Raw genomic sequence first — 212,448 nt, forward strand, 5'->3', positions numbered from 1 at the left:
TTCTTTGTGGCTTTTTCCTTCCCAGCAATCCTCCTCCCAAATACCACCCGGGTTCCCTCCCTCTTTTTCTAATCTATTAATAAAGAATAAATGATTTTTAAATGATAGTGACTTTATTTGGTTTGAAAGAAAGCTGGGGGAAGGGGCAGGGTGGGTTCCTTACAGAAAATCAGTCAATAAAGGGGGCGGGTTTTCATGAAGGAGAAAAACAGATATTTCACACGGTAGCCTGGCCAGCCATGAAACTGGTTTTCAAAGCTTCTCTGATGCACAGCGCTTCATGGTGTGATCTTCTAATCGCCCTGGTGTCTGGCTGCGCGTAATCAGCAGCCAGGCGATTTGCCTCAGCCTCCCACCCCGCCATAAAGGTCTCCCCCTTACTTTCACAGAGATTGTGGAGCACACAGCAAGCAGAAATAACAATGGGGAGATTTCTTTGGCTGAGGTCAGAGCGAGTCAATAATGAACGCCAGCGGCCTTTTAAACGGCCAAATGCACATTCTACCACCATTCTGCACTTGCTTAGCCTGTAGTTAAACAGCTCCTGACTCCTGTCCAGGCTGCCTGTGTATGGCTTCATAAGCCATGGCATTAAGGGGTAGGCTGGGTCCCCAAGAATAACTATGGGCATTTCAACATCCCCAACGGTTATTTTCTGGTCCGGAAAGTAAGTCCCTTGCTGCAGCCCTTTAAACAGAGTAGTGTTCCTGAAGACGCGAGCGTCATGAACCCTTCCCGCCCAGCCCGCGTTGATGTTGGTGAAACGTCCCTTGTGATCCACAAGTGCTTGCAGCACCATTGAAAAGTACCCCTTGCGGTTTATGTACTCGGTGGCTTGGTGCTCCGGTGCCAAGATAGGGATATGGGTTCCGTCTATTGCCCCACCACAGTTAGGGAATCCCATTGCAGCAAAACCATCCACTATAGCCTGCACATTTCCCAGAGTCACTAACTTTCGTAGCAGCACCTGAGTGATTGCTTTGGCTACTTGCATCACAGCAGCCCCCACAGTAGATTTGCCCACTCCAAATTGATTCCCAACTGACCGGTAGCTGTCTGGCGTTGCAAGCTTCCACAGGGCTATCGCCACGCGCTTCTCAACTGTGAGGGCTGCTCTCATCTTGGTATTCTGGCGTTTCAGGGCAGGGGACAGCAAGTCACAAAGTTCCATGAAAGTGCCCTTACGCATGCGAAAGTTCCGCAGCCACTGGGAATCGTCCCAGACCTGCAACACTATGCGGTCCCACCAGTCTGTGCTTGTCTCCCGGGCCCAGAATCGGCGTTCCATGGATAGAATCTGCCCCATTAACAACATGATCTCCAAAGCACCGGGGCCTGTGGTTTCACTGAATTCTGTATCCGTGTCTGTGTCCATGTCCTCATCATGCTGCCGCCGCCGCTGCCTCCTCTCCTCGTTTTTCTGGTCCTGGCTGAGCATAAACTCCACGAGAACGCGCGAGGTGTTTGCAATATTCATGAGTGCTGTCTTGACCTCAGCGGGCTCCATGCTTGCCGTGGTATGGAGTCTGCAGTGTTCACCCACCCAGGAAAAAGGGCGCGAAAATGGTTGTCTGCCGTCCGTTGCTTTCATGCAGGGAGGGAGGGAGGGAGGAAGTGAGACTGTACCCAGAACCACCTGCGACGATGTTTTTTGTCCCATCAGGCACTGGGATCTTAACCCACAATCCCAATGGGCGCGGGAGACTGCGGGAACTATGGGATAGCTATGGATTTGCTACCCACAGTGCAACGGTGCAGAAATCGACGCTAGCCCCGGTACTTGGACGCACACCACCGAATTACTGTGCTAGTGTGGCCGCACTCATTTCGACTTTATACAACCTGTTTCTCAAATCCGAATTATCTAAATTCGGATTAATCCCGTAGTGTAGACATACCCTTAGCATTTCAATTAAGTCCAACTCTGACATTATTTTCAAGTAAATATTTATAATCATTGATGTGTCCCATCATCCCAGAGAGAGGCTGGGATACAAGCATTTTCTGTCTAACAAGTTAATCATTTCAGTTTCTGACAAGGGGTGGGGGGAAGTGAAACATTTACTACCCTTCAGTAGGTATAAAATATTTTGATAGTAAAGAAAAAGCTGATGACTTTTTCTCTGTGATGGAGCTGGTAAATGGACAGTCTCTCTTCTATCCTTAATATTCAATCAGGTCAATTATTTATGTTATCAAAGTGTCACAATCTGAATGAAATTTGCACTAGTTTTTTTTTTCTTAATTCAGAAAATGGACTGCCAAGCAGTAAGATTCTTTCGGCTCTGATGTTATAAACAAATGCTAAAGGAAATCAGGCCAAACTTTATTTCAGTTTATTTTACATGTGAAACTTCCATTAAGAAGAATACAGTATTAATTTATCTGTTCTGCAGTTCTCAAGATGAAGTTAGCAGAACAGCTAACAAGTTTTTGAGAATATATCAAAAATCTTCTCCCCCAACTGGCTGTTAATAACTCCAAGTGCAGCATTAGCAAGAAATTGCAGGTTTTATTGTGACATGGCAACTTCAAAGTAATTGTGTGGTTGTGATTATCCAATTGCAATTCTCTGCAACAGCTGTTAAAACTTAAATTGCAGAACCATTACATCAGACATAATAATGTAGAGCGAGGCAAAATAATATGTCAACTTATAATAGCGAACTTCAAACTTGTATTCATCCATTCATTCTTACTCAGGTAAAACTAAAAGAAATTAACTGAAGGTGGAGAAGGGCCTATGAAAGTACTAATCACCAGACAGAATGGAGACAGCTTATCTCTTTGATCAACAGATACTGGTTTTAAATCACAGGTAAACAGTTCTAAAATGCATGAGACCACTTAAATTTTAATCACCTACATAAAGTATTTTTTTACCCATTGTAATTGAAAAGGGAAGGGAGGGGGAGAGAAGACACGTACCTTTTAACAAAGTTACTAGGTCACCCTGCAAGATTATAAAGTACTTACCACACCCACGCTAACCTTTTGCTAACTGCAGTATTGAATAACTGAAAGAATAGAGTGAATGCATGTAAATTTTTTATAGGTGTGTCTGCAAAATATGAGTGGTTTTGACAACTATTTATTTAGCCCAGTTATTCAGTTGCTCATGCTAACACACACATGCAAATACTCATGTTGGTCCCTATGCCATAACTATTTAGAAAAGCTGAATGTTGGGAGAAGCAACTATACTCTCTAGGAGAGTCTGGCTTTTCTAGAAATAGAGATGAATTTGCAAAGCTTCATATTTGTCAGGGCATGTTTGCTTTGTTGCAAAAAGGGTCCCTCCCTCCTGCATCATTTTTTCAAAGTGTGATTATTGCTAGTAATATGCTAAGAACAAACGCTAAGAACAATGGATGAAAGCAATGAGAACCATGATGAAAGCTTTTCTTATAGTCATTAAACTAGCCTTTTATTTACAAACCTACTGCACCCTTGAAACCTCCCATCTTCTTATTGATTGTTTATAAAGAAATATTTTCCCTTTGCATTTGTCATTGGGGATGATATATATTGTTAATCTAAGAATAAGGAGACTCTTTATTTGCTATTTTAAAAACCTGCTTTCAGTGAACTCTTATTTAATTTCCTTTTATAGTTCTTTCCATGCTGTATGAGTAGAACCTGCTACTCTTCTATGGCCCTATCTAGACGGGGGTCTTGTCTACGCTGGAAATTTTACCTGCCAACCTAGAACATAGCTGCATCAGTCAATTTCCCTATGTAGGCAAATCCCTATGAGATGTATATATTTCAGCTGAGTTAATTTCAGTTCTGTAAATTTAACTTGCTGTAATACCCATCTTAACACCAATATAAACATAATTTAACACCTTCAGTTTTATTACATAAGAATGGCCATACTGGATCAAACCAAACTTTAATCATCTAGGTCCATCTAGCCCAGTATCCTGTCGTCCAACAGTGGTCAATGCCAGGTGCTCCAGAAGGAATGAACAGAACATGTAATCATCAAGTGATCCATCTCCTCTCACCCATTCCCAGCTTCTGGCAAACAGAGGCTAGGGACACCATCCCTGCCCATCCTGTCTAATAGCCACTGATAGATCTATCCTCCATGAATTTATCTAGTTCTTTTTGAATCCTGTTATGGTCTTGGCCTTCACAACATCCTCTGGCAAGGAGTTCCACAGGTTGACTGTGTGTTGTGTGAAGAAATACTTCCTTTTGTTTGTTTTAAATCTGCTGCCTATTAATTTCATTTTGGTGGCCTCTAGTTCTTGTGTTATGAGAAGGAGTAAACAATACTTCCTTATTTACTTTCTCCACACCAGTCATGATTTTATAGACCTCTATCATATCCCCCCTTAGTCATCTCTTTTTCAAACTGAAAAGTCACGGTGTTATTAATCTCAGAGAGCTGATAGGTAAGGTCCCATGGGAATCAAGACTGAGGGGAAAAACAACTGAGGAGAGTTGGCAGTTTTTCAAAAGGACACTATTAAGGGCCCAAAAGTAAGCTATTCCGCTGGTTAGGAAAAATAGAAAATGTGGCAAAAGACCACCTTGGCTTAACCATGAGATCTTGCATGCTCTAAAAAATTAAAAGGAGTCATATAAAAAATGGAAACTAGGACAGATTACAAAGGATGAATATAGGCAAACAATACAGGAATGCAGGGGCAAGATTAGAAAGGCAAAGGCACAAAATGAGCTCAAACTAGCTACAGAAATAAAGGGAAACAAGAAGACTTTATCAATACATTAGAAGCAAGAGGAAGACCAAAGACAGGGTAGGCCCACTACTCAGTGAAGAGAGAGAAACAGTAACAGGAAACTTGGAAATGGCAGAGATGCTTAATGACTTCTTCGTTTCGGTCTTCACCGAGAAGTCTGAAGGAATGCCTAACATAGTGAATGCTAATGGGAAGGGAGTAGGTTTAGCAGATAAAATAAAAAAAGAACAAGTTAAAAATCACTTAGAAAAGTTAGATGCCTGCAAGTCACCAGGGCCTGATGAAATGCATCCTAGAATACTCAAGGAGCTAATAGAGGAGGTATCTGAGCCTCTAGCTATTATCTTTGGAAAATCATGGGAGATGGGGGAGATTCCAGAAGACTGGAAAAGGGCAAATATAGTGCCCATCTATAAAAAGGGAAATAAAAACAACCCAGGAAACTACAGACCAGTTAGTTTAACTTCTGTGCCAGGGAAGATAATGAAGCAAGTAATTAAGGAAATCATCTGCAAACACTTGCAAGGTGGTAAGGTGATAGGGAACAGCCAGCATGGATTTGTGAAGAACAAATCATGTCAAACCAATCTGATAGCTTTCTTTGATAGGATAACGAGTCTTGTGGATAAGGGTGAAGCTGTGGATGTGGTATACCTAGACTTTAGTAAGGCATTTGATACGGTCTCGCATGATATTCTTATCGATAAACTAGGCAAATACAATTTAGATGGGGCTACTATAAGGTGGGTGCATAACTGGCTGGATAACCGTACTCAGAGAGTTGTTATTAATGGTTCCCAATCCTGCTGGAAAGACATAACAAGTGGGGTACCGCAGGGGTCTGTTTTGGGACCGGCTCTGTTCAATATCCTCATCAACGACTTAGATATTGGCATAGAAAGTACGCTTATTAAGTTTGTGGATGATACCAAACTGGGAGGGATTGCAACTGCTTTGGAGGACAGGGTCATAATTCAAAATGATCTGGACAAATTGGAGAAATGGTCTGAGTTAAACAGGATGAAGTTTAACAAAGACAAATGCAAAGTGCTCCACTTAGGAAAAAAAAAATCAGTTTGACACATACAGAATGGGAAGAGACTGTCTAGGAAGAAGTATGGCAGAAAGGGATCTAGGGGTTATAGTGGACCACAAGCTAAATATGAGTCAACAGTGTGATGCTGTTGCAAAAAAAGCCAACATGAATCTGGGATGTATTAACAGGTGTGTTGTGAGCAAGACACGCGAAGTCATTCTTCCACTCTACTCTGCTCTGGTTAGGCCTCAGCTGGAGTATTGTGTCCAGTTCTGGGCATCGCATTTCAAAAAAGATGTGGAGAAATTGGAAAGGGTCCAGAGAAGAGCAACAAGAATGATTAAAGGTCTTGAGAACATGACCTATGAAGGAAGGCTGAAAGAATTGGGTTTGTTTAGTTTGGAAAAGAGAAGACTGAGAGGGGACATGATAGCAGTTTTCAGGTATTTAAAAGGGTGTCATAAGGAGGAGGGAGAAAACTTGTTCACCTTAGCCTCTAAGGATAGAACAAGAAGCAATGGGCTTAAACTGCAGCAAGGGAGGTCTAGGTTGGACATTAGGAAAAAGTTCCTAACTGTCAGGGTGGTTAAACACTAGAATAAATTGCCTAGGGAGGTTGTGGAATCTCCATCTCTGGAGATATTTAAGAGTAGGTTAGATAAATGTCTATCAGGGATGGTCTAGACAGTATTTGGTCCTGCCATGCGGGCAGGGGACTGGACTCGATAACCTCTCGAGGTCCCTTCCAGTCCTAGAATTTATGAATCTCCTCATACAGAAGCCGTTCCATACCCCTAAAAATTTTTGTTGCCCTTTTCTGAACCTTTTCCAATTCCAATATAGCTTTTTTCAAATGGGGTGACCACATCTGCACACAATATTCAAGATGTGGGCAAACCATGGATTTATATAGAGGCAACATGATATTTTCTGTCCTATTATCTATCCCTTTCCTAATGATTCCCAAAAGTCTGTTCACTTTTTTGACAGCCGCTGTACATAGAGTGGATGTTTTCAGAGAACTATCCACAATGACTCCAAGATCTCTTTCTTGAGTGATAACAGCTAATTTAGACCCCATCATTTTATATGTATAGTTTGGATTATGTTTTCCAATGTGCATAACTTTGCATTTATCAACATTGAATTTCATCTGCCATTTTGTTGCCCAGTCACCCAGTTTTGAGAGATCCTTTTGTAGCTCTTTGCAGTCTGCCTGGGACTTAACTATCTTGAGTAGTTTTGTATCATTTGCAAATTTTGCCACCTCACTGTTTTCCCCTTTTTCAAGGTCATTTATTAATATGTTGAATAGGAGTGGTCCCAGTACAGACCCCTGGGGGACACCACTATTTACCTCTCTCCATTCTGAAAATTGAACATTTATTCCTACCCTTTGTTTCCTATCTTTTAACCAGTTACCAATCCATGAAAGGACCTTCCCTCTTATCCCGTGACAGCTTACTTCACTTAAGAGCCTTTGGTGAGGGACCTTGTCAAAGGCTTTTTGAAAATCTAAGTATACTATATCCACTGGATCCCTCTTGTCCACATGCTTGTTGATCCCCTCAAAGAATTCTAGTAGATTGGTGAGGCATTATTTCCCTTTACAAAAACCATGTTGACTCTTCCCCAGCAAATTGTGTTCATCTATGTGTCTGACAATTTTGTTCTTTACTATAGTTTCAACCAGTTTGCCCGGTACCTTGACGGCCTGTAATTGCGGGATCACCTTTGGAGCCCTTTTTGAAAGTTGGCATCATATTAACTATCCTCCTGTCATTCCGTACTGAAGCTGATTTAAATGACAGGTTACAGATGACAGTTAGTAGTCCTGCAATTTCACATTTGAGATCCTTCAGAACTCTTGGGTGAATACCATCCGGTCCTGGTGACTTATTACTGTTTAGTTTATCAATTTGTTTCACAACCTCCTGTAATGACACCTCAATCTGGGGCAGTTCCTCAGATTTGTCACCTAAAAAGAATGGCTCAGGTTTGGGAATCTCACTGACATCAGCCGTAAAGACTATGCAAAGACTTCATTCAGTTTTTCCACAATGGCCTTATTATCCTTGAGTGCTCCTTTAGCATCTTGATCATCCAGTGGCCCCACTGGTTGTTTAGCAGGCTTACTGCTTCTGATGTACTTAAAAAAAATTTTTTTTTAATTGCTATTACTTTTTGAGTCTTCGGCTATCTGTTCAATTTCTTTTTTGGCCTTCCTAATTATATTTTTATGCTTTACTTGCCAGACTTTATGCTCCTTTCTATTTTCCTCGCTAGGATTTAACTTCCACTTTTTAAAGGATGCCTTTTTGACTCTCACTACTTCTTTTACTTTGTTGTTTAGCCACAGTGGCACTTTATTGGTTCTTTTACTATGTTTTTAAATTTTGTGTATACATTTAAGTTGAGCTGCTATTATGAGGTCTTTAAAAAGTTTCCATGCAGCTTGCAGGGATTTCACTTTTGGCGCTGTGCCTTTTAATTTCTGTTGAGGCTCGTTCACCTGCACATCTACCAATGTGATATATGCCATCATGTGCCAGCAATGCCCCTCTGCCATGTACATTGGCCAAACCGGACAGTCAGAGAACACTTCAACCTCCCTGGTCACTTAATTACAGACCTCAAAGTTGCAATACTACAACAAAAAAACTTTAAAAACAGACTCCAACGAGAAACTGCAGAATTGGAATTAATTTGCAAAATGGACACCATTAAATTAGGCTTGAATAAAGACTGGGAGTGGATGGGTCATTACAGAAAGTAAAACCTATTTCCCCATGCTATTTCCCCCCCCTCCCCCATTACTCACACCTTCTTATCAACTGTTGGAAATGGGCCATCCTGATTATCACTACAAAAGGTTTTTTTTCTCCTTCTGATAATAGCTCACCTTAACTGATTACTCTCCTTATAGTTACTATGGCAACACCCATTTTTTCATGTCCTCTGTGTATATATATCTTCTTATTGTATTTTCCACTGCATGCATCTGATGAAGTGGGTTTAAGCCCATGAAAGCTTATGCTCAAATAAATTTGTTTGTCTCTAAGGTGCCACAAGTACTCCTCGTTCTTTTTCCAAATTTTTGTGTAGTTCTCCTTTCTGAAATTAAATGCTATCATGTTGGGCTGCTGTGGTGTTTACCTAGCCACAGCGATGTTAAATTTAATTATATTATAGTCACTATTACCAAGAGGTCCAGCTATATTCACCTCTTAGACTAGATCCTGTGCTCCATTTAGAACTAAATCAAGAATTGCCTCTCCCCTTTGGGGTTCCAGGACTAGCTGCTCCAAGAAGCAGTCATTTAAGGTGGCAAGAAACTTTCTTTCTGCATCCCGTGCTGAGGTGATATGTACCCAATCAATATGGGGATAGTTGAAATCCCCCATTATTATTGAGTTTTTAATTTTAATAGCCTCTCTAATCTCCCTGAGCATTTCACAGTCACTATCACCATCCTAGTCAGGTGGTCGGTAATATATCCCTACTGCTATATTTTTATTATTAGAGCATGGGATTACTATCCATAGAGACTCTATGGTACAGTTGTTTCATTTAAGATTTTTACTTCATTTGATTCTACGCTTTCTTTCACATATAATGCCACTCTCCCACCAGCACAACCTGTTTTGCCATTCCAATATATTTTGTAGCCTGGTATTACTGTGTCTCATTGATTATCCTCATTCCACCAAGTTTCTGTGATGCCTATTATATCAATATCCTCATTTAGTATGAGGCACTCTAGTTCACCCATCTTATTATTTAGACTTCTAGCATTGGTATATAAGTACTTTAAAAACTTGTCACTGTTTAGCTGTCTGTTAAATAATGTAATTGAATGGAACTTTTTTTCATTTGACTCTTTCTTATCAGATGCTACCTGTATTTTATCATCTTCCATCCTCTCCTCCTTGTTAGGACATAGAGACTCTCCACTGATAAATCCTCCCATAAGGGATGTCGCTATTTGAATCATGTGCTCCTCCGCACCTGTCAGCTTTCCCCCAGCCCTTATTTTAAAAACTGTGCTATGACCTTTTTAATTTTAAGTGCCAGCAATCTGGTTCCATTTTGGGTTTAGATTTATTGAGGTCTTGTCTACAAGTACTTATACCAGTATAACATATTCCCATATGGAAAGGGGTATTAACCTTACAATTATAAACACCTTGTATCAGTACAACTATGTCCACACTAGGGTTTGTACTGGGATAACGATTTTAGTAACACCCCATCCTCCAACAAAATAGTTATGCTGGTACAAAAAATGTGTATAGGATTATACACATGTATACAGAATTATTATGTAAAGGGATTATACAGTATTCATTTCAGTTAGCTCAATTGACTAACTCAATTGAAATATACACCTTTTTACTAGTCCAGATGAGGCCTGTATGTGATTACAGTAGTTGATGCCATACAACATAGCAGTACTCACATACAGTTAACTTTTGTAACAATCCTATGAACCTAGAGTACCAAAACTGGGAAGGTGTGTTATATGATTGTCAGAGTGGCTGACGGGAATCAGAACTCCTGTGTTCTACTCTCAACCCCAGCAAGGAGACTCTTTTTTTTTTTTAAATTAAATTAATGGAGATATCCCATCTCCTAGAACTGGAAGGGACCTTGAAAGGTCATCGAGTCCAGCCCCCTGCCTTCACTAGCAGGACCAAGTACTGATTTTGCCCCAAATCCCCAAGTGGCCCCCTCAAGGATTGAACTCACAACCCTGGGTTTAGCAGGCCAATGCTCAAACCACTGAGCTATCCCTCCCCCCCTCTTACATGCCTCAGTTTACTTATAAAATGGATATGTTGATAACTGTGATGAGGTGAAGCCCTTGTGTAGCCAGGAGGGAGGAAATGAGATTGGGTGATTGCTAACCCAGCCAGAGAGATGGGAAGGACTTCCCTTTCTTCTCCTCCCCCCCCCCCCCCCCCCCCCCATGGGTTCTAGGTGGGAAGCCCTTTTCAAAATTTCCTGACTTTTAGCTGGAAGTCAAAGTTGCAGGAGGAAGGGTCACCTGGAGGAACATGGGCCTGTAGGAATTTAGTTATAGATGGTATTCCTTGTTGGTTGTTTAGGGTTTTGGGGTTTTTTTTTTTCAATACTTAAAATAAACTGGGTAGGTTTATTTAAGCCCCTCTGAACTGGGTCTCTTTGCTTTCTTGGATTGTCTTGCTGCGATTCTCTTCCACAATAACTCACTGTAATTATCCACATTTAGTGAAAACTGCACTAGCGTGTTGGTCCTGAACTGCTTTACAAACACTCTCGGATAAATGAAAGATAATAAGATTCTTACTGACAATGTTACTAGACATTTGTACTATCAATGTAAAATAAAGCTTCTTGTGAAGATCTCCAGAAATTAAACAAAAAATCCAGTTTAAATAGCAGATTGTTTGTTAATGCAAGGCTCTCTTTCTGCAAAGATTTACCACAATCTTAACTTATATGCAGCAAATTAGATAATTATTGTTTGTGTGGTTGGTTTGGGTTCTTTTCAGTGGGAGTATTCATAGAGCATAAAAGTTAAGCATGTGCATAAATCTTTATTTGGGATCAGGGCTCCAAATGTGTTGCAATAAGCTATAATAAAAAAATAAAGTGACTGTTCCTTTGAATAATGAAATTCTACTGTTCACGCATCTAGATTTAGGTCTGATCTACACCTAAAACTTAGGTCAACCTAGATACATCTCTCAGGGCTGTGAAAAATTTCACATCCTGTGTGACGTAGTTAGGTCTACCTAACCCCTACCATAGACATAGGTAGGTGGATGAATGAATTTTTCTGTTGATCTAGTTACCATCTCTTGAGGGGGTGGAAAAACCTTCCTGTCACTGTAGTAAGCATTTGTGCTACAGCAGTGTAGCTGCACCTGTGCCACTGTAGAGCTTAGATATACCAGTCTGTCAATAATGTAAAATAGAATCTACATAAACTTCTAAGAGTTTATTTTGTAAGTGCCCTTTAGTTCCTAAACAATAGTGGCTGGTAATTTATATATGCATGAAAGGAAAACATAACTGGCTGAGCAAAGCAAGGGCCTACACTCCACTTGATGACACTTCTGCCTATGTGTGAGACAATAACTTTTGAACACCATTTCATACCAAAAAGTTTGTAGTTTTTGTAAACAGGGAGTACCCGAGCCTTTTACATTTGAAAGAGTGGGGAATGGGAAACACACAGAGCCATAACAAGTTGGGAGGGGATGGGGAGTTGCAGGGAGTGTTTGAAATAAAGGTGGGGTGGCACATAAGTAGCTCACCGATGGGTAATGAGAGATGCAAGGAGTCCATGGTATATGTGATAAGCTCCAGACTGTATTTTAAAAACACTCTAAGCAAGGCTTTATCCCGCTCATGGGAGATGTAGTCCTGCCTGGAAGCCTGGCCCATACGGGAGAAGTGGACATGAAGGAACTGAATTACAGCTCTCATGAGGCAATGTGGATTCTGGGGGAAATATTTTGATTTGTAAATTGAAAAAACAGTCTAAATTTTCCACAGAAAGTAGCCATCGTGTGCAAAAAATTGTTTTGTCAAATACCCACTTTTCGCTCAGAAAACAGTTTTGATGGAAATCTTTTGACCATATCCCTAGTCTTAACTAAAGCCCCAGTCCTACAATGTGATTGGCTGGGCTTAAAAAAAATATTTGTCTCAATGAGTTTCACCTTCCTCCATTTATTGCACTTTCTCTCGATGCTTTTCCCCATCACACCCAACTCCTCTTTGCCATAGATTCAGCAGAGAGCTACTGGATATTTTCCCCTGTTTACTTTGATAAGCACTAAGCAGACTTGTGAAATATAATATTCTCTGCATTGCTTTAGTCTAAATTTGTCTTCACCATTACATTTGGTTTTGGTTTCCTTTTCTCTGTCTCTTCAGCCATGCGCAGATAAAAGCTCAATTTCTTCAAACAGCTTACTCAATATGAAAAAAAAATACTTAAGATTTGTCTCCTCATTCAATACCTCAGGCTTTCTCCAGGGGTTAGACAATATAGAGCACAGTCACAAGGTATCTACAGTGATGGGTTTTCTTTTCATTGTCTTAAAGCTTCCCAAACAATATACTTATATGCAATATCCCTCTTCCTTTGTATCAGCAGTAAATTCATTTTTCATTTACCTTTACCATTTTTCTTTATTGTCTGCCAGCCTTTTAAAGTCAGTAATTACTCACCATAATGTGGTGGAAAACAGCTGAAACCATAAGCTCACTGCTCTGCTAGCTAAGGGGTTTAATATTTGGTAGGTTAATCTCTCATTATATTTGCTAAATTGCTCAAAGTTAAATAACTTCATTCATTTCTTTTATCCGGCTTTAGCAGGCTATACCCTTCTTTAGAAATGAAGGGGCACAAAATAGAACAAATGATCAGCCAAGCTGTACTGTAGTTAAGAAGCTGACCTGCCAGTTAAGGAAGATACTCTGAGGAAAGATTCTTGCATCTGTAACAATCTGAAATAAATTAGCTGTGAAAAATAATAGAAAGCTTTTGAAATTGGATCAAATAGGACAGAGAGCCTAATCCTGCTCCCAATGAAGTCAACTTCAAAAGTTCCCCTTATTTCAATGGGAGCAGAAAGTGACCTAAAGTTTGTTTTTTGAGGGGATTTTTTTAAACTTCCCACCCCCTGCCAGAATGTTTGCAAAAGTTTTGAAATTATCTTAAGTGAGCATGAGGGCATTTTATTACTTTCTCAAATGATGATGGGGTAAGAGGAGGAAGAACCATTCTTTCACTCGGAGATAAGGTCCTTTAGGTTCCATTTTGAGTACTGTGATTAAATATATCTAGACACAGACTGGAAATATAGTTGGAGTGAAATGGAGAGAAAAGAAGAGATTTCTGAGGGTTAACAAAAACAAACAACCCAACCCTCTACCTAAAAACATAGTAGGGCAAAATTCTTCCATCAGAACTGCATAGAATAGCTGACTTCCAGTTTTCAGCTCCTGCTGGCCGAACAATAAATCCATCTGATACAGAGTAGCAGAGCAGAATATAGAAAGAAAACAAATCTTCTATGTGCTAGAGAACTAAAGATCTGAGAATTTACCTTAAATATACAAATGCATCTTGGGATAAAAATAGACACAGAACTGTCATCACACTTTGACCCATATTTTTTCCATAAAGGGTTGTGGTCTACACCTGTGACTTATCTGTAGTGCACCATCTTACAGTCAGACTCTTACTTCCAGCTTCACTAGGGGAAGTTTCTCTTTCTTTGTATTGCCTACTTGTGTAGATGGGGAACCAGCTTCCAGTGCTGTCTTAACCACTGTATTAATGCTAACTTTATGTCTGATCATGCAGCCCTTATTTGTGTGAGCAGTCCTCATGTGACTAGTCCAATTGACTTCAGTGGAACAGCTCCCATAAGTTTTGCTGAATGAAGCTCTTTTGGGTCTTTATCCCCTGCCTCTGACTGTTTTTATTTGTATTGCATTATACTGGCTCTTGAGCATCTGACCAATAATCATAAATACAAAAAGTTTCTTTGTTCCTTTTTCTTACATGTGAGTTATATAAATGCAGAAGTAAAACATCCAACTTGGTACATAGGGATGCACTTCTGCAAATATTGCATATTTCACTATTTTTTCATACTTCATTTACAATGAAATTGGTGGTTTTCAGATTCAGTGTAAATGCTGAGGGGAAGCTGCAGGATCTGATGTGAAGGGAGTTGAGAAACAATAGGGAAATTTTTGAACTTGCATGTGGGTGGTGGTCGGTGGAATGGTGATTGTGTATTGTTACTGCTGAGTCTCAGCAAATGGCTTGGATGCGGTAACAATGCTGCCTTTGGTGGGACACTTCAGAGAGTATCAATTCAGGGCAGGTTTCAAAGTAGCAGCCATGTTAGTCTGTATCCGCAATCTGCCCTGAATTGGAGTACTTGTGGCACCTTAGAGACTAACAAATTTATTTCAGCATAGGCTTTCGTGGGCTACAGCTTGTTCATCCGAAGAAGTGGGCTGTAGCCCACGAAAGCTTATGCTTATGCTGAAATAAATTTGTTAGTCTCTAAGGTGCCACAAGTACTCCAATTCAGGGCAGATTGCTTAGAGCAGGGCAGTCATAGCCCAAGGCTGCGGTTTCTCCACCTTTAAGGCACACCAAACCAGCCAGAGAAAGACTCCAGTTTCCCAGTATCACCACCAGTGCCACTTGTTATGGGGACAAATGGTTATGAAAACCAATATCCCAGTAAAAGAAAAAAGGTTCTTCTGATCCCAAAGGACCAAGCCCCAGGTCAGTATACAAGTCAGATCTTACCCACAAATCATGCTGTTGCCAATCCTTTAGAATCTAAAATCTAAAGGTTTATTCATAAAAGGAAAAGGATATAGATGACAGTTAAAATTGGTTAAATGGAATCAATTACATACAGTAATGGCCAAGTTCTTGGTTCAGGCTTGTAGCAGTGATAGAATAAACTGCAGGTTTAAATCAAGTCTCTGTAGTACCTCCACAGCTGGGATGGGTCATTCAGTCCTTTATTCAGTGCTTCAGTTTGTAGCAAGGTTCCTCCAGAAGCAAGAAGCAGGATTGAAGACAAAATGGAGATGAGGCAGCTACCTTTTATAGTCTCTTCCAGGTGAAAGGACACCTCTTAGTTCTTACTGTGGAAAAGTACAGCAGCAAGATGGAGCTTGGAGTCACATGGGCAAGTCACATGTCCATCTATGACTCAGTTTGCAGGCCAACACCATTATTTACATGTTAGGGTACGTCTTCACTAGCCGCCGGATCGGCGGGTAGTAATCAATCCCCAAACGCGCTCCCCGTCGACTCCAGGACTCCACTGGGGTGAGAGGTGGAAGCGGAGTCGACGGGGGAACCGTGGCCGTCGATCCCGCGCCGTGAGGATGCGAGGTAAGTTGATCTAAGATATGTCGACTTCAGCTACGCTATTCTCGTAACTGAAGTTGCGTATCTTAGATCGATTTCCCCCCCCCCCCTCTCAGTATAGACCAGCCCTTAGTTTGAACATTCCCAGAAAAGCTCAGATGTGGATGGGCGTCTCCCAAAGTCCATTGCCAGTTAAGTGTTTCTTGATTGGGAACTTACTGAGAATAGTCCCTTCTCAAGAAGCTGACCAAATATGCTTCACTGAGGCTACTTAGAATCAAAACACATTGATATACAAGTACCTAACCAATATTCATAACTTCAACTACAAACATGATTCACACACACAGATAGCATCATCATAACCAGCAAATCATAACCTTTCCATAGACACCTTACACGACAACCTTTGTACGTTTGCGGCAAATATATAACAGTGGTTGCAATAATGATCTATAAGGTCACAGGTTATGTCAGTAATGTCACAGATGCATGTGGTACAGTCTGGCTGCAAGTGCCCAACAGAGACCTCCTCAAATTAACAACGTACCAGCTCCAGGTCTCCACTGATGCTTCCCCTATACACAGACAGAGTCACACACTCACTTTGGAGACTTTGAACCAGAGAACTAATTGACTAACTTAAAAAAAATAAAAGAAAAAAGCTTGGCATCTATGCACACAATCCTATCCATACAAAAATCAGTGGAAGTTTCGCCATTGCCTTCAGTGGGCGGAAAACTGGGTCCATGTAGTCCAGGCATGTGCAATCCTAAGAGCCCTCGTAGGAGAGGTATAAGGGCTAAGTCCTCTGGGCACTCCATATGCTCCAGCCCATACTGCTTCACCTTCCTGATCAATGATGTAGTTAGGTGCTATTAATGTGGTTAGGTGTAGGCACCTATCTGCAGCTTTAGATGCTTAAAAAATACTTAAAAACTGGCCCTAACTGCTGAATAAGGGCTTCATCTTGTGAGGTGCTGAACATCCTCTACTACAGAGGCAAGCGGACTCAGCATCTGCCAGGAACCAGCCACCATCTATCTAGCAGATGAGATGTTACCTTTTAGATAACAATAACAAAGATGATATGAACAGCTTTCCCTGAAACTATTCATAACAGAATCTTTGAATCATCTGATAGAATAATACCATTGTCTTATGAGAGAGAGAATCTTGCAGTCAAGTCTAAGCCTGTGTCTAAATCAGGATTTTCTGGCAATAAATCTCCCACGCTTTCTAATACCAATGCAGCTTCTCCAGTGGAAACAATGCTGGGTCCTCTAGTGTGAGCCAGATCCCCACGCTGCGGGCATTTCTTAACACCATGTCACGGAGACCTGCTCTGATGCCTAATATCTGTGTTAGGTACTTATCTGGCCTGCATTATCATGCTATCTGAGTGCCTCACAATCTTTAATATATTTATCCTCAGTACACCCCTGTGAAGTAAGGCAGGTCTCCTACAGATGGGGAACTTAAGTAGAGAGACTAAATAATTTGTGTAAGATTACACAGGAGGTCTGTGGCAGAGTAGGGACTCAAATCCATGTCTCTGAAGTCACAGGCTAGCTCGCTAACCACTGGACCACCTTTCCTCTCCTTGTTACATATGCCCTTATGTGAAGGTGTTAGACTTTTAAGGTGTGTTGTGATCTTCCAAAAATGCTCAGTGTTGGCCTAGAGCTGTATCTACATGGGGAAATAGCCCACAAGAGCTATACCACACTAGCTCCCTGTGTGGACTCTCTTATTCTGCACTAAACACGCCTTTGGGGACTAAGCTAAACCTCAAAATAGCACTCTTGATGCAGAATAAATGTTCACATGGGAAGCCATTGTGGAATAACTATTCCTCTTTAACTCCATACCCTGGAGTATTTCATAGTAGCTTCCCTGTGTAGACAAGCCTTGCTCTTCTTCTGCTGAAGTCAATTATTGCTTTCTATCCTGACATGTTGTCCCTGTAAAACCTACTCCCAAAGGCATTGGGCAGAGAAACAAACGTGGGTAGGCAGTCTCCATAGCACTGCAACCAGACGTTCTCACTTCTTTTGCTAATACTTAGCTTCACTTTTCTACTTGTACCTCATCCGTCTTTTGTACTTATAAAAAGCAGAAGAAAGGAATCCATGAGTCCTTCTAACAGTCTGTGTGCAATCCACAGCTTTTACTGTTGGAAGTTACTTACCTTGGAAGTAAAGAATTACGAAGCGAAGGTTACAGAAAGAGATATTTACACGGAAGGGAGGAATCCCACAGTACTAGATTTCTTGTATGAATAATTGTTTTGTCTCTCATTTTGGGTCTGAGTCATGCATAGGGTGACCAGACAGCAAGTGTGAAAAATCGGGACGGGGGTTGGGGGTAATAGGAGCCTATATAAGAAAAAGACCCAAAAATCAGGACTGTCCCTATAAAATCGGGACATCTGGACATACGTTTTGTCTTTATTGGGGCCTTGGTAGGTTGAGTGTTACACTACTACCAGATTTGTGGGAAGGGTAAGGGAAAGTAAATAAGGTAATTTGAGTAGTTAAGGTGTATGCTGAAGGAGGGTGCTGCCTGTAGCAATTTGTCTGATGGCAATTCTTTGGCATTCAGTCCTGCTTTCTTATCACGCCCAGGACTGTACAATGGGGAAACCAGAATTGTTAAAACTTAGGAAAGTCGATGTTCTATACGTAAATGCATTAGTAGATATTTCATTGCAAAGAATCTGTACATCCTGAAGCTGTGTGGGCTAGTGCTTAAAACAGTATGTGCAGCTCTGTTCCTAGCTTTGTGTTAAATAACTCTCTGGGCCTCAGTTTATCCATCTGTGAAATGGATACAATGATTGTCTATCAATGGCATTGTGAGACTCAGTTAATTGTTTATTCTGCATTTAAATGACCAGCAGATGAAATAATCCTTATAGCGCAATGTATTAAGCACTGACTCTGCAAAAATTTATGCACTTAGATAAAATCCATGGTAAGATTGGAGTCTTTCCTGTTACTTTGAATTATGTTGTTGCTGATGTTTCAAGAACATGAGTAAAGGAATTTTCTCCTACAGAACAAAAGATCAAATGAGAGAGAGATGGTCAGATGTACAGGGTTGAATCTTATATTAATAAGAAAATTACAGGTAATATTGAAAAAATACAGAAAAGTGTAAACAAGCTTGTTTAATCTATGCTCACACCTGTTTAGGGTTCATGGTCTATAAATATTCAAACAGAATATTAAGAAAACATTGGATGATTCTGAGTTTTTGTGGATATACTTGCATTTAAAATTTCAGATTTCACTTTCTGCAAACGTTATCCCATCAGGGGAAAGAAGCAGACCACGTGACCTGTGCAACATTCAATACAAGCCAATATTGTTGAATATCTAATTTCAGACAATGGAAGTTATCAATAAAATGCCCACAATGCATTGACCAAGGTTTCTTTGTAAAAATTACTCCCTGAATAATTTTGAGTATCAAATAAATCAGAGTAACTCGCTCAGTTTTTAGTGATCAGAAACAGGAGGAATTTACTTAATAAATAATTTCTCAAGAATTGCTTTTCCAGTTCTGATAACCACATTCTTTATAAGATACAGAACATAAACATCCTTCTGTGTAATAAAACCAATGTTGACTAAAAAAAAAATAATCAAGGAACCATATTTTTAATGCAAAGAAGAAATATCTTGGGGCTTGTTTGAAGCTGAGTACACCTCTACCCCGATATAACGCTGTCCTTGGGAGCCAAAAAATCTTACCGTGTTATAGGTGAAACCGCATTATATCGAACTTGCTTTGATCCACCGGAGTGTGCAGCCCTGCCCATCCTCCCCCCCCAGAGCACTGCTTTACCATGTTATATCGGGTCGCGTTATATGTGGGTATTTATTAATGATATAAATATTTACTATATCACTTGAATGAACAGCAGCAGCCTGAGAGACAACATAAAAAGACATGGGGGAAAGCATTTCCCTCCCCAATCTTGCAATCAAATCTTTATTCTGCCTTCTGATATGTCTAAAGCAAATATCTTTGAAAACATACACTTTGGACATGTTCAATAGTTTCTCTACCTGAAAAGTGATTGATTGATTAATTACAGTACACTGACTATAAAAATCACCACTTTTTTTAGGGCAAATCACTCAGCCATTGAAGTCAGTGAGGCTCTGTGAGGTGGCAGGGTTCCTGAGCCTGGGCTCCAGCTTGAGCCCGAATATCTACACAGTAATTTTTACACACTCAACCAGGCCAGCCGCACCCACACCATGGGTCTTTTATTCCAGCATAGATTTACCTCAGCAAGCTGTTCCCTTGTTCTGCTTGCAGGATCAGGGCCATGTTTTGCATTTATAATGAGGGCCCCAAGTTCCAAAGTGCAACCAATGAGGATGACTCGACATCTCTGGCCATTTCAAATTTGCTCAAGCAAAGACCACATTTTAACGCAACAATTGTATTTGTCAGAGCAGCATCCAGCCAAAATTCTAAACAGGTAACCTGGTCAGTTATTATGGCTAACTTTGTGAGGATATCTGAATTTCTGGAATTCAAAGCCACCCAATTTGTTCAACGAACTAGAAAGCATTTCTATTTATTGTCAGAAAGAATTAGAAAAATTCCCAGCTTTGTTTTTTTAAGCCTGTGATCAAATAAAATTGAAATGTATTTGGAATCTCCATTACTCAAGATTTGAGATGCTTCTATACACTTAGTTTGTCCATGGACCACAACATTAGAAAATCCATTCATGAAATAACAAATACTGCAATTTCCTAGTGTCTCAGTCCTAGAAATGGCCTCCTATAAAGCTTCCTTAGTAAAGACGCAGTATAACATGTATGCAGAAAACGAATGTCAGTGTAACGTAAAAGGCTTAAAGGTGATCTGCAAAGGCTTTTTTTAAAATGGTGTGATGCTGGTAGACTAGGTGGCAGCTCATGCCAAGGCCACTGGGCCTCACTGAACACTGTGAATTGCCTAGCTGGAAACCAGTCTGGCTTGCCTGTTTGTTAGTATTATTAAAATAGCTATTCGAGTTATAAGAATGTGCTTAGTGCTTAGACTTTATGAAATGGTTGTAGGACGCGTCATATATTATTCTTACTTATAATACCTGTACCCCATGTAATTGCTTTATAACTATACAAATATTTGCTGACTATAACCTCCCCCCAACAGTGAGGAGTGCTCAGGTGCTCGCAGGCAGACATATACCACAGTTTGCAAAATGCTGGTTGTCCTAAACGGATTTCTTTATCAGCTGTATTTAATTTGCTTTTTCTTACAGTGCTCTGTGGGAAGGCCATTGTGTGGCTGGAACATGAGGGAAGGTACAGAGCTCTTTCTCTCTGCTAATTTGAATTTGGTTCCTCCCCTAAAAGCTAAGCAAAATATTACATTTGCATTGTTCAATTGTTTGCTGGCTCCTCCCCCAATTAAATTTACCTTTTTCTAATGTAATGATACAGATTTTGACTGTACGTGATTAGAGAATTAGCTTATTTTCCTTGGTGACTAATGCTCATCTGAGCAGTTGTTACACAATTTCCCTCTCCCAGCTATCTCATAGTAGAGTCCCTCTTCTCCTTCCCCATCTGGTAATACTGAAAGTGAAAAATCATCTATGGTGTAAATGTAAACAACCTACTACTGCCTTGTCCCCATCTGGAAGAAAAAGACAACTTACTCCATCTAAAGCTTTAACAAAGTGTATTTTAAACTTTCCAAATCTCTCACATCATTGCAGAACAAATATTGTATAAAGGCTGAGGAAATAGATTATATTCACTACATTGGCTGTTCTATGGCATTGTAGAGAAGGCTCAGGGAGGCAGGCCATGTAGCCTAGTAGATAAGGTACTACGCAGGAAATTAGGAGCTGTGGGTTCAAGTCCTGGCTTTGCTACGGATTTGCTGAGTGACCTTGGGCAAGTCACTTTCCCATCCTGTGTCTCAGTTTATCTATCAGTGAAATAGGGATATCAATACTGATCTCCCTCATAAGTCATTTTGAGATCTATGGCTGAAAAGTGCTATGTAAGAGCTAGGTGGTTACTGGATGACTATAAATGAAATGGAGAAAAGCAGAAGAGTTTAGGGTTGATATTGCCTATTCACAGACTAGCGCTCAAACAGTAGATTATGTATCAATTACATTGGCTTTGGGGAATATTATCTCCAGGTGATTTTTTTTTCCCATGTTCCTCATACCTAATATTCAGGAGCAAATATATGGGGAGCCAGGACAGCTTCAAAGTTGCTATACATGTATTTTCTCCACTGATTCACAAGTAGTGGGAGTTCTGAGAAAACTGCACTCACAAGAACATTTGCCATCCACTCAGTATTCCATGATCAAGTCTCTTTCTGATCAAGCTTATTTAAAAAAAAAAAAAAAAAAAAAACACCACTAAAAACCCAATCTGAACTCCATTGCCGTCTGGCCCTTCTCAAACTAAAATGAAGATCTTCCAGTCTCAAGCCTTTCAGCATCATGGTTGAGCATGACCCGAAATTCATTCTAGCTACTATAAAGCTGTGAGACTGCCAAGTGCATAGCTTTTGGAAGAGTGACTTGGATAAGCAGATACAGATAAAATGGGACTAGAGAGACACTGTGAAGATTTGGAGTTGGTTTCTACTTGTGCCTGGGCATCCAGAAGATAAGATGGCAGCTGCAAAGCTTGTGAATGGGGTACTTCCATTCACAGGTGAATGATTTGTTTCAGCTGAGAAAACATTCAAATTATTTCAAAATACTAAAACCATTGTGAAGATTAAGGCCAATAGCTCCCCTCATCCCACAATAATACACAGAAAGATCGATGCACCTATTCAAAAACAAGATAAAGAGCTAGACGATCCCAAATTGCACTGCAGCAATCTAAATAGATTTATCTTATCTGGTGATTCCCATTCAGATTTTGAGATGTTCCTAAAAACCAGCTGGGTGTCTCATGAGGCTACCTAGTAAGCAAACTACTAAAATGACATTAATAAGTCATTTTGAATGTGAAACGCTACCCAAAAAAAAAAAAAACCAACAAAACAGGAAATTTGCTACCACACCAATTGGCTTACAAAGACTGTAAAATGGCAGGAATAGGTGGACTTATTGCTGCTGAGCAGAAAGTGTTTGTTTTCAGAAGAAAACTCACCAAAGACTAAACCAGTGGTTCTCAGCCAGAGATACATGACCTCGGGGTACCAAAAGGTCTTCTGGATATTTGCCTAGTTTTACAACAGGCTATGTAAAAAAGCACTAGTGAAGTCAGTACAAACTAAAATTTCATACAGCCAATGACTTGTTTATACTGCTCTATATACGATACACTGAAATGTAAGAACGATATTTATATTCCAACTGATTTATTTTATAATTATATGGTAAAAATGAGAAAGTCAGCCATTTTTCAGACATAGCATGCTGTGATACTTGTATTTTTATGACTGATTTTGTAAGCAAGTAGTTTTTAAGTGAGGTGAAACTTGGGGGTACGCAAGACAAATCAGACTCCTGAAAAGTGGTACCATAGTCTGGAAAGGTTGAGAGCCACTGGATTAGACCATGAAGGTACCATTTTACTGTGGTCTCATAAACCAGCATCTGTGGCTACTATGTTCATGCAGCTTGTGGAAATGAAGTGTTAGACAATGTGAGTAGGGAAAATGGAAAACACATCTCTGCATAAACCTGTTTTCTAACAATATCAAATGTTAAAGGCTGGGTGGGTATTACATAAAGGGGCCTGATTCTTAGCTATATAAATCGGCAATCTCAGTTGACCTTAGTGGAACTATGCCAGTTTATGCCATCCAGGAGTGAGCCAGTAGGGGCTGGTACAGTGTACCGGGAAGAAGCTGGTACCGGCCCATATGCAATCCACGTTAAAGGGCTGCCGACGGGGAGGCAAAAGGGGCAGCGACATTAAGGAGGGTCCTTTGCCGTGGCAGCATTTTAACGTTACTCCCCCTTCTCCCGCCTTCCCCCTTCTCCCCCTCCCCCGCCCCCGTCATCAGCCCTGCCGATAGAGACCCAATGACGTTAAAGCGCTACCCCTTCCGCCCGAGGCCCAGCCCCCGTACTGGTAAGAATTTATTGCTACTTTCACCCCTGATGCCATCTGAGGATCAGGCCCAGGCAATGTAATCCAGAATAGGAAATCCTAGCACATGTTGCTTAATTGGTCTCATGCTACTATTACTGTATTCATAAATGAGCTAATAATGCCTGACTGCAACTGACATAGGCATGAGTCAAAGAAAAATGAAAGGGCTCGTTTGTGACCAAACCTAGGTAAAACTTATCATCTAAGGTCCAGATTTCTAGAACTACATGCACATAATTGTCATGATTTCAGGCAAAACTGCAAACTGCACATACAGATGCCACATATCTGGTCATTTATGTGGAACTGCAATAATTGCACATACATATTAGATGTGCAGCTGTGCTCACACTTTCAGAAGCATATAGCACCTCAGACCTTAGCTCCTTGATTAAGTGGTTTGCTTTTTGGAAACACCTGTTCCCAAAGCCAACTCAGACATGAACAGACAAGTAGGGCATTTGAAGGCTCCCATACACAATGTGACATTGTTACCTGACATCGCTGTGTGCCCTTTTGCTATATGCACCATAAAAAGACAGTTGTATGTCATCCATGTGAAGTATTTTCCTGAGACAGGTATATGTGTGATGCCTGGTCCAGGAAAAATCTAGGGAAGTAGCTAAAGCCAGGAGGAAAAAAAATCTGAATTCCAGGAAGAGACAAACTCAGTGTCAGCAGGAGCTGAGGTCTGGCATTTTTTGAAAGCTGAATTCCCAGTTAATAGGGCCCAACAACAACTATAATTATGTATGGTTCAAGAAACACCATTATAGATAGTTGCGGTTGACTTATCATTTAGTTGGTTTCAATGGGAGCAGGATTGTCGCCCAATTTGATACATTAATTCGTAACTATTAAGGGCCAGACTTTCGGTTACACTCCAGCCTTCTTGCAGATTGGATATGAGCCATCACTTGCCAGCCCTGAGAGAGGGGAAGTCTTCACTAGCCTAATGCCAGAAGAGCTGGCTCCTGTACCAGCTGCTTCACCACCTTTCCCCACCCATCCCAGCACAGAGATGTGTCAAGAGAAGTAGTAGGTTCCTGTCATGGGAGGTGAGGGGTGTGCTACACCAGTCCCCCACTGTCATAAGGTCCCTTAGGGACTCTATGATCAGTGGCATCATATAGAGCAGCCCCTAGCCTGCTCCAACTTGCTCTGGGCTGGTGCACAATCAATGAGCCATTATTGGCTCCCTGACATGCCCCTGCATTGAGCAGAGGTCAGAAGCAGGGGAGAATCAAGCCTTTTTAATTTCATATTTAAAAGCACTAATTATGGTTTCACTTCATGTCCAAGGATCTACAGTTGAATCACACATCATTCAGCTCTTTCATTTCCTGTAATAAAATGGTAAGTGCTCAAATAAAGAAGAAAGTTTAAAGACCCTTTTCTTTAAAGTAGGGGATGGGGGAGTGGAGAGAAAAAAGCCTTCTCTTTAGTTCTTCAGGCTCTGTAACAGGTCTGTAGTACTGTATTGATCATTCATTGTCAACATCCTCAGTTCAATGGTTTCTGAAGTCTGTATTTTGATTATATTTAGTAACTTGCAGATTTTTTTTTTTGCTGAACTGGCTGCAAGACCCCAATTCCACTGTATTATAAGCATACAGTATGGGTAGGAACAGTCCAAATACTTTTTTTTTTAATGGCCTATAATCCTGCAATGGGGTTTGGCATCAGGATCATCTGAAGTTTCCTGAATACAAGGTACAACTGTGATCTACATCTCAGAAAAAAGCTCAACCAATAAACATCAGAAACTCTCACCCATGAGCTAACTCTGCTTCCATTAATGTCAGTGGGAGATTTATTGTAGACTTTAATGGGAGCAAATTTAGGCCAATATTTACGGCATTTGAAAATCCAGCCCTAGAGGTTTTAGCTTAAATTCAGGCTACTAAATCCACATTTGGGCACCTGTCAGCTCCCACTGAAATCATAATGTATCATTTCAAATAGGATAGACAGTGCCACCATTTTTGCCCTGAGAGGCTTCCCCTCCTGCACAGCTCTCCCCTCCCCCAGTGATTAATTCCCCATGTCTCCATTAGGTATAAGAGCATTCCACAAGGACTAAAATAATGTGGAAGCCATTGGAGCCCTTCAAACCCTGGATTAATCTTCTTCAGGACAAGTTATATAGCTGTTTGTAACTGGCCAGTACATGAATTATTAGCAATCCTTATTTATACAGAATCTTCTCTGTGTCCCACAGGGCCCCATGGAATACCGGCACACTAGCAAGAGATTGGCAGCATGCACAAAGCAGTGAATAAAGAGAACGCTAAAGCTGGGCTTCTTCATGTGCAGTCTCCCCTGATATCAGAAACTTTTTCTATTAGGAAAAAGAAGCCAGAAGCCTTTACCTACTAAAAAAGAATCTTTGATCTCCCCTTTTATGTTTTTTTCCCCAACAGGAGCCATGCCCGCATTACAGAAATAGCCATCTGCAAAACAGTTTGCAAGCTAGCCGTGAACACAGCTCGCTTTAGGAAAATAATAAACTTTCACATAAAGGCATGCATGTGGCATCAATTTTTGTGATGTTGCTCTCCCCCCACCCCCACCCCCACCCAAAAAAAAGAAGCAGCTTGTGTAGAAGATAGATGTCAAAGACATCAGTCCTACACACAACTGTAAATATTTGCCTTGAAAAAGCATGTGGTACATCCTGTAATTCTTGGCTGAGCCTGATAATCTGGTGGCAGCTTAATTGGTTGTTAGTGGACTAAAACAAAGAATCCGTTAAACAAATTAAATAAACATCTTGGGGCCTGATTTCTCAGAGGTGCTGAGCTGCTGCAGTCTTCGTTGGCTTCCATGCGAGTTTTGGGTGCTCAGTACGTCCGTAAATCAGAACTTTGGCTGGCAATTAAAAGTTAAAGCATAGTTCAAACATGGTCCCAGTCCCAGAATAAAATCCCCAAACCCAGATTTTCAAAAATGGGTGGCTAAAGTTAGGCTCCTAAATCCTTATTTATATTCCTGAATAATGGCTGGATTTTTCAAATCTGCTGAGCATTCGGTAGCTTCCAATCTGATTAGAGATGACTGTAGGGTAGGTTGGAAAACAATTCTGTTTTGAAAAAAAAAAAAAAAAAAGACCCTGAGGCTTTAAAATTGATCTCATGCCAATTCAGAATGAGACCTTTTGAATTTGTTTTTCCATGGAAAAAAATGTCATAGATTGTAAGGCCAGTAGGGGCCACATCTAATCTGACTTGCTATATAACACAGGCCCTAGAATTCCCACAAAACAATTCTAGTTTGTACTAGAACACATCTTTTAGAAAAGGGTCCAATATTGCTTTTATTGCCAGTAATGGAGAATCTTCCACAAGCCTTGGTAAATTGTTCCAGTGATTCATAAACCTCATTGCTAAAATTCACATCCTTTTTTCCTGATTGGTTGGAAGGATTTTTAGAACCCAGAAAGCTCCAAATCAGGAGCACAGACTTGAATTTACAGCTTTCATATCTCAGCTGGGTGCCCTCTCATTTTCCATACTGGACCCGGGGGAAAAAAAATACACTTTCTACAGAACCAACACACTTGTGCAAAACATTTTTTCCCCCAACCAGCTCTACATCAGAATAGATGCATAAAGGTGGAATTTATATTAAATGGGAAAGGTAGCAAATCTATTTAAAACTGAGAAAAGGAATTTTTTTTTAATACAACATATACTTAACCTGTGAAACTCAGTACCACAACAGAATATTGATGGCTAGCTGCCAACAGCAAGGATCAAAAAAAGATTAGGCATGTATCTGAAACATCCACAGTTGCAGTAGACAATGCACACACACAAAAAATAGAAGGAATATAAACTCTGTGCCTGAAGGCATGAGTCAGCCACTAACAGATGTGGGTTAGAAACTTCTGCTATGGACAGGACGTTCCACTATTGGGTTGCTGGCACCTCCGCTGGAACCTTCTGACACTGACCATTAACAGAGACAGGACATTGGACTTGATAAACCAGAGGTCTGCTCCAGTACGGTAATTCCTATGTTCTGGGTCATTATGGTGTACTTGATAACTGGAAAAAAGGGTCTCAATTCAATTTCGTAAGATTAATAGTAAAGTGGGCTACACATTGAATAAAGCCCTTTGCTTTGGGTTACCCACTGTATTTTATTTATTTTTTTATTTTGAATTGGAGGCCAGAGCATGCTTTCCTGAGATTGCAATGCAGTTAATTTTGTTTATTATGCAGGGGGGAAAAGAAAGTACAGTGCCCAACACAAGTGATCTGGATCTTGACTGGGGACTCTGATTTTACTGTAATAAATAGCAATTCCTTTTTGAACATATGGGATTTGCCTCCTTATTCTTCAGAAAAAAAGGGGCCATCACATTAAGTACAAATTTAAGGGATTCAGTAGCAGCCCCTGCCTGTGCTGTTAACAAACTATAGATGCAAATATTGTTCCCACTTCTTGGCTCCTGAGGAGAGACTTCTATTGATATGTTAATATCGTCTTTTCTCTTGTTTCCATGACCTGAGAGCTTAGAAGTTCCAGTATTAGCTACAGTACTTGCATGAAATAAAAGTAACTTATCATTCCTATATAAAAACTCAATGCTTTCTATAAATGCTTTAATGGGAGAACAGGAGTAAGAAATATTTTAAAATATGGAAGGTTACAAAGTTTCTCATAATCCGTCTTTAGTTATTCCAGAAACATGCTCTTTATCGTGATGTTCATATCAACGTTATTAGTATGCTGACATTGATATTAAATATAAGCAGCACACATTTAAAATGTGGTCAGAAAAAATAGATATAATCTAAGCCAAGGAGTGACTCATTATTTTCTGCATTGATACTTCAAACTGATTATTACGGTAAAAATAATCCACACAGAACAAGGAGGTTCTGTTATTTGTGTTTAAAGGTATTGTTGCATAGGATTTGCATATTGCATAGCAACAACAAACAGGTTGGACAGTAAGAAAGAACCAATCCATACACACACACACACACACACACACACACACTGGAGTGTCTGCACTTTCAGGTAGATGAATTGAGAAGTACTGGATCTGCTTTTTTCAAAATTTCAAAACTAATGACAGCATAAAAGTGAACATTCCAGCAGCAATGTGGTCCAGTATACAGGGCACAGGCCTGGAGTCAGGAGGCCTGTATTCAATTCACAGGTCTGCGACTCACTCACTTTGTGACCTTGGGCAAGTCAGGTAATCTGTGCTTCTGTTTTCCCATGTGTAAAATAGCTATAATTTTGTATAACTGCTCTAATAACGCTAACTGCTAATTTGTGCCTTTGAGGAACTGTCCCTCACTGAATGCAGGTTTCAGAGTATTTGTTAGTCTCTAAAAAAACAACAAAGAGTCTGGTGGCACCTTAAAGACTAACAGATTTATTTGGGCATAAGCTTTCGTGAGTAAAAACCTCACTTCTTCGGATGTTAGTCTCTAAGGTGCCACAAGTACTCCTATTTGTTTTGTTTGTTCAAGGTGTCACATCTGGCTTCCAGACACCGAACAGTTTCCCTACTTTGTCTCAAAATACATTTATCCTCCCAACAGGGACTAGTGTTATCAAGGGGTGGCTTAAAGATTCAATGGAACATATTATTGCATAAGAGCTCGTTCTGGAGAATATGAATAAACATTTCTGAAGGGCCTGCTGTTCATGACACAGATTTGTATGAGCCCATACTTCTGAACATGCATGAACCTGACTTATCTGTGGACACAGGGAATGTTTTGCTTCCATGACTCAGGCGTGAATGAAAATGCACGAACACTTTGCTTGAGCGATTTAAATAATGTGGGCCTATGTGGTCAAAATGTTACCTAGCACAATAGATCAAGTATCTTACAATTCCTGAGCTGCACCCTGTCATACTGTTTTTACATGCAGTTAAGTTCTAAAATGAAGCAGTACGTTTTTTGGGTTTTTTGGATTTTTTTGTTTTTTTGTTTTTTTGTGTGGTGTGCATGTCAGCAACTTTCATTTTACAGTTCTCACTTGTCATTTTGTAAAATTAACAGAAAACTGCATCCATTTTTCTCACCCCTGAAGTCTGCAGTTTCCATCAACAGAGGAAAGCATTTTCACAAAAGCACTTCTTGCTCTATTTTAAAATGTCAAAGCACTGATCTGAGAGAAGGGCACAGTGACCCTGAAACATCGGTGAGCAGAACTGTGTTCCTATAACAAACTGCCAAAATAGTTTATAGACCTAGAATCCTCCAGGTAGTTCCCCAAATCCACAGACTGTTCTTGAGGGCCAATGTTTGCTTTGGGATACTCACATTAGTAGGTGTGTATGAAAAATATATTCTATATGGTCAGCTAGCTCCTCAGTGACTGCACACCTGAAATGTGAGAACATTTTCACACCCTAGGGTCAGGTTTAATTTCTGCTTCTGCAATGGTACAATGTGGCTAAGTGAAGCAGGATACTAAGGGTACGTCTACACTTACCTCCGGGTCCGGCGGCAGGCAATCGATGTTCTGGGATCGATCCCGGAAGTGCTCGCCGTCGACGCCGGTGCTCCATCTCGGTGAGAGGAGTACGCGGCATCGACGGGGGAGCCTCCCTGCCGCGTCTGGACCCGCGGTAAGTTCGGACTAAGGTACTTCGAATAACGTAGCTGAATTCGCATACCTTAGTCCGAAGTGGGGGGTTAGTGTGGACCAGGCTTAAGGCCATGTCTACACTAGCATTTATATCGGCAAAACTTTTGTTGCTCGGGGATGTGAAAAAACACACCCAACATACGTTTTGCTGGCATAAGTGGTCATGTGCACAGCACTACGTCAGCAGGAGATCGGTAGCTGGTTTTATTATGTCAATGGGAGAGCTCTCTCCCACTGACAATGCTGCTACACGAGCGTTCTTACAGAGCAGGATGTTGTTAAGGTCCTTTCTTCAATACAACCTTTAACTCTGGTGTATCAGAGGACATGTCTACACTTGCCATTTAAAGCAGAAAAAGTACCCTTTTTGCTCAAAAACCGTGGGAGCGTCTACACTCGCCAATGACTTTTTGCAGTGAAACGCAGAAGTTTCACCGCAAAAAGAAAACCACTTCCACGAGAGGTGTACAGCTCGTACCAGAGATGCTTTTGCAGTGATGAGCAAGTGAAGACATGTTCTTCCTGTTTACGCAGCTTTTAGCCTCCGCAGGATATGCCACAGTGCCTAGGTGACCACTCTGGCCAGCAGCTCTGCTGCTCTGACGCCAGGTAAACAGACATCCACCCCATCTCCTGTAAAGCCCGGGAACTTTGAAACTCCCCTTCCTGTTTTCTTGGCAAGTGCTCACTTATCATCTGGCCAGGTGACAATGCCTGCTCCACGGCGCAAACGATCCCCTGCTTGGAGCAATGCTGAGCTACTGGAGGTGATCGGTGTTTGGGGAGAGGAGACTGTGCAGGGACCCAGGATGCCCCGCAATCACCCCCCACACATACACACACTTCCCACAAGACCTATCGTCAAAATGAAGAGAGCTGCACTGTGCAATAGCTGCCCTCAGTAAGCTGCTCTCATCCATGATGGAAGTGCTGCAAATGTAAACACTCTCTGACGCCTGTGGAAGTAAGTGCCTACACAAACCAGTGCTTTTCTTTCACTGGTTCGCTATCACCAGTGAAACCGACAGCGCAAAAACTCTGCAAGTGTAGACATAGGGGCAATTGTCAAGGGGCAATTCTATTGTAAACTGGTTCTCTGGGAAAAGCTGTAATGTAGAGGGGGCCTTAATCCTTTATCAGAAATATGTATTACAAGTATTTAAAGGGAGAATCAGGGTAAAGTATTAGGTCATCTTAAGAGACCACATCTCCCCTATTCCCCACCATGTCAGTCAAGATTTATAGAGGTGTTCTTGATGTCCATTCCAAGAACTCCGGCAGGGCATTATCGATTATCTTGTCTGTGGAACCCGCTCTTTTCGATAGTTCACTACAGCCTGAGTTTGTTGCTCACCTAATAGCTCACCTTAATTAATTACCCTCCTTACAGTTGGTATGGCAACACCCATTTTTTCATGTTCTCTGTGTATATATATTTTCCTACTGTATCTTCTACTGCATGCATCTGATGAAGTGGGTTTTAGCCCACAAAAGCTTATGCTCAAATAAATTTGTTAGCCTCTAAGGTGCCATAAGTACTCCTGTTCTTTTTGCTGATACAGACTAACACGGCTACCACTCTGAAACTTGTCTAGATTAGTGAAATTACATTACATTGACACAATTGCACTAATGCAAAGCCCTAATGTAGATACAACACAACAGAGGAAACCCTGTTTTGCACTTGTGCAGTATATCTGCATTTAGGGTCTATATTGGTGTAATGACATCAAAGTAGTTCAACGTTTCCTAATCTGAATCTCCCATGTTTGTTCTGGTCTTTTAATAGATCACCCTGTTGCAGCAGGGCAGGAGTTTGCTGTTTAACTTTGCAGTCATCCATTTGTGTGGCCAATCTTCATTGGGGGTTTGTGTGTGTGTGTTTAAAATGAACATGTAATGTCCCCGTGCCAAAGGAATGGGTAAGTATATTATGATTTTTTTTCTCGTTATCTTTTGTTTCCATTTTGTGTTTTAAAAATCCTTACAAATAAAACCCCAGCCAGTGTTTCCTTCTTAATCCAAACCCTTGCAAATCTATGATTATAGACCAACTGGATTCCTGAGTACATTGTAGAGGATTAGCTTTGTTTTGTTTTTTGGGGAGGTTTATTGCAAACTCATCCTGAGCTGTGGTCACTTTATAGGATCTGCTAAATACACAGTGCTCAAGTTCATTGTTTCAGCAGAGTGCTAAAGGGTTTGCCTGATGTAATTAACATATTGGTTGGAAAACAGAAAATTAACCATTTGAAGACTTTCATGCTGAAAACTACTCTGTCTGCTCAGGAAGGAGTGTTGTTGGGGTGGGGAACATAGTTATGGTCTTCATTAAAGTGTGGACAGCAGCATCTTTTTAATTGTTTCTATTATTGTTTGATTAACACCATTATTGCCCTGGAAACACTGTGGTGGAGAATTCTGATTCACGTCTCCTGATCAGATATATCCCCTTTATCATCTGCCCTTGGTCAGGTCAGATGTGATAGGTAGAGCCCTTCCGGACAAAGCAACAAAACAAGACATTTGGAGAATCATTAGCTTTGTATTTGGACAGAAAATGGCCAAGATATTTAATATGTTACTTTGCATGTGTGGCAAGTTTTTTCCATGAGGATTTTTTACTACATGTGATAATTAACATTTTAAAGTCTGAGGAACAAATTTTGCTCTCTGTAACACCAGAATAAATCTGGAGTGACTCCACTGTAAACTCTTCACGCTGGAGATTGTTTTTCCAATCTTGATTTGAGGATCTGGGCCAAAGTCCCCAAGGTAGTTAGGCACTAAACTTCCATTGATTTTAATGGGAGTTTAGTACCTAAATTCCTTGAGGATCTGGGCCAGTGTGTTCAACTAATAAATAATAATGGTGGAATTGAATTTGACCATATGTATTTGGATGGAAAAATTGTATAGAAACATTTATTAAATAACTGACTTGATGAATTTGTTTGGTCTCTTATAAAAAAGGAACATCTGAAAGTGACATTTTTCTGCTGAGTTGAAGCATGGCTTCCCTGGTTGTGGGAATACTTTGTGGATTAAAATTTCAGTAACTGAACCTTATTTTATCTGATTTACACCCACATTGTAGCAGCTTTGTTCACATTTTACAGGTGTAAAATGTGAACAAAATGGAGGTCAGTCACCCTTCTGAAAATGTATTCCTTTATTTCACTTTTAAATCACTCAAGGTATGGCAAGAGGGTTGTAGGAAATTCAAGATTTTCCTATGGGGCAGGTGACTAAAGCAGACTTACACACCTAGTATGCATTGACATGATTAATCATAATAGGCCAGATTCTGAGACAACACGTAATTTTCAGTGTACTGGAAACAATGCACACCCTTTCACTCTTTTAGTAAATATTCATATCTGTAGAATAAGTGTATTGAAAAAATCTAAACAATCTGTGCATAAAAGAGTTAGAGGTTTATTTCTCATTCCGCATACATAGTTCATTCACCTATCTGATATTAAAAGCCAGGACCACTAAGAAACTGTCTGAGATACTTTGTCTTTTTAATGCATCATGGGATATTCATTGTACTGAAACAGCATTAGCAATAGCCACCATTTTGCAGCAATTCTAGTGTTGAAACGAAATGGTGCCTGCTCATCGTTCACTCCCCAGCTGTCTTTTGCCTTTGCCACTCCTCCTCCAATGAAACCTTTCACTTACAGGCCTTTTAAAAAGATGAAGAAGGAGAAAGAAAAGCACTGGCTAATGCAAACTTCTATAAGTTAAAACCAAAGAGACAGGCCTGATTACAATAGGGCCATTTTTTCACAAAAATCTATACATCTATTTAAAGACAATCTAATCTCAAAAAGCCCGTACTGCCGATCATGTTTCTCTAAATCATGGACATTAAGGAAAGAGGTTCTTAGCATTTAATGGTGAGTCTTGCTTTAATATATGAGCAGCTCCTAACTGATTTCAATGCAATTTGACACTAGTGCAGTACAAGAGTGAGAGGGGGAGAAAAGAAAGAAGCTATATAGCTTAAAGCTAGTGAAGTATATGTTTATTTATAATAGGAGTAGTTATTTTTTTGTTGTGAGAAGATTAAATAAGTATTTTGCTGGACGAGTGATTGCCAAAAAATTGTCACCACTGTTGTTTTGCAAACGATTACACTTCTGCAGTGTCTTAGATATCATGGTAACATTAACTAGGCAAAAGGTGAAATTATAGAGACTTTATTGATGACCACTGTATAAGTCCTACTAAAAAGGTGATTTAAAAAAATCAAAATAGACATTTTTATAAGCACACAAAAACTAATAAAATAGTTGTAGGGGCCACTTTTTATGTGTCAGGGAAATAAAAGATACACAATTTAAATATGTTCCTGTACCTGAGCCTTTTACTCTATTTATGGATTAATGCAAGGGTAGGCAACCTATGGCACGGGTGCCAAAGGCAGCATGCGAGCTGATTTTCAGTGGCACTCACACTGCCCGGGTCCTGGCCACCGGTCTGGGGGGCTCTGCATTTTAATTTAATTTTAAATGAAGCTTCTTAAACATTTTAAAAACCTTATTTACTTTACCTACAACAATAGTTTAGTTAGAGATTATAGACTTTGGCCTTGGCTACACTTGGGGATTAACAGCGCTGCCGCGGCAGCACTGTGAAGCGTGAGTGTAGTCGCGCCGCCAGCGCTGCGAGAGCTCTCTCGCAGCACTGCAAGTACTCCACCTCTCCGAGGGGAATAGCTTGCAGTGCTGTGAGCGAGCGTGCAGCACTGCAGGCACTGATTACACTGGCGCTTTACAGCGCTGCACTCGCTGCGCTCGGGGGGGGGGCATTTTCACACCCCTGAGCGCAGCAAGTTGCAGTGCTGTACAGCGCCAGTGTAGCCAAGGCCTTATAGAAAGAGACCATCTAAAAATGTCAAAATGTATTACTGGTATGTGAAACCTTAAATTAGAATGAATAAATGAAGACTCGGCACACCACTTCTGAAAGGTTGCCGACCCCTAGATTAATGTATGTAAGGTGCTTAGAGATAAGCCAAGTTTATAATAGAAACTTTTGCTAGTATAGTAATGTCAAAAAAATAAAATAAAATAAAAAAAAGTCACACTCCTAGCCAGCATCATTTTATGCCAGCAAAAGCCCTGAAGGTAGATGTGGTTATCCTGACATTCAAGTGTTCTAGCTGGAATAGTTTATTTCTTTTGGGGTAGTGGTATAAGCTATACTGGCAAAAGAACTCTTGCTGAACCTCTGCTAGGAGGTTTGGTCAGTGTAGCTACACTGGCATATCTCTAATGTGTGTGGCAAACCTGTTCTATTGTAGGCCTGGCCTTGAGTTGTTATCTAGAGGCTCATTTTGTGGCCTCCTGTGAGGGAAGCACACTGATGGGCAGACCCAGAACCCAGTTGTGACTCAGAGAATCACAACTGGGTTCCTAGGTCTGCTCCTTGCTCTGGCGTGGGGGCCAGGAGTGGCGTAACTTTTACTAGCCCTATGCTAAGGCCTGATGCAAAATTTACTCCTCTGCTGTGCCAGCGCAGCTATGCTGGTCAGTGCATAGATAGGAGGGAACTGAGACCCCACCACCCTTGTCTGCCCACTCCTTCCATGCGTGCAAGAGAGGGAGTAGACCCTGTGAAAAATATTCTTCCCTGATCTGGCACCTGTGATGTACGTAACCTGCCCTATGTCCCCTACTCTCTTGGGCAGGCAGATAAGGCAGCTCACAACTGACCCCCAAAATGCTAAGTAATACCAATTATTATTCAAAAACTTGAAGTATATGAGAGTCCATGGTCATTTCTGACTCCATTAGAAGATTTTTAATGTGATTCATGCCTGCTTAATGCTATAAGAATAATACAAACATCACGATATTTTTCAGCAGTAGATCCCAAAGGCTCAGATTCTCAAAGATGGTCAGGCGCCTAAATCCCATTGATTTTAAATACCTTTTGAAGATCTGGGACAAAGCACTTTTACCAAGAAGGTCAATATCATTATTCTCATTTTAGACAGGGGGAAACTGAGGGACAAAGGGACTTGCTGAAAATCATCCAAAAGGCTTGTGGCAGAGCCAGGAATAGGACCCAGGTCTCCTGAGTCTTAGCCCAGTGCTCTGTCACTTAGGCAGCATTGCCTCCCATACCCTGCTAGACTTGTGTGTAAGTTACAGAAGCATGTTGGAGCCCTACTGCAACTGGGGATGGGATCTTGAGCATGATTCTAGCTAGCGTTGTTCCCTGCTCCTTTGGAGCACTCTGTGCTGTACAGCCCAAGGCTTCCCGGAGGCACACTGTGGATGCATGAGCCTGGTTGTGAAAGTGATTTGTCTAAACCGTATTACCACAATAGTTCTCAAAACCAATGTCATCTTCTATTAATACTGGCAGTTTCATGTTTCTCTTTCCCCTTTCCCCCCCACTCCCCCCAACTAATTTTCTAGCATTAAGCAAAATTGGGGCTGGAGCCAGAGCACAGTAACTTTTACACAGCGATGGACTTAAAACTTTAACCGCAGTAACAACAAGGTGTTACAGCTTCTTAGATCTCATTAAAAATGTTCTTCCTTCCCTTTCTTTGAGCATAACCAGACTTGTCACTGCTTAATAAAAATGAAATGTCATCAGGATGGAGCAGTTTTGCTTCCAGGATACCTAATACGCTCGGTCTATTCTTTTAATCATTTAAGTATGATTTGCATCAATGTTTACAGCTGCCGAACATTTACAGTTACACAGCTATTATATCTTCTATCAGCTGAATGAACTGCTGTTTACCACTGTACAGGCTAGCAGAGAGAATGATAGATGTTACACATCTGAAAGCTTATGCTGAAATAAATTTGTTAGTCTCTAAGGTGCCACAAGTACGCCTGTTCTTTTTGCGGATACAAACTAACACGGCTGCTACTTTGTAAGATGTTACACAACAGCCCTTCTAATGGAGATCAGTTCCTTCAAGGACAGAAATACATTGAGCCAGGTTGTGCAACCTCATCTGCATGATTTTTTAAATGTATTAATTATTATTATTATTAAAGGGTGAAATTCTCTCTAGTGAAGAGGGCTAAGTGCTATACAGACATATTTCACGCCACCTCAATATCCCAGAGAGGGATTCCAGCATGCCAGCTCCAAATAGACCTGTGACAGAAGAGTCCTTATGGTATCCATTGTCTGGAAACTGACAGTGAGGGATAAGGAAGAGCAGTCTTTGGGCAGAGACCTTCTTTTGTTCTGTGTTGTACAGGGTCCTGGTCCATTACTGGGACTCCAAGACATTGCAGTAATAGTGCCATAATTTATATTCTATGGGATGGAATGGCAACAGAGGAGGGTGTCCCATTCAGCACCATGCTCTGCCAATATATGTCCTGCAGTCCTTACTCTGTCCTCAGTCTGGGAAGTCTCCTAATGATGCCAGGTGAGTTTTTTTCTGAATAAGGAATGCAGTACTAGGCCTTTAGAAAATCTATGTTCTTCTAGAGGCACCTTAGAATTTCTTTTGCCGTCACAATTTTTTCCTTCTGTGGATATGTCTTCACTGCAGAGTTAGTCCAAACTCTTACTTAGGTGTTGCTTCTACCTATTTTCTATGCACCCACCCTCCCACACATTCTCTCTCTCTCACTTCAGTTTAGTGGTGCTTTCAGCCCAGGCTAGGTGGCCTGGTTGCAAGTGTGGGTTTGAACCTGGGTTTCACTTTCATTCCCATGACCTCATTTGCACTGGAGAATTAAACTGGGTATAATTAAAAACATTAATCTGTCTGTTTTGCAGGTTAAATCACTCATATCCTGATATTCCCCCAGTGCCTTCCTACAAGGTCTCCCATAATTCACTGAGAAAGAACCATAGAGTGGCTCAGCTTACTGCAGCATAAAAGAATCATGGGATATGCTCAAAAGTCCCAGTGAGAGACAGGGCTGTGCAGAATCAGCAAGGACACAGTAACTTGGGTAGGGCTGCTTATACCCAATGACCTGGGATAAATCTGTAGCGAGGACAGACCCTATATTGGGGTCTTTTGCAGTGAAGAAATTTAGAAGAGTTTTAAACAAGCTAATCAAAACCAGCATACAATTCTTCTCTTTAAACAGTTCTACTTACCTACTCTTCAGTGAAGCAGACTGTATTGCTATCAGCAATGTTTTGACTTTAAGGAGCAAAAAAAACGATGGGTTTCTATTTATCAGATATAGGGTTAAATTCATCCCTAATGCAAGTCTGTTAAAGACAACAGATATACCAGTTTGGCCCCTAATCTTTTATTGGGTTAATTTTCAACTGATTTTTACTTTTCACTGCAATTTCTGGAAGATTATTTTCCATGACCTCATCTGCACTGGAGAATTAAACTGGGTATAATTAAAAACATTAGGATCGGCCCATGTGAAACTGGCCTACTACGAACTGTCCACTTCCTCAGTCCTATTACACTTGAATTTATTTTCCACATCCACACACAGCAACATGATAAATCAATGGGTAGTTTACCCCCTGGGAGATTTCCATTATTTGCATCTGAAGAAGTGAGGTTCTTACCCACGAAAGCTTATGCTCCCAGTACTTCTGTTAGTCTCAAAGGTGCCACAGGACCCTCTGTTGCTTTTTACAGATTCAGACTAACACGGCTACCCCCCTGATACTTGACCCCTGGGAACCTATCACATAGTTCCCAGCACAATTGCTCTGCATAGTGTCTTCTGGGAGGAGATTATAAGAGAGTGACTGGTGTTGGAAGGACTAGTTGTAATGTGCCAACTAATTATTATTTGACATTTGTATTGCAATACTATCTAGAGGTCAGACATCGGATCTCATTGTGCTAGACACTGCACACACACACACACACACACACACACAAATATCTGCCCAAAGAGCTTAGTTTGCCAGCACGTCATCATCTATACAGTAGCACTGTTATATTCTAAGCCAGGAATACAAGTTATTTGGAGCTTGTCTACATGTCAACATTTACCATTTGTTCTGACATGTTTATACAGGTATATCTATACTGGTATAACCTCCAGAATGTAGACATTCTTGATGGAAAATAAGGATGCCCACACATGGGGTTTTATTGGTATAACTACATCAAATTAAATTTGCATCCTAGGTTATACTGAAAAACTTTCCTATGTAGATGAGGCTTTAGGCTTGTTCTCAATAGGACTAACAAAAATGGGATGAGGCCACCTTTAGACTGTGGGTATGTTTACACTATGAAATTAGGTTGATTTTTAGAAATAGATTTTATACTGTCAATTGTGTATGTCCACACTAAGCGCATTAAGTTGGCGGAGTGTGTCCTCACTACCATGGCTAGCATCGACTTACAGAGCAGTGCACTGTGGGTAGCTATCCCACAGTCTCCGCCGCCCATTGGAATTCTGGGTTAAGCTCCCAATGCCTGATGGGGCAAAAACATTGTCACAGGTGGTTTGGGGTACATGTCGTCAGTTGCCCCTCCCTCCGTGAAAGCAACGGCAGACAATCGTTTTGCACCAGACACCAGGGTGATTAGAAGAGCACAGCAAGGTGTGCTGTGCATCAAAGAGGCTCTGAAAACCAGTCTCATGACTGGCCAGGCTTGTGTGTGTTTCTCCTTGATGCAAACCCACCCCCTTTGTTGATTTTAATTCCCTGTAAACCAACCACCCTCCTCCCTTCGAAATAAAGTAACTATTGTTTTGAAACCATGCATTCTTTCTTTATTAATTAAAAAAAAATTTAAAAAAGAGATAACGGACAAGGTAGCCCGGGTGCGGTGGGAGAGGAGGGAAGGACAAGGCCACATTGCTTCTTGTAGCCACACTAAAAATCAAATTGTTTGAATGACAGACTTCTGTTGCTTGGGCCATCCTCTGCAGTGGAGTGGCTGGGTTCCCAGAGCCTCCCCCTTGCGTTCTTGGGCATCTGGGTGAGGAGGCTATGGAACATGGGTAGCAGGGGAGGCGGTTATACAGTGGACGCAGCGGGTGTCTGTGCTCGTTGGCTTTCCTGCAGCTCCAAAAGACGCTTCTTCATGTCCATTTGCTCCCCGAATAGATGCTTCATCATGTCTGTTTGCTCCCCCATTAGCCTCAGCATCGCGTCCTGCCTCCACTCTTCACGCTCACTTAATTCTTTCTTGGCCTGTGCCACTGAATGCCTTCATGCATTAAGCTGTGCCCTATCAGTGTGGGAGGACTGCATGAGCTTGGAAAACATGTCATCGCGAGTGCGTTTTTTTCACATTCTAATCTGCGATAACCTCAGGGACAGAGAGGATAGGGAGAGCGTAGCAACATTCTACGCTCTACGATTCTGGGGGGACTGCATGGTCACCTGTGCTGCTGAGTTCACCATGCTGACCAAACAGGAAATGCAATTCAAAAGTTCCCGGGGCTTTTCCTGTGTACCTGGCTAGTGCATCGGCGTTCAAAGTGCCGTCCAGAGCAGTCACAATGGAGCACTCTGGGGTAGCTCCTGGAGGCTAATACTGTCAATTTGCTTCCGCACTACCCCAAATTCGACCCAAAGTCGATTTTAGCGCTACTCCCCTCACCGGTGAAGAGTACAGAAGTCAATTTTAAGAGCACTGTAGGTCAACGGAATGGGGTTGGTTATGTGGACGCATTCATTTTTAAATCAACCTACTGCGGCTAAATTCGACCTAACCCCGTAGTGTAGACCAGGGCTGTTTGTCAGAAATGTGTGTGTAAACACCCATTGTGGTAGAAGCTAATGATATTAATTTAGCATGCCAGAATTCTGCAATGTAGACAAAGCTTGTGCATTTGTTCTGGTTTAAAAGCACTTCATTACATTTTTGCATCAGTTCTGCATTAGTACACAATAATTTCTTCTTTTATCAAATCTGTTTCTCTAAGAGTTTAGGCCCTTATTCAGCAAACCATTCTTGTTCAGCTAAGCACTTAAGCATGTGCTTAACTTTAAGCACATGGTTTCAGAGGTTCAGTGGAGTTTAGTGGAATATGTCTAAGGCCTTGTCTGCTCTAAAAATGTTATGACAATTTCCCACTCTTCTTTTCCCAGGTCAGCTCCACTGGTGGAAGCAGAGGTAAAAAGATAAACAGGAATAGCCCAGAGTAGTCACAGACTTCATAGGCTGACATATTTGGGAAACGCTATAGGGTAAAGCTATATCATTGACCATTGTCTCTAGCACTGTATTCTACAAAGGTGTGACCAAGTGATGGTCAGAAAATGGGAAAATTTTACATGAAAATTGTGCCAAAATTGTTTATTTTACCTAAAAAAGAATACCAAGAAATTTTTTTCGACCAGCTGTAGCTTAAACCACTGCCTATTACAATTATATATAACTTATGTCAGTTGAATTCATTTTTTCTGTCTTATGTTGCTAATTTTCTTCCTTTTTATGTCTTTCTATTCCTATTATGTATAGTTGTCTCAATATTTTGCAATCTGGTTGACAGTATCTAATTCCCTCTCTCCACTTCCTCCCATGAATTCAATGTTCTCTTTAAGTGTTATGCCCCTCCTTTATCTGGATCTTGCTTTCCCTGGGGGCATCAAGCTGTGACCGTCTAAATGAAAGAGATCCTAAGCATTCCAGTGAAATACACAGGAAAATCCTTAATCACAAGTGGAGAATGGAAACTTTTTAAAACTGCCTAAAGATTAAACCAAAAATGATGGCCCTCTCCCTTCAAAATAAGTGAGACTCAGAAGGTTTGTTATTTCCCTTTTCAGTTTCTCTTTACTCAACAGGCCTCTTAAGGCCTGATACGTTCATACAAATGATATGTGATTATTATGTTTTACTAACTACATGGTTTGTGCTTTAAGGCTTGACCAGAAATACAAGATATTACCTCACCCACCTTGTCTCTTGTAGTATAACTTTGGCACTTTTAATTCAACCCTGCAATGATTAACTGATAACCAGGTATTTTCTGTGAAACATCTAATACAAACAGATGCTAATTCCCTACATATAATGGAAATCAGAACAAATGTTTACTTTTAACACTGTGGTTTTTCTCTTGTAACTATAGTAACAACAAAGTTCACTATAGCAGCACAGGAAGGATTCATCTTAGAAATACATTTTATTCATGTAAAAACAGAGACAATTCTAAAAGGAAGTTTTTCAATGTTGTTTTGTTTAATTTCTGTTTAATATCCTCAATTTCTTCAAGCTATTATCCGGATAATAATAATAATGGCATTTCTTGCTTCTTGTAAAACTTTTTCCATTTGGGTGAACGTGTCACTGAATAACCAGCTAGCACTTGCCTTACAATTGGACACATCAATTAGCCACCTGTCAAGCTTACTGCATTTACGTCTGAAAATAAAAGGGCTTTTGAATGAATGGGTTTGTCATAAAATTCTGTTGAAGGAAATACTGAAGACACCAATTCTGTATGTGTTGAAGAAAACGAATCAGTATAGAACAGTATAGAGTTATTCTATTTCCTCCTGCTATTAGACATCGTTATTAGGGTCTTCACTGCAGAGTTAACTCTAGTGATTGGCAGCCATGTCTGAGAACCAGGTTAGCCTAGCCTGGGTGTGAGCAGCCACAGTGCAAAGCCCTACCTGAGGTACTGTGTCCTCTCTGATGCTGCGCTCCCCCACATGTTGCTAAGTCCCATGGTTCTTTGTTTTGCAGTAAGCTGAACTACTCTGATTCTTTCCCAGTAAGATGTGGGAGAACTTGTCTGTCCTTTGGGCATACAGAGGGGGGATTGTGGGAAGGTACCACAGAACTATCAGCACGTGAGTAATTTAACCTGCATCCTCACTTCATAGTGAACAGGTTACCAGCCTGAGTTAAAGTAGAACCCAGATTCTAACCCACACCCCCAGCCTGTGTTGAAAGTACCACTTAATTCGGGTGAGGGGGTTTTGTGTGCAGACAGAAAGTGGGTTAGGAGCAACACTAAAGTAAGAGTCTGCCGCAGTATAGTTGTGCCCAATTAAAATTATGACATGTACAGATCTCCTTTGAGGAAGAGTTTATGTATTCAAAATGGCCAAAGAGAACACTCCTGTAAGGTTCCTCTTATTTATTCATGGTTAGTATCACAGTACACATTTCTTCACTATTCCAGTAAATTCAGAATTACTGACAAAATTTCCATAGCTAGATTGCACAAACATAATGCAATGTGGCATGAATAATGTATGTGTCAACTGCCATATATAGGTCTGCATTTCCAGTGGAGTTCACTCATTTTAGACAGAACAATTTGGGGTGCTCAACTTGAGACTACCTGGTATCTCCCCTGGATCAACCAGAAATTGATGCACCCAAAATTAGTGGATACTTTTAAACCTGTAATTGACAGAGAGTGCAAGCACAATGTTATTATACGTAAATATATTATACACTCCCATAGATTCAACTATCCCGATTCCATGTTTCTTAGAAAGACAATCTGCTAGTAGCACAGCAGACTACAGTAAATATTAAAATAAATAATAGCACTATTATAGATTGCAAGTTTTTGTTGCTGTTTGTGTGTGTACAGTGTTTAATACAGTGGGGGGCCCTAGTCCGTACTGGGACTCCAATGCAGTATCACAATACAAATAGCAAATAGTAACAACAGTAAGATACTAATACTTTCTTTTCTGTAAAATGTTTTTATGCTGTTGCTCCTCATGGCAAATGGGCGTCTACTTGTTTTCCATCTGTCTCTTAAGTGCTTTCTTTTGGTCATTTGTAACACAATTTGAAGTAAGTTTATATGTATAACATTTCGAGGCAAAATGGTCAAACAGTCTGAATATCTGTTTCATACAGAGTTACGCCAAGCAGTTTAGAGCACACTTCTGAAATTCCTTCAAAAAGAGTGCAGGCACACAAGAAAAAAAGAAAACTAGATACAACATCAATTCCTCCCCCCCACACCACCAAAAAAAAAAAAAAAAAAAAAAGGCATTTCAATGTTAATTCCTTAACCCGGTCTTAGAAATGCATGCTGGCAAGTGATACCCTGTAGCCAATGCCACATTGCTACAGGAGTCCATCTTATGCAGGGTGAAAATTTCCCCCATCATCCAGGCTATTGAAGTCAATGGGAGTTTTGCTGCTGACTTCAGTGGGGCCAGTATTTCACCCCTAATATTAGGTTTCAGAGTAACAGCAGTGTTAGTCTGTATCTGCAAAAAGAAGAACAGGAGTATATTATAATATTATAATATAATATAATATAATATAATAATATTATAGCTTTCTAATTCCTGGTGTTTTGCCTTTTGGCACTGATTGTTCTTCTTGCCGTTCTTCTTTGACAGGCACTGAAATTATATAGGATGGCATATAAATCCTAAATAGGATTTCAGTTGCAAGTTTATTTGTAGATGTTTTACTTTCACAGAATCAATTAATTCAACCTCCCTTGTCTTGTCTAAGGTAGTTCCAGAAGATGAGGATTTAGCCCTTAAAGTTCCCCTGTGTTTGATATTCTGAGTCAGTGTAAAATATTATATAGAATTTCCTTTTCGTGAGTCTTCTGCCTTTCTGTACCCTGTTAAATGGCTTCTTCTGCCTATAAAACTGCACAATATATGAAAACCTCAGAGTAAAAAAAAAAAAAGTCATGAATATAATTTTCCATGCTCTGTCATTATGATTTAACAGTGATTTTAATCATAAAATATCTTCATTGCACGCATGTGTGCATACAAACATAGTTTTCTAAAGTTATCTGATTCTTCATTTATGTCCCTAAAGGCATGGGTACTAAGTACAAACATATGGGAGCTGTATACCTCTAATGTGGAAGCTCACTATCTAATTTTGAGCATTAAGGCATAGTATAAAAGGAGTAGATGGAAAATTACTCAGTATGAAGAACTCATTTTTAATAAGCTGAAATGGGATATCAGCATTACTGAGCACTTATGAACAATAATTTAGTTTTCTGCAGGACTGTCAGTCCAGTACAGAGAGGAAGGATGGAAAAACAGCAGGGAGTGTCTTGAGAGATTGTATTGTTCATTTAATGGGTTAACTACAGTACATTAAAACATAAAGCCCTTCTTTAAAGTGGTGAATTCAATCAATTATTATTCAACAGATAAAAGAGCTTCAAGACAGGTGCTGAGCTATTGACCCCTTTGCAAAAATATTGTGTGTTTCAAAAGATAAGCTGCTTGCAAATGTATTCTTTCAAAGGGTGAGAAATGGTAGAAAAGACTAGGTAGTCAAGGCATTCTCACCAAGGTGACAAAGTGTACTTAATACAAATTTACATTTATAGTGTGAAATTTAATTAACTTGTTTATTAACTGTCTTCCCCCCCCCCCAAAGTGCTGGTGGGTTTTGAGTTTTTTTGCTGGATTGGTTCCAGAATAGAATCAAAGATCGAATTTCTTTATTCTAGGACAGCAACTCAGAGAAACGAAATCTCTCTATGCGGGGATGTAAATGCAATTTTCTAAGACGCTGTATAACAAGCTGGGCTTGTTTCAAGCCAAAAGAGTTTAACTTGATTGACTTTACTGCTTTGCTGTTTAGTTGCACTTGAGTGACTTCATTAAAAAGGAAGGCAGTTACTTAATCATACAATCCAAACTACTAGTGTCATTTGCAGTTTCCTGTTCCCTTTTTATTCAGTGAGTTGAATATGAGTTTTATAAAGTTCTGTTAGATATCATTTTTTTTAAATTAGCATTTTCTTAAGAATGTATCAGTCTTGGAGCAGGACATGCTTTAGTATGTCTCCTGTTGAAAACCACTTCAATTAAATTAAATAATACTTTGAAATATTATAACCTCTTGCATTCAGGAACTTCAGCACATTTTACAAGTGATGGATTAAGTCTCAAAACATACCTGTGAGGTTGCTTATTATTGTTTATTAGTAGTACTACAGTAACACCAAGAGGCTGCAAACAGTGTCTCATAGTTCTCTGCCCTCCTCCCCGCAAAAAAAAAAAAAATCGTTACTCCAAAGATTTATAATGCAAGTATAAGAGAAGAGACAATAGGTGAATACAATAGACAGGGCAGCACATGTTAACAGTGAGGTTATTATTATTAGTGTAAAACAGTCCCAGCGTATCTGCTGCCTAGCCGTTGAAGACATTACAGCTGAGATGAGTTTTAAGGAAGGTTTGTCATGGTTTTGCATACTTATTTGGGGAGCTCCTTCCCGCATAAATACTTGTCAGATGGTCAAATACTATTTTTGCCATGTTACAAATAGCCAAACTGAGGCGCAGAGGTCAATGGGCATGTTTCCCGCCCCCAGCTTTTACATGTACATGTACAATTCTGTGCACACTTTTCATGTACAAACACCTGTGCGTGAACTTAAAAATAAAAAAAAGGTTAATGTCTGTGTGGTGTAAACAAGTGTTCGTGCATTTGCAAAGCCCAGTGGGACAAATGTATTACAAAGTAGAAAACTCTAATACATCAGTACGTGCAGCTATAGAACTTTTAAAAGTAGGTATGCAGGAATTTGCATCTGCAAAGTGCAAGTTCCTGTGACTGGACATTAGAGTTCCATTACAAATTCGCCTCTCACAATTTACCAGCATCAGTGAGGAAATCTGATAGAACCACAAAATAAGAGCAGATCTCCTGATTCAATGTCCTTTAGCCCTAAGGCTATCCTAACTAAATGGTGCCAACGTTATTTAGAATAATCTTTGCTTCCTCCATGTACTATATATTGTACAGGAGTTGTCTTTCAAATACTAATAGCTCAGCAAGTGATCAGTTATTTTGTACATCTAGGTGTTCATTTCTCAAATGTACTGTTCTGCATCCATTGTGTTTTGTTTGCTCTAGAACAGCTGTTTCAGGAATTTAAAATGATAAATTTATAATTTAATTGAGATGGTTTACTCGCTTTGGGGGGTGGTTTGGTGCCAACATGTGCAAATTAAGTCTCCAATTCTGCAAAGACGTGCTTAATTTACCCCTGCTGAGTAGTGAATGTGATTGCTCACAGTGAATAAACTTAAGCATGTGTGTAAGTCTTTGGGCCTGAAACCACAGCAGGGTATTTATTTATTATTTATTAATTATTATTATTATTATTAAAAGCCACCAGTTTTCCTGTAAGTTTGTTTAATCTAAAAATACTTTTCTCAAGCAATTATATTTTTAAGTGTTTTGTTTTGTGGGTATTTGGTATAATCCAGAGAGAGCTCATTTGGATTATTTGAAATTTAGTTTAAATGTTACCAAGAATATACATTACTAAAAGCGGGGGTTGGGGGAGGGGTGACGAGAGAATCTATTTGTAAAGATGAGAAAAGGAATCACTGCCTATTGTTTGACCTGAACAGCTCACTGATTGACTAGTAGAAGGAACATCTCCATGGGAACAGATGAATGTCTGGTTTTCATGTGGTGAAATCCCCAATCGAGCCCACAGTGGCTTCACTAACACAGCACTTTATGTTGGCTGTTTTCATTCTCTTTTTATGTTTAGCCAAATTAAATGAATGGGGAAACATTTAAAAAAACAAAACAAAAAAAACCACTCCCCATTAAGACAGAAAACCTACTCAAAAGTAGTCATTTTTTTAGCTCTGTTTGTTAATTTTGCTCTTTGAACAAAGCTGCTGAAACATAGGACTGAGAATTAGCATGCAACAAAATCATTTGGCATGTTTCTTCTTCCAGTTTATTAGTTTAGTGATTATTAATAAAGTTCTAACGTGTCTCTTTAACATCATTCAGCTGAAGTTTGGGGGAGCTATTTGGAAATCCAGAACCTGTCGTCTACTTTATCACTTACACCATTTACAATTGTCTGTTTTCCCCATAACTGGTATCAGTAGTAGTATCAGCCAGTTTCAATACCTCTGAAAGAGAGCACTGGTAACAAAGGAAGTTCAGTTAATGTAACAATAAAAATCACAATCCAGGTTGAATGAAGGAGTGATTCCTAAATATTAAAATCCCAGTGGTCTTATCTGGACCAGCTGCTTATAATGTCTGTGAGGAATGTGGCACATCAAGTGTATGAACACTGCAGCTATTGTATCCTAACAGGCTGATTGAACCCTGGATAATTGGCATGTAACCTTCTCTATTAATAGTGCAGACAGATATGTGAATTAGCTGAATGCCTCAGACATATGCCATGCATTAACCAAAGGGGCTTACAATTCTCATAACAACTTGGCTAACTATTACACCAGTAATGATTCTTTAGAACTTGATAACAGTAGAGAAAAAAAAACTCAATAAATTTGTTGTTTCAGTACAGCTTATGAATAATCAGTTGCACTATAAGATAGTTGGCAAAAGTTGGATTGTGGAACATTCAGGACTAATGTTATGAGACACTTATGTTTTAAAGGGTCTATATATATATATACACACACACACACACACACGTCTTGGTCTTTGTTTAGATCTTCTACTTGCAGGAAGTGATAGGCACGTTCACAATATTCTTAAAATACTTCCAAGATCATTCTTCCCTGCAGTCCTACAAGAAGGATACAGTCAGTGTCTAATTTGGGATAACATATGGATTTTTTTTTTCCCCTTCTGAAATGGCATGTGGGTTTTTGCTGTTGTTGTTCATCTCTCTTGCCATCTCCCAACATCTCATTCTTTCATTCAATAGTTCATCTTGGATGAAATGACATAAACCATCTTTTACTTTTTAACTAAGCTATTTTCCGAAAGTTCTGCTAATGGGACAGTGTATGACTCACCTATGAGTGGTCTTAAAAGAATGCAGCATTACAAAACTTAAATAGTGGAAAAATATCAGCTTCAAAGAAAAACACCACAGGCAAAGACTGTCTAAAGATGGAAGCCACCAAAGCTGTAACCTGTCTGGGAGTGTGTTTAGTAGAACAGTCTGTGGCAAACAAAACAATTCTAACAGATTTAATTTGATTTTGTTTTTTTATCAAAAGTTTTTTTTCTTTGGAAAGCCCAGTTAATAGTGAATACAAATGAATGTCTACACTAAGAACAAAATCTAAGTTTAAGTTCTCATTTTCTTTTAAATTTTAATGCTATCGTATATTAAACAAATAAAAAATGTAAAACAGAGTTTGACTACATTGTATGCCTCCCCCCAATGCTTTAATCTGCTTATATTATTCTTAGCAATTGACATGCCAGATGGAGTCAAATGAGCAAGGATTTAAGGGTTATGATAAACAAACAAAATACTGGACACCAACCCTATCCATAAGAGCCCATTTTGACATCAGAGGGGTTCCGGGTTGATTTGACCCAGAACAGTTGGAAGGTGTTACAGTATATTAGTACCAGAGCTGTGAGAGCTTCCTAATGAGAAGCAAGTGCCCAGTCCTGCATTATTGTATGGGCCCCGAGGTTAGAACAAGGGGATCCTGATGCAAGATCAAGGCCTAAGATATTTTTCACTGTCCTTTTCTGATTCACAGCAGTCTCAGAACTTCTAAGCATTTGCTTACAAAGCCCATGCCATTTTCATTTCCCAACAATCAGGATTAGCAGGCACTTCTTCAGTTCCTACCAATATAGCCCTTTTCTAGGAGTTTTCCAGCCACAACTAACTGGGAATGTTCTTCTCATCTTCCTGATCCTTTAAAAAAAAACAACAAAACAAAACAAAAAACCCATACACTTTCTACTTCCAGGCCCTATCTACCAAACTACAGTTTAAGCTGTGCTAGTAACACCATTTGCAGTTCAGGAGCACTTCTTAAATTCCTGCTAATGCAGCTCAGGGTATGTCTACACTGCAGCTGAGATTATCTACCCGTGCTGGGAAGCACAGACATACACTAGCTCCACTTGAGCTAGCACACTCAAAATAGGGTAGCCCCAGCAGCTTGGGCTAGCAGCTAGAGTACATACCCGCGAGTTGTGTGGGCTTCTTCTGGGGTGGCTAACCTGAGCGGCCGCCATTTTTAGCAAGGTGTGTCTATCCATGCAGAGAAGCGTGCTCCCTGCTGCAGCGTAGACATATATGAAACAACTAAGTTTAAGTGTAACACAAGGACAAGAATGGTGCAAATGCCCAGACTGACTGATAAATGGTCTAGTACACAGTTTGATCTGGACTCTGGTCCACACTAACTAAGCAGATTGTGTTTGGAAACAGAGTTAAGTACAAAACCTTTGAGAACCAAAGTTGGCAATGGTGCCACTAAAACAGGATTAGTAGTCAATGGAGAAGATGCTATGATCTGCTCCCTTGTATACTTTTATGCTGTTGCTTACCATTCCCCACTTCCTGTCTTCCCAATTGAAGGAACAGACAATATGAGAGAGTGAGGAGAATTGTCCAATCACTAGAGTTGCATCTGAGTCAAAACTCTAGACCTTAACAACTCCAAACTAGGGGAAGAATCAGATTTTAATCCAGACCCACATTTGACCTTTGGATCTTAGGCCCAAGAGTGACAATGGTGTCACCTATCTACTGTGCAGGAGACTTGGCTTGGAGGCTGATTTGTAGTTGTGCCATTTTGTAAGGAGCTGATTTCCTATCTGCAACGTGACCTAAACAAACCAATGTGCTGGAGGTTCTCTTTCCTCTGGATAATTTATGACACATGGGAACAAAGCAAAAGAAATAACCCAAATTATTGCACATGCTGCACGTGAGAACAGGGATTACACCCATCTTCTGAAGGCTATTTAACTGGGTTTGAAGTTCTTCTGAACTCGCAAGTTGTAGCTCTAATTCAGAATTCCAATTAATGGATTACCCTCTAGTCCTGATTTGTTGGGGAGCCAGAACAAATTGATATGGTCATTCAGTAACTCTTGTGATAAGGGCAATCATGTATATATATATATATATATATATATAAATGTTTTTTTTTTCTCCAGATGCCAGCAAATGTCTTTGGAGAGATACTTAAAATATTCCTATTTGTAGGATTCGGAAACATTCTGCTTCAATTAGAATTTTCCCTTTGGTCTGATAATTATCTGTATGTTCATTTGTCTAAATTATCTATTTGACCAAAAAAGTAATAATATAATACGCATAGTACAAATAAAGTTTTGTAATGCATATTAAATAGTATGTATGTTCATTTTTGTATCTAGTATTTGATTATACATTAAATGTTCTGCAGCTGTCTATACATAGATACACAGTATGCAGCTATATACACGTGGATAGGGACAGAAATCAGCTGTATTTTGGAAGTGCTTTGGACATATCTGTCAGTTCTCATATTCTGCTCAGTGGCAGACCTGCCACTATAGGCAATACACAAAAGACTAGTGAAAACTGGCAGGTAGCTGACCTTAACTGGGATCAATACAAAAAGCTCCAGGAGCTTATGAAATAAAATGCTTTGAAGTAAAATTGGATTTCACAAACCATCATTATCATCTGTCAAGTTAAAAAACAAACAAAACTCATGTATGTAAACTCCATTTCCTATAGGGACACAAATGAGCAAGTACATAAGATAAGCAAAGTAACTGAAGTCTTTGAACACCCTCCATCCAAAGTATCTATGTGTTGAATAGATTGAATATTGTAAATTACTGATAATATCCTCGGTCAAAGTCTTCATTGAACTGAAAACTGGTAAACTTTATGCCCTAATCCTTCAAAGACTTACACTAAAAAGTTATGTCAAATCAGCTGCATCACTCAGGGTTGTGAAAAATCCACATCCGGCAAGATGTAGTTAAACTGACCTAACTCCCTGGTGTGGACGGCGGTAGGCCAATAGAAGAATTCTTCCGTTGACCTAGCCATTCGGTATGGACTGAGTACTGTACAAAATACACTCTAGGTAAATATGTTTACCTTTAAGATGTGAGTGGTTCCCCTCCCCTTCCACTCAAGAGCCAGGAGGTCTGATTTTTTGGGGTGGAGGTTTAATTGACAACTATTGCAACTTGGGGTTCCAGTATGGCTTGTAGGTTAGGAAGAGTCCAATTGAAGGATGCTTGGACGTTGGTTCTGGGCAGTCACATGCCATGGTGAGGCTTTGTTTGGCACAGCCTGTGGCTGCCCTTCTCATGTCTCCGACATTGACAATGGGGAAACGACTCTGGCTGCCAGTCATGGTCCATTGGCATGCCTAATAGGTGTATATGGGGCATAGCCTTCATACTCTTCCTCAGGTTTATGGTGTATCAGGGGCCACTGGTGACAGCTGATATCCTCACCGGAACTCCTTTGCTGCATAGTAAGGATGACTTAATCTCAGTTGGAATTAGTTGTCAAATTTGTGGTCTCCACATCTAACTATATTATGGAGTAGGTGTGTCATTATTTCCACATCCATATCAAAAATACTGGATCAGATTCTCAGCTGGTGTTTACAACAGTTGATGATCTGACCTAATTTGGTTAGACAGACACAAAGAACTATTGATGTCAAAATAATGTTTGCAATTTCATTTGTGAATTTTAAATAACTTTAGAAACATGCACTGCTGAAGGCTCATTAACCTCCCAAGTCCCCATTTTGCAGATAGGCAAACGGAGGCTTGGAGAGGTTCAGTATCTTGTGCTAGCAAGCCACTGGCACAGCCAGAAAGAAAACTCAGGAACTCTGGTTCCCAGATTCCTGTCTAAACCTTTAGCTCACACTCCCTTTATGTATGCATTTTAATTAAAAAAAATAAATCCTGGTTAATATAATCTTATGATTCCTTGTCCATTATTATTATATTTTATTTTTAATTCCTGGGATTGGCAATAATGAATTCAAGTAAACCATCCACCAAGGACCCAAAATGGGAAAACAAAACAAAAAATACAGTTCAGGAATTTCTGATTTATAATAAACTACTGGGTGAATAAAGATAAGTGGAGAATTATGTTCTGTAGTTCTACTGATGAATGTTTGTAAATCCTCTGATTAACACTGTAAAAGAAAAAGGTCAGGAGCTCTCCAAATTAATTCATGTAGTCAGACTGAAAAGGAAGGTAGATATACTGACACAGGACACATGGAATCATAAAATAATAACCTAAATATATTTGGAATAGATGCAACAATGATGGCTCTCCAAGAAATAATCTTAAATATTTTTCTTTGTTTTAAACTTCTGTCTCCATGTATGCACACCCACACACTACTTGCCTTCCTTTGCAGACATGATGAATCATAGTACAGTGTGCGGATACCTCTATGTAGATTATGACTGCACTGATGGCAAATTTTTGGGGATGACAAAAAGTGAATCATTGGACAGTTTATTTTCATCAAGGAAAAAGATTCTGGACTTCTAGACTTTAGATTACTTGGTCTGCTGACTTTTGGAAATTGAATGCTTTGATGTAGCTTGTGTTAATGGTGTCACCACTGTTCTCGTGATTCTCCAAAAACAAACTGTTCTCTCTGGGGATGGTCTCTCTTAGTTGTGATTAAAGCACATAGATCTGACAGTGTGGGAAACTTGTACTTGTTCCCAGTCCTGTAAATCTAACACCTTTCACCCTCACTGAAGTTCACTTTCACAATTTAAAATACAAATAGAATTAGACTGCTCAATAGTACTCATACTGAAACTTCCATTTATGGCTTTCAGGGAGCTGCCAATTTAGGCAAAGTTCAGAGAGAAGGTGTGCAGTGGTGTGGGTGACAGACAAGTATCCTCACTTGTACTAGTAGTCCTGATAAGCAGTGTACTCTTACACTGACTTAATAATACTGAGTGGTGGAACATTGGTACTGGTGTTAAGATTAAAACCACTGAGTGTGTATTAGGTAGATTTGTGAATAAGCCTAGCCCCTGCCAAATATCTGATTCCAGGTACTGTGCTTTAGTAAGTCTTTCAACATTTCAAAGACCATACATTAAACTTTGGTGCTTTTGTTAGAGCTATGCTCCCTCCCATGTAGCGTTCATTCCATTTTCAATATCCTTGACCCCTCCCAAGAGCTTGTTCCAAAGCCCCTTGAGACCAAGGAGAGCCTTTCCCTTGATTGTATAGGCCTGATCCAAAATCTGCTTGGTCTCTGAAGAGTTGCATCACAGATCCTACAAAAAAGTCGAATTGTGTATCTAAATACCTGACCAGCTGTTTGAATTGGCTAAAGATTTGCTGCCTCATCCATGGGGTACACTGAACTCAGCAAATGCTGACACAGGACTTTGGGAGTGTAGTGAGAGCTGTGTAAATCCCCATGCAATGTAAAAATAAAGCTCATAGTTACATACATCACTAGTAGTACCTCAGAAACATGAGGCATAACAGATGTACACTCACTGCATGTGCTGTTGATATGTTTACTTAATGATCTTGTTACACACACTACAAAAAATCACTCATGATCATTAATTGGTGAAGTAAGATTACTCTAATTGAAGGAGAGGGGAGGAATAATATTTATCTAATTTATATTTGTTAGGAATGATCATGCTATTTTTCAATGAAAACTTGGATTGGTGACAATTTTTTTCATGAAAAGAGTCTACGTTTGATGAAAACAACAAGGAGTCTGGTGGCACCTTAAAGACTAACAGATTTATTTGGGCATAAGCTTTCGTGGGTAAAAACCTTACTTCTTTACCCACGAAAGCTTATGCCCAAATAAATCTGCTAGTCTTTAAGGTGCCACCAGACTCCTTGTTGTTTTTGTAGATACAGACTAACACGGCTACCCCCTGATACGTTTGATGGGAATTTTTGACTTGGATTGACTTTTTTTGTTTTACTTATTTATGACAAGAAGCAGAAGTTTTCCTGGGGTGAGGGAGACATTTTGTGACCATTCTTATTACCTCACCTTGTCTCTCAATATCTTTTATTGGACCAACTTCTACTGGTAAAAGAAAGACAAGTTTTCAAGCTTACACACAGCTGAAGTGTAAGCTCAAAAACTTCTCTCTTTCACCAGCAGAAGTTGGTCCAATAAAAGATATTACCTCACACACCTTGTCTCTCTAATATCCTGGGACCAACATAGCTTCAAAGATACTGCAAACATTCTTCTCCAGTCTGTTTAAATCTGCATTTGACAGCACTTTGTGTGCAGTAAGTTTCGCTGTTTTATCAGTGGTTACTTGCATTTCCTGGATCTGATTTGCAACTTTGTTACTCGTTTTCATATTGATTTACACACACAGGGTGACTCACTAAAGTCATGACAAATTAACTAGAGCTATGAAGTTAAAGCACAAAGAAGATTAAGCCACAGCAAACTAAGGCCACTCTTACTTCCAAATGAGAACGTCCACACAGGAGTTTAATACACTTTAACTTTACACTTTTAGTTAATTTGTTTTAACTTTTCTGAGTTTAGACGAGCTTCAAGGGGCATTCACTGCAGAGTTAATTTGAATGATGGTGACCCACACTAGCCTAGCCTAGCCAATGAGAAGCTATACTTCAAAGCCCTACTGAAGTTATTATTCCCTCACTGACTTCCCCAGACCATGAAAGTGTTTCCCAATAAACACAGCATCAGTAAAACTGAAGAAGATGAGGTAGCAGATAAGCATGTTCACAGAGAAAGGGGATGGACCTGAGTACATTTAGTATAAGCTAAAATCAAGCGTAGTTATTGCTCTCGAGGCCAGCCAAAAGAAAACAGCAGAAGAGCAAAAGAAAAAAAATCTCTTCTCAAAAACATTGAAAAGGAAGTTTAAAAAAAAATTCAGCATTTGGTCTGAATCCTCAGCTGATGTAATTCAGTGTAGTTCTGTTGGCTTCAATGGGGCTACAGCATATTGGTTTACACCAGCTGATGATCTCACACATAGTAGTGAAAGGATGGTTTATCCAAAAGTCTTTTTTTAAATCAGTCCATTAAAAAAAGAAAGAAAGGTGACAACATCCTTGAGCATCTCCAAGGTTCTCTGACTGGTAAGTAGAATGGTAACTAGATTTCACTGAATTTAGGAGCCTGGTCTGGAGTTTCATAGGTGGAGAAAGAAGGTTGCTTTGCTTTGAAGTTTTCTGCTTTATATGCGAAACACTGATGTTGACTGATTTACTGCAATTTCACATCCAAGGGATGGGAAAATAGGAACGTGGGGGCTTTTTGGTGAGTGTGATGAGGACTTATTGACACAAAAGGATACAAGTTCCACTTGCTTGCAAATTTGCTTTCAAACACAACAAGTTAACACAAGCATGGTTTTATAACAGCGTGATGCAAGATTTTGTAAAGATCTGCAACATCTGGAGAACTTAAAACACTACCTAGAGCTCAGGCTGTGCTACTAAGGAAATGCATTGCTTGCATTCAATATAAACATGTTTTTTTTATTTCACTGGAAATGCCTAGCACAGCACACTCTTTCACTGTTATTAGTAGCTCTTTTACTGTATCTTTAAACTGAATGTTTAAGATTCCTGAAATACTTTTGTTTCCACTAAAGAAGCTTCTACCAAGCCTGATTAAGCATCAGTGGCAGGGATGCATCCTCAAGAATAAATTGATATGAATGTGATGAAGTGAGCTGTAACATATGTAAAATTCCTACTATAAATATTCAAAAACAAAGAATTTCTTAATGAGCTGTGGCCTAATAAGTTTCACTCTGAACAACTGAGTTTGCAAAATTATGGAACCACAATTTTAGATGTAAATTGCATACTTTGTATATGCTCAATGCAAATAAACTCAAGCGCACTGTTCAATCGCATTTCTCTGTGTTGGGATTTAAGCACATACCTAGTAAAAGCAATGAGATGAAACTATGGGTGGGAACTTAGAGGTTTTGTTAATATCACTGAAGGGAAACGGTCTTCTCTAAGGGAACACTTTTCCCTCAATAATATGTTGTTTTTTCTTTACATATTACTGACTGGATGTCTGTATGGCTAGAGACATACAGACAAAAGTTTGATATAAGATTACATATAGCATAAATATCTGAACACACATGACTACATGTTTTGTTTGTATATTTTTTGGGGGTGGGGAGTGGTAGGGAGGAAATGTTTTCTAGTGGTTAGAGAGGAGTGGCAATTAACCATATTCTCACTTTAACACTAGTGTGCGGCCTTGGTAAAGTTTTTAAATATCCCTAAAAAGAACAGGAGTACTTGTGGCACCTTAGAGACTAACAAATTTATTTGAGCATAAGCTTTCGTGGGCTACAGTCTACTTCATCAGATGCATGTAGTGGAAAATACAGTAGGGAGATATATATATACACACACACAGAGAACATGAAACAATGGGTGTTACTATACACACTATAAGGAGAGTGATCAGTTAAGGTGAGCTTTTATCAGCAGGAGAGAAAAAAAACTGTTTGTAGTGGTAATGAAAATGGCCCATTTCCAGCAATTGACAAGGAAATATGAGGGACTGTGTGTGGGAGAGGGAGGGAATAAGCATGCTACTCTGAAACCTTTAAATATCCCTGTGCCTCAGTTTCCCTCTAAATATATTTACCAGTTTCCTGGGCATATTATAAGGTCTTGCATATGTTTGTGAAGCATGCTTGCTATCTTTTTCAAAAGATAAAGTACAAATGTATTACTTCTTGTATAAAGCAAGTTTATATGGATAAAAAATCATGCCTGGTACAATTCTGAATTACTGTCTTTTGTCTCTACCTCACAACTCCCTGTGTAACTCAAAATGTAACTTTTCAATTCTGTCAAGTGTATTCAACTGATTAGTGTCTAATCCACCTACCCATCAGCCCACACACTGCAGAAAATACAAAAATCCTGCCCAATGTCATATTCATATTTGTAACGATGAAAATCTTAGCATTCATCACAGCTGTGATAAAAGTCCAGCCTGAATGATGCTGCAGGTTTGCTGTTATGGTTTGGTGGGATCAAATTTTAGCAACAACCTATGATTTTACACAAATTGCTCTTTATCTGTTGATCTGTACTGCACCGAGCTACAGTCAATGACCTCACATTGCCTCATATTTGCAAATCCTGTATCTTATTAAACTGCATTAATGTTTATTGCACTGGCAGACATGATGAGTCACCCTTCTGACAGCTAGCCTGAAAACTGTCCTCCCTCTCTTTTTCGCTGTAGTTCCATTTGTTGCAACATATTTGGATCAGGTCCTGGCTTTCAAAAATGAAAGCAGGTATCATCTCCATATTAAAGGCCAATTTCTCAAAGCGTGGCCTCTGTTTGCAAGCATGGCTTTTCATGTACAATCAGGTGTGCGTTATGATAGACTTTAAGGGCTTTACGGCTTTTTTTTTTTAAAAAGCACTTTTACCAGTGCTGGGACCAGAGTGGTATTTAGGAGAGGGAGCGGTTAGGGATATGTGCAAGATGTACCTTTCCCTGTTGTTAAGAGTCCTGTAATCTGAGCCAAGAGCAACAACATCGGATCTCCTCAGGTCCATCCCTCCTTCCCTTCCCTTCTCCAGCTGGCTGATACCTACTCTTCTTCCCTTGCTCTTCTCCTGATGCACTTCTAGGATAGTGTTCCCCACCACTGTACTCAGCTGGCACTGCAAATTGACACCATCAGATCAGGATTAAACAAAGACTGTGAATGGCTAGCCAACTACAGAAGCAGTTTCTCCTCCCTTGGTGTTCACACCTCAACTGCTAGCAGAGCACCTCACCCTCCCTGATTGAACTAACCTCGTTATCTCCATACTGATTTATACCTGCCTCTGGAAATTTCCATTACTTGCGTCTGATGAAGTGGGCATTCACCCACGAAAGCTTATGCTCCAATACTTCTGTTAGTCTTAAAGGTGCCACAGGACCCTCTGTTGCTTTTTTCTAGGATAGTGTTCCCCACCACTGTACCCAGCTGGCACTGCAAATTGAGTTTGGGCCCAAAAGCCTACTCCGTGCCCCTCCCATCTCCTTTGTGGTGCACAGAGGGCGGATTTTTGAACTTCTCCTGAGTGCAGGAATAGCAATTGTGGTCTTTGTACAGGGCACACGAAAAAAAGCTTCCGTGTGTTCGTGGAGCCTGATCCAAAGCTCACTGAAGCCCTGGCAGTGAAGGAAAAGGCTGCATTTGTTCCTAGTGAAGACTACACTGAAGTCCCTTGGAAAATCCATCTGTAAATGTTTTTTCTTCCACTGTGCTTTGCTATGTCCCTTTGTTATTTTATGGGAGACTATGTTTTATCTTGAACTGTCTAATTTCAGTGGGCTGCTGTAAATCAGTGTAGCTCCTTAGAACTCAGTGGAGTTGATTTACACCAGATGAGGATCCGCCCCATTATCTGTAATCTATACTATATGCATGTTACACCTGACACCATATGGCAAGTCTGATGAGTTGCTTTTGCAGATATCAGGTGGGCTGAATATCTTCCCAACCAGTGTGGTATTATATTAACCGAAAGATAAATCGTACAGCTATAAATTCATTAAGTATGGAAAAGAGGTTTATGGTGTGCAGTGCTCACTGTGGTGATATGCATTAGCTAGAAACAACATAAGCATGTTCCCACAAGTTACTACTTATTCCTATTACAAACAGTGGCTTCCTACTCCCATGAGCAGGGCATGCCTAATCCCAGACCCTAACCATTCTGCTAAATCCATTCATATTTATGATTGCCCGATTCTATCCTATATCTCCGTGTCATGCTACATTGTGGCTCATCTCAGACTCTGAGGTTAACACCACATAATGAGATGTGAATTACATCATGGAGAGCAATGCTTCATCTGCCATGTATGTAAAATGACATAACCACAGGATGTGAAGAATCAAGTTCCATTCTTTTTAGGACAGATACCCATTATCAATCCTTAGTCTGCCTGCTAAATGTTAGCCATCAGGATAATTGTGGACAGCAGTTCACCTCAGTGAGATCCCAGGCAGGGGGACATCTGACTATGCAAGCCAATCAAGTCTAAGATAAGAAAACCAGACGTTCAGACTTTCCTGAAGCTTTTACAATCTTCCAAAAAGCAATGGTTCAAATAGTCCCCTCAGCCTCTACTGTGGAGCCTCCCACCCCCGGCAGCATGGAATGAGGGAGTGAATCTTCTGTAAAATCATTTCCCTGGACCTCACAGCATAGCCTGTCCTAAGGTACGGGAGCCTGTGCTGTGGGAAGAGGCAAGACAGAGATATATAGGAACTTTGTATTTTTTTTCCCCTCCACCAAATCCATAGGAAACCGCCACCCAATGTACCGAGGGAGTCAGTAGGCTTATGTTTCTTCCACATCCATTTTATAGGACCTCCTCTGTCCCTGACCGAGGGGTTCCGAGTGGAAAGATGTGCAGGAAATCTTTGACGCCAGGTCTCCACTCTGCTAAGTGACACGGCATATCAGGTGGTCGTACAGGGCCCTTGATTCCACTGCATCCCCTGAGAACAGCAGGTTGGGGGCAGGGGGGTCCTAACCACCCTGATTGGTGTGACATGGGGGAAACGGGCAAACCCTGACCCCACAGAAAATGTCATGAAGCTAGTTCTCAGGGAAGTTCCTATAGGCATTGTACAATGCTGCAACAGCATGCCTCTCAGTGTCCCTGCAGTGTTAGCATGGCCTGACTCACAATCAAGGCTGCATCTTCAAGGCACCCCTAGAGCTCTTACTTTGAGAGTGATCAATAAATCAATGCCTATTACAATATACATACATCACCCCCAAATACCAGTTCCACATACTCCTTCCACACATACAAGTGCCACTGGGGGCAGGCTATTAAACAATTTGCTCTCAGATCTGTGGGGTTGAATGGACACAATTTCCTGTGTACACAGGGAGGGCCCAATCCTATACTCCTTACATATGCAAAAATTTATTTTGCAGGTGTAGCTTTTGGATGGCCCTGCTGTTTGGCCATCTCGCCCACAGAAATGAAATCTATTTTATCCAAACTAGGTTACAATCTCTGTTTTCATTTGTATTGGTGGGGGAGGTCAGGGGGCCTTTTCAAATGATCAACTTGTTGCTCTCAGTAATAGCATTAGGTTGCCTCTTGAATCTAGGTTACCACTTGAATCTTTTAGATACTGCACACATGGCTCAATTAAGAGATGATTAATCACATCTGACTACCTATGATTTTAGGTTCAACTCCAATAAGCCCAATTACAATATTTCATATATAGTAATGGACCCCCCTATGAGGGTTCAATCCTGCATAGTGCTGAGTGCTGCCTGCAAGGCATACTGTCCCCCATCAAATTAGGGTGACCAGACCTCCCAATATTTGGGGCTTTGTCATATATGCAACTCTACACCCCACCCCCTAAACAAACAAAAAAAATGTCCCAATTGTTCATACTTGCTATCTAGTCACCCTACATCACATCCCAATAAATTAAAGGCACTCTACATCTCATAGAATCAGTCTCTTAATGAGTTAATTATGGAGGATTAACAGTTTATACCTAAAATAATAGATGTAGCCAAACAATGAAGTTTGCAAGCAACAATATGACCAATCAATAAAAAGCTCTGTCTAGCAGATTAGGCATCAGATAAAACAGGAAGATTAAAACTTAAATATGCACAAAAAGGCTACAAGAGGTGTCAAATCTTGAAAATAGCATGGAATTGACAGGAGTCATTTTCTTCTAGTTAATAAAATAAATTAGTTTTAAAGAACAACTTCATCATGTTTTGTTTGTGATTCAAACCAGAACAAAATGGAGCATATACAACATCTACATCATTCCCTGAAATATTTATCTTGTTCGAAAACAGCACCTAAAATATCAGTTAGAGTTTTAAATCTATATATCATTGGAGATTTATATAGTAGGTTTTGATTGCATTATGCCTTATTTACACTGAACAAATTTAAGTTGAAAAGGATGGAAAACAATAAATACTGCAGGAAGCAGATGTGGTAGCAGGGCCTGGCTACGGTTAAAATGTGTCCTGATTGTTAATATTAACACTAGACAAAGACAAGAACTGCAAAAAGGGGAGGGGGGAGGGATAAAAAAAATAGTTGTGCTAATATTCGCTGAAATTTTTGAATGAATTCCCTTTGGTCATTCTGGTGTCCCTTTTCTCAGAACACATGTGACTGGGTTAGTGGCACAATGTTTCGGGAAAGTAAATTCTGAAGTTCTATGAGCAAGGATTTCACCTAGTTTTAAACTGTCTTGAATGTTTTTCTCATAAGTACTTAAGCACTCAAACCCTGATTCAGAAAAGCACTTAAACAGATCAGGTGGAATCCTATCCACACTGAAGTCAATAGGACCTTTGCTATGTACTTCAATGAAGCAGGGATTTGACCAGAGGTGAAACCAGTACGCTATGCCGGACTGGACCGGCTTCCGCGGTGGTGATTTAACGGGCCCAGGGCTCCAGCCGTTGCGGGGAGCCCCGAGGCCCTTTAAATCCCTGCTGGAGCTCCAGCAGCCGAGCTCCCGCGGTGATTTAAAGGACCCGGAGCTCCGGGCCCTTTACTTCATCCCTGAGCCCCGGGGCTCCCAGCTGCCTCTGCAGCTGGTAGCTCCGGGGTGATTTAAAGGCCCTGGGGCTACCAGCCACAACCGGAGCCCCAGGGCCATTAAATCTGGAAAGGCCCCGCCTCTTCCGGTTGAGGCCACGCCCCCGTTCAGGACTCCAGGGTACTGGTAAGTCCTTTAAGTTACTTTCACCCCTGGATTTCACCCATGGATTTAAGTGCTTCTTAAGTGCCTCAAGCCTGAATGAAGTCCCCACTGAAGTTAATGGAAAGTTACATTAATTTCAATGGGCTTTGGATCAGGCCCTCAATTGGGAAACAGAAAATGTACTGTGTAACTCATCTCAAGTACTACAAACCCCAAGCATTCAAAAATAATGAGCCAGGCCCCATTCATTGGGGTGCCTTTAAAAATAATGAAATAAAACATAAATAAATGTGGGACCTTTTTAATTTACTTTTGATTTTCGGAACCTTTGTGGTTCATATTTTCCAATCTCTACCCACACCTCCCCGAGCAGTAGGGCTAGAAACTTACTTTATTTTTTAAATGAAAACTGAGATTCTCAGGTAGTTACATGTCTCCAGGACCTGAGGCTTTAAGAGAAAACACCAAATATTAGGTGACTTGTGATACAATTGTAAGAGTTGGTAACAATGCCACGGAGCTAACCTGTCACCACTAAGAGTTGAAATATCAAATACCTCTTGCTGGTATCATATTTTAGTATAAAAAAATTAAAAAAAAATCCTAGTAAAATACAAATTAATAAATTCTAGGAAATCATGATCTCCAGATGGATATGCTTCAATGAGACAGAGGTTAAATCAATGCAGGCATTGTTTGTAGTAAACTATTCACTCAGTTCTAAGTACTTTGAGCCAGGTGCTACCAGCCTTACTCACCCAGTCAGTGAAATTTCCTCCTCCCCTGAATTAAAGTCACACCTCTCCACATTTCAAGTGGCTAAAGCAGGATGCAGCCCACCTCAGGTCTGGCCCATCTACCCTCCATAGATGGAGATGGAGGGGCAGAAGAGCTAAACCTGAGAGATTCTGTGATCCCATGTCATAGGTTGCATTTCCATTTGAGTTGGGAGTGCTCTCAAATGGGGACCCAGGGCAAACTGTTCCTCCCACCCAAAGTGGCCTTAAATGTGGGGAATGAGTAAACTTTACTCATGCCAGTAGCCCTATTGTCTTTAACAGAACTCTTTTGGTGAGTGAAGAAAGAAGGATCAGGTCCTAAGTTATTTACCTGCAAGTTAAAAACACTAATAACCTGTTTTTAACAGTGGCAAGGAAGAAGAAGTTTTGATGAATTTCAGGAGCTATCATGGCCTTTGATTTATGAGTTTTAACATGCCCTGGAACAATGTCGGAAGAAACAATCACAGAAGCCTGAGTTATAAACATGAGACTACTAAAGTTGTGCCAAAGAGTGAAGTTTTTTTTTTTTTTTTTTCAGGGGACTTAGCACAATATTTTTGCCAGTTTGTTTCATGTTGTCTTGTAGCACCAACACTGTGTGCCATTTGTAATGTTAGCAACTGCAAATCTTTAGAAAGGGGGAGAATTTGCTCAAATTTTGGATATAAAAGCCTCTTTCACTCAAAAAATAGGCCCATTTTCTCTTGTAAACCGTTAAACATTGGCCAGTTTTCACTAGAACAGCTTGTACAGAAACTGGGCACATTTTCAAGTACAAAATACTGTGCAAAAATATTGAATGAGAGTTGTTTTGCATTTTGCAGCCTAGCATCCATGCAACAAGATGTCAATTCTCTGGTTCAGTGCCCATTAAATCTGTGTAGCTCTCTATTATAAAAGTGACAAAGGAATGCCAAAGTTTCCTCTTTTCCCTGCTCTCCCTTATTATTCCATTCTTGCACCATTTTTTTCATCCATCCATGCAGGAGATAAACTATATAGATCCCCTGTTGCCCACCCAAAGCCAGTTCACCTCTTTCCCCAGGAAAACCCATGGAAAGAGGCTGTGGATGAGGAAAGCATCATCAGCTCCTTATGAGCTCATCCCAAACAGTCCCATCAGGGGGTGGCGTTCACTCCCAGATGAAACAGGCTGCAAATCCATCCTGCAGATCCTGGGATTTTTGCAGGGGCCAAGGGCAATTACAATCTCTATGCCTCCTGGGACCCTAATGCTACTAACGCTCTTTGGCCAGGGCTATCCTTATCTATACGCAAAGTATGCAGCTGCGTAGGGCACCAGGAAATTTGGGCCACCACATTTCCTGGTGCCATACACAGCTGTGTGTTGCTCCGCCTCTTCCCTATGGCCCCTGTGCTCTGCCCCAGCCCCGCCTCTTCCCACCCTGCTTGACCCCAGCCCTGCCCCCACTCTACCCCTTCCACAAAGCCCCCGCCCCTGCTCTGCCCTTGCCCCACCTCTTCCTGCCCCATCCCTGCCACACCCCCACTCCACCCCTTCCCCTGAGGACTGCAGCAGGGGTGGGGCCTGCACTCACCGGGTGGCGATAAGTGCAGCGACCTGGCCCCAGCCTGCTTTGCACGGCCAGCTCCCAGCCACGCCGCCGGTGAGTGCTGGGGGCAGATCCTCCCTGTCTCCCCCCCCCCCCACCCCCAGGCTGGGAGCCAGGGGAGCAGAGTGAAGCAGGCTAGGGCTGGGTCACTCCACTTCCCACCACCCCGTGAGTGTGGGATCGGGTCCACTCTGCACTCACCAGGCGCAGGGCCGGCTCCAGGCACCAATGCAGCAAGCTGCTTGGGGTGGCCCATGGAAGGGGGCGGCACGCCCGGCTCTTCGGTGGTGGGTCCCTCAGTCCCTCTCAGAGGGAAGGACCTGCCGCCAAATTGCCACCGAAGAGTGAAGCGGCGCGGTGGAGCTCCCGCCGAAGTGCCACTGATTGCAGGTTGTTGCTTTTTTCCCCTCCGCCTGGGGTGGCAGAAACACTGGAGCTGGCCCTGACCAGGCGGCAGGAAGTGGAGTGACCTGGCCCCAACCCGCTCCGCTCCACCAGCTTGTGCTGGGGGGTGGTTTTCCCCCGTCCCCCAAGCCTGCTCCTGCCCTCCCGTGGAGGCCCGGGATCAGTCCCCCCACCCCCGCACAGGCCTAGGGCCATACCCCTCCTCCCTCCTCCCCCACAGTTGGGCTGCATAGGGCACCAAAATGGCTAGGGACAGCCCTGTCCTTGGCAGCACAGTAATCCAATGGATGCTCAAGCCCTATGCTTTTACTTTATCCTTATTCAGGAAATAGAAACAATACCTAGTTTCCCAACGCCTTACGGGACTGTAGTAGGTGCCCTCCTAAGCAACCTCCAGGACAACCAGATAGCAAAGAGCCGATTTTTAGAGGCGCTGAGCACATGCTGCTCTCATTAACCCCCTACAGAAACTTTGTGCTCCAATGCTCCCTAGCCCGTGCAAAGATCCTTGAGGGACTGATATTACAAATATTACAGCATCGTAAGGGATCCTCCGAGTTTCTTGTGCCAGAGGCTGCAGTCAGCCCCTGGATCAGGGCAGTGGGAAGGAGGCTTAGGCCTTGGCTACACTCGCGGATTCACAGTGCTGCTGCGGCAGCGCTGTGAAGCACGAGTGTAGTCGCGCCGCAGCTGCAAGTACTCCACCTCTCCGAGGGGAATAGCTTGATTACACTGGCGCTTTACAGCGCTGCACTCGCTGCGCTCAGGGGGGGTGTTTTTTCACACCCCTGAGCGCAGCGAGTGCAGCACTGTGAATTGCCAGTGTAGCCAAGGCCTCAGAGACAAAATTCGCTCTCCTATGTATCTGGCCCTATGTACTGAATCCTGAGATCCCTACTACATTTTTAATAAAAGTACACAATCATTGTATCAGTACAGCCCCTAGTACAGATGCACCTATCCTGGCAAAAACTGTTCTTCAATTGAAAGCAATAGTAAATATCCCATTCAGTTGAATAGGCCACAAGCCGCATGCTCCCCTATGGAACTATAGCACACCCAACCTATAAAAGGGGCAAATGATGGAATACTAAAAAAAAAAAAAAAAATTAAGAGGCCAGCCAACTCCAGCTGTGCCAAAAGAATTATTTAAAAACCACATTCCACAGAAAACATTGTCTGCTTAAAAATAAAAAGAAACATATCAGCATTCAAGTTAGTCCTGCTAACAAATGTCTGACTCTATGAAGCATATCTTAGGGGGAAATAATTTAGCTAAAGAAATAAAAGGAAGAGGGAAGATTCCTGGATTCCTCTGAAATGCAAAGCCAAACAGTTCTCTCTTATTAACAAGTTCATCTCTTATTCCCCAAGGTGCTTTTATTTTTCTGCTCTTGGCCAATTGTTTGGAACAAAGAGAAGGCAGCTTTCCCTCCTGTTGTTTTGCAGTCTTTGTAAGCATTTATTTTCATGGACACAAAGCCCCGCTTCCTCTGTGTTGTTGTTGTGTTGTGTGAAATGTCCCAACATTCCTCCCCTAAAGGCTTCTAAAGACAGACTGTTCTGTTTCAAACTTGTTATGACAAAAATAGCCCCAAAAGCCAGCTCGTCAAATTAGGAATTACATGAGATCAGCAAATTTGGGCACAACCACAACTGGAAAAAAAAAGACTTAATTATTACTTTTGGGGGTGGGGGGGGAGAGGGGCGGACCTTTTGGAACTAAATCCAGAGCCTCTTTGATCTTTGAGTAAAGATGGGCACGTGGCATAGAACACTGATTTCAGTGGGAGTAGCATTGGGCTTTAATATGGCAAAAATAGCATTAATGTGGGTCCACATTCTGACCCACATGCTACCCACCATGCGATTACTCCTGCCAGATGCCAAAATTATTTGCATGTGAGGTTTGGGCTGCCCTACCATCCTAGGCCCTGTCCTATCCCTGTCCATTATAGATTTTTATATAGCACCTATGAATGTGGTATCGGAGGAATAATCCCCTCAAAGGGCTGGCTGTGAGAAACCCATGGAGAGGAAGCTCAGCATGGGATAACAATTTCCCTGCTTGGCCCTCTGTCTAGACTTTGGATGCCACAAGACTCACAGTATTGCTTCAGCTCAGCATAGGAATAAAGACTATCCGCAAAATTCACATCCAGCTCCGGTTTCAGTCTCTATTAGGGGTTTTGGTTTGTGCCACTGTCTAATATTATTTCGATACATAATTATAGAGAGACAGTAACAGACAGTCTAGTGTAGTCTAGGAGACTGAGGATAGGATTATGAGCCAGAAACTCCTGCATTCCAGTCTTAACTCTGTCACTCAGTTTTCTCATCTTGTAAAATGAGGATGATAATGTTGATTTACAGTAGCACACAGGTGTAGTCAGGCTTAAGGTCCAAGCCTGACAGGTCTCTTTTGCAGGTGAGTCTCTTAGCACCTTGCAATCTTGTGAAATTTGCTGGGTGGGGTTGGGAGGTTGTTGTCCTCTTCCCCACAGCTCCAGCTGCAGGAAACCTGTGATTCAGTGACAAGTATCGGGAGGTAGCCTTGTTAGTCTGTATCCACGAAAACAACAAGGAGTCTGTTAGGCCTTGTCTACACTTGCAGATGTACAGCGCTGTGAGTTAAATCTGACTTTGTGCAGCTGAGTAGGGAAAGCGCTGCAGTCTGTCCGCACTGACAGCTGCCCAGCGCACTGTCGTGGCCACATTTGCGGAAATTGCAGCGCTATTGGGAGTGGTGCATTATGGGCAGCTATCCCACAGAGCACCTCTTCCCATTCTGGCGCAGTGGGTTGTGGGAAGGGGGCGTAGGTGCGGGGCATTCTGGGTCCTGTCCCAATGCCCCATGATGCATCGCTTCACATCCCAGAAATCCCTTTGTTTCCGTCCATCTTTGGCACCATCTTTAAATGGCAGCGCAATACTTGCTATTCCTCTTGGAGAGGTGGAGTACATGCAGCGCTGCAACCACGGAGATACAGCGCTGCAAATGCCTTGCCAGTGTGGACAGGGAGTGAGTTACAGTGCTGGGGATGGCTTTACAGTGCTGTAACTCGCAAGTGTAGACAGGGCCTGAGTCTTTAAGGTGCCAACAGACTCCTTGTTGTTTTTGTGATTCAGTGAGAATCTCAACTTTCATTGTTGAAAAGAATTGAAGTTTCTTATGGTTACAAAGAAAAGCTTGAAAACATGACCTGAGTGCAGCCTAGAGGCCCAATCACCAAAAGACAAATAAAAAGGACATGAAGTGTATTGGGTTATTTTGTTGGGGCTCGCAAAACCAACATAGTTACTTAATATTGGTGGAACATTTTGAAAACATAAATCACTATGGTCTGAAGTGCTAAATATTATGATATACAAAAACAAAAATAAACCTCCCCCAGGGACACAGTGGCTGCTTACTCCTGACTCCATGGTCTGAATAAACTACACTGGGGTCTTAGGCCTGGTCTACACTGGGGAGGGAGGGGAGAATTGATCTAAGTTACGCAACTTCCGCAATGTGAATAACATAGCTGAAGTTGACATACTTAGATCAACTTACCGTGGTGTCTTCACTGCTGCCACTCCCCCGTCAACTCTGCCTGCACTTCTCACGGCAGTGGAGTACAGGAGTCGACGGGAGAGCGCTCGGGGATCGATTTATCACATCTAGACTAGACGTGAAAAATCGACTCCCGCTGGATCGATTGCTGCCTGCCGATCTGTGGTTCTTACTCCCTCTCCAGAATCCTGTGCTTATGCATAGTCCAAATCACAATCTAGACCTTAACCAAGCGTTTCTTCAAACAAGTTTCAGCCTATTGGTCGTTCACTAGCTTTTTGTTTCGACTATTCATTGTGGTGTGTGATTTGTCCTCCGCGTCATGTGGCATTGTCTCTGTTCCCTGATTGGATGACTGGAACTTGAAAGTGGAAAATCATACATAGTACATAATGAATGTAGAATACGTTTGGCAGCATGCGGGAACAGATATTCATACAAAGACTCCCATCCCCCAAATATCTGTGGGAATAAAGACTCATTCATGTATTTATTTGTAAATAAATAAAAAGGAGGTACAAACATGGATGTAAAGCATAGTTTTTTTGAAATTCAAACAAAATGTTTGCAAATCCTGTTTTATAGAGTACATTTATCTGCATATAATGTGCTCAGATATTATGATGCTTAATGCCTGTAATAAATAAATAAAATCAACAATAATAAAAGGTAGCGTGCTTCAAAGAACATGTTTCATATACACATATTCTAGATCATTTAAAAAAAAAAATATCCCAACTTTAAAGCCTATGTGGTGTATGACCAGTGAGTTAAAAGTCCAGTTGTATCACTTGTTAATTTTTAACCGTGGCATGTGAATAGTATGTTCTGATTTTTTAAAATGGACGTTGTATGAATTAACAATCATTTTATTTTCTTCTACATTTGAATATGAGATGCAATTAAGCATCAGCTGAACAGTACTAAACTAGATAACCTATCAGTATCTAATCCAGCCTGAACAAAGAAAACAATTCAACTTGGAACTGAAAGCTGATTTACTGTATGAACTAGTAAGCATTCCATGCAACTTTAACATAATCATGTAAGTTTAACAGTTGTGTGCGTGTGGGGGAGAGAGAAAGAGAGATTTTTGAACAGCTGCACTGCAAGCAGAAAGGAAATATTTTAAAATAGTAGCCGATAAAATCTGTCATAATATCTTTTTCTAAATTATATCTGTGTGTCTAACCTGGGAAGGAGGAAGTTCTACTTCTGATGCAGTTGGAAATTTAGAGGAAATTGTTTTATGCAACAGAGCTGTTACTTTATTTGAAAACCTTTCAAAATACTGTCAAAAAATGTTTGTGCAAGGTAAGAATGTGCTACTGCATTGTCTGAAAAGCAATCTAACTAATAATGTCAGGATTCAGAAGAGAAAGACAATTCAGAATTAAGAAAGTCAGTTGAAACAACTTAACTGCACCCCTGCTTTCAGAAACCTTTGAAGTCAACCAAGAAGAACTAGCTACTCTGTTTAAAGGTCATGTGTATCTCTCGTCCATTTCCTGTTGGTGCAATATGTCTTTAATAATCCCAGGAGTACACACAGTTTTTTTAAACATTTCCATTCAAGTTTCATTTTTTTGGAAGACTCAGCAACATCCAAATTTTACATGCAATGTCTGCTATTTGCTTAATATTGTTAATTATACTTTTATTCAATCTCTCAAAAGCAAAGTCTCTCAGTGGACGTTCAATGGGGATTTATTTTCAAATGCAAAGCTTGCTTATTAAGGAATAAGATGAGGAAAACATCAGAACACATTGGCTATAAACTCTTTTTCCTGCAAATATAAATGAATTGATCTTTCTAAAATTAAATGCAGAGCATAAGGCCAGACCAAATAGTAACTATGCATTCTGTATTAATCATAGAAGTAAAATTAATAGATAGATAATTAAAAAGCAGCAGCATTTCAGTATTAGTTACTAATATCCAGCACAGAATAAAATATGAAAAAGAAGACGTAACACTTTATAGAATATGTACCCATGTTATAACAAATATAGCCAAATCCTAGTCAATTTATTCACCTGATATGAAAATGGAGGGACCAAGTTCATCTCTCCTCTAACTCCACTACAGTCAAAGGAGTTACATCAAGAATTCATTTAGTCCAATATGTTCCTAACCTTCTGATTTTTTTTCCATCGTGGAATTCCTGTACTGAGGAACTTCATTTTGCACTCAAGTGAATAGGTCAAATCTTGGCACCTATTACGCTTGGTTTATTCTACCCTGTCAGCACAAAGCAGGAGAAAAGCTGACTTACCGGGCTAGGTGTAAAGTGTAGGAGAATCTCCAGAGCTGGTTTTATGCCACTCTCCATCCCAACCCCATCTGAGGGGATATGTCAGGGGTTGGGCCAGGGAAAGGAGGTGTAGCACACCTGATGGAATAGCCTCTTGGCAGCCATTACAGTGATGCAACATAGAGCAGCACTGAGGTTGCACAAAGCTGTGCCCTATAACCGAAACAATGCACAGTGGGCTGAGGATTAGGAAGCTACAAAAAGCCTAATGGTGACCTTTGTGGGCCACCATTTTCCCCTTTTCATCCTCTGAGATTTGCTAGGTGCAGCAATATAGATCTCCATGACCTGGCTGAATGGGAGTTTTTAAATGAGTAAGAACAGGCCCAAGATTACCATCATGAGGCCACATGAGCACACACTTCTGAAAGGGACTCACTGAAGTCAACAGATAGAACTACTTGTGTGACTCAGTGCTCTCCTCAATGAGTAAGAGATCTACAACTAGGACATTAGGGGTTTAAAGAAAACCCACTCGGTTATTTATTTATTTATTGGTCTCTTTTTTGGGGTGGATTTAACACTGGGGAAAGGTGTAACAAGGATTGTTCTGGAGACTGAAATTAGCTATTTAGTTACAGAACTGGTAGATCTGGAACAGCTGCCCAGCAAGCTTCCCCTTGCCTGCACTGCTAATGGGTCTTGATGCTGACTTGAACCAGTGAGAGTGCAGTCAATGGCCCAGCTCCTCAAAGGTATTTAGGTGAAATCAATGGGAATTAGATACCTAAATACCTTTTGAGGATCTGGGCCAATGCCTATTCAGTCCTTGGCCTTGGGTGAGACTGCCTATTAGTGCCAACTGTAGGGTATTTGTCATGTATACACAGGACTGAGAATGCCAATTCATTTAATTGAATAAACCTCAGGTGATACCAGTTTAGTCACTACCACATTAATTCACATTTCTGCAGTGCTTCAAAGGTGTACGGTGTCAGGTATTATAGACTCTGAAGTTTATTAGCAGCAGCAGCAGTAGTAGTCTGTATTCAAACCAGCCAGCTGAAGGTTCTAAAGTCTCTAAATCCCATTTCTCTAATTATAACCCCTTGGTTTTCTAATAGGTTGATGTCAATGGGAATTAACCTAAGTAAAGGCTAAGTAAATACTGCAGGCTGGAGTTTATCCAAGGCTATTGCTCTACACCTCCATGCACTGGCCAGTGGAGCTAACAGTAAGCTGAATCCCCAAAAGGAGTATAGCAGTGGGCATACATCAGGAAACCAAGTGCTCTGGGAGGCCTGCTGCTTGTTTATTACAGTTGTGTCTACAAGGCATAATCAAGTCATGAGTAAGGATTTCAGGATCTGGCCTATACAAAGTACCTATAATTCACTCTATAGACCCCCAGGGGCCCCTGAGGTCTATTGTAATCTAACAGTTGTGCATGTTTAAAGACAACAGCTTTTGGTAACACTTTATGCTGAGCACTGTATCTGCTTAATATATGACTGTAAATCTGAGTAAATTGCTAAAGACATGAAACTCCAGAAGGCAGGAAGAATGATGCAAACAGAAGGTCCCGTTCTGACTCAGTCACTTACCAACTTGTGTTACTTTTTTATTGCAGGTCAAAAGTCAACAGAGTGTGCAAATAAAAAATGGTTCTTGTTTTGGAAAAAATACACTGAAGTTTTAGTACTTATAATTACACACGAAGGGGTTTTTATGCTCAGCCTCATTTATCTTGGATTTTTGCATAACTTGAACTAAAAGTGGCAATACATGCATGGCTCATTTATTCAAATTATACAGAGATAGTATTCTACCCTCTTGAATGTTGGTGTGCCTTTTGAGAAAGGGGCCAGGTACACGAAGGGAGCAGAAGGAAAGTATAAAAAGAGGAGAGTAGAACAAGACCAAAGAGATACTTAGAAGGGAGAATCATGTTTTCCTGCCTCTCATGGTAAACTGGGTGCATAAGTTAGATCTGCTTTCCCTTGTAAGGGAAGTATATTCTGGGCAAAACTCTATAAATCTCACTGACATTTGCAGTATTGCACAAATGCCATTATGCTACACAAATAAATTGTGCTCTCCTGTGTAATTAATACAAACAGGCTTTTCTGAAACCTCAGGCATTTAGGTCTTCCCTTTTCACCTGCCATTGTTTAAAATGACATATGTGACATTTATTAGCTTATAATGTGACCTACCTTGGTTGTGTGTCCCATATTCTAGATTTTACTTTCAGGATTACATCCTGGCATCTTGTTGTAAATAGGTTCTATCATCCATCACAGCTTTAGTAATATGGTGTGTTTGCAATGGGCTCATACACCAAATGGAATGTTTTTTATTCAGTTTTGTGCTGTTAATAATTAACACTTAAAAATAGTATGAAATAAAGGTTTACATCTCCTGTTAAACTGAAATCTGGAACCTTAACTATGCTGTAGAAGAAAATGTGGTTTCAGTCCTTAAAGTAAGACACCTATACAATAATAACATTCATCTCTTATATAGCACTTTTCATCTGTAGATCTCCAAGTGCTTTACAAAGGAGGTATGTATTGTTATTTTCGTTTTACAGATAAGAACATAAGAAAGGCCATACCGGGTCAGACCAAAGGTCCATCTAGCCCAGTATCCTGTCTACCAACAATGGCCAATGCCAGGTGCCCCAGAGGGAGTGAACCTAACAGGCAATGATCAAGTGATCATCTCTCCTGCCATCCATCTCCACCCTCTGACAGACAGAGGCTAGGGACACCATTCCTTACCTGTCCTGGCTAATAGCCATTAATGGACTTAACCACCATGAATTTATCCAGTTCTGTTTTAAACTTTGTTATAGTCCTAGCCTTCACAACCTCCTCAGGTAAGGAGTTCCACAAGTTGACTGTGCGCTGCGTGAAGAAGAACTTCCCTTTATGGGGAAACTGAGGCATGGGCAAGACATTACTTACTCAAGGTCACCCAGCAGGTCTATGGTAGAGCTAGGAATTGAACCCAGGTCTTCTGAGTCCCTAGTCACCAAATTCATCTCTGACACAAATGTGTATAGCTCCCATTGCAATTATGCCCACTCCTGCCTGAGATGAATTCTGCCCATCACTGTAGGCTAATTTTTAGATTTCTCCCAATAGTGAACCTTGGACAAACATATACATTGAACAAACTGAAAGGAAAAAATCCCACCTTTTTATTGTTTAAATTCCTGTGTGGTTCAGTGGTGAGAGATGGAGGAACTGGGAATTGAGTGTTTGAGATCTACTTCATATGATGCCACTGTCCTGCTGTTTAACTTGGGCAAGACATTTTCAAAATCTCATATGTCCTTAATGGCGGTCACATAAAATATGTGTTCATACTGAGAGTTAGATCCTGAGCTGGTATAAGTCAGCATAGGTCTATTGGATGCAATATCAAGTTATACCAGCTAAGGGTCTACTTTGACACACAAAAAGTGGATAGTTTACGTAGCACAACTGAAAGAGCACCTGTGCTTGCAAAAATAAACAAAAACACACACCATTTGCCTGCTTAATCACCCAGCTTTGAGTGTGCAAACACAGGTTTTTTCAACATTCTTTTTTGTGGGCCTAAGTTTTGAAAATGTGACCTGGCAAACACAAAGTGTAATTACCATTAGAACATTTCTTTTATGGTACAAAGTATCTATGCAACTTGATTGCCCATCTCCAGTACAGCAGTGCAATTAGCAGTGTTTGTTGTTCTTTTCTAATAATAAATGTATTACAGAATGAAACTCAAGTTGATCATCCATACCTTGACATATAAAAATGCATCATGCAAGGTACCTTGTGCAGGTGGAAGGCCTGCAAAGAATATACATATGGCAGTATGGAGAAGATGGGCAGGCATCCACCTTTTTTCAAGACCTGAAACATGGCACCATTGGGAACATCAGCATGGGTAGACTGCATAGAAACTGTTCTCCAAGCCTTGCTATCATCAGTTCCTGTCCGCTACAGGCCAATTCCTGGTCCCACTGAAGTCAATAAAAAACTCTCATTGGTTTCATTACGAGATTTGTCCCGATACACTAATGAGGTTGCTTTCTTGTTGTTGAATGGTAGGTAAAATACACAGCCAGCGTCATGTTTTGCACCATTCCTTTTCACTTCACCATGTAAAATATGAACTCATGTCTCTACTCTCCTCAAATGCTAACACACAGCTGTGTAATGTGACCGCTCCAAGGCTGACTCATCTTGCAGCATAGCAGATTCACCGGAGGACGTAGAAAAAGGTGTAGAACAAAATAACCTTTTCAAGAATTGAAAGAATCCTTAAGAAGCAAACAAAGTATTAATGTTCCATTAAAATCATGTTTTTCCTTCCTAAAACACAAACTTCTCAAATAACTCAAAAGTGGTTTAAATAATCTCTACTGATTTTTCACATAAAACCTATGTTTCAAGACCTACATGGCAAAGTCTTTGATCTGTTGTGACAAACAAATCTAGTCAAACATTAAGATCCATAGGGGGAAGGAGGGAGTGCAGCTTCTTAAAGCCACATCAAGTATGTCAGAGACAAAACACTTAATTAAAATGGCAGAAACCAACACAAAACAGCTTCAATTGTAGTAAGCTCAGTTATCTAAGTGGAAACACGTGTTTGCCTGACAGTTGTTTTCAAGCCAATTAGAAGAAACTGGCATTCAGCAGGAACTAGCATTCAGCAAACATTCTCCTTCCCGTAGAAGCTTTGGATATTACAATAATTCAGAAACAGTGTAAGAACAGGTGTCCATTTGGGACAACACAGGTAATGCAAGTGGCTTAGTAACACATTAGCCAGATGAGGCAAAAACTGGCATAAGAGTTAAGAGGGGCAATAGCCAGTGGTCAAAAGAAAGAGATGAGGGAACACAGGTGAAGGCTCTTAACATGTTTTCATCTTCAGATTGTTTTGAATCTGTTGGTTTTTTTACGTGGATTAAAATGATGCTTCCTGATCACTTGGACTCTATGTTGAATTCATATATATAGACTTTTTGCCCATTTGCGAGAATCCTAGGGCAGCCAGGGGTAAGGAAAAGTTAACTTCCTGCCTTTAGGTGGGTAGCACCAATTTTAGTGTCAGCTCAAAGTAACAGAAAAGGTTAACCTGTCAATGGATAATGATCAGACAAGAGCTTATTCCTACATTTTATTTCTTTCTGAAACGAGAAGGGAGTAAAATACCTAGGGTGAAATCTTGGATCCATTTAAGTACACGGGAGTTATACAGTGGGCACAGGATTTCAACCATAGTGAAAAAATATAAGAGGTTTTGTGATATACCAGCAAATACATGTCCAGTGTTCTCAGCTCAATGCAGTGGGGTTATGGTAGGGAAGAGTTTAGCCCTTTCTTCTATCAGCCTTTCCATCAGCCCATCTGGGTATGTATAGTAGCAAAGAATACAGCTGTGGCAATAACAGATTTTTCATTTCACCGACAATGCTGAAAAAGAATTAAAAAAAAATCAGAAAGTTTGAAAAAAAAAAAATTAGTTTAGGGCCAAACAAAAGATTGTCTTTAATTTGGGGGTGTTAATTTTTAAATAAATAAAATAATATGGAAATTTAAAAATGAAAAGCCATTTACAATTGAAACAAATCAAAATATTTCTCTTCAAAAATGTCAAAACATTTTGTTTTGATTTTTTCAGGTTTTATTTTAGGGGATTTTCAATTGAAGTAATTGTGCAAAATTGACACACATTTGCAAAATGTTTTGGCATCACCAAATCTGTATTTTCTTTGGGAATTTTTTTTTTTCAGTTTAAAAAATTTGCCCAGCTTGAGTTAGTGAGAAAATATGGACTGTAGTGTGCTTAGTTAGTATGTAGATTGCATTCAGGATTCTAGTTCTATTTCTCTTGATCATGAAAGACTGAGTAATTTGCCTAAGGTCTAGCAGAGATTGGCAAAAGGATGAAAGCTATCTGATTGCATCTCAACACAGATAAGAGTAAGAGGATTCATATAGAGTTTAAGGCCAGAAGGGACCACTAGTCATCTAGTCTGATCTCCTGTATAACACAGCACTACCCAGCACCCACACACGAAACACAACAACCTAAGCCCCTTATGAATCGGGGGAAGGTATCAGAAGAACTGGCAGAGGTTTTATTGGCACCACTAATAGGGATTTTCAAAAGCACCTACATGAATTAGGACCACAGATCTCATTTACTATTAAATGCGCCTGACTCAGGGATTTTTTGAAAATTTCCCCTTCTGTGTGCAAACTGATGACTGTTGTTGTCATTTTGATTATCTTTCTAAAATGGGTTTACCGGGCTTCAGAAATCAGGGCTTCAATAGTCTTAGAATCCTAGGTAACGAGTTAGGAAACCCATAAATACCACACCCTGAACTGGATTCACTGCCATCATACTGTGGATTTGCATGGGATGGAAGCCCACAGATGTGCCATATTAAAAACCCACAGTTGTTCCTGCTAGTGTGAAGCACATATACATTTTGACACTACGGGTGAAATTCACTGTCCTATGTGGAGGACCAACACAAAGCCTATGAACCGCTGAAGTATTCAAAATATGATTATGGGACTTCATTGGTTCATAGGCCTTGAGCTGGCCCTCCAACACAGCATAAATTTCACTTAGGAACATACATTTTCTGAAAAATGCTTGCAAAACTGTATTCAGTTTGCATATCCAATTGCTGTAAACGAGTCCACTTGGAATCTTTATATCAAGACTGGATGTCTTTTTAAAAGATATGCTCTAAATCAGTGGTTCTCAACCAGGGGTCTGACGCCCGCTGCGGGGCCACAAGCTGGTTCAGGGGATCCACCAAGCAGGGCCAGCATTAGACTTGCTGGGGCCCTGGGCAAAAAGACGAAGCTCCACTGCACGGGGCTGAAGCCCCAAGCCCCACCACATGGGGCTGATGCTGAAGTCTGAGCAACTTAGCTTTGCATGTCCCCTTGTGGCATGAGCTCCCAGGCAATTGCCCTGCTTACTACTCCCCAATGCTGGCCCTGGCTTTTATATGCAGAAAAATAGTTGTTCTGACACAGGTGCGACATGGAGTTTTTATAGCATGTTGGGAGGGGGGCTCAGAAAGAAAAAGTTTGAGAACCCCTACTCTAAATCAAGCACAAGTTGGTAGGCCCAATGGAGAAATTAGTGGGTGAATTTCTCTGAACTGTGTTATCCAGAGGACCAGATTCCTTTTGATCTTAAAAAAAAAAAAAAAAAAAAAATCTATAAATCTATGAAAAACCCTAACTGACTCAGTACAGAATGAGCTAAGCATGTTCTTTCAGTCCAGATGACTTTTATTTTGGATTAAGGAAAACAACAAAGAAAGAACAATTTATTAAAATCTCCAGGAGAGAGAAAGCAGAGAGTAGTGCAAATTTCCCTAATATAAACAGGCCCTAAAACTTAAAAGAAAAAACAACACAAACAATAGTTCCCTCCCTCATCCCCAAACATTGAAACAGCCGTTATACATCAGAAAGAAGCAGTGAAGGGCAAAAGCAACATTTCACTTTTAAGAGATCTGACCTTACATGGGTCATAATGCTAAACTAAGGGCTGGCATATGCACAGATTTTGTACTAATCAGTTAGAAGGGTGATTTTTTTTTTTAAACTAAGACAGTTAGACAGGTATCACCCTAAGGTCTGGTCTATACTACCCGCCTGAATCGGCGGGTAGAAATCGACCTCTCGGGGATCGATTTATCGCATCCCGTCGGGACGCGACAATCAATCCCCGAATCGGCGCTCTAACTCCACCAGCGGAGGTGGTAGTAAGCGCCGCCGACAAAAAGCGGCAGAAGTCGATTTTGCCGCCGTCCTCACAACGGGGTAAGTCGGCTGCAATACGTCGAATTCAGCTACGCTATTCACGTAGCTGAATTTGCGTATCTTAAATCGACTCCCCGCTGTAGTGTAGATGTACCCTAAGTGTGGAGACAATCATATCGGTATAAAGGTGCCTTATACTGGTATAGCTTATTCCCCCTTCCCATACGGGAATAAGCTATACTGATATAAGGAAATTTATACCAGTGTAACTGCATCTGCACAAGGATGATTGTACATTTTTTCTATGGTCAGGTGCATGCTACAAAATTCTGCTGTTGGTCAGAGGAGTAAAGAGGTATGGTCCCTGACTGACATGGCTGTGCCAGCCCCTCGTGTAGATGCAGTTATATTGGCAGCTATACTTCACTTTTACCAATATAGCTTATTTTGATCATGGGTTCTGGAATGAACTATAATCTCAAAAGCTCAGTTTTGGTATTGGTATAGCTATACAGGCAAAGCACTCCCAGTGTGAACTTGGCTTAGCAACAAGTTAAAGTGGTACAACTGTTGTGTAAACAAGGCCTCTGACAATTATTTTCTCTCTCTCACTGAACTGATTAATTCTCACATTTCTGTTCTGTTTTTTGTTGCTTTATACTTGCTTCTCCTTATTAGAAAATCAGTTTATAATGGAACTACTTTAAAATCGAAGACAGCATTACTCTTTTGTTAATAACTAAATACATAAAATAAAAAGCACTCTCTTGCTGGTATGAACTAGGCAGTTTTGCCAATATAGCTCTCCTAGTATAGCTACACTGGCAAACCATTTCTAGTGTACTCTACACATGAAATGCTGCAGCTGCACTGTTGTTGTGCTTCAGTGTAGACTCTTCCTATGTTGACAGAAGGGGTTCTCCCATCAGTGTAGTTAATCCACTTCCTCAAGAGGCGGTAGACAGGTCAACAGAAAAATTGTACCATCAACCTTGCACTGTCTGCACCAGGGTTAGATCAGCTTAACAACAGCCTTCAGGAGTGTGGATTTTTCAGTCCTGAGCAATATAGCTTTTTAGTGTAGAGCAGGTCTAGGTTACCAAGTGTGACAGGAAGTATAAGTCATTCAGTGGGTGGATCCCCTTCACTTCCAACAGTACTGAGCCAACGTACAACATGCTGCTAGGGAATGTGTTGTTCAGATGAAACATAAAGTTGAGCCTGGCCACTCTGATTATTAAAGCCCTTGCAACACTTTTTGCAAGAGTAGGGTGTTAACTTGTTATCCTAGCCAAATTCCTGTACTTTGATTACCTATAGCTACAACTGGAAAAGATCTTGTGCAACTCTACCAACAGCAGCCCCAGTATATACAGGCAGAGAATGTGGCCCTTTATTTCAATTTGCTAAGTTTGTAAAACAATTTGGGCTCTGTCAGTGTGAAAATTAGTATATAATATAAGTGCAGTGTATTCTTACTAGCTACTATTATTATATTGTTGTATCCTGCCTTAATCTTATGATCTATTTATGAAAAAATAGTTATGTCTCACAACATCTCTGTAAAGTAGGCAAGTAACACTGGGATAAGATTATGTCAAAGTCTGAGAGAAGCTTGACTTTAGTGCAATAGCTTTTTATATAATATAGTTGAATTACACTCGGACCCCAAAATAATAGATTGATGTTTGTTCCTCACCCTACTATATTTTTTTGTATATGTGATTTTGATTTAATCTTATTTATCCCTGAAGCCTATTAAACCAATTATCTTAAACTCACTTACCCTGCAATGGCGTTCGCACTGTGTAATAACAGTATTAATAAAAATCCCTCTATAAACACACACCAGCTGGAGCAAGCACGTCAATGAGAGGGTGAAGTGACACTCTTGTACAGTGTAACCCTTATTCTCTTTATTGCAGATAAATATTTCATCTGGTCCTTCTCAAGAATGCCTCCTCTTCATTCCCTGCAGTGAACCAGCAGCTGCAGCAAATCAGGGAACCTAACCTTACTACTCTCCTCCCCATGGGGGAGTGGAAATTTCTCTTTCCCTCCCCTTCCTCCTCTGCTCAACCAGAGGTGATAATCCCTTAGGAATGCAGCATTTAACACTTGTCAGGTATATGGTAATTACTGCATTCCCAGAGGATTAGATCTGTGGAATCTAATTACAACGGAGTGAAACCTCACTATAACGAAATAAAGCTCTACTCTAAAAGGTCTGAAAGTCCATATTGAAGTAACAGGGTTTAAATTGAACAATTGAAACATCATTAAAGCCTGTGAGCTGCTCTGTCCATGAGGCTGAGTTGCCAGCCCTTCCAGGGAACATTGGCCTTCTGACTCCAGTTCCACGGATCATGATACATAAAAAATAAATTAAAATAAAAAAGCAAATAATTGATGGCCAAACCTCCACTCCGTTTCCCTTCGGCCAGAGGTTGCTAGCACATAGCTGAGTTGGAATCTCATTCTCACCACAGACTCAGCTGATTAAATAGCCTTTGAGATAGGTCACTGCCAAACCTGTGGAGGAGATCCCAGGCGGAGTGAGGGACCGTCCGCCGAATTGCTGCCGAATAGCTGGACCTGCTGCCCCTCTCCGGAGTGGCCTCCCCAAGCCCCTGCTTGGCAAGCTGGTACCTGGAGCCGGCCCTGCTTGCACCATCGCCTTTGAAAACATCCCCATATGCTTTTAAAGTTGTCCCCATTGTCCATGGGACTTCCTATTTTACTTCTTGCACTGCAGCTCTAAAATTCTGATGCTTTACTCTGATCAGATCCATGGCTTGTATGGCCAATCTCCCAAGAGGAGTCGGTGGTGCTTATCATCCATGACCAAAAACTTCACCTAGTAGCATCTCTTAAATTTTCAGGGTAGTTACCATGCAGTCGCATTTTCCCATGGGCTGCATTATGCTCTGATTGTTCATTTTTAGATTGTGCCTGCGCTTTGTAATGGGTGTGTTGAAGTACAAGGAATCACACTGCAAGAGCCCCACCCCAACCTGCTGAAATAGCACAGGGCATTTCCCTATTAACATTGTTGCATACATAAAGATTGGTATTGTCCCTTATTGCTTAGCTGTCCCAACATCCTGAACCTCATATGTCCTCACACTCAAGGAGAGAGTGAAAATGTCACCAAGGCTGTCATGTGTGGCCTGCCGATTTTGTACGAGTATAACTGAATCTTTCTGGGATGTGACTCTGCTCTTGCACACACTGCTAAAATGGTTCAACTTGCCACATTCCTTGCACTGCTGTCCTAGTGCAGGGCATGATTCTTTGCCTGCTCAGCCTGTCTGCCATAATAAATGCCTCTCACTATGGGCATGGAACCCTGATCACCTTAGCTGATATCTCACTGCATGTACTTCTGGGCGGTGTTGTGCCTCCTTGGGCTTTTATAGGTTCTGTTGAGGCTTCTGCTGCAAGCCCCATGTCTAAGCACCTTTCTAATGTGAGACTGGCTGCTCCGGGAAGGCACTCCTGCAGGTGGTGTTCCTACGTGTAGCTGACTATCCTGTCCTGAATCAGGTAGTCTGGTCAAGCTCCCAAAATTGCACGTAGCAGCCAGTGCAGCCATAACATCGGAGTCTATCCTCTCTGTGATACTCTGTACCTTGGGGGAACACCCAGCAGCCCCATTTTCATCCTTATATGATTGTGTGGTATCCGTGCAGCAGCTCCCCACCCCAGCTCACCTCTGCTCCGCCTCCTCCCCGAGCACACCGCCCCTGCTCTAATTCTCCTCCTCTCCCAGGTTTGCAGCGCCAAACAGCTGATTGGCGCTGGGAGGTGGGAGAAGTGGAGCGGCCCCGGAACGCTGTAAAAAAAAATTGGGGGGCACTGCCTTTTGGCACCCCCAAATCTTGGCACCCTAGGCAACCACCTACTTTGCCTTAATGGTAGCACCGGCCCTGAGCGGCTGGCCAAAAGTGCTCGCTCACGTTGCTGGGAGCAGCTTACATGCTAGAAGCTGTGTGTGAACAGAGCAGGGTAAGGCTGACTCCCAGAGTCGAGGATTGGAGTGACCTAGCAGATCACTGGTCCAGATAACACCAGGGGAACGTCACACTCTCCCCCTCAGATTGGTCTCTAGTGTGTTGCTCCACAGTTTTGTTCTGCTTTGGGTAGCAATAGTTCCCCACAGCTCCTAGGCCTGTTGTGAGGCTTGAGGTAGTGGAGCTTCAGAGCAGTGCAGTTCTGTCTGTCTTGTTCCCCAATAAAGTAAAATAATAGTTTTACTTTCCTGCTGTTGTCATCCTCCTGCATGACCAGGTCTGTGTACAGCTTGAATTCTTCTTCCACCAGGTCTATCACTGGGCTGGTTTGTGTCTGCAAAATTCAGGGCTTCAGATTGAGTTCCATGGCTCACGCTGCTAACTGCTGCACTGCAGAGAACTGACACCTCTGACACTGCCACTGTTTCATTCACACAGTATGAAGACAAATGCAGTTTAAGTTGAACGAGTGAAAGAAACCGTGTGCACTGAAGTCCATGTGGCTGAGTTGCTTCCAGCCTAAACTCCCCATAGTCCCTGTTCCACTGGTGTCCCATCAATAACAGTCCCACAGAGAACACTGGCCCTCTGACTTTGGTTCCACTGATCATGATGCTGAGCATGTGGAGTTGTGTATGGAAAGAGTCTTTCGTTTCATTTCACTCTGATGTAGAGCAGCTGTGGAGGGTCCTTGCCTGCAGTAGTGCTGTTCTGCTGTACCAAGGAATGACTGAGTTTGGGGAGGGGGTTGCAAACACCACGAAGAATGCAGATCCAGCTCAACGGGCAGGATATGGACAGGGCAGTTGTGTGGCCAGAATACCCTTCACTGTGTAGGTCCTCTAGTGCTCTCTCCTGCAAGATTTGCATAAGCGCCTAGAAGATTGCTTAAGTCATTTGGTACAGCTGTGCAATTGCTTTGAGTGTTTTTGGCCATGAGGAAAGGATTCCTTCTCCTCTACATCATGCATACCCTCCTATTTAGGATGGGAAATGGCTCTCTGGATTTGGCCCTGTAAGTGAGGTTTTGCTATATGTGAGCTCACTGCATAACTTGGATTTGATCCAAAGCCCACGGAAGTCAACTGGAATCAGGGCCGGCTCCAGGTTTTTTGAAGCACCAAGCAAAAAAAAAAAGCCGGAATGCCGCCCCTTGAAAAATGGTTTAAAAATCATGAGATTGTGGGTCATTTTTATTTGCCTTGTGATTCCTGAGCCTCGAGGTTATGCTCAGTTCATATTTTCAAGCTTTTCTCTGCAACCCTGAGGGCAAAACTTAATTATTTTTAAATGAAAGCAGCCAGAGCACATGCCTCCAGGAGCTGGTGCTTTAAAAAAACACCAAATATTGTCACACAATAATATTGCGAGAGCTGGCCACACTCTGAGAAACATTTTTCCTGTTGTGCTATCTTGTGATCCTATGCTTTTTTTAAAATAAAAATAAAAATACACCATTCTGAAATTTAAGAGTTCAGGGAGTTCACTGTAGAAGACATGTATCAGATTGTATAGAATAATTGTGGATTTGTTGTATAATAGGTGCATTATATATTAAACTTGCTCAGCTGGAGAGATGATAACCTAGCCCTTAAACAACACAGCCTGAATCTTTGGAGCTAAGGTTATGGTACAGGTAAAGTGGTTTAGGTTTGTTTTTTGTTAAAACATTGAAAAAATACAGAAAAGCATGTGACTAACAATCGGGCACTCTAGACTCCAATCCCTGCTCAGACACTAGCTTGCTGTGTAGCTTGATAAATCAGTTCACCTCTCTGTATCTTAGTTCCTTCATCTGTAAAACTGGGATATTAATATTTATTTACCAGGAGTATTGTGAGGTTTAATTAATGAACCCTTGAAAAGTGCATTGAGCTCCTTGGGTGGGAGGTGATATTAGTAGCACAGTAAATCTTGTGATGAAGACATCCATTTTCAAAAGCTTGCCCTCCCTTTTATACTAGTGAATTTTAGCAAAATACACAGATACATTATGGGTGCAATTAGCTGGAATGCATATAGCCTATTATAGACATCTGACTGGGAGTCAGAAGACTGGCATTTTATTTTCAGCTTTGCCACTGATTCATTTTCTGATCTTGGACAAGTCACTTACATCAGATGTGCCTCAGTTTCCTCATAGGGAAAGTGGTAATAATAATCCTTACCCATCTTCATAAAACTCTTTGGCCCTGATTCAGGCCCTCTCTAAAGCCACGTGCTTAAGTTTGTTCTTGTTCAACAAAGCACCTGAGTACATGGTTAATGTTAAGTACATGCTTGAGTCCTATTAATTTCTTAATAGTACTTCAGTAATATAAGTATTATTTTTATATGTTATTAGGAATTATTGTCTATTTAGTCAAAGGTTAGAAATAAGGGAAGAGAAGGACGCTGACAATTCCTTAAACTAAGAAGCAGAAATGGATCAACATTCCTTTGGTCCATCCTCTTTGTTTTGAAATTATTCCCTTTTCATTACCCCTTTGCACCTCTGCAGATACTTACTGATGTGCAATATTGTACTTCTGTGGTTTCCTGTGGCATGTTCTCTTGTGCTTTCCTGTGGTCATCCTATATGTTCATTTGAACCATAAAATAAACATATTTTGGACAGGAGGACTCTCAAAAGTGAAAACCACTAACACAGACAAACAGTCAAGAGAGAATGTTTCAACCGACCAATTACATTTCACTTCCTTACAATTCCCCCTGCAGTTTTGTTCTACATTGTTTTGTAGCAATGCTGATTATGTACTCTACATATCATATGACTTTTAAAAACAAACTTTGTAGTTGTGGATAATCTAAGCATTATCCCCAGATGTACAGACACTCTTTTCTCAATCTATGTATTATATAATTTTTTTTAACATTAGCTTTAATAAAAAATGTTAATCTGTTTCTATCTACTATTAAACAGCTGCAGAATTCCATTCCAGAAGTATCTGCATTTCAGTGATAAATAAAATCATCTCTATATGTGTAATGCACCTGCAGTCTTTTTTTACCTTTCTACTTAATCCTGACTCAGAGATTTGACTGAGTAAGAAGTGACCAGGATTTGGACCAAACTTGGTCAGTAAAGAATTATGAGTTGCTTTGGAATGAAAAGTGGTATTTATATCTAATCTATCTATCTATCTATAGTCATATGGCGCCAACTGGAGCTGTAAGTGTTAAGTGTGGCTGTAACAAAATAAAGGTGTTGGGTGGGGAGGGGGAGAAGTGTGCTATGATGGGTTGGATAAGGAGTTTGAAGGTGTCTCTTCTCGGTGGAACACTGTAGTTGTACTACAACCGCTGTCTTAAATCTGCGAGGTGTGAAAGCAACCTGAGGTGGAAATGAGATTAACTTCATGGTGGGAGGAAATGAAGAAGTGAAGTGGGCATATTCTGACAGTACTGCAGGTGGTTATAATGAAATTTTTTACATCAAAAGACACTTACACCATTTTCTTTCCAAAAATCTGCTTCTGTTACTGTTTTACAGTAACTAAGAAAAGTTTTGGTTGCCTTTTTTTTTTTGTTAGTGCCCTATTTTATTTTTAGCCCATTACCAATCTCCATCTGGGCTGCTGGCAGGCAGTTCATATTTTCAGTATGGTTCAAGCTTCCTATATTTCACACTTGATGTACTGGTTACAGCTTTTCTATTGGATGGTTTTCTTTCTGGTTTCCTTTCAGGAAGGTTCATGTTTTCTCTTTCAATTATTTTCTGTACAATCCTTATCCTATACTACTTACTTAGATAAGTTACCCTTCTGGTAGGTAAATAGTCTCAATGGGTCTGAATCTCATTTACATTAAAGGATTTCCTTCACTGCTAAAAAACCCCTGTTTTTAACTTTGGGGAAACTAATGCACATGAGCTATCACAAGTTAAAAACTCTGTGAATAGCAACTCCACTAGTCCAGTTTTTCATGCGGGATTAGTTACCTGAGTAAGGGTTTGCCTAAATAGATCTTAAATCTGGGAATGACAGCAACTTTGCTACTTGCTACATATTTAATTAATTACAAGCACACACTGAAACCAGTGCTAACAAAGTTGTGACATTCCCAGTTAAGGTTAACACACTTTTTAACTCAGATCAGTATGTCTTGTGTTTCACCATGGTTGAGTTAGTTAGTAACACCTACAGCTGGTTGAAATTTTCAGAATTTTGATTTTTTTCAGTGAAATTTTTTGTCAAAATTTTGATAAACAAAAGGGATGAATTTTTAGCAAAAATGTTCATGAAAAATTAATTCTATCTTTCCGCAGCTATAAAGCTGGTTATAATAAATACAAATAACAAAAAAGTCATCAACATTTAGCAGTTTTGGAGAATATCACTACAGATGGCAGAGATATAGGATTAAAAAAAAAGATGATTCTGTAATACAGATAACAAATATGATCCCAGATTTGATCCCAGATGCACCCATGGATCTCAGTTAACTGGAGCTCTGTGTGCATATGGTAGGTGATGACTCAGTTGGACCCCATATTTTTAGTGAAATACAAATAAAATATGGTAAGCAAAAAATTTACATCAAATCGTTTATGCCCAAGGAAGAATTCCTAGTGAGATCTGTGAATGTGCTAGAGACTTTCCCATGTTTATTTCTAGGAATATCAAACTGGTGTCATTAAGTGACACACACATTTATGACTTTTTATATTACTTTTCTGAGCATATCTCACCAATTGCTTCTGATCAGCTCAGTTGATTAGAATCATTTGGAAAACAAGAATAAAGGTAAAAATAAATTCTATACTAAGGCAAAATTTTAGGGATTCTTTGAAATAAATTATACTGATATATTTCTCCCAAGAACTGGCATTTGTAAATATTTTTTAAAATGAACTGGAGGGAGGGGAAAAACCCTGGCTGGGTGTAGTTAATGATCAAATATTTGTTTTAAACACATGCAAACACTTGGTTGGAAAACACTTTAAATTTATAACTTTTGGCAAATTCGTTGACATTTGGCAACACTGCCTCCATTTAGAATATCTGTGACAATTAGCATCTTCCATATGGTAAATGAGAACAAAAAACTTGCAAGACTCTATAAAATCTCCATTTTAGCTCATTCACCTGCAGCCATATAACTATCATCAGGGTAAGGCAAAAGGTTATTAATAAAATTTGTTATATCGCTACAGTGAAACTTTGTTTTCTTAAAAATATATGCATAGACTTTCTTCCTATCACTTGTAATCAGTATATATAAAAGCTTTGCTAGGAATATATTAATTTGTTTTTAATGCTTGATAGTTAATAAATAATGATAATAAACATATACAGTGCTTTAGTTATTGGGCTCTATACAAGGGTAACTAGGGAAAATTTAAGGCCTGTGCTATACTGAAGGTCAGACTAGATGATCTAATGGAAGTCAATGGAAGACCCTAAGGCCAAAAGCAGCCCTACTCAGAACAGGACTTAAATACATGCTTCACTTTAAGCATATGCTCATGTTCCATTGAAGTCACTGTGCTCTGAATCATCGCCTTAATGAATTAAGAATTATCGTTCGACATCTTTCATCACTATCAAATGTATCTACATTTTAAACTATACCTCATATTTCCTGGTGCCGCGTATATTTCCATCAATAATAATGAGTCAAAGTAGTAGAAAATTCACAGTTGGAATAACAACATGTGAGGTGTCTCGTGCATTGTAAAAGTCTTTGTGCAGGTAAAGTTGCTAATTAGTCCCCTTGCCTGCTGTTTGAAATCAGCTGTTAGAACAGTTTCAGTTACTGTATTGTGGTGAATCATTTCCTTCTGATGCTTGTGGTGATGGATCATGTGGCTATATTTTCACACCAGCTTTAAGACAAAAGATTCCTCTCTCCAGCAACAAAGCTTGGGACATATTCACTAGGAGATACAAAATATTATCTATCTGTATTTACATAACTAGGATGAGCAATGGTTTGTAATGTTTTACTTTCCTTTATTCTTATTAGTTGTCAATGTACAAAAACATACTCATGTTTATTCTCTTTTTGTATTTGTACATTAATCTAAAACAATCTTCGTGGGAAGAAGACCTTATAGTAAATGTTATGATAAAACTAAGAATACACATCTGAGATTTTTTTAAATGTCCATCCTTCTTTATGGGGATGGAGGTATCTCACTAATAGAATGTTCAGAAAAAGAGACCATTGTTCCAGAGACAACTACCAAACTGTAGAGCACACACAATTTAGGACTTAAAAAGAGAAGAAATACATGCCTGTGTTTCCATGACTGCGTATACGCAGTTGTACACACAAAAACATATGTGTAGAATACGTACCGGCAATTGCTGTGATTGTTCAGGACAGCTCTTATGCGTTAAGTGTGGTTAACTGTAAGCTCATGCACTGGATTGGGACTCAGCAAACAAGAGTTCTATTCCTGGCTCTGCCACTAGGCTGCTAGATGACCTTAAGCAAGTTACTTTCTCTCTCTCTGCCTCAGTTTCCCCATCTGGAAAATGGAGATAATGATACTGACCTCTTTTGTAAAGCATTTTGAGATCTGCTGATCAAAAGTATTATTATATTAAAACTGAACATGTGCTTGGGAGCTGCCTTAACAGGGATGGGCTTAAACATGTGCTTAATTGCTTTCCTGAACAAAGAAAGGACCCTGATTCTACTCAGTACTGACTGCTTCCTGCAAGGTGCTCAGTGCCCTTGGCTCCCAATGATTTTAATGGGAGTTAAGTATCTGGCTCTTTAGGAGGTCTGGAAGTAATCAATATTTAGATAAAAATGCACATTAGAACACAGGAAACATCAAGAGTAGAACAATATTCCACGCTCATTTCAGTCTCTTAGATCCCCATCATTACAGCCACAGTGTCCAGTGTTACTTTCAAGACTGATTTTGTTCGGTGAAACTTAGGTGAATCAGCACCCCAGATTTTATTAAAAAGAAGAACAGGAGTACTTGTGGCACCTTAGAGACTAACAAATTTATTAGAGCATAAGCTTTCGTGGAGCTTATGCTCTAATAAATTTGTTAGTCTCTAAGGTGCCACAAGTACTCCTGTTCTTCTTTTTGCAGATACAGACTAACACGGCTGCTACTCTGAAACCAGATTTTATTGTTTTCATCATGGCATTGAGGGTTGGAATTTTAAATTTCACAAAGTAATTTTTAATTTCCACCAATTATTTTCTCCTTCCTCCTCCAAGGTCTTTGCCCTGAGGTCTGGGAACATCATTACCTCGTGAAGATCATTTCCTTTCCGCTGCTGCTCATAATTACAAAACAGTTAACTGAATACAGAAGAAGGGACCCAAACCTGCTACCCTAATTCATGGGAGTAATTGTCCAGTGAGTTATCCCAATGCACCAAATCCTGAAGTCCAGTTTGCCTCCGTGAAAGTTAAGATCTCAATCATGCAAAGACATCCACATGTGCATAAGCATGGGAAGTCAAAAGGGACTACACATGTACTTATAGTTAAGCATGTACATAGGTCTTTTCAGAATTGGGATATAAGGACATCAGGAGTCAATCTCACTGCCTTCAATAATATTACTCTCACGAGCATGGGTATGAGGACCAGATTATCCAGTTGTACAAAGAAAGATTCATAGATGTGAGGGGAAAATATTATTCAGAATATAATGAAAGATACAACAGTGACTAATTATCACTGTTCCTGAAAGAAGCAACCTAGATGTCAAGTAAAAAGGAAGGTCTCTTCTTTCTTCTCTCTTTAATCTATAACAATGAGTTTCCTTCCTGATGGCATGAGAAGGGTGTGTGTAAGGGCTGAGAGATGGGTGTATTTGCATATTCTGTGAGAGATGCAGGATGTCACACAGGGGCAGAGAGAGAAAGAATAGTGATTATGTGGAGACACTGACACTTGAATGTTATTGCCCCTGCTACAGTATTTTTGATAGCTAGATCAATGTAACATTGGCTGTCCTTCCAAACAGAAACAGTCAATAAATAAATTTGTCTGTATTTCTAGCTTACTATTGTACAATGGAGAAATAATACAGGTTACTAAACAACTGTCACCTTTGATTTGCAAATCTAATTAAATGTGCATGTGTTTGTTTCTCTACGATCATTAAGCAAATTAAAAGATAAAGGAAAGGAAAACGCTACAAGTGAACTAGATCTGAATTTTTTCAGTTTGTGGAGACATTTGACCTTGGGTGGTGGTGATTGGTGGGTTTTTTTGTAAATACTTCTGTGGTGTTTACAGTTTGTCTATTGGGAAAATATGTTATTTAAAATAAACCTGCACTGAGGCAATTCTAAATTGTCACTTGAATTTCTAGGATTTCAATCAAACTAAAACAATCTTCACATAGTCTTGGGTCAACAGATATGCTGTTTCAGTGACTTTCTGGTTTTGCAGCACCATTATGCTTCTGATTTTTATTACTCTGTATCGTTTTAAATGAGCAATGGCCAAGTCCATCCACTTTACTGGGACTAATTTCCTAAGCCATGTAAACATGATTTGGCTCTGTTGTTGAACTATTATAAATATATACATTCAGGTCAATCCACTGTCCTTTTAGCAGCTCAGATTTATTTAGAATTAATATTGTACAGATTTAGTCTTTAAGGTGCAATCGGGCTCCTGGTTGTTTTTGTGGATACAGAATAACACGGCTACCCCCTGATATTGTACAGATTGTTTGTCTTTTAAATTGCTAGTCTCTGCAAATTCAATGAAGAATCTAAGGACTTTTTTTTTTTTTTTTAAATGTGGAGAGGTGACATTTTTTAATGGATTTTCCTTCCAAAAAGAGATAAATTCCCCAGTGGGTTAAATCTTCCTCAATTTTCCATCTAAAATATTATCATCTTTTGTACCCTATTTTTAAAATTGAATTATTTTGCTATTGCCAGAGCAGTGGGCCAAATTCTTGATTACACCCTGATTACCCTCAGGTAAGAAATGGCTTACTCTGCACTTCCTGGTATACTGGGAACATTTTGCAGGATTAAACAGAGGAATGAGCTGAATCATCCCCTGCTCTGTGCTAGCCTAGAGCAGTCAAGCAGAGGCAGTGAAGCTCAGGGTTGGTGACATTCCTGGGAAGGAAATCTCTGCTTGGTTCCTCCTGCAGCCTGATTGTTGCTTGGGGATTACGGGGTTTGCCCCAAGGCCAGGGGACCCTCCCCTAAAGCCAACAGATCCCATGGATCTGTGTGGTCACAGGGGCTCGGCAGAAGACCAGTGAGATTCTGTGCCTCTAACATTTCTGGCCCCTGGTAATGCCACTTCCTGGAAGTTCAATGTAATTGGAGCCATATTACCCTGCCCCTTAAAAAGGAGATACCTGCACACAGAAGTGCAGAAAAGATACACTATATCGTCTAGGTAAACTGCACTACGTAAAGGGGAAATGATGCATATGTCCCTGACCCCAAACTATTTAGTACTTGCTTCCTTATGTAGGGATGATCCCATTGTGCTGCTGCTCCAAATGCTATTCTTCCTGTGGCTTAACTGATATGAGGCTTGGGTTCCTTAGAAGGTTATAAATGTGCAAGGATTATGCAGTGTGCTTCAGTGGGTTTCTATGCTCGGTTTACTGGCTCTGCCACTGATTTGATGAGAGACCTTGTTCAAGCCACACATCTCTCCAGGCCTTAGATTCCCCATGTGTAAAACAGGGATAGAAATACTTGCCTTCCTTTTGTAAAGCCCTTTGAACTCTAGGCACAAGTACTTCTATTGTTGTTACAGTTGTCCACAAATTTTAACTAAATGGTGTGGTATCTTAGTTAAGGCTTACCCCATACTAATTGAATTGTGGCTCTATAAATGGGCCACTCCTGCATAAAGCTAAAAGGCCCCACAAAACTTGCTTATCTTTCGGCCTGTTCTTAAATCCAACACTCTTTTTGTCTCTGTGTGTACAGTGCCCACCACAATGGAGTCCAGGGTTATGACTAGGACTCCTAGGAGATAATAATAACAAACAATACATAGGTCTAGAATATTAACCAAGTATACTTGTCACTATTGTCCTACTGTTCAAATCTTGTTTAGTTATGCGCACACACACAAAACTCTGTTTAGTCCCTTGAAAGATTTCCAAATCTACAAAGGCTAGGTCAGTTCAGAGAAGTTTTCCTTCCTCATAAGGAAATTTATTCAAGGAAAATATTTATGAAACTAAGTGATAGCTATCTAGGGTAGGTGTAGGTGTATCTTGAGGTGTAGCTATCTGGGGTAGGTGTATCTTGAGACTAGTACATGAACATGGATTTTACATAGCCATTTATTATTATTATATTCAAATATATTTACTGAAGCAATTCCTTCACTACTAGCATGTGGTTTAACCTAATTTTCTCAGAGCAATCCAGCCAGTGCCACTCTCTGTGAACCTTTGCATGTTTCCTGTGTTGAAAAGAGCACATGTCTGCAGGACAGTTGGGATTTGTGACTTTCCTTTCTAAGACTCTCTCTCTCTCTCTCTCTTTGTTTTTAATTTTAACAAATAGTAGTTTTCTTTCTAAAGCATAAAGAAAGAAAGAAAGAAAGAAAGAAAGAAAGAAAGAAAGAAAGAACACACACACACACACACACATAAAAACCTCCAAAGGAAGGCTGTACTCTGGAGGGGAGATGAGGAGCTTAGCGGTGACAGCTGGAGAACTGCACATGGCAGTTCTTTATTGCCAGTATTTTGTTGGGGCTATGGGAATTGAGACTACCATAAAATGGTTATTGACAATCATTAAATGCTCATGTATCCCATATTCTGTATACACACACACACACTCCTACATACAAATAAAGTGTATTTACTGTAGCTTGTGATAAAAAATTACCCTCAATACACAACCAGGGAAAAACAGCGTGCTTCCTCTCTTCCTTTTGCATAGGTGCAAATAGGCCCAAATAGTAGCAAACTGGAGGCACTGAGGGTGTGGAAAGGAAGTCTATAAAAACTCCAAAAGCAACAGAACTGGGAGTAAGGGTAGGAGTGGACAGAGGAGGACTGCAGAGAAGCTGTGCTCCCTAAGGGCAGCATGAAAAGAGAATGGGGTCATGGAAAACTGGCATAGCAAAGGGAGTCTGAAAATTATATGATCTCCTTACTTCAAAGGTTTCAGAGTAGCGGCCGTGTTAGTCTGTATCCGCAAAAAGAACAGGAGTACTTGTGGCACCTTAGAGACTAACAAATTTATTAGAGCATAAGCTTTCGTGGACTACAGCCCACTTCTTCGGATGCATCAGGAATCTTAACCTTCAGACTGAACTGACTAATAGAATTGGAAAAGCAGCTAAGAATGTTAAGCTATTACAGAACCGGGCATGGAGTAACAGCAAACTATAGACAAAGGTTAAGATGTGAATCTACGAGACGTGTTCTGTCATCCCTGCTTTATGATTCAGAAACAATGACTACATATCATTGCCACATTAGCAGATTGAACAGCTTCTACATGAAATAGCTGTGTAAGATTCTGAAAATAAAGTGAGAAGACAAAATACCAAACACAGAGTGCTGGAGCGCACAAGACTGACACACTTAGAAACCACTATCAAGAAGAGGAGGTTGCGATGGCTCGTTCATGTCAGGAGAATGGGAGGAGACGTCTATCCCCAAGAATATTTTGTACAGCGAGATTCAGGATGGCTCTAGAAAGCAGGGTTGCCCTTTATGGCAGTACTACGACATGTAAAAATGATATGAAGTCATTCAACATCAATATAGAAAGCTGTGAGGAGTGCACAGAATCCCATCCAATTTGGAGTGAATAAGTTGCACTGGGTGTAGCTCAACATGAAGTGGCTTTGTTCCAGAGGATGGAAGCAAAGTGAGAAAGAAGAAAGCAATGTTCTGTAATCTTGGACTCTAACTCAGATAACACATGGAGCTGTGAAATTTGTAACACGCTTGTCACTCTTGAATTGTCAACCATAAGCAGATTCATCAGGCACCTGATTAGATCTCTTATGCATATACCGTGATCCAGTTTGGATTGATGGTGCCAATGACTATGATAGTGGAGGGATAAATAAATAAATTTTCAAAACCTCAAAGGAACATTTGTAGGCTAAAAAAAATCCCATTTAGAAACATTTAAAATCCCAAGATAAACTATGACTAACAATATTTTAGATGAATAAACTGAAATAGGTTTGCATTTTAAATGTATTTTTCTCCATATATACTGTATGCAGTATTGTTCCTAGGATATTAAAGAGACAAGGTGGGTGCGGTGATATCTTTTATTGCACCAACTTCTGTTGGTGAGAGAGACAAGCTTACACAGACCTCTTCAGACAAGAAGGTTCAGACAAGATCTTCATAAGTTGGTTCAATAAAATATATTATCTCACTCACCGTACATGCTGTTTATTTATTTATTTTCATTTTTCACCAGTTAGACAGGAAAATGTGTCACCTTCATCTTTGTATATAGTCAAAAATATATAATCCCTAGGATAAATTTCAATTTTGTGGCTCTCATGTATTAGTGTAACACCTCAAGGTCTTGTTTGAAAACATTTCTTTCTTTCTCCTTCCTTTTTTTTTTTTGAAATCATGGAAATATTTCCAATGTTGGTAGGTTTTCTCCAAAACTTATCTTAAGAAAAACCTAAATCTGGGACAATACTTGACATGGGTGTCCATTTAACATATGTTCATTTAACAGAAAAGGCTAAATGAAGGCAAATTTTGCCCATGGATTGTTCTGAAAAACAGCCTAACATGAGTAGGCTGAGGGCAGCATGTAGTCCTATTCAATATACTTGCCATATTTGCAGCAAAACCCTAAGGGCCCAATCCTGAAGCATTATTTACGTGAATGGAGATCACCCTTGTTGAACCATGCTAAGCCTCAGTCCCGGAATGAACTCCCCGGGGGAGGATCTTTGCAGTTGCGTGTAGTCCGGGCTCCATGCAATGGGAGTCTGCCCAACATTGCAGGATTGGGGCTCCTGACAACAGACCCAGGTTTATGTTCACGAGAAAAAAAAATCTCTCTAAGCATGCAAGAACCCTGAGTTAGACTCACAGCTGCTATAAATTAGTGTAGCTCCACTGAAGTCAATGGCACTGCGCTGATTTGCAAAAGCTGAAAATCTGGTCCATGCATATATGTATACAGCTTCTTGCTGGCACCACTGCAACCATGTTTACACTAACGTTTCCCTGCAAATTTCCCAGCCTTGTTCTCATGCTGACGCCACTGCTGATAGCAATAGTGAGAACAGATAAGTGTAGACAAGTTTCTGGTGGCCTCTAGAGTTTTAATGCCAGCAGCCAATCTACACTATTGTTCCCTAGTGTTTGTCTATACTAGAGCTCCTACTGTTGACACTACTGGTTGTCTTCTGCCAGTGGTAGTGTAAGGGTGAGAAGTTTGAAGACAAAACTAGCAAAGACCTAGCTATTGTGTAAACAGGACCTAGTATTATGCTACACTTACTGTAATTTGGCAAGATTTTCCTGTGCTATCTTTCTCTCATAAGTATCTGCATATGATCTGGGGTAATAGAAATCAGCTGGGACCATTGACAACATCTGTGCAGATTTTGCCTCAAATCTGTACAATTGTGTGGGAGATTTGGGCCCATATCAGGGATTATGGCTAAAATCTGCAATTTCAGCCAAGAGACTGAACCTAATCTTTCATGTTGCTGAGAGCTTCCCGGAGCAGCTAAGTGAGGTCAGAGCCCAAATAAAGTAATTTGACCTAAATGGCATTGCCGATGCTCAGCACTACTCAAGGTCAGGCTCTTTATTGGTGATCTCTGGCTGTACAGGATTGCACACGCATGCCAGAGCATTATTACTGCAACTACAGGGAAGGTGGGAAAAATCAAGTAAACACAACAAAAGTACAGGAAAAGGTTCAGGTCACTAGTCAATCACCAAAGAAAACAACCAAAAATGTTCTGAAGCAAAAGGTATATGAACATATATATACAATGTTTTCAAAATGTGAAATACAGCCAATGTCTATGTGAAGAATATTTGAGGCAACTATCTCTGACTCTGATCAAGGAATACTTGTTCTCATTAACAAGCATTAGAAACCAGTGGGATCCAACAATATACCAAGGCTTTGTCAACTGTCATGCTAATGCCCCATTTTAAACAGTCACTCATCTCTTTATATCCTTTCAAATGCACATTTTTGTCATACCAACTGCAAGGCATTCAAAATGTTCAGAAGCACCAGGAATTTTGCTGCATTGGAGATCTGAGACAGAGGTGCTGATGAAGGGACAGCAGCGACTGTAAGAAGAAAAAAATAATAATTAAAGATAGAGCCCAGGGAATTCTTTCTGCTATGAGACTACAGGGAGAAAGAATGTTCAGGGCTTATGAGAATTGTAATGCCTCTTCAGGATTGAGCAATACCATCTTACATTTATATAATATCTTTCATTCTGTGGGATCTCAGAGCAGTTTAAAAATTAACACGATAGCCACTTCTAGTTTATGAAAGACAGATGATTAATTTTTTTATATTGTGAAAGTTATTATTATTTTGGGTTTTTTTGGTAAAAGTGCCTCTTGCATCCCATCCTCTTTGACCTAGAATCCTATCAATAAATACTGCAGTGGCATTTCAATTGAGCAAGAGGGCAGCTTCTAAGGTAAATATTTTTCTAGAGTAAAACTAAAAACCTCACCACATTGAGTCTAACTCTAGGGATTGCATCTCATATAGCCTTGTGTAATCTTACACCTAAAGAACCTTTACAAAATGAATACTTTCTTAACTCTAAATTAATATGCACACATAATCTTAAGTCTCTCCCTTATTGCTATTTTAAAGTAGATATATATTTGTTGCTTGTTTTAATTGGTGTCCTTGGTCCAGTTCCTAAAGATCTCAGCCCATATCACAAAAATACAATCAGAATTAGCACTAATTGTTGCTTTTTTTGGCATTTTCAGCCTTTGAATGTAGAGTGAATGTACCATGAAATATAACTACAGCACTTTTTTTCCATTTTCAGAGGTGGTTCTTCCAGAACTGGGGAGTTTTGTGAAATTTTGTGTGACTATTTCCATCATTTCTTCTTTTATGTTGTACATATTCTTGTAGATGTAGATGAAATTTTGACCACAAAAAGAGTCTCTTTATGCAAACAAAGCAAATTTCCACATTTGCAGTGTAAGCCGTCAGTGCCCCAAAGAGAATCCAGTTTAACAAAAGTTTAACTCAACAGTTCTTTTTGATGGAAACAAATCCATTTTCCAGTACATAATAAGAGAGGAAAAAAGAACTGATTTTAAGTAGTTTTATATTTCACTTAGAGAATGATATGAGCTGCAAAATTCAGATGTGGATCCAGATGCAAACCTCCCCATTATTCAGGGTTGTTCAGATCTGGAATTTTGGTATGGACTTTTTCACTTCTACTTTTGTTATGAATGTTACACATATATTGGTGGGATGTCATGAAGAAATCTGCACTGTGCTTTCTCTGTTCTGCAGACAAATAAAAAACTTCAATGTACAGGCCCATGAAACCAGTAACGTGTTAGGCCCTGATCCCATAACTACTTACACATGTGCTTACCTTTACGCATGTGAGTAGTCCCATAGTTAAGCATGTGTTTTCAGAAATTGGGCCTTAATATTACATTTTTTTTTTAAAGAAATGGAGGTATGTAATTGTAAACATGTTTATGTTCTTGCTTTTCTACAGACAAAAGAAAGGATTTTATAAACAAAGAGGATTGTAAACCCCAAACTAATCAGACAAAAAGGAAGAGCCGGGATTAGTAGTCTCTTCCCAGATCTGACTCTTGATATCCAGAGTAAAGGCCATGTGATACTAGAAAAGAAAAATTGGAATCTGACCAATAACAAAAGTTATCAGTGTCTCGGGTACTGATAGCTGAATGCATTCTGGGCAATAGCTGTGGTTTTATAATCTCCATTTAGCATATTTCCTCAGGCAGCCTTTTTTGCATAATTTACATTTTACCAATTTATTTGTATTAATTGCACAGGTACTCTGTGATGAATAAATAACAGACTCCTGGCCCCAAATATCTTACAGTTTAAAAACACAACTCAGCAGAAAACAGAACATATGCAGACACAGTGGAGTGCTGCCATTGCAGAAAGAAAGCTTTGGGGGATAGGTGGGTGGTCAAAAGCTTGAGTTTGCTAGAATAGCAAATATTTTAAGAAATATGATAGCTTGTAACCATCGCAAAGTAAACATGTTTAGCAAACCTTTGCTTGCATTTGCTATATCATAGGTCTTGTACATTGTGATAAGTAAACAAGGAAGTTAGAGGACACTGAATATTTCAAATCTGTTAAATAAAGTTCATGCTTAACCAGAAAAAAAAAAATCAAAGGCAAATGTAAAGCTTCAAATATACAGAAAAGGTATTATAAACCTACCTGCCTATACTTGAAATTATGCATTTTCATTCACAGCATGTGTATTTCACGGAAAGAAACAAACTAACGTTTATTTTGCATGATAAAAATAAGATGATTTATGTTAAAATCACTACACAATGTAACTGAACCTACACATTCTGGACAAGTATTAAAATACCTACAAAGTGCATTTTGAACGACTGCAGTCCTTTTAGTCTACTAGAATGCAAAAAAAAAAAAAAAAAAAAAAAAAAAAAAAAGCTGCTGCTGATTATAGAGGGAGACTGGTAACTGAATATGCGTTGAAGAGATAGTTACTAATGCAGCAGGGAGGCACATTCTTGGTGGGGGAGGGGACGTGTAACCTCATGCATGGTTACCGATCAGTAAGGAGGTACAGCATAAAATCGCTTCTTGGATTAATTGATGTTGCAAAAACCTGATTGCTTGCAAGTCTCTCATCACTGTGTCATCTGTATCTTCACTTACTAAACCTAATCATGTGAGCATGTTAGTCAAATCTGACACTACGTCTAGCTAGAAAACTGTCTCTGTAGCAGGCATTTCCTGTAAACATACTACTGTGTGAGGCAAAAACATAAAAGTCAGCTGACACATGATTGGCTTTTCTTTTACTCCTTGCTGAAATAAAAAAGTAATTTATATAAGAGAGAGGTAAAAAAACAAGTACATAAAACATTGCAAAAGCCTTAATCACAAGAGTCTATGTAATTATATAATCATCATAGTATCTATCTGAACACCTCACAAACATGAGTAAATTTCAATACCCCTGGGAGGTAGGGAAGTATTATTATCCAATTTTACAAATGGGAAACTGGTGCACAGAGATTAAGAGCAGTCTTGCCAACCCCAAGTGATCAAAAACATGAATCAGGCCCCTAAAATCATGAGATGTTTTTAAAAAATACATGTCTTATTTTTTATTTCCTTCTGATGTTTGAGCCTTTAAATTACATATTGGTCATGTCTTCAAGCTTTTCTCCACACCCATGAGAGCTAGAAACAATACGCATGTTTAAAAAATGAAAGCTGAGATTCTCACCACTTGCCTCCAAGAGCAGGGGCTTTAAGAAAACCACCAAATTGTGTGAGGCTCACATTAACATTGTAAGAACTGGCAACACTAACAAGACATGTCCAATGTTATACAGGAAGTCTGTGGCAGCCAGGGCCAGCTCCAGCTTTTTTGCCGCCCCAAGCGGCGAAAAAAAAAAAAAAAGAAAGAGAGAAAAGAGAAAAATCTGATCGAGCTGCTGCCAAAGTGCCGCTGAAGACTGAAACGGAGCAAGATTGAGCTGCTGCCGAATTGCCACCGAAGACTGAGGCGTAGTGATTGAGTTGCCGCGGAAGTGCCGCCGAAGACTGAAACGGAGCAAGATTGAGCTGCTGCCGAATTGCCACCGAAGACTGAGGCGGAGTGATTGAGTTGCCGCGGAAGTGCCGCCGAAGAGGAAGAGAGGGACTGAAGGCCCTCCCGCCGAAATGCCGCCGCAGACCCAGACGTGCCGCCCCAATAATGGACAGAGTGCTGCCCCTTTCTATTGGCCGCCCCAGGCACCTGCTTCCTTCACTGGTGCCTGCAGCCGGCCCTGGTGGCAGAGTTGGGACTAAACTCAGATCTCCTAAATCCATTCCGCTTTCTCAGCCACAAGATGGTACAGCTGCCTAAATATGAATCTAAAGTAAGGGAGTTCCCATCCAAAAGAGTGATCAGGCAGGTTTCCTACTCTGAGATACAGACTGGATCATTTAATTAACCTGAGATGGACTTAAGTTTGGGTAAAGGCTTCCTGTTGCTCGAGAACCTCTGATGTCAAGTGTCTCTCGGACAGAGTTTTCCCTTTGATGCACACACCCAGCTCTTTACCAAAAGCTTTAAAAAGTGTTGCAATGCATTTTTTAAAATAAATATAAATAATTTTTATAGGGATGGGAAATGGAAGATTGAGGGAGGGAAAACAACATTATTTTATTTCTCTGTTGGTAGGAAGGGGATTATAACTCTTCTGGTTTGCTGCAGTTTTTCTAGTTTCTGACTAAACTGAATGTTGTGGGCCTATGTATCAACAAATAGCATGACACTACAAAGATTGTCCTATCAGTCTTCCCTGTGCACTAGACTGAAGTTTTCACTTCATACATAACACATAAATGGTTGCAGTGATTGCAGAAAGACAGCAAATATCGTCAACATAAGGCAAAAGGAAGGGAAGAAAATAAGATATTCACAAGTAGCCCCTTGCCTCATATCAAACATTTCCAGCGCCACGAATAAAAATCACAGAGGCCATAGTGGCTAATCTGTAAAAACAAATAATATTTTCATTTCAGACTTCTAATGTAATATTATATGATACATTTAACAAAACAAGTGTTAACTTGTTCTGGGCTTCTTGATTTTCTTGAAACAATCTTTCTGTTTTCTTACTCATCACTATATGCTGATGACCTGATCTCTCTGACCTACATTTATTTCTATTTATAATATTGATTAGAATGCTACAGTTTAGCCAGTCTCAAAAAAAAAAACCCAAACCAAAACAAACCAAATAAAAAACAGGCCAAGCTGTGCCAGAAGATACATGGACCCAAATCCACTGATTTGGCACTTTTTTGTATTTACATTGACTTCATATCTCAAGGGCATAAATTGACCGTACATTTTCATTTTATGGTGCTCTTCCACACATGTAGCAACATTTGTTTCTTCAGCCTCTGGTTCTTTTGACATCAACAGGAAGTGCATCTGCTTTACTGGACAGCTGAATATGGTCCATGGTGGTATTCAAAACGTTAGGCCCCAATCCTACAAACACATATATACAACTGCACAACTCATTTGAGTAGTGGTATTCATTTACAGAGGACAACTCATATCAACAAGTTATGCATAGAGCCCAGGTCTGAAATTTATGTAGAAACAAACATTCCATGGCAATAACACAATCTTTTTCCCAATTATCACATATCATAATGAACACAAATATATGCAGCTTCTATATTTCTTCTTAAGTCATATTTACAGTCACTATAGGTGAAATCCTGATCCCAGTGAAGTCAATGGCAACACCCCCCTTCACTTCAATAAGGCAAGATTTCATCCCAAAAGAGTTAAGGCTTAAAGAAAAAGAAAAAATCCAACACGTGTTCATATGCCTCTAGTGCAAGCAATGTTGCCAACTTTCGCAATTTTATTGTGTCTCATGATATATGGTGTTTTCCTGAAACTTGCAAATATGAATGCTAAAAGCTCTAAAACATTTGGAGTTGGCAGCACTGACATGTCACACACACAGCTTAAGGCTACAGTATGCCACTTAATGCTTTGCCATGCTACTGCCATTTTGAAGTACAAGCAACATGCTACAAAATTCTACAAAGATGCACAAACACCTACCTCAGGCACATCACAAAATAAATAACAGAGTTAAAAAAAACCCTAACATGCTGATCCTGCAATTAAGTCTGTATGGGTCAACCACTGCACCCACACAGAACTTTCAGTGAGACTCCTCACAAAATCAATATGAAGCCTAATTGTGTTGCAAAAAAACACATAAACAAAACCCTGAATTAACAACCCAAAGGGCCTAATCCTGTAAATAGATACACATGGGGATATTTTGACTTCAAGGGGCTCCATGTGGGCACAACATGGGGTCCACCTATCTGATCAGTTTACAGGGCCAGGCTATAGGAATATAAATAAATGTTTAAAGTTAGCCCTTTTTATCAAGTAATTGCCTTGGCTACACTAGAGGTCCCCCCCAGCTAGTGGCTAATGGAATATAGAACACAAGTAAGGAAAGTATGGTTAAGGACCATTCAGTAGTATAGCTCTCTGTTTGCCAGGGACCACCATTCCCTTTGCTCAGAGCCACGTATGAGGTAAAAATCCGGGTAGGTGAGACAGTGTATACAACTTTGAAAAAGGGTTTTGCTTGATCCTATGTCCGTTTAATTTGCACAATTGTCAGCTTTCATTTCCAGTTGAATATTGGGGCCCAGTTTAGACTAGGAAAACAAATTGTGGTTTAAAAACTGTTAGGTAACACATCAGTTTAAGTGCCTCTACATTAGGGATTTCCTCTGTTTAAACCAGAATAATTTTAAAATTGATTTAATTTAAAATGACGCAGACAGGCCCTATTAATATCATGGGTCTGATCCAAAGCCCACTGAAGTGTGGGACTGATTTCAATGAGCTGCAACTCAAGTCCCTTAAACTGTCTCCAGGAAAACAAGAAAAGCAACACTGGCAACTCACCCCTCCCTCACACCATTCACTTCAATAAGGTGTTAACTTCAGGGTCTAGCTGAGACAGCTAACTTCTTTGCTAACAGTATTATGCATTCTATTTAATTATAGCATCTAAACCACTTAGTTGGAGCTGAGACACTTAAAAATATTATTTTAACTCCCCATTACTTGCTACTTTGCTGAGTTCATTCCACTTTGGCATACATGCTAAAATCTTTTTAAAGAAATATAACAACCCACCAACTTCAGCAACTGAGCAAATATGTGAGCAACCATCACAACATGTTGCAAGAGTGTGGAATAAGCTCATGTTCTCCCTCTCTCTCTCTCGCTAAGTGTTACCATTTCTTTCCACTAAGTATGTTCCAAAATCCTCTTTCTGTAATTTTTCACTAATTTTCCTAAGTTGCTATGACTGGCAACACATTGACTATCTGCTGCGTTTTTTATGTATGTGTGTTTCTCTATTGTGGAAAATGTGAATCTGTTCTAAACTTTTATTTATGTAAACTACTCTGCAGTAGCTAGTGGTCAACTGGAGTACTAGCAAGACAGAAAAAATAACTCTAGCTGTTTTCCCAGAATGATCACAACAGGAAACTAATGAAAAATACTCACATGTATGTTATTTACATTTGCTAACTTCTATTAAAATATACCATAGTAATAGTCCAAAACAATGTGCCGTTATAATACTGCTATTGTGGACTATTAGTCTAGAATATTGTGTGTGCATAATATATATAAAGCCTTACAGTATTCTAGAATAATAGTTCCTTTATATGTTTTGTTATTCAGGAAGATAGCTATCTATCTTCCTGAATGACAAAACACATAAAAGAATGAAAACTAATTTGCCCTTGATTTCTTAGCTGTTTAAGAGAAATATAAAAGCAAGTAATCCCATCCTTACACAGCTCCTTCAAAATGGAGTTACTTGGGAGCACAAAGGAAACAACTCAAATGGTGTTAATGGTCCCCATTCATAGCAACATTAAAGACAATTGGTCTGATTTTTCAGAGGTGCTGAGCAGCACCCGTTGAAGTCAACAAGACCTGTAGCTGCTCAGCAGCTCTGGGAATCAGGCCAAAAAGGAGCAATTAGATATTCCTTAGCACTTTAATGGTCTCAGGTCTGTTTCCATTGCCCCCATCCCCAATTATTCAGTGTATTTACAATTAAAAAAAAAATCCACTCTGCATCTGCTCCCCCCTGCGCTCCCCCTTCCCCTTCCTCCCTGTTCTGTGCCCCTGCATCCCTACTGCTCCCCCTTTTGCCCCCTCCATTTCCCCTGTTCCCTCCCTATTCTGCCCCTGCACCCCCTTCATCTCCCCTGCTCCCTCTTCTATACCCTCCATCTCCCCTACCCCTTCCCTCTTCTGCCCCCTACTTCTCCTTCTGCCCCCTCCTGCCCACTCCTTGTTCTCCCCCCATTCCATCACATATTCCCTTGGTTTTGGCCCCGCCCACTTGTCCCGCACGTTTCCCTAGCTCCGCCCCTGTTCGAGCGCTGCAAGGCGGCTGAAGAAGGAATAGCAAGGGGAGGGTTCGGGGCCTCGGAGTGGGCGTGGCTATCGGGAGGGGGCGCGGCTCGAGGGGGGGCACGGCACAACAGCTGCGGACGGAGGGGAGTAATTTATTACAAACAGTGGCCCGAGCGCGCTGGCGCAGCGGAGTCCGGGCTCCTTTCAGCAGCACCACAGCGGGGTGGCTAGACCCCCTCCCCCTCAGGATGCCGGCTGGGGAGGCGGCTCGCTCCCAGGTGAGGGCGGGAGTTCAGCTGAGGGCACCCCCAGAGGGGTCAGAGTTGCTCGGTTGCCTTGAGGAGACACAGTTCCCCCCCCCCAGGAGAAGGGGGGGCGAGCGTTTTGGAGGGGGACTAACCGCCTCGTGAGACGGGGCCATAGCCCCCACCGTGAGAAGAGACAGGCGCGCGCGGGGGGGGGCTTGCATCTTAAATCAGCAAGGTGGCCCATCACCGTGGTATCTTGGCGCCTTCTTTCCCATGGAGGTGGGATAGGGGTATTGGCCCCTCCCCAGGTGGGGGAGCAGGTATGTCGGGGGGGGGACATTAACCCCCTCCCCCCGACATGACGCCTGAGCTGAGGCGTAAAGAGGGTCAGGTGTGTGGAAGTAAAGCACAACAGCCCCCAATCCTCCCTGCCTCCCTCCCCTTCTTTCTTTCCCAGTCAAGCCCCAACTCTTGTGTGTGTGTCAGTTTCATCCTCTGCCAGGCAATGGAAGAGAAGGAGCAGCAGCAGGTAAAGCAACCTCTTTCCCCCTTGCCCCTCCCAGTACCCTCTCGAGGGTCTGATCTTCATCCCAGAACCCCCTGGGAGGGAGGGAGGAAGAGGAGAAAAAAGAAAAGGCAGATGAAGAATGAACATATCTTCTCTTGTCTCTTTCCTCCCACCTATAAAGTTGTGGCTCTCTCTGATTTCCCTCTCTGCTGCCTGGGATCACCTCCTCCCCGCCCCCCGTTCTCCCTCTCCCTCTGTGTAAGTAGGTGCTTCAAACTTCCATTATATACCTAGGTATTTGTTTTAAATATTCAAAATGTCGACCTTTTTAATCGGGAGGAGGGGGGGGGGGGAAGAGAAGAGAACATTTCTTTGTGAGTCAGGGATGTTCCTGGAAGAAGGGTTTGGTTTGTAATGTGTGTGGCTTATCGGGGGGCGGAGGAGAAGAGATTTGGTAATGAAAAGTTTATTGATCAGTCTTGTCAGTTTCTTTTTGTTTCATCTTACTGCCTGATATGTGAAGTCTAAGAGCCTCCAGATCATTTATTTGGTATTGTTTCTTTTCTCTTTCTTTAAACTAGGGGAAATAGGAAGTTTTAAAAATAAATAAATAAACCCCAACTGGTTTCTACAACAACAAAAGACGTTACCAAACGAGGACAATACAATTCCTTAAGTATTTGGAGATTTGATTTCACTCCCGATTTTTAATATCTGTTGGGAGGTATTGGATTTTTTTTAAAAAAGATTATATACTGTTCTATTCCTGGGCATGTGTGGTTTTTGTTTGTTTGTTTCACATATAGAAATTCTAAAGCCAAAGCAAGCTCTTCTGTATGCGCTCTAGTGAGCCATCCCATAAAATATGGTGTGTGACTTCTTGTAAGTGTTTGAACTGAAGTGTAATAGTTTTGAAGTGGTAGCCAACAAAATCTCTATGTTGGGTTATTGATCTACTGATGAAAGGCGTTTGGATTTGAAAAGGCTTTAGTGTGTTTTGAAGTTTATTAATTATTATTATTTATTATTAATGTATCGGTAGTTTTTTTTTTTTATTTCTAAAGTGACCTTGAAGGTTTTAAAGCTACATCAGTTTCTACTCGATGAGTTTGAGGGGAGGCAGCGCTTAGAAGGATCTAGTGCAAAGCGAAAATAGAAATAGGAACTAAAGTAGATGCAGAGAAATGTTTTCTCATAGAAGTATGTGAAAAGGGAAGTTTCTGTAAGACTGTATGAGAAAGAACGGGGAAATAACGCAGTTTCAAATGCAATGAGAGAGGATATCATTCTTCACATTTTATTAGGCCTTGAATGCAGGACTGATATGATCTGGGAGACACTGAAATAAAACGCCTAACTACAAGTTGAATAGCAAGCATTGACTTGCTGACCAATGCTTACATTGTTGGGGGCTGGTTTTGTGTCTGCAAAGGTATCAGAGCATAGGGCTATGACAATAGCTTGCAAATGCTTTCACGCCATGTTTTATTACTCTTATGAGCTCTTTTATTAATTGTACTTTGAGTCCCAAACCTAATACTCTAATTTGTGATCTATTTAAACATTTTATCTGATAATGTGAAGGGGCAGTTCCAAATAAGTAAGATAAACTGCATTCTTCAGCAAAGGGGGAGGGAAGGGTGAAGTGGTGTGTGGTTTTTTTTATTTTTTCCCCCCTACTAGTTTTGTGAACTGATGAGTCAATATTTAATATCTGTGGTAGCAATGCTAGTTCGTGATGGATCATTAATGATTTAGTTAATCTAATATTAACGGTTCTTACTAGATCTCTGATTTAATGTTTGAAATTCATTAAATCTTTTGGCCTTTTCTTTAAATCACTGAAATTTCAGGTTGTGTTATAAGTTTTAATAGTTATAAGGAGGAATAGCAAATGACTTCAGAAACATGGCTATTACAGTAATTGACTTGATTTACAGCCAGGCAAACTTCTGCACATGTTGGAGTTGCTGATTTTTTTTTATATATATATATTTATAATTTTTTTGGAGTGTGTGGAAGTTGGGTTGTTTGGAATCATTAAAATGTACATAACTAAAATCAGATCTACTGTTTTTAAATAGCTAAGGTTGATTCAGTTATGTCTTCATCACTTTGGAGTTGGTTGAATGACTTGATGTGAGATTAAGCACAACAAAAGAAAAGGGAGGGTAACAACAGCTGCCTTCCAGTACTGGAGCACTAGTGCTCTTAACAGGAAGGCATTTTACCTTTTAGTATTGTGTGGTGTCAAGTAAGTTTAAATGTTTATGTTTATGATGTATCATATGAACATTCTAACAATACATCTCATACTTAAGTCCTGTGTGTTCATGTTGATTTTTGTCTTTTTAAAAACACAATCTTTTAAGATCTGATATTAACTACTGGATCTATCTCATTAACTTTTCAGACAAAAAGTAGCAAACGTTCACCACTAGTTTGTACTTGCTTAGTTACTGTGTGGTAAGAACTTTAAGGTGTGTCCTTAATGGCAGCTGACGATTCTTGCAGAGAAGTCTTGTTTATTTTAGGTAGATGTTTTATACAGAATTTCCAGTGAGACAAATATTACTACATTGACTGGACTCATTCTTTCTGAAAATTGACTGTAAGGCCTAGAAGAATAATTTTACCATGCTGTAATCAGAGTTTATTTTTAAATAAGTCATTAAGGCTCCCTGCACGTTTTGAGAGCTTTTTCACTTCCTTTATTAAACACATTCTCAGGTATTACATATCGTATTTGCTTTTTTTAATGAATATAGACAGGGTTAATATAAATAAACATGTTCTTGACCTACATTCTTATTCGTCAAAATGAAAAGACATTTTTGTTCTAAATAAGTGGGTGTGAAATTGTTTTCTGGGTTTGTTTACATTAAGTGGTCTATATTTGTTTCTTGTAAACAAGGCTACTATAACAGGCTTTATAGAATAGCTTCTAGGTTTTAGAAGTTTGGGTCGGGAATACTTGTTTTAGATTCTAAATGGATAGCTCTGGGGTTTTTGCTTTGTTTTGGTAGGGAAGAAGGGTGGGGGGGAGGGAAGATGGGGGCAAGGACGAGTAGAAAGAGGAAGCTAATAAACTTCAGCACCTTTATCAGACCATCTGACAAAAGGTTACTTCATTTTGGCTTCTAGATTCCTTTAAACCCCATAATTACCTTCTGAACACTTCTTACTAATCTTCAAAATATTTGACTAGAGTATCTTATTCATAATGTTGTGAATTTAGAGTTGCATTGATAGAACATTAATTGCTTGGTTTTTATTTTACATGAGCAAAATGAAGTGCTAAGTTATCACTGTTTTGCAGAGAAAGTGGTTTAAAAGAAAACTGTGAATTTCACTTGACTTTCAAAATGGTGATTACTGTAAACTTTGAGTTACAAGAATCTGAGGCTTTGTAATTAAGAAGCTCTGGGGGAATGTTAAGTAAGATTTAACTTTTTTTTTGTAATGTTTCTAGTCTTTCCTGTCCTGATTTTTTGATGCAGTGAGTAATATCTTAGTACAAGACTTTCATAGAAGATATAGAACACTCGATACTTTAAAAAAAAAAAAAAATAACCCTATTGCTAATGTGTGGGAAGAACAGCTTTTTCTCCCTACCCTTTAGAGGTAAAGTTCCTTTCTTTAGGGGAATCTGGAAGAGGAGTGACCTTTGAACTCACATGCACACTTGCACATTGCTTTTGGGATGATGAAATAACTAAGGATATTTGCCAGTGTCTTACACTTACCTTGTTTCATCTTTTTTAATACCTAACTGTTCAGTTGTTTTTAAATATAGTAAAAGTAGCACATTTCTGCCACAGCGGGGCTGCCATTAGCTGGGCTTACTATCCTGTTTTTATTTTTGAGACTCCGGATTATAACATGAGGCGTCCAATAAGATACTTGTTTCTGCTTCTATAATTGCATTTGTTACTCCAGATTGTCTCAAACATGCTATTTACTTGTAATGAACCCCTCAGTATTTCTAAGGACTCTCTCACTTTGTCACTGAAGTTACCTTTAAAAAGTTCAAGAGTTCTTTATTTCTATTGCACTAGCAGGATTAGGGCCCCATTGTGCTTGGTACTGTACAAACACTTAGAAGGACATGGTTCGTGCCCCAAGAGCTTTACAACCTAAGATACAATGTAGGGAAGAAGATATAATCAAACTACTGTATGTATAAGTCTAAAATATAAAAAAAAAAAATCACATCAACTATACCCAACTGCTTCTCATCCTGTACTTAGTTGTGTAATTTCTTGTAGGTGTCATAGAAGGAAGTGACTCTTGACGGGTTTGGAATCAACAAAACAAACTGCTTTAATTTTATTTTTGAAGTGAAACAAAATATTTAAATGTTCATTGCTGATCAAAACACACTCACATGCCAAGTTTGATACCCGTTAAATGGATAGCTGCAGTCTTTCTTGGAAAATTTTCATTGTGGTCATATGACTTGATTGAGGCCAAAGTTACTAATCTATTATGCATTCCTATCATCTTGTTTTATTCCTTGTTGGTATATTTGTTGGTGAGCCTAGGAAGTGACGTGAAGTACCTTTTTTGATTTGAAATTAAGCTGGTAGTAAGGTGTTTGCAGTGTATGTGTTGGGTGAGGAATCCAATAAGAATGAATACAGGTGAGAAACAGGCTAAAAAGATAATGTATTAACTCATTCTACTTAGTTAAATCCTTTAAGTGGGTATTTCAAGAGAAAGCATAAGAGGAAATATCACAATTAGATACAATATGTAGAATATTTGGGGAAAGCCTATTTTGATAGGTCATGCTTAGTGACTTGTGTGGATTTCTAAATATGAGGTGTAAGTGAATAAATGACTGGATAAATGTTTTCCTAATAGGTACTGTAGATTTTGTGCAACTAAAAGTATTAAAGTCTGATTTTGTTTATGCACAGTGGGCACTCAAACATTTTTCTGTGTAATAAAATGTTAAAATGCAATTTCATCACTTATCACACAATATATCACATCATATAAACTGCATATGGAAAACTGAAGACTCATCATTGTCCTTGTATCCCAACTTTATTTTATATATAGTCATATTATTTGCCTAAAACAGGTGTTGGGGAAATTCCTGATGTATGCCAAACTCTTTTTGAGAGGTGTGGTGGTTGGTTGGGGGGGAAGGAGAGAAGGGGATAAGAGTGTTGGCAAACTAGATGTACTAAAATCCACAATTTTCATTTTGAGTATGGTGTCGGGGTGTGTGCGTGTGGTGGTGGGGGAGAATAGTATAAGCTAGACCTGACGAATCCAGTTTTTAACTGGTTGTTGCGATATTCATGTGGTGTTCTCTCCCCCACCCCCCCCTTCCATTAAAATAGAACGTTAAATCTTAAGTTGTTTAATGTTTTTAAAGGTTGACGTTTTGGGGGCCTTTCTTTAAAATCCTGCTCTTGGAAAATAGTAGACAATGCAGTTTAGTTTTGTAAGTTTGACTTCACAATATAAAACTGAGAACTGCTACTATTCTTTTATTGCATATACACATCAATTTGATACTAGTAAATTGATGTCTCTGATATGAGGGGTAGTTCAGAATTGTCACATCGATATCTCTGTAGAGCAAGGACAATCCATGAGCTTCTGCTAGAAGATCTCCTTCCCAGGTAGAAAAAGAAGGCAACTAGATCCTTGGGTCTCGCTATATTTCTAGTTTCTGTTTTTCTTAGCATCATCAGTCTCTCACCCTGTGGCTGATTTGTGTAGGAGAAAGTGTCTCTCTTAGAGACCATGCACTTCTTTTTTACGGTGTAGACAGAATACAATTTCGTATAAGCCTTGAAATCCATAGGTCCAAATTCAGGTGGTGAATGAAAAATGATGCCCACTTAAAGCTTCTTGCTTGAGTGCATATTCTGCCTCTTCTGCTCAGATTTCTGTTGAGGGAGGGGTCTGAGTTTGTCAGATGGCAGCACTGGGAGGAGATTAGTGTCTGCCAACACTGTTTCCTCAAAGGAGCCCTTATTCCACAGGCAAAAAAGTTGCCTAGTTTCCCAAGGCAAAGAGTAACTTTGGATATTCCTATGACCTCTTTAGTTGTACAATCTAAAGGGATAGAAGTTTTCCCCCATACTAGGAGCTCTGGAGAAGCTCTTGGATACGCAGGAAAGCAGTTGTCTCTCAATAGAGTAATAAGGCTTTGAGCCCAACTCAGGGATCTGCAGCTTACCAACTTTATCCACTGAGCGAGATTAAGCAGGGGAAGCAGAGAAGCCCAATCCTGTTACATCCTTGTAAAGAATATTTCTCCAATTGAATAAGGAAAACTAAATATAATACACCCTATGAAAGATCAGATTTAAATTCTCTTGCTTCACCAAGGCTGCCTTGTGTGGAGAGAACAATATAGCTATTTTGAAAGGTAAAGGCTTGGTGCTGGTTTAAATGCATGACATGTTGTGACTTAATGGAATTGTATCTCATGGCAGCAGTGAAATCTATCATAGGACTTATAAACGGAGTGATCAGTATAGTGCTTTCTGATGATTCTTAGTACACGTATTCGCCTTTTCATAATGCCTAAAGTATACTTTTGTTTCATGGACTATAAGAAATCCTGCCATCATTCTGCCCAAATCTGAGAGAAGGAAAAGTTGGCAGTCAGAACAACACTTGTGAACTTTAAAAACAAATTCTTGTATAATTTTAGCCAAAATACCAAGAATTGGACACTGACATTCAGTATTGCTCAGTGGATACTTGGATGCAAAAGGGAAGTTTGTGCAAAATTGTGCAAGCCTGTCACTTCTCATCTTCAGCAAGGGAAAACTTCTGATCTTCCTGGTTAAGAGTCATTTCATCTACTGAGATGCAGAAGTTCTGATGTCTCTCAAAACATTAGAGAGACTGCACACAGAGATCTCTGTTGGGAATACCTTCAGAGATCAAATACTTGTTTCTATAGTATAGACCCCAAAATGGGTAGGGGAACTCGTTCTCTGCTTGGAGGACATGGCTGCGTAGAGGAAAATGTCGTTGACTTGCATTTATGCAGTCTGGTATACCCATGAACTTTATGTAAAACTACAGTATAAAAAAAAGTGGAGAAGTTCACGAACTGTATTCACCAGTATTAAGAGATGTTTGAATATTCTTCTTTATCCCCCCTCACTCTCAGGTGCATAGGGTATCCACCAGTTTCCACCATTTATTTCTGTCTTTGCTGGTGGTGTTCAGGCTTCTGAGTGTCGGTGAAAACTTGTGGATTGGTTTCTGCTGCCTCATATCCATATTAGGGCTCGTCTACACTGGCAATGCTAAAGCGCTGCCACAACAGCGCTTTAACGTGGCTTATGTGGTCGTGGCGGAGCGCTGGGAGAGAGCTAGAAGGCCTAGTTGCCGTCTTTTTCTACCCAGGAAGGAGATCTTCTAGCAGAAGCTCATGGATTGTCCTTGCTCTACAGAGATATCGATGTGACAATTCTTAACTGCCCCTCATATCAGAGACATCAATTTACTAGTGTCAAAATGACGGGTATATGCAATAAAAGAATAGCAGCAGTTCTCAGTTTTATATTGTGAAGTCGAGCTCTCCCAGTGCTCTTAAAAAAACACCTCTATGAGGGGTGAAGCTACCAGCGCTGGTGCACTGTCTACACTGGTGCTTTACAGCACTGAAACTTGCTGCGCTCAGGGTGGTGGTTTTTCATACCCCTGAGCGAGGAAGTTGCAGCGCTGTAAATTGCCAGTGTAGACAAACCCTTAGTATCATTGCAGCAACCCAATGGTGTCAGACTGGACAATCTAATCACAGTTTATTTTCTAACAGTTCTTGCATATAAGGAAAAACTTGAACCATTCTTAAGGGGGTTAGTATAGTTAACAGGCTTTTAAATTTTGTTTCTAGCTAAACTTACACATGGAGGATTAATTGTAAAACCAATAAATGCGATTTCTCTTCAACTGTCCATGAAGCTTAATTGTATAGTTTATTAGGGTTATGTCTACACGACACAGCTTTTAGTGACATGGCTGCCATGCCGCTAAAAGTTGCATAGTGTAGCCACTGTTTGTCAGCTCTCCTGCCAACAAAAAACTTCTACCCCCAACGAGCGGCATTTGCATTGTTGGCAGGAGAGGGCTCCTGCCGACAACACGCTGTTCGAGCATTAAATTAGGGGTCATATGTTGTAACTTTTTTAGGTTGAAAAGAGAACCTCTTTTATTGTGCTGTCTTCTGCAGCTGACCCCGCCCCCCCACCCCCAAATACCCTCTTTCCTCTACAAGTGCTCATATTGTGCTTTATCATACAAACTGATTTGTAAAGAGCTTGTTATTTAAAAGGATGTTTGTGGAATTAAAAACACTTGGCATATTTGAAAATCACCTTACGTAGGTGAGAAGAATGTCAGAAATTAATGAATGAATTCATCACACAAAGATGGGGTTGGAGTGTGAGCAATACTGTTTACCATGAAAAGAGAGCCTACATCTACATCAAGTATATATTTCTTTCATTCTGCAAAGTCCGTTTTTTAAATATACTGATCTCCTGAGTCTAACTTTTAAGCCATTTGCTTAAGTCATGCTGCTGGTGTCAAGTTGACTATTTGTTGCATGGGTTATGACCTTTGTCCTTGATGCAATAAGTGTATGCCATTTTAGAGATTTGTACTGCTCCTGTTAATGCTTCCATGCATTTGGGATTGAATGTTATCCTTTCTTCATCTTGAAGTTTTTTTTAATGTTTGTGGCATGGGAGATGTTTGATTTCTGTTTATCTGGAGTTTTACTGTAGAAAGCAGACTGTGGATTTGCCATCAGGATCCAAAGTGTGAAAAGACAAACTTGGAATTAAGTGCCAGATAGACATTTAGTTAATGTTCTGCTTGACAGTGTGATTGCTTTCTAAATGTAGAATGCCAAAATCATCTGGCTAACTCCTTGGACTCTAAATGAAATGCCTATGAGCATTCAATATGAAATGCTTACAGTCCCTTGAACAATAGACTCTTGATAACTGATTGGGACCTCCTGGCACTACACAATACAGATAATATACCCTTTTTTTTTCCTCTTGCCCATTTTGAATTCTTTAAATATTAGTTTTGGCTAATATTTGGGGATATTTTCTAAACCTAATGATCCTTTCATAATAAAAATTAGTAGTACTGTGGCACAACTGGCTTTATAACAATCATGTACAAGTGGGGTAAACAATATGCTCTGAGGTACTCTAGAAATGTAGGATCAAACTGAGCCTTGTCCTAATCAGGTACAGTTCCATTGATGTCAGTGGAGTTGCATTTACTCATGTCTGGGCTGTATTTGGTCCATTTGTACCTGAATACCTATGTAGCACAAAGCAGAATTTAAGGGTGGCTAGTATTGAAGAGGAGACCACTTTTTTTTTTTTATGTATGTATGGAGAAAAGGTGGGTGAGGTAATATCTTGTATTGGACCAACATCTGTTGGTGAGAGAGACAAGCTTATACAGAGCTCTTCAGGTCTGGGAAACTTGCTCAGGCCAGATCTACTCTACAGACAAAGCCATATAACTATGCCTCTCAGAGGTGAGAAAAATAAATACCCTTGAGTGACATAATTATACCGACCTAACCATCCCGTTTAGCCAGCGCCATGTCAACAGGAGAGCTTAGACATTGCTACTGCCTCTAGAACAGTGGTCTCCAACCTTTTTACACCCAAGATCGCTTTTTGAATTTAAGGTCAACCTAGGATCTACCCTGCCCATTTCCCAAAGCCCCGCCCTGCTCACTCCATGCACCCCCCTCTGTTGTTCGCTCTTCCCCACCTTCGCTCACTTTCACCGGGTTGGGGTTCGGGAGGGGGTGCAGGCTCTGGGCTGGGGCCAAGCGGTTTGCAGTGTGGGAGGGGGCTCTGGGCTGAGCCTGGGGGAGGGGGTTGGAGTGCAGGAGGGGGCTCCAGGCTAGGGCGGAGTGTTGGGGTGCAGGAGGGGATACAGGGTGCTGGCTCTGGGAGGGGGCTCAGAGCTGGGTGTCGGGGTGCAGGAGGGAGCTCAGGGTGCTGGCTCCAGGAGGGGGCTCAAGGCTTGTGCTTACCTCTGGCAGGTCTCAGTTGGTGGTACAGCTTGGCTGCTGCTAAGGCAGGCTCCCTGCCTATTCCAGCTCCACGCAGCTCCTGGAATAGGCCAATGCGCCCTGGCGGGGGACACATGGCTCTGCATGCTGCCCCTCTCTGTAAGCACTGCCCCTGCAGTTCCCATTGGCCACAGCAGTTCCCATTGGCCATAGCTCCCTGTTCCTGACCAATGGGAACTGGGGGGCGATGCTTGCAGACAGGAGCAGCCTGCGGAGGGAGACCCCTGCCCCCCCACAGCCCTGGGGCTGCGGTGGCCGCTTCCGGGAGTGGTCTGTAGCTGGGGCAGGCAGGGAACCTGCCTTAGTGGCAGCCCCGCTGCGTCGCCGGTGGATCCGGTTGGTGACCATTGCTCTAGAAGGTGGATTAATGACAGGAGAAGCTTTCCTTAAGTGCAACAACAGGCACTGATGCACCCTTTTAAATATAGACCTATTGTGAGTGTCACAGCTAAATACAAGGTAGAACAGAATGTTTAGCATAAATAGCTAACGCATTTCAAGTGACCGTTTAAGGTGAAGTGACCCCGTTAACCCCCTGATGAGAGTATTAGGCTGTTTAGGCTCTCCAAGTTATATCCAATAAACAACTACCGTATATACTTGTTCATGTGCCTGTTCGTTGATAAGCTGACCCACCCCCCAAGATGTTTAAGTAAAAATAGCAAAAACCTTTCATAAGCAGATGCTATATTTCAGGGGTTGGCAAACTTTGGCTCCCAGCAGCTCCGTTTGCTGGGAACGGCAAAATGCAGCCACAGGTTCCATGCCTTCAGACGCTCCAGGTAAACAAAATGACAATATTTTAGATATTCAATGATTCCATAGAGTTCTAAAATCATTCGATTTTGGTGGAGACTCGTTTATAAGCCGACCCCCGTTCTTTGATGCATCATTTTTTTTACCAAAAATATTCAGCTTATGAACGAGTATATATGGTAATTGTAATAAAATAGAGCTTGGAGATAAAATCAGGTGATATCCGTAGTTTATCTGTGGATTGTTATTAGTAGCCAGCAACATAAATGGTACTGTTTCAGCAGTGCCAAAAACATTAGTTGCTTCAGATGATTACTAACAGGTTTTTTGTTCAATGCTGGCATTATAGAGGACTTTGAAAGTCCTCTAGGTCCGTAGTAAGATAGCAAAACAAGTTCTGCATATCAAGAAATGTAAGACATAATAGCTTTGAATCCAGCTCTTGGATTTAAGGGTCTGTTAATTTTAACTGTTTTTGAGTCTATCTCCTGTATCTCCGCTGGGAAAACTAGAAGTGCTGGTATGTTTTTGGTTTTTAAACAGCTGTTGCGGTGTTTGTGGGATAAATAAAACTTTAATGGGCCTATTGTTCCTGCTTTAACTTATTATAATGTTGAACAATACATAACTTTACTAGTAGCATAGTATAACAAAAATGTGCTAGTAACTGCTTTAGTACTAGGCACATAATCATGCCTCCTTTTCTTCAGCTAATCTCTTGTGTGTGTTAAACTATAACAGGAAACTCAAAGGATGGTCTTATTTGACACGTGTCTTGGGGTAAGGGGGAAAGCATGTTGACCTATAGATAGAGAATTTTGAAGCAGAAAGGAGTAACAAGTGAAATAAAATTAGTCCCAGTAGGTCATCTCTAAAAGAACCTTTTTGAATACAGTATAAAATAATTTGTGTAATTTTAATAAAAGAAAATCAAGCCTCTTCACTAGTCTTTCATGAATGCTTTGAATGTCTTTTTAATTAATGCATTTTTATGCAGCAGCCTTTGTTGTTGTTTCTAGGTTAGGTAACAACAACTAAAGTGAAAACACAATGGTCTTGGCCATTCATAAGTATCATCCTAGAATATTCATCACTATAGAATCTGGGCATCACTATAAACCTGTAGACCTGATTTGTTTGTCTAAGGGTGACATAAGCAAATATGTGTTGTGCACTAAAGTTTGCTAAACTCATGCTCTGGTGGACTTTTGAAGGGATCAAGTTCAACAGGGAGCATCCTTCAGGTGAGAGTAACTTGCTGCTACTTTTGGACAGTAAAAATGTTTTCACTGACCATTCCAAGAATCTTGCTTAGCACATCTTTTATCTTCTGGGATGGATGGGTGATGGAGGAGGTATCAGTCTATAAGGCATTTGAGCTCTGACCAGATCTTGAGAAACTTACCAGGGTTTACAAGCTGATGGGAAGGGATGTCAAGAAGCCCAGATTCCCTTTGCCGCTCTGTTGCGAAGGTAGGAAAATACATATTTATCAGCTTTCAAACTTGTAACTTTTCTCCCCCAGCTATTAAAAGTAAAAGCTTCCATTTCCCCACTCCAGAGACTTCTTCTGCTGTGAGGCTGCTGGGTCATTATCACTTCTCCCCCAGCCTCTTGGCTGCAGTGAGGAACAGAAATAGTGAAGAGAACTTAGCTACTGTATCCTTTCCTTAGGGCAAGTCTAAACTACCGCTTATGTCGATATAACTTACGTTACTCAGGGGGTGTGAAAAAGCCACCCACTGAGTGATGCAAGTTACAGCAACCTAAGCACTGAAGTGATTTATGCTGACAGGAGCGCTCTCTCCCCTAGGCATAGAGCGTCTTCACCAGACGTCCTACAGCTGCAAGTAGCGCATCTAGTGTAGACTTCTAGTGTAGTCTGCATTTTGGCATTCCAGTCAAGAGCAACCCCTGTGCATATCTAAACTGCAGCTTATAGCTTTCCCAGGTAGCACCAGTTTTAAACTGATGTGAATCTTGACAGTTTAACTGCTGCCCAAAGGATTCTGAAGAGCTGCAATGCAGTGAAACAACATTTTTGGTCCTTGACTCTAAGACCTTATCTTCACTAGGAAAAATACTTTTTTTTTTTTTTTTAAATCACACATTAGCTCACAAGTGGTAAAATCCTACCATGGCCAAGGCAGTTTGTAATTTTCACCTGTGTTCGCTGGGCATGGTAAACTCTTGTCTGCTGTAACCTGCTAACACAACAACAAACTGCCTTGGCCACGGTAGGATTTTACCACTTGTGAGCTAACTTGTGGTAAATTCTTTTTCTTGGTGCTTCCACTGGTGGAGTCAGCCATTTGGGGTTTCCTCCTCAGGAATGGTTGTGCTATTGGCACTTTTGTGATCAATGTTCTGTTGTATCAGTGTAGTCTTAATCTGAAAGTAAGTACTTGGAATCTGTTTACATGATTGTCCCTCACTGACTTCCCAATTTACTTTGTTCAGTTTAGAAGTAAAAATGTTTTCCTAACTGCCAGTTCTATTAAACTCAAACTGTATTCTTTGTTTTCTGTCTCATCCATCATCACAAGTATTAATGTTATTGCAGACCAGATTCTACTTTGGGTTAACCTTGTTTCCAATGGAATTGCCCAGTTGTAGCTGCAGGATTGGCCTTGCATTTGGAGTTCATATAATTTTGTTGATTGAACCAAAATGGATCCCAACTAGTCTCTGCAGTGTTCACAGGAGTAAAAAATAGTAATTGTATAACTAAATTAGATGGACAGTATTCTGAATGTGTCATGGACCATGAGTTGTGTGCCAGTTCTAGATAGAGTAAAACAATGTTTTAATTCTCCTTTTAAAAGTACATTTTTATTTAATAATTGAATAATTTTATATTCTGATTCCTTTGGGAAAGGATTTCCTTCATTTCAGTAGGAAATTGGAGCTGCTATTTATCTGAATTAATCTCTTGTCTAGTATTGATTTATTGATACTTGATTTCCAAACATAAAACATGCCCTACTCTTAAGATCTTTCTGACTGATGGAGAAAGTCTGAAATGTATCAGCCAGAAAACTCAGTCTTGTTGTTTTAAAGCTCACCTTTCAATTTTTTTTGACCTTTACTGTTCACTTCACTTGGGTAGTTTGAATCTAATTCAATCTACCTGGAAGAGTCCACGTTTTTGGTGGAAAACAGAGTATGCTCTATAACTAGATTTCATGATCTAAAATTACAGGTGAGAGACTCTCTTTACTAAAAGTAGCTCTTGTCCTATTGAACCACATCTCTTTTTTTTTTTTTTTTTTGACAGCAATAATTGCCCTACTGGTAGAGTATGCTGTGTCTGAAATATTTATCTATCTTACTCTTTTTGTATTTCCTCAGAATGATGTGTTGAGGGTTAGTAATGACCAGATTTTCAGAAGTGCTCACATGGAAGCGCCCATTAAGAAAAATGGAAGCTACTAGGTGCTAAGAACTTCTACAAATCTGGCCTAAATGTGTAAATTACTTCAAAAATCACATCTTAAATCTTCAAAGGAACCAGGTGCCATGGCAGTGAGTCTCAGCCTATAGATCTGGGCTTGCACTACTGGAGCTTGACTCTGAAGAGTGAATTATTAAACTTGTGTTCGTGAAACTTCAAAAATTCAGTCAACTATTTCCCAACACATCCAGAGAATTCATTGTCTCTAAATGGTTCCAGTCTGCAAGGAGTTCGTGGTTATCTTGTTGCATGAGAGTTAGGACAAAACTTGCCCTGGAATTTGGTATGGAGGCCTTCACTTTCTACAAGAAAGTATTTTTCACAATTGGCAGTTGCTGAAAGCAGGTTTTGGTCTGCTTCTAGCTTCATGGTGGTATTTCTCAGTTATGTAGTATACTGCAAGAAGGATCAAAGGAAAGATGGAAGCAACACCCTCTCCTTCCGAATATTTGCTAAACTGACATGTAGATGAAACTACATGGAAAAGATTCTTTCCCTGTAACTGAGTGCTTCTAGAGAATTTCATTGCCACACAACAAATTGAGATTGTCTAGGTGAAGTAGGTTCTTAACCCATCTCTGGCACTGACAGATTGACCTAGAACACATGTCAGTGTGTGGCAGTTGCTGTTTAGAATGACTCTCTCATACACTTCAGAGGAACTATGTGCACATGTTGCTATTAATGAATAGCAACTGTTTCTAAAATGGGCCAGTTTCTATATCTTGCCTGAATATTCACTAAAGAGTTAGAGTTAAACAGATTAAAAAAAAATAAAATTCACACCTGGATGATAGCCCTCTTACCTAAGTGGCTTGCTGATACTGTGCCATTAGCTGCTCAGATTTTCAAAGCTGCCTGTTCATCTGTCTTACAAATAAAATACCCTTCATTTAGGTAGCTTCCATTATACAACAAAGATCACATCTGAGCTCTGCCACAGAATACTATCGTGTCCTGTATCTAATAACAGGAATGTTGATCTGTGTGTCACGCCAAAGCCTAAAATGTCTGAGTCCCGTGTGAAGTGGTGGAAGCTACAAGCATGGTTGAGAGCGCTTTTTTTTATATTTTGCGTGTGTTCAGAATATCACCAGGTTGAATCATCACTGAATTTCATAGTCTGTTACCACCCAATTTTCAAGTTCTTGACCATTTTATCTTATGAATTACACTTGTGTGGCGTACAGTTGCAGTAAGGCCTGTACCAGGTAACTTTAATATGCAAAGCATCCTGGACCACTGTGATAGCGGTTAACCCCACGAAAGGCCGTTATTCTACAGCTAATTTGCATGCAACAGTCTCATTGGTTGTCAGAAGGAGACTGCATAAATGGTGAATTACTTTGCCCAACTGCCACACCCATGCACTCAGTTGCCACCTGTGCAAATCACCTAGATACAAATCAACACAACCACTTGCACAACACCACAAACAGCATACAAAATTGCCCCTTTCAACAGCACACACCCCTCATTCACCACCCCCACAGATCTACACAACACAACCAATGCACACAATTACCCCAAACACACACACAGCCCCTCACTGCAGCAGGCACTCCTCACTTGACATCCACACAACTCAATGCCTCTCCCATCACAACATACACATTCACCCTTACTCATACTTACCATAAAACGATAAACTTGAACGGCAAAACCATGGATCCATCACCAGTAATTTTATAATTTGTATTTATGTACTAAAGACACTGAACAAAGCAACAAGTGGGAATATGAAATAAAAAATTAACTAGTGAGTTCACATGTTAGTAATATACTTCAGTATTTTAGCTCCAGGGAGAAATTTTGCATACAGCACCAAAATGTTCTAAAAACAAAGCCAGTCTTATATCACTATTGTTGGTCAACCTGACATTTAATTAGTCAAAATTAATAAATGAAATCTTTATGGCTGAAGTTCACTCGCAGAAAAGAAAGAGAATTTAAAATTTAAGTTGACCATGTCATAGGTTCAACCTGCTTAGTTATTGCAAGAATTCCGAGACTGTATTTAGACAGGAAGAGTTGCCTCGTGGCAGTGATGGACTGAGAATTGGGACCTCTGAATTCTACGGGCAAATAACTTAATCTTTCTACCTCAATTTCACAGTCTATAAAAAGGGTATAATAATTAATTTACAGGAGTATGTTAAGGCTCATTGTTTATGAAAGTGTTTTGAGGTTTTCAGTTGAATAATGGCACAGTAAAGAATGTTACAGTAAAGCATGTGCTAAAACACTGAAGGGGTCAAGTACATTCAGGGAAAAAAATATTACATCCAGGGTAAATTTAGGTTGGATTTAGTTAGCGTGTTAGCTAAGCCCAACCTAAATTTGACCACTTCTTCTCATCAAAATAAACTCAAAAAAGAACTATTTTCAGGATACCATAATGAGAACTGATATTATGTGGGGCATAATAATGTGCCATGCGCAAACTGACTGCTTTGAAGCATAGTAATTCAAGTTGTATTTTCTGAATCTCTTGCGGGAAATTCTTGATAAATAGTGGTAACTTGGGAAACTTCAAGGTTTAAGGCAAACAAATAAAATAAGTCCAGAACTCCACACATCTGAAAATCTGAAGAAAGCAGTGCATTCAAAATAAGCAGATGGTGTGTATTATTTTCTTTAATAATAAATAAACAAATAAAGACAGTCCTTTGGACTCTGCTTTATCATTTTTATTTTGACTGTCCAAAGAAGATGACTTATTGCCGTGAATAGATTTAATTTGGTATGTAATGATGTTTACAAATGTACAGTAAGTATAACTGGTTACATCAACATTTTTCAATATTATTTAAATGGTAAATGAGATTAAAAACACTTACAATAATTAATTTGTATAATTCTAAATTGGAAGCATTTGCGTTTACATTTAGAAGTGGGGGGGGGTTGTGTGTATAATCTAAAATAGATATGTAAAATGGGATTCAAAATGAAGTGTCTGCAGTTTATGCACTTAAACACTAATACCTAGTTTTTGTATCCAATCTAATTCTTTAAGATTTTTTCAACAGAGTGACAGATTTTTAAATAGTGGCATTAGTGAGGCTGTTATATTTATACTGACATTTTACTAACTTGTACTATCTGCCACTAATGTGAAAATAATTTCAAGCTGATTTAAGCTTGGAAAAGTTTAGAATTCTCCTCTTTCCTTTTCATAGGCCATAAGGATAAAATCCAAAATCCTACCGTATCTCTCTCTAAAAGGCAGTTTTCACAGCACTAATGTGCAACTACCTCAGCTTGTTGCATCACTTAAAAATGCATTAATATACGCACTGATATATGGATTCAGCAGACTTGTAATCTGAAATATGGGTCCTGATGAGTTTTTAATGTAGCTGGGTGAAATGCTTTTTATATAATAAATTAGTATAGAAATTAGCAGGAAAAAGATGAGTTGGTGTTCAAGATTATGCTGCTTATTCCCAGTAGGTCAGGGAAGAGATGTAATCTAACCCTTCTTTATGGCATATTGGAAACGTAGCTTGTATTTTGAATGAGTGCTAAAGGCTTCTTCAATATAAAACTTATCTGTGTATTTGAGATATGATTAATAGCGCTTTAAAAAGTCTTACTGGTTTCATTTTTTGATATTTTTTTTAATTTTAAAAGCTAGTTGTGGTTCTGTTTCTCTAGGTGCCGGAGTTCTCTGTTCTACTGAGCCGCCTCTTGACTCTGTCCTGCACAATAGAAGTATTTGAAATATTACAAAGGGAGAAATAAGTGCAACTGATGACTTCTACAGACTCTCTTTAATGTTAAGTGAACTTAAACAGCAGAAAAAGTAGCTCAAGAAAACAAACCAATGGGTATATTTTGATTTTTATCTGTATTCATATACCATTAAATCTCCTTCGACATCTGTGGCAAGAACTTCCATGCAGTAGTCTTCTAGCCTAGCATATCTGCATGCATATGTGAGGAGAACCTTACAAGTGTCCTTATTGTGACCAGAGAACGTCCCAGGAAGAATTGAGACGTCACATTAATACATGATAGGGAACGAAACCCAGGAAATATGCCAACTCAACCCCTTTTAGTATATATGGAGGGACCAGATGGGATAGCCAGTACTGTTGGTGCACAGATGGAGAATAATGATGCCTCGATGCCGATAAAAGGGACCAACACAATTTCTTACAAAAATGTGCAAGAAAAGTTCTTGATGCAAGCGGAGGGGTGTATGTCTTTGGATTGCATGTTTTGTGATCAGACTTTTAAACATCCTGAAGAACTTGGTAAGCATGTCCTAACTCAACATAGACCAACGCTTTGTGAACCAGCAGTTCTGCGTGTCGAAGCAGAATATCTTAGTCCTCTTGATAAATGTCAAGTTAGAACAGACTTGCCATCACCAGAAAATAATGAAAAGGACAATGAAGAATTTAGCTGTGAAGTTTGTGGGCAAACGTTTGATGAAGCTTTTGATGTTGAGACTCACATGAAAAAGCATAAGGACTCTTTCACATATTGGTGTAATGTATGTGGAAGAAGATTTAAAGAGCCTTGGTTCCTCAAAAATCACATGAGAACGCATACTGGTAAACCTGGTTCAAGAAATAAGCTTCAACAAGGTTCTGAAAGCCCAGTAACAATTAATGAGGTGGTACAGGAGCATGTAACTGAAAATGTAACATCACCTTACAAAATCTGCATGGTTTGTGGTTTCCTATTTCTCAATAAAGAGAACTTAATTGAGCACAGTAAAGTGCACACCAAAGAGTCAGCATCCAATGGTGATAGCCCACAAGTCACTGATGGAGCCAATAAAGGAGGAGTGGCTCAGAGAGAAGAATTCCTGCAATTTTTGAACTTAAGACCAAATGTGACTCCAGAAAAGAGTAAATCAGAAAAACCTGTGAAATGGATAGCTGAACTGGATCCATTCAATACATATCAAGCATGGCAGCTCGCAACCAAAGGTAAAGTTGCTATTGGCCATGGACAGATTAAAGAACCAGGGCAAGAAGGGAGTACAGACAATGATGATTCATCATCTGATAAAGAAGAACTTGGTGAAATTTGGAATACAAATAAAGGTAGCCAGGTTAGTCAGACTGAAAATGCTGGGAAGTCAAAGGTAAATAAAAGTAGCAGTTGTCCAGGAAATGGTACCCTGTCCCAAGACAAACTGAAACATCCCAGTGGTGAAGTGCCTTCTATGGAGATGGATCCTAAATTGTCACAAAACAAAGAGAAACCAACACACTGCTCAGAGTGTGGCAAAGCCTTTAGAACATACCACCAGCTAGTTCTTCATTCAAGAGTACATAAGAGAGATAGGAGGACTGATGTAGAGACTTCAGCCACTTCTAGAACATGCTGTGCAGACTTAATTGTAACCCTACATGAAAATGGAGTAGTAGACCGAACAGAGGGAGGCTCTGAAGATGGATCTGAAGATGGACTACCAGACACACTGCATTTGGGTAAGAAGTATATATGAACATTTTAGATTAAAATAGCATAGATATCTGTAATTTTTTTTCTTGTACGAAGCAAGGAAATGTTAAATTATCTGCCTAATTTGTCCATCATAAACGATGACCAGAGATGACAAAATGTTAGGGGGTTGGTATCTCCACTTTGAGATCATCTCATTAATGTACGTAAAATATTTAATGTCCTTGTGTTTATGCTATGGGTTTAGGAAATTATGGTGGTAAATTAATTTACCAAACTAAATTGCAAGTGCAGGCAATGGTTAGGGGGAAAAAATCACTAAAGTAACTGGTTAAAAAAGTAGACTTTTAAATAGTTTATTGCCACAGAAAAAGAATTAGTTGTCACTGCATGTTTAAAATGAAATGTAATCTACAAGCTTAAATTAGCGCCCCCCGCCCCCTCCCCCCAAAAGAACTATATATGAAGAGAACTAAAATTGTATCATTCTTCTTCTTATCCCCATTTCCAAGAATCCTTAATAGTATTGGGTACCATTCTTGAGAAACTGCTTGGCAACTGTAGTCCAAATATAGTGACTTTCTTTTGAAAAATAATCATAGAAATATAGGGCTAGAAGGGACCTCGAGGCCATCTAGACCATCCCTGAGAAGTCTGTCCAGTTTTTAAGAACATGCAATGATGGGATTCCACAACCTCCCTTTGTAACTTATTCCAGTGTTTATCTATCCCTATAGTTAGAATGTCTTTTTCAATATCAAACCTAAATCAGCCTATTTTACAGATTAAGCCAATTACTTGTTTTACTTTCAGTGGACATGGAGAACAGTTGATTGCTATCCTGTTTATAACTGCCATTAACATATTTGAAAACAATTATCAGGACCCCCTTTCCCCAGTCGTCTTGTCTAAAGACTAAAACTACCCACTCTTTTAACTGTTAATCATAGGTCAGGTTTTCTAAACTCCTAATTTTTGTTGTTCTCATCTAGATTGTCTCTCCAATTTCTTCACAACCTTCTTAAAGTGTGATGCGCAGAACCGGATGCAGTATTTTATCTGAGGCCTCACCTCTACTGAATTGAGAAGGACAATTACCTCCTGTGTCTTACTTACAACACTCCTGTTAATACACCCCAGAATATTAGCCTTTTTTGCAACTACATCACATAGTTGGCTTAGAGTCAATTTGTGATGCTCTGTAATGCCCAAATTCTTTTCAGCAGTACTACTGCTACTACTAGATGGTTAAACCCTATTTAATAGTTGGGCATTTGATTTTTCCTTTCTAAGTGTAGCACTTTGCGCTTGTATTTGCTGAATTTCATCTTGTTGATTTCAGACCATTTTTCCAATTTGTCAAAGCTGTTCTGAATTCTAATCCAGTCCCCCAAAGTGCTTGCAACCTCTCCCACCCTGGTGTCATTCTCAAATTTATTAAGTATACTTTCCACTCCTTTATCCATGTCATTAAAGAAAATATTGAATAGTGCTAGGCCCAAGACAGACCCCTATGGGACCCTACTTGATATATTTCCCCTGTTTGACAGCGAACCATTGACAACTACTCTTTGAGTATGGCCTTTCGCCCACCTTATAGTAACTTCATCTAGACCACATTTCTCTTGTTTATGAGAATGTCACGCTGGACTACCAAAAGCCTCGCTAAACTCAAGATATATCACATCTACAACTTCCTTAATCTACTAGGCCGGTAACCCTATCAAAGAAGGAAACTAGATTGGCTTAGCATGATTTATTCTTGATAAATCCATATTGGCCATTCCTTATAACTCTGTTATCCCTTAGGTGCTTACAAATTGATTGTTTAATCATTTGTTCCAGTATCTTTTCAAGTATTGAAGATAGGCTTGGCTGATCTACAATTCCCAAGTTCTCTTTGTTACCCATTTTAAAGATGGGTACTATGTTTGCCCTTCTTTAGTCTTATGGGACGTCACCTGTGCTCCATGAGTTCTGAAAGATGATCGCTTATGGTTCCAGTATTCCTTCAGGTAGTTCCTGACGTACTCTAGGGTGCATTCAGTCAGGCCCTGTCAACTTGAGTGCATCTAACTTAGGAAAACAGGTTAAAGAATACTATTTTAGTTTGTTTCTTCCCCCTTGTTAATGTTAATTGTGTTAAGTGTCTGATCACAATTTACCCTTTTAGTGAAGACTGAAGCAAAATAGGAACACTTCAGCCATCTCAATGTCATCTGTTATTCCCTCTCCTTCTCTGCTAAGTATAGGACCTACACTTTCCTTCGTCGTTCTCTTGTTAGGTAGGTGTGTGTGTGTGTCATTTCTTATTGCTTGTTGTGTCCCTTGCTATGTGTAACTTATGTTGTGCTTTAATCTTTCAGATTTTGTCCCTACATCCTTGTACTATTCTTTTGTACACACCCTTAACAATGTGCCCATGTTTCCACTTTTTGTGGGATTCCTTTTTTATTTTTTTTCTCCTCCCCATGTTGTTAAAAAGCTCTTAATGGAGTCCTGTTGGCCTCTTTCCTCCATGTGGGAATAGTTTGCTTGTGTGTGTCTCTTTGAGAGCTGGCAGTTTCTCCTGAATTTCTTTTCCCCTTAGATTTTCTTCCCATGGGACCTTAACGACCAGTTCTCTGGGCTTGTTAGTTTTGTTTTTAAGTTCGTTGTCCTTATTTTGGTGCTCTCACTCCTTCCTTTCCTTAGAATCAATAATTTCATGATCACTTTCACTCAAATTGCCTTCCACCTTCAGCTTTACAACCAATTCTTCCTTGTTAGTCAGAATTAAATCTACTTAATTACTACTTCCACCTTTTTGAAACAAAAAATTGTCCAAGAATGTCCTGGGCCTTTTGTATTTTGACATATTATCTTTTGGAAAAGTATCTGGGCAATTTATCCTCCCTTACTATCAGGTCTAGTGTTTTTTGGATATTTGTTGATTGCTCTAGAAATGTCTCCTATACCACCTCTTCCTTCTGATTTAGTGGTCTATACTAGACTCTGACCATGACATATCCCCTCTTTTTGTGTTTTCTTTTTGTTTTTTCTCCTTTTATCTTCCTCAGACTTTCAAATGGTCTGCCTCCTAATCTCCTTCTGGACCGCTGAACAAGTGTGTATTTCTGATGTCTAATGTAACACCTTCTTCCTTTTTCCCCTGCCCGTCCTTTCTGAACAACCTATACCCCTCTGTCAATATTCCAGCCATGAGATTTATCTCGCCCAGTCTCTGTGATGCCAGTTAAGTAGTAATTTAGCTTATGGACTAATATTTCCAGTTTTTCTTCCCTATATGGTCTTGCATAATCTGGAGAAATATTGTAAAATGAGTTATTCTTCATTTTCTGCCTTTATTGTGGCGGCAGGCAGAACAGTCTAGTGTTTAGTATCTGCAGATATTAGAACTTTAAAAACCTGAAGAATTAACTCTAAACTATTTGGTTGATGCTCTTGTATGTAGCATATTCCCTTGAATGATGTGAAGTTAGAAAAACTCAATGTTAGGGACTAACAGCCTTAAATTACCAGAAAGAGGAAAGGTAGGCAAGTTATTCGCATGTGATTGATTAAGAGACCGGTATGCTTAAATACATTACTTGGAAGAAAAGTGCTAACACAGTTTCCTTGGCCAGAGCAGTCAGGATCAAACCGTGTGTTACTGCTGAGATTCAAAGTTCTAATCCTGTGTAGGACAGGAATATCTGGCCCATTAAAACTTTAACAATTACTTTAGAGTTAACATTTATTGTACTCTCTAGGGGATCAGGGTTTATATTTAAAAAAAAAAAAAAAGTAGCAAAGATGGTATTTTAACTGGTTAGCATTTCTAACTATAGTCTTGCACCTTCTTCTATCTGACCTACTTTGTGTCCGCATTTAAAGAAAGGATACTTGCATAACCTCAAGACACAACGTACAGAATGTCCTGGCACACACTATTGCATTTTTTCCAATTTTAGCAATGCACAACCCTTAGTTTGGCGGCTGTGATACTGATTGAATTAAGAAATGCTAAATGTACTTCTTGTTGTTGATCCTTCTCAGTTGCTGTTATCTTCCTGCATTAAAACAGTTATCATGAGATGCTGAGTCATAGTTCCAATGCATATATCAGTTTGTATGGGTGTGTTTAAAACTGCTATCACAGTTTTCTACTAAATGTAAATTTAAAAAACAAAATACTTTTCCAGCACAAGTTTGAGCCATTTTAAGCCACTTCAGTATTTGAGAAACAATAAGTGATTAACCAAATAAAAGGATGAATTTACTTAAAAAAAATACATTTAAAACAAAATAATTTCTAGTCCATTTTCACCTGAGTAATGACAGTAGGTGTCCTCAACAGTATTCTCAGTGCAGCCTGCTTTTTAAAAAAAAAAAAAAAAAAAAAAAAAAAAGTTGTTGACTTTGACTTTTATAGTATTCATGAATAAAACTTTCTCCTCTTCCTTCTTAGACATTATGCTGCACTTGCTACCCTCTAGTGGTAACTATTTGTGCTTACACTTACAAAAAGAGACCAAGTTTCTCTAACTGTGAACTTAAAAAAAAAAAAAAAAAAAAAAAAAAAAAAAGTTAAATTCTGTGAAACACTAGTCATGTCACTTCCTTACCCCAGTATGTTTGCCACATCTCAACTTAAATATTGATAGTTCCCAAGGACAAAAATGAAGACCATTTTACCAAGACCTGTTGATACTAAAATGGTATCTCACAGGCACGATATTCCATTGATTAGTGCAAACTAATTTCTGCAGCAGTGTACCATAAGTCTGTATCTGATCTTTTCTAGCTTAAATTCCTATCTTAAAGAAAACATTGGGTCTGTTTGTGGCCCATAAAGGATTTATAAGATATGGCATACACAATGGAGAGAGGCATAAGTGATTAAAGTTTAATTAAATGTATTTGTTCAACTCTTAGGGCCTAGCTTTGCATTTTGTTTCAATCCCAATGGATCTTTCATCAGTCACAAACCACAATACTATCTGACGCACAACTGGAAGTCTCTTAACTCTCTTGACAGTCAGATAGCAGTATATCAGAGGGGTTTTTGTAGATCTATATTTGGAGTTAGCATCCCCTAATTAAATGGGGGGAACGTGATTTCTAGCAGACACTTGTGCTTTTTGAGGTTGAAACACATGGAGCCCAAATCTGTATTTACTCGTAATATAGGTTTGCATGTTTTGTTTTTTTCTTGCAAAGATAAAAATGAAGATGGCTTGGAAAGAGCAAGAGTTAAAAACCTTGGGGCCTCCAGAGAATGCAGCTATTGTGGGAAATATTTCCGCTCAAATTATTACCTCAATATTCATCTCAGAACTCATACAGGTAAAGGATTTTAAATTCTTCAGGAGAAGGTCTGCTTAATCCAGATCAGAGGGAACTTTAGATTCCTGTTAAGAACAAATTAAAACTATAACATGGCTGAAATTAAGATCTAAAATCTCCAATGTTGCAATTGAACAGTATATGAAACATAGCTTTAAACAGCTATGCATATTTATTTTAATTTCCTAAACTCAAATCTACTGTAAACTAGACAAATATTACACTAGACTCTTGTTGTGTCTGCTACACTTTGATTTGTGACATATATCTTGCTTTTCACCCATTTTAATTATCACACTGCTTTTAAAAATCCAGAATACAACTCCCAAGTATGAGTGTGTGCCACTGCTGCAGTGTCAAGAGACTGGTGTCTCTGTTTTCAGTAAAGCTTCTTTTCCATACCCCACACGTACTCCCCCCTCCAAAGAAACTGTCCGAGTCAGTGTATTTTAATGAACGTAAATATCCCTATTTTTCTTCTCAAAGGACTGTTTATACATTTGGCTAATATTATTCCCATTTGTTGACCAGCCGTTGTTGTCGTCGTCGTCTTTGGCCGTGCCCACACGTGGCTGCAATTGATCAACTGGGGTCCCTTTTATTATCCTTATTTCTTTTATCTGTGCTCAACAGATTGCTAACTACCATCCTTACACCTTCTGAACATGTAGGAAAAACTCTTATCCTAGCCAGAAGATGTCACTGTAGCTAAACCCCCTCCTCCCCCCCACACACAAATCCCACAAAAACCACTAGGTATAGTTCTTAGGGGTCATGGATCAATTTTGGGGTCTGCATAAGTGTGTATGTTTTGAGCAGGGGGAGGAGAAAAGAACACCTATACCATCTTAGTCTTGTGAATTCTAAAACCCACGGAATCATTTAATTATGTTGAAGATTTTGAATCAATATGCATCAAATTTATTCTCTGATGAAACTGTTTCAGGTGAAAAACCATACAAATGTGAATTTTGTGAGTATGCAGCAGCCCAGAAAACTTCATTGAGGTATCACTTAGAGAGGCATCACAAGGAGAAGCAGGCCGATGTTGCAACAGATGTGAAAAGTGACAGCAAAGTTTTGTTACAAAGTCAGGAGATGAACCTCCTGTCAGCCACTGATGGTGCTCAAGAAACCAAAAACTTAAAAAGGTTTATTGACGGTGCCAAAGATGCAAAGGGCTGCCCACCTGTAAAGCAACAAAAAGAGATATTTTCTTCCTTTCAGAGCATATTGAGTGGTCCAGTCATCTTGACCATGAAAAATGATACTCAGGACTCAAAGAAGGGTGCAGTTGGTAATAGCTCAAATCAAATGAATGAGAACTCAGACGCTTCTTACCTGGAAAAGCTAAAAGCAGAGGAAGAATTAATGGAATCGCAGGCAAATGATCCCAATGATAAAAAAGAGAGAGATGCTTTAGTGACAGTGGAAGGAGATGATATCCAGTTGATTCGTGCCTTAAAGGACAAAAATAACATGGAAGAAATGAGAGAGAGCGCCGAAAAATGCGCAAACAAGCATATAGTGGGCTCTCAAGAAAAGCCGTTAAATTTATCTACTGGGACAGTGCAAGAATGTTCAGTGATCTCAACTGCTAGAGGCTTGTTAGCAACCAGCACCTGCCCGTTTTGTACTTATAGAACATTTTATCCAGAAGTCCTAATGATACACCAGAGGTTGATGCATAAATACAATCCTGACACTGTTAACAAAAATGGTTACAGAAACAAAGCTTTGGCTAAAGCCAGGCGTACTGGATGCCCACCAGCTCTTCTTGGTAAAGATGTGCTTCCCCTGTCTCTTAACCCTAATAAAAGCAAGGCTTCCCTATCTATGCAACCAAAACAGTTGCATACAGAGAAGACTAAACAGTGTCCCCTTCTACAGAGCAAAGTCCCTGTTTTTCCAATGGTAGATTCCAGCAGTTCAACACCAAGTAACTTGAAGTCTTACAAACCACAAAGCATTGGAGCTCAGGCGAGTAGCTGTCGGCAACCACAGCAAGATTTGCACTCAAATCCTAGTATTTCTTCAGTAATGGATAGAGTAAAAAAAGGTGAAGCTAAAGCAAAAACTCTAAATATATCAGCTTCTCAACCTGGTGTAGTTAGTAGCAGTATCAATAGCTCCTATGATTCTCCCCTTAATGAATCTGCCTGGTTCAGTAATCGAGGAAGAGAATATCTCTGCAATAGATCTGTGGGTCACATAAACTTAGAATTTGGTGAACCGTCTTCTAAAAGAGTGAAACCTAATCTGTTAGCTCTTGAACACATTGACTCTGCAAGGGTTAATTACAGAAGATATGACATGAGCAGATCTCGTGTTGCAAACAGATATGCAAATCTGTTACCTCAGGAATGTTCACATGCCAAACCTGCATCCTCTGTTTTGCCAACCAAACAAGGGCTTCTGAATTCAGATGAAGTTGATTCTCGAAATGTACTGACTATTCTGAAAACCTATGAGCCGTATAGCCCTGGACCACTTTATGGTTCTTTTGGACCTAGCAATGGCCAAGCAACCAGCTCTCCGATAGAAGGTACTGTATTTTCTCTGTATACTCAACTATAACTGTGCTAAAACTTAAATTTTTGCTCTAATTTTAAGGTAAATGATTCAAAATCAGATATTTAAATGCACAAAACTATTTCCGCACCAGTAGATGCTAGTGATGCAAATGATGATTTGTCAGCATTTTATTTTCTTATTCAATGGCTTATGATAAATTTGAGGTCACAAAGTATTCAGATTTTAAATTCAATCATTGTAACTTGTTGCTTCATATACACTGTAACAAACATCAGTTGCAGAAAGTAGAAGTTTTCTAAAAGGTTAATTTTTAAGTGTTCCTAGGACTGCTATTCTGATTCTTTGATGTCAAATATGTACTACTGTTAGTACTCCCAGTGGGTCAGTTAATGTTTCTAAAGTATATTAAAGAATGATAATGCTCGATGTTAAACATCTTGCAAAGAAACCTTGGACCCCATGGAATGTTAATAGAATTTCTTCCAAAGAGAGCATTTTAAAAAAAAGCCCAACCTCCAAAATATATTAAATCCTGTAAAACTTATTTCAGGTCTGCCTTAAACCTATATATTAAACATCTGAACTAAAAACTTCAGTGGGTTACATTAATGTGTAATTAATTTTAATAGAAGCTGAACGCTTCATTAGAAATGTGTTGTCTGTTTAATATTCAAATTGAAAAGTCCCATCACTAATCAATAGTATTAACATTATACTGTAGGAACTTCATTTGGTGTATATCACTCTAGTCTTAACCAAGACTTTCAAAACCAGAAGCCTAAAGCTCAATGCATGAATCCATTTTTAAGCACCTGCCTAATTTTAGAAAATGTTGACCATCTGAGAGCTCCCACTGAGGTCAACGTGGACTTGAGACTAAATTTAGTTATGGGGGAAAACTTGGGATCTTGCTATTCCTATCTTCACCTATTTTTATTTGTATTCTTGTACTGCAGTCTAACACAGCCACTAAAGTTGAAATGCTGTACTATGTAGAACTCAGTGGTTTTCTAGTTATAGACTAACATATGATTTGTAAGATGTCTTTGCAGCTTATCTATATCAATTGCATTTTATTAAAACTGTCTTAAAATGTTAGACATCTAAAGAATTTCTTAACTTTAATTATGCCTCATAACCCATTGAGTTCCATTGAGGCATGCATGCTAAGTACTTTTCAAACTTTGTCAGCAACTTGTCCTCTGTGAAAATAAGGCAATATATTTATAATATGTTGTGGTGGGTAATCAATAGTGCTAAACCAGCTTGGGTCATGAAAGATTTGTTGATGGCAACATATTAAGCCTGCATTTGGAAGTTCAAAGGTATAGTTAGTATTGGTGTTTTGGGTGGAGATGTGTAAACCTAGTCTCCACTAGTATGAATATTGGAGGAAGAGTGACAGCTTTATTTCTCATTTGATGAATGAGGTGGAATGAAATATCTGATTCATTTCTGAGTGTTTGAAATTATATTTGTGGTTCCTAGTTACATGGGCAGTGTCCTCAGCAATGTGTAGGCCACAGCAGAACAGCTAAGGTGTTGGATATGTCTACACTAAATCGATGGAAGTGGATTAGCTACGTTGATGGGAAAATCCCATCTCGGAGAGGCTGTAGCCATGTTGAAAAAGGATTCTTCAATTAAATTGACCTAACTATGGTGCTCAGAGAATGAGATTTTTCATAGCCCTGAGCAATTTAGCTAGGTTGATCTAATTTTTAAGCATAGCCCAGGACTTAAATGTATTAACATTGGGCTGGTAGGGTATGTGACTTGCTTTGGAGACATATGAAATAGATGGTGAGCTGGGTATGGGTTGTCTCTGGATTGGGAGGGTGTATGTTTTCATTCTTGTATAAATAACAATGAAGGGAGTAAAACGGGAGAAATTATCTGATGGATTGGCTTTTTGAAACAATAAATGTATCAAAATATCTTAAGTAACTTGGCTCTTGGCAGAAGTTACTGATAAAATCTTATTGTTAGCTGAGTACTGATGTTTTTTAATGTGGGAGTTTGCTTTTAGAAAGTATTTAAGTCTTCATTTGATGTGGACATTCTGTCTGTAAACATCACTTTGCTACCATTGTGCATTTTTGGTGAAACACAAGACAGCACTGGCTGCAGTGATAGAGCCTGTAACTTCTTTGACCATCTGACAGCTAGACACAGAAACAGCCATCCACTAGTCAAATTTATAAACTTTGAAACGGTCTCGGCCTTTCATCTTTCGTTAAACTGCTTATTGTGAGTAATGTGCAGTTTACATGTTCAGAAGAAACTGATGGTCTGTCCTTCAGCTCAAAGGAGGGCCTTCTGTAGATCTTGAAGCCATTATTGGCCATGCAAAAGAAGGTCCTGCATGCAATAATCCCAGAATTTCAAGAAATGCTCTAGGCATTAATGAGTAGAACCCTATTGATTTTTAGTGAAAACCAGGAGGAGGAAATTGAGGGGGGAAACACCTCAAGCCCCTTGCTTGCATTTACTTAGCGTACACACACACACACACACACACACACACACACACACACACACACACATATATATCTATATCTGTCTTGGGTCTGCCAATCCTCTCAGTAGAGTTTAAAATATTGACAACCTGAATGGCTCTTTTTCTGTCCGAGATTAATAAGAATGGTGACACGGAGTCGAGGATGGAAAGGGAGGCCACATGGCAGAATGGAATACAATGGTATGGCAGTAGGAGTTATGGAGGGGAGAGAGACACAACCAGAGCCAAAAGGAAATGAGGGAATTGCAGGGAGTCCCTGAAATAAAGGGATGGGAGCTTGCGGGGGTGGGAATGCAACAAACCCCTTTTGTGTGAATGAGTTCAACCTACAGAAGCAACAAAGCATGAGACGCTCTCTATAATGCCTACATTGTTGTTCACCTGGATTTTCTCCTTCCTTTATGCTTCTTAAAAACATCTGCAAACCTAGACCTCTTCCTATGCTAAAACCTTTATGGCATCTGAAGAAAATTCTACTTCTGAAATCTGAGCTTGTAGACAACATAATACACACATTGCAACATGTGGCAATTGTAATGTCTGTAGGAACAGTCCTACAGGTGCCGATGTCTGCACCTGTAGGCAGTGAGGTCTGTAGCTTGCAGGTGAGAATTTAAACTTCATCAAATAAGTTCTGCAGTTTCCACTTCTTAATCCTCTAAACCACCATTTTTTCCCATAGATGGTCAAAAGGCCTCAATTAGATATTACATTGAAGAAGGCCTTAGAAGTAGATAGAAACCAAAGGTAGACTTTCTAGGCCAATACACTTTTGAGATGACATTCAAAAATAATAATTAAAAAACCTCTTGCAAACTGTCATCTTATTGACTTGTCCCATTATCCTCCAACTCTCAGATAATCCTCTTGATGTTGCCCCATGCATGAGTAAATTCAGATGGATCTGTTTTATGTGAGAGGGAAGGCGGGGGGAGTTGGGAATCGAAGACAGGCAAATTGTGCTTAGTATTATACACTTAAGGGGGGGCGGGGTGGAGATTGAAAAGAAGTCTTTTTTTTCTTCTGTGGTATAAGTTACAGAGAAACTTTCTTGCCCATTATAAGTATATAGGTAGTATGTAGTAAAGTAAAAAGTAGTAATAACTCACAACTCTTAAGGGATATGTTTTTATAAGACAGCGTATGCAAATAGTTGCAGGTGTACAGCTGCAAGTTCTGGTACCCTTATTTCTCCCTGATGATATTCTAAAACATGATGATAAACTCCTTTTTATGGCCTGTGTTGTCTTGTGGAAACCTTATTTAGGTCCTATGAACATGTTATATCACGTTAAATGCTGGATCAAATTGTCATGAGAATATGTTCCACTTGGCAAACTTGATTAAACCATGTTTATTGCTCGTAAACTGTGCCAGTTTGCATTGCCCTGAAGAGACAGAAACATTCTGAAACCACTCAGTTTGTGTTACTCTCAAATTAGTCCTCCTTTGCAGTGGCAACACTCTATCAAGGGTAACCTGTTGGCTGATTGATCTGGCCGAGACTGAAAATTGAAGATAATTGCTCAGGCATATTCCAGCAATTTTGTAGATTATGTTGAAATATTAATTTATCTTTGCCATTTTAATTTAATTAAAATTAATTACTGTTTTTTTTCACAGTGCATTTAAGGCTTTCATGGAATATAGACAGTAGTTTAGCTTTTGTATCCTAATGGAGTATTGGTTCTTGAAACAGACATGACCTTTTTCTAAGTTTTATGCAATGTTTTTGACATAAGCTAATAAAATTTAATATGACCAAGCATTGATTTTAAACCTGTATTTAGAAATCTTAAGTGATACTTTTAGTAATTAAATCGATAAGCACAATACTGCCTTGGTAACAGCATTACAAGGTCTGTTCATTGTAAATACATACAAAGATTAAAAAAAAACCACCTAAACTTTCTGTACACTATCACATTGAAAAGAAACTTAAACTTGAAATGCAACCTGTTACCATGGCATATTAAATTATCAAAAACTTCTGTTTGAAAGTGATGCATATGACGCATGTAGAGGAGGTAGAAATCATGTACCTAATACCACTGCATTTAGATAGATGACTTGTTCAGTTTTAAAATAAATTAAATTGAATGTGTCTGTAAAATAGTTTACAATGCAAGCCCAATAAAAATTATTGTGATGGACATAAGGCAATGTGGATTCTAGATCATTGGAAGTATTCACTTTTAGACTGGTACACTGATATTTTACTGTTTCTTCGGGGAGGGGTAGCTCAGTGGTTTGAGCATTGGTCTGCTAAACCCAGGGTTGTGAGTTCAATCCTTGAGGGGGCCACTTAGGGATCTGGGGCAAAATCAGTACTTGGTCCTGCTAGTGAAGGCAGGGGGCTGGACTCGATGACCTTTCAAGGTCCCTTCCAGTTCTAGGAGATGGGATATCTCCATTAATTTTTTTTTTTTTAAATAATAAAACTGTTTTGAAAAAACGTGTACAAGCTGCATTACATTGTGCTTACATGTTGCTGATCTGTGTAAGAGTAAAACTTTAAAGGTTCCATCAGCCTTTCATTCTACTTACTGTATATGGGAGTGATGTTTCATATAAGGCCCTAATATTTAAAGTTTTTATTTTTTTCTTAGATGCCTAAAATTCCATACCACTTTCATTAGGATTGTTCTTCTGCAATATGTCTTTATTGTACCTCTAAAATTGTTGTGCTGTGCATTGGTTTGATTGCTGTCTTCCACTCCATAGCTGTCTGCACTTCAGTGGCAAAGCATACGTACATAAGTAGTTTGTGTAAAGCACTTTTAAATCATTGGGTGAAAGGCACTGTAAAATCACTTCACTCGCAAGTGAAAAGGGTTTTGAGTAAATTGTATGATGAGCCTTGTTTTCCAACTAATCTTGTTAATGCCTCTTAAAATTTACTTTATCAGGAAAAAGGCCGGTGTCATACCAACACTTATCTAACAGCATGCTACAAAAGCGAAGTTATGAGAGTTTTATTGGCAATGCACGTTTTCGACCAAATGACAAGAAAACTTGATTATTTACTTCAAGAAATGGTAAACAATCCTGTTAATTAAATGGTTTTACTTTTGATATTTGTTAAATCTGGCATCAAATATATTGGTACATGGAGTTATTAGAAAAGTTATGAAAAAAATGTGTGAATTATGTCAGTGAGAAGAATGAAAGTCCCCTTTACTATGAAAAATGAACTAAATATCACTGTCAGTGTTTAGGATTGTATTTTGAAAAGTCCAAATGACTTGGTTTAGAACCTTCACCTTTGATAGTAAATGTGGAGGAGCTTGTTTTCCGAAACAAATGGGAGCATTAGCAATATTTAAATGAAATCTATTAAATTTAGATTAAAGGGTTATAATATCAGACTATTAAGTGTTCAAGGGAAGGATCTACTCAAAGTTAAAATGTAAGTTTAAAAAAACTGCAAGGAGAATTGACCGTTACAAATGAGGAGGCAGCTGGTATTAGCTAGGATTCATGCACTTATGAAAACTTGATCCCTAAACTTGGTATCTAAGCTATCATGTCAGACAAACGTCCCTGCCAGTATGGGATTGTGCATTGCACTGCATTTTTGAATATTCACAAGATGGTGTGAAATAACTAAATTTCCACTGCTTGAGTCAAACTTTAACTATTTTTCTGGGTAGAGATTGCATGGCATCCTGTGTATCATTCTTCAGGAGGGTAGCTCAGTGGTTTGAGCATTGGCCTGTTAAACCCAGGTTTGTGAGCGCAATCCTTGAGTGGCCCATTTAGGGGTCTGGGGATTGGCCCTGCTTTGAGCAGGGGGTTGGACTAGATGACCTCTTGAGGTCCTTTCCAACCATGATATTCTGTGACACTGACACTTCATGTATTATATGTGCTTGGAGTTATATAACCTTATCAGTCATTTGTTTCTCCAAGAGAGGCAGGAGGGAGTCTTATAGTCAAGGCAGTTAGCTGTAACTCTGGAGTTGAGACTCTGTGTAACCTTGGTCAAGTCACACAATCCACCTTTGTCTCCAAATCACTATAATCCAGGGTAGTTCTTCCCTCTCGCTGTTTAGGATAAAGTAACTGTTTTTGATGTGTTCAGATGCTCAGCTGATGAACATTTAGAAAAGACTATACATAAACCGTTCTGTATCCAGTTTTTACTCCTGCTTTATATATTCTCTCTAGTCTCTAACTGCTTTTGTTCCTCTTTCTGGAATTCCTTCCAGTTCAGGTAGATGCTGCTTGAATGCTGCAGTGTCCAGACCTACGCAATAATTTACATATAGTTCTACATGCTCTACAGATCTTAACTATCACCTTTCTAGTCCATAAAGCAAAGCTTTTATATTTGCAGCATGTTAGATTGCTTGTTAGATTGTTTTGCTACAGCACTGTTCCTTGGGTTTCGTCTAGGGTGACCAGACAGCAAATGTGAAAAATTGGGATGGGGGCGGAGAGTTAATAGGAGCCTATATAAGAAAAAGACCCAAATATCAGGACTGTCCCTATAAAATCGGGACATCTGGTCACCCTAGTCTCGTCTGACTTTTTTCTTCTTCTTCTTCCCTAAATGCCTCCCAGTCAAGTTTCCCTACCTCCCCCTAGCTTAGATATCTGTCTCTAACTTTAGTTCCTGCTTATATTTCTATTCATGGTTTGAATGTCTTGAAAAGCTGATTTAATTGACAATTTTTAATCTACCAAATAGATGCCACACTTCATGTGAAAACATTGTCTAAATATGCCTATTAAAGAGTGTGTGTATGTATAAAAAATTTCAATTTTAATATTTAAAGATCTTTCTCTAGCTGTATTTGAATTTTATTACAGTTTATAGCACAAAACTATTTTTGGTTTGTTCTAGGTCTGAGGACGCAAATGCATATTTTGTGGCGTTATTACTTGCAGTTCATCCCTTGAGAGAAATGAATGGTGAAAGCTACTGAACTAAGCTGTGATTGTACTGTATATAAAAACACTACAGTTTTATAATATTGGTTCTGTTAACATTTGTACCAAATAGCCATAAAAAATTGTAGTCTGAACAGTTGGGTTATAAAGGTGTGGCGAATGTGTATCTCAATGTAGGTCTTGAATAATATTTTTCTTTAGAATTAATTGACCAAATATTAGGTAGGAATTATATTTTTACATACTTGAGCGCTGCTGAAAAGAGATCCTGTTTGAAATAGTATATAATCCTTGCACCTCAGGTAAACTCTCTGTAAATATCTAAGCATGTTGGTTTAAATACTGTTCCTTTTTCATAGAGGTGGCAGTTTCTCATATTGTGTTTTTCTGCTATAACTGTTAGTTCATTTGAAAAAGTTATTTAAAAACTATGACATTAAATTGTTCAGTTTAGAAGTATTGTGATCATCCTAGCTAAGGTGCAACTCTTTGCTGTTCAATCTTGCACATACTAGGACCATAATTTGTTGAAGCAAACTTTCCTTCTGTTGAATTGATGTTTCCAGCATCTTATCTTAAAAAGCAAGAGAGAGAAGCAGTTCTTGTCACATCCTGTGCAGAATCTTCCATAGTGTTCCTGGAACAGTCAGAATTCTCTCCTTATGTTAAGTTCATAATCTCTTAGATGAACATCACCATCACCAACAGTTAAACTCTAATAGCAGAATGTACAGAGGACTCACAGGACAAACAGGAAATATTTGAATACTTCAAGTGTTTAGGTTTTTACCAAATGTAATACTCTTTCACTTATGAACAACATAGTATCTTTATTTCTGCATCATTTTGTCCAGACTCAAAAATAACAAATATGTAACAGGCTTACAATAAAAACATAAGGAACTACAAAGTTTTCTTAAGGGGATGTGGCTTATCATGGTTTGCCCTACTTGACTGTGCTCAGAAGCTTCTTGATATCCCTCTAGCATCTTAATTACAAACTGGAGTGTTGGAAGTATACTAAGGAACAATCTGCTATGGGAGAACTTTGTTCCTTGTATTTTTATGAAGACAGCAAGAGTTTTTTCTAATGCACATGCAATTAAATTTAAAGGAGGATGGCCAGATATCAGCCAGTTGAGCTGTTGCATATTTTGACTTTTGTTTCTACATAAAACCTGTAATTGAGACTTGATTCTTCTGTACCTAGTTTTGACTTCCATATATTTTAGTTTAAAAAAAATTTTTTTTTGCACTGTTCATTTTGCTCTTTGCCCCTCATATAGCAATTGTAAAATAGCCAAGCATAGAAATTCTTGTTTTCATTATGCAACTTGAGACATTCTAGTTGTATGGCTTAGTTCCTGTAATTTAAATGGAATCTAATTTTAATGTCTCTGTAAACTGGCAATGTAATGAAGTGCTGTGTATCAGGAAATTGTACACTATTTACTTTTTTTCCTGTTCATAAGCTGAGCCATATGTACATAATCTAGATTGTTTTTCTAGTTTTGCACTTTTATAGCTTATTTTTTTGAAGATGAATTCACTTGGAAGATGGCTAATCTATTTTTTCTGATCTTTCAATGGGTCTTATAGAATGCATGCTGTAACTGTCTTTATACATCTTAAGGGGATATGTAATTAAAAATTCCAGAGGGCTGCATTAAAAAAAAAAAATCTGAATTGCCAAATCTGTCTTTAAAAGAATCTCTTTCATGCTGGTACACTTTTTTTTTTCCAAGTTTTTATTTTTTGGCCTCTTCCCAAATCTCTTGGGAATGGATTACAGAACAATGTACCCAAAGATTTGCCCATTTCATGGAATTACAACCCTGTACTTCAAAGTACACTTTTGCCCATCAGTATTAACTATTGGGATACTACTGGTTTTTATGTTTCTTTGGAGAGAACAGTGCATGTATAGAGGTACAAGTTGTTGATTTTGTTTTGTTATATTTATTTCATTCCATTTTGTCTGATTTTTTTAAATTGTTGAAACCTTAAGTTGTCAAGCAGTAGACACACATTACTCATTTTAATTTATAATGTATTTCACTTTAGTTGAGTATGTTATTACATGTGGATGTAAATATATCTTTGGTGTTTTGCAAATTTGCCTTTTTGTCTTTCTTTGTTTTAAAAACTTGAGTGACGCTGGAGAGTTAAATGATCAAAGGTCAGTTGAATACAAGATTCCAGACAACTAATTTGAAGAACGTCTATTTAGCTGTCTTTCTAGAAAGATTGCAAAAGAAGCCCATGCTTCCCCTTCAGTTACCTCCACTTGATTACCTCTCCTAGATTTATACTCTATGCAATGCATTCTTAACAGTGGATGGAAGAGATCAGGAACTCTTCATAGATAATTCAGATAAGGGGTGATCTTTAAAGCTTCAGACTTGCCATGGACTTAGTGGTCACTGAGGACAAATGCCTTCTGAAACAATTTGGGGCCTGTGTGGTGGTGGTATTTTTGTTGTTGAAGCGCTGAGCACTCTCAACTCCAATTGAAGTAAAGGGGTGCTGCTTGTGCTTAGCACCCTTGAAAACTGGATTTGGGTGAATGGGGGGGGGGGGAGAAGAGTTGGAAATCTGATATATTATAAAGGTATTTAAGTGCCTAACTCCCTCTGAAATCAATGATCAGAGGGGTAGCCGTGTTAGTCTGGGTATGTAAAAAGCAGCAGAGTCCTGTGGCATCTTATAGACTAACAGACGTATTGGAACATAAGCTTTCGTGGGTGAATACGAAGTGGGTCTGTTAGTCTATAAGGTGCCATAGGACTCTGTCGCTTTTTTCTGAAATCAATGTGAATTAAGTGCCTAAACACATTTGAGGATCTTGGCTTTAATCCTCAATGAAGGGGAAGTCCATGGAAAGCCTGGAGCTTAAAAATAAACATGGGAATCAGAGCAAAAATTACTTTCTTGAAAGTAGTATGTGTAGGGGCTAGGATGGTTTCTCACTCATAACTAAAATTGTTTTGAAAATGAGAACCTCAGCTGTGTGGTTAAGGCTTGTCTACACTGGTGAGACCTATGTTTTTAAGGTGTCTGTGTCATCATTCACTTTAGCAAAGGAGGTCTGCAGTAGATCCTGTAGTCTTCTACTGAAGCACGAAGGGGATCTTTAATAAGCCCTGCTGTACAATCATTAAGATGTAATTACTATCCTCCTCTGATATCAATAGCAAAATAAACCCACCCTGGTGTATGGAGGGTGGATAATATATATGAAATGACTAAAATGCTCAATAATGTAGGGTCTCCTGTTGCTTCTAAAGTCAGAGATTTTTGCAAGTCTATGGTGTTGCTATTATTCCATTCTCTCTCTCCTCCCTCAGCCCACATTGTTAACTGGAGCGAGAGATCCTCTCCAGGTTTTAGTTCCACATAGGGGTACACTAACTTTCTGTGAAATAGTATATATGAACTAAGACCCTAATTCAGGTCAGGTGTAATTCCAATGCCTGGGCACAACATGCCCAATGTATTTCTAAGATCTCCATTTTAACTGATCCTAAGCTGGAATACAGCGGAAGATTTAAATTGACCAGGAAGGGAAGCACATATGGAGATTCTGCAGTCTGATGGTGTGCAGCCTGTGGTCCAGGAGTCACTTGTGCTTCTTTGGGGATCTAAATTGTGGCCCTCAAAGGAATCTGATTTTTTTTTTTTTTTAAGAATGTGAATTTAATTATGATGTAAGGGACCAGACACCAGCTATGGGTGAAGTGACTAAAACGTGCACCAACCATTTCTCCTTCCTGACCTTAAACTTGCCTCTTTGCTGGGAATTGTGGGGAAGGAGGTACAAGAAATAGCTATGCTTGCTGGGAATCAAAGCATGGGAATTTCTGTGGCTGGTTTCTGTTCCCTTGAACAAAGGCAGTGGACCAAGGCTGAGAATCTGCCCCTAAATAATGATTGTAGTCTTCTGACCTTTTGATGTACTCATTCCTCAAGTTGAAATGACTGGACTGCTATGGTTCCACTTATTATTTAGGTGCTTGTCACTGGCAGCTGTATGGGGTGATACCTCTTGCTTTTAGATGTTGATAAAATCCTTACAAGACATACCAGAAAAGTATAATAGATTTAAACTGGTCAAATTCAGGGGACTAATTTCCAGTGAAGGGCTGGAGCTCTTTGTTCACATACAAGTACTCCCAGTGGGGAGGGATGTTGATGCATTCTCATCTGCACCTGGCCGGACAAATCAGAAATTTGCTCTTATATGCAGGTTCACTGCTTTAATGGTTTATTTGCTTTCTGGACTGAGAGGACCTGCTGCCATCAAATAAGTATAAACTCTTAATAGGGTTGGCCAGACAAGAATTTCCTTTTGTGAAAAATTGAAATTTTTTACGTTTGGCAACACAACAAAAGAGATCTTTCAAATTTTTGCTTGAAAAAACACTGGACACCAATCAATTGCTCTCTTCTCAATCTTTCCTGTTGGCAATGCTCCACTTCATATAAATAAATATTTATGGGACTGAAAAGATGACAGACTTTGGTAGACTAGTGATTAGGGTACTTGCCTGTTCTTTTCCCCACCTCAGAAATTCCCTGTTGCGCCTGAAACCTTCCAAACACAGGTTGTCAAATTGTTTCCACAAAACGTTTTAGTTATGACAAAATACTATTTTTCAAGGCAGCTGTACTTATTAATTTTATGTATATACACCACTGCTTGCTTATGTATTTGTATCACTAGAGCACATAGAGATCTTGACTGAGATCAGGAGCTCCTTCAGCTAGGCACTGTGAAAATACATAACAGGCAGTGCTTGTCTCAAGGATTTGTCTAATAAACGGGGAAATTGAAGTATCAACCCCATTTTTCAGACAGAACTGAGGTAGAGATTAAATGGTTTACCCATCAGGTATGTCTTCACTACCGGCTGGATCGGCAGGCAGCGATCGATCCAGCGGGGATTGATTTATCACATCTAGTCTCGATGCGGTAAATCGATCCCCAAGTGCTCTCCCATCGACTTCTGTACTCCAGCTTGGCGAGAGGCAGAGTCAACAGGGGAGTGGCAGCAGTGGACTCACCGCGGTGAAGACACCATGGTAAGTCCATCTAAGTACGTCAACTTCAGCTACGTTATTCATGTAGCTGAAGTTGCGTAACTTAGATTCCCCCCGCAGTGTAGACCAGGCCTAAGTCATACGCATCAACTCCATGCCATAGCTGGGATTAGAACTCTACATCTCAGTTCAGTGCATCTCTCCCGGTGAGAACTTTTTCAGTTGTCATTTTCAGCCTTTAAATATCGCTTCCACCATTATTGAAAATTGTGATCCTGAGACTAATCACTATAGTGATAATGGAAGTAGGCTAGGGAAGTGTGTGAGATTGTGCCAGCTGATATAAAATGTATACTAGATACAATTTTGGTTAGAAAATACCATATGCAAGAGGACAAAAATGTCAATGCAATTTTCAGGTCTATTATAAACAGTCCTTTTAAAATGACTTTGTTAATCACTGATGTATAATACAAAAAGCTTAAGGTAAACAGTACAAAACGTGCTGAATTGGAAAAAAAATTTCAAACTATTTTTCTAGACTATTATATAGTAGGCATCCATATTAGCACTTAAATACTGCATGTGCTCTGTTTTAGTCCTTAGTGCATTTCATGGACACAATAAATGCCTTAACATATAGATAAAGCTAGCCTGGACTCTTCTGACACAAACTGAAATTTGTAGGGGAGGAAAAGGTTTGTTTTGACAAATTCCTTATTTTGTGTCTCCTTCTCTCTCTCCCCTCCCTCCCCCCTCCCCAATTGTCTGTCCCACTTTGACATTTTTGAAATGAAATTCCACTTTGGCATTTGACAACTTTATTTTCAAATTTAATAAAACTTGAATAAAAATGTAAAAGTCCCATTGAGATGAAACATTTTAACTGACCCACTCTGAAATATTTTGATATTTAGTTCATGAAAGCTTTTCAGATTTTTGACTCAGTGCAGCACAGGAAGTTTTTTGAAGTCTGTCTCATGATACAGGTAAACCATTTCTCACCCAGCTCTCTACATTCAGACACTGAATTAGGCCACATCAGTGTATACAGCCTGTAGTTTCAAACCACTGATACATACCAAAGTCAACTCATTTAGCAAATTGTTTCTGAAATATGGAACATTCAAATATTTATATTATATAAATTATAATATATTATATTAAAGGATGCAGTGGAACATACAGTCCAGAAGAGAATGTGGGGTGTTTGAAATATTAACTCCAAAACACCAAAGAACTGGCTTTGATTTACTGTAATTATATCAGTGTAAGCTCTTCAGTTTTAACTGTGGTGAGTTAATATATTTTTACATCACATTAACTGTTACTTGATGACCTCCAAGGTCTTTTATCAATATTTAAGCCTTTCCATTGTCCTGTGAGAAGTGAGCATTATCCTTAGTAAGAACTGAGGAAACAAAGGAGTAAAGAGGCTAGAGGTCTTGAACAGGGTCACTAACTTAGGGTAGGTCTACACTTACCTCCGGGTCCGGCGGTAAGCAATCGATCTTCTGGGATCGATCCCAAAGTGCTCGCCGTCGATGCCGGTACTCCAGCTCAACGAGAGGAGTACGCGGCATCGACGGGGGAGCCTGCCTGCTGTGTCTGGACCCGCGGTAAATTCGAACTAAGGTACTTCGAATTCAGCTACGTTATTAATGTAGCTGAATTTGCGTACCTTAGTTCAAAATGGGGGGTTAGTGTGGACCAGGCCTTAGGGCAGGGCTAAACTAGAGAGTTTACAGTGTGCAGAGAGCTCTCCCGATGGCTTAAATACTTTAGCCCCCATGAGCCGCAGTAGCTATGTTGGCAGAAGAAGCTCTCCCCTGACATAGCACTGTCCACACCAGAGCTTATGTCGGTGTAACTTTGTATCACTCAGGGAGGTGGTTTATTCACATTCCTGAGCAACATAAGTTATGCAGACATAAGCTGTATGTAGATATAGCCTTAGTCAGGAGCAAAAATAGAACAGATTTGTTCACCGTGCTCCATTTCTGTTACATCAAGATAAATCTGGAATGGCTTTATTGCCTGCTATGAAGTTCTTCTGGATCTATGGAGAATGGGAACTAGATTCAGGACTTCCTGCTTTAGCCACTAAACTAGCCACAGTGCAAACTAAGAATTTATATGTAAACATTTCTCATAGTAACTGTTTTTCATTTTATGCAAAGCACTATGTTCCATTCCACCTTCAAGCAAAGTATCATTACAGGGCTTTGAGTAATGTCTAAAATGCTGAAATATATAACCAAAATGTATGCTTTCACTACTGTAATTATAACTGTCAGATCATTTGGGCGATAGCATTAATTGTAATATTTGTTTGGAGAAATTCATCCCTGTGCTTTTAATAAAATTGTAGTCAGCTACATAACCAAAGAAAATGTTCTATTCTTTGCTTTTAAAATTGTAAGGAAGCAACATTCATTTTCTCTGACTAGGAGGGTTTAGTACTGACTTACAAAGCTTAACACCCTCACCCCCTTTCTTCTTAACAGTAAAAGAAAACATGGGGAAAATTGGCAATACAGTATACTACAGTTCAATCTTTCCAAGGTATAAAAGTATTTCTTCACTAATTTGTGCACACTTAAACATATTATATTTAATTAGGATTAACCATTTTTTTTAATTGCAGGTGATTCATGGGGAAAAAGTCACTTAGTCCTGAATGCATTCATGCATAATGACATTAAAATATTAAACTAAAATAGGTTAAAAACTAGTGAACTTCATTCATACTTCATTGCACCTGGGAAAAATTAGCTTAGAAAGTGGATCATATATAGTAAAATCCTTTTGTTGGGGAAAATATGGTCCACATTTTCAAACAGGAGTGCCACTGCAAATGTATAATTTGTACACCCAATTATGCAAATTGAGTGCATAATAATCAGGCATGCTCATTTGCATATGCACTTTTGGGCTCTGTAATGTACTGCAATCACAGCAGTGATGTAGGTGACTTTCGTGTGAAATTGTTTATACATTTTTTTTCTATGTGTGCAAGTCTTTCTCACTGCGAAGAAACAAATATATATATATTTTTTAAAAGGAGGCCAGGCAATGCAAAAGATAAAATGGGGGAATATTTTTTTTTTAATTCACTAATTGTGGATCCCTCTAGTGTAGTGTCATGTCCATTCTCCCCACAGTCTACTAAACTGAGCACAGGACTGGGAGTTAGCCCCTAGTATGCTGTCACCTTGGTCTCGATTTGAAAACACTGCCCCTGAATTAGAATATATTAAAGTATATATATTAAAAATAATGGCATAGCTCATGATTACGGATTAACCTGTGTTCTTCCCCATCACCATCCATTCATGTCATTGGTGTCATGCTTTGCTGTTGAATCTAATTTACAGTTAGCTCTTGGGAATAGGGACCTGCCAGCTTTATGTATATGTGCATCTATGTACAAATTGTCTCTTTGCAGGAAAAATCCCTATATTGGTCCAGGAAACTCCATTAGCTTCCTCCACAGTCTTCATTAGTGTTTCTCTCCCTGCTTCCCCCAGCCCGCCCTTCATGGATGAGGCAGGGCAAAGCTGCAGGTCCCTCACAATCTCCAGAGGCCAGGCCCTCGACTCAGAGTGCTTGTGCTTCATGAACCTATCTTGATCTATCCCTGAGTGTGGCTTCAGTGGAGCCAGACTGACTGGCCTTCCTCTAATGGAGCAACCTCTGGGAGGTGGTCCTGGTTAAGAGTTAATACAGCCTCCAGATTCAACATCTAGTTCAGGGGCGGGGAGGGGTAATGGTGCACAGTTCAGCTCCCCTCAGTCTGGCAGTCACTAGCCCTGAAGAGAGCCACCCAGGCAGAAATGGAATGACAATAGATGTTCAGTCCACCTGTAAATAGGCTTCCACTTTTGTGAGCACAAATAACTGCAGATGTAATTTTGCTCTGGCAATTATTTGTACCCCTACTTTAGGTTCCTTGGACTTTAACTACCTTATTTGTAGGTGATGCCCCAGAGTATTTATGGGTATGATTTTTCAGAAGTGCTCAGCATCAGTCTAACTGCTGCAAAAGAAGTTAATGGCAAAATCCTTAATTTCAATGGGATCTGTTAGATGACCACTCAGCATATTTGCAAATCCCGCTTTAGATGCCCAACTGGCTTAAATGGTGTGTATAAATACATAGGACAGAAAAATTGGAGGCCTTCTCCTGATAATCCAGTCCTGACTGATTGTCAAAGGAAGTCTGTCAAAACCCCTGTTAGTGCCTGGGGTCCTTGCTAATACATAAACCATTAGATTAAGTACTAAACATAGTAGTCTGCTACCTTGTGCCATTACCACCTGTTTCTTGATCCACCTTAAATGATACAATCTTTGGGACAGGGCCCATCTTTCCATTCTATATGTGTATACTACCTAACACAATGGGGCCCTAATCTTTGACGGTGGCCTCTAGAACATACAATATAATATAAATAATATCCCATGAGAATGGGAAAGAACTCAAGTGTTCTTGGTTCCCAGTTCTGAACTCAGTTTTCTTAACTGTTTGATGTCTTAGGGCTCTGTCTACAGTGTGGAAATTTCCTAAAAATTATCTGCCATTAATTCAGCAGTTCACCAGTGTTAGCAATGGTGGAAGCACGAGAGGAGACAAACTGATGATTGCTAATATTTCAGTCACTGGGTCAAGTAGATAGGGCCCAAGGGGAAGTCTCCCTTTCATTTAATTCAGGTGACATTGTATTAACTACCACAAGTAACAGGCAGTGGGATTTCCTATTTTTCAGTAGAAGCTGAGAATGTGTTTGAGCATTAGGTGGCAGTGCTAGCATGCTGTAATCATCTGGAACAGATGCTAAATGAAGAAAGAGAGAGACTAAAAATGTCAAAGGTACTATATATCTGAAGGCTAAGTTTGTGCTATGTTCCTAAATTAAGTGGGAGCTGCATGAGTGGTGGTAAAAAAACAAATAAACATAAAGCCAACCCAGAACATACCATGCACACACACATTTTGATCTATTTGACTTACTTGTATTAAAGGAATCACAGTATATAACCAGAAACCTTCACTGACAAGTGAGATGAACCAAAAAGGAAGCCCGCAGAGACAGTAATGTTATCTCTGATTTAATCTCTTCAGCTTTTCAATATTTACTGAAATGTGCCGCTGCAGAACACACTTAGTGCACAGTTTAGCTCCTGGCTACCATTATTTTTGACTGTTCAAGACGTTTAAGATTAATTAAAAGTTGTACTATATAACAATACATATCACTTTGTGACAGACAGCCCTCTGACTGGATTTTAATGAAAGCTCTCCCTGTTCATGAGCAAAGCTGGTCAAATTAATTGCAAGTAATAATTGTAGTGTACTCGGACTTTAAAAAAATCAAATTATTCACAAATGTTTTCATTCGTAAGCCAGCTGTCGAGATTGTCTAATAACGTTCTGCAAATAACATGCTATGCATTTTTTTCTTCATTGAATGAATTTTGCAAATACACTTTTCATGATTCCAGCTCTTCTCTTGCCACTTCCAGATTATTGGAGTGTGAGAAGAAAAGGTGGAGTGGGGAGGAGTGAAGAGGAGGAGTGGACTATTCAGGGCCGGCTCCAGGCACCAGCCTGGCAAGCAGGTGCTTGGGACAGCCACTCCGGAGGGGGGCGGCACGTCCAGCTATCTGGCGGCAATTCGGCGGACGGTCCCTCACTCCCACTCGGAGCAAAGGACCTCCCGCCGAATTGCCGCCACAGAGCGTGATCATGATCGCGGCTTTTTTTTTTTGGCTGCTTGGGGCGGCCCAAACCCTGGAGGCGGCCCTGGGACTATTGATGCATGTTTGTAAATCTGTGTGCTATTTTCAGGGCTCTGTTAAGGAGAAGTAGCCATGCACTTTGTTTGAAGATGAAGAAATTAAGATGAAGAAAAACAAACATTGTTACCTGTGCTGAAAATGCCACCTTAAATGACTAGAAATGCAACAATTTTACAACTGTACTTCGTTTTTCACTATTAATACTGTTTGTTTTATTCTCTGCATTTCATGCTGCATGGATGGAGATATTAGGCTGGCCAGTCTTGTGTTTCCCTTGCATTAATTCAAAACTGTTGTGTTTGGGTTCAAATCCTCCGCCAGAAAGTATTTAATTGAAAATTTAAAAAGTAACTGAACAAAACATTCCTATTCAAATGAAGTCACGTAAGAATCCTTTTAACCAACTCTAAATTTCAGTATTTGACAAGATCCTGCCTCAAGTTTGTTTCTTCCTTGGTAAGAATTTGTGGTATTTACCTGGCTGATTCCAAAGACCTGGGTTGATTACCTTTAAAGCACCAATTGTTTAAAGAAAGATTTTTGTCATGTAAAAGGTCTGACTTTTCCCTCAGGCAGCTAATCAGTATTGCAGTTCTTCTAAAAACTGTTGCTTTTCTGATTTGATTTAACCAAAATGCATCCAGGACCACACAGATAGTGTTCACACCCAAGCCTATTGATATCAACTTAGCTGCATCAGTTAAGCAAACAAACAACTTGGTATGCCGCTCGGCTATTGTTAATAGGAATTTTAAAATCACTCATTACAAATATGGACCTACAATTAATTTCAAAACTGACCGGTGATTTTCAGTGCCTCAGTTTTGAGTTCCCAACTTGACACCTGAAAGAAGCCTGTTCTTCAGAGAGTGTGCAGCACATGCCCTTTTAATATGTCTGAGCTGGGCACTCAAAATATTAAGTCTGATGATTTCAGCCCATGTATTTATTCTGAGAATATATTTTGTGAATGTTATAAAATACAGATCAATGATACTTTGATGGTAATAAATATGTAGGTGTTACTTTAAAACAAGCATCTATTAAAAAATGATTTGTGTATGTATGAGTTTGTCTGGACAATACTGTTTTGTCTAATTATTTTTGATTGTTTATCGCAGCGCTCCTAAAGACTCTAAGCACGCTAATTATGTAGGAGATATTCCTTGCACCAAAGAGTTTACAGTCTAAATATTAATACTTACCTTTTTTATAGCACCTTTTGGATTAAAAAAAAATCAGTGCAACTCAGGCCAGTTACACTGGTTAAGGACTGCCAGTTTAGCTATAATAGTTTAGCTAGACTGACAAACACTCTTAGCATAGACACAGCTTCTACAGACAAAAAAGGGTTTTTCTTGATATAACTTTTGCCATTTCCCTGAATTAAATAAGCTATGCTGCCCAAAGCAATTTTTTTTAGATGGTATAACTGCATCTACACTAGAGGTTTGGGGTTTTTTTTGGTATAGAAATGTGATAAAAAATCACACCCCACCAGCTATTATCATACTGGCAAAAATTTCTAGTGTAGACCTGGCATCAGGCTTCTAAGTCACTTAGTTGCTTTTGAAAATGTTGCCCCTCATCTGTAAATCTCAAGGAGCTTCACAAAGGAGGTAAGTATTGTCCATTTTACAGATGGGTAAATCGAGGCACATAGGGATGAAGTCACTTGCCTGAAGTCACCCAGCAGGCCCGTGGAAGAGCTGGCAATTGAACCCAGTTCAGTTAGACAAGATAGATATATTTTCAGAAGAAAGGAAGTATTATCTCCGTTTTATGATGCAGAACTAAGATACAGAGAGAGTATGAGGGTAAAAGTCACAAAGGGACTTGGGCATTGCAACTCTGAGCTTCATAGCATCTAACGTTTAGGCACCTAGAAAATCACAGGAACATCACTGCGATCCACAAAGCCGAGTTAGGTGCCTAGGAACCCTATACAATGAATGGGGGGAGACAGGCATCTAGGTCCAGGTTGCAGAGAGGCACCTAGCTCTGCTTAATGATCCACAAATCCTGCTGCCTGGAATCTGGCGACTTAAGCACTTCTTGTGGGGCTGCATTAGCTGTTCCACACAAGCAGTGGCTAGAGGTGGTGCTGCCAATCTTATAACTTGTAGTCCAGTAGTTAGAGCACTTGGCAGGGCTACAGCGATACAGGTTCAATCCCCCCATCTGCCAGAGGAGGAGAGAGGATTTGAGCAGGGGTCTCCTACTTCTCTAAATAGTGCTTCAATTATGAACATATGGGGTATTCTGACATGGGGGTTCCCTTCAACCTCTCCCATTGAAGCTGTTGCACTCTGGATAAATAATGATAGAGTGATTGGAGCATGGTGATGATTGGACCCAAGTTCTTCCACCTCCTATATAGATGCTCTAACCACTGGACTACAGAGTCTTTTTTTCTGTTGATCTCTTCCACTGACTAGTTAAGTGGATACCTGGATAAATGGCACAGAGGCCTCCCAGCAGATTGGGCCCCTCATGTGGCTTACGCACTAAATATGCTTTATTTCCCTGCGAAGTCAATCACTCGGGCTTAGGTATAAGATCGGTATCTAGAGGCTTGCAGTGGCAGTGTGCATACCCTGAGGTAGGTACCAACGGAACTTTTACTCTGAAAATTTAGGCGCTGAGTGAGTTTAGAGTTTTAGTGGATTGCAGGGGAACCAAAGCTGGGACTTAGGCTTCTAGGTACCTTTGTCATCCTAAGGTCACCGAGTCTGTAGCAGAAGTAGGAATTTAACCCAATTAAACCAAGATCTAGTTTAGTTCCTTAACCTCAAGATTATTATCCCACTCTAGTTTGGGATTAGCTTGTGCTTTTTAGGCATATCCCAGAGTCAGGTGTGATGTAGGCTTTCTTCAAACCTCTCCAGAGCACTGAGGGGAGCATACTTGGGACAATATCTCTTTATGGGGTCCAGCTTGCTCCCCTTGCCGAATCTCACGCTCTCCCTTTTGTGCCACTGCACTCCTCCAGATCAGAGCTCTTCAAGGCAGGGATGTACCTAGCCCATAGGGCCGGCTCCAGGCACCAGCTTAACAAGCAGGTGCTTGGGGCGGCCAAGGGAGAGGGGCGGCACCTGCGGCAATTCGGGGACGGCAGGTCCCTCACTCCCTCTAGGAGCGAAGCACCTGCCGCTGAACTGCCGCTGATCGCAGTTTTTTTTTTTTTTTTTTTTTTTTGCTTGGGGCGGCAGAAATGCTGGAGCCGGCCCTGCTAGCCCAGTGTGGGCATTCCCTTCTCTCACATTATGCCCCCATGTTAGGGCCAGGCTTGTAAGTCCCTTGAAGCAGCGAGCACATTCCCTCCCTGTTTGGTACAGTGCTGAGTATACTGCGGAGGAGCAAATGTTTAATTGAAAAATCACTTAAGTTATTTGCACAGCCCCTCTGCTCAACCTTCAGGGACAGTTGGCCTAAATTTCCAAGCTTATTTGCTTTAGCTGAAGGTACTTACATCATGTTGAAAATCATGGCTCACTGAGTTGCTGAGGATATATAATGAGCCTCCTGTTTCATACATAATCTGGGTATCTATGAGGCAGCATGTGAAGCAGGAAGACAATGTGGGGAGGGCACCGTGTGGCCTATAAAATCCCAGCCACTCCGCATTCTAAACGGGGAAATTCCAGAGTAGGGAGCCTGTCGCTAAAATTGGTTCTGCTGACAAGCAGGCCCAAAAGCAGAGTCCAAAGTGCTGAGTACCCGCAACTCTAGTTAAAACCCATAGGGTGCGAGGATGTGTAGCATCTCTGAAAATCAGGTCCTTGTGATTCATTCCCCAAATCTCTGTTCTGTCCACCAGGAGGAACCTCCCACAAATGGGCAAGAACAGGAAGCTCCACATTGCATTGAAAGACTGAAACTTGTGGTAATATTTTGTTCCAACATACAGCAGACTGTAACTTCCATACTTAACCTTGGATTTTTTTTCTTGCTCTGTTTGTTTGTTATTTCTTCCTCTGTGGGGGTGAGCAGGATGTGGAATCTAGTAAAACACACTGAAAATTGGTTTGTATTAAAACTTCCTCTACTTAGGCAGTAAATGATCAGCACAGGATTCAATGTAGGACATAAATGGAATATTTGAGTGTAAGTGGAGTAGCATCCAGTATTCCTTTTTGGATTAGAGTTTATTTCCCAAATTTGTTTCTCCTAGGGTTACCATATTTAAAAAATAAAAAAAGAGGACACTCCATGGGGCCCTGGCCCTGCCCCTTTCCCACACGGCCCCGCCCAACTCCACCCCTTTCCCACCCCCACTCCGCCCATTCCCCCCCCCCTTCCCAAAGTCCCCGCCCTAACTCCGCCCCCTCCCCTGAGCGACCCGCATTCTCCTCCTCCCTCCCAGCCAAGCAAAAAGGGCTGCCTGAGTGCTACCGGCTTCATGGTTTGCTGGGCAGCCTCCAGACCCTGCGTCTCTGGCCAGCGCTTCCCCAGCGCAGCTGGAGCCCGGGAGGGGAAGCGCCCAGCCGGGGACTGCCCGGCAAACCGTGAAGCCGGTAGCGCTCGGGCTTTGGGCAGTCCCCATGCCGCCGGACTCTGCGCCCCTGGCCGGGCACCTCCCCTCCTGGGCTCCGGCTGCTGTGCTCCTCCCCTGACTCTTCGGTTCTGTTTAAGAGCCGAGCTGCCGAGTGTGACCGGCTTCGGGCAGCCCCCGTGCCTCTGGACCCTGCGCCCCCGGAGCCCGGGAGCGGAAGTGCCAGGCCGGCGGCTCAGGGTCCAGAGGCATGGGGGCTCGGGCAGCTTGGCTTGGCTCTTAAACAGAGCCGAAGACTCAGGGGAGGAATACAGCAGCTGTGGGAGGGGAAGTGCCCAGCCGGCGGTATTTTTCCCGGACATGTTCGGCTTTTTGGCAATTCCCCCCAGACGGGGGGTTGATTACCAAAAAGCCGGACATGTCCGGGAAAAACCGGACATATGGTAACCCTAGTTTCTCCAAACATAAATCTTTTCAATGAAGTAGTCTAGCTGCTTGACAGCAAAACACAAACCCTTTCAAGGCTGCAAGCTGTTTTTAAAGTTGTGGTTCACTCATCAGCTATGCACTGACACTGATTTTTTACCAGACCTTGATGCCTGTTCTATGTAATTCAGTTAAAATTTCAGAGTAACTGGAGAGAATGCTGGTTAATAGGGTGTGTGGAATGTCCCACACTCTTGAATCCAGTGAAGTTTTTAATTTGCACATGATCTAAAGATGATATAAACTATTGGAATTAGTGATGCAGTCTTCACCTCTTGTTGTGTTTAGATAGGGCAGGTCACACATGGTTCCTATAGAAATGTTTTTCCTGTTGGTCGTTACTGAAGTTAGTTCCAGATGCACATACTTGTTGTGTAGGCATCTGCTATGTTGTTGTTAGTTCGCAAAGAAGCAGAAAGACTTGTGGATCAGTGAGGCTCACCCAGTTGTTTGATTCAGTTTGCATATGTTAGCTTCTATGTGTGCAGATGCTTATGTCAACTTCCCAATCTTTTGAGGTCTCATTCTCATTTTTGGAGGTTGGCAAAGGGCCTAACAAATGCTCTTCCTTCTGAGGTCCCATAGACTTTTCCATGGCCTCCCACCCACTGACCCACAGTCCCCTGATCTTGGAGACATTCCTGAGCTCTACAGTCTCTCAGCTATGTCTGGAGTTTGTTTAGCCATAAAAATCTGAAGCACAATTTATAAGCCCTTCAGTATAGATAGATATGAATTAAATGATCCCTAATCAGGGAGGGGACCTGCATGGAATAATAATACTGGTTTAATGTTAGTGTTGTGTATGGAAGAATCATAAAACACCAAGCTGGATTGCCTTAAGAAAATGGTTAATTTTTATTAAACAAAGACAATTTTAAGGAGTAACAGAAATCAAAACCAGCAATCAAACTCTTTCTCAGAAATTGCCCTTCAGCAGAACTGTTGTCCAAATGTCACGTTTCTCTTTTGCCTAGGTTTACCTCCAATACATTTCTTAAATACAGGGGCAGATTAGAACATTATTTGCAACAGTGTATCACCTTTTTGCCTTTCCTAGGTTCTTTTTGTCAATAAAAACACAAGAACTTCACTGGATGCTGTATTAGATGAATGTGTGAAGCATACACATTTCTTCCTAAATACATGATCATAAGTACCTAAACAGAAAGCAGAAATAAAATTTCAACTTGATCAAGAGCCAAATTTTCAAGTATGGTCACAAAAGGTGCAAATACTTCAATGAGTAGGCAGGCAGGCACAAATTGACTGTGGCTGGTTTGAGCCCACAACTGGCTGTTGGGTGCACATAATTTTTTTCAGGTATTCAATTTTCAAAAATTTGGCCCAGAATATATATTTAGGAAGTTTGGTTTTGGCTACAGCCCTTGCAATAGTTGAGGTCAATTGGATCGCCGTTACTAACAATCTCTAGCTTTGTATATCTGGGTTGGAAATAGGTTGTTCCCAGTGGAAGCAACTTTGGAAATTGTTTTCCCCTCTAATCCAACACCCAGAACTTGTTGAACTTTATAGAATGGCTGCAAAGCCCAGGATCTATCCTCTCAGACTTCTGCCTCAGGAAGTGGGGAAGAGTAGATTACGAATATTGTTGGGACGAATCTATTTCTTCTGCTATTGCTCAATGTATTGGCATACACCATAATTTTTTTTTTTTTAATTCTCTGATAGTCAGTGCCTCAGTGTTTTGTGTGCCTCGTGTGCTGCTCGATTTTCAGAAAGGCTGAGCACCACAACTCCCGTTACTCAACATTGTGGAAATCAGGCCCTGGGTGGCTCAAATACAGCCTCTAATAATGAAGACACCCAGTATTACTGGATACTTGAAAATGTGACTCATGGTTTCCTTTTTAAATATATTCAGGGGCAAATCATGTAATATTTATAAATTAAGTGAGAAAGTATAATAATAGCTCCATTCAAGTTTCTAGCTTAAAGAAGCAAAAATGTTATTAAATGAAGATGTCAGATATTTTTGGTGTTACAAACTTTAGGCCATCTCCATTAAAAAAGAAGGGCACATGTGAATGGAAGATATAAAGCAAACCTTTCTTTTTTAATCTAATATTTTACACTTTTGGTGAAGGGAACTGGGAAATATGCTATAAGGCCACCCTATACTAATGGCCACGAACTGAAACTATGAAAACTTGTCAGTTGTCACCTGAGGAAACTTTAATAGCATCTTCTAGAAATGATGGTCCGAAACATTTTATTTTGGAGCAATATTTTTGCCAACATATCTGAATTTCTTAACTACCTTTTTCTTTCTTTTTTATAGAAATAGGGAAAAAGAAATGCTGTCTGAGATGCCAGGAGGCACAGCCCAGAGGAAGGGGGTGCAAAGGTGGTTTTAAGCAACTTTTGAGACTCCTAACGTAGATTAGAGCAGCCCCCAGTCTGCTCTAATTTGTAGCAGGCTTCTAATGGCTGCTTATGGGCTGCTCTACAGTTTGGAGCAATCCAGACTTCATAGTGGTGTGTGCTATATAGACTCCTGCTGTCCCTGGGCTAACCCTGACATGCAGCCTTGCAGCAGGGTTCTTGTGACATACTTACAATTGTGGTCACATGCTGAGGGAGTGGGGAATACAATCCATCTCTTGATCTCCAAGTGGAGAACATGGCAGTAGGTTAAGTCTGTAGGAGGTTCTTTCTTTTCATAGACATCATACAAAATATGTTGGGTCAAATCCTGTAGTGTAGTTTATATACTGGTGACACTCCCATTAACTTCAGTGGGAATCTCACCTGAATAACAGCTACAGGATTTAGCCCTGTATTTATAAACCATACCTAGACTCTGAAATAGTTTTCCAAGTTAAGTGACATAGAAGCCCCGCTGCTGGAGTTAAGGCTAGACAAAGCCATAGGGACCGTTCTATAGGGAACACTCCTGTATAGGCAGACAGCAAGATGAACGGATGATCTAATAGTCTTTTTCTAAGATGAACGGATGATCTAATAGTCTTTTTCTACCTCCAAGTTCAATGAGTCATTTGTTATTTTAAAATAATAATATATATATATATGACTATTTTACCCTAGAGCAGGGGTGGGCAAACTTTTTGGCCCAAGGGCCACATCAGGGAATAGAAATTGTATGGTGAGCCGTGAATGCTCACAAAATTGGAGTTGGGGTACGAGAGGGGTTGTGGGTTCTGGGGTGGGGCTGGGGATGAGGAGTTTGGGGTGCAGGAGATCTGGGATGGGACCAGAGGGCAGGAGGGGGATCAGGGCTGAGGCAGGGGTGCAGGTTCCAGCTGGGGGTGCAGGCTCTGGGGTGGGGTTAGGGATGAGAGGTTTGGGGTGCAGGAGGGTGATCCAGGCTGGGATCGAGGGGTTTGGTGAGTGGGAGGGGGATCAGGGCTGGGGCAGGGGGTTGGGACATGGAGAGACGCTCAGGGGGGTGCAGGCTCCAAGCGGCGCTTACCTCAAGCGGCTCCTGGAAGCAGTGGCATGTCCCTTCTCTGGCTCCTATGCGGAGGCATGGCCAGGCGGCTCTGCACGCTGCTCCATTCTCAGGCACCACCCCTGCAGCTCCCATTGGAGCGCATAGGAGCCGGAGCAGGGCCGTTTTTGTGGCAGCACTTTACACTGCAGCACAAGAGAGGTTCCAGAGTAGCCTTGGGACCTTTTACTCCTTGAGATTCATAGATTCATAGATTCATAGATTATAGGACTGGAAGGGACCTCGAGAGGTCATCGAGTCCAGTCCCCTGCCCGCATGGCAGGACCAAATACTGTCTAGACCATCCCTGATAGACATTTATCTAACCTACTCTTAAATATCTCCAGAGACGGAGATTCCACAACCTCCCTAGGCAATTTGTTCCAGTGTTTAACCACCCTGACAGTTAGGAACTTTTTCCTAATGTCCAACCTAGACCTCCCTTGCTGCAGTTTAAACCCATTGTTCCTGGTTCTATCCTTAGAGGCTAAGGTGAACAAGTTCTCTCCCTCCTCCTCATGACACCCTTTTAGATACCTGAAAACTGCTATCATGTCCCCTCTCAGTCTTCTCTTTTCCAAACTAAACAAACCCAGTTCTTTCAGCCTTCCTTCATAGGTCATGTTCTCAAGACCTTTAATCATTCTTGTTGCTCTTCTTTGGACCCTTTCCAATTTCTCGACATCTTTTTTAAAATGCGGTGCCCAGAACTGGACACAATACTCCAGCTGAGGCCTAACCAGAGCAGAGTAGAGCGGAAGAATGACTTCTCGTGTCTTGCTCACAACACACCTGTTAATGCATCCCAGAATCATGTTTGCTTTTTTTGCAACAGCATCACACTGTTGACTCATATTTAGCTTGTGGTCCACTATAACCCCTAGATCCCTTTCTGCCGTACTCCTTCCTAGACAGTCTTTTCCCATTCTGTATGTGTGAAATTGATTTTTCCTTCCTAAGTGGAGCACTTTGCATTTGTCTTTATTAAACTTCATCCTGTTTAACACAGACCATTTCTCCAATTTGTCCAGATCATTTTGAATTATGACCCTGTCCTCCAAAGTAGTTGCAATCCCTCCCAGTTTGGTATCATCCGCAAACTTAATAAGCGTACTTTCTATGCCAATATCTAAGTCGTTGATGAAGATATTGAACAGAGCCGGTCCCAAAACAGACCCCTGCGGAACCCCACTCGTTACGCCTTTCCAGCAGGATTGGGAACCATTAATAACAACTCTCTGAGTACGGTTATCCAGCCAGTTATGCACCCACCTTATAGTAGCCCCATCTAATTTGTATTTGCCTAGTTTATCGATAAGAATATCATGCGAGACCGTATCAAATGCCTTACTAAAGTCTAGGTATACCACATCCACCGCTTCACCCTTATCCACAAGGCTCGTTATCCTATCAAAGAAAGCTATCAGATTAGTTTGACATGATTTGTTCTTCACAAATCCATGCTGGCTGTTCCCTATCACCTTACCACCTTCCAAGTGTTTGCAGATGATTTCCTTAATTACTTGCTCCATTATCTTCCCTGGCACAGAAGTTAAACTAACTGGTCTGTAGTTACCTGGGTTGTTTTTATTTCCCTTTTTATAGATGGGCACTATATTTGCCCTTTTCCAGTCTTCTGGAATCTCTCCCGTCTCCCATGACTTTCCAAAGATAATAGCTAGAGGCTCAGATACCTCCTCTATTAGCTCCTTGAGTATTCTAGGATGCATTTCATCAGGCCCGGGTGACTTGCAGGCATCTAACTTTTCTAAGTGATTTTTAACTTGTTCTTTTTTTATTTTATCCGCTAAACCTACCCCCTTCCCATTAGCATTCACTATGTTAGGCATTCCTTCAGACTTCTCGGTGAAGACCGAAACAAAGAAGTCATTAAGCATCTCTGCCATTTCCAAGTTTCCTGTTACTGTTTCTCCCTCTTCACTAAGCAGTGGACCTACCCTGTCTTTGGTCTTCCTCTTGCTTCTAATGTATTGATAAAAAGTCTTCTTGTTTCCTTTTATTCCCGTAGCTAGTTTGAGCTCATTTTGTGCCTTTGCCTTTCTAATCTTGCCCCTGCATTCCTGTGTTGTTTGCCTATATTCATCCTTTGTAATCTGTCCTAGTTTCCATTTTTTATATGACTCCTTTTTATTTTTTAGATCGTGCAAGATCTCGTGGTTAAGCCAAGGTGGTCTTTTGCCACATTTTCTATCTTTCCTAACCAGCGGAATAGCTTGCTTTTGGGCCCTTAATAGTGTCCCTTTGAAAAACTGCCAACTCTCCTCAGTTGTTTTTCCCCTCAGTCTTGATTCCCATGGGACTTTACCCATCAGCTCTCTGAGCTTCCCAAAATCTGCCTTCCTGAAATCCATTGTCTCTATTTTGCTGTTCTCCCTTCTACCCTTCCTTAGAATTGCAAACTCTATGATTTCATGATCACTTTCACCCAGGCTGCCTTCTACTTTCACATTCTCAACGAGTTCCTCCCTATTTGTTAAAATCAAGTCTAGAACAGCTTCCCCCCTAGTAGCTTTTTCAACCTTCTGAAATAAAAAGTTGTCCCCAATGCAGTCCAAGAATTTGTTGGATAGTCTGTGCCCCGCTGTGTTATTCTCCCAACATATATCCGGATAGTTGAAGTCCCCCATCACCACCAAATCTTGGGCTTTGGATGATTTTGTTAGTTGCTTGAAAAAAGCCTCATCCACTTCTTCCACCTGGTTAGGTGGCCTGTAGTAGACTCCTAGCAGGACATCTCCCTTGTTTTTTGCCCCTTTAAGCCTAACCCAGAGACTCTCAACACTTCCGTCTCCTATGTCCATCTCTACCTCAGTCCAAGTGTGTACATTTTTAATATATAAGGCAACACCTCCTCCCTTTTTCCCCTGTCTATCCTTCCTGAGCAAGCTGTACCCATCCACACCAACATTCCAATCATGTGTATTATCCCACCAAGTTTCAGTGATGCCAACAATGTCATAGTTGTATTTATTTATTAGCACTTCCAGTTCTTCCTGCTTATTCCCCATACTTCTCGCATTTGTATATACGCATCTAAGATACTGGTTTGATCTTTCCTCCCGGTTTTGTCCTGACTCTCCTTTCTCTCTGCCAATATAGCCCACACTCCCTCTCGTTTCCGACCCATCTCCCCGGTCTCCATGTTCCCCACTTACCTGTGGGCTTTGCTCACCTGTCCCCGTCGAACCTAGTTTAAAGCCCTCCTCACTAGGTTAGCCAGAGATGGTATAGTTTTGTCATAGGAATGAGAAGTTTGGGCTCTAGGTAGGTATTAATATCTCCAGCACTCTAGATCACTAGAGCAATGCTGGCCACATCTGTCATCCTGGCTGGAAGATGATGTTACATGTGGTCTCATGGGCGGCAGGCATTCAGATTGAAGGATGAAGAAGGGGATTGTGGTAGGTCCCAGAATGAAGGCAAAAGAAGATTCCCCCATGGGATCCTAACCTGACTGGCATTTGATTTGGGTCAGGCCTATCTGTAGGCCTGGCCTTATAAAATGAAAGGCTCCAACATGCCAGAGATGATGTGTCATGAGTTGCCTCTTCTGATTTTACTGCTGTAAGGGGAAATCATGTGGTGTCTTTCCACCCCTCTGGTCCCACTGCCAGGACGGCTGGAGTATGCAGTGAGTGGTCTCCCCTTTGTCCCTGTGAATGCAGGGAGAGATTATTACCTTAGTCTATTGGACCAAGTCTGTGCAGTGCCTCATGCAGTTACTTGCACTGTGTTTGTAAGACTGGCCCTGCATTATCTCCCTCAGGACTTCTGCTTCCTGTTACCATCAAGAATACTGGGTTGGACCCTGCCTTTCTTCTTATATTTTATCACCCAGATGCAGAGCAGTGGCAATTAAATATAGCTAACAGGTGATACTGTATCCATCATAATTTAATGAGTATAAGGCTTGGGAATCTCTGCCACTGATAGCTTCAACTCATCTGCAGTAAATAACAAATCATTTTCTTGTGTGGTATCAGCTTCTGCTCCTGAACTCCAGAATGCGAAACATCACCCAATTCAGAGAGAACATTAAGGGAAACGAGGGAGTACTTAGGGAAACTAAGTGTTAAACAGAACCATCCGTCTGAGGTGGAGCACTTGAGAGCTGGGTATTTGGTATCTCAATCATGCCTGGTTTATGGCTAGCAATCCTTGAATTTGTGTGACAGCAGCCCAATGCCTTTCAGTAGATTACATCATAAATAACCCAAGCGTGAAGTGGTCAGAGAATCCAGATGAGAGAAAGCAAAAGATATGTAGAAACAAATGTGGGGTGGTGTAGTTTGATTTTTTTTTTAAATTATTAAGAGAAGAGGGGATGCTGGGAATGGGTCACGGAGCTTACGCAAACAGGCACATTCCTGTGATTTTACTCCCACAATCTCTCCAGGTCAGACTTTTTCTCTCTCTGTTGAAAGAAAGGAGAAAAAAAAAAGAAAGAAAGAAAAAAAAAAAAAAAGAACCCACACAGAAATCAATCCATCAAATGTCATTACAGATTTATTAAGCCTGATGTAGAAAGACTTTTAACAGTAACATCTTCAGAAAGCATAAAAAGAGCACTTCTGTTCAGTCTTGTGCTTTGAAAATCTAAATATATTTTTATCATATAAATAATTCTTTTCATGTTTTAAGTGCATCTGTTTTTTTTTCCCTTTTCAAATTTCCATTTTACAATTGGCCAAAACTGAAGTCTGCATTGACTGAAATGAAGCCATTTGCAAAGCTAATGATGTTGTGAAGCATGTCTATGGTGAACCATATCAGCTAGATTTCAGAAAGGTAGTTCAATGAGTGCAGCATTAAAATGAGGGACAGCCTCCAGCAAAATCATAATTGAACACACCCAAGTCCTTAATGTCTGTAGTTCGGTTTCCTGATGCAAATTACGATAACGTTTCAGCTGTGAACAGTTGCTTTCCAATAACTGCAGTGAGAAAGAGACATTTTCTGCCACAAAGGAAAGAATTACCATGTTTAAAAATGTAAATAATATATGTATAGAAACCTTTTTTATGGAAATGAGGCATTCAGGATTATATGAACGGGTTTGGGATTTTTTTTCTTTTAAACACAACAGATAAAGATGCATCATCTATGATTTGGGACTTTAATTACAGTTCTAAAACTGGAGTGATTTTATTTGCAGTGATAAAAAATTATATCATTGGTGAAAGATTTCAATGCTGCAAAATCATACACAGAAATACATCTTAAGTGTACCAGTACACAGCCATTTTTTTGTAAATCAAACAAGGCCTTAGATAAACAGGTTTGACCTGATTTAAATTTAATGAGATACATAAGACCTTGATTGTTAATAATTGGTTTTGGGGACACCAAAACAATAAAAGCAGTAATCTCCTCTAGTATAAATTATATGAATTTATTTAGTAATCAACCAAAGAAAAAATGCCATTAACATTTTCAATTTGTTATTTAGTTTAAGTTAGTGATAATAGACAAATAATTTGAAGCAAAATTGCCACCTTTGAGAACCTTGGATTTGAGAAAGACAGAGAAATATTGGGAAGATGCAGATCTGTGATGAATCTTTTTGACCACTAGGTGGTACAATCCTCCTAGGAGAAAGGATTTCTTTTTATTTTATTCATTTTTTTTTCATTGTAAGGACCATTCATAATCATCAAAACCAAGTGAAACATGGTTTTGATTAAAACAGCCTGTTGGCTCAATAATCTTAGTAATTTTAAAAACATCCTTAATGTGGAAGAAGAACACTGGAATGTCAGAAATGGCCTTGGGGCCCATTATAACAGCAACAAAATAAATAAGGAGGAGAAATGAGAGGTCATGAAAACAAAATTAAGCTAATGTTTCAAATTTTGACAATTATGAATTGTTCCTCTAAGAAGACATTTTTTAAAGCAAAAAATTCAGGCACTATTAGATACAATACAAAGGGAATAATTGTACATGTATGGGACTAGGCATGCCTTAAAAGCAAAATTTGGACTTAGATTTTTTCCCCCTCCCCTATAGCCAGCAATTGGGCAGGTCTCATGCAAACACAGACTTGGGTCTCATAGTTCCTCTGTAAACTCAACTCTAACTCCTTTATAAACCATAAAAAGATGACGACCAAGGAAAACAAAACCAAAAAAAATTACAAGCATATTTTTGATTAAAAAAATTATCCCCCGGAATGGACCAGTTTTGTAGGAAACAGAAACAAGCAAATATAACAAAATCTGTGTTCATAACATGGCAATATAGTTAATATATACAAATATGTACAGTATAAAAATGCATCAAAGGCTTAACTTTCCATCCAACCAAGCTGCTGTGCACAATGAGAAGCAGCTTGATGTGCCCCCCTCCCCCTTCCCCCTGCCCTAAGTATACAGGCAATATATTCTGTACAGCATGCACTTGTTACAAAATGAGTGCATAAGCACCGAAACATTCTACAGATAAAGTCACTGTGATTTCTCTTTGAAAGGAGTCCTGTTTGCTTTGTTAATATAAAAAAGTGTTTACTTTTCTTCTTGCGATTTGTAGTATATACATTGTTTTTTGTCTGACCGAAGAGAAGTGAGCTTTTGATAACGCATTTTAACCTTTAAAACAAAATTCTAGAACTAACCCTTATGGTCAAGAATGTAACCTGAAGATGCTGCCAATAGCAAACTTATTAAATACCACAAGCGTTTGTTCAGAGCCAGAAATAGCTGACTGTCAAATTTACTGGGGTGGCCAACTGTGCTCCATTATTTTAAATAGGGATGGATATTTATGATTCATGCTGACATATTCAAGACATTAGGAAAAAAACAAAGGATAGGATTAATAAGTGATGGCTATGCACTCGACAAAAAGGTATATTGTACCAGAGATATATGACAGTTAGGTACCCTGAGCCAAATAAAAACTGTTTAGCTTGTTAGCTTTTGCAACCTGTATTGCACATTCCAGCATTTGCTGCATTATAAAGCCAAAATACTGCATTGTATGCCCTGAAGATTCCTGCTGTTTTTGCTCAGTGCAAATAGTGCACAGCTGTTACTTCAGCCACAGAATGCTTGCATGCTTTTTATATATATGCATATTGTACTTATATGCATATATATCTAGATATCCGTCGACATCTACATAGCTATCTTTATCTATCTGCTTATATCTACATACATACAGAGAGATATGTAATTCCTGAATGTTACATGGACCATTTAGTACGTGAAAACCTTACCATACAAATCTTTCACATTTGAGACATAATTGCATGGCTCTTTAAGTTCTGTAAATACAACTCCTCACTTGGGGCTGATACCCAACTGTGGATTTGTATTTCAAGATAAATCAGTCAACCACCTTGCCATGAATTTGTATTTTTGCACAATTTTTTGTTTGTTTTTAAAAGTAAAACATTGGTCATTTTCCCACCACCTCATCTGGAATGTTTAAGAAAAGATATTATCTGTACTAACAAAAAAAAAAAAAAAAAAAAAAGGGGAAGGGGGATGGGGGTAAGAGGCCTGCACAGGTAGATAATCTAACTCAAGTAGAAGCAAGTGCGACCTGCTAGGATTAGTATTTAATCTGCTTTATCCAACAGGGCATTTTACAAAGGCTTGAAGACATTTCACCAGCCAAGAATGAAGATGAGCTGGAAGTTGGAGTTTATTATTCTTGGTAAGTCCGATGGAACAGCTATGTCACTTTTTAAAATACTCTCAGAAGAAAATACTATACAGACACTTGGTACAAAAAGCAGCTTCACCTTAGGCTTTGTCTATACTTAAAAGTTTTGCCAGCATAGTTAAAACAGCAAAAAAACAAAACAAACTCTAGTGTAGATGCAGTTATACCAGTATAAAAGTACTTATACCAAGATAGTTTATTCCAGGTAAGCGAAGCAAAATAAGCTAGTCTCATATAGCTATTTTTACCCTACGGCTTTTACTGGTATAACTATGTAATGAAAAAAATCATATTAATAAACGACATAGTTATGCCAGTAAAACTTTTTAAGTGAAAACCACACCTTAGATGCCATCTGACATGGGCTGGGGACTGCATTTGCTGAAGGTGTTTTAAACGCCATTTAGTACGTTCAGAAAACAAGCTTAGAAACAGTGGAGCTGCATTCTGATCTTCTGCCCTTGTAAATCTGGAGTAACTGTATTGATTTCCGAGAAGTTACTCTGGATTTGTACTAATGTAAATGAGTTCAGAATCTGCCCCATAATTTTAAAAGTTGGTTGAAATATGGCTTGGTCTTGTCTACCATGGCTGGCTGAAATTTGTTGAAACCAAATCAGACTGAGCTGATTCTAAACAATATTTGAACCTAAGTTCTCAGCCCAATGGATATAGGGCCTCTCTCTGGGATTTTATAATTGTTGCACATTAATTCACACTGATTGTACTAATTTTGATTGATCCTATTTAAAAGAAGAAAACCCAACCAAACAAAACAACCCAAAGCCTTCTTTCCCCACTGAAGAGGATTAGAGTAATGACAAAATCCTAAATTGGGTGTGCATGAATGAGATCAAATATTACAGGAAATAAAAAATATCCGGAAGAGTTTATTTATGGAGTTATTCCTTTAAAGGCCTGATCCAGTGCCCATCAAAATGAATGTAAGGACTCCTATTGATGCCAAGTGATGTTGGGGCATGCCCTTAGTTGATGGAATGTAAACTGAAAAATCTACCTTAAAGTGCATGTTTTTTTTCATGGTTTAGATACTTCATGCGTCTCAAAATCCAGCAATTTTACTCTCTCTTTTTTTCTGCAAAACAAACAAGGACTCAGGACAATATTTGCCTGAGTTTACAGATTTCATTTTCTGTCTAAAATATTTCAGAGACATTATTGAAGAACTAAGAGCACTAAGGAAAATAAATTAGCATGTTAGTCTCTTGCTATACTTTTTCAACAGAAAATAATTAGCATTTGTTTTGAAAATAAACTATGGCAAATTATGGGGAAAATTCTGACCGATAAAGATACTTATCATGAAAGCTATGCCCACTGAGACAGAATCTCACTGCATTTACTATGGCTTTCTTCAAAACCCACAGAGAATCTAATTTACAGGTCCTCTGCAATAAGAAGCACAGAGAACTGAGGTCAGTGGGTCAGGGTTACATATTTACGTGAGTGCGTAGCATCAGACAGTCTCAGAAATAATATGTAAGGTTATATGTAGGGCCATTGCAGGTATAGGGGCACATGCTAGTAGTACTTTTTCAACATATAAATTTACCTGTTTAGGAGGTGGCTATGTCAATTTCCCTGCAAGGTGACTGATGGCCTTTAAACCCTATTGTAATTGTGTTGTATTGATTTGGAATCTGTGATTAATATTGTCTTTATTGAGGGAGTTTTAAATATAAATTGCATCATTCATCTGTTGGTGAAGGCAAAAGACAAATGCTACCAAGGTCTATTTATACTGGGCACAACTGCGTCCTTTGCAGTGAACTTTGCAGGAGGAGGCAGGGTGGCATGTGGGGGATAAGGAGGCAGGGATCTTTCTTCACCCCAACCTTCCTCCATGCTGCTGGGTAGGGCTGCGTCTTGAGCTGGTTGGGAAAATTTGACAAAAATGGTACTGACATTTTTCATTCCCCAGCTCCATTTTCTCACCAAGTGTAATTGCAACATAGCATTCCAGTTTGTGCTCCTACTCTGACTGGTGCACTAAAACACTGGCCAGTCAGGCGGTGCTCAGCACCTGGCAGAATTGAGCCCTCGGTAACTAACAACAACAGGTGAACCCTGCATAAGCCAAATTCCCTCTGAGCTGTGCCCAGCTCCCACTTATGCACTGCCTCAGGCCCCAGGCCTCGTAGGGCCTTTTCTTCAGCCTCACAAGGCTCTGCAGACCTCACCCTGCTTTCTTCCAAAGCCACCACTCTCCTAAGCCTTATTTCTTAATGCAAATTAGAAAATGAACCTTTGGTATAAATGGCCTCGTTTATATGCCAATAAATATGGCACTTTATTTATTATTGTAGTTTATTAAAAATGATTGGGGGGGTGGGAAGAACACTAGAAAATAATCCTTCCTTATAAATGTATGAGAGTTGACCCAATAACTTGTAAAAACTCCTTGGGACTTCACCCTTTACTGTGTTAATATATAATTATTGATTTTTAAAATGACTTCTTATATCCTCTATGATCGCTAAAGGAGCCAGTGAGGTCAGTCTTGTAACTACTTTTACAAGTAGGTAATAAAAATCCTTATGAAGTTGCATTGACAAGTAATTACTGGATATGTTAGCTGATTTTCAAAGTTTTTTTTTTTTTTTTTTTGTAAATTGTAATTGAACTAATGATAGCCACTTTTAAAAGCTAGATATCCTCCCCTCCACTCCCACACAACCCCCTGATGCCTGGACAATTAGGGCCTTATTTACAAAATTGCTGAGCACTTTCAATTCTCATATTTTAGGCTCTAAGTAGTTGCTAATTCTACACACCCCTTTAAAAATCATTTAAAAAAAAGGTGAAATGGCTTATTTTGACATGTACAGTAGCAGAAAGGGGGCCATGGTTTCTAAATAAATCTTGCAAAGCTGTACAGAAGAGGAACAATTCTTACTACTTTATTGCAATGCAAAAGCATAAGCAGCTTGGATATGTGGTGTACCAATATGCCACTTGTTAATAAGCAGAGACATGAATCATAAATATTCGGCTGTTTGATCACCAGGTTTTTAATTAATGTTTTGATGATCTCCAATAAGAATAACAGTCAGAACGATAGATATTGAGTAGATGCGACAGAGAAAAGATGCAATGATTTTCTGTGTTACTTGATTTATATGACAGATAAACTATCAACTCATCCTGCTTCAGACACAGAAAGAGAGAGAGAGATGTATATTTTCTTTTTTTATATATCTTCTTATAAAAAAAAAAATCGTCCCTTAATTCAAAAGTGTATTTAAAATGTTCCCAAAGGACAGTGGTGCAGGCAAAATAATCAAGGTTTAGAATGGTGTAATAAAGGTTTGAGGCCAGATTCTAAATGAAGTAGCTGTTCCAGCGCTTGACTATGCAGTACCTAGTTTTCTTGAATAAATCAGGCTCTGTTCTCTAGGCTGGTATCGATCCTTTACTTGTGTTCTTTGGGCCAGAGCTTCTTCTGGTGTAAACTGGCATAGTTCAGCTAAAGTTAAGGGAGCGATGCAGATTTACCCTTGCTGAGAATCTGGTCCAACAGATCTAGCCCTGTGACATCATCAAGCTCTTGCAAACTTGCAAAGAGGAACAATGGCGCTACTCTTGCAAACTCGCTCCCCACCCCAGTAGCCCCCATAGGCATTTTTAAAATCTTTTCATACACGCAGCAACCTGTTATTTACCAAATAAATAAATGAAATAAATAAAACAAAGAGAGAGTGCACCCTGTAAAAAAGACCTTCCACTAGAGAAAGCGGTAACTTTTCATCTCTGTTTGCACTCACTGGTCCCAACGTGATTGTGTGTCAGCATAATTCATATTAGAGTGCATGTTCTATTACCCAATTGCTACAAATGCCTCATTTTACATGTCTCTCTGCTGAAGGAGAAGGTCTGCTTGAGGGAAGGAGGGTAGTCCAGGCATGACAGATTGTAGAGACAGAGTTTCCTCTTGAAGAAATGAACCCATATCTTCATGGTTAATCTCACTAACAGGGTGTCAGAATCTGGTCTGTGAATAAAGAGAGAACCAAAGGGCCCTACAGCCCAAAATATTGAGGCTTGATTCCCCAAGTATCTCCTCAACCCCCACTGACTTGGATGGAATGGAGGGGGCTTAGTGACTCAGTACTTTACAGAATCGGGCCCGCTGTGCTGTTAAAAATAATAAAAGGCAGCAAAAATGTTGCACCTATAGAGCCTGCTTCCATTGAAATCAATGGCAAAATGTTCACCGGCTTCAGTGTAGAGCAGGATTAGGCCTGTCAGAAGTCAACAGGAGTTTTGCCAATTGAGTGCAGTGGGAACAGGATCAGGCCCCAGCCCCTAGTATTTGCTAATGTATTTTATGTCACAAAATGGATTTATTTCTTTATTAAGAAAGAGAAAAATTCTTGGTGCTGGAAATATCCATGTTTCCCCCAAGTGGAATTTGATAGTAGTGCTGGACTCACACTGCAGGAACCGCCCCCCTTCCCCCCACTACGTAACTTCATTTAATAATCCTGATTTGGACAGTGCAATTTAACAGCTTCAGAGGAAACCCAATGCTAATGCATTGATTTCACTTTAATAGAATTTTGTTGTCAATGGACAGGGCTTGGCACAGTGCAGGCTTCAATCTTAACCCATCTGAAGTCTCTGTTCATTTCCAGTTGAGCTCCGTTCATTTCCAGTTGAATAGGTTAAGCAAAGACAGACCTCACTGTTCTCAATTCACTTTATGATCCTCCCATCATAAAAAATAATATCAGCACCTTGCTTTTCATGTCAGGACTACATTTGAGCTGCTATTCCCTATGCCCATGAGTAAATCCCGTAAAAGCCGCCCCGTTGTACTGTCGCTATTTTTCCTTGTGGATGATTGATTGATGGATGAGTGCTGACACTTCAATGAAGCTATTTCGACTGCCATCTCAATCCGATGATGTGAGGGGTATATTTTCTGTCCATGCCTCATTACTTCAGAATGACATTCCTGGAACTTCATTTACTTTTTCCCTCCTTCCCTCAAGCGCCATATTTTTCCCCATCTAGGTTATGCATGCCATAAAAAAAGCAATTTGCTATTATATGTGGCATAAGGGCAACACGTTTCCTAGGAAGTAAATAACAAGGACCCCCCCACCCCCGATGTTGAGTTTAGGGATCATGTCAAAATTTCCCAAACAATTCCAACATAGCCCACCCTGCATTGGAAATAAGGAATATAATAAATATATTTAGATTCATTTTGCCATGGCTGAATTTTTATTTTATCCTTGATCATCTAAATAAAATAATTAAAAAGCAAAGCCCCAAACCCTGGAGTTTGAAAAAGATCCACATCTCAATTTTCTGCCGAGCGTACTTTAAATCTTTCATCTATAACTGAGTAGCAGTTTACATCTTGATCCAGACTTATTTGTCCGTTGAGAATAAGGAAATTCATTCTTTAAATGCAGTGATGAATTTATCTGTAATAGGTTGCATTAGTTGTACAGCAATTGCTCAGCTAGAGTAAACAGAGCGGCGCCTGACGAGCTTGATTTTCCATACAGTGCACTAGGTAATGTGAGGTTTGTAATATTAAAACATCCTGGAAGCTTTTCTGAGTTGACTCAGAACCCGATTTTAATCTGTGTAATACAGTATTCCCGTTAATAATAACGTATAATTAAGACATCCGTTAAAAATCCATAACGTTAATTTAATGGAGAAAATCTAATACAGTTCTATTGGAATTTTTACGTTAAATTAACTTTAACGGGCTTTTAATGGATGTCTTAATTAGATCTCATTATTATCATGAATATTCCACAAATTAAAATTGGGACCTCGAAGTTTTAATGAAAAAAGTTACAGGAACAAATTTTAAATTGAAGCCCTCCCCTCCTACCCTACTGGGTTGCAGCTGATGTTAAAAGTAAGCTGTGCTTTGTGTAGTAATAGACAAGCCCAATAGACAGTATGAAGGCCAGATTCTGATCTCATTTGCAATAGCATAAATCCAAAGTAACCCCATTGACAGTAATGGAGATGAATTTGGTTCTTATTATATATATATATAAATATATATATATAATATATATATAATAATGCTCAATGATCTAACAATAGTGCTTTTGTTTAAAAATCACTCCATTGCATATGTCTTGTCATATGCAGTAATGGAGACTTAAAAAAAAATATATATCTGAGGAATAAAACAAACTGAAAATAATCCATTTTAAACAAATCTTTGGCAGCAACTTGGTTAAGCATAATTATTTGAACAACTTGCACAGAAGATTAACATTGTTCAGAGTTTTTTTGGCTCAGAATCTGTTTTAACTTAATAATTCTTCTACTTACTGTGATGTATTGATCCCTAGTGCAATGACTGGATTGAGCAACCCAGGTGCAACAGTAATAGCTGCACTGAATAGAAACATTTCCTTTAGACAAACTATCCCAAAGGGGTTATAAATAGGAAATGGACATTACCATGAAAAGCAAAGCTTCCAGTGTGACGGCATCTTGTGTAGCACACTTGGACATTAAACTATGAAGAAGTATACTTTTTTTTTTCCTGTCAAGTGTTACAAATTGATGAAATAAGTACATCAGTGTTCTCAGTCATTATCTTACTTCAGTGGCACTTTGTTTTAGTGACAGCAAAAAGGGACAGTGGAGACTAGACAGCCCCAGTGCAGTTTATCAATGAAAATCTAATATCGTCCATAAGCAGGGGAGTGGAAATCAATACTTCATTACCAAATTGTTAGTGAGGATGAAGAAGAATAGCTGGAGTGTTTTTGGCAGTCTTCTCGGTCCGGGTTGTCGGGAGTTCAATGTCAGGAGTGGAGTGACGCGTGGAGACGGGCTCAGTGCAGGAAGCCTGGGCTGGAGAGCTGGAACTAAGGCATTTGTCCTGTAATCAGAATAATAATATATATGTATATATTATTGTACTTAAAATCATGAATCTAGGTTTTATCAAATACATATGTTTCTCAATAATTTCCCAGCTTCAGTTTCTGTGACACCCCAGAACAATTCAGAGGCTCTCAGAAGCCAGAGATTGACCAAAAAGAAAAAAGGAAAATTAAATCCATTTGTGCCTTGGGATAAGTGTCTGTAGCTGCACATGAAGTCGAGTTGTTGCAGCTGCTTATGCCATATCTGAATCTAGCCCACCAAGTCCACCACGCTGCATGTCCCAAACATATACTAGGTTTACCGTTCTCTAGCAATGAGCATTACCTGTTCAGTACAAGGAACCTTGTATTATTCTGATCAAAGGGATGTTGTAAGATCCTGGCTGAATGGATATTTTGGTATCTATCCATGTTGCCTCTAAACTTGGAGGCCACCATCATGCTATTTCTGGTCATTCCTGGAAATAATGTTCCCTTCCCACAACCCAGCTCTCTGCTACTAAATCTGTGGCTCTTCCATGAAAATCTCTGCTACTGAACATGCTAAGTTTGTGATGTGACTTCTAGATAGGGATAGAGAGTTACTTTTACCTAATTTTAAGTTGTGGGTTTTAAAGTTTAATTCAAATTTGAGTGCTTTTTGGCTTACGTCCTGGGAGCAAGAGACTGAGAAAAACATCAGACAAAAAACATACAGTGGAAAAATAAGGTGAAAAATGGAACAGAGACTTAAACAGAGTGAAATCCAATACAGAAAGAAGGTGGGAAAAGGATCAGCAAGGGACAGAGAGAGAAATGTGTTTATGAAAAAAATACAGACTAGTCAAGGCCCATGTACTCTGCAGCAAGCAGGATGAAATTATGGGGAACTGTCCCTCAATCTGGCTCAGCAGACTGCAGAACCAATGGTAGTTTCATTTAAATTAAAAATAATGTGAGCTTTTTCAATAAATTCAATATGAAAATGAAAACTACCAACAGTAGAGTAGGTTCCATGTTATTTATTTTGATAATTCAGTTTGATTTACAACCTCCCCATGTTTTCAGAAGGACGCAGAGTTTTGCATTGACCATGCACAACTGCAATGGAGAAGATGGTAGGAGAGAAGCTGGAGATTGCCGCAGACAGTGGGGAGGGCACCCAAGCTTTCAGCACCCAAGAATGCACGACAGGCAGTCAGATGGTGGGGTAAGTACAGTAGCTGGATATTTCCACTAAAATGGTAAATGCCATGGTTAATGATGACATTTTAAAATGTTGTCTTTAGATTTCAGAGTCAACACTCCACTGAGATGAATGGGGTGATTCACACCTTGCAGGGCTGATGCTTGAGGTGGCTTTCTGACTAAAGGACAATACTGCCTCACTTTACGCCTGCTTCACATTTTTGGGGTTTTCTTCACAGACAAGACGGCTAGAAACATAATTCTTTAAAAATGAAAGCTTTGGGTACGGTTACACTATAAGTGCTACAATGGCACAGCTGCGGTGCTGTAGCTATGGTGTAGCATTGTAGTGTAGACACTTTTTGCGGTAATGGAAGGGGTCTTTCCATCGCTGCAGTAAATCCACCCCCTACAGGCAATAGCTAGGTTGACAGAAGAATTCTTTTTTCAGCCTAGTGGTTTCTACAGTGGGGCTTAGGTTGGCTTAACTGCATCTCACAAGGGTGTGAATTTTTCATACTCCAGAGCAACATCGCTAGTTTTAGATATAGACCAGGCCTTAGATTCTGCAGTAAGGAAGAAGTGGATTCTGTGGCAAATTTTATAGTTGCAGAATCACTGCACACAAAGGATCCTGAGTATATACGCTGCACATAGACTGCACCAACCTGTGCATCAAGCTTTTGGAGGGAGTTTTCTAAACCTAACCCAGAATGAAACACACCTGTAGCACTCTACTTAAGCCTTTTGTTAGGGCTGTGTTCAGGATGCCTACATACCCCATAGAAGCTGAGAAGGCAGTCTTTGGATTGGTCCCATACTGGCCAATGTGGGGGGCATGCTTCCAGAGAATATTGCTTTCAATGCAGGCTGGGGCAGGACTTTGGGAATTTAGTCAGTTTTGTCTGAATCCCCATGCAGGGCAGATGTGATGAATAAAGGTAATTGTTTACGTATTTCAATATCAAGTCTCAGAGAGAAACAGAGTGTCACTAGAGAGCTTGAGCATAATAGGTCGGTTTTCAAATGGTATTCGTTAGGAAAGCTATGTTGCTGCCTGGGCATTTATTTTAGAGTGGCTCAACTTTCAATATCCAGAAAGGTAAAGTGTATAACTTTAATTACGATCTAAAAATTCCTTTGGTGCTGTTCATTATGCTGGTCTTGTGCAGCATATGTGAAGCATTAGATGCAAAGACATTGAGACTTTGCTTTTATTTAACATTAATTATCAAGCCGTCAACAGATGTAAAAGTTATATCTATTTTAATGCAGATGTGTCAGGACTCAAAATTCCTTCCCATAAGCACCTTCCCACTCATACAGCAAACACCCTCCCTCTCATCATTTAAATCCCACCATAAAACTTCTGTGAAGCCTTTTGAAGAGCGGTTCTTTGGTGTGTCTGTAATTTGAGATTGGACAGCTAACCATTTGTCAACAGCTAAGGGGTGTGTGTGTGTGTGTGTGTGTGTGTGTGTGTGTGTGTGTAATCAGAACTGCTCAACTGTGCATCATAGGCCCTATACTGCCCTCAGTTCCATGCACAAGGCACTGCACTTTATCTGCCTTCTCTCTCATCCCAATCAAAAGTTATACAAATTGCACTGCAGTTTACATCCAGCTGGTATGATAGAATGTGTTGCCTATGCTTTTCACATCAAACCCTTTCCATGGGGATTTATATCAAAAATGGTTTGTCAGGACCTATGGAAGAACTATGGCCCTCCAGACCCAATAGGATGATGGCAGACTCATCTGTTTACCATTTTTCCTTACAGTTTCAGGCCTTTGTTAAAATAGTTTTATCAATTCTTTATCAGTTGGATAATAATAATAATAATAATAATAATAATAATAATATAATATATAATTAATTAAAATGATAATGCTTAGCTCTTATCAGGACCTGATCTGCCCATTGAAGTCCATGAAAAGACACTGACTTCCATGAGTTTTGGATCAGACCCATATAGTGATAAAACAGTTGGATATAAGATGCTAATTTGCAGCACTACAGAAAGACACAGGCAATTGCTATGGGGTTACCAAACGTTATTGCTAGATGTCATTTTTTACCTATTTTTGTTACACTTTTATGGCAGCAGAAAATCTGTTCCTTAAAGAGTAAATGTTCATGTGTACAATATCCAACTTGTAAGAAAGAAGAGATCTGGGTAAATTTTGCTTGATGTAAGACTCTTTTGACAACTAATGATAATATTTCAGACTCTAAATGCTGTCTGGTTATCCATAATTATAACTGAAGGTATGTCAATCTAAATAATATGCTACTTTAAATTATTGATGCTTATTATACAAAGCATTTCCTCTAAGTTTTGTCTACATAGCAATAGTAAAGCCTAATAGCAGGAGTAGCCTTATGGAAGGGCATTTTCCAGCACACTACAGTTTCATAGAATGTATTTTAGTTTACAAAACAGAAATTGTTGTATGATCAGCAAAGATGGTTACGGGTTAAAAATAATTATTATTAATGCAATATTTTGTAATAATATTTTGCATTCATTTAAGGTATATTCCAATTCCCACTGAAATCAGTGCAGAGATTCTCAATGATTTCATTGAGATCAGAGCCATATTGCACTTCCTATAGTGCCTCTGAACTACATTACATACATGATGGAAGTGGCAATCAACTACTCCATAACACCCCAAGCAGAGTTTGAGGAGAGGTGAGATTTTGGTGAAGGATATCAGGGCAACTCACCACTGATTTTTAATCTCCATGCAGAGCAGACAGGGCCTTGGATATTAAATCTTTGTGACATCACACACACACGGGGCCTTGGATATTAAATCTTTGTGACCACACACACAGAATGGGAGATGCACTTGGCATCGTTTATTTTAAAAATTGTTTGCTGATCATGATATAACTATCAGAATGAGTGACTAGACAAAGGAGGAGAAATTTGTTCTACAGCCCAGAAGATATTGGAATGCTTCAGACTGTACGCAAAGGACACTGTGGGCAACAAACATGTGAGGGATTAAGGAAGTTGAGTTCTTGTTGATTGGGATTAAGGAAGCTCCATTTGGAAGATACTTGAAGGACATTAAAGTTGCATCCATTTGAGAAGAATCTTCCTAGAAAACACAGCTTTAAGAGGCTGAAGGATGGACAAAAGTCTGGAGGATTTCAATACCAAGATCATCACAATTATAGATCATGGTCAGATCCAGTTTGGAAATCACCATCTCTCTGTTAAAGTCAATGGAGTTATGCTAATTTACACTGGCTAAAGCAGCATTTCTCAAACTGGTATTTAGGTGCCTACATCCCATTAATATCCCTTTGTCTTTAATTTTCCCATCTGTAAAATGGGAATAGTAGTACTTCTATATGTCACAGGGTTGTGGTGAGGATAAATACGTAAAAGATTGTGAGGCACTCAGATATGACGGTGATGGGGCCCACAGAGAGATAGAAAAGTGAAATTTGAGGTAAATGTAGATTTCTTTGCTGATCTTCCCCTCTGACCAGGATGTGTGAGGACAGTGCACGGTGATAAGTTTTAACAAAGGGTATGTCTACACTGTGTGGAAAAACCCATGGTACCAAGTCTCAGAGCCTGGGTGCATTGACTTGGCTCACAGGGCTCGGGCTGTGGGTTTAAAAATACCAGTGTAGATGTTCAGCCTTGAGCTGGAGCTGGGGATCCGAGATCCTCCCTCCTCACCAGGTTCTAGAGCCAGGACTCCAGCCCAAGCAGGAACGTTTCCACTGCTATTTTTTGTCCCACAGCCTGAGCTCCACAAACCGCAGTCAACTGATCCAGAATCTGAGACTCAGTGCATCGTAAACATACCCTCAAATTATTAGAACAATATTCTCCCTCTTTCCTGTCACCCACACCTTGTTGCGAAAGGTTCTTCATAGTTTCAAGTTTGCTCACAATAGCTTAGAATGGAACACCACACAGATATTTCTCTGAAAAAGCAGACAGTGTCAGAGCTGTGAAAAAACTCTGGGAGTTTGCATCACAAAAATTTAGCATAAATATTTTTAAAAAGTTTTGTGAAACTTTGTAAGTTTGCACATAAGATGAAATTCTAGCTAATTTTCTTCTGATGATTTTCAAGTTTTCTGCAATGACAGCAACTGCTGCTATCACAGTAAAATATGAAAATAGACCGAGCCAATTATAACACCCCTGAAAATCAGCAGAAATTTTGTATTGAAAGGATTTGTTTAAGTTAAGAGAAAATGAGTTTGCCATGAAGTTTGTGAATTCCAGTCAGTTTAAATTGTTTGTTTCAGTATCTTTCTCACTTGCATCCGACGAAGTGGGTATTCACCCACGAAAGCTTATGCTCCAATATGTCTGTTAGTCTATAAGGTGCCACAGGACTCTTTGTCGCTTTTCTCAAAATGTTTCATTGTAACAGAATGAGAAGGTCTTTTCAAAACAAAAAACTCTTTCTTATGGGAAATACTTGCAAAACTACATTGTTGAGAAATTGCTATTTTACGGTTTTGGTTTTTGGCCTTTTGCAAATCCAGCCAAAAGCTGAAATTTGCAAGTTTCACTTTTGAAATGAAACTTTTCCCTCAGTTCTATGCGTAGTCCCCTCACACTGACTCCTATAGTTGGTATTCCCAGCCCATTCAAACTACTCAGTCAGGAAGTCAGCAGTGATTATTGACACAACGTATGTGCCAATTTATCACCCCTCTTGATCCTTGATTCTTTATGTGTGTGCTCAACTTCACACAGGCAAATGGTCCTGCTGAACTCAGATGTTTGCAGGATCAGAGCCTTAGGGTGGGAGTCACCAAGGTATCTAATTACCTAAATACCTTTGTGAATCCCACCCTGAAGAGTTTAAACAGGCATCTGGAAGACTTCTTAAATCACTCACCTTGCCTCTTCAGATTACATTCTGCAGGATGAACTAGTCAGCAGTGCAGGGGGATGACTACATTCATTAATGCAGAAAACACTACTTTTCTCTGTCTTTTGGAGAAAGCCTGTATATAGAAACCTCCCCACCTTAAAAAAATAGTCAGTGTGCTGGCTGGCTCTTGAGCAAATACAAGTTAAATCACCGACACTGTGTGCCAGAGCTGCACATACTTTTCCACTGCTGATTTATCTGCAAAATATACCACATGCCAGTTGCTTGAATTAGGATCATGGGGAGAAGGGAATCATTAGAGAATACGAGAAAGCCCAAAGCATAAAGAAAACTTCTCCTTTTGACTCCTCCTCACATGCCTGCTTTATTTCCTTTTCATGCGCTGACAGTGCTGATGAGACAATAGATGGTACAACCCCAAGCAATTGCTTTTTGAGTAATATCTTTAGGGACTGAAAACCTGACCATAATTTTTGGCTTCCAGGAAGGCCTAGTGACCCAGCATAATAATGTATTTGGTGATACTGGTGGGCATCAAGGCTAGTCAGGGTTGGCCATTTCATTCCCCGTATGTTTCCTTTGCTAACAAAGTGCCTTGAAAAGCCAGGTAAATTAGACTTGGAGAAAGGGACACTGCATCTTTGAGTAATGAGGCTGGGAAACAGGGAACACATTTTCCACTAGCTCATGTCTCACTGTATGGCATTCCGATTTCGTGACACTTCATAATAAATCATTGCTTATCACTCACATGGGAACATAACATGGCTCAAGTTAAGATTCGTTAGTGATTGTAAAGAAGAAACATGAATTGCTCTGTATCACGGCTTTTTTGATCATCTTTCTGTCCACAGCAGGCATTTTTTTATATCGTTATATTTACTGTAACTGTTGTTTAAAGCATAAATAAAAAGGAAGGAACGAGCAGAAAATATGAATAATGAAAATAAATTTATTTGTCTTATTTATGTGTTTATGTAAGCATTTGGCAATTACTTTGCACAGCAGTTTGTATCCAGTGTCATAGACTGCTGCACCAACAGAAGTTTTGGAAGCTGAAAAGGGCAGGTTTTTTTAAAAAAGCACTAAATGCCAATACATTCATCTCCTGGGGCTGGGGAAGAAGGTTCTAGCAGGCATATAAGCCAGTCTCTTGACTAGAGTTTGCATCATGGTGTCAGCCACAATGAAACGCGATGTTAAAGACAAAGAGGCTAATTCTCCCTTGCGCTCTGGCCCCTTTACGCTGCTCTGGCAGCATACAGAGGGCAGAAATTGTCCTTCTGGTATAAACCTGCTGGAGTGGCTTTATTATTTTTGGCTCCTCTCCTGGGTTAGGAGGCTTGCTGGGGGCAGGGCAGGAGTGGGAAGCCCATTCTCCGTTTCCCATGGCCCATTGGAAGCAAGGAGAAGCAGAACAGAATTTAAAGTAACTAGGATATTGGAAGTACAACAGTGGCTTAAAAGTACCTTTGCTTTATCCCCTCAGATTCTGCAAGCTCAGGGATGGAGAAATATAGACTAGAGGGCCAAATGGTCCAAATTCTATAAATATCCTCACTACAACAGAGCTGGTTGGAAAATGGGAAACAATTTTCACAAAAATGTAATAAAAAAATTTAGAGAGACAAAGTGGGTGAGGTAATACCTTTTATTGCTACACAGAGTTCTTCTTCAGGTCTCTCTAATATCTTGGAGCCAACTCAGCTACAACACAACAAACACAAAATATTTGTCTCTCTTTTTCACTCAAAATTTTCAATACTCAATTAAAAAAAAATTGGCGTAGATTTTGGGAAGGGCCTAGAACTCTGGGAAAGCACCAGAGTAATCAAATTAAGTAAATATTTACCACAACTATTTCTCTAGGTTATTTCCCTTTAAGTATGTCACTATTCACTCTGTGCAATTGGTCAGTTAAGCCACATGGTATTTTTATTACACCCTGATTGGAGGACTCCCAAAACCACAAAGAGCTTTCAATATGGTTGCCAGATATATAGGTGTGGATGCTCATGTGAATTAATACTTGCATGACTTCTTTCCACAAACATTCCCATGCACAAAAATTTGCTTACTATCTTTCTTTAATTCTAATTCTTTAATTTTAGTTAAGTGCATCTATGCAAATACTTTTAGCACCATTTGCCCAGACCTAATATTGATCCAATATCACACTAGACCCTGATTGTGTAAACACTTATACTTTGCTTTTATGAGTAGTTCGAAATGAAATCAAAGGGACCATTCACAGGAGTAAAGGTAAGCATTAGAGCTGGGAGGGAAATGGATTTTCCAGTTCGTGGGAAATTCCACAATTTCTGGGTGTTTTTTTTCCCCCATTCTGAAATGGAAGACAACAAAAAGATTTCCCATGAAACAAAATAATAAAAAACAACAACACATTGTTTCAGATCTATTGAAACATTTCAAAACATTTCAATCTGATTTTTTACCTTCAACTTTTTATTTTTTATTTTAAAACAATGCAGTTCTTTTCAAAAAGCCAATCTGAAACAAACAAACAAACAAAAAAAAATCAGACTGCTCGTCATGAAAATGTCAAAATAATGTTGTTATTATTAAAATGTTTTAGGTCATTTCTAAATGAAATTTCATCAAAACTGAGAATGTTTTTGAAATGTTTCAATGTGAATGAAAACAGCACTTTTTTTGTTAAAAAATAATTTCAGCAAAAATATTCCAACCAGCTCTAATAAGCATGTTCATAAGTGTGAGCAGGATCAGGGCCTTAATTTGATATTAAATATCATATAGTAGGGGATCTGAATCTCTCTTACTCACACAAGTAATCCCAGTGACCTGTGGGAATAGTTGCATGAATGAGGATTACACATGCGCGAAAGTGTTTGCAAATTCAGGCTCCTGATTCTTCAAATCTCGCTACCTGACATTCAATACAACCTACTTTTGGGGGTAATGCTTGAGACAGTTTTTGATTTCTGGTGCTCTTTCTTGGACTCAGTTTAGCTCCCTGTGCTCATGTTCTAGTTCTTCTGGGACTTTCTCCCTGTGTCGGGAAAGTCTTTTATTTTCATATATAGCAGATTTTATATAAGGACAGTTAAAAATATGAAATACATGCTACATTTCTAAAAAGAAATGGCTATTTTGCTCTCTAATCTGTTAGAGCACATGCTATATAATGGGCTATATATTACTTGAGCACCTGTTGCCACAAGCTAGTGGTCACTTGTACACAGAAAGATTTGATGTGCTAAGAAGAGATGTGCAGTTTTTCCAATGCATGGTGACATAAGGTCTAATCTGATCTCACTTACACTGGTGTAAACTCCAGTGTAGTCAACAGAGATACTCTTGATTTACTGGTTTAACTCAGAAGCAGACCCAAACAAATTCCTTGTAATTTTTGTAAGGGGTACTGTCTCTATCAGCATTCCTATTTTTTCCCCCATGGAACTGAAGATGCCATTAAAAAAGCATCGTATATTATCCCACTATCTCAAATTTTATCTTCAAGAAGATGAGGAATTACAGTAATTTTTATTTTCCTGCAAAAAATGGTTTAAGAACAATCATGTGTTGAGCCCGGGATCAGGCAAAGTACTGTCAAAATGTTAATTCCTTCACAAACCATGGCTGGTTTAAAAACAGATATTGAAACCGGGGAATAAATATTTGACAATGCTGTTAAGGCAACTTCGCTAACGATTTTTGAACAACCTCCAACTGAGGTCTAAATGCCTGCAATATCCATAAACAACTCTATACTGTCCAATTAGGGAGACAAAGACATAGAGTCCTGTCAGGAAGATTTGCATGGCTAAGTGTCTGAGATCAGAGAGACGATGAGGGATCGTTCGGAGTGATGGGGGATGCACAGAACGGATGACTATCATTACGATATTACAGAGACTTACACCTTCCCAATTACTGGCAGGATTCATTAATTACTGCTGCATTTCGCTAATAGAATCCTCTCTCTTTGCCTTATCGCTGCCTTCCCTCTGTCTACGTAAACCCACAACTCAGCAGTCGATCACCTATGAAAAATTACCCTGTGTAGCTTCTCGTGGCCTATTTAAAATGAAAAAGCAATTGAATAAGAAATAAAGAACAAAAAAATAAGGGTTATAATGCAGATGGTAGGAGCTACAGAAGCAGCATCATATGGGTTTAGCATTCTTTTTTTTTTTTGTCTGAACTGTTGGAGAAAAGTATCTGTGGCAGCTGCAGAGAGAACGCTTCATAGTGGGTTTAAAAGCACAATGAAAGCATTTTGCACAGACGCACGCACACACACAAACTATAGGCAGATTGCAAAGTGACAATTACTTAAGGCCTGCTAGGCTGAAGTTTCACAACTAAGATTGGTGAATATTACAGGGACTTGATGCCATTGCAATCGACTCAGCCCCATTAAAGATAATGGTGTGAGCATTTCCATGCTGTCATCATGTTACTATCAACAGCATTATCAGTATCAACTGCTTTTACAATTATGCACAATGGCTCTTCCCGCACAAAGATGTAGCAACCACCAAACTCGTTTTCTTTTTAAATACACTGAACAGAGCATAGATTTCAATCCTTCATCTGTTCACAGATGAAACAACATTTCCAAATCATCACTGATAGCATTTTTTCCCTTCCATTCTAAGGACGGCCAACTGTTCTCAGTGATTTCTATTACATTTCCTACCTATTATTTCATGTAATGGCATTCCTTAAATTTTAAATTAGCTTTGAAGAATAAAAATAATTGAATTCCTGCTGTTTTGTGTACATAGAGGGTGACAGGAGCTAATGTGATAATTTAAACTGTAAATGAGTCTTCACTTTGTGTTCATTAATTACAGCTAATTACTGAATTACAAACCTTCTTGGTTAGGCACTGTTATGTATTCATGTAGCATGTTGGATCTCCAGCTGGTAGAAAACTGTTTTATAGACTTACAAGCTGACACACCAAGCTACCACTGAAACAATTCAGCTTGAAAAATAAAGGAGGGTGTGTGTGTGTGTGTGTATCTGGGGGGGGGGTGTTGTAACTGCTACCGTTCTTTTGAATTAAATGAATGATGAGAAACAGTGCTTCAAAAGTGAACCTTAGGGAGAGAGGATCCAGTCCACATCATTATAACCATATATGCTATGGCGGGTAGCATATAATTAATGTGCGTGGAGTAAAGGGCCTGATTCTGCTCTTTTTTACACTAGTGTCACTTCATTGACTTAAACTGAGTTACTTCTGATTTACCCCAATGTAAATGCGATGAGGCTCAAGACTTCAAATATGGGCCAAATCTCCTAGCATAAATTCTTCAGCAAGGTTGTCTGCAATATAAAACTGAAGAGCCAGCAATGCGTTACCAAGAGCTCAAGAGCTATATTATGGTCCCTATGTAATGACATATTACATATCCATTGTACTGACTCAATATGATAGCATATCAGAAAACTATTGGGGTGACTTACTCAAGATGGTTTGGATGTGATGGTGTTGTCCAAAAAAAATGTTTAGCACATCCCATGTCTGCTGATGTTCCATATTAAAGGCAAATGCACTAACCAACTACCCTACCATGCAAAGCAGGTGAGCATGTGGGCAACAGAACACTGGGAATATCACAATGACGGAAACTGCCATACGAGCATCACAAGCTACAGTATGTGGTGTCTAGATACAGTACTGTGATAGGCAAATAACAATTAAGATAGGTAGACAGATGCCCATTTTCTTAGCACTAGCTTTTTTCACCTAGTTTTGGATACTCTAAACACACACATTCCCCCCCCTCCGCTCCCCAAATCTGTATTTACTGTGTAATGGGCCCATCAAATGGGTCATGGGCAGAGCACATGCACCATTTTAATCCAGCCCCTGCACATGTCTGAGAGAGAACGTCAGTAGTCTTTCCTGTGTAATCCCTGTACCACATGTCCCGTAGCAGCAGTAAACCAAAGACAAAAAATCTGTGCTTTACACTCAAAATATATCACAGAGGGGCAAGCCAGGAAAGTATTGTAACCCATGCCTGCGTGGTGTGGTGCTCTGTCCCGTTCTAGTGGCACCTAGCTCAGCTAGCGATTGATGAATCTGCTACAGCCTTGGCTTAGAGATCTGTGTCTTTTAGTTCATGCAACAAAGGTCGAACACTAAGCTGTAGAGATCCCAGGTTCGATCCCGCCCGCCGATGACTGGGGAGGCGGGGTCTGTCAGTGTTACAGTAGCGGGAAATATTTCTTTTCCCTCCGGACTTGCAAATAGCCAGGTCAAAGCTACTTTGTAGCACACTGGCTTGAGGAGACATAGATGGGCTTTGAACTCAGCTCCTGCCCAGTATGGTGCAATATCCTACAACAGGGCCAGAACAACTTTTAATGGCTGAGTAATGAACTACTAAAAGTAAAGTGGAAGCTCCTCAGCAGGTATAAAAATAAATACTAATACTTTGCGCTTGTGCAGTGCTGTTTGTCTAAAGAAAGGTGAAGTGACTTGTCCAAGTTCAATCAGCAAATCAGTGTCCGCCTCAGGAACACATCACTATGACCTTCCCAGTTCTCTTTCCTAGCCACTTTATCATGCTACTTCTTCTCTAATGATCATGTACACAAAAAACAAACTACTACAATAAAGAAACCAAAGATGATGTTGGCAGAAATTCCTCCCTCTTTGTGGATAATTGCTACCTCTTGTCCTATGATGACAATAACGTACATTAATGTACTATTAGCACCTTTCATTCCAGAGAGTGCTTTATACAGGAATTACTTTGCTCACCATCACTGAAATGCCACAATATCTCGAATAAACATGGTAACTCGCTTTTATTGTGTCACTGAAAAATGGTACCTCTATTAGCACAGAGCAGCTCAGCACCATACTGGGGCATTGGTTCAACAATGTGTCAGAGGGAAGAGTGCTATTCACTAGATCAGTGTTTCTCAAACTGGGGTCGCCGCTTGTGTAGGAAAAACCTCTTGCAGGCCAGGTCGGTTTGTTTACCTGCCCCGTCCGCAGGCTCGGACGATCGCAGTTCCCCGTGGCTGTGGTTTGCCGCTGCAGGCCAATGGGAGCTGCTGGAAGCGGCAGCCAGTAAGTCCCTTGGCCCGCGCCGCTTCCAGCAGCTCCCATTGGCCTGGAGCAGCAAGCCGGGGCCAGTGGGAGCCGTGATCGGCCAGACCTGCAGACAGGGCAGGTAAACAAACTGGCCCGGCCTACCAGGGGCTTTCCCTACACAAGCGACGACCCCAGTTTGAGAAACACTGGCCTAGCTGCCCTCATATGAAGTTGAGCAACTGGAGAGGAATGACTCTCTCTCTCTCTCTCTCTCTCTCTCTCTCCATGCATATATAAGGTTTAATAGACTAACACTGTATTTTATATAAATATATTTTAGGACATGCAATGGGTTTGTAATGGTGCACACTGGAATTACTAATTCTTGACATAGTGCTTTGGGAATGATGATGAAAAATATAGTACATACTTAAGTACCAACTTTGTGTAGCATCAGATGTAGCAAAATATGGAACCTTCTCATTGGTCATGTTTACAGTTTGTGAGAATACCTACTGGTATATACATGATTGTAGTTATGCTTAAGGGTCTGTCAGATATTTACTGGCCTTCAGAAGTCTAAACTCTACTCTGAAGGTGACTAATATAACTTTAACTCACCACTTACCTGAAACCAATTACATGATACATATAATTTGTTTTCTAGCTTAAGTACAGGGCTTACTCATACTGCTGGAGGTGCAAGAATTACGCATGAAATATGTCCTTAAATATGAGCGTTGCATCATCCATTTGTCATAGTGGCACCTTTTTTGGTAGTATGGATAAGGGAAGAAGCTGGGATGAATCGTACTGTATGTAGTTTGCATTAAATCTGCCCACTTGTGAACTACTCAGCTTCAGTTCTGTGGACTTGCTAGCATCCATCTTTGGGAGGAAAGCGGTAGAAAAACTTTTGAAATTTTACCTCTAAGAGCTGTTCCTTCAAGGATTCCCCCTCACCCCCTTTAGATTCCTGCAGGGGTTGTGGGGATGAAGGGGCTTAGGGTAGAACTGCACTTCTATTCAAAAAGGGTTGAGTCGCTTTCCGAGCATGATCCGCCAATCCGTAATCAAGGGTTAATTTCACAGCTCACTGCTTCATCTAGCATAATATCCATTCAGACTAATTAAATCTGTCTAATAATGTGAGTGTCTTTGTCTTTGTTCTTTCCATTCTTTGTTTTACACCCTTCACATCTCATCTCCAGAACTACACGCCATCACACTCTACTTGACAAGCAGAATCCATCCCTAAAATTAAAACATTCCTGACCTATCTGCGATGACAAGGCAAGCGAGCTTCACAGCGCTGCGGCCCATGAAGGGAGCTGACACATTTGTTTTTAATTTCAAAAGAGTAGAAAGTGAAGATCTGACCCCGTCAATCAGGCCTCGTGACAAGTTTAATCATTGCTGCCCCACAAAAATCACGGCTAAATAGGAATGCAAATAATGTATCACAGGGCTCTTATAAATGCTAATCAAGGAGAAGTAATCAACTGACAATTTCACTGATCTCCTTTCTGAAGGAGTCAGTCAACGCACTGTCTCTGGACCACAAAGAGAAGAAAAGACAAAAGGCATAGATGCCGTTTCCCAAAAAAAGTCCTTTTCAGGGTTTTTTTTTTTCTCTTAAAAAAAGAAAAAAGAAAAAAAAGAAAGCGAACTCACTCTTTTTGATCCTTCTCCAAACTTTAAAGCAAAGCTGTTTCTCAGGAACTTACACAGATACATGTCAAGTGTACTTTATTAACAGCACCCTACAAGTGTAAAGGAAGCTCACGGAAACTTCTACTAAAATAAAAATCATCATTTGTCTTTGTCATTAATCCATCTTCAAATTCTCTCACATCTTAAAGGATCCTGTCCTTGTCCCTGGGCAATGCATATAGCAATATTTGGAGTTTTAGAAGTAGAAAGCTAATAGTGGGGATCACAATGTTTTAACTTTCTGCTCCCTCCTCCCGCCAAAAAAAAACTCCTGCTTTGAACTTCTAGTAAAAAGGCTATCTTAAAATAGAACATTATTGCTGCCACGAAGTTCTAAATCAGAAGAGCCTTCTCGTTTATGAACATTTAAATATGGAACATAGGGTATATGCTTATGGCACACTTTCAAACAGAAACTCCACATAGCAGCAAATAGTGATCATTTGATTTCCTCCTTCCCCTCCACCTCTCCCCCTACCTCCGGGAGACAATACAGAAGAACCTGAGACAGTAGGATTGACAGGGTTTTCTGTGCTCTTCACTTTTTTTATTTGTATTGTGGTAGCTCCTAAAGGTACCATCAAGCATCAGAATCCCCTTGTGCTGGGCACTACTGTACACACTTATAACAAAAGGACACTCCCTGTCCTTAAGTTTAGAGCAGAGGAGAGCTAAGCAGTATACTGCAGTCTAGACAAACAGCGCGTGACAAGCTTCGGTGTCCAGGTCCGGCTCCAGCATTTCTGCCACCCCGAGAAAAAAAAAAAAAAAAAAGTTGCGATCACGATCGGTGGCAGCAATTGGGAAAAAAAAAAAGCTACAATCGGCGACGGCAGTTCGGCAGCAGGTCCTTCGCTCCTCGAGGGAGTGAGGGACCTGCCACCCCCAAATTGCCACAGGTGCCGCCCCTCTCCCTTGGCCGCCCCAAGCATCTGCTTGTTAAGCTGGTGCCTGCAGCCGGCCCTGCTGGTGTCTATCCTGCTTTGAAATGGGAGTAGCTCAAAGTGCACAAGAGAACTTTTAGTGCACAGCAGCACGGTCCACACAGACAGGGCATGACACGTTAGTGTGAGGTAGATATACAGCCCAGCATGTCGTGCACCAACTGTTCATCAAGACAATCCCAGAGTGTTGCCAGAAGTTGAGCTCTAAAGAATCAAGTTAAGTTGTCTAGAGGTTTTTGTTATTAAACTACTTTATTACATTGACACAATAGATCAAATGCAACAAGTATTTGAGGATACAACCAACACCTTCAGTAGAAACCAATATTAAAATTGCAGAGTGGCTAGAGCTGGGGGGATAGATTACCAGAGGGTTCTTTTTTGTTATTTTTCCATTTTTCCTTGATGCGGCAACCTATGGGAATTCTATAGAGAACAGAGACAGCAGCAGTCTAGTTTTTCCAATCCAGACCTTGCCAGTGTGTCTCATTCCTGCTTTGGGCAGCACCTCTCAATATCAAAGGATAGCTCAGTCTCTGCAGCCCATTCAGTCTGGTTTCTTTTGTTGAGGGCTACTGGTAAAGGGGATACTCGTCCACTATATTCAGACTGTCAAAGCCATTTTACAAAGGCCTCCAAACCACTATTGGATGGTAACAAGCTTTGGTAACTCCCACCTTAAAACGGATTTGAAGTTGTAACAGCAAGCACTGTAGTCCATGACGAGTTCCCTGAGCCATCTATCCTCTAAGCATGGAAGTCTATTAGACCTCAGTGAAAAAAGCTGGCGACCAAGAGAAAGGATGATTTCAACAGCAGGATTCTCTTTAAAGGAGGTGTTTGGAAGGTGCGAGTAGAAAACAAAAGTAGAAATTGAAAAACACTTTGCTGCTGTTGTGTCACTTAGCAACAAACCTTTCTCCTTCACAGCAGCATTGGCAGAGTGGAGTGACTAGTGAAACCTGGGGATAAACAGGGAATGTAGGAAGGAAAGAAAAATGAACTCATATACCAGCTGATTATACTAAGATTTCATTCTAATTTTAGATTCTTACATGGCAAGCTCTGTAGGGGTAACCTTGGTGCCCCCTATTGATTAGGGCTTCTGGGCACTACTGCAATGTAAATTATAAATACACTTTTTGGGGGAAAGCAAAAGTTTAGTATTATCTCCTAGAAGATGAGCCATTCTTTCCATTTCCATTGCCACTCCCCAGTCCCTTTCTAACACCTCGCTCTGAGATTCCCAGTCTCCCACCTGATCTCTCTCCCTTGGGTTGTTGGACCTTCTGCAGAAATAAGCCCCATTCTTCCAAGTTGGCTGGGTAGTTGATACTGCAGTGTGGCTCCGTCTAGCTCTACTACATGAGGGCTGAGCAGGAAGAAAAGAAGCTGTGTTTAGTTCCACTATGTGGAAGAGATGGCTGGGCCTTGCTTGAAAGCAATGTACTTGCTCTCTGTACCAGAAAGAGGAGCATCTATCAGGTCACCTTTGAACAGATGAACAGGGATAGAAATGAGGCTCTTGTCCATTAAACTAGATTACTCTCCTCCTTGCCCTCACATGGGGTGTCAGAGCCACTGTGCTGTGATTCAAAGTGGTAAAGATCTGAAGCTGGTCCCATCACACTGAAGGCCAAGAGACTTCTTAGAGGGTTGGTCATCATGGGGTGCAAGAGGACCCTACTCTCTATGGATTCAAGCTGTCATTAAGCTGATAGAGACTCTTTAACTTGGGAAGGAGTGAAACTGCAGGGACAGGTTTGAGAGTGTAAAGCCCTGCAAAGTATATGAAATACCACACAAATATAGCATCAGTATGTGCCAAATAAATAACATGCCTTACCCAACAGCCAGGCAGTGTTGCTTGTACAATTATAAATCATTCAAATGGGAAGGAAAAATCAGAATCCATCACTGTGGGCTTGTGTTCCTCTCTCTCTTGTTGCAATGACTAAAAGGATTTTTGCACGTGGAACTGTTTTAAATGCATTTATAGAGAGCTGGGCATGACCTAATGGTCTGAGCACATGATCAAGAACTCCTGAGTTTTATTTCCTCTACGGCCTTAGGAAAGTCACTTAGGCCAAAGTAGATACTATTCCAGTATGCCTTAATTTTTGGACGTACAAACGGCAGGCCCGATTTTTAGAGCTGCTAAACATGTACAGTACACATTGACTTTGGCTGGGGATCTTGACGCTTAATGCCTCCGAATATACTAGTACATAATTGGTGGCAAACAAATGTTAAAACTAAGCAGCTAATCAAATACACACTCTCCCGCTGTGCGTGCGCACACACACACACACACACACACACACACACACACAGAGGCACACACACATTCAAGTCTCCACAATGAATTCTAAATAAACCTTGCCCAAGAGAGAAGAATCCCTAGTTTCTACTACTGGAGTTTCATGTTAGCAGCTGCTAAGTAGCAAAGAAAGGTAACCCTGGTGATCAGGCCAGAGAACACGTCCAGGGCTTTTAAGTAGGTTTCCCTGGAGGAAAAAACAATAGGAAGCGGTTTGAGCAACCTAGCAGCGCAGTGCTGCCATCCTACTGCTGGCATTGTGAGAATTCAGGGAGTAAACTTCAGTGAAGCTTTTGCTGCCTAGTGTGGTGAGAAGAGGCCTAAAGAAAAATGGAGAAGGTGAATGGGATTTTGGAACAAATGGGACTCAATAGTATTGATTCGTAGCAGCATTCAGATATTCTGGCGATAGATGTGATAAAAATTCCAAGCCCATTTTTGATCAGTTCATATGGCGGATTGTTCTTGTAATGAATTTAGGCAGATAACCTGGCACACCACAACCACAGACCATATTTAGCCTTGTATTATAGTGTAAAGCAAGAAAGCAGAATTGGAAGCAAATTCTTTCTACTATTCAAATGATCACACTTGATATTCATTGTTAATGTCTGCCAGTCTCAATTCTTCCCCCAGTATGTATGCATAGCTCCCATTAAAGCCAATGGTGAATTACTGGGCTTGGGGTCATAAATGGCCCAGTAATTCACCATTGGTTTTAATGGGAGTTGTGCATACATACTGAGAGGAGAATTGAGATCGTCAGACTTTATATATATTCCACACTTGGTATTCATTGTTAAAGTCTTGCCGTTGCTTTGGAATATTTTGGTAGCCTATGCTAGGGACCAGCAGAGCTCCTTTACAATAGTGCCATCCTCTAGACACAATGATGACCAAAGAGAAATAAATATCAGAGCAAACCTTTTTGTAAATTTCAGCCTCTAAGAGACTGATTTAAGAGATGTAAATGGGACTTACGCAATTCATCACAGAACAGGGAGTCTAATTATATGTATCAAACTCTCTTCTTTACTCAGATATTTTAATGCCTAATGGGGAACAGTCAATTCTACTACAAAAAATAAATCCAGTATGGTCCATAAGCCCACATGAAAAAAATAATTATAAATATTCTAAGGTTATATGAAATATACATACATATGTGTATGTTACAATTTATGAAAGATATGTGACAAATAAAATATAAAATATGGCATGACTCACTATAGTTATTGCATCATATAATTTTCAAATGTCATAGGAATTGGGCAATTTTGTACTATTTTTACAAATGTACTTATAAAACCTAATATTGAGAGGAATGGTCTTGTAGCTAAGGTACTGAAATGGTGAGATTCAGGAGATCTGGGGTGAAATACTGGCACCTTCGAAGTCAATGGGAGTATTGCTTCTGACTTCAGTAGGGACAGGATTTCACCCCTGAGTTCTATTCCCAATTCTGTTACAGACTTTGTGAGTGACCCTACCAAATCACTTAATCTGTCTGTGCCTCAGATCCCTGACTGAAAAATGGGGAGACTACTACTTTTATCCATCCTTTGTCTGTCTCATCTATTTAGACTGTAAAGTTTCTGGGCAGGGACCGTCTCCTATAATGAGTCTGTACAGCACCTAGCACAATGAAGCCTGATCTTAATTTTTGGCCACTAAGTGCTACTGTAATATATATGTATAAATGAAGATATTTTCCATAGGACAATATAGGAGATCCTTTATGGAAAGGATCCTTTGTGGCTGTCTTACTCTAATCTTTAATTCAGAAAAAATAAATCAACAGTGAAGAATTCAACCCCCTATTGACCTCTTGAAAATCAATAATTTTAAATCGATTCACCATGAAAAGCTACTCCTAAAAAAAAGTTTGAGAGTTGCCTATAGGAGATTTCAAAAGAGAGTAAAATGGAGGAATGTTATATTATCCTGAAATAAAAATAAATTAGGAAAAAGCAAATGTGGTGAAAAATAATCTCTACACTTTCAAAAACCATATACAGCAAATGTTTTTCATTATTTTTCTGTCATACTGAACTTTAAAAGTTACAAATTTATCTACAACGTCTGGAGTCACTCTTCAAAAAGGTCTGCCTTGTGTCATTCAATCGCTACTGAATTCCATGGTACCTGGCAGTGAATGATTTTAGTGAAGACTTCAAAGATCATGTTTTTTCAATAAGTAACATATTTCCTTCTATCAAACTCCAAAGGTAACTGATCAATCTAGTCTGTATAGATTTAAATCAGAAATCGTCCATGATAACAGTGTGTCATAAACCAATACTCCTTTATCAACATGATACACCGAAAGCAATGCCTCAATCTTTTTGTTGTTGTTTTTACTTAAGCTGATTAGAAAGTTAGTCCTGTAGTTGATTAAGTTCTGCAGAAATTGGGCTTGTGATGAATCATTAAACAAAGACATTTTTTTCCACAGCAATAAAGCCTCAAATGATTAATTAAGGGCACAATGCCAAAACAAGTGTCTTTGTTTAAAACGCAGTGGACAAGACAGGCTTGGGAAAGTTGATGTCTTAAGTAGACGCCACAACATGTTTTTAATTATGTTCAGGAAGAAGAACAAGAATGGGAATTGCCAACTGTTTGGAAAGATAATTTTTTTTTGAAGAAAGATTAGAATAAAAAAAACCAAACAGAGCATTATTGATTTAACACAAATGCCATTTGTTGGGCCTTTTGTAATTTCCTTATTAGTGTCATCATTCTGGAGTTCATATGCTCCCTTCTGTTATAGCATTTGGCACACATTCAGCTCCCAGCAATATGATACAGTAAACATGCAGTGACTGCTCATATTAAAATGTTTTATTTGTTGTAACTGTACCAATGATCACGCAGTACAAGTCCTAAATTATCCCAACCATTTCACAAGCTAATTTGAAAGGAAGTAGCAAGTGACCGTCTTTGCAAAACAGACACACACAGGCTGAGAAGTGCAGAGCCAGTGCTGTCAGTTGGAAACAAAACAAAAAGTTCATGCAACATCAGTTCTCCACAGCTTCTTGTCAATTGCGTTCAGACTGTTCAAATAGAAGACATAAGCTTGAATCAAGAGCTTGCAGTATGACAGATTTTTGTACTGACACCCATTTTCATGTGTTGCTCCATGTTTATGGTGCAATATACCCTCACCCCCTGAGTCTGTTTGGGAACTCAACTTTTATAAAGTTCTCCATTCTGTGTAAGCCGTAGAAGTGGCTACCTCAAGCCTGTTCTGAAATCCCAAAACACAAATGTAAGAAGTGATTTTGTTTGCTTCAGTATTTGAGTGTGAATTTAAGATGCTCCAAAGGGGCCTGATTTTTAGAGGACAAATACTCAGAACTTTCTGAAAAGGAGACGCTCCCAAAGATAAACTAAATCAAATAACCAGAGTCTGAACAACAGGGATTTAGAGTTCTATAGCACCTTTCATCCCACAAGATGCCAAAGAGCTTTGGAAATTCTGGGCCTTAAAACCTGCAAACGCTTGTTCCTGCAGCTGCCTTTCTCCTTTATGTGTGCAACTGCTGCCACTGTGCTTGCAAATGGCCAATTAAACAGGGGGGGAAGCGATAGTTGCCATGCTAAAAGTGCTGGGCATAATTTCTTTTCCCCACTGACTGATGTCAAATGTGGCAGAGGCTTTACTAACATGAAGTTCAGTTACTTCATAAGGGTCTTGTTCTGCCCTTTACCTTTATGCAAACCTCCCAAGGTCATCAGTGGGTGGTTGCTGTGAATCAAGGCTAGCATGTGACCCTAATTATGTAGCACCAGCCCATGGATCATAATTAAAAATGTAATTTGGCCCTCGCCACAGAATGGGCTTGACACCTCTGGAATAGAATAGTGACCTTACAGGCTCTTCAACTCCAATTCCTACTGCTTTAACGGGCAGATGCGTAAGCATGTCTCCCCTCAGTAATTACATGACCAACACGTTATAAATACAAAGTGTTCTCTTTCCCCCTTTTTATGAGAGGATTTATATATATAAAATACTCATTAGCCTTAGTGAGAGATATCCAGGTAAATCTGCATGTATATAGGGGAGAACAGACTCTTAATTACATGTTCCTGCACATTATTTGGTAACTGTATTTAGAAGTTACAGGGCAGTTAAAAGATTTAATTACCATGTAACATACAGTTTTTATTCCTCATATATAGGCAGAGGCAAAAATTAACAGATAATCATCCCGTAGGCATATGATATATGAAGGCTTATCTCACAGATTGGTTTTAATAGAGCTAGTGGTCTAGATATTGACTGCCTCAGGGGAAGAGAAAAGATGAGGTTGGGAGGTCGTGGGACCATTCCCCCATCTCTTCTATACACAACCCGAGTGGGTGCTGAAGGCTGCACCATCATAAAGATGTCGCAGCTTTCCCAGTCCCTTAGTGCTGTGGGCCACTCAGCACAAACAACAAGGCACCTTCCTTCCCTGGTCTGTGGTGAGTCTTGGCCCCACACCCTCTATCCACACCTGTGACTAAAGATCATCATTTGGCTTTGACTCTCTCACAAAGGCTTGATGCTGCTATCACTGTGCAAAATTCAGTGGGAGTGGAGAGTTGGGGAAGTGTAATCAGGAGCGAAGTTCTGAAACATCCTTCAGATAAGAGTGGCAGAGGCAACAACCAAACTAGCTTCTCAATGGAGCCTCATAAATTTATGAATGGGGTTGTATAGCAGAGTTGCCTGTGATAGCAGGTGACTGGATTCAATGTTCCAGGAGGCCTCCTCCAGTCCTATATCCCTAATAAATAACCATGTACAGAAAGATGTCTAATCTATGTGGTTAGAGATATTTCTTCAATACAACTCATCAGGATCCCTTTTAGCAATAAGAACTGTGTATAAATTCTGTACGTATCAATGGGAAATAGATATTGATAGAGTTTCCATACATGTAAAGAAAACTTGCATGAGGCAAACAAAAATAGAGAGACCTAAATTTTCAGCCTTTTCCTTTGCTATTATGTGCCCACCAGTGGATGTGCCAACAATTCATAGGCCTAATCCTGCAAAGAATTATGAATTCCCACTGACATTGGTGCTCACTGTGTGCAAATTGAGCATTTAAATACTTATCAATGTAATGTTTGCATGAAGATGAAGCTTTTTTCACAGGCATAACAGTTGCATAGACAACTTCGAAAACACAATGGATTGTAAGTCCAGAAGTGGGCATGCAAAATAGGAGGCTGGCCAAAAATATAACCCTCTAAAGTGCTACTGGCATTGGGTGATGTTAAATACAAGATGAGAAGTTACTAAGTATAATTATTGTAAAACAGCCAGAATTTTATGAAACAATTGATAATTATATTGTTTGAAAGTTTTCTGAAATTAGAACATTTAATTAAAATATTTTTGTGTATATAAGAATATATATTTATTGAGTATAAGTAAACATCTAAAAACCAATGTGTATATTCAGAAAAAATTATTTCACATGATTATTTTGATCTAATTTCACAGAAAATGGTTAATCTACTTTCCTTAAATTCTTTAAATATAATTATAGGTCATATTTAAAAAAATGGTCTTGTGTGTAATTGGAATATGGGTTGGATTGATTTCAGATGTAGGACATCCATGAGATGCACACGAGTGAAATTATAATCTAGACCTAACTGCTTCTAGGATGTAAAAAAGAGTTTAAAACCTCTAACGGGTTCTATTATTCCAGCAAGGCACGCTGATGAGAATGCGCCAGACCTAAACATAGACGTGTGCTATGGTATCACAATTGATATGAGAGAATTCCGATTGCTGCTGAGTCCCTACAACTCCTATTGAAGCCAATGGTCCAAATTTGGGGAGCTGTTGAGAGGATTCATTTTAATGAAAGTTGCTGGTGCCCAGCACCTCTCAGGATCTGGCCTTTCAACAATCTATGAAAGGTGTAAGTTCTTAATTGTAATTTCTTTCAGTGAGATCCATGTTTATCAGTCACAGGCATCTTGGTAAGTATACAGGATATGGGCTATTTTGATTCTATAGCAGCTGGGAATGCCAATGGTGCAGTTAAAATAGAGAGAGCTGAGAAATGCTGTCTTCTTAAACGATGTAAGAGAGGCGGAAAGCCTTCCAATGGGATCTCTACCGTTAGCTGCGAATACTCTATTAAAAACACCAATGCTAAATTTATCTCATTCAGTTCTGAAATTCAGAAAGGCTTCCACTGTGCTTTTTATGGAGCCAGCTAACTAAGTAGTATTAGTTTATAGTGGCCTTATGTGAACTCCAACCAATGATTCACAGTAAACTAGACTCTTTCCCCTCATGACACTGTTCCAGAAAAAAGTATGTCTTTCAAACTGCAGTCTGAAAAATAAGTGTACAAGCTGGTCTGAGGTTTATCGCTATATTAAGACATTCAGTTGGTTTGGCTGATGATAGAACCAGAAGACAGAAGTACATAGGGAACCTGCAAGGAAACAGAAATTGTGTTGCCCCTCATGGAAATGAGCTTAAATAACAAATAAACCCTAGATGCTTCCCCTCTGTCCCTCAAAACAAAACAAAAACAAAAAACAAGAACTTACTTATCAGATAGACTTTTTTCAAAGATGCAGTTGAAGTTCAGATATTGCTAATGATTCAGCAGTATTTTATGATGGAAGTCTGTTCAGAGCTTGAACTAGAACTATTTCATAGTGAATCAGTATTATGTCTACTTTCCAATACTCATGTAGGATACATAATTTTATAGTAGTGACAACATACCTTTAAGCCATCTCAAGAATATTTTGCAGTGCTCAGAAATGCAATGCATCAAGTGGAAATGGGAGTTTCCGTAAAGAAAAAAAAAAAGACTTATTTTTTGCACTATACCAGAACACATGAGAGATGTTATTACTTTTCCTGGTTTTGTGTACACACACACACTCACACACACACACACACACACACACAATTATATATATATATAAAATTATATATATAAAAAATATTATTGCACACAAAGTTTGGATTAGGTTATGAATCTCCTATATTGTATGGTCAAGAAATACAGACTCCGCTATGTTTACAAATTAGGAAGCTAAATAACATACACTATGTAGGAGTGGTCTGTGTACCTGTATAAGTTTAAAAACTGATTTCACAAACACTCATGAGATATTGGTAACACCTAGTTCTCACCTAATACTGTGTAGATGCAAATAGGCATTCATAATTTAAATGAATCCTGTTTCTGCACCCCACAAACATGAGCTGGATACAAAAGGAAAAGGGAACACTCTCTCCAGATACAGTGAGGATCAAGCAGAATCTCATTAAGGACCACTTCAAAGATCAGTTCTTCATTTCCATACAAACAAGTTTAAATTATCTTGTGTGAATCTGCTGTTAGCAGTTGCACTGTTCCATTATGCATGATTCCTGACTGCTTGTATCATGAATATCTGCACGGTGCTCCATTAGCAATTTTCGGTGTTATGCTAAAGCTTGCAAGTGGTCATGTTATTAGGTTAAAGTACTATATTATGCATATGTATTCCACCTTCCCACATTTGTTATTACTTCTGATGTAGGCCCATATTTTCAGAATTTCACATGGATTTGCACATCTACTTTGCTTGGTCAATTTCTGTGATTGCCGGTGCAAACACAGTGGATACGCGAACACAGATGATAGCTAAGTGGCCATTTGCTCATACATTCACTGGAGCATAATTGTGCTAAATACATGTACAGATTAGGAATTAGTCATGTATGCACTACTGATCAATTAGAGAGTGTCTATAAAGTTATCCCTTTTATATAATTAAAAGATCACTATGGCACAATTTATTAGTTTTATTACATAGAATTTTTTTCTATACAATGATAATTCTTTCCCCAATTTTCTCATTTCCTCTATATACTATATCATCCTCTGTATTTTCTCATTTCAGTCCTATGTATATATATCTTATCAATAACTTTTAAGAACTAAATTGTGCTCTCAATTACTCAAATAGTCCTTGCTTCAGTGTTATTCACATTAGTAAAGTGAGATGGATTTGTCCCTAGCTGAATAAAGGGATGTAGTTGATGTAGTTGATGAGAAATATATAACATACATTATATTTATAATAGTAAATGATAATACTCATATACTGATTACTTTGCAAAGCTCTGGACCATGGCTGAATGGGTATGTGATGCGGAGAGTTTGAATAGGTACCACATAAACCTAAGCTGCCTGGATTCAGCTTTGTCTTACAGAAAAGTTATTTTTTATCAAGAAGAGACTATCAAAAACATGCTCTTTTTACAGAAAACTTCCATTCTTATGAATAAAAACAATGAGGAGTCCTTGTGGCACCTTAGAAACTAACAAATTTATTTGGGCATAAGCTTTCATGGGCTAAAACCCACAAAATGTATTTATGAATACATATGAATACATATAAATGTATTTCCTTTCCCTTGTCAGGGAAAGGGCATGCCAAAGTAACTGGGATAGTTGCACATGAGGTACCCCCTGCAAACAGGCTGTATGTTTCCAGGCGATTATCCCTGTGGGACCGAACTTGAAGGCAGAATGTGATTCTGAAAGTCCCATTGTCTTTGCAGTTGTGGTGCAACACACTGGGAATCTCATCAAGAAATTCTGATTCATGATATCAAATGACAAAAGAAACTTCTTGTAACTGATAGTAACTTGTTACTGTTGTACGAAGGCCATATGTACACATAGGTCTGAGTACCTCTTCTTGTCTCTGCTTAATACCACTCCTTGTGGACTTAAAAGATGTGGGGTGGCATAAACCATAATAAGGATAATCCCCATGTCTGAACAGACATTCCAAATGGCATATTATAGAGATTCAATTGACTAGAATCTTAAGCCAGTCCCAGATCCACATTTTGAAAATACCCAGAGGCCAAATCAAATCCCTGAAACCAACCCTTTACCTCTCCTCTGCCGATCTTTTTCAGCTGTTCAAACTCCAGATCCAAAATTTGAGGCTAGATCAGATCTGTGATAACAGACTGTCAGCTCTGATATTTTACTCTCATAAATTTCAGACTGATGTACATTCTTTTTAAGATAGTTCATCCATTGGAGTGTATTGTGTGCTTCTAATTTGTCACTTTCCCTGATACATCCCTGGTGACCGCAAATGACACCTGGCTTCTTATCGTGGGGACCCACAGCAACAGTGAAAGCAACAATGAAGCATTAAGCCCCCAATCCTGCAAGTAGGGTGACCAGACAGCAAATGTGAAAAATCAGGATGGGGGTGGGGGGTCATAGGAGCCTATATAAGAAAAAGACCCAAAAATCTGGACAGTCCCTATAAAATCGGGACATCTGGTCACCCTACCTGCAAAGTGTGAATGCTTTCAATTCCCATTTATGACTGTGGGAATACAGGATACTCAGCACTTCACACAGGGGTTTACAACGTGCACATAATTTGAGCAGATCCCTAAAGCCATTGCCAGTTTTTGCTACTATCCAACGAGTATATTCAGAATCAAAAGTGCTTGATCTATTAATGATCAATTATTATTATTATTAATTATTATCATAATTATTATTTATATTAGCATGTCACCTAGAAGCCATAGTCATGGACCAGGACTCCACTGTGCTAGGCACTGTACAAACACAGAACAAAGAGATTTCACTCTAAGTATAAAATAAGATAGACGGGAGAGTACAAGAAAACAACGAGAAGTTACTGATCAGCATGATAGGCAGTGGTCTCAGCACACCAGCTACAAACCATTGACAAGCCGATCTATCTAATTTCATATCTTTCTTTTCACTTGCTACTTCTTGGCTGAATCTTTGAGATATACAATAATTTTTCCCATCATTGCTAGGTTACCACTGCCAGCCAGGTTTTCAGATACCCTTTTTAAATTATAGTAAAGTAATGAAATACATCCAAATTAGGAATTATTTCCATTTCAGGAGGAACAGAGGAGCTGGAGAAGAAAATTAAGAACCCACAATATTTGTGGAATAGAATGGAAATAAAACAGGTTCAGATTGTTTGCATGCCTTTATATATTTTTCTTTCAAATATTTCTAGAATCCTATTATCTGAAAAGAATAAAAAAATGTGCATCAAATTTTCATGACTGCATTAAGAGTTATCACAAGCATACACACAATTAGCATAACTGTGTGTGCTGATCCAATTAATTAGCTGTTTCCCTTCACAATTACTGCAGTTGTGCATACGGTCACAGTAGCTGCATGGATAAATCCATCTGAATACTCAGTTGTACATGCACAGCTATGAAAATCTGGGTTCAAATTTCCTAGCAAAATTTAAAAGGGCAACAATGGGGAACATAGGGAATAAAAGAGGCGCTTCTTACACTTTGTCTTCCAATTTTTACATATCTGTAGAGTAATACATACCTTTTGTGAAATACTAATGTGCAGGAACTGAAATACTAAAGTAAAAACCTCCTGAATGTATGTTTTCAGGCATTTGGATTCCTTTCTTTCTTCTCTCACATCCCTTTTAATGGTAACTAGGAATAAAAGAATACACAATCTTCCCAGGGCCCTAAATGCCATGATTTATAATAAGGGGTTCTTGACAACAGGGTTGCCTCAACTGGCCATCTACCAAAACCCCCTACCCCCCTAAACACCAAGGAGTTAAATTCTTCCCCTTCTGCTCCCCTACATAAAAGAAAACAGATGTGATTTTCTTTACAAAAGAGCATTTCATTTAGAGAGAAAAAGAAAAAGGAAAGGCAGAGTTAACATAGCCATTATTCTCCATCTCAGGGAAAGCAAATCCTATTTTGCCTGTCATTACAGTAGGTAGAAAAATCCTTTCATCCAGTCATTAGTTGTAAACATTCCGTCGCCTTGTGGGACCAGGCCTATGTTTCCCATCCTGCGCTAAAGCCATTTTCTAATACTAATGTTTTATACACACATCTCAGATACAATGCGAACTCCCCCAACCCCAAAGGCAACAGGGCATTCGTTTATACTAAATCAGAAGTGTCACCCTTGGCAACCTGCAGCACTGAAACATTTATTCAGCTTCACATTGCTGGCACTTAGAATTATTTCTTTCATGCCTGATAGCCAAATTACAATATGGCAGGTTTCCCCGGAGCCACCGGATCATTAGTGCCAGCTCACAACATACTTTCAACTGATATGGCATTTCATGTACAGCTGCCAATCAAAAAATGGGAAATGCAAATGATGGAGGGCCCATTGGTGTTCAATTACTGTACTGTGAGCTCCTTACAGCTTCACTTAATGACTGGCAGTCATTTTGCTGAGCGGAAGAAGAGCAGAGAACACAGAGAAGAATTCCCTCCGGGAAGCCAGTTGCAAGTGCAAGAAGTTTTTACATTTGATTTCCATATTTATTAATTTTCCCCCCTCTGTGTGTTTCTAAACACTAGGCCAAAAAAAATACTTAGCACAGCTTGTTATACAAATACCCAGCCTTGTCAGTTCAGTCGATTGCCAAGGCCACATCAGCAGAAGATGAAGGTTTTTTTTTCTGCTCAAAATACATTCTTCTTCTTAGAAAAGCTCAAGATGTTTCAGCCTCCATGTGAAAGACTTTAAACTGCTCCAAACTAGATTATTAATAATCCAGTTTAGTCATTTCAATTGTCCCTTCCACACCCAGGAAAAGATGATGCTGCCAGCCTGTGCATGGAATGATATTTTATGCCATTTGCAAGCGCTCGCTCGCTCTCTCTCACATGTCATATCTATATGGACCCAATCCTGCAAGTTGCAGAGTGTCTCCTACGAGGTGAGGAAAACAATGAATATTGGGGAACTCAGTAGTACCAACTAGAATCAGGCTTTCTTTCTAGCTGATATAAACACTTATTACTATGTATATTATAGTAGCCCTTTGAGGCACCAACCAAAATCAGGGACCCATTGTGGTTGTTGCTGTAAAAATACATAGGAAGAGACTGTCCCTGCCCTGAAAAACTTACAAAACATGGAAGAAGGGAAATATTATTATGCTGATTTACAGGTTCAGTGCAAAGAAGCTGAATCTCAGCAGTTTCAAATGGGTTTTGCTTTCTGTTTTACCTTCATTCGCACCGAGAACTTGAAGTGAAACTTAGAGTGCATGAACCCATGAGAATAAAAAACTAAAAACATTTGTGCAACCTCTTGCAAAATAAATCCCCTTTTTTGGGTCACTGATATACATCTCTTGAGGGATCTGGCATATCCGCACACACGCATTTGTAACAAACCCCACTATGGGACATCAGTGAGGTTTGAGCCTGAACTCTTCAGCATCAAAATGGACGTTTACTACTTGAACTAAAGAACACCTGCTATGTGAGAGTAGTAGTGGACTATTTTCCCGTCTGTCATATGGCCAGGTGCCCAAGGCAAGAAGTAAGAAGCTTAACTTATCCAAAGTTCATGGGTGTTTGAATCTAGTTTTCAGTTCAGGCTTATCTCAAATAGACACATGAACAAACAGATATATGGATACACATGGAAGGCAGAATACATGAGTGGTATACCTGGGAGTCATGGTGGCACAAGGAATAAACAATAGGACCAGAAGTCCAGAGTTCTATTTCTCACACTTCCATTGGCCTACTTCAGAGGTAGGCAACCTATGGCACACGTGCAGAAGGTGGCACGCGAGCTGATTTTCAGAGGCACTCAAACTGCCCGGGTCCTGGCCACCGGTCCGGGGGGCTCTGTATTTTAATTTAATTTTAAATGAAGCTTCTTAAACATTTTAAAAACCTTATTTACTTTACATACAACAATAGTTTAGTTATATATTATAGACTTATAGAAAAAGACCTTCTAAAAACGTTAAAATGTATTACTGGCACGCGAAACCTTAAATTAGAGTGAATAAATGAAGACTCAGCACACTACTTCTGCAAGGTTGCCGACCCCTGGCCTACTGTGTAATGTGGGGCAAGTTTAGCCCTAGGGATTTCCATTTCATTTGCTTCTAGATATCTGTCAGGCCAATGCAGCAGGGTAACTGCCATCCTTCACCTCACTCTACCCCATTTTGGGGGGTCTTGCTATCCCCGCGGTCCCCATGCTCAGGAGAGTGCATGCACTGCATTGAGCCTGACACTTGTGTGGGATACTCCTCTTGCCTTATCTCTTTGCACGTCCATATATGGAATGCTCAGAGTCTGGCCCTAAAGAAAGCTCATTACTCTCTTAGCACAAAGAGACTGTAAGGATTCAGAGTAAAGTCCCTCTTTACTGCCAGGGGTCAGTTCCACCTCTCTGAGATGTTACCATTGCTTCAAGGGCAGACTGCCAACTGTCTCCATTTCTTTCTTGCTCACAGGCCCCTCTGGAGCTCCCTGGGACATCACCCTTTTCCCTCTGTCACTACCTCTGTGTTCTCAGAACATTTCCAACAGGAGACAGGACCAAACAGAGCACCAGATCTGAACTCCTTTGAACCTTAGGGAAATTGGGGTGTGGTTCTTATTTTGAACTTAGCAGCTTTGCACACTCTTCATAAACTGGATCTGAACTGTAACATGGAGACATAGGATGCTCAGAATAAATCTGAACTTCCTGGCTTATGAATTCTATTTTTCTTCCATAGAAAGTGTTACTCAAGTGTCACTCACAGAACTGAGGAACAGACTGGGCTCTAGAGTAACATTATAAGGAACACAATTGTTTTCTCCCACAGTTACACTAGGAATATATTTTAGTCACAATTCATAAATCCTGATGTGATCAAGATGTGTTAGCAGCCACCCGATTGGATTCTTCCTAATGTAACTATGGGAAACCCATATTTCCTTATACACGTCAGCAGAACGGAACTCTAGATTTGTTAAAATGTTGTTTTAATAAAAGTAGTTAATATGCCTGCCTAGTAACTGCTCTTTCAACATTAATTACTGAGTCATATTAAAAATTCCAAAAAAAAACCAACAGGAAAAAAAGACCTAGATGAATCAGTGCCCATAAATGTTATTGTTGTGCTTTAGCTAACATACTTAAATAGAAATAAAAACGCAGCAGAAGCCAATCAGACCTGTTTTCCGCTATACTAAAATAATAAAATAAAATGTTCCTACTTTCTTCAGGAAGAACTGATCCACCATAGCACAGGGTATTGTAAGTGCAAGGTAAAAAGGGATCGTCAAGATGCTGAGCATTGGAGCGGACCTGAGCCTGTATGAACGAGAGCTTTCCTGCCTGGGTGCCAATCTACACCTGCCCAGTAGCAGGGGGTATATAGCTACATTTCTTATGTGTACTCTTAAACTTATGTCACACACCCATTCTTTGCCAGTGCCCCCACCTCTTTAAAACCATTTGCTCTTGAGAATAAAGGAATGGACACATAAGGGGCTCAGTACACAGGGTTACTATTCCTAACGTTTTGATTGGTTTGTGCCCATACATAGCCATTACTCAGACTTGTACTAGAGCCTACGAATCTCACACGTCCTGCAAAGCAACATGCAAGGACTTGCAGAATCAAAGCCTAAACTTTAGGGTGGAAGCTGGGAGGTGGTTGGGAAAGCATCAATACTGAATCATGAAACTGTATTCTAAGTTTCAGCTTCAGAAGGTCATTTCATGGTATCATAATCCTGATAGAGCCTTTAGAATCATGCCATTAATATGATGTTGTATTACAGACATATTCTGTTAAAATGCCTATCACAATCATATACTGTAAGTTGTGTACTGCCATAGAACATAGCAACATCACAGCATCACCTGCTGTTATCACTAATAGTTCAAGATTAGTAATACGACAGACCAAAGGTTTCTACAGCATCTTTCTTTCCACTTTCTTTCCATTTCATGCACTGATGTCATTATATCTGAATTTTTTACATTACTGCAATTTTTATTTCCTTACTATGATGCCACAAGTGGGGGGGAAGGGAATGTGGAGATTGACAGCGAAGGAGGGTTTATTTAATCAGAGACACTTTCATTAAGTATCAGATGAACCCTTGGAAAGGAAACGCCAAGTATATCCCAAAAGTAAGTCCACAATGGCTACATAATTATGTTGTTCTGAGTTTCCTTTTCCCTATGTTGAGAGCGCTTTTTAAAACAAAGACACCATTTGTCTGAATAGTTGCTTAATACCTCAATTAGACCTAATTACTTTTAGCAATGTAGGGGTAACTTTGGAAATGATATCCTATGGTGCTGTCCACCCCTAATTGACATATCCTACAAGAGCTGATCACTTTGGCTTTGGCGAAGTAAACGTGTTTCCCTCAAGGAATGAGGAAGGAGACTCTGTTGCTTTTGGTTCATGTAAGATGCCAATCAATGCTAAAAGCTTTACAGAATGATTCCAGAAGCCAAACTTGGTCATACCTGAGTGGTAAGAAGGGTGCCTTACCGAATTTGTTTGTGTGTGATTTAACAACCTGACACTGCCAAAAACAGAGGGAAAAGAAGCCCGACAGTCTAATTACGGACAGAAATACAGTTATCTAGATACAGCTGAATGCCTGGCAATTCCTGTCAGTAACTACAGCCACACTTCGTTCTCCAGATCAAGACACACTTAGTTGGGAGGAGGAGGGGGCTTGAGGTTTAGCCTAACAATCAAATAACTACCTCCATGCCAAAATCAGAACATGATGGTGTAATGAATCCATGTGCTCCAGATAACAGATGCAATAATTAAATAAGCCACACACATGCACATGAGAACTGAGATTAGAACTGAGACCTAGTCCTTTTAGTCAAAAAGCAAAGGTTTCTGCTGCATGGGAAAGACGATCTCTCTCAGCAGATAGCTGAAATAGGTAGCTTATCCTATTAGTGGGGCATCCACTGATGGGTAAAATCCCACACTCACTCACACACACCCCAATCCCATATATTAAAATGTATCCCTGAACTAATCTAAATGAAGTACCCAATGCACAGTGTCTTAAAGCATATCAAATAATATGTTTTATTAACATTTAAATAGCAATTTGTGCATGATAGGTCTGAGATAGCCAATCGAATAAGCTATTTAAGCTTCCTTCTAGTGCTACCTGCCAACACCACCCAACATTTCCCCAAATTTCAATGTTATCTACTTAATTTCTGGCACAAAGATAGTGTCTATTACTAGCGCCGAGTAATGCTGCATTTTAACATGCTAACTCACTTCACAATATAGACTTTTCCACTGGCACAAGGTAAGTTATAGATGAAGTTCAAACAGTTAGGGCCTCAAAGCCTACTGGCAGTTTAGTCTCCCTTTTGACTTCTGTGGGACTCCTAGGCAAGGAGAAGCCTCGAGATTGGGACCTTAAAACATGCAAAGGTATCGCTCATTCTTCTTAAGTCCCATCATGAAAGCTACTGGCCATTGTTTGACCTTGAAGACAGTTCCGCAAGTTACATTTTGGGAGCCTGTGGTGGACCTCTGGGGTTAGCAATCTCTAATATCACCCATAATTTAATTGTTCTGCCTTTAGCCATATGTCTCCTTTCAATTATTGTGAAATAGATATAGTGGGTTTGTACGGGGAGATGTCAGCAAACCAGTAAAGTGCCTGAAACCACTATGGCTTATTGCTAAAAGCAGCCAAGTCAGCAGGCTTAGCTTAACCAAGGAAGAAGATGAGGGGGTTTGGGTGCCACAGAAAGGGCAGCTTGACCCTGCGTCCTTCCTGATAAGAATTGTGTTGAAGTTGCTGATACATGCATTTTAGAAAAACAGGATGTGCCCCAGGAATGTCTATTGGGGCCTCAAGGCTGCAAACTCTGGAAAAACCCACACCTGGTTAATCAATAATCAGAAGGAACCTCTTGCTTGACCACTGAAACTGCTTACTTAAGTTTTCTTCAAGGGACATGTCATTCTATTACTAATGTATAAATAAGAGGAAAAAGTTTGAGGTAGTTGGACTCTTCTGAACTCTCCTTCTGGATACATCTTGCCATCCCCAGTGGTAGACAGGCTGCCGCTGTGCCACTCGAGAGCCACACTCAGCTTTGGTAATTATCGAGGGTTGGGGGTGTTTTACTAACCTGTTGCGGACGTGTGTAAGTGCTTGAGACTAAGTAAAGTGTAGCTTTAAGTGAAAGCACTCTTGTGTTGTCCTGTCTGTGCCAGCCATCTATCGGTTGGATGGCTGTGTCTCCCCTGATTTATTGCCTGACACCACTTTGCATAGAGTAAAAGTTACCAAGAGCTTTGGGTTGAAAGAACCCCAGGTAACAGGTTCAGTACCAACCATGGACCAGATTTATCCACTGATTTCAGAGATGGTCTTGACTCCACCACATCCTTATGGAAGCCTGGCTAACTGGTTTGTTTTTCAGGGGGGAATGGCAGTGTTGCAGGATAGAAACAAAGAGCCAAGCAGATTAAAAAAGCCATTTTTAAAGCTATTCAAGATGTATTTGTATGCATCTGATGCAAATATACTGTCATTATCTAAAGAAGAGGAAAAAAGACAACTTAAATACTTAGAATACAATTTAGATGCTAAAAAGATTAGACTTACTTTACTGTTCTATGTTGTTCAAAGACAAAACCTATTACCTTTTTTAACCCTATTGCATACCTTCCGCCTTATCTAGTCATGTGCAAATCCTTTTAGAAGGAACAAACAGGCTACGTCAGAATATAGATAGCTTGAATCAAATCCTGCAGACTCCTTAGTCCTTATTCCAATGTGAGTTTTGAACAAATAAGGCCACAACAGGAAAAAAACTAACAACTAGTTAAAAAACCTGACAAAACCAAACCAAACCAGGAATAGTCAGTACTGGTTGTAACGTCACCATTTTCAACAGTTATTACAGTCATTTTCATTAGAATCGACTTATACCATTTTCTATCTTTATTTAAATGATTCTTGTGTGACTAGGACACCAAAATTTTAAGAGTGCTTTACATAGTGTTAAATAAATAAATAATGTGATTTTGCTTTTCTCTGTCAGGGTTTTGTTCTGGTTTATTTAACTCCGTTTTTTTACATTGATGTTTTTACTTTAGAAATACCAGGACTCCACTTCTCATTTTTCTTCTTCTTCCCTCCCCTCCCCCCCAAAAGCTATATTAGAATTGGAAAAAGTACAGAGAAGGGCAACAGAAATGATTAGGGGCATGGAACAGCTTCCTTATGAGGAGAGATTAAAAAGACTGTGACTAAGAAAAAAAAGACGACTAAGAGAGGCGATGAAAGAAGTGTATAAAATCATGAATGGTGTGGAGAAAGTGAATAGGGAAGTATTATGTACCCCTTCACATAACACAAGAACAAGGGGTCACCCAATGCACCAGGTTTAAAACAAACATAAGGAAGTAACTCTTCATGCAACGCACAGTCAACCTGTGCAACTCATTGCCGGGGATGTTCTGAAGGCCAAAAATATAACTGGTTTCAAAAACAATTAAGGCTGGTCTAATGGGAACTTAGGCCTGGTCTACACTGGGAGGGATGCCGATGTAAGATATGCAACTTCAGCTACGGGAATACCGTAGGTGAAGTCGACATATCTTATTCCGACTTACCGCCCGTCCTCACAGCGCGGGATCGACAGCCATGGCTCCCCCGTTGACTCCGCTACCACCGCTCGCTCCGGTGGAGTTCCAGAGTCAACGGAGAGCGTGTTTGGGGATCGATATATCGCATCTTAGCGAGGTCAATGGATGAATTCTTCTGTTTACCTAGCTACCACCTTTCGGGGAGGTGGATTAGCTATGCCAATCCACCTCCATTCAGGGGCCGGCTCTAGGCACCAGCAAAGCAAGCAGTTGCTTGGGGCGGCATATTTGCAGGGGCGCAAGAATCCAGCCTGGGAGCTGAGAACCAACAGGGAGCCTGGGGAGCTGTAGTTCCTTGGTTAGCTCCCTGCCTATAGAGCAGTGGTTCCCAAACTGGGGTTCGTGAACCCCTGGGGGTTCACGAAATGTTACAGGGGGTTCTCAGGAAAAAACTCCCTAATGGTGGACAGAGCTGTCCCCAGGGACCCCAGGCAGCACATGGCCAGCTGCCCAAAGCCCCTGAACGTCCAAGAGCTAAGAAGATCAAAGCAAGTATTTCTATCACACTGAGGAGATTTAAACATCAAGATTCCTTATAACAAATGGAAAGGGAGGTGGATATTTTTTGCTGTTTTTAAAATTAAATAGGCGGCTAGCATTGTCTTTAAAATTATTATGAAGAACAAGTTTAAGCTTTGTTGTAACGTGCGTTGTTTGCCTGGACTGCTCAAGACCTGAATGCTTGTGTAGGAGGAACTCTTTGAGTTGTCTTCTTAAATACCTTTATGCTGTTTCACATCTGATACTCCTTGATGAAACATAGGAGCCTTGTCTTATAACAGGCTTATTCAAAGTGATACAAGCTACGAAAGTGAGATCTTGGAAGAGTGTTGCCATTTTCATAATGTAATACAAATTCTGTAATGATAAATAATAATTAATAGTGTGTAATAAGCATGTCATAAAAACA

The 212,448-nt window shown here is 39.9% G+C and overlaps 2 protein-coding genes across 6 annotated transcripts in view; one reads left to right on the forward strand and one right to left on the reverse strand.

The window, feature by feature from the left end:
- The first annotated feature begins 32,200 nt into the window (after positions 1–32,200).
- Positions 32,201–142,297, forward strand: ZNF217 (zinc finger protein 217). Of its 5 annotated transcripts, none has more exons than XM_034788029.1 (6): positions 32,201–32,315; positions 124,008–125,800; positions 130,977–131,102; positions 132,049–133,647; positions 139,068–139,196; positions 141,008–142,297. In XM_034788029.1, exons 2-5 carry the CDS (start codon positions 124,390–124,392, stop codon positions 139,175–139,177), a joined length of 3,246 nt encoding a protein of 1,081 aa, XP_034643920.1. In that variant the 5' UTR covers positions 32,201–32,315; positions 124,008–124,389; the 3' UTR covers positions 139,178–139,196; positions 141,008–142,297. The 5 variants fall into 5 exon arrangements, with proteins under 5 accessions (XP_034643920.1, XP_034643918.1, XP_034643923.1 ...); XM_034788027.1 differs by lacking the exon at positions 32,201–32,315 and adding an exon at positions 105,419–105,566; XM_034788030.1 differs by lacking the exon at positions 32,201–32,315 and adding an exon at positions 106,106–106,302.
- Positions 142,298–173,047: 30,750 nt separating this feature from the next.
- The window catches only part of TSHZ2 (teashirt zinc finger homeobox 2), a 262,545-nt gene continuing 223,144 nt past the window's right edge, over positions 173,048–212,448 (reverse strand). The window contains exon 3 of the mRNA XM_034788033.1: positions 173,048–174,930. The gene's annotated coding sequence lies outside the window, so the exon portion shown is untranslated. The remainder of the gene's footprint in view (positions 174,931–212,448) is intronic.

The sequence above is a fragment of the Trachemys scripta genome, chromosome 12, assembly GCF_013100865.1.
Source record: "Trachemys scripta elegans isolate TJP31775 chromosome 12, CAS_Tse_1.0, whole genome shotgun sequence".
NCBI lineage: Eukaryota > Metazoa > Chordata > Testudines > Emydidae > Trachemys > Trachemys scripta.

Excerpts from the sequence above, each read along its gene's own strand:
- ZNF217 (XM_034788029.1), top strand. The coding sequence starts at position 124,390 with ATGCCAACTCAACCCCTTTTAGTATATATGGAGGGACCAGATGGGATA. Across the intron at positions 125,801-130,976 it reads ACCAGACACACTGCATTTGG|ATAAAAATGAAGATGGCTTG; the intron begins GTAAGAAGTATA and ends TTTCTTGCAAAG. Across the intron at positions 131,103-132,048 it reads TCATCTCAGAACTCATACAG|GTGAAAAACCATACAAATGT; the intron begins GTAAAGGATTTT and ends AAACTGTTTCAG.